This window comes from Sylvia atricapilla, chromosome 9 (assembly GCF_009819655.1).
Source record: "Sylvia atricapilla isolate bSylAtr1 chromosome 9, bSylAtr1.pri, whole genome shotgun sequence".
In the NCBI taxonomy this organism is placed as follows: Eukaryota; Metazoa; Chordata; class Aves; order Passeriformes; family Sylviidae; genus Sylvia; species Sylvia atricapilla.
This window is the reverse complement of record NC_089148.1, coordinates 16,085,549-16,314,694: the sequence shown is the minus strand read 5'-3', so window position 1 is coordinate 16,314,694 and position 229,146 is coordinate 16,085,549. Positions and strand designations below refer to the sequence as shown.

Below are 229,146 nucleotides of genomic sequence, written 5' to 3'. Positions count from 1 at the left end.
CGCTGCCCCCGAGCCGCTCTCCCCGTTCCCGTTCCCGGCACAGCAGCCCTGGAGCGTTCCCGCGCTTCCGGCGCCTCGGCCGGGCCGCGCAGAGCCGCCCGCTCCCGCTGCTGCCGCCCGCGCGGGCGGAGCTGGCCCCGTCCCTCAGGGCGCCCCGCCAGACACCTGCCCGGCCGCGCCGCGCTCCCGGCCCCGCGCCGCCGCCGCGCTCCGCCGGCAGAGGGAGCTGCAGGGAGCGGGTCCCGCCGCAGCGCGGGGGGGAGGGGAAGGAAGCGGAAGGAGCCGCCGCCGCGCTGAGGGGAGCAGGCGCTGTGCGGAGCCGCCGCCTGGTGCGGGCGGCACGGAGGGAGCGAGCGGCGCGCGGGGGTGCGCGGCCCGGCCGCGCCGAGGAGCGGGAGCCAGGTGAGGGCCCGGCCCGGCCCCGGGGGAAAGGGGCTGGGGGGGGCCCGGGCGGTGCCGAGTTCGGAACCCGCGCGGGGAGGGGGAAGGAGGAGGAGGGAGCGAGCGGGGGAAGCCCCCACGTGACCAGCGCGTGCGGGGAGGAGGCGGCGGCTCGCGCGCCCCGTTCGAATCAGCTGGCCCGCGGTGGCGCCTCCCGCGCGTGCGCGGCGGCCCCGCCTCTCCCTGGCTTTACGTGTGCGCGCGCTCGGCGCGGCGGGTCCGGGGCACGTGCGCGGCGCCGCGGCCGCCATGTTGTGTCTGAGCCGCGCGCGGGCACTGTGCGCGCGCGCGGGCCGGGCCGCGGGAGGCGGGGGCAGGGGGCGGGCGGGGAAGGACGGCGGGAAGTCTCGCGAGGTCGCGCGGCCCCCGCGGGAGAGGGCCGGGTGCGGGATGGCGGCGGCGCTGGGCGCGCTGGGTAATGGTACCGGGCCGGGGGCGGGACCGGGACCCGCCGCCCCTCCCGCCGGGGAACGGGCGCTCGGGAGCGGGCGGGGCGCGCGCCCCGGGGAGCGCCGCTGGCTCCGCGCCGCCGCCTCCCCCCCCCCCAATCCCCCGCCCCGGTCCTGCCCCGCCTCACCTCACATCACCCCGTGCCTCCCCCGCGGCCGCTCCCCCCCTTCCCTCCCCCGCCTCGGGCTCTCCCCGTCCCGCCGCTTCCCCCGCGCCGCTCCGCCCCCGCCCGTGCGCCCGGGGCCCGCCGGGCGCCGATGCCCCGCAGAGCCCCTCAGGTTGTCCCCGCTGTGCCACCCCCGCTCCGGGTGTCCCCGGGTTCCCGGCGCTGCCCCGGCCGTGCGGCGCTCGTGGCTGCCGGCCCGTGTTCACACCCGGAGCTCCCGGGCCCTTCCTCGGCCACCCCGCGGCCCCCGGCGGTGTCCCGCTGGCTCGGCCTGCCCTGCACCCCTGGCCCGGGGCTGCTGCTCTCTGCCGGGTTTGTGCTGTGCTGCCCGAGCGGCGCCTGCCCCGCAGGGACGGCGGCGCTGATGGTTAGGGATGCAGGGGTCCAAAAGAGAGCTGTTTAACATCCCAAGTCTGCTCTCGATGGAGGCTATGAGATATCTTCCCGTCGCATCGCAAACTTGTAACATACAGTTCTGTTTTCTCTTGTATTTAGAAAAATTATTCCAGTCGTATCCAAGTGTCCCAGCTGAGCAATATTCCCTTTGTCTCCTAATCCTGGTCTCTTTTAAGGGAGAGCATATGGTTCTTCTTCCTCATGGTGTTTTGTGTTCTGTCCTTGCTATTATCCAGTAACGTTGGCGGTTTTTGCAGTCTTGGAGTATTTTACTAATGTGGTTCTAGGCTAACACATAACAGAGACTAAATTTTTATAAAGGAGTATGTTCTTGAGGCTTTGACGTTCTAGGTTATATTTTGTAGATATGTTTCCAGTTATTATTTTAAAAACTAATAATTTTTCCATGGTTGAACATATATTTGCATGTTTTCCATTGATATTGTCATTATGCTGTACTAATCACTATGTAGCGATTGTTTACTGAGGTTTTAAAGTGAAGCTCTACGTGTACCCTGTATTTTACATCAAATACTGACTTGTGCAGCCTTTTGAGAGCATGCTTTTCGGGTGTATTTCTAACCTGTGGTTAGATACTAGCTTCCCATCCTAGCTGCTCTAAGGACTGGTCATCTAGTAGGGACTGGTAGGTTTGGGATTAGAAAAATGATTCTTTACGTAAGCAAGTGTAGCTTTCTGGAAAAGAAGTTGACAAGGTACTGTTGTGGTTTGTTCTCAAGCATCTTTTAATCTTACTGTACAGTCTTTTGGATTAATAGTAGTAATAATTGCTTAATCAGAAGTGGAAAAAAGTGTAAGGGAAAAAAACCCACGATGTGTGTTAAACAGCAGGGGAGAAAAATTAATCTCTTTAAAGAGTATGTGGGAAAATGTTTAAAAAAATAACTATCAGGTGAAAATTGTCACTCAACTGAATAAATTTCCCATTACCTTAGAAGGGCTTAGCAGTTGAGTCAGCTTGACATGTGACTTCTAGCAAGTCATTAAGAACTTAACTTTGGTTTCAGGCTTTTTCCAGCACTGTCATGTTTATTCCATAAAAAAAATTCTATGCCTTGAATTTACAGGTTTGAATTCAAAGGCTTTTTGTGAAGGAGTGTTATGCAGTGCAACCGTGTGTGTCAGTAAGGAGCAGCAGTGAATGACCTTACACTGAAATACTGCTGATAATTTATGGTTTTGGTTGTTTAGTCTGTCATAGGTAGTTGTGGCAATTCTCAGTTGTACCATTGTTAACTGAAATGATTTTTCCTTTGCCTTGCATACTCCAAGTGTATAATTACAAAGTGAGAGGCTATTTTAAATAGCTTAGTTATTGAGGTGTTTAGTGATGGAGCTCAATTATATGTCTTGTCTCATAATTTTTAACATTTCTGGAAAAAGAGAAATAGCAAATAAGATTCTTTGGCTTGGTGTTATTATGGAGTTAATGTGCAAAAATAACTAGATCTTTATTTCACAGAATTTGGGAATGTGTCCTAATAAGAGCTTTTGTTCTACAGCTGAACAGCATGTGACTGCTCTGATGTTTATCAGTGTTTCTAACATACTTGTGTAGTGAGATTACACAGTGAGATATGCTGTCCATAGTCTCATACAGAATGGAGGATTTACACTCCCAGTGTTTCCAGGAGACTTGACGTTCTTGTGGGGTTTTGTTGGTTGGCTGGTTGGGGGTTTTTTTGGTCCATTTGTCAGTGTCTGGTTCTTCCAGATCATTTTAGGTACTTAGGTTGACTTCTGGTCAGTAGTAGTTGTGTGGTTGATACAAAGTGCAAAGACTTGTATTCTGCTTTCTTACCATCAGAGAAATAAGAAATGTGTTTCTTAATGTTCCTAAAAGTACTGGGGAAGCTGAAAGTGAAGTCTTTGCAGTCTACCCTGCTTCCAGTTGTGCTTTTTTTCTTGCTTAGTTTTTTATTTTCTTTTTATTCTTCTTTTAAAATACCTTTCACATTTCCAAACTCCTCTTCAAGATCTCTAGGGCTAATCTATTAAAGTTTGCTTTGTTTTGGTTTTCCCAAAGTGTGTGGGAACTGCTGATACAGGTCTCTCTGGTCATAAGGAACCAGATTTGCAAGAGAGAATTTATTCATCAAATATTTGGCACTTGCATCCATATATATAAATTGTACTCACTGTTCTAGAAATACAGTACTGTAGAACCTATTGTTCCCTTTCTCTCAGACTGATTTAAAACTGCTTGGATTATTCCAGACAGATATTCATAGACCTTGTCCTTAAAAACCTTGAGGAAGAAAAATTCTGCCACTTCTGTAGGCGGGAGTGAAGTTGCAGAAATTGAGAAACTTTCTCACTTATGTAGTAAGGTGGGTTTTTTGGGTTTTTTTTAGTTTCCAAATTAAGTGTTCTTCACTGGAAGTCAAGCTGCTGCTGCTAAGAATTTACTCCTGGTAAACTTTAACACTTAAGGGTATATTGTTCCAGTTCTAAGAACACTGTAAATATGGTTTGTAAAAACTGCTGTGGTTGTAGAGGAACCATCATGGTAGGTCCAGTTTTCTGAGAACTTCCTTCTGTTTGAGTAACTCTAAAAGACACTTCAGAAGTAAAGAGCTGAACATGAAATGGTGTGTTCTTATTGGACACTCGTGTTTCAAACAAAAAGACCTTTAAAAAGATTCTCTTTGGAAGTGCAGCTTTGTAATCAAAATACTTGGGGTTTGTAGTGTAGTAGCTTGGTAACTTACATGGTATATGTTGAAAATTTGAGTATTTGTTAACAGTTTGCATTTAATGACTTTTCCTTATACAGGCAATTGGTTGTGTTTTCCTTGCAAAAGCTTAGTAGTTTAACTTACAATAACTGTTCTTTGAAGTTACTTCAGTGTTTTGATGCTTATAATGAATTCAGTTAAACGTAGAAATACATAAAGCTCAGTGAATCCACTCCTGTGCCCTTTGGAAGCACAGTGGGATCATTCCCTCTGATGGCAGAGTTCCTCCTTGTGTTGCTCATTTCAGCAGCTCCATCACCCACGCCATAAAGTCTTACCTGAAACTGAATTTCACTATTTTTGCTTTGCATACAGCTGTCTGCTTTGTCTCTTGTTGCTTCTGAAAGAGTTGATTCTCCTTGTAGGAGAATCAAAACCTTGTTTTAGGTTGCTATTAGCTTCTCTCCAGTTTTTCTGGTCTTCTGAACCTCATCATAGGACATATGAACATGACATAGGAAAATGAATGTTGGCAAGATAGACAGTTTGATTGTCCAAGATTTTAAAGATGTATTTAGTAGTTCAAATTTAAATACAGTATTTAAGCACAAATATTTGTTTTGATTGGGTGTGCACACATGCTGACAAAGTATCAGTAAGAAGTGTAAAAGCTCACCTTCATATCTTAGTAGCAGAGAAGTGGGATTTTAATTATCTCTTGTCATGAGAAGTAGCTGGGTTTTTTTGCCTAAAAAGGATGATTCTAACTTCATTTAAAACATTTCAGTTCAAAAATTTGGAAGTCAGAGAGGAAAGGAGTGTTCCTGAGAGTTCACCTGGTGGTGCATAAATTATAACATCCTGCTTTTTGCTGATGTTTTAGTTTTATTAGCATACGTGTATACATGGGAGCTGAATTTTTCAGAGCTAGTGGTGCAGGGTTTTTTGTGTGAATTGAAGTATCACTACTTTAGGAAGGAAAAACAGGGATATAGCCCGAATTGCAAATTGTAGGAGCTATGCAACTGGGTTACTATGCCACACAGAAATGAATTAAAGAGGGAGGAGAGTGACAGAACCTCTTGTGTATGTTTGTGTTTGAAACATACTCACTCTGTGCAGTAGTGTTGAAGTTAGGAATGTTATCTCCAGCCAAGGAATCTAGAAACACCAAAGATAGATACTGTCAGAGAAGTTTTGCCATGCTGCTTAATTACTTATTTAATAAATGCTTTAAGAGCATTTCAGGTTGAATGCATGGGTGTGTCTTGTGCAGTTGTATTTTCTGAATTTATTCCTCTTTATTTTTTCGTTCTGTGGCCTGGGTGATAGAACAAAGCAGATTTACTAATTGCCTGACAGGACAAATCTGGGAGGGAATACAAGCATCCTTGTGGAATAGTCTTGGGCAAACTGGATGAATGACCTGAACTGTATGGGATGCAATTCAGTAAAGAGAAACACAAAACAGTAGCTTTGACTGGAAAGAATAAATTTGAGAAACACTTGGCTGGGCAACAGTTCTGTAAATAAGAAGCTGTATCACAAAATGAGCACAGTGGAGTGGTGAGAATTCTGTGAAAAACCATGAGTCTCTCTGGCGTTTATGAACAGGATGGTTGGAAGTTGCACTGCAGTGCTCAGTGTAAGGCCAGGATTAATGCAGAGTCTCTGTTCTTGTTACCCTGCTTCAAACAGACTTGCACCAGCTGAGAGTTTTTAGAGGAGAGTTGCAATAATGACCTTTAAGGAAGGACTGAAAGAATTGTTCTTGTTTACTCTTTAGCAGAGATGGGGAGACATAATAATAGGCTTCAAATATGGTAAAGTTTGTAACAGAAAACAGTGTCAGAAACTGTTCTCTCTAGGTGGGATACAAAATAATAGTCCTAAAGAGCACAAAAAGAGATTTTGATGTCTGGAAAAACTTTCCAGCTCCAGGAAAGATTATCTATCCAGGATAGATAATCACAGGGTTGTATATCTGAGGGAAGTAACGGGATATCTATTGCTGAAAGTGTCTAGAAAAGGCTAAATAAGCTCCTTTTAGAGGAGATTGAGGTGTAGTTTTCTGCCCTTGGCATAGCAAGTAAGATGACATTTTAGCATTAGATCTCTCCTAATTTTTTTATTTTTGTAGTATTACTGGTCATGGTTTAAAAGTAAAACAACAAAACAACATGGTGGAGAAAAAAATTAGTGATGTAACAGTTGTAAGATTTAGTAAAAAAAATTCTACCAAATATATTCATTACAGGGTTTTTATAAAGTATTTTTAAAGCCATCTGTAATGTCATATAGACAATAACTTTAATAGAGCCTTCATTGTAGATTTAATATCTTTGACTTCCCTTTAGGTGGTTTTTGTGATCCAAAAGAAAGAAACTGAGCTAGAGTCCAAGTCTTTCAGAAGACTTCATTCAAGAGAAGCAAAGCTCAGAAGATAAATTCTAATGAGCCAGGGAGTGAGGTGCAATGCAGGCTCTAAAACAGAGCACACCATGCAATTTCACCTCTGTAAAGCTGAGGTTACAGTTAATATCTGAGGCATGTATGTTGTGGGTTAGTCACCACTGATAAAGCCATAAGGTTCCTGAAGTGTTTGTTATATAAATATATTGTAATTTAATTAAAATTTAATTACAATTTAACGGTTTGTGTTCCATGTAATAGGAATAGATTTCAGTCTTTCATGCCCATTGCTATGTAATAGCAGTATAAATAAGCTTGAACAGAATTGTATCCTGTCTATTACATAAACCAGTTTTAGACAAAATTTCTCCTTTGGGACTCTTTTGGGGGATTTAAAAATACTTGATTAAACGGGAAGAGCTAACCTTGACATAAATGATTTAAAACTTTTAGAGTTAAAAGTACTGAAAATTTTAATAGAACTTTTTGAACTAAATTTAGTTTAATGCCTTATTCTGCATTTCTTTCTATTCAAAATCAACTGCCTACATGCCATGTGACCTTGTTCAAGCATTTCTGATTTTTGAAATTTGACAAAGCTGCCTCAGGGTTAAGGGCAAGTGAAGGATAGCCTTTGTGTCACAAATGTCTGTGCTCTGGAAAGGGTTAAAGTGAAACAAATGTCACATTCCCAACAATTTAAAAAAAGTGTAGAGGATTAACATAAAATGATGCTTTCAGTCTATTATAGCCTAATGGTAATTAGGCTTTTAGTACATTTTTCCATCTCACCAGTTATGTGGATTAAACTTACTGTGTACTTTGACTGCACAGGCTGTCAGCATTATCTTTGTTATAATTGTTGGGAAATTGTGACTAAACCATTGAGAAACAAAGCTTTGGTAACTAACAGGGCGCTGGGTTTAGATCCTGGTGTTGTGTTTGCTTATATACACCTGGAAGTCAATAAAAGAAGAATGTAAACACTGTTCCCCATATTAGATTGATGTTAGAAAAGGAATTTGTTCCCTTTCTCGAGTATTTTAAGTCTTCCAGGGATTTTCCTTCTATGTATGACTGCAGTACAGAGGCCTTTTTGTAGCCTGTTACAAAGGGATCATGGTATCTCGTGTAGTCAGGGGACAAGGGCTTAAGTGTTAGGCAGAGGCAGATGGACCTGTTCCCTGAGCTCCACCTGAGGACTGGAGCTGAGGTGCCGTTGCCTGGAAGAGGCTGCTTTAACCTGGAGTCTGGAGCAGCACGTCCTGCAGAGTTGACTGGAGTGGTGTAGAGGTGGTGGCTGATTAAAGATTTGGAGTAGAAAGCTGTTGACATTTCAACAGATGCTGTGGTTTGTTTGCCTCAGGTTATTTTCCTATTTCCAAGGTAAAAAAAAATTGGCAACTTCAAAAATTGTACCTTACTAATAATTTTAAAATCAGAACATGTTAGTACGTCTTTTCTACCCATTACCTTCTTTTATTTACTTGTGCTTTCTATGTCCCTGTCTCTAAAAGTCAGAGTGTAACTCGCAGCAAGTTTTACTGGTTAAGGATACATGGTTGCATTGCTTTTGTTGTTAACTAATCTGTCTAATTGCTGCTTGAAAAGATCTGAACAGTATTTCTGTGCCTTGCTATGCTGCCAGCACTGTTCATTGGGGATTTCCTTATAAGCTAGGCTTCAGAAAAGAAAAAGCTAACTAGATGTTCTCAGGTCTTCTCACTAGTCAACGTTTCTGATTTTGTTTGGTTCAGGTCTGTTTATCTATTTAGCCTTGGGAAAATAGGCAAAAGGAGAGGCCGGTATAGCTTATGTTTTGGGGGTTGTTTTTTTTTTGTTTGTCGTTGTGGAGTTTTTTGGGTGTCTGTTTGTTTGTTTTTGGGTTTTTTTGTTTTGTTTTGGTTTGGTTTTTTGTTTTTGTTTTTTTAACTAGTGTTTTATTTTCAGCAGAAGCATGATGTTTATTGCATCAGTTTTCTGGAAATTCTGCCATATTCAGCGCATTCTGAAAAAGGTAGAAAGACTGAAAAAAATCTTTATTCACAGTGTTATTGTAGAGGCTGCTATAGTGCAATTACTTTTCATATGTGCGTGGATAGTTTTAAATCCATCTATAGGGAAGTGGTTTCTGACAGAATGAAGTGGAGTTACATAATTTCTCTTAAGTGAGGTCAGGTGAGAATTTTTCTGGATCATGAGAATTCAGTGATCCTTTGTTAAGAGGATTCCTAAAATACTTCAGATGAAAAAGGTTCTTCACATATCTGTTACCTGACAGCCAGTGCTGAATAGGACAGTGAGAAACGTTCACTCCTTGTATGATGTCCTAGTGCAAATAAAACTTCCTGCACCTCTCCTATCCCAAAGTGAAGTCTGTCTTTTTCAGATTTTTTGACATGTATTTTGGAGGTCTGAACTGTTGAACCAAAGTGAATTTTGCAAATTGTTGAGAATCCTCCATTCTCATAAATGGATTGCCTTTATGGAGTACAATTTGCTGTCAAGACCATTCAGATTATACAAGTACACAGAAACAGATTTGTTGCTGTTAAGATCTTGATAGGCAGTCCTTTGTTGTTGTTCTGACTGCACCTCAAAAAACAAACAAACAAAAGCCTCACCCACACCAACAGTACAGGTAATAGATTTCTTCTTAATACAGATGAATTTCAGTTACATCTCTCATGATCTGAAAATATCTCTGGTTAATTCCAGCCCAGAAGCAGTTTTATTGGAAATTCACTGTTACTACATGGAGGGTTATTTTTTCCTTCGATCAGAATTCTGGATATAGAGAGGATGTTTTGCCTGTCTTTTGGGTTCTGAAGGTAAAGGCAGGCCAGTCACTGTCATTTTATCCCTTGTGACTCATGTCTCATTGATTTTCCACTTGAGAGGCAACTCTGGTGATCAGACCTTTGTGTCCTGCTTTCAGGGTGTATCTCGTAATTGAATTAGTTGCAGTTAGATCAGTTACCCTTTTAAAACACTTCTTAGATTGTTGTATGTCTGTTTTCACTTGGTCAAAGAAATTCCCTCAAAGAAACCATCCCGAAAGGTCAGGAGACTCTCAGTGAGAAATAGGAGAGCTCTGGAGAAGCTTACTGTGTAATATTCTTGGTACCACTTTCAGTTTTGATTCATGTGTCACTGCAGCTTTGTTATATGACTTGGACCAAATAATCATGTGGACGTTTCTTCTCCTGCTGTCTGTTCTGTCAGCAGGCCTGATTTGCAGACGTGGCATGAGCTCCAATTTAAGTTCTGTTTGTTTCTCTTCCTTTAAACGTGCCCTTCTTTTGTGTGGGCTGTAGTGTGGCTTCCCTGGTTGGTTCACTCCTGCAACTGCCCTGAAACAAAAGTTTGCTTTTCTAATACTTAGAATTAGCTTCTGTTGAAGTGTGGACAATTGTTGCTTTTTTGACCTTCACTGACCATATTTCCATGATGTCAAGAAGAGCCCAGGGGTTTGAATCAGTAACAAAAAAGAATACAGAAAGTTTGCAGGGTTTTTTTTTCTCAGATGCCTCTTTTTGTGCGTCAGATTCTGTTAGTGAAGACTTACATCAGCTGGATTTCAGTTAAGTTTTAAATAGAATTTTAACAGATTTATATTAAAGTGAACATTTATCAGCATGAAAATGTAAATATATAAAACATGATGCTCTGACCTTTTCTGTGTGGAAACAGACATGAAGAGTGTTTCCCCAGCATTCACAATTCCAGAATGATACAGGTTATAGCTGGGCAGTACAGATTGATGGAAACAATAACCTGCTGGAATTAGTTCCTGTGCAGAAGTTAGAAAATGTTTTTATCCTCAGCATGGAAGTTTAGAGTTCCAAGATGAGAGGAGTACCTGTGCTACTTAGGCTTACATAGCATAAGGGAGGGCGTGAGAGAAGGGCTTCACATTACAGCAAACCTGATCCAAGGACTGTCTGTCACCAAAATGCAAAGTTGTGGGCCCTGTTTTCCACTGGCTCCTGTGCTCATTTCACCATTACAGTGAGCCTGTCTAGGAAGCTAAACTAGAAGAAAAATGACTCTTTTGTAAGGACTTGTGTTTTCCAAATCAGCTCCCTGTGAGATCGGATTAAATACAAAAGCAAATGCTGGGAAAAATAGGAATGATGTGCCTGAGAGTTACAGGGGAGTGGGGTTGCTCCTTTTTGTAGATTAAATTACTTAACAGTAAATGAAACCTCACCTGGGAAGTCTTGTTGCAGAATTAAAGAGAGAATGATTGAAGGCTCACCAGCAACCTGTGAATCCACCTTGTTGATAAAGGAGTGGGAGTGTAGATGGGTGTGGTTTTGATTGTTGTGATAGGAAGGTGAAGGGAAAGTGGTGTCTCAACACTAAAGAAGGAAATGCTCTTTTGGGAAGTATCTAAATAGTTGTAATCGAGCAGGGGCAGAGAAAGGACCATTGCAGTAGTTTAGATGCAAAATTGTGAGGTCCTTAAGAGAGTTTCCCACTTGGAGTGACAGTGAAAACCTTAGGATATCAGGTCAGATGCTGAAAGAGGGCTCAGTCTCTAAAAAAGCTGTTTGCTGTCTTTGTAATCTTCATTGTCAATGAATGGGTAACCTTTGACATAGCCCCTGGACTCACTAATATATTTTTAATTATGACTGTTACCTCACACATGGATTTACATTTTTATTTCCATAGTGGCTGTTTAAATACACATACATGGCAGAGTTGCTCCTTTCTTATCACTTAGAGCCAATTAAAAAATGTTTTAATGTTTTCCTCAGTTGAGCAAGGATAATCCAAACTGTGTGCATGCAGAACTCAGAAAGAAAGCAGCACCCACTTTAGCTGGTGATTTAAGAGGGGCATTTTAAGCCAAAATAGGCAGATGGTCATTTCAATTTTGATAAATCCTGATAGTGATATTTCAGTAAAATTATTACAGTGATTGCAGGAAAAACACCCTCCTCTAGTCTAGTGATGATACAAATCTGATGACTCTTTATTTCACCACTGCCTTGAGTGAGAAGAATTCACAAAACTGAGCAAATGGGTATAAAAATAGAAACTCATTGTTAGGAATATGAAGTAATGCATAAGAATAAAAGAACTTTATGCAAAAAAGCCCAACCCTGACTTGAAATTAGCTATTAGTGCTCAGGAAAGTCTTCTGATAGACATTTCTGTAAAGCCATCAACTCAGTTTTCACTAGGTGTCAAAAAAAGTAAATAGAGTTGAGTATTAATAGAAAGGGGTCATGGCTTAAAATATTAACTATTCTGCAGTAAAAATCCATGACATACATAGGCCATGCTTCGAATATGATTATCCCACACTGATCTGTCTGCTAGACTTAGTACAGAAAAGGGCAATAAGAATAATCAAAATTTGGGATGGCTTCTTTATGCAGAACAGGAAGGAGATAAACTAGATAAAGTAACCATTAATTCTAGGATCTTATGGCAAAGGTATGTCCTCACAGACTGTGAAACTTAATTTTTAAAGCTAGAAGAGTTTTATGTAGGGTTTTTTTTTTTTACCTACTGTTATCAAGGAAGGAATGTTTAATTGTTTATTGCCCTAGGAGAGATAACATGTCACTGAGTTATGAGGACTTCGTGTGTTCAAGATACAGCAAAGGCTGCCTAGGAGATATATTCTTATTGTATTTATTTTTCTTCTTTTATGGCTACAGCATTGTGCTGTGAGTAATGCAGTTGCTCACAGCTGAATAATTTTGTACTTTTTTACAGAAACTTTAGATGTTCTTCAAGATAACTGGCAATCAGGGTTGGGGTTTTTCTTTTGTAATATTTTTTTTAAAGGTTAAGCAGTTTTATGGATGGTACATAAACTACATTGGTCAAGTTAATCCTTAATATTTCATGTCAGCTCTTCAGAGGTACTAAGTAAGGAATAAGTACAGTACTTGTTTTGCTATAGTGCTTTAAATTCCTTAGAATACTTCATAAAACCTGTGCCTTAGAAAGAGCCAGTAAGGCTTTTTTAGGACATCACTGGCAAACTGTAAGTGATTTATTATTAAAAAGAACCATGTAGAGAGTCTTCTGCTTGATATCTTTATAAATGTAAATGTGCAAAAGTGAACCATTATGATTTCTGACTTTGTAACTGCTTTTATTGCTTATTTTCAAATTCATACTCTAAAGACTCTAAACTGTATCTGTGGCATATTCAGAAAGCTACTGGTCATACTGGTTTTGGTCTTGTAAGACAAACGTTTGGAGTAAATATGTCTCTGTAGCTGAATATTTCAGAGGGATAAAGTAGGAAAGAAGTCAATTTTATATTGTATTTGTGTGAGTCGATGTCTAAGACCATAGTAAATAATGTAACGGTTTAGTCTAAGCTTTATCTAATTTCTCCAAATGAGAAGTTTCTAAACGTGTTGTCATTTGATACAGTATGTGAGCAATCCTGGTGTGCAGCTCAGAGACAAAGCAGGAACTTAACTGCAAGTGCAGGTTTTTTACTGCTGTGAAGGGTTGGCCATTTAGGGAAGTGTCTGAACCCTGGCAATCTGCTTGTGTTTGCTCAGGATAGGTATGGAAACTACATAATTCACACTCTCTGACCCACCTTCTGGCAGCTTCTTTCTTCTTCCTGAATCTGTGGTAAAATGTGCTGAAGGTACATTTTTTTTTTCTCTTTTTCCCCCCCCCCTTTTTTCTTGTGCTTTGAGAAATTCTGTAGTGGCTGAACCTGGAACTTAAAGAGCCTTTTAATGTTTCTTCAGTCCTTTAACCTGATGTTACAGGGTGATTGCAGGGAATGGTAAAATGAGATTCTCTTTTTTATTTATGGAAATAGATACTATTGAGACTTTCAGATACCATAACCAGACATATATATTTTTATATAAAAGGTTAAATGTTCTAATTGCTATTCTACTAAAATGTGGTCAGTTTGCCCTAAAATATTAAATACTCCCATAGTCATGAATCTTACTGTCTTGAAACAAAAGAGGAAAGTCAAATCTGTGAAAAAATGTTTCAGAAAACTAAAATGAGGAAAGGCAGGATGCTGTTTGAGGCCTTGAAGTTTCATGTGTTTTATTAGCGTAGATGCAACTACAAACGTACATCTTTTTTTACTAGAGCTGAGTGTATGTATTTGCAACATCTATGACATTACAGTTGCAAAGGCATGCTTTATGCATGTTGTAGCTTTCTGTCATCAATAATACCATGAGGCTTTTTTTTAAATCATCTCTGAGAAAGTGTATCTTAGGCAAAGCCAGAAAAACTGAAGTAGAAGGGGGAGCTCTGAGTAAAACACAAAAAATTTATTCTGCCAATTAAAAAAGTTAAAGCAATAAAGAAAAAAAGCCAATTGAAGGCAGAATGGAGAAAGAGTTAAAATTAAGTTGTAGTGAGAGTTGCATTGGGTATCTAACCTTGCCTTTTCTTTTTTCCCAGGTCTTTTTACACATTCGTAAAAATGAGAATACAGGATTCTCTTTTTACAAAAACCATCAGTGGGGTAGCTTGAATGCTAAAAATTTATGGGAGCTCAAGGGAAGACAAGGAAAGTTCATGGAAGAAAAATTCACTGAAGTTTAGAAAATAAATAGAAATCACATATGACTTAGGAGGACTCTGAGCTAAAAATATTTGGGAGCTATAATGGTATTATATACAGAGCTCTTGCCTCACCATCTGCTTATCACGGCTGTTGGAGACAGAGCACTGACTGCAGAGACGTGTGGCTTTACTCTGTGTGAGAAAAGAGGCTTGAAGTTAATAATGTTGAGCATAATTGATTTGCATTTAAATTTAATGAGGAAGAAGTTTTGGAAGTGAATAGTCAATTAACATGCAAAGGGAATCAAGTGTCTCTGTGCATAGGTGACAGATCTGCTCATGTGCTTAGGCAGTAATAAGTATGTCCCTTTTGCTCTGTAAATGTAGTGCTGCATCTCTATATCAGGAGAGATCTTTACGAAGTCCTTGATAAAGCATTCAGCCGCTGGGACAGGGTAATAGAATCAGAATAAATTTTTCACTTCATAGGCAGTCTTTCATTTTATACTTGAACAGTGAGCATAGTTTTGAAAGTAAATTTTCTCAGGTACTTGCAAGAAATCATAAACTGAGTGTTGCAAAACAAAACTCCAAAGAACAATAAATTCAAAGCAGAATATCTGGGTATTCCTTATATCACAAAGTTGAATAAAGGAATCTGAAAGAAAAGCATGTGTAGGGTAAACTGTAGTTGTATTTCAGCAGTGTGTTGACAGGTTAATGGTAGGTTTAGAGTAACAGTGTAAAGTCTCAGAAATGCTTTGAAATGCATTTTAGATCTATCAAATATGTATATTTAGCACGTTAATAAGATAGCTGGAGAAGAAACAGCTGATGCGTAGTGGTACTGTATGAAAAGTTGTACTCTCCTGGCTTAGTCTTTCAAGGGAATAAATTTGTGCCTTTGAAAGACCAAGAAAGTGGGAATGAGACTACTTTGAACTTTTACTGTGCAAGGGCTGTAGGAACTAGAAAACCTATGAGTAAGCCTGCATCTAAATGAAAAATGAAAGTGGAGTAAGCCTAAAGGTTCTTTGCCAGTGGTCACAGGAACAGCCAAAACCTGTAGGAAAAGAACGAACAACTCCCTGCATTCTTACAGGGCAGTTACATTGGCAATTAATTAAATTTAATGCCAAAGTCTTCAAATGAAAAAAATATTCATACTGAGAAAATAAGAGTAACTAAAAGGCTGAAATTTTAAATGTAAATGTAGGCTAGACAGAATTTCTTTTGTATTTCCAGTTGGTACTGTAAGCATAGGCCAGACAGAACACAGAAATTGTGGGAAATAAAAAGCAGCATATTGTTTATCAGTGAATGTGCTGGCCTGCAAAGACCTTCTGAGCACAGCAAGAGAGGAAAGCAGAATGGCAATCAAGGAAAACAAAATTACATGTGATGTGGTCATAGTTCTATTTGAATTATATATATTAGACTAGAAAAGTAAATTAGGCTACCAATGTACTATTAAATCAAGGAAATTATGGCCAGTGATCCTATCTGAAAGTAGTTGGATAAGAACAGTAGCAGCTAGAAGAAGATAATGTACTAGTTGAACTGGGAGTAGTCGTACAATAAAGTTGGTGTATTTTTAAAATAAAGGCTTCTATTAGCAGTAGATGTGCTGTGATTAAAAGGAGGGGCTACATGATAGTGTTCTTATTGCAGGTTTTGTTTCCTGTGCCTGAAAGCAGAACAGCAGCAAAACAGAAAGCAGCTGCTCACTGGCCCTTTAGGAACTTTTAAGAACCGTAGTTCTAATACACTTAAAACACCTTCAGTGCTTGCCAGTGGAAACTCCCAAGCCAAGCAGACTGAAATGTGCATAAAGTTGTCTTACTCTGAAAACATAACTACAGCCCGAACATACAGTGAGAACATCAAGCTACAGAGGTGTATTGAAACCTCTCTGCTTAACAAGCTCAGTGTCAATCACAAAGCAGAATTTGGAAAGCATCTAAGAACAAACATTTTCAATTGCTGATATCTGCAATTTTGTCAGGATGCCCAGGCACACTGGGAGAAAATTTGTCTGCCTTCATATACTTCTGGAGAGAAAGGCACATTCTTGGTGTCGATGATGCTGACATCCAGCTCACAGAGCAGGAACTGCTCAGAACTGCTTTGAAAGACTGGGATGGCAAAGCTGTCATGTATGGCTAAATATGGCTGTAGCAGTTGTGCTGTGCATTAGACCAAACTGCAGCATGAGGCAATGAAAATAAACAGCATCATGTATGGAAGGCAGAAGGAGGGATGGGTCTTTTTACTGGTATCACTGTTTTGAGAACTGCCACAATATTGAGGTTCTGGCATAGAGTACAGTACTGAAACATGTCAACAGCTGCAGCACCTCAGACAGTTTCTTTAGAAAATAGATGTTTCTCTGGCTGTTCACCAGAGAAATGACTTCATGTAATACGATTTTATCAATATGTCAAAGTCAGTTGTAATAGAGCCACATGAGCATTTTAAACAGCTGGGGCTCTTAAAAAGTGCCATAAGGCAAGTCATTTACAATTGGACACAATGATCTTAAGGGTATTTTCCAGCCTAAATGATTCTGTGATTCTATGGTAGCAGGCTATTACTGGGTTTAAATTCAAGTCTAAAGCATACTTGGCTTATAAGCTTGTCCATTACTTTGCCAAGCCCCTTGCATGTGAGAACTCGTCTGTGTGTTGGTGCTGAGTGGTGCTATGATTATATACACAGGATCAGCTGGTGTGCCTAGAGGGATGCCTGGAATTCTGGAGTATGAAAATGCACCGGGTGAGAAGACACAGCACGGCCATAGCTGTGACAAACTGCCTTTTTTTTTTTTTTTCCCTGCATGGATTTTGGGGTAGTTCTGCATGCCCTCCCTTCCCCCAGTATATCCAGAATATGTTTTAAGCATTTAGTGTGTGAGTGTGATTGAGATCAACTGTTTAGGTGTCCCTCTGTTTGTTTGCTATTGTCACTAAGTAATATTTGAATCCTTAGGCCAACTTAGCAACCCCCCCTAAATTTAGCTGAGAGTAAACATCTCAGAACTGTAGAGAGCTTGCAGCTTTCACAAAAATTGTAGCCTCCATTCTAAGGGGGATTTGAGCCCAGTAGTTACCTGCTATGGATGGTTTGCAAGCAGTCTAGTCAGTGCATGTATGGGTTGGAATTTACCTCACCATCTTTGAGGTTTGGAGATGGCCAGAGGCAGGAATATGAAATTTTTCAGGAAGTTGAAGGTGTGATGGGATATGCGGCAGGATGGTGCTGCATTTAGGGCTACAAAGCCAGCCCACTGCTGATCTGCTTATAGAATGTATATCCCCTAGATAGGGGGAAAACCTTCCATTGAGGCAAAAGCATTATCAGATGGAAAATAAGCGGTTAAAACAGTTTTCCTGAATGCAGATAGCTGGAAAAACAGCCTTCTCACTTTCTGTTTCTTTGGGGAGTGAGGGCATATTTAAAATTTTGAAGAAAATTTCAGAACAAAAACATTTTAACTCTGAAACAACATTGAAAATGTTTCATAAGAACTGTTGCATGTCTCATATGTCCCATTTCCAAACTGTGGGTTTGTATTTGCCTTAGTATAATGCGGTAGCGCTTCAAAGCACAGCCTACGCAGAGCACCTGGGTGTGTGTGTGTGGTGCTGCTCTGAGTTGTACATCAGCCTTGTGAGGCTTATGGAGCTGATGCTGTGATTTTGCATATAAAAAGCTGTATTAATAGTTGCATTTCAAATGCATGCCCTTGACTGAAAATCATCTGGGATAAAAATATGTTCTGGACAGTATTTCATAGAATGTGCACTTTCACAGTGTGCTTCTTAAGGTAGCTTGTTCGTAGTCACTGCTCCAAAAATAAATCAGACTGAGTAGTAATTTCCAGTGTAGTATTCTACAAAAATGAGCAAACTTTTTTTTCCTGGGGCTTTTAAGAAAAAGTAAAGCATTGATTTTCTCCATCAAGTTCCTTTTCATCTGTAAACTGCTAGTAGGATTATTAAGTACTTGATGAACTCTTAAAATTGCAGCCTACCTATGGGAAAAAGCAATGTCTTTTTATGCCAGATATTTTCTGAATATTGTAATAACTTCTTCAGGGAATAAATAATAGTTTTCCTATTTATATAAAACTGTGTTCTGTGTTTAAAAGATTAAATACGATTTAAGTCTTCTCCTAGAGTAACAGTTTGATAAATGGTTACTGTAATTAAGCTTGTGTAATTAATTTTATAATGAGCTTTTCAAGAACCTGAGTGATTTAATGTATCTCAAAGATGTTAGTCACGTGTTTGGTAATCTTGCACAGGAGATACTCTTTGGATAACAGGACAGCTAATTAGCAAATGAATGGTTTCACAAGAAAAAGGCATATTATAATTTACAGTGGGACTTTCACCTAGGATGATAAAATGGATTGGGTAGGTGTGGTGATAAGGCTATAGAGGGACAGCCAATAAGGGAGGCTAAGCATAATTTTTTAACTGAGATGTGGAAGTTTTTTACATAGTCTGGATTTAATTTTTTTAAAAAGTTAATTGTATCAGACAGTAGCAACTTTGTTGACTAAATATTAGCCAGTTAAGTAGGTTCAGTAAGAGTGTTAACTTAAAGCTACTGTCTTTACTCAGGACAAGTGGAAATTGTAGTAAATTATCGGTTTTGGTTTTTGCATTTTTCATTTAAGGTGAATGAAAATTAAATGCTAAATAAAGATGAACAACCAGGTAATTCATTTAAGTGTAGAATGTTGTTCCAAGGGGCTGTGGTGTATATCACCTTACAAAGTTCACATCTTCACCTTTTGTTGTGGCTGTGTGATCCCATGCTTGTGCTGCAACACACTGTCCTTTAATATGACCCACAGGAAAAATTGATTCATCTGGAGCCATCTGAAAAGAAGAAAAGATGATATTTACAACCCTGACCTATTTGTAGATTTATTTCAGAGTATAGTTCCGCAATAGTTGTGTTGTCAGAGTTGTCCTGGGTATTTGAGACAGATAATTGGGGTGAGTGCTGTGTGATGTGTGTAGGTGAGTTGGGACTAGGTAAAATCACAGATTCTGCCTGTTCCTTCCAGTTACTCCCAAATCCAGTTTTCCTTTTTCGCAGTTGTGATCTGTCTTCTAGCAGTTCTTCAGGATTTCCAGTCTCTTCGTCCAGTCAGCATCCACTCATTTTGCCAATGTAGCTGCTCTCCTTACCTGAGCATTCACATTTAGCATTCCCCTCAGCCTGCCTTCATCACAGCTCCACCAGGATTTTTCCTCTCAGCTTAACACTTCTCTATGCTGAATCCCAATTTCTTACTCCAAAATATGGAAGAAGAAAACCTTCTTGAAGGAACAGTCAGATGTGTCTTAAGCAGCAAGAAGGGTTTAAAATAATTTTCGTATTTGTGCACAGAAATGAGTAATTATTTTGACTGAGAATTCAGGAGAGAGACAGCAGGGTGGGAATATCAGTCTGAGGCAGATGCTTCAATGTATAATTTCAGCACAAACTTTAATTTGGCCAAGATACAAGAAAGTGAAAGCCGTTAAAATGTTTCAGGCTTTAAAGAGAAGAAATTTGATATAGTGGTTGCCTTTCTAGAGTTCTGCTGTAAAGTCACACTTGTATAATTCATATTTAGTTTTATGTGAAGTAATTTTGCAGTCTTACCCTGGGATGTCTGGCTGGAAGAGGAGTGATGCCTGTATCACACCCATCCTCCCAGTAAGTTTCCTCATATAGGTAGCCCAGAGGAGTGAGAAATACCAGTGCTGTCAGCAGTTTTGATAGCACTGCTGAGTGGAAGGGGTACAAAGGAACAGATGTACATTGCTGGTCGTTGTCATACAACTTTGTGGTTTGACCTTTTTTCATGGCTTTAGAGAAAGAGTGAGACAGTACTAGGAGAAGGTTGAGCTTTTTGTTTTCATACATCCTATTATTTAAGTACCAATTCATTTTCCATACCCATTACATTTTTTTTCTTCCAGAAAGAAGTAGGAATAGCTTTCCACAAGAAGATTCTCAAAAGAATTTTTATCCTCTTATGTAAGAATAGGTTTGTCTACCCTAGTGAACTCCTCTCTTTTAAAGAAGAAAAATAGCATATTGAACTATCCATTCTGGTTCTTTGCAATTTTAGTTTTGAGTAAAACATTTTCCTTGCTAGTTTGTTTGCTTTTAAAACCTGTTGACAATTTTTTCATATTATTCTATTTTTTCTTTTACTTTTTTTGTTTAATATTACTAGCCTTTTATATATAAGATTAATATAAGTAGTCTCACTCTGACAGACTATATTTTGACCATATGTAATATAATCTTTCTGTGAAAGAGACAGCTAAAATCTCAGAATAACTCCAGTAACATTTATTAATTTTTATTGCATTTAAGCTTTTGTTATAGCTTTAAGCTGCTTATTGTTCCATATTATTTCAAGTGATATCTTCATAATGTCTTTTGGTGAAGGTTAATTCTGTTATTTGAAAGTGCTGCTTGTTTTGATGTAATGTAGAATCAGAAGAATAAAATGCTGTTTCCAGAAAACTGATTTCTTGCTAATGTAGTTCTGTGAAACTCAGTATGTGTGGGAAGAGATGCTGGCATACTCTAGATGTGATAGACTGCTGAATATAATTTGTTAAATGAAATTCATCCCTAATTTAGTAATACACTTTGTTAGGAAGTGATGAAGTATTTTCTATATGAAGATAATCCAAAATCTTGATAATCTGGTGTCTGTGCAGATTCTCATCTTTTCAGAGGTGCTAATTTTTTTGTCCTGGGGAAATACTTCTGTAAGGGATTATTAGGTTCTGTTTGGATAAATAGCTGCTGCTTTCAATTTTTAAAAATGTACTGTTATAAGTAATATTCCATTGCTCTGCAGAGAATTTAAGAGCTGCTATTTTACACCATAGAGATCCACCAATTTTATTTATTACTTTGGGCAATTATATATGTGTGTCACATTTGCTCTTGTAAATGGTATCTTTGCCAATAGCAGATATTGTCTCTGAAGTAATTTGGGAATTTACTGAAGTATGGTACTAGAGAGTGCTCCTGCTATCAGATCTCTACAAATACCATATCTGAACACTAGGAAAAATTTGAACTTTTATCACTGTAGTATTATCACTGAGCACACTGATTGTTAGGTGAGACTCAGAGGAACAAGAAGAGAACAGAGTATTTCTCTTCAGTATGAAAGTGATTCATTATATTCTAGATCAGATGAACACACTGTTCTGTTTTCTAGGGTTGAATTGTTGTGGAAGACTTTAGATATTGCCCACTTTCATCAAGTAGTGACATCAAACAACTTGGAGGCTTCTCTTTAAAGCCTGTTCTCCTCCACTCCCAGTACACAATTATTTTTTGATTTGTTTAATGTTGTTTGTAATGTTAATTCATGCATCTTAAGTTCCATATGTGTAATTCCACCACAGTTATAGTAGAGCTGTCTGTTGCTTTGCTGGTTTCAGATCTGGTGTACAGGTATTGTCTGCTTATTTTCTGGCTTAGGGCCACATGGAATATACTTGAAGCTGCATCCATGTTTCTGAATTCCTTTAGACATTTGGGCTCATACTTGACTCTCAGATAGACAGTACCAACATAATGCTGAAAAAAAAGGTTATTCTGCCTATTTAGGGTTTTCCTCATTCTGCTGTCTTTAACTGTTGCCTTTAACTCTATGTAAATGTTTCCTTTGTTGCTAGAAGTTTTCAAGCACACAGTTCAGCATTCAGTAACTTTACTAAATAGGCTTATGGTTAAGTTAAATAAAAATTCTAGCATGATGTGAATATGGTGTGTATTGGTAGAGTCTGCCTAAAGCTGAGTAAGTTTAAGGGTTCTTAAATGCAAAAATGCATACCCAGAAATGCATCCTATGTTGTTGTGAAATGCTTCATTGTATGCAAGATGTACAGACAGTTTCTACAAGCCGTTGAACTTCAGTCTCACCCTGAAGATGGTCCATGCTGATTAATGTGTGACCATTTCCTGTATGATTTCAGCAGCAACATTTGCTCACTGGCTTCTTACATAGGTCCTTCCCAAGGAGAGACAGATTCAGAGTCCCTTACTTATTTCAGAGCTCTGTCTGCATTACACTCCATTTAACCTGTAACGTCTTAATTTTTCATGGGCTCTGCAGACCACAGTGTATTGTTTCTTAGCTGATAATCACTCTTCAAACTTTCAGTCTTTGTTGCAGTATTCCAGTTTTCTTCCATAAATGTTGATGTGGTTCCCTGAAGGCTTTTAGACCTAAAAGCTTATTTAGTTCCCTTGCACTCCTTATTCCAACTCATAAATACTTTCTAAAATGAGTGGTGTGCAAAACATTAAATTAGTCTTCCATTGAATTTCTTTGCCACCGAAGATGTGGTTGTTCTAAGTGAAAAATGTCATTGTAATTGGTTATGCAATGTAAAGGAATAATAGTTAATTTTCAAGACAGTTTTCCCAAGGAAATTTCTGGGAAAAAATATAATTGTTTGCTAAGCCCTTGTGAATGTTATTTTCTAGTTTTTATGCATAATTAAGGTGCCCTCATTTCACTGTATCCTGATTAAAATTTCCTGGTTTTTTAACTGTTATTTCCTCCTCCATCCCTGCAAACTGCTTCCAGACAAAAAATTCTGACTAAGTAGAACTTTTTTGCTCACCTTGGTTTCTTCTCTTTGATATTTACACCATCTTTTTGCTTTGTCTAAAATGCTTCAGCTGTCCCCAAAGGCAAATAGATACAGCAGTGGTTGTGTCTTTCCTGCTGTGAGTAAAATAGGGTTGTTTTGGGCAAAAAAACTCAGGAGAGATGAGGTGAAAAATCTGACAAAATACTGACATTACTATTGCAGCCATTTCTGTGACAACTTGGTCATATGTTCTTTACTTAGGATTTGTAAAGTAATTAAAAATTATGAGATTAAGCCACCTTCTGATTGACTTACTGTTGCATTTTGTTTAAATGTTTTGTTTAAATGTTTGTTTAAATATATTTTGCATTTTTACTAAACTTACTGAGCTTGTATTTCTATTGGGTGTGTTGTTCTTTTGCAAAAATTGGTCAAACTATATCATCCTTTTGGTGTCTCCAGATGCATCAGTTAAAGGGATCTTCAGGAAAGGCAACAATATGGATTAAGAGTAACATGTGTTTTCAAGTGGTTGTCTTTGCCTCCTTCTTCTGTATCTTGTTTGTCTTACTATGGTGATAGTTCTGCTGTTTGGTAAATTGAGAAATCCCACTGAATAAATGAAACCGGATTTGATTTAGTTATCTCCATAATAGAATTTATGGTACTTCGTGTAGCATTGTGTAGTAACATCTTCTGTTACTGAATTTCACTGCAATTAGACATAATTAATCTCTTCTCTTATGCAGCTCAGTTTGTATTTTGAATTGGCAACTTAATGGTGAATTAATTTTCTGTTCTTACCAGTATGAAGCCCTAGCTAAGTTGAAAGTAAAGACGATTTTCAGTAATTTAAATATAAAAACTGTGTAGAATGAAGAGTATGGAGGAACCTGTCAGCTCATGTTTTAGATCATGAAGTTTAGATCATTTGTCAAGATAAAAATAAGGACATTTGGATGAAGTGAATAGAATATTAAGAAGGCTTCAATAACCACTATTCTTTAGTGAATTAATGGTGCCTTCCTAGTACTAGATGTTCTTAAATTAAATGTGATTGCTGGTGTGTTTTTTCAAGTAGCAACTTGGTCATTGGCGCAGATGCCCAGTGGGAGACAACTGAAAGCATTGTGTGTCTTCTGGATCTATAGATGTATTTTGTCTTGAGTATCCAAAATATTTCACTTCCACTACAAATGAGGTGCTATGCATTGTTTTCCTTGGATGAAGAATAGGTCTAATGTGAACTCTAGAAAGCATTTTGGTCCTGTTGTATAGATGAAGGTTATTCAGGTATTTGGAGCCAATATGAGTTTAAAGGTCTGCTCAGTTAATTAAAATTAAACAGAGTTTTTCACTGTGTATCTTAATTATAAAATACATTTGACAGTGCATTTCATAATTCATTAGTTGTAGTAATACTTTTCACTTCTTGTTTTCTTGTGTCTCTTCAAATACCTTCTGAAATTTGAACGCTCTAACATGACTCCTTCAGATTCATTTGCTTGCACATTAAGTGTGTGATACAGTGAATCGCTTAGAAACTACCAAGAAAGACAAGTTTTACATTTAAAACCTAAATTAGCATTTCACATACTTAATCACTTAAAAGCATATTGATTTTTCTTTCAATAGGACACTTTTAATAATTTCTTCTTTAAAAAATTGTTACTCTTTATATGTCCTGTTGCATTCTTCTTCATTTTAAGTGTGGTAATTTAAATGTTTTATTGATATCTTTGTCTTTTTCTCAACAGTTTTCAAAATCTGATTAATGTGATGGCGTAAGCTAGTAAAGTATTTGGATTACATGATGGATATCAGCAATGATGATTGATAATTTTTGAGTGGTACTGTAGGAGTCTGCTGTATGAAATGCCAGAAGTTTACATTTCTTCTAGTTTTGCAATGGTAAGTTTTTTTACATTTGTTCTAAGGAAATAATAACTTCTGATCATGTCATGTAAGGTGTATTTCTTTAAAAAGTACCATATCAGCAAATCAGTAAAGATTTCTCTCTTACATACCATTTCTAAAATCTTTTGAGCTCAGCAGTAATTACTAACCAAAGGCAAAGTTTACATTTGAATTTGGTTTAGGTTATTTTATTTTTACTGATCTGAGGTGTCAGTTACTCACCTCTAATGTGTGCTAGCTTTAATTGGAACAACCATGGGGAAATGGAATATGTAAATAAACCCTGTATTTCATGTTTGGGTTCAACCCCAAATGAGATCACTCTCCAGATGGTATTGAGCTTGTGTGTGAAGACTGAGAATATGCAGTCAAGTTAATCCATGTGGAAAATAGATGTAAAAAACATTATAGAAAGCACATTGTGTTTTGCTCTCTTCAGTCACCTGCTGATGTTTGACCATTTGCTGCTTGAGGTATTATTTATATTTTCTCTTAAGGCAGAGTGTGTTGGAGAGCTCACACTTACTTAATTTTATGGGCCCAGAATGAAAGTTAGCGCTGCAGCATCTCTTTAGATGTATTTTCAGGAATAAAAACATTGCACCTTTCCAGGCATTCATCTAAGGCAGCAGGAATACTAACAAGCAGGAGAGTTGTAGCAGCACAAGTAAATCGCAGTTTTGAGAACATTTGAATTTTTCACTTTATATTTATATTTTTCTTCATTGCACAAAATGATGTGCTGTCATACACAGTTGTGTATAGAGCTATACCATATGTACACCAAATTATGTCTTTTCATCTACAGTTTTGTCCAGAACTACACCAGGCAATACTGTTAGGATACATTGTTTTCCTTAAGAAATACTGCTTGCATTGTAAGTTCCTAAACACACAATGCAGTAAATATGGGTAATTGTTTAACAGAATTGTGTTGGATGAGAGTGGACTTGTCTTGTCCCATTCTCTCTTCTGTTGTAGGACCATCTGACCCTTAAATAGTAGATTTGAGAGAATTTATGAATTTATGTTCTTTTTTTTTCCCTTCTTTGCTGAAAATGAAAAACAATGCTTGAAACAATTTTCTTCATTTATTCTTTTCAGCATTTCTAAGTAATCTGTGAAAGGTTTGATTCCGTATTTAAATTTTTTAGTCTTCACATCATATGACAGCTGAACGGGTTTGTATAATCTGGAATTTAGGTAGATGAAAAAGGGCAGTTGTGCCATTATGCACAAATATGAATCTATTCATTAGCAAGGCTGTTATGACAGATTTGTGGTGATACAGAGGTTGACACATTAAACTTTTAATGATTAAATGGATAAAAGGGTAAGAACTGAGTTGTCTTAAAAATTATTTTGAGCTACTGGGCAGGTCAAGTACTCCTGCATTTCACCCTGCAGTGTGAAATAGGGGCACTCTGAAATGGGATGCTTTAAACTTACCTTTGAGTCTGAATTTGCTTAAATCTGATGTGAATGATGATTCATCTCACCAGGTGAGAGGGAAAAAGCCTTCCAGTACCTCAGAGGAGATTCCTGATAGAGCCAGGCTTTTGTTATCATAAGTGATACAGGAGTAGGAGAGGCCCCACCTGGGTATAAGAAAAAATATTTTTTGCTTTAAGGGCTGGAACAGCTTGCCCAGAGAAATTGTCAAATATCTGTACTCAATTTTTCTCAAGACCCATGTAACTAAATTAGTTTTAGACCTAAAGACTCTGCTAAATTAGAATTGCAGTTCTGTTTTGTTATTTGTGAGAGATTTATTTTTCCTTTAAGCAACAACTGAGGGAGCAAATGCAATTTTAATGGTTTACTTCTTAGTCTGTGAAACCATGTAACTGGAAACTGTGGGATATTAAGAATGCAATCTCATACCTTTCACTTGATCGGACAAATTTAAATAATAATACCAGAACATTGTAACATATTTACAATACATAAAAATGGTGTGTTTTAGTAACTAGAGCCTAACTGGGACATTCCAGCCTTACATAAGGCATAAATATGAGCAACACTCACACAAGTACTAATGCCAGAACAACCACAAATACCAAGTCAGCTACTTTGTAGCTGAGATGGAAAAATTTAACGCACTAAAGAAATACCACGGAAAGAAGCAGTATGAATACATTGAATGGGCTTATTCACTTTGACATTGGTACATCTGTGACAATACATTCTTCAGATTTGCTGTGTCTCCAGGTGTTTTTTAATTTATTTTTTTTTTCCTGACTGTTTTGTTTGCATTTTTCCTGAAGGTTTCCCAGTGAGTGGATCATGATGAACATACTATAGGGACTTGCCATAGTATGGCTGCTTCTCGATCTACTCGTGTTACAAGATCTACAGTGGGTTTAAATGGTTTGGATGAAAATTTTTGTGGTAGAACATTAAGGAACCGGAGTATTGCTCATCCGGAGGAAGTCTCATCCCATCCTCAAATCCGATCCAGGTCACCAAAGAAGAGGCCAGAGTCTGTGCAAACTCAGAAGGGCAGCAACGGTGGCAGAGCTACTGATTTGAAACAGCAGAGTGCTCGGGAGTCATGGGTGAGCCCTAGGAAGAGAGGGCTGTCCACTTCAGAGAAGGATAATGGTGATAAGCAAACTGTGGAAAATAGTGAAAAAAAAACAGCAGAACCTGTTTCACCAGTTCTGAAAAGAATTAAACGCTGTCTACGTTCAGAGGCACCCAACAGTTCTGAGGAAGACTTGCCCACCAAGGGAGAGAAGGAGCCATTGGAGCATAAAAGCTTAGTGTCGGACAATGATGCAGCCTCCACGGGGACTAAGCGAGCTTGCCGATGTCTTATATTGGATGATTGTGAGAAAAGGGAAGTTAAAAAGGTGAATGTCTGTGCAGAAGGGTTTAATAATTCTGCAGTAGTTGAAGAGGTTGCAGGTTATCAGACTGTCAATGGAGTTGGTGAAAGAGACTCAAATTCTCCTAACTGTGATGACTGTCAGCTTGATGGGAGCGCTAAGCAAAACAGTGCTGGTTCCCATACACCCAAGGACAAAACAGTAGCAGAAAATGGAAACTCATTAGCCCATTCTTCGTTGTTGCTTAATAGCAGCAAAGAGGACAGTGTTGTAGACCATTATGTGCCTTGCACAAACTCTCAAGAACAGGTAAAGTTAGAGGACCACAAAACAATAAACGACTGCTTGCCTGAGGAGCATGCTAATCAGGCATTTGAGCCAGCTTCAGGGTCCTTTTCTGAAATCCAGTCATCTTTGTTAAGGGATTCGGAGGAGGAGGTGGATGTTGTAGGAGATAGCAGTGCCTCTAAGGAACAGTGTGCTGAAAACACCAATAGCAACCTAAATACTCACCATGACAGTGCATCAATCTCAGGTGACCCTGAACCACATTCTTCAGTGCTGAACTGTGTTTCAGCTCAGATGACAAATATGTTGGAACTTCAAGAACACAGATACACGTTGAGAACTTCACCACGAAGGGCTGCCCCTGCCAGAAGTAGCCCTACCAAAAATAACTCTCCTTGTAGAGAAAATGGACAGGTTGAGGAAAATAATCTTAGTCCTACTGAAAAGAATGTACCTATAGGTATTAATAATATCAATGGATCTCCCAAAAAGTCTGAAGAAAGTAAACAGAATGAAAAAGAGAAAAATAGTAATACAGGGGATCATGGGAATGATGGACTAAGAAAGCCACTTTCTGAGTCTAGGCTTGTTGCTGGATATGTACCACCTGCCAAAGAGAGTGCCAACACCCACACTGCAGAGGAGGATGAGGAAGAGCCTGATGTGTATTACTTTGAATCAGATCATGTGGCATTGAAACACAACAAAGAGTATGTGTAACTATGGTAACCATGAATTCTGCTTTTGTTTCTTACCAAAAATATATTAATATTATTACAAAAATTATTAAGTATTTAACATACTTCCACAAAAAAAATAAGTGCCTTATAATTTTCATACTCTTCAGTCTTCATTTTTCTTGTTTCTACCTCAAACAAAATTAAACTCTATTTAATATGCAGTATGGTACAGCAATGTGGTTTATACATTTCTAGCAATCAGGATTCTTGAGCCAGAATTTGGGTTTTTTGAGTTTCTTCTTCAGATTTCTGTTCCTTTAAAAATGCATCTGTTATTTATTTTCCCTTAAAAACTAGCTGGAAGGAAAATCAAAGGAATTATAACTTTTAATTAGATTTCAGTCATTTGTCAGCATATCCAATGGACACTGCAGATGCAGCTTATACAATTATCATTCTGCTGTACATAAAGTTAGATACTTTTTTCAGAGTGTCATGGCAAAGAACTCAGCATTATTGTGTTCAGGAATATGAATTGATCAAATGCAGCAACTTTCTCCAAAGTTAATTATGTCTACATTGCTATTTATATTAATTAGATGTAAGTATAGGATTTATTATTGTTGTTGTTATTATTTTTACTATGCTCTGATTTGTTTTTATGTTTATCATCTGAATGTCTGTAAGTAGAACTGTGGTAACTATACCTTGTGGGAAATGTGCAAGAGATGTTTAAAGCAAAAGGGCGATCCACTGAATGAAGTTCACATGGAGAAAATTTGTCTTCAAGTAGTTGATCAGGAGAGTTTTTTATTTCACAGTCTTTGTAATGCTGTTTTCACTCCTGTGTTTTGCTGTTTAGTAGGTGTTCTGTATTTTGTTGTGACTTCTGAAAGGCCAAGTGCAGATGATCTTCAGTTTGCTTCATATGAAGGGTTGCAGCACTGGTAGTAGTTCAGTGTAAATGTAGTAAATGTTCACAGCCCAATTACTGTGAATATGGGGCACAAGGCACTTATGATTGTTTGATCCAGTATTGACTGGATTTTTGATATTAGAGTTGCATTGTTTATATAGTGAAATTTTGTTCAGTATTGGACATGAATGAGTAATTTTAATCAGAAAATTTTGAATTCTAGCATGGGTTAGACAAACTGTGATTTCAAAATAATGATCAAATATTTGCAGCTTCAGCCATCAGTCCAAAGTGGACACCTTTCCCAGTAGATAGAAAGAAAATTACAAATGGGGAAAATAGACTGTTGTCATTTGACTTTCTTAGGATGACTTTGGATCTGTATGTAATATGATTTCATCGGATGTTAGTACACAGATTCATCAGTAATGTGGTGTGATGTAGGGGGTTGTATTTATTAGGAAAAAATACTGTAAAAATAACAGTAGTTTTTTCTATTCTTAAACACAGATCTAAATTGTCCATGGAAATTTCAGGTGTGTGCCCTAGTGTTAGCTTTTGAACATACACAGTTCTGAAGAAATGGGTGGCTGTTGTTCAGATTGGCAGCCTGTTTGTGAGACCTTGTTGGGGAGCTTTTGAACTTGCAAGCAGGACTTAGTAGCTTGCTACTAACTTGTTGCCTGAATGCAGAATTCTGAAAGAAGTGGTTATTGGTTTTACTGTGTCTTATATTTCTACTTTCCCACAGGGAAGCATGCTGCTGAGGGGAGAGAGTGTTAGCCATGTCTTATTTTCATTTGAAAAGATCTTGATAGAATTGGAAAATTACAGGCCATCCTTTTTTGTTGCTTAGATTTATAGGAAAAGAGGTCTGGTATACTGATGACTCTGCATGGTAATAGAATCCTTCTAAAGAACTTAAGTCAGTATTTTGACATGTAAGTGCAGTTGTCATTTATCCAGAATTTCATACTTCAAGAGTAAATCAAGTGCAGTGCACTATATCCTCTATCCACTTTTAAAAATAGCATAGTTCATTAGAGGGTACTCTTAATTCATGTGTAATGGTTTTTGAATAGTGTCTTAATTATACCCTTATTTAATCTCATCTGGTACTTACTTTCTAAAGTGTAAAACTGAAAAATCAAACCAAAAAAACCCTGCCAGTTTATCTGAAATGTATTCCCTGATTGATCATATGCAAAGGGTTCCAGGGTTCCCATGCTATTAATGTAGGTTTAGCAGGAGGTAAAGGATATTCTCTTTGCTTGTGGCAGTTCTGGCTAAGCCAAGTGTTCTCCTGTTCTGCATATCACTGCTTCAAATGATACAGTTTTGGTTTTCTGTCCTTCATCAGTTTGGGATGATTATAGGTGATTTTTTTTCTCTGGTTTATGTTTCTGTTCTCTTTTAAAAGCCAGTTCAGTGAGACATTAGCATCTTGGCTAGGCTGAGGAGGCAGATTTCTCCAAGAAGACATTAGTGTAATTCTTTGGATTGTTCCACAGCAGAAAAACAATACATTCCTTTGTGTCATAGAAGCAATTTTGTGTGGCTGTAAACTTACATTATTTCTTGTTACATTACATAGCTTGGTGACATACACATTCATACAGTTTATTTTTACTCTCTAAGAAATTATTGTGACATTGATAAAATACGGATATACCAAAACCTTGAAGAGCTGTTGACAAAACTTGCTATAAGGAAAAGAACTGTAAATGTAAATTGGCATATTTCTGTATGAATTTTATTGCTTTTTGAATCTTAACATGTTTAAACAATATTTATATTACTATGTCTGGGAAAACTGGATGATGCAATAGGAAAAATAACTATCACAGATTAAGGAATAGTATTATTCAGAGAGAAGGCTGAAATTATAGATGTTCTTTATTAAAATAGATCTGTCATGTGAAGACGGAGATGAGATCTCTAAGCAGAAATCTTATCACAATATAACATTTTGGTAGACAATTAAGAGACTGATCTGGGGGTTGTATAGTTGTGAAGTGTTGTTAATGTTTTCTGTTGCTGCACACATAATTGGAATTTTTGTGTATTGTAACTGCTCTTAGTAAAGTATGGTTTGGTGTATATTTGAGAATTTTGCTTCTGTGTTCTAGCTCAGAAATATTTGCATTTTCTCCTGAGATACTTTCATCAAGACTGAACTTCTTGATTTAAAACTTTCTACACTGCTGAATTTTATCTTCTGTGCTTAGTATTTTGCATATGTCTTTCCTCAGGCATTTCTCATAATTTTTTGCTGTATCTTTTTATGCTGTAATTCTATCTCATACTGCAGCAGGTTACTTTGATTTTCTGTCTGGTGCAGCATTTTATTCTCAGTACTTTTTGCTTTTGCCCAGTGCTTCATTTATTGCCCTTTTCTGGTTTTTTTCTTCTCCTTCTTCTTCTTCCTCTCTATTTCCTTTGGAGATGTGCAGTGTTTGGCAGGTATTAGCTTGCAGGAAGGGACAATCCTTGTTTGACTGTTAGTCCTGGCTTCTAGATGAAAATGTGATTGAAGAATTGAGGTTTCACATGCATATAGTGCATTAGAAGGTGCATTTCTAGCACTCTATAAACTGCAGTTGGCTTTACAGGAACCATTTAGACCAGGAGGCAAGATCACTGAAATAGAAATCTTATGCACAAGCAGTTTCCTGCAGGCATTTAATTCTAAGAGTTAGGACCTTGTTCAGTGGATAGGTATCTTCATGTATCTTTATTACTTGATAATACTTAAAATTATAACAGCTGCACTGGCATTTAAAGTGAAGAATGTATCACCAATATAGAAGAATTGATAAAGTATATACAGTTTTAAGTTAATAATTTTAGAAAACCAAGCATAAATGCCATATGTATTAGATTACAGTGTGATTTAATTCATTCTTTGTTTCACAAAATTGGTGTGGCATACAGTGATATTTTTCTTAAATTACCTATTAAGGTAAACATAAAACATAAACAAATCAATGTTTTTATAGAGAGTAGTTTCTGTTGGTCTGTTTTCTAAGTAACCAAAACCAAGATTGGCTTTGAGTAAAATCATGTAGAAGTTGGATGCTGCAGGTAGTTGATCCACAAAATAGAAATACAATGGAAATTAATTAGAAATTGTAACATGACTTTCTGATCAACTTCAGTTTGCTTTTGCAGATAATTGTGTTATTAAAATGCTACAGGCATGCAACCACATTTATTTATGAAATCCTTGCATTTACTACCGCTCAAAATATGAAGCATTTTAAGAATTTTTTACTGCTAGCATTACTGTTTTATCATGTTCTGTAAGATAATTTCTGTCTATAAATACTTGTCAAAGGAAAAGTTACGTGACACAAAATTTTTGCAGGACTAAAGACTAAGGTTTAGTTAAGAATATTGCAATAATGGAATCATATTTTATAATTATGTAAACTATTCAGTAAAGACTAGAGCTCTTACTTTGCAAGAGCTAACGCCTTGGGCATGTGCTGCATCAGCTTTTTGCTCCCTAGGAATGAGCACAGACTGGGAGCCATGAAATGTCAGGTGCATTTATCACATTGGTTTTTCTTCCCTGAGCAGAGGCATCTTGCTGCCAACCACTGCATCATCCTGGTGAACAGCACGAGCAAACTGTGCACTCCTCACTTTTAAATGGTGCATCCTGTGGAAAGTAAAGCTTGAGTTCTTTGGAATTTTTGTCCTTTACCCCTTGAATTCCTTCCTTTTCTTCTTCTGCCTACATCTGTATTCTTACTTCCAAGAGCCGTCTGTTGCAGCAATCCACTCCTGGAAGAGTTTGAACTCTCCAGTGCAGAGATGTTTCCCTGTTGGCTGCCATGATGTGTGGGCTGATGGATTGGTGGAGGAATGTCACAAGTAACAGTTGAACCCTGCTTGCCTGTCTCTTGTAGTGACAGTAGTTATGGTCTCACCTCCTTTCCAAGCTGCCAGTTTTTGGAGAATACGTAAGAATTCACTTTGTCTTTCCAATTTCTTTGGTCAACAGGGACCAGAAATTATGGAGTGGAAAAATACACAAATATATTAAAAAAATAATCCAACCATATAACAAACAACAAGAAACCTGTTGTTGTAATACAAAAAAAGGTAGAAAATTGTTTTTCTGCTTGTTCATTTGGAAGTGCTTACCATTTCTAAGGATGCTTATTAGCAAATTCATCTAAACTGGAAAATTAAGGATCAATAAATACTAAAAATGGTTTTGAGGTGTAGGAAATACCAGTTAAAAAAAAAAACAAAAAACACCATCAAATGCCATAGGAATCATGGTCCTGATTTATAAAAAAAATAGAGCAGGAAAGCTAAGAAAAGATGGGGCGGGAATGTATTGACCCAGCAGAGCTGTGTGGAGAGTAAGACTGGCTGTGGTTTTGGCTGCTGACATAAGGACGCTTAAAAACAGAAACAGTAAATTGTGGTTATACCAGTTATGTCAGTGTAAAGTTGTGTGGTGGAACAAGGAATAAATTAATGTTACCATAATTGCCTACTTGGTAGGGATCACTAAAGTATTAGTAAGCATAATGATGTCACTGAGAAGACAAGAAAAAAGTGGCTGCCATTTGCTTTGATAACGGATATCTTTATTTGTCAGTTTTAACAAACCCAACTTGAAATTGCTTCATTACTAATTTTAAGTTTTTGTTCTGGTCTTTCATGAAGTTTTTACAGCATGAATTCATCTCCAGCATGAACTGCAAAACTGATTAGCAGTATCTTTTAAAAAGAAATTGCACAAGCAGTACATATTGTACAAGCTTCTTTCAGTCAGCAGTGAGTCCCAATCAATACAGTTGTTCCTTTGGTACAATGATATATGCATTTGAGAGTTAGAAAGGTCCCACTTTTTGGTTTCCTTTGTTCTTGGTAAGAACAGCCAGCTGATTTTTCATTTTTCGTTATTGCACATCTTTATTTTGCTTTGGATAGCTCAAAGTAAAGATATTGCTGCTGTTCTGTATAGCAGTCTTTGAAAGTTTTATGCTTCCTAAGCTAAGGACCAGCTGTGTTTGTCCATGGTTTATTATAGTGACCACTAATAAAAGTACATATTTTACTACTTTTTCTTCCTTATTTCTAACTTTTGTTCCACTTCTTTAGCTAAAACCTATTGATGAATAATGCTTTGTATTGCTGCTAGAACATTCAACCACTCATGATTGTAGATCATATTCTTGTCATTTGGTTCTAATATTCAGATATCACCGTAACACATTGAGGGGAATATATTAATTTGTTCCTATAGGAAGAACATACACCTGAAATATTGAGTATGTCTTGCAGAAACTAATTTAGAGTGAGTTGAAGAAGTTCAATAATTGATGTTGTCAGCTTGCTTTGCTTGTTTTATCCGAGGATTTCTGTGCACTTGGGTCAGTTTCAAGGGAACATGGGTGGCTCTTACTTTGTTTCTGGAATAAAACTTCTTCTGAAGGGTTGCTTTCCCCAGCATCTTTCTAGAGAAGAGTATCCAAGTGTGCATGCAGGAGGAACCTCTGATATTTTCCCTCAATACAGGAATTGAGACCATTCTCATTAGAGATGATGAGAGGGACGGAGAAAAAGTTTGGGATATGCTGTCAGTCTGTCTTTCTGTGCTGTTTGTGGAGAAAACCATTTTTGTCATTATCTCATGTCAGTTCAAGCCTGGAAAAAAGAGGAATGACAGGGACCTGTATCTTTTTTCCTACTGAATGTCACTGACCTGCAGGCAAATGGTTTAGAGTGCCACCAATATCAAAAGGCTGTATTAAACTGGGAGAGGACTGGTGGGTGCTCTTTTTGTTGAGAAGACTGAAACAAGTTTCTGTGTTTGTTTATAGGCACAGAGACCTAACTGCTACTAAAAATTCTGAAAAGTTGCTGGAAATGTGGGTATTTGATATGGGTGCTTTTGTACAGCTAATATTAACTCCTGCTGAGTGTGTTGGACAGCTCTTGTCAAGAATGAAGCCTCTAGAAATGTATGAGTGGATGTTCTGTTTCTGGGGAAGTTAAGCATTTAAGAGAGAAGGACATTACAAGTTGATACCCCATAGAACACTATTCAGGTGGTTGAAACATGAAATCTGAAGCTGTGAAAGTTGAAAGAAAGGTAGAATTTGAGTGGAAAATGGTTCTTTTGCATCCAGGTAAATCACTGCAGTAGGATTTTCTTTTTTGCCTTAGGATTTGTTGGGTTTTTAAAAATGTCCTTTAAAAATGTGCTTTTTAGATTAGGTTTGTTTTAAATAGGTGTGAGTCTGACATTCAGAAATAGTGCTTTGTGTTCCCTTTCTGGCACAGTAGACTTGAAGAAGCCATTTAAAGTGTACTTTAGTTGTTTAATGTATAACACAGAGATGCAGTTTAATTATTTACTTACCTTTGAAATACTTTAAGATGTCTGAAGCATGAATATTAAATATGCAGTGAAAGTACAGTAAAGGACTGTGTAAAGAGATTAAGCCAGAATAGAAAGCAGTTTAATAAAGGGTTGCAGAAAAAGCTGTAAATAGATTACCTTGGTCATAGTGTCTAGGCATTAGGTAGGGAAAATCCCACCATATGCTGCTTCCTCCAGGCAAAGATGCTTTTACAAGCCCTGACAAGGGTTGATGTGTGCTGTTATTGATTACACCCTTAAACTCTTTTGTTTCTGAAGGGAGATCAAAGAAGGCCCATTCTGCATCAGTCTCCTGTGCTTTCTCATTGCTGTCCTGTTCTCCACACGTCCAGCACTGAATCCCAGACTCTTCCAGTGTGCAGTTAGAGATTTTTTTAAATCTTAGTTATGCATCAGAATAATTTGCGAGAAACTCTGCAGTGTCAGAATGACTGTATTGTGGCACTGGCAAAGATTTCAGACCAAGCTTAAAAGCTGGGAGCATTTTCTGTTATATCTGAACTTAAACAAACAAAGCCCAAATAAAAAACCACACATTTTTGAAATGACAGGATTGTGTTTGGTCTGATTTACAGGTTTCTCCAGAGAGTGAATCTCTTTAACTACAGCTCCTTGGGTGACTTGGAAATTCCAAGTGCAATTAATGTTTTCCTTTTCCTACATAATTTTTGGTCTAACAAGATGTTTAATATCCAGTATCTTCTCATCTTAGCATACAGTAAGGGAATTTTGTTTTTAATAGCTGTTACTAGACCAAAATCCAGAGTAATGAATGACCTGGATATGGGAGGGACAGCAGGTTGTAATCTGTACTTTGCTGGAGTGCCAGCAGATGGCAATGAAACAAAGATTTGCTCAAATCCTCCCAGTGACTAATAACCAGTTTTGTGTCACAGATCTTGGAAACACAAAATAACAAGGTTTTTTCTATCTGCACTTCAGCCATGTTTTATTATGAGACCTGTATACACCCTCATGTAGAACAGTTCCTACCTGCACAAGAACTAATGAGTATTTCTAAATTATGGTACATATTTTTAGTGTCAGAGCCCCCAGAATTGATGGGACTGTACATTTCAACATACTGTAAACTATATAACTGAAGAAGTGAAGTTAGTTTTGGGAGTGGAAATTGATGCCCACCAGCCACAGAGCATTTTAGAAGTCAAGATGATAAATCACATCTTTTTAATTAGGCATCAAGGTACATATCTCTGCAAGGTACTGAGTGATGTAAGGCAGGTGTAGCTGCCAAAGTAATTTCAAGTGTATTGATTTTAGTTGATTTTTTTTATTGGTGTGAATGTTATCAAAACCCACTTTATTTCCCCAATTAATTTGATTTAGCTACCTAAAAGTTAAAATCTTTGTTTTGTACTATCAGTTGCTCACATCACTCATTCAACTAAGGCTTAGAGTACAGGATGATGTTCTTTTCAAGGGAGAGAAAACCTGCAGAAAACATGGAGGCACTCTGTGCTTGACAGACTCTTACTGTAAAAATGAAATTATTTATTTAAAAATGCTGAAAGATGTGGCCCTTTTTATAGGTCAGTGCCAAGTCAGTATAAAAAACTAGAAACATTAACTTAAGAAAGATGCAGTTATTAAGCCAGATTGATTCCATTTTCATACAGTTTTTTCTAAAGGCTGCTGTTAAGCCTGACACAGAGAAACTGAAATCTGTGATGTGACTCTGAGTACTCTGATTTGGAAATGTAAATGCTATTAGAATGGAAAGAATGGAGAGGAGAAGCATTTTGAAAGTAGATCTCAGCAGAGTGGTTCAGAATGGACATGGGTCTCATTAAGGCAATAGCTATGCTATTCTCAGGTTTTGTCACAGGCAAGAGAGGAGGCTGCTGTGTCCCTAATCACTGTTAGAACAAGATTAATGGAAATTAATTGTGTAAGAACTAATTGCTTATGGCATGACTTCCAGAAATCTGGCTCTGCTCTGTGATAATTACTTCATGGAGCAGTCCAAAAGAGTGAAGTACTTATCACTGCAAAAGAAAAACTGAATCAGCAGGAATTCCTGCTGATCAGTGTCAGTCTGTAAGAAGTAGCTTTCCTTTTTTAAGTATCAGTCCCTCAAACCCTCTGCTAATCAAGGTCTTTCAGCAGAAATTCTGAAGCTGTTTCTGTGCTATGCTGAATGATTCAAGTGTTCGTTGGGAAGATTCCTGGCAATTAGCATGATCTAAGAACTTGCAAGAGTGTTTCAATACTGGGATTGTGGAAACAGAATTACATTCTCTGGAGTGAAAGTTTTTCTGCCAAGAAAACTGCTTTGATTTTTATATGTGCTAACAAGTTAGAAATTTAACACTGAGGAAAGTGTAACCTCAGTCAGTGGAAGGAACCTGTCTGTGTGTTTACTCAAGAGTGTGTTTGGTTTTGGCAAAGGATGTGGGATAATTTTCCTTGGTAATCCCTGACAGATCTTTCAGAGAGGATGATGAGCTGTAGCTGGATGATGTAGAGGTGGTTGCTCTTTAAGTGCCTGGTAGAAGAATTGAGCTGGTTTTACAGTAGATTAATGAGCTACTTTCTCTTTTATTAGACTTTTTCAATTTTGAAGAATTTTAACACAACTGCAGGAGGTAGTTTGGATCTGGAAAGATAGAGAGTAGAATTGTTAGCCACTTTTTTAAATAGTCCTGGAAATTATTCATTCACATGATCTCTTGCATAATGCAGCAGGAGCATTATGGTAGCATTTGAGACTAAGAGGGCAGAATTGACAGAGGCTTCAAGAAGGAGCTCAGTGTGGGTGTGTTACGTAGCTTGCTGCTTTTTCAGAGAAATACTTGGCTTTATTGCAGTCATATAGGGCCAGAGAGCCTGTAAAAACTTGTGGAAATAGTTGTTTGAAACTTAAAAGAACATTTGCAGACATACAGCTCACTAAAAGATCCTGTTGAAGTTGAAAGGGATGTGCAGTGTTTTGGGGAGAATGCAGTTCTGCTGCAAGTACCAGAATATGGAGTATGTAAACTATCTATTTCAGGACTAGTATTTTTAATTTTTTTTTCCCAGGCAATGACTGATCCCAAAATCCCCATTTTTGTGTATTTCAGTACTTTTGATACTCACTTGATAAAACTGGAGTCTTATTCTGGGGCTTCAGAATATATTATTTCATCAGAACTGAATATGGAAGATAAATTTAATGGCTCCAAGTTCATCTGTATCTTAGTAGAGGATTGAAAAAGTGCTGGGAAACCTTTTAGTCTGAACAGTTGGTTCAAAAACCCCTTTTCTCCAATTATAATGCTAATCTGTAGCCACAGATCAGTATCTTGTGGCATGTTTTTTGAATGATCCTGACATTCTTGTAATTGTACTTAATTCCATGAAGACCAGTTCAGTGCAGTCACATGAACGTTTTAATGAGGGAAGTAAGTGAAGTTAAATATTCTTGGGTTTGTGTTATTTTTCCCCAAATGTAAATTCATCTCTTCCATTCAGACTAAATTATTTAAGGCTCCCTCATTAAGATGATTTCTTTCTTCGCTTTACATATGTGAATCATCATTGAATTATTGCTTCATTTTAATCTCCATCATTTGGTTGCTTTTTACTTTTATGTATTTACATGTTTTAAATGAAATTGTTACCTTTTTTTCAATTTCATTTAGAAAATCAATTGCTTAAATACAGTTTGAACAAATGAAGTAAAATGGCTCAAGAAAAAAATTGTTAAATACCTGCCTTTTTCTTAGGCAGGTATTTGTGCCTGCTGCTGAGCCTTTGTTACTGTGGCTCTGTTAACAGAAGTTTGAGCGCCTTCTGATGGAAGCAGGCTTTTTGTTGTCCAGGCTAAATCCTCTCCCCAGGTATCCTTAAGCTCTTCTGTGTTGTTCCAGCTGCATCTCCATGAGGGCGTTGGCATCCTGCCTGTTTGATTTCCCTGGAGCCTGCAGGGCTCAGAGGTGTTGCCAGCCCCTGAGCTCACCTGTGCTGTGTGCAGGGTCTGAGTAGAGATCTTCATCCACAGCCGATGGCTCCTGCGAGCCTGGAACTGCCTGAGCTGTGCTGTTGTCTCAGGCCAGTTCTGATCTGCTGTCACCACTTTTGTAAGCTGTTGCTGGAGTTAGTTTTTCACCTGCTGAAGAGCAGCCACATTAGTTATCTTGCTTTATGCAGAGTTATTTTGATTAGAAGAAATTGGAATACTTTCCCACTAGTGAAAATATTCAGTACTGTTCAATATTAATGGCCTATTAAACAAGCATTTCAGGTCTTGGTTCCATGTAAACCTGTGCAGACAAATGTACAAAGTAATAAATTCATAACAGAATCTTGTCCTATTGTTTTTAAACAAGGTCAATATTTTAGTTTCAAACTTCAGAAAGTCAAGCTATATTTTGTTTGTAAATGTTACATTTGAGTGGTAAGAAAATTGCTTTTTCTCATGGAGAGGCAGAAGTTTAATGTCCAGGAAGAAATTTAACTATTTGAAGGTACAAAGCCTGTATTTTGCCTTGAGACTGTTTACTTCCGTCCCCTTAAAGCCTTACCCAATTATTAGTGCAGTCAATTGAACAACTTGAATTACCTCAGTAACCTCTGGATGTAGTACACATGGCATTCATTGTGCCAGGCTTCTCTTTATTTTAACAATAAGGGAACAGAAAGAAAATTTACTGAAATACTGCAGTAGTGAACAGCTCTTACCTGATTTTAGTATGTGTGTTTTGTGCTGAACTAAATTACAGTTGTTACATTAAATGTCAGAAAACATTGTCCTGAAGAAAGTTAATACATAATAATTTGCAACAACGGGGGCCATGTAGCTACTGGATTTCAGAAACTGAAGTGGGCAACTGTAACTTTAAAGCTAACAAAAGGTAATGAATGTAGTTAACTGTTTTTTAAAGGCTGTGTTAAAATGTCATATGACTTCCTGAGTCTGACTTAGCTTTATGAAGAACAGTTTGGAAATCACACATTACTGGGTATGGGCATGACAGTCCCATCAGTGACGCTCAAGTGTGTCTGTTAAATAGACACTCCAAACTGTGTGTGAATCTGGGGTGGCACATTTGAGGGAATGCTGACATTTTCATTCAGCTTCTTTATTCTTAGGGGAATCTGGTTTGAATTGATTTTGCAAATTACTTCTTCCTGAGTTGTTACATTTCAAAAATGATTCTCATGTTCTGCTCTAAAGTGGGGCTTCTACAAAACGTTGCGTTTCTAAACCATTCCTGTCCAGTGTTTGGATAGTGGAGTGAAATGTTAAAATTCTGTGGTAGCCACTTTTATTGGGGTAGAAGGACGCTGATATTGAAGTGGAAGAGAAATTAGCTCATTTTGTTTGTGGTATTTTTAACTTTGTAAGCAAGGTCTGTTGGTTACAGCTATTGAGAATATGGATTGTCCCTGATACCATATTGTTTCAGCTGCTATAGAATTTATGTTTAAAGGAAACCACTGGAGAGTTAAATACATTTTCCCTTATGGGTTTATATAAATTCATATAGTTTTAAAATAAATTTAATATATTTTCACTGTAAATCAGTAAAAATGTTTATGAAATGGTTGAGATAAGCTTTGAAATCTGGAAGGTTCTGGTAGGTAACCATGGCTAGTGTTTAGGTGGGGGGTGTCACTTTTAAAGGCAAATGCAGTGAGATGTTTTCCTTTGTCTCTGTAGTTATCAGAGACTGTTACAGACGATTGCTGTACTCGAGGCTCAACGTACTCAAGCAGTTCAAGACCTTGAAAGTTTAGGCAGACACCAGAGAGAAGCACTGAAAGATCCTATTGGATTTGTGGAAAGACTCCAGAAGAAGGTATTTCTGTGGACTTTTCCTAAGTCTTACTTGGAATTTTTTTTTTAATAACCAGTAATTCAGCATCTGTAGAAATTGAAGAATAGATATATATACTTGCATAAAAATTACGAGCTTAAAATCTTTTCACTGCTGAGCAAAACTAGCTCTTTGCTTTCTTACTAGATCTGTAAGACATAGGTCTTCAATGATTTTATCAGATGTGCTTCATTTCCTTTTTTTTTTTGGTATGTAGAAATGTAATTGTTAAATTTCTAATTACAGTGTAGGTATTTTATGACAACTTGAAGTCTACAGGTGACTGGAAGTATCAGATCAAAAAATTCTAATCTTTCACATTTGAGAAATGAAATATTGTGCTTTGGGTGAATTTGGTAGGGAAAGTTCAAACAGCAGGAAATGTCTATACTCCAAACCCAAAGTGAACTCTAGAAAACATACCTGAGTTACACATACAGAATAGAATATTGTCTGATAGAGGAGAATCCATTTCTATAAGGAAACATTTTCTTTTCTAGCTTTAAAAAACCCTGTAGTAATGGGAGTACTGAAAAACATGTTTTCAGCTTGAATCCTATATTGCTGCAGCATCTACCACTGGCAAACAGTTACCTTCTAGAGTGATAGTAACATGTATTTCAGTGACAAGTGAAGTTATGGTTCTCTTTTCCTTGGTCTGTAGACATCTGGGTCACATGTAAGCCCCTTGGTTTTAGTAGTTGTCTTTCTTCTAAGTTTCTAGATGAGTTAATAACATCCATGATTTAAAGAGTGTTGCATTTGATAGTCATTTTATGGGGAAATACTAATGAGTTTGAAGCACTCTGGTGTATTTTTGTCCAAAAAGGACCAAAGGAGTGGTAATCTGGCAGTTGACCTTTAAATAAAGAGGTGAGCTTAGCAGCAGTTTTATTCTAGGCAGAAGACAACAAAAATCAGTGCAAAACAGGCATAGATTTCTCTGATGGGAGGAGTTGAGGTATCAGGTGATGAAACTCTGAATCTTTTGAGTTCCTGGGTTAAGAAGGGTGCACACCCTGAGATAATAGTGTGTTTAATAAAGGACAGTCAGAAACATGTTATTGAAGTGTCAAACACCTGATTTCAGCTGTGAAATACACACTTCAAAGTTTTATGCTCAATAAGCCATCATTGACCGTGCCGCTGCATATTTTATATGCACTGTTGTGTATAATTCTTGAAAGATCTCACCTTCTCTTTAAAAATACTGTGCTGCATGGCACTTCAGAAATTCTGGTTTTCCATTCTTCTGTCAAATAAAAAGCAGTGTTGGGTTTTGGAGCATTTCAGTATTTGTAGGTTTTGGCTTGGATTTAAAGGGATTGCATTAAATACTGCTTTTTACTTTTCATTCTTATTTTTTCAGGTTGATATGGGTCTTCCATTTCCTCAGAGAGTTGTTCAGCTCCCTGAGATTGCCTGGGACCAATACACCACTAGCCTTGGAAACTTTGAGAGAGAATTCAAGAACCGAAAACGTAACAGTAGGAGAGTGAAGCTGATTTTTGACAAAGGTAAAAGAAAGTGGGCATATGTTACAAGAAAGAAATGACCAGTGTGGAAGTTGAATAATTACTCCTTTGTGTTGCTTACAGTAGGTATCCCTGCAAGACCAAAAAGTCCTTTGGATCCCAAGAAGGATGGAGAGTCTGTTTCGTACTCTGTCTTGCCTTTAAGTGATGGTCCAGAAGGTTCCACAAACAGTCGTCCACAGGTAATTGTTCAAAAGGAAGGAAAAAAAATTACAAAGTAGTAATTTTGAAATTTCTTTTCCTCTTCTAAGTAAGGAATGTGAATATCTTAACTGCTGTCTCAGATGTTTGTGTTGGTGATGACATGCCATTCCTGTACTCAAATCCCAGAACTAAACTTTGGTTTAGGCAAATTTTGTTTTAAGTCTCATGCTTTGGTTTGGTTTTGGTTTAACTTAAGTAGGATGAGGGTTCAAATCAATTATCCTACATATAGTTTTTCTGAACACATGTTCCCTTTTATGTCCTGTATTTGAGCAGATGATAAGAGGACGACTTTGCGATGAGACCAAACCTGAAACTTTTAACCAGCTGTGGACTGTGGAGGAGCAGGTAACAGGAAACTCTTCAGTTCTGTAGCTGTGGCAACATACATGGGCATAAAAGCAAATTGTGTAATAATGTTTATAGCACTTGGGAGATCAGAGTCACAGATATTTAGATATTTGACAACTCATACCTATACATACTAGGAAAAATGTATTTATTCCTTGTTGCTGTTGATTTAGAAAAAGCTCGAGCAATTGCTTTTGAAGTATCCTCCAGAGGAGGTAGAGTCCCGACGGTGGCAGAAGATAGCAGATGAATTGGGAAATAGAACAGCAAAGCAGGTAACGTGTAAAACATTTTGAAAAGTAATCCCTTATCTTCTCTTCATTTTTTTTTAAAATATCAGTAAAGGAAATTTAGTGTAGTTTCAGTAATCACTTCGTCTTAGGAATGTAACGGCAGGGCCTGCATTTCACCAATAAAAACATGACTTTTACCTGGATCTCAAACACAGAATGTTAAATGTCCCCCAAAGCCCATGGCAAGGTTGCCAAACCAATTTGTTCATTAGATCTTGGCAGCATGAATTTAATTGTATACAGCAAGTGTAGTGACACCAACTGTGCTCAGACTGAGTTATACTGTAGCGCCAAATTTCCTGCACCTCAGTACTGCACAATGGGCAGACATGTAAATATCATAGACTGAGGAAGGACACAGATGAGGAGATACCAAGTACTTCTGCATCTGACCTGTTGGAATTTTTCCCCTAAAATGACAGAATTTCTTCATTTTGACCAGAAATAAAAAACGTTGGAGTCCTGTGTTTACAGTATTTTAATTTCTTTTATTTCATTTGTGTGCTTTCAGATAAAACTATTAAGTGCTTCAGTATACTGGATTACCTCATTTCTGCTCATATCTATATTTCTCCACATCTCAAAAAATAGACATGCTTACCTATTTCATAGATGGAGACCTACTTTCTGTGTGCCAACTATGGATAGCATATCTGGCATTGTTAAGAATGAGTTTAGCTGCAGCAGGAAGCAAACTACTTAAGTTCTTTCTATCACAATTTTTGCAAGATCTTCTGCCTATGTTTAAAGAAGGGTAATTTTTTCTCAGAAAGCTGTCAAAACATCTGGAAATCGTACAAATGCAGCACTGCAAGATAAGTACCAGTTTGAGTAGTCACAAAGTAGAATCCACAGGATTTCTTTTCCTGATATTCTGAACCAGTATAGAAATCTAGCAAAACTTTGGAGTGAAGACCAGTTACATTTCATTTGACATTGATTTGTTGCCTGTTGGTTTTTTTCTAGGTTGCCAGTAGAGTGCAGAAATATTTTATTAAACTGACTAAGGCTGGTATTCCAGTTCCAGGAAGAACACCAAACTTATATTTATATTCCAAAAAGGTGAGACAGTGTTACAGAATCCCTTGTTTCTTTTTGCATTTTTGTGCAATTTGAGTTGGAATCATTACTATTTTTAATACATTAATTAAGTTACTTAATGAAATAATCTTTTTCTTGTGCCAGTAGCACTATGGAGTGAATTGGATGTTAATTTTGGTTTCACCTTGGCAGCTCTTGGGAACATGAAGTGCTCAGATTGCAGGCTGTACTGGCAGGGTAGAGTGATGGTCTTGGGGTACTTCTTCCTCATTTGTAAGTTTACTGTAACTGATCAGGAAGTGATAATGCAAACCCTGTTGGAAGAAGATAAGGAGCCCTATAATTCATGTTGTACAGTAATCTTCTAATTAATAAAACCATAGAAAATTATGTCTACCTGAGCATGCCGATTTAATTCTAGCATAGGCTTAAGAGTGAAATGTCTTAAGCTGAAATGTTAAAATATGGTGCTTTTCGGATCTTGGAATGGATGAGAAAAAAGAATATGGTCCCAATCTTAATTTACAAAAGCAAAGACTAAATTTATGTGCAGATCAGTCACATATTTTGATTTAAATAATCCTTAAGGTGCTCTTGGGTACTAATAAGTCCTGTAGACAGTGAAAGAGGACAGTCTTGTGTTTCATGGGAGTTTTATTTGTTGGGTTTGGGGTTTTTTTTTATTTCCTCAGTATTTACAAAACTTCTTCAAAACCCCTTACAGTGGCATTTTGTGGAGTAACAGTACTGGTTTGCATCCAGGTGTTTTCTGACAAACAATAGAGTAAACATTCCATTGATTCTACAAAAAGGCAGATTTGCAGATTTCTTTGAAAGGTTGGAAACAAAAGTTACTGTCCTTGGGTTGATGCAAAGGTCTACCACAGTTTGTGTGTGATTTTTAAAGTATTACACCCCCTTAGTTGTCTCCTGGTGGTCTCTAAAGTTGCTGCAAACAAAAAGTGCTTGTACTGGAGCCTTTCCAGTTTGCCATCCATCATGGTAATACCTTTTACTTTCACCAGGGTTTTAATCTACTATTGTGCTCTATTGACAGAGGCAAGGAAGGTGCAGACATGACTGTCTGCCACCTTGTCTATTGGAAAAGTGCTTTCTGGCAGAAGAATCAAAAGACCAGCTGTAAGCAGTGATACCTTAAATGCTGTGGAGATTCATCTGTCAGAATTCCAAATGACTTACACAGTTGGGGCTAATTTCTGTAGTATAAAATACTGTGAGGCTGATTTCAAGAGGTGTTGAAAATTATAATTGAGTTCTTTATGTCACTCTACCACTTAAAATTACTTTGATCACGCCTTTTGTTCTTTCCTGTTAATTTTGTTTGGAAAGACCATCATTACAGAGTGTGTGTAATGCTGTCAGCAGATCACTGTATTTGATAAGCACTTGGTCAGTTGATGTGGGACATTTTAACTGTATTTTTCACTAATTTGAACAGTGGTCACACTGTGGACAAACACGGTATAATCAAGAGTGAAACATATTTTCTATAAAATTTGTAACAATCTCATATTGCAAGAATAGTGGTCCCATCATACAGATTTTTCTTAGGCTTCTATCTCGAACAAATCCAATACTTAAATCAATTTTTACAGTGTGATTCGCATCGTTATTGCCAGGTCGTAAGAGTCAGGTCATTCTGTCCTGGTTTGTATTAAGCAACATCCCTGTGTTATATTTGCATCCTGTGTAAGAAATACAGCAGATGAAGAAGTGAAACAAATAGTGTATGTGGAGAAACTGAGCTCTGGGCCTGTTAACAGAGCTGTCTGCTTAGGGCACAGATTGACAGCGCCATACCAGGTCAGTTACTCCCGGGTCTACAGTGAAGATAAAATGTGGCAGAAAGGAAACGCGAGGGCTGTTGGAAGCCTGGGTCATGCCTGTCCTACTTTTGATACTGAGTAACTGTACCTGCAGTGTGTCTGCTTTATTGCCTGTAATAGAATGTGAACACTGGATGCTAACACTTACAGCACATAGCTATGGGAAAATAAGAAACATAGATATAGCTAATGGAAAGATTCGTGTCAAAGGGGATGTTTCACAAGAAAATACTTGCATTTCTCTATGGGGATTGTTCAGGATGCTTTTTTAAAATGGTTACTGGAGAGGTAGAAGCCTGTTCAGTTTTTGAACATCTTGTTGGTTACCTTGTATATCTACTCCTATGACATGTATCTCTTCTAACTAATGGTACAGGAAATTAAGCAGCATGTGTCAGTTTCTTTTCCTGTATAACCATTACCTACTGCTGATGAAAATAAAACTGGATCAGAGATTTAGGACTCTAGTATTCAGTTCTTCAATTATGGCTTATCATTTTCAGTTTAATCCTTATATAATATCATTAGTGTGTCTGCGTTTAAGCTTAATCTAGAGATATATTTCCCACAGGGAAAATGATCTTTAACTGTCTGCTTTTAAGTAGTATTTTAGTTCATTCTTCACCAAAGGAAGAGAATTCAAATGCTCAGTTCAATTTATAGGTCACAGCAGTGCTGCTGTATAAGCATAGGCACAGTTTTCTTTTCCTGACTCCAGATCTAGTATTGAATGCAGATCTGTTTTCTGTTAACAGAAAATGTAAATCAGTATTTCAGCTCAGGCTGAGATACCATCTATACATGGACCTATTTTAGAGAGGTTTGAAATATCGAGGGAAACCATAAAAGCACCAAAACACAGGTAGCTGGTGATTATAAGGCAGAAAGTGGAAAAATTCAACACAATAGGTATAGTACATTAGTCTTTTGCACTGTAGTAGCTCTGCACATCCAGAGGTACCACCTTCCAGTTATTTCTACAAGCGTCATCTCTTCCATTAAGACCAAACAAAGCTAATCTCAATTCCTCCTGGTACTTCTGTCTGCATAGATGCATTCCATCTAAATCATTTGTGTCATCTATGCCTTCCCTTTTTAAACTGTGCACAACTGTAAAATTAGGCTTCATCCCTCTTTAGAGATTGAATCCATCTTTAGAGATAAAGGGTTGTACTATAATATTACAGGTTTGTAACTGATACAGGAACCTTTTGGGATAAAAGCTCTTGCTAGAAAAGGAGAAAGTACTAACTATTGCAAGTATTCCTTTTGCTTTAGCTGTATCAGCAGCTAGATACTGTGTAAAACAATCCTCTCATTTCTGATTGTTAGAGAAAACACTTTTCATGCTTACATTTTTCATTCACACTGTAGGGGTTTTTTAAGTCAAGGAATGTAAGCTTTGACATTAAATATCAAAATGCTGGTCTGGAATGTAGCTAAGTAAGGGGCTGAGTCAGTTTCATCCACCTCAAATTCTTCTTTTTGATATTTAACATTCTCCCACCGGGGAATAAGTGATGGGGGCTGAGTGCCTTTAAGTAACCTCTTTTAAAACATACACCTTCAGACAGCATTAAAGCTGAAACTTTCTAGATGTGCAGTAATGGAGTAATTTATTCCATCTAATGTTTTTTAGATTCCTTTTCCATGCAGTGGCAATGAAAGCTTTTAGAGAGCAGTTCTTTCTAACTCTTAGAATCCTCTTTTTATTGCAGTGAATTGCTTTATCTTTCCTGTACCAGGACAATAGGTCTAGACTAGTTTTTCTCCTAGAGCACAAATATAAGAAGTTGATAAGTGTCAAGTGTGAACCTTTTGGCTCTTAGACCTGTGTGAAATTACTTCCTTGCTTTGTCTCATATACCGCTGGAAGTTTTTTTCTATTTTTGCTCTCTGGTCCTCAGTCTTCAAAACTGTAGCAGCCTTACTTTCTGTTTTACTCCTGCTGTCAGCCTCACTTGATTAGATGGTTGGGGGTTTATGGTAGGGGCTCTTCCTTTTACCAAAGTATTGCACTGTTCATTGGATTCCACCTGTTATGGGGGAGAAGAGCTCCAGCAGTGGGAGGCCATGATACAGAGATATAAATATAAGTATTTGGAATCATCATAGATTAATTAGTGCAAAAGAACAAACTCTAGGCAAGGTTTTATCAATGAGGATTATTTAAATAATAGCCAAGGAATGTTTTTAAAAATATACCATTTTTTCACTGTAGTCATCAAGTAGACGGCAACATCCTTTAAATAAACATCTTTTCAAACCTTCAACTTTCATGACATCTCATGAACCTCCAGTTTATATGGATGAAGATGATGACAGATGCAGTTTTCACAGCCATATGGATACTGCAGCAGAAGAGGAAGTATCGGTATGTCATTTAAATTAGTCAGAGAATGTCTTGCTTGCTGTCACTTTGACTTTGTTTAGTGTTTAGAGGATTAGGCATCTTCACCATTAGATGCCATCAAGTAAGTATTAAACTGTAATAAGATTTATGAGCCTTTTTGAACTATAAATGCAGCATTAATATAACAGCCTCCAATAGCAAAGAATTTAGACCAAATCAGGAAGGAAGTCTGTAAGTCATAAATAGTTTTGTCCTGAAATACCTCGAAGAAGTTTTAGTTGCGTATTTTTACTAACTGATCTGGCATGAGAGAGGTTTGAAAATCATGTAGATGATATAGTTGGGATTCTGGTTAAAGATGTGTTTCTCAAAGGTTATGTAGAGCCCTGGTAAAATTCAAATGCTCTTGGCATCATTAATTTTTTTTATCATCTACTGGCTGAATTAATTAGAATTTTGTAAAATCTGCTTCAAAGTGTGAACTGAGTGAATTGTCAATCAACAAGCATATTTATGTATTCTTAGAGGCAAATTATAGTAGACCTCCTAACCCAGTGAATTGCTACATCATGGAGTGTGCTACTTTCCTATTTTATCATATGCAATAATGCAATAAGAATTTGGACATATGTTGTTCCCATTTCCATACAGAATTGTAGAGGGACTATATCCTCCTGCTTGGGAGCTGGGCAAGTTTCACAGCTGGTGTGAATCACTGTGGTTTAATTTTTATTTTTTTTTTTTGTGAGCCTAGTGACATGTTGTGTGTGAAAACCTTGTTGCATAACATGAGCATGGAGGCCACCCACTCTAAGTCCATTCATTTTCTTTACTGACTTTTTTTACCTGCACTGCATAGTCTTCCTTAATTATTACATGTACTTATCTATTTCCCAGTCATAAACCCCATCTTTACTCATGTTCTGTATTCTTTCTGTGATGGTCTTTCAGCACATTCACAGACATTTCTGATAACTTTTCATATTCCAGTACGAATCTTAAAAGGCCTGAAAAGCAAAATGCATATTAGAAGAGATGCAATGCAGTTGGTTTTGAGTTACCATGCTTTTGTTCTGTATTGTTTTTAAATACATATTTTCTAATTGTTCTGAACAGTTTTTGGAAGCATTTTTGTTTTGCCATGGTGCCCTAACTCATACTTAATGTGGGTACCATAAACCAACTGGGATTTATTTTTATAAAGACAGAAACTGCAGTTCCACATTTTTGCAGTGATAATAGTGGTCATGTGCCACGCACACAGAGACTTTTTTTTTTGATTTGACATAACCTTTTCTTTCTTCACTAAAGTAACATTTCCAGATAGATAGAGTTTCAATAAGGTAGAAAGACACAGGGGAGCTCAGTTATCAAAAAGATCCCCATAATCAGTACAAAATAATAGCAGTTTGGAAGTGAAAAGGGATTGTAAACTACATTCAAGATCAATGTACAGGATTCTGTTCTAGTGTTAAAAGTCAGAGCTCACAGTAACAGTCACTGTCTTGGAGAAAAATACTTTGTGTCATTTAGCAGAAGAAAAGCAGTGCAGCAGGAAAGTCAGGTTTTCTTTGATTTCACAGTGGAATTACCACATGCTTTTCCTGTGTAAATACAAAAAAATTTTGCCTGATTATTGCCGGTTATAACTATTCCTGAAAATTGTATTTTGGTATAAACAAGTTATTTTCAAGTGAAGACCCATGATTCCTAACATAGTTAATTTACTTTTCAGTTACAATTTCTTAATTTTATCAGTAGTCTAATTATTCTAGAACACTGCTATTGACTATTCCAGAATGAATTATCCACCCAGGGAGCTATTAAAGCCTACTTTATTCAGTAGATAGTTATTTTGTGATGGGCAGGTTTTCTCAGAAAAACTTTGGAGATTTGCACAGAAGGTGAATCCCTGTTTCATATTAAAGAGAATATAGCTTATCACTATACAACTGAATTGTGTCATTTAACCATGAATTTTCTGATAGTTTGCAGTCTAGTCCTTTATATAGGTTCATAATTGCAATTAAATTATTGATAAGGTTTTTCAGAATGTAGTAAAACCTCTTTCCCTCACTTGCTTTAATAAACATACTAAATAATACAGAATCTTCAATCTTCACAGATTCATAAAAAGAAATAGAAATTACACATTCAGGCTACATGAGAAGAATTTTAATCACTATCTTGTAGTTTTAGTTGTTTTCTCTACCTGAAGGTTCCTGTCAGTGTAGGATTTGAAAACTGCTCTACATCAGTAAAGACCTGTCATCTTTGAAAACAGGTGACGTCTACCAACTACAGCTTCTACAATAAAATCACCTTGAAATGAGCATCTGAACTAGAATTAGAGCTTCTGTCCTTTCATAACAAAGCCTCAGCCTTTGTTGAAGGAAACTGTGTGAGAAAAAACCAGAACTCTCAGGTCTTTGAAAAAGAGAACCTGTATTTGTAGTACTTCTCTGGCAAAGATGTCTGCACTGGCCTGTAGGGAGACAAACTGCTTCATAATTTATGAAAGAACAGCAGTCTGTTTCTATCAGCTGTTAAGAGACAGTAAAGGGATAAAGGGAATTGGATAACTCTCAAAGTTCTACTCTTTCAGTCATGGCATGCTGCTTCTCAGTGCATTTTATTCTTACCAATAAAGGTGAGAAGTTAATACTGGGTATGGGTGTTAAGGTTTAAAAAAATATTTTTCCAGTATGTTAGAATATATTGCTATCATTTTCTTAAACACTATTAATCATACATAGTGATTATGGAACAAATACATGTCTTACTAGTTATTGTATTCTTACAATAAGAATATTTTTCTGTGGTTTTTTTACCTTGAACAGGATGAAGAAAGTATTCCAGTAACATATCGAGAGTTACCTGAATACAAAGAACTGTTAGAGTTTAAAAAATTGAAGAAACAGAAACTCCAGCAAATGCATGCAGAAAGTGGGTTTGTGCAACATGTGGGATTTAAGGTGAGTGCAAGAGATGTTCTTCTGTTGCTCAGTGGAATGTAGAAGTTTTCTACATTCTAAGAGAATGTGGTTTGAATTTACTGAAGAGATTTTATTTAATACAGCAGGTTTGATTCCTTAGCTTTTGTTCACTGAGTCTGTTTTCTCTCATTTTCTTTAAGAAAAACAGCCCACATAATTCACTCTTTCTGGTAGCTCAGCTTTCACTGAATGCTGATGTTGTATGGACATTAATAAACATTCTGTCTTTTTCTCACCACATTATGAAAACACAGCTTGTATTAAAGCCTTGTTAAATCATGACAGAATTCCATTTGACATTACATTCTGTTTTGACAGTGATTCATTAATGATAATTTTCTGATTATGAAATAATCAGAAGTAATTGGAGTAATTTTTCCTCCACCTGAGGCCAAAGAAGGGACAGAGAATTTGGATAAGAGTAATAGATTAATAATTTTGTTTTGTAGCAGCTTCACAATCTCATCAAGTGATAACTGACAGAAGCTGGAGCAAGGACATAAAACAATGTTTATGTAAAATTAAGAAAATAAACATTAAGTTAAACTGATACGTTATCCATAAAAGAAAGGGTATTCTCGAAATCTCATTTTCTGGTTTGCAAGGGATTTTGTGTCTAACTGGTTGCTGTAACTGTTGGAAAAGGGATTTTTCTTAGTGTTATGGAGATAAATTTATTTTCTAATACCCATTTACATAAAAATGCAAGGATAGTTCAAGGTTTAATTCAAATTGACTGTAAAATTAAGACAGTCTCATCAGCTGATAGTGACAGATTTAAAATATTAGACCACCAAGGCACTTCTTATTTTTGTTGGTTTTAGTTGGCATGGTATGTTTGGTATTTAATTTCTGGGGACTTTTCAAATTAGCATTTTCTTCACCCCACAATTTGAAACTTAAATCAAGCAAACCAGACTTCTAACAAACTGCTTTTTCTGCATTAAACTATTCTGAGAAGTAAATCAACATTACACAGTGTCAAGCATTTGAAGTTTAAAAGTTTCTTTGCATTTGCGTTTGATTGTATTATGCATTATAGTAAGCTGTGAAATCAGGAGATTATGGGCTGTTTTCCCTCAGGAAATTTTGTCTGTGGGCTGGACAGACCTCACCTAATCAGCAGCCATTGAGAACAGCTTTGGTTCTGCACAGCCTTTGGCCTCATTTACTACACATTATTCAACCTGTGCTTTGAATATTGAATTATTGAATCCCTTGTGGGCTTTTTATGGCTTTCACTGCTATAATATCAGAGCAATTTGCAAATACTTCTTTTCTTCATTACAAAATGAAAGGCACAGTAGTATTTCTGTTTCACAGGACAGAGGGGAGCTGGAATACAAAAATTAAGGTCAAGGCTTTCCACTGTCTTGGTTCTCAAATTCAAATGACTGGAGCAAATTTTTCAATTCTAGCATTATTCTGAACTTGGTATTTTCGAAGAACAGCTCTTGATCCCTCCTCATGATCAGCCCTCACACTCAGAAAGCCATCTGTGGACAGAAGGGATGTGGCTGTAGTAGATCTGTGTATGAGGTGTTTGTAACCCTGAGTGCCTTAGTGGTGGCAGGAGTAGCTGCTGTGCCAGTAGGTTTCACAGATGCTGAGACAGAACTTCAGGATCTGATAGATGGAGAGAGGATGAGCTGTGGGAGCATAGGATTGTCTCCCACATTTCATTTTCCTTTTCAGTCCTGTTTCTACAGCACTCTTCATAGCTCAGATTCTTGAAAAGCTCTCCTTGCCTGCAAGTCACATTTTCTTGGTTGTTGGGTTGTTTGTTTGTTTGTTTGTTTGTTTAAATCAATTTTTTTTTCATTTCTGCCCCTCTTCTATGGCACTGTGAATTTTTCATCTAGTCTTTCATGGTTTTATTTTTAGGTTTTTTCTCTTCATGCCACACTCTTGCACTTGGGATTAGTTCTGGTCGTCTTGTTCAGTTTTAGTTCCAGATCTCCATTTTCCTTCTCTGAACATGTTACTCCGCTTCCTTCCCAGCCATTTGGCTTTTAATTCCAGCCCACCCATGATGTGTTACTACATTTCCTGAGTTGGAAAGTGCATCAGTGTGCCCTGTTGTGCCCTGATCCACAGGCCCCCAACAAGCTCTGTTGGGCTGGTCTCACTGCTTCCTTCTGCCATGGCAAGGCTGGCATTCCATGTGTGAAACATCACATCCTTGTGCTGTGTCACAGCAGTTCTTGGAGCCACCTGAGGATACGCAGTGTCTGTGGGCAGGGCTGGGCTGCTTTTCTTCAGCAGGATAGGACCAAGGTGGAGCATTTGGGGAGTGGGAGGCAAAGCTTGATGGATCCTCAGGGCTCTGGAGGCCTCTCCTAGAGAATGAGGACTCCTTTATCCATGAATACATTGTGGTCTGTGGTGAGCAGAATTCAGCTGTGGGGGCTGGCAGTAGCGCAGGGGCACACAGAGATTCCCATGTGGTGAACTGCTGGGCACTGTTAGCAATGGAAGTGCCTCCAGGTGCTGCTTTCTCAGTGCTCTTCCATCTGCTCCACAGTGTGATAACTGCGGGATTGAACCTATCCAGGGTGTTCGGTGGCATTGCCAAGACTGCCCTCAAGAGATGTCCTTGGATTTCTGTGATTCCTGTTCAGACTGGTGAGCAGCCTGTGCTTCTACTTGTGATTTCTCATTAGATTGAATCTCTCTTCTGCATAATTGCTATGTAGGGTGGAAATCTTTGCTCCAGCACAGGACACATATCCTGTGTTGAGTAAAGTGAAAGATAATTTAGCATCTCTTTGTGGGGGATACATTTTGTGAGCAGATTCTGGGTGTATAATTTTACGTTTTTTAATGAAGCGGACAGATAGGTTTGGTACAGTTAAATAGAAGGGGGAATTAGACTTTATGAATGAACTGCTATCCAATTTAGTATGAATCTGTTCATATGATCACTGTTTCTGAAAGTTAAAGAAAAGGAAAATATTTGACTTTTAAACTGTTATCTTTTTTCTTTCCCTTGCAGTCTGCATGAAACAGAGATTCATAAGGAAGATCACCAGTTAGAACCTATTTACAGAGCAGAGACATTTTTAGACAGAGACTACTGCATGTCGCAGGGCACCAGTTACAATTATCTTGACCCAAACTACTTTCCAGCAAATAGATGACATGGGAAGCAGATCTACCATCTTGGGTTTACTATCCTCTTTGAAAAATAACAATGGCACCATTGTTAATTCTGTGCACATTTTGGAAAGACTCTGCTTTCCCTGAAATGTCACTCACAGCATGACAGCTTCCTGGGTGTACTTGTCAAACTACAGCTTTGAGCTGTCATGGTTCTAGATCACTGAACAGCAGCTGAACATTCCTAGTGTGCAGAAGGTTTCACTGGGAGACTTTTCTTTCACCACATTAGTCACTTTTAGGTGGTGAATCTAAACAAAAGAAACACATACAAAAGGGTGAGCCAGAAATGAGAGCACACATTAAAGATAGAGTAAATTCCAAAGGCTTTGAAGAACTTGGTTATAATAAGATCCAGAGGAGATGAAGTATTTATATAAAAACAGTTTAGTAGCTTGCAGTTTTGTTGTGAAATAGTTTTCAGCACAGTAACTGACTTCTTTAGGCAAGGTTTTAACCAATGACAGTGTTTGCTTCTAGGCTGTACTCTAAAAATACTCACTGTCTCGGCGATGGTTGGCTACAGGCCTTTATTAAATCGGAGCTGCTTAATCATGTTGACCTTCAATTTTTTTAATTTTTTTTAAAACCACAACGAACTCTATTTACCAACAGTGAAGCACTACAGGGGGCAACCGTGGCATTGCTTCCTTAACCAGCTCATGGTGTGTGAATGTTATAAAATTGTCACTCAGATATATTTTTTAAATGTAATGTTATATAAGATGATCATGTGATGTGTACAAAATATGGTGAAAAGTGCCAGTGCTAGTAACTGTGTAAAGTCTCTAATACTCAACATTTACTCCTTTAAAATAAAATACACAGCCTTCTGCCTCTGTATTTGGAGTTGTTAGTGCAACTCATCAAAGAAAACTGCCTAATATAAATCATATATATGGTAATAATTTTTCCTCTTTTGTAGTCTGCACAAGATCCATGAAAGATTGTATTTTTATTACTATTTAAACAGTGATTAAATTTAGCCTGAGCAGTGAGCAAGGGTTCACATGCATTCTTTTATACTGCTGGATTTTGTTGTGCATCATTTAAAACATTTTGTATGTTTCTTCTTATCTGTGTATACAGTATGTTCTTAAATAATGTTCAATTGTCAGGAGAACTGTGAGAAATAAACTATGTGGATACAGTCTGTTTATATATAGAATGCTTGCTGTGACTTCCTTTCTGTGTAGTTCTGACTCTTTAATCAAGATGGAAAAGCGTTTCCAGGACGTTTGGATCCTGCCCCGGACGTGCCCAGCGCCGCCTCCGCCACCCCGCGTCCGGGCTGGGCCACTCCGCACGGCCCCGCCCTGCAGGATTAGCATTCCAGTCCTCTCCTTCCTCACTCACAGACTGCTTGGGCACAGCACAGAAAAGCCAGATTTTGGTAGCCTTGGTACAGTGTATAGCATTGTTTGAGAAGCTTTGTAATTATTGTGACATATTTTACTTAATATATTTTTTATTGAAATGTATAGCTTGTGATTCAGAACCACTTGATTATTTTATATCTGTGATAGACTTCCAGTTGCTTTGAAACTAGAATACTCAGAGCAATTAGCTAGAAAACAAACAAATTTGACTTTAAAATATGGCAATAAGAAGGATAATTGGCTGGCTGCACCTAGTAACTTTAATTATAAATTGGTCAGTATTTTTGCAGCAACTTCAGGTGTAGCTATTTTTTGATTCAGAAAAAATTATTTAATCTATATAGAAAGTAATACAATACAGTTACTAAAACACTGAGCAAGTATCATATGTAAACATATCTCACATATCTGATATACTTAGATAAATTTAATAAACCTTAAAAAAAAACACAACACAAAACTCACATGATATATTAGAATTTTAATTGGAAAAGATACTGCTCTGAGAGGCTTTCTAAGACCATAAAAACATGCTTTCCACAACATTCGTGGTCTTTATAGGAAACTAGAGTTGGTGAAGGTGTATCATCAGGAAGAGGATCTGTGGTAACATTCATTTTCTGTTTATAGCCTGAAAAAAAATGATGGGAATAAAATAAGAAAAGTAAATTAGAGAAAACACTCAGTCATCAATTTAGGATAACTTGGAAAGAACAAAAGATCTTGGTATCCTTGGAACAAGGTTGGAAGCCAAAGGATCATTTCAAGTCTGAATCACCGAAGAAAGAAGTGTCTTGGATAAGTCCTATTTTATTGAATATGTATAAATATTAATGTTTCCCTATGCATGCATATAGAGCTATTTCTCCTGCATACATTATGAACGTATGCAAATAGGTGTCTAATGCACATACACCAAATCAAGCATGGGATTTTTTTGGTTTTTTTCCACAGAAAAAGAAGCAGCAGAAAGAAAAATTAATCTGAAAGTGTACGGTAAAATAATTCTTGTAATTCGATTTAAAAATTACAACAGAAGAGCAGCTGATTGTTGCCTTTGTTCCCATCCTGCACAAGTATGAGACTCCACATTTTATAACTTCTACTCTAATTAAATATCATAAAAAAATACTCCAGAAAGCCTACCCAGATGAATTTGCAACTTGATGGTACCTGCAGAGAATTCTACTTTTTAGAAGGAGCGTCTCCAGCAGCAGCAGCTGGTGTGGCCAGAGCTGCCCTCTGGAGCTGGTGTGGTACTGCAGGTGCTGCTGCTGCTGTCACTGGCTGGAGCTGGAGAAGCACCAGAGGTAAAATGTAGGCTGTAGGAGGACCAAGGGAAGAAGGAACATCCAGGATATGAAGGATTTAAGTTCATACATAAAACAGACCCTAAAAAATAATTGAATTAGCATCTACAGGGCAAGTGCTAAGGAAGAAAAGGAAGCAGAAGAATCTGCCCTGATTGAAAAAAGGACATACTCTGTAAGCATGCTGATTTGAGCTATATTTTCAAGTCATGTACTGTGCTTTGAAAAGGATTAAACCCACATATACTGTAACAGAAATCATTACTCCTCATTGTTGTACATGTTTATTTGTATTTTGTCTTCATTACAAGAAAGGTAACTTTAAAAATGCAAATCTGCTGCATAAAGTACACCTTTGACAGTACAAGCAATCATGCAACCCACTTTCACTGTGAATTCATCCAGTAGTTCCAGTAAGAGGATGCAAGTACTTTACAGGAATGTCAAACAAGCTTTTATTTAGCTGTCAGTATTACCAAAGAAACTCCACAATATTTTAGTTAACCTAACAGAAATACGATAGCACTTTTACAGACTTTTGCAGGTTACAGGTAAATGGCTTACTAAAGGTGCAAGCAACGTGAGTCAAATAATCCCTGACATTTTCCTGTTTTTTGGTTTCCCACCCCACCACACCCTCCCAAGGTTTGGCAACGCCAGTACGAGACAACAGATGATGATCTGAACTTTATATTTTAAATACTTTTGAAGTGTAATTTAAAGATGACATGAGATGTTCTGGCTCATAACCAACTTTACATAAGGACTTCAATAGCTATAGCACAACTGCTGTTAATATGGATCATTACTGGATTGCACATGTAACTATACAATACAATCATCATTCTCAGTTATAAAGTCATAACAATTCCCAGCAGAAGACAAGACTGTCTCAAAAATGGTCTGTTCCCCAATAATGGATTGACAGACTTCTACAACATTCAACTGTATCTTCAATGAATTTTTCTCTTTGCAACAGTGTTCTGGGGATGTGTGAAAAGTTTATTTTAACTTGTAGCTTGACTAATTCCAGCTCTCTTAGAGCTGCACGTTTCAGAGAATAGGTTTTAGTCACTAAAGCCCAAGAACAAGCTAAGTGACACCACAATAATTAATACTGCTAATTAAAAGAAAATAATAATCAATGGGAAACTTGTATGCAATAACCTTAATGTCAGTCTGCTGGACAGTGACTGGGGTGGGTGGAGAGCTCTGGCCAGGCATTGTCCCTTTTCCCATGGAATGAGTGTGACCATGAAATACAAATCCAGAGCTGCTGCTCACCTTGCTGCTTTTAACACCCAGGAAAATAAAATGCAGTTCTTAGAGTGAGGTTAGCAAACAGACCTCTTTCTTTTGAGTGTACTGTCGGAACAAAGATTTCATCTAGATTAACACGCCACATGCACACATTCCAGACACCTCTCAAGGAAGCAGCACTGCTTTGACCAGCAAATCATGGCTGTGGGGTGCACGTGGGCAAGGCTGTGTACACACCTTACACTCCATTACTGCATTTCTGGTGAAAAAGAAAATGCTGCCTCTTCCTTTTTCAGAAAAGAGTCAATTGTCTTGCAGATTTCCAGGAAAACATCCTCCTGTGTTCCTTCTGCATCAACCTGTGAAGCAGGAAAAAAACAGTTTTGATTAAGTTACAAAGAATTATCTCAGAATCCAAACACAAACAATGGTCTAATATAAAATGAAAGTTGTTCTGCTTCATGGTAGAAGCATTCTAATGTAGAGGAGCAGCTCCAATAAACCAGATTATTCATTTTGTTTCCACAGATTTCTGTAAGACGGTTCTGCCGGCTTGATTGTCTGTAGCAAAGTGAAGGGAATCAAGCGAGGGAGCTTAAATTCTAATCACTCAAGTTTTAAATTACACCTTTGGTACAGAACAGTTGCCAAGGGCTCTTTGCCCATCACTCCAGCCTGTCCAGGTCCTTCTGAAGGGCTGCACAGCACTCTGGGTTTTGGCCACTCCACAGTAACTTCGCAAATCAATGTGTTCCAGTGCATATGTATTTGGAAACTTGGTGAACTGGTTCTAGTTTTATGCGTCTTTTGCCCCTATCTTTTATAAGGGCACTGCTTTTGTGGTGTAAGAACTCAACTTTCACTGAAGCATTTTTTTTTTCTTGAACACCCCAAAGACTCAGTTTTCTGACCAAGCTATTTTTCATGACTGTATTTCACAAAAACAAGACCAATCTACTTTGCTGTGCTGAAGATAAGAGAGCTGCATTTCAGCAGAGAGGAATGGCACTTGCAGCCAGTAATAGTTGTCTGTGTTCCCTGGAAAACGTGAGGCAGAACTGAGCTGTTCTGAGCAGTGAGTTTCATGTCCATCCCATGCTGTGTCACCTGAGGAAGGAGAGCTGTCTCTTGCACTCAGAGCAGTGACAGAAGCAGCTGTACTGTGTACTCCACGCAGATGCTTCTGCTGATTATTCCTTTCCTCAAAATTCCTGCTGAGAGCTTTGGTCTTTACACAAAGCAAGATTCTACTCTGCTTCTCCATGCTTAGTCTTTCATGCATGCATGACATGAAGTTTGCACAAGATTAAATGGACCCACGACAACTTGTGAAAGGATCTTTTTCTGAACTGCTGCATTTTCATCTCCAAGTTGCTGACTAGAAAGCCAGACAATTGTAGTCGTTGAAGGGGACCCCCCCTGCCTATAATACTTTCTGCCATCTTTGTTCTGCAGGAGAATTACAGGAGTTCCATATTCAAATAAATACATTTTTTAATAGGCCAAGAAATTCTGCTCAGATTTGATGATGTCTTGCAGCCAGCTCCTGCACAGCTGACTAAAGTCCATGTACATCTAGGTCCCGCGGTGCTGAGCCTTGTGTGGGAGTCAGCAGCTGCTCCTTGCAGAGATCCAGCAGGGACTGCAGGCTCTCTCTCTCCAGAGTTTGCTTTTCACTGGTGGTGGCTCCCGCGGATCCTGCGCAGTTTGGTCCCTGTTGCATCCTGTCAGAAGTGCTGGCACATCCCACCAGCCCATCCCGCACCGGAGCTCCAGCACTGCGTACCCAGCCTGGCCAGCCTTCTGTAGAGTTGAGGCAGAGGCAGGCATGTGCTGAGGCCTCAGAAAGCGCAGTTCTCCCACAGAGGTTACACGTCTTTCAGAAGTGTTTAGAAGTGGGGGTACTTACCAGTAGCAAAGAGAAAAGGGGAGTGATGAGCCATTCTGAACCAAATATCTGCCTTCTCCAGTTAAAACAAAACCAGAAACTCCCATCTCAGCTGCTATAAAACACCTTGTTTGGCCGGTCTCAACTGCCAAGACAACTATTTTCATATGGCTATCCCACAAGAAATATACTGCATGTATGGTGAAGGGCTCTCATCTTAATATGTATTTTTATTATCTCTTTATAAATACTTCTACACTGTCCAACTGATCTAATCTTATCAGCACAGCTGATTGCCACTGGCTTTTTGGTGACCTCTTTAGAACTGGGACTGATAATCAGGTCTAGATCTAATGAGTTGTGATGAAGAATTAGTTCTGTAAGCATGGAAACCACTGCCCTTTATGATGGGTTGGAATGCTGACTTCCTAACAGTAGCAATAAAATATGGATGGGCCTGACTAATGACTCCCCCAGTGCTTCCAGTGCTGGTCTCCTAAATAACAAAGGCCCAATTCATAAAACTAACTTAACATCGTGACACAAAACTAACTTAATGTGCCAATAATTCACATCAAGTACTACAGTAATTCAATGACACTCTCAGCAGCTCCAGAGGAAAAAAAGTCTATTTCTCTCCCTCAGATTATAACAAACCTCATAAATTGGCCTGTTTTCAAGGCTATTTAAGGCTAGCTTCTCATAAAACAAGATCCACATCCAGTTTTTCACAGTTTTGAAATGCAGCTATGGCTTTTGGTAATGTCAAATACAGAGAAATTTATTGAGCTCATATGAAAAATTACTGGAGTAACAATCCCTATGGTACAATGTTGCTCCTTTTGTCATTAAAATCAACCAATTAAGTTTTCTGTCAACAAATCTCCCTTCGTTGTAGGTTTTGAAATTTAGAACTTTAAACCTATACTGCCACGGAGAAGAACCTGACTGTAGAGAGGATGGCTGAAGACAGACTCTGGAACCCAGTAGTTAGAATCTTCTTACTGAAGGTCAGGCAAGTTCAGCTGTGTTGTCTCTAACATTTATGTCTCTGTCATTAGAGTGTGTTAGAAACTATCTCTGAGACTGTGCAGCACCTCTCAGCAATGGATCAGGCTGTCTAAATCCACCGAAAACACATTGCCCCGAGACCTATTCATATTAGGCATGCATTTTCTGTTTTATCTGTGATCCTCTGCTAATGTTTCTGATGTATCTTTCTACATCAGTTTCTCATCTAATGGGCCACAAAGCATCAAGGGGGGAATAGAGAATCACTTGTCCTTTTGTTCCCCACATCCTTATCTATCAGGGTTAATGGGTGTCTGAGAACCTTTCAAAAGATGGAAATAAACCACATAACTGCTCTCCTATTACCATTGATTACCCCTTCTGGAAAGGGGGAAGTCTCCCCTCCCCACACACACTTACAATGGGATCAGCAAGGGGAGGCTCACAAGTGAAACACTGGGAGAGGGTGGAAGGTCACATGTTCTTTCATGATGGTTATGGAAAATGTGATTGCAAGTGATTTTGGAAAGAAACAGAACAACACTGACCAAAAAAAAATATAAAAATAAAGGAAATAAGCACAGAAAAACAAACTTCTGTTGGACTCTGTAGTCTATGCTTTCATAGCATATGATCTGAAATAGTCAAAGTTTTTGGACACTCTTCATCCTCTGCCCTGGCCTGCTTGGCTTATTTGTTATACTCACAGCCTTTTCCTCAGACTTGAATAAGAAACTTGTATGTAAGACACCTACCAGGTGTCTTATGTTAGCTAGGTAGGATCAGGGCTGTCTTGCTTGACTACTAAGGCATTGCTCTTCTCTTTTACTTACTACCCTCCTACATACTGTCACTTCAAAAAAGCTTTAAAGAATGAGTCAGATATTAAAAACAATCTTTTCTTTTTTCCTTGCTTTCTTCTCAGTTGAGAGAGGACCATATATTCAAAGGAATTTACATTTAGCCATGTCAAAACACAAGTAGGTGTCTACTAAATTTTCAGATGCATTTTTCTGTCCAGCTGCCTTGGAACTCACTGAGAAATAGATTTTAAACCAACAGTGTCTACCTACTTACTACTACTACAATGCATTTTGTTTCATTTCATTTCATGTCTTTTATCTGAAGCACCTGATTCCCACAGAACCAGGCTGCAGGCAGTGTATTTGAGAGCAGTGCTGTCAGCCCTTGCATTTCCAGGACAAGGTCTTAACTGAAAAGCAGACGCTTACTGTCCTTATCAGCAGGTGGGTGTTCTGTAACTGACTACAAAAGAAATGATGGCGTATTAAACTAAATCCCCAAAACATGATTTAAAACAAAATCAAAAAAATTCTAACTTATTAGTATCAACTACTTTACCTTCCAGAACACAATTTAGAAACCTAATGTCTCAGCAGAAAAGTGAGGACACTGTTGCCTTTGCCATTCAATCTTCATTCAGTCAGTTCGTCTTCCCTTGGAAATATGTACACAGTTCTTCATCTCAGCAGGGTGCTGCAAGGATTGCTGTTGTTTATTCCTGTCAGGTTCACAGGTGCCTCATCTGCACCCACAGCCTTCACCCTCTGTCTGTGCCTCAAGCCTCCACTGCTGAGCAGAAACACAAAGAGGGAATCTTGGCCAAAGGGAAATTTCCAGCACAGTCCTGGTCTTTTGTCAGCTTCACCAGGTCACTGTTCTTGTTCAGAGGTCAGCAGAATGAAAAGTGTTCCAGTTCCACATATCATATTAGTTAGTTAGGAATGCACCTATGCCCAATAACTCCAGGTTGGGGAAAGTCATAACATCCTCAAGGATTAAAGTGGGAATGCTGTTACAATAGTCCATATTACCTTTGTCTCTTTTGTGCAAATAAAGCAAGGAGAGAATTCCCAATGAGTGCAGAGGAAGCCAGGTCAGAGATGAGTTTCTGTGTTTGCCAGGCTCCATCCAACCATGCCTTAATGCCTGTTCCAAGGCACAGAGTAAGAAAGCTCATTTGACACTGTACTCTCACCACACCTTGATGTGGTGTGACAGATCAGTTCCTTCTCTGCTGAGTGCACAGCCAACATCTAATTCCCACACCAGACCTTTTTCTGGCCTTCTGCCCAGGACTGAATTTTACATTTGCATATTTAATCAGCCTGTTTCAGGACTGCAAACCTTTGGAGTGGATAGGACAAGTTAAATATATCCCACTGTTGTCATGTGCTGTTCCCAGTCAGTGGAAAATTTTGTCCAACCCTAAATACACCTAAACTGGAGAAATTTAATTACACCAGTATCCCAACCCCATTTTCGTGTTACACAAGTCTATTTCTGATTTTCTTTTCTGTGGCCAGGTGGAGCTGGGTGCTAAAGTCAAGCGCTTATAAAACATGATCACTTACACAATTAATACTTAGAATTTAGTGGTCCTTAACCACACACTGCAGTAAGCTGGCTAGAAAAGGTTAATGCTGAATCTTCACGGAAGTCAGTGGGATTTAGACTCTGATATTCCTCTAGAATCTCAACACCCACTCCCGCATGCTTAAGAAAGTGCATTGCTGCAATCCCAAGGGACATCCAGCTCACGTGGGCCTTTCACTGAAGAGCTGCTTCTGTTGAAAAACCAAACCTAGGCAGGAATCAAAGATTCTTTGAGATTCCTCTTTCTCTCTTAAACAGCTTCTCTTCAGATGCTTTGGCCATTGCTTATCCTGGGATCACAGACTGATCTGGTTCTCCCAATAGCACCTTCAGGAAGGCATCGCTCCCCTGAAGCTCTTGGATCCCACCAGCTTTCCCTAAGAAAAAGAGCAATGGCCTCTGATCTGTAGTTACATGGAGGTGCATGAGTGATTTAAAATAAATCCCTGAATATAGATGAGAATTTATTTTAAGGGGTCTTCAAATCACCACTGGCAAATTAACTTTGGTGGCTTTGTCTGAAATGGATAGGAAACACACACACAGTGCTTTCAGGAAACAGTTATAGAGGCAGCAGCATCTCCATGAGTGCATTAACATCTTCAACCAGCACTGGTCAGTGCTGGAGAGTGATAAACCCACTTAGGAATGAAAAAATCCCCAATACTGAAAATACGTGATGTTTTAATTAAAATGGGAAAGAAAAATATTAAACATGTTAGTCTGCCTCTAAGTAAAGTCTGTCTTCTGTGTGTGTGCATGATATTACAAATAAAAAAACCCAAAGCCTGCATACACACAAAAAAATTGCAGTCAGAAGTTATATTTGATATATTTGATCAGAAGTTATTATTGTCAGTTTTTCTGCTTTCCACCTGAATTTCTTTTCATCATTCAGAGAACATCCAGTGCCTGTTAATGTCAATGCTTGGCCGTGTGTAAAATCTGTTGCTATAAATAAGAAACTAACCTCATGCCCTGGGAATTGCAAACTTCCTCTTGACTCCCTGCTTTCTTCAACACATGTAGCTTAAACATATTCACCATTAAAATAGTTTTAAAAGACATTTTCCACTATCATGTTTATAAAGCTGATTTTACAGAGCTTTCATACCCAGTGGTTCCACCTGGAAGATGGATATATGGTAAGCACCACATTCACCAGAAGCAAGATCAGACTTAATGTAGACTTAAGAAAAGTCGTGTAGGCACTGCTCAAGCAAAGCACAGGTATTTTCTAACATGCAAACATACATTGTCAGCTTCCCCAAAACCAGTGGTATGAGTACAAATCACATATCCAGCTCTGACCACAGATTTGGCAAGTTCCTTAAGTAGCTAATGAGCTTTCAAGAAAAGGCTGCATATTTTGCCATTACATAGGGGATGGAGCAGGAACTTGCAGCAGAAGCATTAAGGAAGGGCAAGGAAAGTCCGTGTCAAGTGAAATGAGGCAGACCATGACTGCAAAATCTGTCTGAAATTATTAAGTGTAGTTTCACTCTCTTTGGGGCTGTCACTTCCCTCATGCTTCAAAAAGGGAAACACTGTGGTAGGCACAGCTCCCTGGAATAGGATATTGAGACAAGAGAGCTTTGTTTTCCTTGGCATTGTGCTGTGTTGGTGTGTTGTACTGAATTCTTAGGCACATCCTTGCAATTTTGGCAAGATAACTTCGCATAGAAAAAACAAATAAACCACATCATCGTTTGTAAGCCTAAATATGAAAAGTAAACAGGAACTTTTTTCTGCCACACAGACTTTGTTCTTATGTGCACTTATTGTTGGGGTTAGGAAAGGCCACAAATCAGGACTCCTCTTTTGAGTATCATTTTTCCCAGCCTTGTGTCATTTACCCTGTTCCTCAGGTCAAGATATTTGTGCATAAATTAGCTGCACACTTCACTTTTGGGTACTTTGCAAAGGAGAAAAATTTGAGGCAGATGATTTGCATGTTTGCTACAGTCTCTAGAAAAAATAGATCCCATAATATTTCCAGAAACTATTATTGGATTCTTTCTCTTTTAGAACAAGACAGAGCAGTAGGACTAGACATTTCTGTAACTGAGCTAAGGGACAGTTTGCCATGACAGAGCAGAAAAATAAGAAAAAAACCCAAAAATCCTATCTAAATGTGTCTACAGATGTGCCAGCTAAGTGCACTGATGGAATTTTTCTTCAGTAAAGTACTGATTATAGAATAAAAAGAATGCTTTAAATATCATATCCTGAGCAGGTGTAAACAGAGATAATTAACTGAAATTAGTATAACTGTGTTATTTATTCCAGCAAAAAGATCTTGTATGCCGGTCTGTTTTATTTCAGGATATACACTTTCAGTTTTGAAAATTTTACTAAAGGGCTTTGGATTAACATAATCTTTCATCCTAATTCTGAAAGCTCTTATAGAGTAATAAATCCTAATACTTAAAGAAAAGCATTCTAGAATCTATGTTTAGTAAGAGATTCTATACAGATGAGTTACTGATTCAGGATATGTTCTCTGAGGATAAATCTGTGGTTTTATTCTTTCAGACTGTTCTGTGGAACTCAGAAGTTTGCAGAAGTTGCAAACAAACCAGGGAACTGTAAAATGAGAACAACTGGAAAGTGCAGGAACAGTTCATAAATGATGTCATATCAGTATTTTCCAAATTCTGCTCATCTAATTGCAGTAAAAAATAATTTAATTTAAAAGGTCAAGTAATTTACCTTGCATAACTGTGTCTTGCTTTCATAGTATGCAATCAGAGGTTTTGATGCCTGGTAGTAGCTTTCAATTCTTTCCTCAGTGGTTTCAGAGTTCTCAGAGTTCTGAGTGCTCTGATTCCTCATCAGAAGGCGACTGCTCATGGTTTCTGCAGAGCACTCCAGGCAGAGCACGAGCTTTGGCTCCCCAATCTAGAGACAAAAGAAAACAACAGTCAAAGTACTGGCCCAGGAGATGAGATTTTTGTCTGGGTAACACCAAAACAGTCACCAAGGAATTTATTAGCAAATAGTATTTGTCTGTGGAGAAATGATGCGTATTAACAAACACCTCTCACTGTAGCAGCACTAAGGGATGGCAGCATTGAGGAGCAAGGCTGTGCTTGCCTGGGCTCCACACAGAGAGATAAAGAGATATGATGTGACAATTTCTCGCTGCTTGGACTGAAAAGCATCAGTTCATTATTTGCTTGATGCAAACAGTCCAGGACTTATGGGATACTGACTCAGATGTATCTGTAGCCTTTTCTTTGTTCAGTGTGGGAAAAGAGAGTGGTGAGCTATAGCTCAGTATTTCAAGATGCAGTAGCAGGAAATGTCCACATAGAAGTGAACCCACTTGAGATGGAAATGAGTAACAACAGACAGGCTCAGGGACACCATCAAATATTCACAGGAATACATCCTGTGATTACTTTATGTCACACAGAATTTTATGTCCTTGTTTGCAGTGTACCCACATCATTCCTGCCCATGCTGTAAAAGAAGCATGTGACATCAAATTGGCAAGTAATTTCTAATTTCAATGGGAAGCTGGTCCTTTAATAGTGTTTGGATAGTGCCATACTAATAATGAGAGAGAGTCTGTCCTTTTCTTTAATAAAAATAAATACAAGTTTATTTCTTTTTATTCTTAGGCCTGGCAAAGATGGTAAATAATTGTCTCTCTCTAGATTTGATCATCGATATTGCAATACTTTATGGGAAAAAAAGAAATGGCAAGAAAGAGCAAGATGTTCTTTATGGTATTTCAGGAGAGAGCCAAAATTTCTAAACACAAGTCCTCATCATTCTTTCCCTGAAACACAGAAAAATACATGTGTCATTTAGCATAAATCTTGGACAGCACTGTCATGCACCCTGCTTAGGCCCAGTACACAAGATTTTGTATGACCAAAAACTGCTGGGCTGAGCCCAAAGTGATAAATTCCACTGTCTCAAGCAAAATAAAGGTGTTATGGCATCAGCGGGGAAAAAATTTAATTTTTCCATGCAGTTATGTATTTAATCCTTTAAAAGACACAGTCTTTTTCTCATTCCTTCTCTTTCCAGCAGAGATCTGGAAAACCCTTTTTGGGAAAAAGTGAGAAGTCTTGGAAAAAGATTTCTGCTCTTCACACTAATGACATTTACAAAATCATATTTTTACCATGCCTACAGCAAAAAAAGTCTAAATGACCAATATATGGAAATTGTCATTGTTATCTTTGTTGACAGCCCTTAAAGGAAGAAATATTCTAAAGGTAAATATTTCATGTCAGGCCTTCTGCATTTGACTGAGGATGTCTGGATTGTGTTGACCTTTCTACTACCCTTAATGACTTTCTAAGAGGAGCTGAAGCCAAGGGATTATGTCAGACAGTTCAATGACAGGCTTTTATCTACCCATTTTTCCACACAGAAAACATTAATGCTATTAGCTGTAGCAGCACTGGGTTTGGGGAATTAAAAAAGCCAGCAAGGAAGTTTTAATAGTACAAGAGACATAGAGAATTAAAAAAAAGATGTGGGCTTAATCAATGATTTAAACAAATGCTCCTCTTGTATAATTGGATTAGGATGGTGAGAAGTTATTTCTTCTCAGTTTTACATGAGGAATTCCATGATCTATTCTAAATTATAATAAAATAAATATTAAATAATTCCCCCCATCAGTTATATCATCACCTTACAATAAGGATATAAAGGAGTCTACTGACTGATAGGATGAGATAATAGCATCTTGCTCGATACACTCAGTCTGATTTGCTTTCAAAAACTTTACATGGTTTTATTAAAATTTCAGTATTGCTAGCTGGAATTCAAACCATTACAGAAATATCTTTTTTTCCAAACTAAAATCCACAATGAGTGGAAGTAATGCTCTTATCAGGTATTACAGCAATTTTTGCTACTTTTTTTTTTTTTAATGACTATTTTCCTGACACAATTTAGCTTAAATAATATATAACAAATAAGTCTAACGTTTTGGGTCTTCACTCTGTCTCACTGGGTACTTCCCATCTGGTGCTGTGTAATATGTGTTTTAATAATGTTTTTTTCACCTTGCAGAAAGACTGAGGAGGAAACAGAGTTTTGTGTTTCTCTAGAATTATGGCTGGGTAAAAGTACAATTGTTTCTGTCATAGAAGAGAATTGGGTAAAACTGGCTGGAGAATATTCTGTTTCCACATAGCTCATTCTGTTTATGAGTCAAGATCTGAAATAAAAGCATTCTTGATGTCTTCTAAGTAGAACAGGTCTTTGTTAACAATTATAAAGCTTTTACATATCATGTAGATATGTAACACTATTTTTCTGTACTTTGCTGCCATTAATTAGTAAGACCTGATGTGCACCTCTTTTCATTCAGTTATAATTTAAGAATTTCTCATCACCCTTTGGAAAGAACTAGAAAGCATTTTCTCAAAAATGATTCATTTAAAAAAACTTCACAGTCCTACTGAGCAGCTCACAGCCAGCTTATGAAAAGTGGAAACAAGGCACAACAGGGGTGACTTAGCACGTTCAAAATGGTCACTTGTGGTCCTTGTCTTTTACTCCAGATGCCAAATGCAGTCCAGGACTATGGGATCTTTTGCTGCTTTCAAGGAACTTCAAGGAGCTCTGCTTCAGCACTAGACGCATTAAGACTTACTTGCCTGGCAATACCTCAGTGCAGGACACTCCCATCTCTGAATCCCACTTCATAATATAGATGAGTGCCCACAGGACACAAACATGTATGCCTGCCAGAGAAACTGCTGAAATAGTTCCTCCTTACACACAAAATTAAAGAAAACTCCAGCATCTTTTTAACAGTCTACAGCATTTTATTAAAGGGACTACTAAGTCAGTATTTCTGGAAATGGCTTCTATAGCAAAACCCATTTCTCATTATTTTGTCTGGCTTTTGATGCCTAAATCTTGCTAGGCTTTTATGGTAATCAACTAAATAAAACAACTAAAGGTTCAGTGAGAAAGCAGGGGATTCATTAAAGTTTTATTACCTTATAAACTTTTTTAGGACATTTTTGGAGTGTAATGTGATGCAACATATACTACCTATTATCCCTAATTCACCACTTCTTTTCTCCTAAGCCCTGGCAGATTCATTCATAAGGCTCAGACAGAGCATTTTCTGCAGGCTGAGAAGTGCAGGCTGAGAGTTCTCACTAGGTCTTAGCACATCCTGAGGAAATCGATAACTCCGGGAGCCGCCACGCAGCCACTTGCAGAACGCTCTTTTTATGGCTGTGCCACCTGTTACTCATCACAAAAATTAAATCTGTGTTTGCCTGTTTCGAGTGGCAGCAAGCTTCAGCAGAGCTGGCTTACTGGTAATAAATATTAACTGTGAAGATACATACTACTATGAACCTGCATCAGATAGTGCTTGATCAGATTTTTGTAAGAGGTACAGCACTATCCACTAGAACCAGAAAACTGCTTCTAAAATTATGTTTTTCCCTAAATGTGAATTGTTACTGGTTTACATTATATTTAAGATAAAATCAGCCTTTACTTCTTGTATTCTAGAGGTTGTGTAGGTAAGGGCAACAGCTAGATTTGCAATACTGATGGGGTGCCAAAATTTCAGTGATCAGCAGCACAGCTCTGCTGGATTGGCTTTTTCATGTCCCTTCTGCAATCAGCTGAAGAGAGAGCCCGAGGCAGCACCAGAATTACAGGAGTCGCAACAGCATTACAATTGTACGGTCACCTTGCTCTCAAACTCCTCTGCATCTTTCAGCTCTTGGGGGTATCCATCAATCAGGAATCCTTTTGTGTCCCCTAGCTTGGAAACCATGGCTTCCTTCAGCAGCTCTAGAACAATACCCTGTATGGGAAAGAGAGGGGATTAGTTAGTTAATTAATAACAAAGATTGATACCTCTGTTTGTTGCACTGACTTCAGTACCACGCCCTTGAAAACGGCCCTGTTTGGCGATAAGCAGGTCCTGTGAATGCAGGTGTTTTTCTTGTCCTGCAGGTAGCAGGGGACCTTGCTTTTTATTCTCTCAGGACCAGCTATGCCACAAAAATCTAATGTTGTAATCCATCCAGGATTTCCAAAAGTGCCCTCCAGATAGCTCAAAATATTTCATAGTTTCAAAATGAATGTTAATACCCGTGAAACTCAAGAGTACTGCTGCAGCATTTTCCAGTCTGATTGCATTTTGCTATGTCACAGGTATAATTATATTACATGGAAAGTGATCCCATCTGACCAAACACACTGAAGAGCAAAGCAATCAAAATCAAGCCCGAGCACAGCTTTTAGTTTCCCCTGAGCAGCATTTCCCAGTATCTTTCATTAACAAACACATCCTCTGAGCTAGCTGCAGTTGCTGAAGACCCACCATGAGTTGGGACTGTGGACCTGCCATGTAAAAGTCAGGTCCAGCTGAGAACAACACCCTCTGCCTTCAGAGTCTCCATTAAGCTGCAGTCCAGCTAGTCTGGGATGTCAGCCAGCTCTGCAGGGAACTGCTGCAGGTACTGTAATTTAAAATAGCTGCCAGGAGGACCAGCTCTGAATCTGAAATGTAATGCTATAAAAAGGACATAAAGTTTCTGTTTCCTGTACTTACACTTACATTTTGCAATGCATCTGTCTCACTGTATTTCATGTCTAATTTATTGCCTATGTGAAACATAAAGAAATACTGGCACTGAAAGGGAAACAAGTGCCACGGATTTGGCAACAAGGAAATGTCTCCCTGAGGTTACAGATTAATTTTACTGAAATGGGAATCATCAGATCCAGTATCTATTTCCACTGGTTTAGACAATATACCTACCACTGCCTCTGTTTAACTATTAGAACCCCAAATAAAACCATCACTCACGCCAGGCACAGGTTCACCACATTCCACAATGTCTTTGATAAATTTACTTCTCTCTGATAATGATGATAACTCATTTTGGAGAAGGTCACTAGTGGACAGGTGAGTAAATCCATATTTCTTGGCCAACTGTTTACATTGGCTACCTTTACCAGAGCCGGGTCCACCTATGTGAGGAAAAAAAATAACTAGAATTAGAAAAGAACAAAAATCTTCCAATTCTCCAACTATAGCCACCAAGAAAATGGGAGGAAATTGATGACACTATTTTGCCTTTTTTTTTTTTTTTTTTTTTTGAGAGAGAGACTATCTACAGTAGAACAAGTCATATACTTCCCTTCCGATACAACTACAGTGCTGACTCAAAAATGTGTTGAAGTTGAAGGAGTCACAACAGTGTGAAATCTCTCAGAGGAGAACCTGTTCCTGAAACTATTGGCAGGTTAAGGAAAAAGATGAAACAGCCAGTGGAAAAGGTATTTGACTCAGCACATGTTCAGTTTGACAGCTGCGACAAAGAGCGGCCGAGTGACGCTCACCGCGGCACAGTGAGGGGAATAACAAGGAGCTCCAGCTGTACCGGGCCCGCGCTGCCCTCAGGAGCTGCGGGAGGGAAGGGCACGGGCCCAGGGGGGTGCCGTGGCGTTCTCCTGGCAGGAATGGCACCTCCACCCTCAGGTTTCCTTCCCTTGGCCTGCGAGCGGCCTCCAGCCGAGGGCCCGGGGCTGTGCCTGTGCCGCTCTGCAGCTGCCCCGCTCCTCCATGGAGGCGGCTGCTGTCCCTCCGCTCCCGGGCCCGTGGCTTGGGAAGGCCAAGGCCCCCCTCTCCAGGCTCCAGCGGAGGCCCTGCAGCCACCCCCGGCTGGCTGGGGACAAGGACAGCCCCGGGAAGCTGCTGGAAGCCACGTGCCCCGTGTCCCACGGCGGTGGCCTCAGGGCTGAGGGCGGCGGGAAAGGGAATGGCCGCCGTGCTGTGAGGGTTTTGCCGAGAAAACCCTCACCGCGTGCCGCAGCGATTTCGCCGCCTTTGATGGATCTGTTCAGAAGAGCTACTGCAGCACGAGGTAATTACAGCCTTGGAGGGAGACGATGCTCAAACCCTTTTCAGTAAAGTTTTTTCAGCAGGTGACCAGTGTTATTTATCAACTGCTGGGACCTGCAGGTAGGGCTACGCAGCCTGCTCCGTGCATTTAAGATGCTAGTGTTACAAATTATTATTATAAAGTTGGCTTTTCACAAATATTAGAATATATACTGTATGTATAATTGCACTGTATTGTGTTTTGTTAATAGAGTTTAGAGAGGTGATTAATGTATTTTCTGATTGTAACATAGTGTGAATAGTGGAAAGACTACATTTTTTCTTTGTGACATCTGAGCTGACCAAGCCAAAAATAATGGACGAGGAGTTGTCACCTTATAGCCCTGCATAAAGGCTGCTAAATTTCTGGGTTTTTTATCAAAATAAAACCAGCCAAAACCCATGTTACCAAACAGAGTGGAGACACCCACAAATAGATCTATCAAATAGGATGATTGGAGAAACTTGAAACAAAAAAGAATGTTTTAATATCTATTGAATATATAAAACAAATCCTTAAAACACAGTAACTAAAAAAGAAGAGCGTGCTTTCTGGTGAGGCAGCTAAAATGTTTGCTCTTATGTCTCCTAATTGTCTGGTTTAGTTTTTATTAAACTTATACATTTTTTTAAAAGAGTGAAACTTGTTTTTCACACTAGAAAATATGTGGCTTTCCTGTTTCCTTATCTTTCCATGAACAAATATAGGAATAACGTGTTCACAATAGAGCAAATTTAGCACCGTCTCTACCTCACTTGAACTTTCTTCTAACTTTTGCATTCAATGTAAGAAATAATTGCTCTGAGCATATAATTTTCAGAGAAATTACGGTACTGCAGCTGAGACTTAAAACTGGGTCATAAAGGAGTAGCAGCAAGGGAAGGGGTTTGTCTTCTGTGATTTGCAGCCTTTTGCTTCAGCTTCACAAGGAGAAGGGCCAGCCTGTGCTGTGAGAGTCACACCTGTGCTACAATTTTTCTAGAAGTATCTTTGTTGCAAGCTTCTCTTCCGGCCAGTGTGGGTTGCATGTTGTTTTTCTATTGCTGTAAGATGAAGAACGTTACTGTTTTGTAAAAACACGAGTTGAAAGAAAACAAGGAAAAAATAGGAGAGGCTGTAAAGAAACAGATGTAGCAAAATTACAGGCAAATTACCAGTAATGAATCCCTTAAATATCTGAGTGGCAATTAATTGTATTTCTAGACTGGTTTGGGATTTTTTTAGATCAGTAAGTTTGTTTACACATTCTGTCTCCTGGCCTTGAAAATGCTAACAGTGCAGTAATTTAATCCTATTTATTTGGTGTATATATACAGTTTTAAAAACCCCCAGCTATAAAGATTATTGTATTCCTTTTATTATATAACTGGTTCTCTTCTGAGTGCAGAGCCCAATGAGAAATTTCGTAATTTCTCCTCATATACAAAATAAACCAGATCTCTTTTTAGAAATAATAGTACAAGGACATCTTTGGGGTTTTTAGCAGGTAAATATTCAGAAAATTTGATGTGCTTCTAATACCTTTGTGTGTTAGTATTTTAAAAGAGAACACTCTCAGAATGTCACAATATGCAGGGCATACACCATAATGAGTGTGCCTCCAAAACATTAATTAAAATGACCTTTTTTTTTTTTTTTTAATAGGAAAGTTCAAACAAAGCAGAGATTAACATGCTGAGCTCTTTAAAGAGTCAAAAACATATTTGAGTTTGTTATGTCCTAAAAATGGTACTTTTTATGACCACTGGTACTAATTTAGATTCATCTGATGGGTAGCAAAGCATCCTACTGCTTGACGAATGCATACAACCCACTTTATCAAGTCTTGTACTTTGTTATGCATGAATGAGACCACAGTTCCTGCTTGGCATGATCTGAGAAGAGACTGAATTCCCCAGGAAATTCAGCATTGAGGGCTGAGCACAGCTTGGCCTTTACACCAGTATTAATTTACGTGTCTGAAATTAAAATATTGTCTTGTCTCCCTCTGAAGTTCCTTAATGTGACTGAAATAGAGCTATTCAGGTGGAAAAGGATGTGAAAATGCATTTTTTTACTAATTAGGTATTTCCTTCTTGCTCAGAGTATGTACTTAAAAGACTGCTGCATAAGCAGCTTTAACAGCAAATTAATCCTGCAGCCATGAAGCTCACGATCAATTTGCAGTGTTACAAAAAATGTACCTGTTCTTCTAGTGGATATTTTTCTTAAATCTATTCATTTTTCTAAAGAAAAAAATCACATGAAGAAAGTTTATATGGAGCAACAGCTGCGTATGAAACATGACAAAGGCTGGCAAGATGATTTTTTAGTTAAGAATTCACTGCAAATTATTGCTCTGGGTTTTATATGGAAAATACTCGGGGCATTGAAAAAGGTAATCAAGCTTTCCCAATGGCTCAGTTGTTAGTAGAAAAATATATTCCCACTTTTGTTGTGAAGGCATAAGGTTCTTTGTGAACACTGTCATTTTTCCTGTGTGCTGTCATCTTGTGATCTGCCTACGTATACTTTGAAAAAAAAAAGTGTTGGTTCATGATAACTTGTTATTCAGATTAATCATGTTGTCTTCTGATTTCTATATATGACCTGAAGAGAAAAAACTAAAACCTAGAAAAAAAACCAGCCACAGGAATTAAGAGCGTGATGTGACCTGTAGGACAATATGGAACTACTAGCAGTTCTTCAATGTTAGCATGCTTTTGTACTTTCCTAGTATTGCCCAGTGCATTACACCTTGCTTTAAAGCTCATTTGGTAACTTAATATAAATCCAAAAATTGCAGGTGAAGAAAATAAGAACATGGTATTAATCAGTGAGGTTATTCTTGGAAACAGAACTCTCTGAGTGTCCCTTTGTGCTTTTTGATATGAATAGTAAGCGAGAATGTGGAACCAGAGTACTAACACAGACATTAAATGCAGTTCTCTATTGCTTTTCTGCAGACAAGACCAGATTAAAAGGTCTATGCCATCCCTTAGAGCAGTATTCCCTTTCATTATGTTGATTCATTGGCCTGGGAGAGGGGATATAAGAGGTAAATAACTTTCTGCAGCACTGCTGACTTAGGTGGTTACTTTCCCCCATTTAATTATTGACTGCAGAAATGCTTCACAGAGACTCCTTGAAGGGGAGAAGAGTGTTCTCAGTGAGTGGGGTAATGACCAATTGCCCAAGCAGCACTCCTGGGTGTGCAGCTGCAGCCAGCCCCAGACCATCAAAGGTCTCAGCTCTCCTCCCTCCTGCTCCAATCTCCCCCAGCCTGGGAAGGCCAAAGGGCCTGGGCAGGTGGCTCAAATGGACCACTCTGACCTAGAGCACAGCATCACCAGCAGATGAATTAATGACAGAGGGAGCTGGGACTGCTGCTGCCAGTGAGCAGGGCCAGGAACAAGCAATATGAGCAGTGCATGGACCAGCTTTGCTGTCAGAAACACTGGTAGAGCCAAAGTGTCATGCAGACAGACTGAGGTGCCTCTATTTTAAATCCTACAAGTTTATCACACACCAAAATATCATGAGCATTTGTATAAAATGCCACCAGCAGGATTTACAAGACAGTCCTACCATTTATTTTAAAATGTTTCAATTTCAAGACCTTGTTATCATAATGAGTATCACCCATATACCAGGGAGAAGTGCCTGCAGGGGAAACCTAAGCTGCACAAGGGAGCCTCAGAAGTCTGAACTGAAACCAAAACAATCCAAGTCAGTCTATCCCTAAATTCAAGGAAAACTTTTGGAGGACTTGATCAGTTTGGCAATTTTATCAATGCTGCTTGGATTATATAGACAAGTAAAAATAAGCCTTAACTTCAGAATATGGCATTTGAAGGCTTCTCAATAGCACCTCATCTGTTGTTCACAAATTATTCTAGTCTAAGTGAAATCATACAGAAATTGTACCATTATTTAACAATAACAACAAAGCTCTCAACACTTCCTTTGTATTTCTTTTTTCTGAGAAATTGTTTTCATTAGAAAACAACATGATGGACATGTTGGCAGAGTGATGCAATATCTTTGGACATCACTGAGTTTTAGACCTTCCTGAAGAAAATGTGAAGTAGATTTCATGGGAAGTCAGAAAAATCAGCCTTCCAAAACATCTACAGTTAGCTTGCACTGACTGGGGATTTAATTCTCAGTACTGTTCATTCTCTGCTTCTCTGATTGCAGAAGTAGCTGCAATACAGGTGCTGTAGCATAATTGAGGTTGGAAGGGACCTCATCTGCTTAAACCTTATACTCAAAGCAGGTCTAAATTAGTGATAAATTGTATTAGGTTATGTCATTCAAGGTCTGACATACCTGGGACAAATAAAGAGTTTGAGTTTTGTGATACGTTTGCGTACTGAATTTTGGTGTGTGTGCAAGAAGCTCCTGTCTGCAGCTGCTAATGTCTACTTCTAGGTGTAAACGGTGAGAATATCTTCAGTGTCAGCTAAACAGCTAAACAGGTCTTTCTTACCTTGGGTTTAAACAATTACCAGCTTTAGATTATCACCAAGAATATAACAAAGATTCTATAGAGGAAAGTGGTTACATTAGCTAAGCTTTAAACACCTCATTTACAAGTCAGCAGGGAGCTTGTTTCTGACCCAGAGTGCAGAAAGATTCCCCAAACTTCCTGTGTTACTTTCAGCGTCAGCCGAAGGCAAATGTTTCCTGAAGCTCCTGCAGAGGCCAGGGAGGGGCAATGCTCCCAGGAGCTGTGTTATGTATGACAGTTTTGTGGATGCAGCGTGGAATATTGCAGTAGTTAAGAATTAGAAGCTCGTTCATCATTCATTGTGGTTAAAATTGATGACATAGGGGTTTTGTTCGGTTTGTTTCTCTTTTAATTACTGGTAATAACTACTTAAGTTTTGAATGTTTATTAGAGCATCATCCAATTTTATCTTTGTGCGTCTTTATATTTTTTTTTCTCTTGAATTTTATATTACTGACCAAATTTATCTTTGTTTTGTCTCTTTCATTATCCTGCTGTTAGCTCCTAGATTTTTTTACTTGCTGGTACTCTTTCTCTACTTTACAATATGGATAGAACATGGACATTGTTGCTTAATTAATCCAACTTGACTGTTGTTTCCTACATTAACTCCGATGTAAACTTTTGCTAATTAGATTATTTCTTCTTCTTTCCCTTTTTTGAAAATTTTCAAGGGTAATTAGTGGGGGAAGGAACTGCCTGTTTCTTTTCCCTTGTCCTAAACAGTATCTCTGTTTGTTAAGTACGGCAGATGGTGTATTTATTTTGATTCATTTGTAAACTTCTACATCTTTAAAAATCTAGCTCTAAAACACCTTTATAAGCATCTTCTTATTTCCTCATGAAATAAAATACATCTAAGTAATGAGTTAACCTCCTTAATGACAAAAAACCTCTTACTCTTCTCATAAGATTTTAAAAAACGTTTTCAGGGGTGCAAGGATGGGGGTGGAAATAGGGATATTTTGGGAAAAAAGTAAAAATCATGCTAGATAATTTTTTGAAAATTAACCCATGTTTGGACTTAGTAAAACTTTTCATTATGATCTTTTTAAGAAAATTGAGTTTTGATTAAGGCACAATTTATCTCTGCTCCCAGAAACCATTTATTTGAGAATCTGAGCAGGAATAACTAGGAAAAAGGTGTGATTTCAGTTTTAAGATGCAAGATGGCTACTAGATGTCCTATAAAAATTATAAATGAAAATTTAAAATCACTTGTAAAATAAAAAGATTCCCAGAGGCAAATGAAAAATATGCTTTGCCATGGACAATTTCAGAGGCAAAATTCCTGAGTGTGTTCTCTTTTTATTCTTACAAATCTGCTTGTACAAACCCAAATGTTTTGGGTTTTTTTTTTTTAATAAGATATGCGAAACAGAGAGAATTAAAATTTTTCACTGTAGAGAACAGCAGGAAGGTGTAATTCAGTAAGCACAGATCACAGTTTGTTTACAGACTGAAAATTAGGTCTTATGCACCCTTCCCTTAAGAAAAGCCTCCAGTGAACTCTTCAGTACTTTTTCAAACACATAACAATTGAATTGCAAAAAATTGAGTCAACTTGTATTTGACATAAGAGAGCCTGGGATAAAATTGCAACGTGAGAACACTCTTTTAATAGAATTTTAGGTTGCCAGGAACTTCTTGGAATCATTTAGTCAAACAACTGTGTTAGACTGGGATCAGCTACAGCAGGTTGATCTGAACTCTGTCAGGTTGGGGTTTGAACATCTCCAAGGATGGGGACTCTAGGGTTTCTGGGCAACTTGTTCCAGTGTTGACTACCCTTGTAGTAAAAAACGTTGGGTTTGTGTTCAGGTGGAATTTAATGCATTTTAAGTTGTCCCTTTTTTCTCTTGTCCTGTCACTGGGCATTACTGAGAAGGTTAAGGCTCCCTCATCTTCATTCCCTCCCATCAGGTAATTCTTGATACTTAATGGCAAAATCCTCTGGAGCCTTCTGTTCTCCAGGCTGAATAGTCTGAGTTCTCTCAGCCTCTCCTCAAATGAAAGATGTTCCTGTTCCTCAAACATCTCTGTGGTCCTGCACCACACTCACTCCAGTGAATCATTGTCTTTCTTGCAGTGGGAGCCCAGACTAGACACAGGACTTCAGATGCATCCACAGCAGTGCTGAATAGTGAAGAAGGATCATCTCCCTCAACCTACAGGTATTGGAATGTTTTTTGATGCTTCCTGAATTCTGAATGAAACTTCCATTCAGTTATTATTAATTTTGGAAGTCTTTTTTTTTTTTTCTCTCCCCGAGGAAAAACAACGCACACATTGATTTAGTTTTATGTAAAATTCCCCATATTCTGGTATCTATCCTTAGGTCCTTGGAATGTGAGTTGCTGCTCTGGATTGTAAAGCAGTTCTAAGAACGGCTCAATACAAAAGCAATTATTCTTTCCAAGTAATTAGTACCAAGCTTTAAGACCAATCTTCAGGTTATAATTTGTTTTAAAAGACTGCTCTAAGTTTATGCTAATTACATTACTCACATTCATGTGATAAAGGATGTTAACATGCTGCTTCTACTCTTAGGATTTCCAAAAGCAATATAAAGTAAACCCTCAACCTGCAAAGCTGCAGCGCTGAGGATCATGCCTGGTGAGCAGCTTTTAACACGATGCTGAACACATGCAGAATTGAAACCTGTATTTAAAAGAGGTTGCCTCACAAATAAGGAAGGGAAGAGACCTGATATTTTTCAGCCAAATCTTAAACTTTTGAGTTATAATCCAATTTAGTAAAATTTTAATTAATGCTGGTGAGGTAGATTTGGTGTGGGAAGTCACAAACTCCATTGTAACTGCAAAAGAACTGATGTTTTTCTGAACATGTTCACAATCAAACGAGCTGCCTGCTCTGAGCTTTACACGACTGTTGATAGTATGGTTAGACCCAAGTTAATTACATGTTATTAAATCCTAACTCCTTTTCAAAGGACTAAATCAACATGGTAGAATAAATGTTCTCAGCCAATCTATTTTGCTAAATAAGTAAGTCACATAATCAAAGCTAAATAACATGGGAATATTAAAATGTGGCAGTTAAATTAGGAATCCTACTTACCGACAACAAAAATGATGTTTGATTTCCTTAGATCTTCTGAAAAGCCTAAAATGAAAATAAAAATTCTTTAGTGGCAAGAGCCACTAATTTTAATGTCAGTTACTTACCACACTAAATTGTGTAACTCATGCAAGGGGATCTGATTTTACTAGATTTACTTTCTGCTATAAAAAATATATGTACTTTCTCCATTCCAAAAGGAGCTATTATCCACAAGCCTATCAATATCTCAGTCTCATAGTTGTCATTGCAGATGTGATAAAGACATTTTACCTGAAAATAGACCTTGCAATACACATCAGTTTGTTAAAAAAAGAAAGATGAAAAGAGAAGCAGATTCATCTTAATGTAATACTGTGATGTAATGCATCCTCAGCCACTGAGGTTTCTACTGAGTATATTATTACATTATAATTGCTATAGAATCTTGTCCACCTCCCATTTAAATTTTATACTTCCTGAAATGTAGGTCTAAATTCCTCTGAGCCTCACATTCAGCCAAATAATAACCATCTTAGCTGAATTCCAGGCAACACACTCACCAAAACTAAGATATGTATTACAGCTTTGTCTTTAACTGCAAGTGTATCCTTTGAAAAAGCAATTGCTTCTGGTCTGAGTCCCAGTGATTGCACTGATTATATCAGTACAGAATGTGATCCTGCACCATGTGAGCCAGCTGAAATTTTACTGTGTCTTTGAGTTAATCACTTACAAGACACATATGTGATTGTGTTAATCACATACAAGACACCTCATACAATTTTGGGGTTTATTTTGTGGTGTGTAGATCTCTTATTACAAAAATCATTCGCCACGAAAAGTTTTGCTTTATCCTTTCATTACTCTTAGACTCTTAGCACCTCATACTTTCCAAGGAGACTTTCATAACTGCCAATTTGAGAAAACACCTATGAGATTTGATGCTGATTAACAGTAGTATTTTCTAATAATTTTGGATCTGTTGGCCAAAAGAGTATAGAAACATCTTTAAAAATTTTTAACTTGCATTCAAAGAGAATTCACATGTTAAAAATCCCTTGAGAAAGAAAGTTCATAATATAAATAACTTGAATTCACTTTACTTTCTAAGTAACTATTTAAATAATGGGAAATCAAAGGTTTCAAAACTAAATAGCAATTGACACTGAAAAAGAAACTCACCTCCTGTGCTCCCATAACCAGAAAAACTTGACTGATCCTCCTCCTGTTAATTAAGCAATTGACAAATTGAAATGGATATTCTGCATAGTTTGCATTTCTTCTTATATCTGTGTATCTTAATATATACCTCTCTAAGCTCTCAGTTTTAATCTATGTTGACCTATGATTTACAGTGTCACAGAAATGCTGCTAGTGTTGTTTCAGTTGCTAAACATGAGCACAGAGAACACAAGATATCTTGAGATGATTCACTATCCCATATAATGGCTGGAGTTCCTGAGGGTTGGGAATGGGGACTGGTACTGTTTAATATCTTTGTTGCTGACATGGACAGTGGGGCCAAGTGCACCCTCAGCAGGTTTCTCAGTGACACCAAGCTGTGCTTGAGGGGACGGATGTCATCCAGAGGGACCTGGACATACTTGAGAGGTGAGGCCATGTGATCCTAACAGAGTTCAGGGCTCCTGGGTCTGGGCAATCCCAAGCACAGTTACAGGCTGGGTGGAGAATGGATCCAGTGCAGTCCTGGGGAAAAGGACCAGAGTTGTTGGTGGATGAGAAGCTCAATGTGATCCATCAATGTGCATTTGCAGCCCAGAAAGCCCAACCTTGTCCAGGGCTGCATCGAAGGCAGTGTGGGCAGCAGCTGAGGGAGCAGATCCCACCTCTCTGCCCTCCTGAGACCCCTCTGGAGCCCTGCACCCGGCTCTAGGGCCCCAGCACAAGGACAGGGACCTGCTGGAGTGAGTCCAGAGCAGTCCACAAAGATGCTCAGGGGGCTGGAACACCTCTCCTAGGAAGACTGGGGTTGTTCAGCCTGGAGAGGTCTCTGCAGAGACCTTACAGCTGCCTCCCAGGACCTGAAAGGGGCCTGCAAGAGGGCTGGAGAGGGACTGTTTCCAAGGACATATAGTGACAAGGGGAGATGGCTTTAATCTGAAAGACAGTACATTTAGATTAGATCTTGGGAAGAAATTCTTCACTGTGAGAATAGAGAGGCACTGGAACGTTTCCCAGAGAAGTTATAGATGACCTATCTCTGGAAGTGTTCAAGGCCAAGTTGGATGGGGCTTTGAGCAACTTAGTGGAACATATCCCTGCCTGCTGTGGGTTTGGAGCAAAATGATCTTTAAGGTCTCTTCCAACCCAGCCCATTCTCTGCCATAATACTGGTTTTGTGAGGAACAGCTCTTCACTGTCCAGTTGCAAAATTGCTACATCATATATTAGCAATCAATGTGCATCCTAAATTTCTTCCAAAGTATCTGTAGTATGATCAGCTGCTAATAGTGAGAAAGCAATACTGGAGAAACTTCTAGAAGTGAACTATAACATAAAGATGGTATTAGTCTTCGATCTCAAATAACTTAAATATGTTTACCTTCTGAATGCAACACAAGCTTCAAGTTGTTATAAAGGCTGTTGAACTACATAGAGAGGGACTATACCAGGGAAATTGAGGATGTGGCATGTTTTTTCTCCTGAGATTTAGCCACTTAAAATTATTTTGCCACTTGCTGTATATTACAATCAATGAGAAATTACAAATACTGTCCACCAAGACATGGTCAGAATGGGAATTCTTTATTGTTCTGATAAGTGAGAATTATTTATATGGTGGACACAGTCTAGATTATGAGGTGTCAGTATACTCACACTAACAATGCTTTAGCCTGGTCTGTAAAATACCAATAATAGCATTATAATAAATAATAAACACATCCTCATGTGACAGTGTTGCATCATCAGTGCATAACATCAGCACAAAACATGTTATGTGAGTCATCTCAGTAGCATATGGATATCAAGCCATAGCTTCTGACAGCACAGCTCTCAGAAACAGCCACATTTAAATGTGTAGAGCTGCAGGAATAGATGAAGTGACATGAACTGCAAGGTGACTGGAATGGGTAAAATGCTGCCCACTGTAATTTCCAGGGCTCATGCACTACCCTTGCAGGTTTCTCCTTGTGTTCCCATCTTCACTGAAACTGAAGTACTCTTCATTAGGCTGAAGTACCATTACATTGGTTACACAAATTATTTTCATTTTTTGATTCACAGTAATTCTCAGCCTATTACACTGCAGCAGAAGAACTGCCATTTTAAAAAAGAAAAAGCTGTCATTTTCAAACAAGAGATTAATCTCTTTTCTACATTTCAAGTGACAATATTAACCCTACATCCTTTATTTTTGGATGTAAGAATACAATAAAATAATTGACCCTGCAAAGGATATATTGCATACAAAAGGCTTCACTTTAGATTCTACTTCTTATAATGCCTGTGAAAGTTTATAGATCAAAATCATTTTAGGCATGACATTTAGAGTAAAATTCCTTTAAAAATCAGGATCAAAATTCCAAGCTTTAATCAAATTAAAGGATTGAAAGTGGCATTACTTTTTTCAAGTTTTGTTTTGTTCTCCCCTGATTGCAGACTGAAACTGCCTCCAACCAGTTTTTGTGCTGATCTGGGTGAGGAGCTAGATGTGCTGTTTGGTTTGAGGTCCCTTGCAGAGTGACAGTCTGGCACCCTGTATAATGCCGTCCCCTCATGTTTGCAGTTGACAAAACCCATTTCTGATTGAGTCTTTCTAGAAGGAGGTCGCTAAACTGTGAATGCTTGACCTGCATCAGGCTGAAAACACTGCTCTGCCTCATTACCAGAGTGCTTCGGAAAATAACCATAGGATTTAGCAAGTGAGCACACAAGGCAAAGTCCCTCCAGTTAGATAGAAAATGGTATTTGACACCACATTGCCATCAGCAATACAGTCATTTAGCAGCAGCTGTATTTCAGTATAGCTGTTTCCATGTACTTGAAAGCAAAGTGAGGAAGATTACATTTTACAATGAGCTCCGAAGAAAGATGGGTAGTCTGTAATGCCAAATGCCTTTACAGTCAAGTTATATCTACAGATATTATCTGGAAACATTTCCATTCATGGAGCATAGCTGTCTGTGTAGCTACTTCAACGATATCAACAGTACATTAAAATAATTGCTAAATAGAGAAGTTTGCTACCTGTAAAGAGTTGCTTATTTGACATTTGTCTTTAGAGTTGGAAAATGCAGGCTTTTGACTGTCATTTTACTTGTCACTTATGTTATAATTAGTAAATATCTGACTGGTAGTAGATACTTCATTGGTTAATGAGTTTTCAGTTACTGTCATTGTTAGATTGTGAGTAAGTCCACAGAATCACAGAATGATTTGAGTTGGAAGATCATCAAGTTCCAACTCACCTAATTTCTGTAATAACAAACTATGAGAGTAAGTCTCAGCAAATAATGGAACGATACAGAATTCTTCATAAGTTTCAATTTTGCTGCTAGTGAATCAGTATTCTTAAGGCATATCAATAAAATAGATTTAATCTTTTTATCTAATGAGGGGATATTTTCTTCATTAGGACTTAGTGACAGCTGTTGTGAATGTCAGTTACCTGATGAAATGAGAAAGCTTTCCTGTTATCCATTATTAACCTCTGCTCCAATCCTTGCATGGTTTAGGTTTTTTTGTTTGGGTGGTTGGTTTGGTTTTTTGGTTTTGGGTTGGTTTTTTTTTTTTTCATGGAAAATAAGAGAGTTCTACCTTATCAACTCATTGTTATTTGAATGTTTCTAGGAAATAGTGGTGAAAAGCACCTGATACATTTTATTCAGATTTCTAACACATATAACAGGAGTTTCTCCTCCAGATTTACCAAAGATGATAAATAATCACAGATAAAGGAGAAAAGAGGCAGTTGAATGAGACTGAATTTAAAATAGAGCATGACTGCTGCTTAAAGTTATGCTCAGTTTTCAAGTTTGAATTTGAGAATGTAAATGTTCCAAGAAATGTTTCAAACTCAAATTATTTAAACAAATAAAAACTACATGTTTCTTTGCTGGTTTTATGCAAGGGCAGTCCTCCCTGGAATGGATTTATGAGCCATACTATTAAATTTGATTTATACTTCAAATCAATTTTTAGCCTGAGCTGCTTTCTGCAAGCTGAGTCTTAAAGTATGCCTCTGGAAAGCAGAGGTGGCTGTGCTCTGACCTCCTCTGCTTCAGAACTAATAAATAAGGTAAGACACACTAGGAATACATTCACAATTCAAGGCTCTTTTATTCCACTAAGAGACATATTTTCTTATATACTTTATACTGCTCAGCAGAGTGGAGTTGTGTCAAAAAGGACTAATAGAAATTAAGATGAGGGTATAGTGCTAATGCTTTTCGAGGTGATTTTTGTTTGTTCAGAATGCATACAACTGCAAAAAAATCAGTGCTCAAAAAAGCATCTACAAAATTCTGACAGATGAGATCACTGTGATTCCCATTTAATTCTGGGTTTCTGGCAAAGACAAAACTCTGTGCCATTTCCTCTTGTGAGGACAGGCTGAGGGAGCTCTGAGGGAGCTGGGCATGTTCAGCCTTGAGAAGAGAAGACTGAGAAGGACCTAATCAGTGTCTGTCAGTATCTGAAGGGAGGTGTCAGAGGATGGACCGGGCTCTGCTCAGTGGTGCTGAGCTGTGGTTCAAGAGGCAACAGGCAGAAAATGATGCACAGAAGCTCCACCTAAACAGGAGGAAGAACTTGACTGTGCAGGTGACCAAGCACTGGGAGAGATTGCCCAGTGAGGTTTTGGAATCTCCTTCAGCGGAGATATTCAACAGTCATGGGATGCAATCCTGTGCCATGGGCTGTGGGATGACCCTCCTTGAGCAGGGAGGTTGGACCAGGTGACCCACTGCAGTCCCTCTTTCCACCTTCCCCTTTCTGTGATTCTTCCTTTAAAACAAAAATTATCAGTTCTAAAAAGAATAATTTTAAATAATTATACCTATTAGGTAGAGATTAACCCATTTTTAACACTCACAAGCCAAGATGAAATTATCAAGCTTTTAAATTTGGTTGGGATTTTTTTCAGATTTTTCATTCGTGTTCAAGAACATTAAGAAGAATATCTGTAGGTAGTTTAGAGACAAAAAAGCCACAATTTGTGTGCTATAGTTTGAGGGAGGAAGTGGTTTTTGTTAACTTCTGTACGTATTTATAATGACAAAAATACTAAGCATGAAATTGGAAGCAAAATCTATTTAGTTTTGTATTGATTTCCAGACGTCGGAAAAAATTTCAAAGAAATTACCTCTTAAGGGCAACAAGGTGTGCAACCAGAACACCCCTCCCAGAAGACTAGCAGCAGTTTGCACCAACACAGCACTGTAAAGAGTGTTCTGGTAAACCAAACACCTCATTTGAAATTTTAATATTAATTTGATTTTAAAGGTTGAACTAGAGGGGGTCAGCATTATATGTAACTTGAAGAAGAACTGGAGCTTGATTTTTAAATATATTCAAGTTTTAAAGACAGAGACATTCAATAACTATGTTATTTATGCATATTTTCTATCTATCACTGACTCTAGAATAGTTCTATCACATGTAGTATTCAGTTAGTTTCCAGTTAGGTCTGTATTTATAGAAAGCTCTCAGTGCCTACAAAATTATTTCTGGAAGTTATCACTATTTTTCCTTTAGTATTTTTTTTTTCTGTAAATCACCATCACTCCTTAAATGCTTCTTCTGTATGTGGAGTATTTATGCTGTTTGGTACAAATTCTCTCAGGGCTCTCAGGGACAATTTTATATATTTTTTTATATCAAATCACTGCAGGAGAGAGACCTCCCTGTGTACTTGAACTGCAAACTTGGTGCTGCTCAGCTCCTTTTTAGACAGCTGACAACAATCCTTATGAATGTATCCCTCACATCAGACACCTCAGTACTATATGCAGAACCTCTCTGCCCTGAGAGCTGCCTTCTGAGAGCTGAAATTCAGTGGTTTGAGTTCTTTGTTGCTAATGATTTGGTTTGGGTTCTTTTTTATGTATGTGCATTTTATGATTTTTCGGGGTTTTTTAAACTTTAGATAAGAAAGGCTTTTTTGCAGGCCTGTCTCAACTCAGTTTTCAAAAGGAAAAAATCTTGACATGGAGAAGGACAAGAATAGAGTGTTGCAAAAAAACCCCCAAACCCAGCGTGCAACCTCAGATCCTATGATTTGCTGCAATTCAGATAAAAATTGACAGTTGTACTCAAATTTTGCCTCTCAATGACCCTTTCTGCTTAACATTTGCCAAGCATATTCAAGGTTCACTAAAACATCTATTTATATATTATTAGGTAGTTTTATAACTTTCAACTTCTGCAGTATTTATAAGGGACTTCTGTGCTAAGAAGGAATTGAACTATCTGAAGAAACAGTCCACTGATTTGAGATGCACTGCTGTGAAGGAGTTCTAAAACTAGGCCACTTTTCATTCTTTATGACTGATATTTAAGCCCAAAATGACTAACATTGACTGCACAATCCTGGGATACATAAGGAGTAAAAAAAGCCAAATAGGAAACATATGGCTTTCTGAAAATACATAGGGGATTTTTTCTATTTTCCAGTGTACCCAAAGAAACCACTCTTCTGCTTTGATACAATACAAATGTGTGGTTTTAAGAGCGGTTTTGTATCCCATAGAGTAAAAAAGCATCTTTGCAATCACTGCAGTTTTATATGTGCATGTAAAAATATATAGGATGTACTTCGACAGTGATTAAGAAATATAAATGAAATAAAAAGGCACTTCCTTCTGCAGTGTTTTAAAATATAGGAATTATTACTACGAATATTTTCAGGAAAGGATTTTGGTAGCTGTCTTTAGTGATGATGGGCTACATGATCAGAAACAATCCACAGCCCTGAGTAAGGGCTCTAAATGTAGCAGGCAGAGTGGGTTTAAAATACACCTTTACATTGCTCTATCAGTTTTTGGTGGAATAGGAAAAGTTCTGCTGTGGATCCTATTTGCATTAACTGTGTGGGATACCTAATATTCCCCCAAGAATTATGCAGGTTCTCTGGACTGTAAGGGTAGACCTCATAAATTTAGCTATGAAGTTGTTTTGTTCATGGAGGCATAAGGCCTCAGTTTGCCAGTGGAAGGGCAAGCTGGTGTGAGGAAAGAGGGTACAGTATCCTACTGATACTGTCTACAGAAATGATGGTGAGATACTGTAAACTGCAATGCTTTTACTACAGACACTTCCACAAGCCACAGAGAAGAATTTCATAATTTACTGCAAAATTATTCAGTGAGGCATAAATGCAGCACCTCTTATAATAATGTTGTTACTGCTGTTTAAATCTCCAGTAACTCACTTGGGCTCACCATCATTTTAACTGAATCCTTATGCCCTGTACTGCCCACCAGAGCTACAGGCAGCAACTTTGGGTTCAAAATTAGGAAAGAATTGGAATGCAAATACTTCAACTAACCCTGGCATTTTAGTCTCCCCTGATATATGTATCACCAGAAAGTAAGTTCAAATAACATCTGTGAAAGAAGAAGCAAGCAACTGCTTCTAGCATTTCAAAGAAAAAAGTGTAGGTTGACCCTTGGGTTATTTTTTGCCCATTTTGCCATGGTTTGCATGGGGGGAAATAAAGCAGGAGACCTTCTCATGCATCCCTTTATTACAGTGTACAATGGTGATTTTGAAAGAGAAAAATAAATTCTTTGCGTTTACAAAATTATTTTGAAGCACCAAAATACACATGGTCTGAGCTTATTCAGGAAACATTTTGTAAGGCAAACTGTAGTACTTTGTTTCTAGAACTGTTTTTTTTTTTTTTTTTAAAGCATTTAATAGGATAGTTTCCATGGCAACGTGAACTGAACAGATTGTTCACTGACTTCAGTACATTTCTATTAAACATCTTTCCTCTGTAGTTAGGCCTGCTTTTCCAGGTCTTTCATGTCTTTGGATGCTTATTCATTTTGCCTTTTCGCAGATATCCTTAAACTAGATTGGATTCCACCTTTAACAAAAACAAGTGTTGAGAGAACAGTTTCACAACCTTTCTCTGAATATCCTCTCATTTTCCTTTCTATCCCATATTCCTGTTTTAATTGGTTTCCCTGTAAAACCAGCATCTGTAATTCAAATTGATACTGCTGTCTATCAGCAAAAGAGAAATGGACACTGCAGAAATGTTCAGCATGAAAAGTGGCTTCTGGATGCTTTTGGTCATTTTATTAAGACTTGTAATGTTTAATGCTGCATGTCTGAATAAAATTGCTGTTACACCAGAAGTTCCTTACCTTCTCAAGTAAAAAGAAAGCACATGATTAATATATGACATTATAATTTGACTCCTTGAAGAATTTAATTAATGTTTATCTAATTTTGAAAGGTACCTTTTGAAATCTGAATGAGAATTTCTCCTGTTGATGGAGATGTGCAGTTTGCTCTCTGTAATATTGTAATGCTAACCCGAAAGCACTGTGTCTGAAGGGTTAAATATATTACTTGGACTGAATCTTCAGAGTAGGGAAAACGGGGTCAAAACAAAGTGACAACTGATAGGAAACACAGTAAATGGAGGAAAATGGTCTTTGGTTTAATCCACAGAGCTTTAGTTAAATGAGGCTTTCATTTTGTTCTGGCCCATCAGTTTTATTAATATTTGGGTTCTGCCTCTGCATTGAAAAGACTCTCAGGAACTTTTTGTTATGTCTCTTGAATATTTAAGTTTCAAGCCATGCTAATCAGTCAGGCTGGAAATATTGTTATAGTCTTGGTAGCAATGGAGCCTGGTTTGCATCAGTTCACTAAAAGCTTTCCTGCTGCTCTCCTAAAGCCTGGATTCCTCTGTGCTTTGGACAGGAGACTGCACTGAGCTGTAAAACGAATTTTAACTACACGGCAAAAACTTTTACTCAAGAGTCTGTTTCCTCTTGTTAGAATGAGTAAGTGTCTTTCAGGGCTTTTTTCCTCAACTTGATTTTAGTTTTGCTTGTGAATTTTTCAAGTGAGCTGTCACATTTCTAATTATAAAACATTCTGAACTTGCAGCAAAGATTGGGTTATTCAAATTTTTTTTTAAATTGAGTTGATTGCTTGTCATTGCTGAACAGAAACCCTTTTTTTCTCCTTTTTTTTTTTTTTTTACATCTACCTTTCCTAGGTCTTTGATACATTTGGGGTGGAGGTGGGAAAAAAAAAGAAAGGCAATCTCTTCTTTGCACATAACTAATTGCATCAGTAAATGCAGTATGACACTACAAGGGCATGGAAATCTCTCAGTTATGAACTGGTAACTCCCTCAAAGGCCCAAAAATGTGTTTCCATGTTTTGTAATGGGAGGAGGGTGATGAGGCACTGGAACAGGCTGTCCAGAGAAATTGTGGATGTGTCATCTCTGGAAGCATTCAAGGCCAGGTTGAATCAGTCTCTGAGCAACCTGGTCTAGTGGAAGGTGCTCCTGCTCATGACAGGGAAGTTGGACCTAAATGATCTTTAATGTCCCTTCCAACCCAAACCATTCTATGAAATCTGACCTCCTGTTCCAAATATTAGAAGAGGCTAAATATATTTTTGATGATATATATAGTATAAATTAACACAGTGAGCATTAAAAACCTTTATCACATTTGAGAGTATTCCAGCAGTAAAGAACAATCCTTATTAAATCAGACACTGGTCATGACAGCAAGTTCTGCAAATTGAAAATACTCTTTGTGGCTGTGGCAGTCAAAAATGCCTGGCCCAAAATATATTCTTGAAGTCTTAGTAGAGGTTAAAATATCTGAAAACAAATCATGTTACTTTGCTTTTATGTTATCCAATCAAGTCATGAGCAGTGTAATCATTATTCCGGAAAGGGCTATAGAGATTGCTAAGACATGAAACCTTGGCTGGTTCTTCCACAAGGCATTCTCAATGAGAGGTACTATCTGCTTCATTTATTTGTTTATTTCTATTTTTCTAAGTAATTCTAAAAACTTACATTATTGCTTTTATAATACAGGATCTCACAGATCTGAGACAAACCCCAGAAAAACAGTTATTAATGATTTTGGAGAAAAGACTGTTGGTTTTTTTTAGATTTTTTTAAAGGTATTTCCCTCTTGTCTTTCAGTGCTGTAGGGACTTAGTGAATAGAAGTGTTCTAGTTCTTAAAGTATTCATGCATAGCCAGTAGAAAACAATCAGCTTACTTTTAATTTAGTTATATGAATTTAATTGAACGATCATTTATAAAATGTACAATTCGAAGCTCAAGCTTTCTCTGAATTGTTTTTAATTCAATTTTCCCTGCATACTCTTCCAGAAAAGCCAGATCTTAATTTGCACTAGTATTGCTTTGTACTGTTTCAACAAGAGGTATCAGGTGTTTCTGGAAGCACTTGGCACTCCTCTACATCAGTAGTTGGAACCACACCACTCGATCTGCTTGCTCTGCCTACCAGTAAGAGACATTATTCTGGAAAAAGTAATGTACATCTGAAGAACTCAGATGGTTTTTTGGCTTGGTTTACACTGGACATTTTCCTGGCTTATTCCAAAAATGAGAAATGCAAAAGTATCTGTGTAAGTCCAGCCAGCTGTGGCTTCGTCTTCTGTGTGACCCCCAACTCCTCTTGTTCAGTGACTACCAAGTTGTTCCCCTAAAATCCAGCCATTTTTAGCAGCTCATCTGTGTAAGGTTGCTTGGAAACCAGCCTTCTTATCCCCCACGTTCTCATGACAGATTTCCTATGCAATAACATCACTGCATGACACATTTGTATCCAGACACACATTCTTTTTCCACTTGAGATTCTCTGAGTAAAGGTTGTTGATGCTTCAAACAATTCGTAAACAGCATGTGGTAAATCACTGGAGTATTAAATCACTGCCACAGTCAAAATGAGCTCAAGTTTTGAATGTGAGCAGTTCCTCACTCCTGAATTTAGTTACTGATCTTTCTTTACTGAGAGTAATTTCTCATTTTGTTGTTCAGACCAGGCAGTTAGGTGGTATTAGGACTTAATGGTAATCTCCATTCAGTTTTTTGCTTCTGTATGTAATACGTGCTTCCATAATTTATAATGGGTTGAAATTACTTTCTCCTTTGTATTTTCTTTATACTTATACAAAGCATCTCAGATAAACTGTGTATACATTTATTCATTAGTAATATAAATATTTCTATTTTTAAAAATGTTTCAAAAAGTATCAAGACACCAACTTGCAGCTGAAGTGAGTTGGTGTCAGCCACTTCATATTTGTATAGCTTCATATTTGTCTTTGACTGATGGGGTTTTAGCAGTTTTAGCTTCATTTCTCCTTCCTATTTTAACGGTATTGTACTCTTGCCAGAATGGCAATGTCTTAGTTTAAGCAAAATAGTGAGAAAAGCTAACTGCCACATCTGGCAGCAGGAAAATTTGCCATTGACAAAGACAATAAGGTCCCATCATAGTCTCCTTGTTCAATCTCATGTGGGATTCACATGCATTCAAAACTCCAGTGCTTTTATGGATGGTGTAACGTGTCATCAATGAACTATATAGTTTGCAATTATTATGATATCAGGATAATTTTCAAATTTCTGTTAATTTTATTTTATTTTGTAAATATAAAACTTGTGGTTATTATGTAAACATTATGAACCAAGAGTATAATTTGTTTAGTGTATATACTCTTCCAAAAGAACCTATTTTAAATGGCATTAAAATGCAAAATTTAACATCAAAATAGCCAAACAATATAAATATAGATTCTGCTTTATAGACCTAAACCCCTAAATAATAAAGTACAGTATAGACAAAGATAATGGGAAATTTAGAACTTTCCTGGGCAGAGAATGTTTTAAGAAGGGTTTATGAAAGAATGAGATTTAAAAGGGGATGTGGAGACAGAAACAAGCTGCCTCCTTGAAAAACAGCCAAGCTGAAATAACTGAGCCAAAAAGAACAGTAAAGGGGTCTAAAAATTAAAATGAATGATTGGAGCTAGGACATATAACATGTTGCAGGTGAGGATGAAGTGTTGCATTGAATACTGTGAAAGAAAACCAATGAATGATCCAATCATAATGAAAATTCAGTTTTGTTGGCCCTCATTTTGTCACTAGCTTTAAAATGTCACAAGAAAAGATATCTTTTGCAAGTAATGAGAAAAGAGGTGAGAACATTTGCAACTGCATTTTGTTGAATGACAACAGAAACACAAATTAACATTCTGTGCCAAGCTGCTTACAAATCTAGAGAGATGTTTGTGGTATTCATGAAGAAAATACAAGCAGAGTCATGCAAAAGTGGAAGACAGGAAGCAAAACATAGAAAACCACCACCCTTAAGTATGGTGGTGTGATAGACAGATGGCTTTATTTCATTTTTTTTTTAACATTCTAAGTTATTCTTTTTAAGCTTATCCACAGCACAGTAACAAGCACATAACCCTTACCCTTAGAGCAGCATTCAAGACACAGGAACCTCCCATGTTTCAGTTTGTGCCCACTGTCCAGTCACTGGGCACCAGAAAAATGCCTGGATCCATTTCCTCTGCATTCTCCTTTCCAGATTTCTGTACACTTCGATAAGATGCCCCTGAGCCTTCTCTTTTCCAGACAGAATACTCAGGTCTCTCAGCCTTTTTTTGTAAGAGAGATGGCCCAGTCCCTGAATTACCTTAGTGGTCCTTTGCTGGACTCTTTTAAGTCCAGAGTATCACTATCCCTATGTGATGTATTACTAAATCAACAACTGAACACTGGTCCAGATGTGACCTTACCACTGTTGATATGAAAATTATAGGGGAAAGATATATACAACCTTTTTTTTCCCCCTCTCTCTGGCATTCTTCCTATATACAAGGAAAACTCTTATCAAAACGTAGTTTTTAGATGTGGATTGAACAGAATCAGTGGAAAGGCTGGTTTGAACATATGAAAGGCTTTGTTATTTATTCTTAAAAACAATTTTTCATAGAGAGAATGTCTGATTCAGTTGTAGATATATTTTGCACTTTTTATAACTTCATACTGCTCATTTGAAAAGTTTTACTTCTTAAATATACAGCAGACTTACAGTAGATTTTAGCAATTCTATTAGTCACATTTGCCAACATTTTTAAATTTATGGAGGAAATTCAGCAATGCACAGTAATGGAAGATACAGGCTCTTAATACTACAATAATATTCATTCTTTTTTCCTAACCAAAAAGCAGCATCTGTGTATCATGAATTTACTTATGTTGCACTTAAGAATCCATTTGCCCTACCCTTAAAGTTCCATCACCTTGTTCAGACAAATTTTACGGCACACTATGTCCATAAACTAGAAAACTGTCTAGAGAGAAGCCATATATACAGAAAATTACCTGGTCTTCAAAGTCAAAGTCAGGATAAATAGCATCTCCAGAATCCATAATCAGATTGCAATCAAGTTCATTTTGCCCTAAAATAGGAAAAAAAAAAGAGAATTCAGAAATGGATTGAAAATTTTCACTTTGTGGTGGAACACTATAATATTTCCAACTACCTGTATCTGTGCAAAAACCGTGATCCAAGGAAGCATTCAGGTTTGCTAGAGTGCCTTGGTGAATGGTGTTTCATTAGCAAAACCTTCAAAGCATCCATAAAAGCTACTGCAAATCTTAATAAGGAAGAGCTATGCTAAATGGTGAATTGTTTTAGCTAGATTGCATATTTATTGGGCAGGGTGTTCTGCGTGCCATGACTCACAATTGTAAAATTGCCACACTCAAGGGAAAATACAAACCAGTTTAAGAAAGAGAAAGGAAATACTAATTTCTGATTAACAGATAAGAATCCTTGAGTGGTCTCTATAGGGGACCAAAGCAGCACGCTTCCAGCAGCAATCATCTCCATTTCTATCCTATTCTACCCCTTCCCAAGGAGACTGTGTGGCTCTGCCCTTTCTCTTTGTCATCTTCCTGGGGCAGGACCAGGAAGAATCCCAGTCTCTTGCACCTGGGATGACAAAACTCGATTGTTGAGAGGCCTTGACCTGACTGAGCTTTACAGTTTAGCTTCAGCTGAACTGGTGAAGGTGCAGGACAACAGAAACTGAGCTTGATATTTCGAGAAGCCATTTAGGGGGGGATTCACTGCTGAACCACAATGGGAGGATAAACCAGCAATAATGTTTCTATATAAACATAGGAAGGCTATATATAACATGGCCATCTTATTCTGGCACTGTCACCCCATTCAGATAATCTCAACCCTGGGCCATGGTCTCCTGGGTCCTCCAGATGGTGCAGCCCTAAACCAAATTCTGCACATTTTCTAAACACATTAAAATGTCAATTGGCATGAGACTAGAAGTCATTTTCACAGCCTTAGTAAAAAGAGAATAATAAAAATATTGTAATGATACACAGAAATCTAAAAATTATAGCCAGCTGGCCACACAGATGAGTCCAACCACTCACTTCGTGTGGGGACCAACAGGTAACACCAGGGGAAGTGTAAGCTGTGTTTTGTTTTGTCTCCTCACGTCCTCAGTGAAACAAGATCACTAATGATGAAAATAACCCCCTCCTTCCTGAGTTACAGGTGTCTCAGCCTGGTATGATGTTCCTGCCAGCACTGGCCCTGAGGGTACATAGTTTTAAGCCTATTGCTGACCTGGAGTTGTTTTCTCACCATTAGAGTTGTTTGTATGGGTGGCTTGCTGTAACGAGCACTATCAATAACAGATTTTGCATTTCAATTTGTGCCAGATGCATTTATATATTATCTGGGTTTGTTTGCTTCTGAAGTTTACATAGTAATAATCTGTGTAGGTGGTGAAGTAAATATCCCTGACAGAGAGATTAGAAGAGAGGAGCTGGATGTAATGATTACCAAAATCTGTAACTGCATGGTACAAAGGGTGATACCAGTGTGTCCTAGTTTGCAATCCTTATCACAATTACTGCCAAATTAATCTTCAATTTAACTTTCTGGACTACATAAGACATACCAGGAAAAGACCTGCATCTACCATCTGATGGTGCTTTTGTTTTGGTTCCTCACTCCCCTGCCCCCACCCCCAGTGCTCATGTATAGTTTTTCAGATTGCTATAAAAAAATTACAGAAAGGAATTATATTCCTGGCACTGCAGGGTCACATGTACACACGCAGCATGTTCTCTGGCATGTACACCTTATGGTGTTTTGAAAAAACCTTTCTCTAAAAGATACATGCAAGGAAATAGATTTCTAGCTGCTGAGAGAATCTTAATTTTTTGATTTATCTTACACAGCTGACATCTCACTCTTAACACCGTGTCATTGTTGATAATATAATTTAACTAAGCCTCAGTTGTCACTGGCACTGGCCTACTCTGACACATCAATCACTTCTAAAGGCACTTGTTGGCACTTTATTAAAGGCACTTGATTAACTGTCACTTAACTACCAAGAGCAGTACATATTCTTAGCTAGAAACATTAGTATGAAATATGGTGCTGCTAACTTAAATGTAAAGGTCAGGCTGAAAATGAATACTCATGCATAATGTATCTTAAGTGATAAAAGCCATAATGGTTATACAATTTTAATATGGTCAAGCATCTTAAAGAGTTTTTCTCTTGAACTAGAATACCAGTGTCCTTGGAAAAGCATAGCTTCTTTCCAGGGTATATTCAAGAAAAATTGAAAATCAGTCTTTTCTTTCATGGTTTAATGAAAACTAACAAGCCCCATAACCATCTATCACTGAACAAGGCTCAGACTTCTTTACCCTTCTCAAATTGCCTGAAGACAAACTCATCAGATATTATTTGAAGCAAATGGCTACTCCCAAGACAGGATAAAGTAATTAAGGGACATATCAGAGCACTTGCCATATCCCTGCTGTACATGAGTAGTTTGCTGTGCTCCAGCTCAGTTTGTTGTTGGAGGGAGCGTATTTTGCTAAGATTGGACTAAATCTTCCTAAAACATGTCTTGCAGGGGAGAACAATCATTAACTATCTCTTGTAGGCACGGCAGCAGAGGCACACCAGGGAGCCCCCTGGCAAACTGCTAGCAGTCAGGTCCTGCTGTAGGCACATCTCCAGACAAAGCTAAAGCCAAAAGGAGAGCCTTGGAAAGTGGATAATTCAAAACTCAGCTCAGGTTTTCTAAAAGCAAGTTTAAATCAGCCACATTTTATGTAAAACCTGTGGCAATGTTTATCTATCAAAGGTGAAATCCACAATAGTGTCTTAAGGAAAAGAGGAGGACTGGTTCAAGTGTTCAGAGGCAAACATGCCCTGCTACTTTCAAGGAGACTGAAGGCTGCTTATCTCATGTCTGACAACAAAGAGGTTGATCATAAATAAGTTTTAAATGCCTTTTCTGAGCAAATTGCATTGTTTTTCTTTTGCTTAGTTGGTACCATGAGAACTAGGCTATAAAAACCATTCATGCTTGTCTATTAGGAGGAAAGGTGTACACTCTGGTTTGTCTTAATTCTTTCAAAAGGGTGTCCCATTCCACCAAATAATCTCTTGACTCAAATAAGCTCTTGGTTCACTTGGAGCCTTCCTCTGCTTATATGAACCTTTAGGAAGTGATTTGAGTAACTTTATCAATTGCAAAAGGGGAAATTCAAGTTAAAAATATCATTTAAGAAAGCGCATGAAAGTTCTACTGCCATAGAGAAATAACTCTATGATTTGAAAAGGTACCTGATTTGAAAAGGTACCCTTAGGGCTTAAAATATACTTTCTTGATTGCATGAATAAAGTTAAGGCAATGGAGACCTGGTCACTTTCATATGCCCTGTGTTTTCCTTAGAGAAAAAAAGAGAGGATTTTATTAGGTGCAGTACTACATAATTAAAAGATAAAGCAGTTGAAAGTTTTTATAAATTCCCCGTTAACTGAATAATCAGGTCTCTGGGGAGGAACAGGTTGAAATACAAAGAAGCAGAGAGTTAGATGCATTCCCTTTTATGCCATGTTTTGTATCTTTACACTGAAGGCATCTTTCATAAAAATTTGTCTTGTGAGGAATCCAAGAGGATGCAATGACACAGCACAGAGGGGCGAGGTTAATTAAAGGTGGCTGCAGTTTTACAAGGATGTGCCAACAGGTGTTACCCCTGCCAAGTCTGGCAGTCAGGGACAGTGACACCCTGCACCAGAGGGGTGCACAGCTGTGCTCAGTCATTTCCTTCACCATGAGGCTGTATTTTATTTTTATGCCATATTTTACATAATGTCTGTTGCTCCTAAGTTGAATCGCACAAGTTTGATCACAGAAAGCTGAGAGAGTGTGGCTGTTACAGATAGGTGTGTAATTCCTACCACAGACATGCACCTCAAAGCCCAGGGGATCATGGCTGTAAAGTCTCTGGTCCTATAAAACATTTCAGTGTTTTAAGCCTGGGTTCATGGCACTTTCTCTGAAAATGTGTTCATCCTTAAGTTGTCATGAATGCAAATGTCAAGCATTGCCTTTTCACAGTTCACTAAATTCATTTATACAATGAAAATAAACTGTACTGATCTGTCTAAATTTATCTGCAGTTGACTTCATTTCCCATCACAAGGTAGCTATGACCCATCATGCAAATTAATTAAGTCTGCTTCTTGGACCATTTGTGTTTAGCAAATCAGCTAATGAATTTCCAATCCTTGCTTAAATGCATTACTTATTTTTGAATTCTGCTAGCAATTCTATTCAGTATGGTTCATTGGCTCAAATTTACCCATATTCATATTTCAGCAGTGATAGTATTCACACAGTTCAACACTGACTGTCATAAAAGCAATCTAAGCCTATCCTGTGAAACACACTGCTTCTCTTAATAACATGCTTAAACTCAATAAAATAAAAATGTCTTTTTATGTTATGGAACATGCTCTGAAGCACCTTCTAATAACTCAATTAATACATGTTGCATATAAGCATTTGGGCAAGACAAATGCTTAGAAGATAAACTTCAAGTGGAATATTACAGAAATAATTTGTTGAAGCACTGATGAGCATTAGAATGATTACATTTTAATTTTCCTCTCAGTAAGATGCTTCTAATACAAATTTTACCCTAACCTTACACTGTTGAGTTTCATGACATGTTGTTGCTCTTGGAAACAGTCTTAATATGTTGTAGAAGGCAACAATGACAAAATTGTATTTTCATCTATAAACATTTTGGTTGTTTTCTTTCAGTACATATTATTACAAAGTTGATTACAACTGGATTTTACAGATACAACGTGAATTAGTTTGATGCTGCCACATGAAAATATTAGAAATACTCTCTTTATGTTAGCTATAAGGAACTATAGTATATTGCAATATCACTAATAAGATTAGAAGACAAAAAGTGAGATCAAGACATGCTGGAACTGCAGTCTCTAGAAATTAAACACCAGATCTCATAGAAATCTTACTTCAAATCTCATTATTATCGGTGTTCATAGTATGCACTAATTAGGTGATTGTGGCATGGCATCTGCTCATGGCTATCCAATTATTTTGGTGAGAGATTTATTAAATAGATCAGATTTTCCAGGAACTGACTAGAACTCATCCAGAATCACAACCAATTTGTGCAAATTGTTTAGCTCTCATCAGGCTGTTTGTCAGAGCTTGCACCTTTATGACACTTCTTTTCTCTTCTTCTTGTCCATAATTTAAATCAATTAGGGAATCCAGAGGCAATTATCAACACAACGTTGTACAGTGGGAATGCCATTTTAGGTTTGGGATTGACCTCTTGCCTCTGTGAATAAGGCTAGGCACAAAATAAATGTGTGCCACTTAGTAGAGAAAGAGAATCATCTTTATTCTTGTGTGCATCTTCTCTCATGGCTACCACTAGAATCTTGTGGGCTTTTTTTTAGCTCATGCACTTCTTACAATTCTCAACCTCCTCCCCAACCTCCCTTGCATTCACTGCCCTCCCCCTCCCCACATGGTACTTCATCTTTGTCTCATTTAGAACATTATCAAAAAATTATTTTTGTGTGCTGGTTCAAAAGACATTTGTGATATCATTTAACTATGTAAAGACAGTAGTTGATTTGGAAAACAGCCAGGGATGCCATTGTAAAAGGAAGAAGTTGTGAAGTTACCAAGGAACATTTCTCTGCTGCCCTCAAGCAAAATATTTCTGACAGATGTTGTGGATTTTCAATGCTTTGATTTTTTAGCTTCAATTATTTTACAGTCCTTTGTCTCTCAAAGGCTTTACTTTGAAGATATTCAGGCCTCAGTAAGCATAATGATAAATAGACAAATAAATAAAATCCCCAAACACTTGACTTATATTCACACACCATTTCAGAATTAGTACCAATTATTACAGAGGAAAAGTATGGTCATTGACCTCACAGGACTGATTTTCTGGTGAACACCAAGGTATCATTGGAATTGAAACAGCTGACAACTAGAATTGAAAACTTATATGATTTTTGTATTAATAGTATAGTTTAAGTAGGCTTGTCATAGTATTTTAAGGTTAACTTGTAGATAAACAAGTTGTTGGATAGGCTACATGAAGTTTTTTTGTCCCTGATTGTGCAAATGTTTGAGGTTGGTCAAGCCTCTGCTACAGTACCTACATCCAAACTTGAAGAACATGAAAAAGGCATCCCAATTTCAAAAGCAGTACAATAAATTTCATTCTTTAAATCTTACATTAACTCACCTGCTGCAGTCTCTTTGTTTGCAAATAGTTTATTGTCCACTGCTGAACTTATGTCAGAGAACACTTCTTCTTCATCTCTGTCAGCATCAAACTAAAAAAAAAAAAATGTTGGCAATCAGGCTGCTTACTACTTCGCTGAACATTAACATGTACTGTGACTTCTCACCCCAAGCCTTCCTGATATTCCTATACTCCTTTCTATTTTAATGTGTGCAGTCCATTGCTTTAGGTATGAATCATTTAAATTTTGAGTTTAATTTTGTAAACCATTTAAGCTATTTTTAATAGCCTGTCAGAAAGAGAAACTACAGTAAAATTGAATTATTCTCAGAGAATGGAGTTTCAAAGCAGAAGGTAAAACTAGTAATGCACATTACTTCTTCAGTCATTGGATGGTTGAAAAAAATGTCAGCATAGAGACTAGAAATGGGATTACTTTACTGTCACTTCTTTTTGGTGATCAGCATAATGAACTTTTTAATTTGCAAGTGAAAAACTTTCAGCAACTTCTAAATTGTCTGAAATAAATTTTTGTGACATGTAAAATTTCTTCACATAGTTGAGCAGAACTCTTAGGAAAGAATAAGTAATTTTGAAAATCCCCTTCTTACAGAAAAGGGAGCTTTCCTCTCTCAGTATCAGAAAGTGGTATGATTTAGTGACAAATTAATTAAATCAGGAAAGAAAAGCTGCTTTAAAATTACAAATAATTAATTTCTTGCAATTTTAACCTTCTTTTTCATTTATTCTGTCTTTTGCCTTACTTATTCTGGTACCAGTTCTCCCAAATTTTTTCTAGGCTCTTCCTGACAGGTTTCTTTTTATGCCCAGGTGACTGTGGCAGGGGAGAAGTTCTGCTACAGTGACATGCTTGACAATGGGTTTGTGATTTTCATGTTGTATTTATCAAGCTTTATTTATTTTGGTCATCACATATTCAGATAGATGAGCCTACCATAAATATCAATACATGGAGTTTTCTGACTGGTTCTTGAAATGGAGTTTGAGGGTCTGACTCTGTAGACCACTCAGAAGTTCATCCTGCAGCAGTCACCATCTGACTGGGCAGACACTTATTTAATCTCGAGAAATTCTTCTGCCATTTAGGGTTTGTCATAACTCAAAGCATTTTTTAAAAACTTCTAAAGCAGAAATTGGTTTGTGTGAACCTATTAGAGGGATTACACCTTAACTTGTGTCAAAACCAAGGCTTGTGGAAGAACAGTCTTAAGTAAAGCTGTTCATATAACAACTTCTAATAAAATAAAACTTTTGGGCAATTTATTAACGATACACAAAGAGCAGCTTTGGAATGTCCTTGTTGATAGGAAAAGAGTGCTCCTAATGGATGTTAGAGAAGACATATATAATATTTGGGGGCATGTGTGTGCATAAAACCCAGTAAACTGTAATCAGGTTGTGTCTGATCATTATCGTGTAGGTCACACCACACTCGGAGAGATGACAGATTTGCTTTCTCATTAGTAGCATTCCTCTGAATAATCCAGTTCACCATGAAAAAAACACATGATCAATCTCAAAATGTTCTGAAGGTTTCGAGAATTTGAAACACCAACTTTCCTGTTCAAAGAACACCAGCTGTGCTTCAGCATGCTGAAAAGTCTGGGCTTTGTAATGAAAGCTTATATTGTCACCCAAAGAAAACCAATTATTTGAAGCTTGCACATAGATTCAGTTTTCCCCTCACAAAATGAGAATTGTGATACCCTGAGCCACAGGAAGGCAAGGTAGCTTCCATGGAAAAATCATTTTTGAAAGAAACTATGTAACCTTGTGAGTTCTGTACTTCACTGAAATGCTAAATATTTTAAAATTAAAGCCTTTGATAATTAGTGGAGCCTTGAATAAAAGATAAATGGTACTCAAACAACCCTAATCATACAGAACAAATAGCAGTAAAACTTGTATTTTTAGCAGAACCTGTCTAAATCCATAGGTTGCTTTCCTTACAGAAAACAAATCCCTACCTGCTTCAATACATAGCTCTTTGCAACTAAGTCATCTAGGGATATCTTAATGGATGTCTCAGTTTAATTATAGTCAAGGCTTATGTTTTATAGAAGTGTAATGTTATTAAACATCAGCTCTATTGTCTGCATTGATATACTCTCTACTAGCGATGCAGGAAGAAGCCAAGTGCTTCTTCTCTGTGTGGCCAAAGGGGTTTGAGGTCTAACCTTACTTTATGGCATTTCCCTCCATGAGGCACTAATGGTGTTTTTGTTCTATGCTGTCTTTTTTTGTTGGGGCAGGAAAAGATTAGGGGCAGGACCTAAGTGGACAAGAGCACCACATTTCTTTAAGAAACCAATCTGAATTTCTGAAAGGTTTCACAAACCTTCCTAAAGTACATTTGGGGGTTATGCTGGGTTTTACTTTTTTTTAAAAAAGTAAATAATGACTAGCTTAATGATTAATTTTCTGGAAAGTTTATCTCATTTTCACATGAGCATTGTTGAATTGCAGAATTTGTCACTCTCATGGTGTTATATAAAAATGATGAAAAATGTTTTCTAGATCTTCTGCATTGTAAATAATCACCTTAGGGAATGCAGGTGGTTGTTGCTGCTCACATGGAGAGAATTATTACTGTTTCTAAATAAATACCCAACAAATTCCAGCCAACAGGAGGGGATCCACAGAAAAATTGTCCTGGTTATAGAAAATTGCAGATATCACTGGTCCATGATGATAAATGGAGGTTTGGTAATACCATGTATTGAGTTAAAGAAAAAAGTGCAGAATTTTTTTTCCTCACATCTGTCAGGGGTGAAACATCAAGGAAGCTGCAGTTAACAAGAATTTTGGGTGAGGGTGTCATTCAGCCTGGCACTGCCCCTTATGGACTGTTTCACCTCCAATGAAACTGCTGGTTGTTGCAGGTGGTTTATCTAAAACATTCCCAAATTAGGGAGAGATCACACTAGACTTTCAAACTGGAGTACAGGAAAGCTAGGAAGAAATCTGATTGCAGCAGACTTGCAGGGAATTCTTGTTTGTGCAGCTTGAAATAAGAGTTAGACATGGAGAAAGCATAAAAAAACCCAAGCAAACTTGTAGCTAAATAGCATTTACAACAGTAGATGAAAATGTCCTCTATTTTAGGAAATGATGGATGTCAATGAGAAGAAAATAAGTCATATCCAAATGAAACATAACCTAACATTGTGGTGTTTGGTATTGGGGTGAAACCCACTGGATACTCAATGCAGTGCTGGCATCCACAGCTGACAAACTGGAGAGATTTCCAGACAGGTTATGACAATGATAACTTTTTCCTGTACCTTTCCATGGAAAGAGAAATTTTAGAAGTTATTATATCCAGAAGACAAAATTGTAGGATGCATGGATGAAGAGCATGTGAGACAAATTCAGAATGGAAGCAAACAGCAAAACTTATTTTGACATCACTGTCTTTACTGCTTAATTTATCACAAATTGCAATGAATTCCCCATTATTTGAAAATTTTAGCTTATTCCTAAAAAGAAAAATATTAATAAAATTAAAATAGGATCTAATTCAGGGAAGTCAGAAGTATTGCTCTACATAGCCTGTCACTCTTGGCTTCATAATCCATTAACAAGATCCATAGAAGTGAAACACAATCATTGTTTAGGAAGTAGATAAATTATTCATATATTATCATCTGCAGTGAGGAACAATTTCTTCTTAAATAAAAACAAGGTTATCTGCAGAAAAGAGAACATGGCTTCTTGTACCATAGTTTTCTCACACTTTTAAAAGATACATAGTTTAGAAGCCAGATTACACCACTGCCCCTTACTTGTTGGTATTTTTGGTTGAAAAGCTGACAATCCTAGTAAAATGAAGAGATTCATAAGATTGAGCAAGTTATAATGATTATCAGTGGCAGCAGCTACAAATGCGACAAGAACACACTTATTATTCATACTGATTTAGGCAGGGGTTTGCTCCTGAAGGATTGAAAACAAAAAAGAACTAGTTCTACTTTACCCTTGGTAAATACTAAAAGGTGAAATGAGACACACCATTGAGATATAGGTGCTGCTTTACCATTTTCAAACACCCACACAGAAATCCCTTCCTTGTTGTTGTCCCATCCCTAGTTTGCTTCTCTTAATAATTGCAACTGACTTGTGCAGTTACTTCAAGAGAAAGTGGAAAAATCAAAAGAAAACACCAGCAACACGGGAAAACAGCAAAGAAATAAATAAGGAAAAAATATATAAGGTAGTATAATAACCATTGGGATGGGAGGTGAGAAAAATTAGTTGAAGACTTGTATAGGAAAACCAATAAGCAGAGGCACTGAAATGAAGCTGAAATGTGCAGACTGGGAGTTCAGGGAGCTATTATACTATTATAAACAGTATAAAATAATGCTATTATAAAGTATTTCAGTGATACACTTTAACAAAACCAAGACAACTTTCAAAACACTGCAAATGGCAGGATGAGGACATAGGGGAGAGATATTTCTCTATTCCATTCTCAATTTCTAATATTTTCATTCTTTTCCATCAAATACTCTGAAATCTCAGATTATTTTTTATATATATTTTACCACATACAGAAAAAATTACAACCGAAATTACACTAGAGCTCACCAACGATTCTTAAAATGTTGTGCAATTAGCACATGAACTGGTATCAGACAGAAATTTAGAACACAACTGAACCAGAGATATTAATACTATTATTGCGATCCTAAGGAATAACTCTGCGTTATCTAAAGTAAGCCTCTTAACACCTTACTTTTTTACCACAGGAGTTCCAAAGAAGATTCATATATAATTGCAGAGTCCTCATACATCTATCAGTTTCTCAAGTTCCACTTGTATCTAAGGATCTATTGCTGTGAGTGCTACTTGTAAACAAGCACGGGGGTGAATGTTCTCCAGCCCTGAGTGGAGCTGACAGTTCAGCAGCAGCTGCTGGTAGCTTTTCTGTATCCCAAACTCATTTACTCAAAATAAGTGCAATTCAACACCCATAATTTTGTATTTTTCTATTTTTCTATTCACACACCCCTTTCTATTAACTTGGAAGTACACAAGCAATGAAATTACTACAAAACATATGCTTGGGGAATTTTTTTTGTTCTTAACATGATCTTCTCTTATTTCATGCTAAACCAAACAACTTAGTGCCATAGCACACAAGTGTGGAGATGTTGTGCCAGTTTTCCCTCCCTTCACAGTAAAACTGCTAAGCCGTCTTCCATACTTGAAATATTGAACGGAGCAACAGCAAGGAAATGGTAACTCTCACCTGAAGAAACAACAGTTGGGGGAGTAATAGCCTGTCTTTGTACATTTATGTGGAGTAATAGCTTTTGATAGGTAGACAGAGGGAGAACTTCTGTCTTTATGCTGTGATCATTTGAGCAGCATTGACTAACAGCAGTTTTCAGCTGATAATGAGCGCCTCAGGCAGTGTGGTGGCAAGAGATGATGGGAAAGATACCGTACAATTACAGGCCCTTGTAGAGCAGAAAGCAGACAAACTGAAGGAGAGTTGGGTGTGATTGGGGGTGAGGGAAGAAATCCATAATTTAGTGGCATGGTAACAGAAAATTAATGGACTTGAGAGGATGAAGCAATTGCTTGTTTAATAGGGAAGGTGATGGTGCCATCAGTTTGGAACATATACATTTTTCATAACGGTGAGATGCAAAGCCTTTCTGCCTGTGCACATATTAAAGAGCACTGGTTGATTAATCCTTTTTTTTCCAATAAGGATATTCTTCTGGAAGGCTGGTGACTATTATGTGGAAAGCAAATGTATTGCTCTTTTATTAACACAATAATTTTTGCATCATGTTCTCCATTCCTTAGAGGGACTCTGAGGTTCCAGCAGGCATTATCCTCCACCATATTTGTATCTCTAACTCTGTTAATCTGAAGTCAGTTTAACATAGTCAGTTAATAAACAATTCAAAATGTTTCAGCCATTTCTTTATACTATGATGACCCCTACCTTAAATATTCTATTTATTTTGGAAATCATCATCAGTAATCAGGACCAAATTAGGCAGCATACGCATTATTTCACATAGCACTTAAAAGGACATGATTTGCATGTGTTTGTTCTGGGTTATCTGACTTTTCAGATAAGTTACTTCTAGCAGGAACTTTTCAAGCTATAAATACAGCCAACATCTATGCATATAAACACTCTGCATATTCACTTTGCAAATCATTGAAAACTTGTTCTCTGACATGTATTACATCTGTTCAGCAGCTTCTATAGCAAAGTCAACTATATTAATTATTTTTGAAGATTAATTCAGACGAAAGAAATGCTTTAGTATATGAACATACAGAGATCTTTTCTACCTTGGAAGCACAAACATCTTCCCTTATTTTAAAAAATATACATTCCACTGTTGGAGTAATTTTTACTATGCATTTACTTTTTAAAGGAAATTGCTTTTAAAGAGGCAAATAGTATTACAAAGAAACAGAACAGTGGTGTTGAGCATCCAAACAGATCACTTTTGAAGAGCTTGAATGGAAAACTTAATTATGGTCTGAGTTAGGAGATGCTTCATGAATTAATTTTTACTCTGTTCCTGTAGAACCCAGGAAAACATTCAGCCTGAGGGAGAAATCATCTTACTCTCTACCTCCACTGGGTCTAGAATAAATTGTTTGATTTTTTTCACTTCCCAAAGTAAGGGGAACAACATTACTGATTACAGAGATCAGGTATGACTCAAAGCTGTCCAAATCCTCACACAGCTTTAACAGCTCTCTGTGCCTTATCTTGCCTTTGTCATTTACTAGAGCTCAGTGATGCTGTAACAATGAAGCATTAATGTAAAATTCAGTATTTTGAAATGTAGACAAAGGGCAGAGAGGTACAAACAAGTGGCATGAACCTCAGTCAATAAAAGCTGTAATTGTCACTTTGCTTTATACAGCTCAGGGGCGTTACAGAAAGATCTAGAATTACCCAGCTCTTCCCCAAATGCCTTTGGTTTTCCTTTCCACAATAACAATGCTTGTCTTCCAGTAGTTTTTCTTCCACCTTCACCCATGAAGACTTCTATGAAGCCTGGATGTGCCCTTGTTCTTCAGGTTGAACTCTTTGGGAATAAAGCAGTTAAGGATCAGTTTCTGCAGCACAATTCGTGTATTTCCTGCAGTATCCCATGAGACGAGTACTGGAATATTCATTCCCAGAGCACCCAGTTCAGTAAACAGCTCTGATCACCAATATGTTCAAATAAATGCTTTCCTCAATACCCTGTTTTTTGCTAATATTGACTGCAACAGCGTGTCTCAGGCAGAATGAGCCCTATAACTAAATTACATTAACCAGAATGTTTGTGTGCAGAGAGACTTTTCCTGATTAAAGTTTTTTAAAAATACACATTTCCCCCTGCCTATGGAGCTCCTCTGTCACTCTTCCTTTTGTTTAAAACAAAACTGAATAATTTTCTAGCATCAGCTCCCACAGCATATACAAATCACAGACAGGCACCCTGAATAAATATATACTCAAACTGGTTTCCCCAAAAGGTCCAATGAGCAGCAACTGTAATTCAAATATGAAAGAAAACAAACAAACAAACAAAAAATTAGAAAAACCAGAAATAAAAGACATTTCTTCCTATAAATACTATTTTCTTCTACTGACAGTTTGCAATTTATTTCAAAGAAAAACACTGATGCTGCTGCCAAATATAGCCAAATATTTCCCTTTCAAGATCAATAGCATTTCTCCTGTTGGCTTTTGTGGAAGAGATTTTTAATGCAAAGTACTAAAATATTGTTGTCTGGTCTTTTACTATTAGATGACTTCATAGCAATTATTACCAAAAATATAATTTTTGCCTATGTATCATCACAATTTTCTAAGGAAGAATGCTACCATCTGAAAGCTAACAAAAAAAGTCCTGAGTTAATTTCAGCTGCAAATTTTGCTGGTTATTCAAGCACGAGGACTAATGACTCAGCTGCAAGAACAAATATAGGGTAAACCATAGGCTTAAACTTTGGATTATGTGGGTGTTTCACATGCAAAATCTGCATTTAATTCAAGAAATAAAGTGACATTTTTAGTTATCTAGGACCTTAGCAACAAAAAAAATTTCATCTGCAATAGTTGTAGCTCTTCAAAATGGAATTTCACACTGTAAGGACTGGAACATTTGAAAATTTTTGGCTTTTCTATTTTCCTTGGAAGACAAAAATAAATTTTAATTCCCAGTTACATAGTTCTTGTGTATTTAACTAAATTCTGACTCAGGATAAGCAGCATTTCCTCTGGTGGTCTCTATAGTAATAAACTTCATAAATGGTATTGGAATTCTTGATAATAAGCCATCCGTTGGTCATCTTGAGCTAAAAAGTACTAAATTTTCATAAAATAAATTATTTATCTCTAGAAGTAGGACTTGTATCAAAGAGGATGATATTCAGCAGATGTCAGTCTGAGTTCAGGATGGGCTCATAAAGCCAACTTCCAACTGTGCTGCTGCAGGAAGGATATGAGTTTGCTTCCTGCAGCAAGAAGTGAGCCACTGCTATTTTAATTTCTGTACCAGAAAGTTCTGTTTTGACATCTAAATTATTGGCGCATGCTGTTTCAGAGCAAAAAGGAGACTACTTGATTTATAAATGAAAGCTGGCAAGCTAAGGAGATACTGACAGAAACTATTGCTTTAGTCATCATGTAATATGACATTCTTCCATCTAGCATGTATTTTTTGGAAACAAATGTAGGACAAAATCCCACATGACTATGTAGGCTGAAAGCATTTTTTAAATACCATAAAAAACACGTGGATTAAGTGGAACTGATTGACTTTTTTAAAGCTTACAATATTTCTACCCACAGGCTATTAAATTAAATATAATTTTAGGGAAGTCCTAAATAATATAATTAATTTATTTTAAAAAGCATGATAAATGTCCAAGAAACGTCTGGGCACAGAGAATGGCCAATGTATTGATCAGGAAACTAGAAAATACAAATCAGAAAAATCACTCTCACTATGAAAATTAAAACTGAGAAGAGCTAGGGATGTGGAAAAGAAATGCATGTAATGTGACAATAATGTCTGTTGCAGGAAAAAGATGAAACAAAAAAACCCGAGAAAGATCAAAATGAAGCCTCTGTTAGCTTTCTTTTATTAGAATTTAGTAACTTTCCTTCTGACTGTTTGTTTGAGCTAAGTGCTTTATAGATTGCCTGAAACTCCAACACTTGGGGTCTAATACCATAGTTAGTATTAATACATTGTTAAAGTATAAATAATTTATTGCAAAAGCAAGCTAAGCAACCTATATTGAGTATTCATATAACATTATCTATAAAAAGTGCTATAAATGACTCTTCCTTCAATTTATGCAGAAAATTAGAGCTTTTGATGTTCTAAACCAGAATCCACCACTTTACATCTACTGAACAGTAATTATTTTATAATTGGGGGTTTTCTCTGTATTAAAATAGTTTTGGCTACTGCTCTCCATCACTGCAGCTCCTTCACCATTGTTCTGTTTTTCTGCTGGATGATACACATCGTGGTTCTCCTCACACTGTGGTTGGTTGGTTGTTTTCAATGTCACCTGGTTAAAGAAATATTTATGAAACTTCCACCTTTCCATCTGCTGCCTAGTGTGATATGGGTAGTTCTGACTGTTTCATCCCTTGATTGCTTTGGCAGAATCAGCTCAATCTTGCAGCTGCATAGTGATATTAATTTCTACTGGGATCCCAGCAAAACATGGGCAATGAATTGCAAAATTAAGTGCATTCAAAGTGTTTGTCTTTGTAATATAAACCAGCTAAAAGTACACAGAAGATCTACCTCTCTGTCAACCTTCCCCAGTATTGTAGCAATGACTGGGAATCAAACAGTGACTAGAAACAGTAGCTATTTAGAAAATTTAGCAACCATATGTTGTTTTTAATTTACCTTAAGATAACAAATGTGTGACTTATGTTTGCCTTTATTATTAAAATTTTACTACTGATAAAAATGTTACTAAAACCATTCATGTGATTCAGAGTGAATGGCACAGGCTCTGGACCAGAGCACTTACAGACCTTGGAAAACAGTGACTTAGTGTTAACATATTCAGCAAATGTAAGAAGTTCTAAAAGCAATTTGCAGGGATAGAACAAGCTTATTCTTAAGTCTTTTAATGTTTAGTTTTGATTACTTGGATATCCTTAAGCCTTCATTTATGAAGGCTTAAAAATATCTTCCACTGCACCTTTTTTCTGTTTACAATTCTAATTAAATAGAACACTTTAAAGAAATTGAAGGTTTGTTTACTTTTGCAGTGAAACTACTTAAAGTGGAAAAAAAGACAGTGTGAATACATCCAAATTTTTTTGCATATGAAAGAGATTGGGAGGATTTTATGTACCTACTCTCCCACGTGGTTTAAGCTGTAGTGAGATAGAAAATGAAATATTTTGAATGTTCTTTTCTCTTTCTATAACTTTTTTGTTTTAATTTTGAATAAAATTACCTGAATAATCCAACAGTAAAAATGTGTTTTAACAAAAAAATGTTTAAATGGGGTCCCACCGAAAATCTCCTAATTACTAACCATTAATACAATTCCAATTCTCTCCTTTTGCATATCCTAAATCTTATTAGCTCTCATAACTCTTACAGAGTATTATATCAAAGGTAAATAATTTTTTTCACTCCAAGGGTCACCATCTTCTCCAATAGGCATGATAAATATTAAGCAGGAAATATCAACATTCGTTCTATCTAAGAGTGGACTTGTGATATTTTAGAGAAACAACAACAAGATTTGCAGAGCTTTCAAGACAGTTCAGATACGCTAGTTCTTAAAATTATTTTTCTAAAACTTTAGTTCAAACAATAACTATGTTTCATATAGCTGCTATTGCTACAAAGGGAACAAAATTTCCTTTAGTTTGTACTATAGTGTTCTAGTTCCCAGAAACCTTCAAAAGTCAGTGTCCAAACTTCCAGAGAACTGTAATCTCCTATTTGATTCTATTACTTTTGAGAGTAGTCTCTACTAAAAAAGAAGAAAAATAATTTGGAGGCAGATCCTAATTATTTGTAAAGCTCACTCTCTATTAAAATTATGCCAAGGGAAATGGGCAACTGACTAAATACAAATACTTCATAAAACAAAATACCTTGTAGACCATTCTACACTGAACAAAATAGCCCCCATTTCTTTAAAAGCCCTTCAGTGGATCTTAGGAGGCGGCTGGTCTCCTCCTCCCTCCAGTGTGGGAACCAAGAGTCTGCAGAGAGCCCATTAGCTGCTGGCTCTGCAAGCACTGGCTGTTGCACACCAGCTAATTTAGCTCAACACTCTTCTGCCTTGTGTAATGAGACCCTTGGTACTGCCCTGTATTTCATTTACAGCAGGTTCCCTACATCCCTTTCTCTTGGACCAGTACGACTTCTGTAAACATAGAAACAGTCACTGGAGAAGCGTGAGATGCTCTCTATGAGCTTATTCTCCTCCAGCAAAGAAATTCTCACAAGTTTCTATTCCTGCTTAAGACATTTTTATTTGTCCTTTTTCATCTTCAAGCCAAATCAAAAAGGCTAGATTTAGGCCTTGCTCCATGTGTCAAATATCAGTTATCTTCTAGGAAATCTTTGTCCAAGGCACTTTTAAAAAAAATCAACAAAGGTCATGAACGCCTGTGCAATTCATGAGGAAAAGGGGAATCCTGCAGTTTTGTCTGACTTTTTTCTCAATATAAAAAGAGCAACTTTAACCCTAAAGAACAATTAACATTTGCAAGGTATGTTATCAGATTTGGGTTATAAGAAACTGTTGTGCAGCCTTAACAAGAACTAACATGAGTGGTTGTTAAGCTCAGGGTTTCAGCAGAGGCATCTTTCCAGGAAACACTGACATGGTTTCCGTTGCCAAGTGCTGACCTAACCTATGAGAAAATACCCAAATTTGTTTAATTTATTCTCTATTACACTCACTCTACTAAATTTAGTGATTTTTCTGAGGAGTGGTCTCCTGGCTATAGTTCAAGGATATAATGAGTAGCCCTTAAAACCAAACTCATTTCAGAATTCACATGGCTCCTGACCCTCTTTCTAAAGATCAAGAGATATGAGGGAACATGAAATGCATAAATGATGAAAATCCTCTGTTCACAGTACTGGAACTGAGCTCATTTGTGTCTTGCACCCCATGAAAAGGGTCAGATGATGAAAGCTAAAGTACCCACAAAACCTTTAATGGCCATTACAGCAGACTGAGGCGACATACCGAGCCTGAAAGAGAGCAGAGAGAATGTTCTTGCAAAAGAAACAGAAATCACCTACCTTGGAGTTATGTGAATGTGTATTATGTAGAATCTATATGGTGAATTCTTGCAGTAAGGTGCAGGTACAAAGAGGATTGCTGGATATTTTTTTCCAATGTCTTAGCCACCACTAAACTTAATAAGCAACTTGACTAAGAGCTGTATTGCCCACATTCTAGGTTCCCTTATAATAAGGACCCTGCATTTACAGAGAAGTCTGTTCTTTTCAGCAAAGCAGACCAAAAAAAGCCCAGAAGGCAGGACGTGGCAGGAAACTAGGAAAGTGTATTTTCACATTGCCTAATTGGCATCTTGCAGTGGTAAGAGAGAGAGATGACCTTGGCATTAGAAAAACTACAGTGTTACCAAAATACAGTGGATGGTATAAATATAAGAAAAGACAAGACCTGGCATGCTATACAGAGCAAAGAATTTTGAAGTACTGGTATTGAAAATACGAGTGTGGAGCTTCAGTTTGACATTCTGTTTAAAGACAGGAGGAGAAATTCAGCAGAGTACATAATGAAAAAATGTTAAGATTTGCCTAAAAACAATGTAGTTTTAGCAATTTTATTTTTTACAAAACAGATCAAGCGGTAGCATATGTATGAACAATCCTAGATATAAATAACTGGTCGTAGTAAGTTACAGTGAAAAGATGCCACATTTTGTGCATTAAGTTCTTTATTTCTTTTACCATGACTGGTATGACTGACTGTTGGCACAAAATGAGATGAACAGTCGAGAATGGAGACAACAGTTCCTCCTTCACAGAAAATAACAATAATTTTGACTTCAGTGTTATATTTATGTCTTGTGAGGCTTCTTTTCCTGTTTTGTTATTTAAGTAGATTACTGAATTGCAGAATGTGATATGGTGAGAACTAAGTAAACAGATAGTTGTATTCATTGGCCATTAATGAAACAACTGGCAAGAGGGACAGATACAAATGTTGACCCTGGAAGGAGGAAAGATGATAAGTGAGCCAAAGGATACAGAAGCAGATATAGTTATAGCAAAGATAAACCACATGGGCTTCACGAGAGTCTCTGCCAAGAATTTTAGGTTATGTTTACATGACAAAAGGAGATACTGTGCAAAGATGTTCTTGCTAGCACTAAATGATATAAGAATTATATCATAGTTATAAGAAACACAAAATAGCCATATTAGTGGTTATCTGATGTGTAAGTATCAGTGAATGTAAGGAGCAAGGATATATTACTTCAGTGACACAATACTGGTGTTGTCCTAATGAGGAAGCATTTCATACAGTTCTTCAAAGCACTGCTTGGTAGATATTCTTTAGCAGCATTAGAAGAAATAAAAAGTCCTCCAAACAGCTATCAGAAATGCTCAAAAGGATACTCTGCAATGGGGAAAATGCCCAAGGGGAACGCTGTGTAGTTCTCACTTCAGTGCTGTCTAGTGCAATGTGTACCCTGAGTCACACAATGGATGAGTAACTTTTCAGCTTTCTCAGTTCTCCACTAACACTGTAGCTGCATCTAACCCTGTAAAGCTTAAATAAGACTTCAAAATACCAGAGAAAAATGCCAGAAGCCCATAACGTTAAGAGCATCAGATTTTCTGCTGACAGTTTTGACACTTAAATGGCTTCCATCATTACAATACCTGAGCATTCACAAATCTGAATAAATGTAGCTTTATGACGCATATAAAAAATAAGAAAGTGAAATATTTTATGTCTCCCCTCTCTTTCAGTATCTCTACAGGAAAGAAGGAAGAGGAGCCAATGCTCAAATAATCCCACACTGGTACTAGATTGGATCACTAGAGGCCAGTTCACTCAGCCTCATTTTGCCCTTTGAATCAAAATGGAGAATAGTATAGCAGAAAAAATGTTCAGTTGCCTCTTGCATAAGAAAATAGAAATAGCTAACAAGAGCTAATGATAGCAACTTAGATCCTATAAGCAATGATAGATTCAGAAAATAAGGATGTCAAATACTGGGACTGTAGAGCACAAGCTATCAGATGTAGTAACATTTTAATAGGACTGTGAGTGTGAGAGCTGAAAGACCATCTTGATTCTACTGAAGTCGCAACTTGCACAAGTTAATATGCAAATTTTCTCCACCACGTATGACAGCAAAGTGGTTTTGCCATAAAATCAGCAAGTCACTGCTATGAACTTTTCACTGGTGGGAAGATCCACTGGTGGCAATTAGAGCTGGAAATCACTAATGTGATTCAATAACTTCAGGCATGACATTGGTTTTTTATTGTTTACAGCAATGCAGGGCTGAAATGTAGCTTTGGTTCTTCAGCTGGATGTTCACAAAATCAGCTGTGGTTCAGCATAGGAAAATTTGCTTATGGATGATAAATATTCCTGATTCAATACAAAAGGTCTTCCCAGGGAAGAGATATTTTTCCAATCTAGTTTCTTAATATATCTCATCTAAATAAGCAAACTTAATCTTCTTTAAACATCACTTTAACTACAAGAGCAAAATTAGAAGCTGCTATTCACCCAAAGGACACTGCTTAATTACTTTAAGATGAACTGTTGAAAATAACTTGAACAATATTTAGGACATGTTATTTTAAACATCTCCTACAGTTCATTCCTCTGCATGATAACTTGGCTTAATTACTTATCTCAGTTTTAGTTTCAGATCTGTAAAAAACCGGTCTGTTAATTTTAAACATGTATCAGCTTTCACTGCCAGAAATGGATAAAATCTGGGATAGTATGGCTGTCAAAACCAGCATTCCCTCTCTCTTTCTGGAGTTCCTAAATCAGCTTGGCCCATACACTGATCACTACCTAATTCTGTAGTCAGACTGGTCAAAATTTATTTCTTTTTTTTCAAAGTAATCTGCTTCATTCAAGTCACTGGGTGTAAAACAGGCAGGGCAGCTTTCAAAAAGCTGGTATCTATTTAAATTGTTGTACTTTCAAAGTTAGAAAAGAGCACAGGGTTGCACTGATACTATTCACCTCAGCAAAAAATTCCTACCCTCAAGGTTTCTCTGCATGCTTCTATGTACACAGATGGCAAGTTTCCATCCTTGGTCATTCTCTGGCAGACATTGGTATTTCTGATACACTTGTTGACATAAAGCATAAAATGGGAGGCTGAAAATATTTTGAAGCTTGTAAGTGTTTATGGTGCACATGCTTCTATATATGCACAAATTACTCATCAATCATTCCCATATAAAATTTGCATATATTTACAAACAGTTTGTTTACACTCACTTCTAGATAAAATTCATGTATGGACCTTCTTTGTATGTTCTTCAAAACCTCACAAAACAGAAACACATAAATAGTGTTGAGACATAGTGTAAAACCTAGCAGTGATTAGAACATGCGTAAACTTTCTCTAGTTCAGCAGTTGTAAAGGAAACAGTGACGTGTTCTTCCTCATAGCCCAGTTTTTCTGCAAAAGGGCAATCAAATATAGGAGAGACACAAAAAACCTTAGTTTCCAGTAACAGCTCTCTGTGACTGCAGAGTTCTGGTTACTTGTTTTACTCTTACACTTACCTTTCACTGCTTTGAATCACCAAAAAATGAAAATGTAATAGTCATTATCTCCCATCCCACCTCTAATTTTCCCTCTATAGAAATTTTAAAATTATTATAAAACCACATACATTCATGGAGCCAGACAAAGATTTACCATACAGTAAAACAGAGAAAGACTCCTGAATCTCAAACTTCTGGTCTCAAGGTTCCCACAAACAGCTGCCTATGTTCCTTATTTGATTTTAAAAGGTCCTAAAACATTGAAGGTTTGCTGCAGATGCTCCAGACTATCTGGGTTCCTCTTTGCATGTCCACTTGGTCATGCCCAAGAAGCCAGAAGTACTCTGAAGATCCTATGTAGTAGTCAGATTAAAAACACATTGAAAATGCACCTGAATGACTGTGCTTATGGCTGCTATATTTTTAAAACTACTGTGAGGCATCTGAAAATATTTGGGTGGCATTGGGCCAATTAATAGGAAATCTCAGCTCAGTACCCTCTAGAAAACAAAGCAGCTTCAAATCCTCATCTCTGACCTGTGGGGAGAAAGGCCATGCTCAGACACCAGTGAGGCTACATTTGAGGGAAACCATTCCTGCCAAGTCTGTATCACTTTGCAGCCGAGGATGCAAGATCCAGGCATCAGATGGCACGTAAATGAGATTCTGAGCCTGCAGCAGGGAGGTGAGAGCACGCGGGGGAGGCGGTGGCTAACAGTCCCTATTCCTAGCAGCACTTCAGCGAAGGAGGAGTGGGATTTTTAAATTTTTCTTTTTAACGATTGTTGAACGCAAAAACCGCACAGATACATGCAAATATCAGCACCAGGAAAACAAAGGCATCTGCTTGTTCTGTGTTCTGCCAAACCACATGCATGTTCCTCCACTGAGGAGAAGATTCTCTGAGCTGGGTTCTGGTCTGGGAGACATGCCTGGCAGAGGCTGCATTAGGACCTGGAAAGCAGGGTGAGGGTTACTATGAAACCTTTCATAATAGTTTACTATCAGTGAGATTTGAATAGACCTTGGGAACTGCTTAAAGGATTACAGGAGCCACATTTCTCTAGGGACAGGCTCAAAATTAAAGGAAGAATCAGTAGGTGCAAGTGTTTTGGAATCAGCATTCAGCAGCAAACAAATAAAAAGCCCAAACCAACACTTCAGGTTGGGCAGCTGTATGATAACAGAGAAACTTAGGAAAAAAACTATAACTGATATTTTCAGCAGCATTTTGGTAAGTCACAGCCTTTAGATAAAGTTCATGTCAATGTGCAAGTTCTATAGCAAAACTCCCATTTTAACCAAAACAAGAGAAAAAATTTATGTAACACAGTTCCGTGGGGAATTTTTCTGCGATGGTTGACAGCCATTAGGCGTGTTTGATGCTTATGAGGGCAGACAGCGACTTCCTCACCCGCAACTGCTTAACTTCTAAATTTGTGCTCAAAATCAATTTCCAGCTTCAGCTACTTTTCCTGGGTTCTCTTTACTTCTCTGACTAATCTGAATGTCATTTTAATGTTTTCATAAGCATGGTAAAGTCCCTAAAAGGACAAGTGGAACAATGAGGATATCAGAGAAATCCACATTTCATGGATGCCACAGAATGCTGTCTTGTACTGGCTGTTTAAATAAGGACCAGAGTCTTCTTTTAATGTTTAGTATTTTTGCCTCACTACAGCCAGTCTTTTATTTTTTCCCTTTAAATGCACACAGACGTATTAATGTGACAAGGTTGATACTGCAGCTCTAAGATTATGTAGAATCACTGTCAATAAGGCAGACTGGACCAAATCCTGCCTCCAGTAAGAGAAACTTCTACTGCTACGACGATAAGCTGTGCAAACTTTTTTTCTGTCTAGACCAAGGGATATGTTCCACAAAGAACAGCTAAGCTCTCTGACAGCAGTTTTAATAACTGTTGACCAAAAGATTTCTGTAACCCAGTGATCTCCTCTCAAAGAACTACACCATTATCTATAGTGGATTACAGTCCACATAAACTGGAGATTTGGAAATCTGTGTTCAGAGCTGAATTTCTCTGTTCAACATTAGAGTACCTTAGATTACCTATGTGCTCCCTCTTATAACTTAATCTAACTAATATCTCCCCACCACCACCAGTTAATTTGTGTGCAGTTATTGTCTAGGTAAGCAATATATAATGTTTTAATATTTGTTAAAAGTTCTGAAACAGTAAATGGCAGCATATGCATCTATTTACATACTTCCTGTCCAACATTGTGTTATTATAGTCTTGATACCTTCTGAATTTAAATTTGAGTTAAGTCAGGTTCTGATTTGTTAGACTAGTGACAGATTGCTAAAATGAGTTTTAAACACAGACTGTGTGTTCATGAAAATATCACGTATTTACTTCTGTTAATTATAATGAACTTTACATATCATTATTCCAAAGAAGGAGTTTTCCAGAAAGGACAGAGTTGTATTTCCCTATTTCTTAGAAGTACCATAGCTGGGGGCCTCACTTTTTTCCTTAAAAACAGAAACCAGGATCAGACTGTGAGAGCAGGTACACCATGCATAGACTGAGAACATAAGGCATACAGAGCAACAAACAAGTACAACATGGGTACTGTAGCAAATTATCACAGATCATGAGAAAAAAAAAGATGAAGGGAAAGACTTACACCTAAGGCACCTAACTGATAAGAGATGAAATAAAGAATGTGGCTCTTATTTCTATAAACAAAAGTATGTTAAAAGCAGCATGGAATAACTATCAGAGTATGAAAATTAATCTTCTTTGAGAATTTAGATTTTTATGTCTTGCTCATAAAGTGTCTAACAGTAGATTTTAATTATATATATATAATGTTTCCTCATTAATCATATTTGGTTATATTTCAGTGATTTTTTCTTTCCTCTTTTGGTCTGTATTTATGGAGAACAACATGTTTATTAAGTAGATGTATAAAATACAAGTTGTGATTCTAAAATTATAACACTCCATAAGACAAATCATCCTGCTTCTCCTCCTGAGTAGAATTGTGATGCTGGCTAGAAATGTGTGAGATTTAGAGCTTTGAAGAGCAGTGACAAGGTGCAGGCAGGGATTTAAGAAAAATGTAAATCTTTTATTTCCTTCTAGTCAATGCTGACCTTGTCTGACCTTGCATCAAGGATTCAGTCCTCTAGGAATTAAGATACAGTAATTCTATTTTATCCTGTTCTAGTTCTTACTGCTCTCATCTGCATAGTATTTCAGTGTCTTCCAGGTTCAGCATTATAACCAGCAGGATGAATGCTATTTTCTTTATTTCTTCTCCTTCTCTAGGGAAATAGCCTGAGTAAGTGCAATATTTTCTGTATATGCTGTTTCCTTTGTGCTGCAGTAGAGTAATTTAATGTTCATATGCCATGTTGTCACTTCCATATCCATCATAAACATCTGCTTTCTTCAAAAAGAAAAGAGGATATCTAAGGTGAACATTGCAACTTAAATTATCTTCAGAACTCTCAAGAGATCAAGTTAAAAAGCAGAAGGAACCTTCATAAGAGGAAAATCTTCTCTTGTACAGGTTCCATCACAGAAATGCAATTCTATCCAGATGCCCCACTTGCTTTATGCACAAAGGCACATATTTCCTCAGGAGCTAAATATGCAGTCCATAGGAGCATTTGTAAAGGCTATAGGAGCATCATAAAATACACACTTCCTCAACAATAAAGAGAAATTTGCAAGAATCTTAGTCCTCTCATCCTTAAAAACTGAGTTAATCAAAATCTTAAACCAGAACACATACTCTCTGGAGAAGCTAATGTAGTCATTTCCTAGGATTTTCATCTTGGAAAATTCGGAAAGATGCTGAAGTACGACTAAGGCGACTAATACCAATTGGTAATTTTGCAATTAAGGATGCTTTAACCTGTCATGAGTCTGACCAGAACACAGAATCAGTAACACCTGCTGTGAGGAGCACATACCCATGTGAACTAGTTAGGGTATCAAAAGAAATGAAACAGGCCATCTGTGCTCTCATACCATATGTGGTAGCAAGTTCTGTGTGTTATTACAACCAGACACAGTCTGTAACTTAGAACATGCCAATAATTCAACTGTTGTCAACTGCTCAATGAATTCGTTGTCTTCAATAAACACTTAGGTAGCCATGCTATTAACCTAAAACAGAATTAGACTTGTCTAGCCTGTCTTAAAGCAAAAGGTACAAGGAGCCAACTCCAGCCACAACAATTAAGAACTCAGAAATATACACTGAAGTACTTACTGTGATAATCAGCCCTTTTTCCTGGAAATATTTAACCAGTGGGACCGCATTCTGCTTGAAATTCATTAGTCTTCTTTGGGTGGCTTTCAGGTTATCATCAGGTCTCCCTTGCTGTTCTGCACGCTTCAGTAACCTTTCTTTCAGCTTTTGACTGGAACATGCCAGAAACACCACCAAATCTGGGGTACAGATCTGTGGAAAGAGCAATTCAAGAAGTCTGATTAAGTGGATTATCCAGCACTACAGGAGTCAGCAATCCCATTATTAAGTGAGGCTCAGATATATCACATTTGCGTAAGTTAGAACTTGATGTAGTCACTAATTTTCTGTTGGTTTTTTTATGGGAAGTCTGTAGGCTTAAGGAGTGGCTTGTTGGCCTTATATGGAGGTTAGTCAACTTGTTTCACCTGGTATGTAAGGAAAAAGTTTAATGAACAAATTTTACTTCCCAGCAAAAACGATGTTCATCGTTTGCATTACCAGAAGGCTCCCTACCTATTTTTTTTTTAAAGACCAAAATATAGATGTCTCATACTCTGAAGAGAAATGGCTGCATGGTTTCCATCTGGAAACTCTTTTAAGTAAGGTGGTATTTAAATTCCAGTGGAACCAGGTGAAAACAGACTTGTTCCAAGAGCCACGGCTTCTTATAACACTTTCTCTATTTCTCTAAATCTCTTGAAAGCTTCAGTGCACTTTTTAAGAGGTTGGGTGGGGAAGCTAAAAGAGTTTTAATTTCCCTTATCCTTTTTGGTCTCTGTGGTGAGCACTGGTATGTGTCATACCCATCCCTGCACCGTGGTTCAGGAAATAAAGCCCTATAGCAATGAAATAAAGAAAAAATTTTGAACTTTAGCTCTTTCCCAGTTAAATCTTCTTTATAATATGCTATCAAGCATTTAAAGAAGAGATATCTCTCGTGCTTGATGTGGGGAAAGCAGTGATAGACCCACTTTCTTAGGAATACAGCTAAATGTTCACAGGCAATCTATGGAGGTCACTACTACTTAGTACCTATGGTAAAAAAGCCAGAAGCCATAGCATCTCCACACATCTGTTAGATACTTTCAGGGATGGTGACTCAACCATTTCCCTGTTCCAATGCTTGACAATCCTTTCCATAAAGCAATTTTGCCTAATATTCAATCTAAGTCTCCCCTGGTGCAACCTGAGACTGTTTCCTTTCACCCTAAAGTTACTCAGACACGTAAATTTGCAGGATTTTTAAAATTCAGCTACAAATGTATATTAACTTTATTCATAATATCTGATTTTGTTCTTTCCTCCATCTGGTTGCTGCAAAGAAATTTACCTCTTCTTTAAGTTTTCACTACCTTAGTCTTTTAAATCCTATTAGAATTCCCTGTAAGAAGCATTTAAGATGAAAACAAACAGTTCAAGTTTTTATCTGATACGGATTAGAAAGGATTTATTTATTCTCATATTTGAGCACAAAGTAATTTCTACTGTCTTTACTAACCCGAACAAAAAAGTTCATACTTTAATTTTAACTAATATTAGCAAAAACAGTGGCTTCCTATTCTAGAAATGACATAATCTAGTAACAATGCAAATGATGATGGATGTTCAAGAATGTTAAACAGACATTTTTCTCATGATGTTTTTTATCTAGAGAATAATTTTGTTTTTGTTCAGCTTGATGCAATGTAAATTTGAAAGTCAAATTTCAGCTATACTCCAGTATCACTAAAACATCTACATGTTTTCTAACTACTACGGCATAAATAGTAACTGATTTATATATTTATGTTAATTATACAGTTGTTATGTTCTACTGTTATTGAGGGCCAGAACAAATCAATTAAGCTTCGGAATACTCTCTCTGTCTGGGTCTCTCAACCCAAGGATGTTAAATTGCACAAGAGAACCATATTTCTAGACTGAAGAGTCAAAACTTCCCATGTGGACCATCTGGAAAATTAATAACTAAGTTTAAAAAAAAAAAAATCCCATCTAAGCTGAGTTTCTGCCACTTCAGAGAATACAACATGAAGTAGAGTCTGGCCTTTTTTACAGTCAGTCTGAGTAAAAAAAGGTTCTTAGGAAGTCAAAAGAAACCAATACAACTTCTCCTGCCTGAGGTGGTGGTCATTAGCCTTTACAAATGAGGTCACTGACAGAGTAGTATATGGATATGAGGAAGCAGAAAGTGGTGAAAAAGCAGAGTCATTTTCAAACAATAAAGGACAGTCTGAAAAGCAGCATTAGCAAGAAAGATGGTAGCCTCTTTATCATTACAGAAAATTAAATAGGATTTAAAAGAAAATCAAATTATTTTTTACACACATTGTAGATGATTGGAGACATGAACACACAAACTACAAAGATAATAGTTCTGGTAATTATTTATGGGTATTTATTAGATTTTGGAACAATTAACCTTATAACCTGTTTTTTTTTAAATAACTTCCAGTGGGAGAGAAGCTCTCTCCTACCTCTATCACATGCACCTCAATGTCAACAAAACCAGAATAACTTTCTCTTCCCTTTTCAGACTGTTGTAAACAGAGAGAGTTATTCTGTCTGTTCATGGGATGAATTCATTACAAAAGTTAATTTTACTACCACATAATAGCTTTAAGGCACATAATTATTCACATGAAAGACTATGAAAGTAAGTTTCTGGGTTAGACTTTCATGCAATATGGACATTATTAAAAGTAGCTTGGTTAAATTAAGGTTGTCTCACTGGTAATAGAAGAATAATGAGGAATTTGGGAATTCAAAAAGCAGACAGTACTAAAAAAACCCAAATTATGACATGGATAGATTCTGAAAGAAAATGCAACAGATTTCAAAGCCTGTTAGTCATGGAACACAGTCTGATGAAAGGGAATGGCTGATGTACCTTGCAGCAGACTGAGCACTGAGACATCTCAAGTCCCTGTGTGGATATCCAGCTGATTGAAGTTTCCTAACTTACATTACACAGAGACTCAGAAATTACAACTAGCAATCAAGCATCTAGTAAAGTGGAGGACAAAAGGGGTTTCTTCAAGTGAGTAGTTTTATTTGCTACTTCCATATTTCCTAATTACAGTGGCAGAAAGATGGTAAGAAGTCTTCAGATGTTCCAAGCCATAGCTGGCCTCACATTCAATGCTCAGCACTTTAGGACGGCACCTACTCAGTCTGTAAAGTCAGACCAGACCTGCTCAAGTGCAGGGCTGGAGCTTTTGTGCACCACAAGACTTCACATGGAGCATCAAATCTTACAGAGAGTACCTAGAGTCAACTGACCGCTCACAAAACTATCAGCCCTGAAGGAATAGGGTCTCCTTCTGTCTCACACAAATGTGAGATTGCAGCTTACCACAACCAGTCTCAGTTCTCTAAAGAAGCTGTGGCTGGGTAAGTGCAGCCCCACAGGAAGGGAAGGATCCAAACGCCACCATGGCTCCATCAGGTGTGCAAGTTCTCGTCTGCTTTTAGTTCCCACAAACTGCACTGGCTGCAGAAGTCACTTACTGTTTAAGAAATCAGGAAAATACACCGTGGGCACCCTGGGCTTAATTTCTTTCTTTTATTTTTCTAACTGTAAAATGAGGGTAATAATAAGGTATGAATTGGACAATTCATGAATTAGGTTTACTCATCTCCTTTTGCTTTTGAAAACTGAAAGTTCTCTACAGAATCTGAGTACTGTTGCTCTCAATTTTTTTAAGCAGCTATAATACAAAAGACACTGTCAGAATCACAGGTACTAAGACGACCGTTTCTCTGACACTGTGGGTTTTTAAATCTGAAATATATTTCACTCACAGAAATCAAATGTCAATGAAAATAATGCTTTAAAATTATCAGTTCAAGAAACCTAGTTTCAAGTGAATTATTGTCTGAAAGACAATAGTTTCAAAATAAAAAAGCAAGCAATTCAAGCATATTTTAAGTAGGAATTCAAAACAGAATCTAATTTTGTGATGTCCCTACAAATTCAACTTTTACCTGCAGAATACGCATCTTTATCATCAGAAAGTAGTTGAAAACCATTTAAGAAACACAAGGTGCACAGAAGGGTAACACCTCTCCTGTATGCATAGGCATTCAGACCTAATAGCACTTAATATTATTATTTCTCCTACATGAATTTACAACCTCCAGGATACACCCTTGAAAAGCTATTGATATTTCACTCCTGTTTTCATGAGCCACTTTGCTTCTATTTACCTCAACTGTACCTGCCTGCAAGACATGCTTATAAATACTTTTAGCTGCAATGTAATGGGGTAGTGTGAATATATATACATCTGGGATTACTTCTCTAGAAATATATCTATTCTCCTATGTAAATATAAGCATAAACTGCTTTTTTTTTCTAGTAAAGGAGAAGGGGTTTTATGACTCACTTGAAAAGAAACCCTTTTTTCAAACTCACAACTAAGTGTTGTTGAGTTTTATGGCTAGGGAATAAGCCTTGTTCTGAGACTCAGCTCATAGAAAAGTTGTAAAGAACCAACACAGACAGAAGAGCTGGATTCCTTCTTGCTGATTTCCCCCAGTACACACATCTGTGCTCAAGACAGAGGGTTTTATTCGTGTCCAGCAATGTGTGTGAGGTGGGACTGTGGGGCTCAGGGAAGGGAATTTGACTATTTACTAACTGGAACTCAGCTGAAGGGAGAATCTTTGCCTATGGGAACAGACAGGTTTCTGGTTATTCATTTTAAATGAGATGAAGAGCATATGGCATCAACTCAGAATAAAACTGGTGGGTACATCCTCTCATTTTTTAGAATAATATTTACTAGTAAGTAAATCCTACTCTCTTTGGGTCTGAATCTCCTTCCTAAACTGGAACCAGGAGTAAATTGAGAGTAATTCTATGCAAGTTGATGGTGTTATTGACATTAAGCAGTATAAGTGGAAAGATGCTCTCTTTTCTCTGGGGATATTTTCTGTGTCTTTTGTTAGTGAGAGTAGTGTGCTTGTTTGCTAGAAATTAGATGAGTACACTCTCTCTCATTATTCCTCATTAGGCAAAATATGAAAATGCTCTGTTTCTTAATTCCTGGTATGTTCTACTAGATACTCCTGAGAAAACTGACAGCTCATGAACAATTGCCATTAATTTAACAGTGCATTTTATTCTTGCTGGTAAAGGTCACTAGCAAGCTGGTTAATGTCCTTTGTATGTGTGCTCTCCCTTTGTAATTACTTATTTGCTTTTTATAGTTCCATCTTCACTGGTTATTAGACTGTTTGCATAGTTTTTTTCTTGGTTTAGAAATGCAAAATCATGAATCATGTTGTCAAAGAATGAATACTGCTGATAGAATCTTTTTTCTTGTAGCTTCTTTTGAACCATATTTATACTCTCCAGAAAGTAAGTTTCCAGCAGATTGCCTAGAGTATGTAATTAGGCAGACTGATGTCTTTGGGAACAAGTGATTCAGCTTTTCACCTGTGTCAGGCAGCTAAATAATAAAAGTCCCAATCTGTTAACACTAATGCTAGCAATATGAAGAAAGGACTGAGCAGACCTCGGCTTCAGAACTGCTCAGGAGGCACCTCCATCCTCTCTGAATTCAGAACATCAGCTCCTGTCCTGAGGAGCAGCAATGGATGAGCTCCCCTTTGCCTACTCTGACTAGGAGAGAAGAGCCTTTGCCCAGAAAATCTGGAAACCAGAGGCCTAGGGTTGCTCACCCAGCAGAAAATTGAACCACTGCTTGTCTTTCTGTGGAGAGTGCTCCAGCTTCCAGGGGAAAAGAGGATAATGGAGGCCATCCCACAGGCCTCCCAGTCAGGCCTTGCCTAAAGACAGCAATGTAAAATTCACAGGGAAAAGACAGTGAACAAAAGGAACTACAGCAAAGCAGACTGCTCATGTGGCAGTCCTCCCACTCCTCACACAGATTTCTGGGTACATATTCAGTAGGGGATTGTACCTGGATCAGTGAAGTAGAGATCAGGGAAAAGGGAGATAGAAGTTTAGGGAGAAAGGAAATAAAGAAGATACATTTGCTATGACACAGAAAAAGTATCTTTACCAAAACAAAAACCTATTGCAAAAAACAGGTCCTTTCCCCTTAAGAAGCTTCACAAGTAGATTGCATTCATCTCCCTGTTTGCTCTGGAGGCCACACTCTTGGCTGGGGACAGGTTTTCTGTGAGAAGCTTTTTGCAGAGCTGCAGCTTGGCAGTCAGACCTTCAGGCAGCTGGCCACAAACACCTGTATCAAACCTGGAGGGCACTGCAGGCATCACTTCTGCCTGGAGGTCTAAGTATCAGCCTTGGAGGAACAGCACTGCTGTCCTCAGCCTCTGAAAGTACCCATCCTATATTGTGCCACCTACACAGTTAGTTACACTTTATCACAATTATTCTCATAATAGTTTTCCTAAGGAATATACCTGAAAGTTAAAAATTAGCTCAAATTATAGCCAAGATGAGTAGTTATTCATTGGATGTATACTGCATTTATGAATATCCCTAAGAGCATTTTAAACAAAGAATCAGATAAAATTTATTGCCTCTGTTTATTATTTAAGATTTTACTCAAATATAGTCTTGTCACACATGCCATATAAAAAAAAATGTCTTTTATAATTTCTACAAAAAAGTTTTCCTCTTTTATCAAGCAATTAAATTACATTCATTGATAAACATCCTTTGATTCTAATACCTGTTCTATATTTATTTCACTCTTTTTAAAAATTACAGTTAATATATTTTAAGCAAACAACATCTGTACTTACTCTATTGATACTAACAAAAAAGGAATGTTACACACGAATGGCTGAAAGGGGTGGGAAAAAACCAAACCAAAGCAGTAATTGAGATTGACTGTAAAATACAGTTAATTGTTTCTCTTGGGAAGGATAAAAAACATGTGAGAGATTATACAGAAAGTCAAACTGCAATTTCTTCACAAGCCATTGGAGTTCAATACACCAGTCAGAGGCATTTTATTACAGCATTGCAGGAGGGAAGATATTTACCATGCTTCAGCATGCTGGGACTGCAGGTGACTGGCTAAATTTCAAGATGACAGGTTAATGGTAAATAAACCATTTTCACCTTGGCATTTTCAAATGTGTCCTTGAAACCTAAGCACCTTTCTGCTATTTGCACTCGGCAGAGATCATGGATACCTAAGAAGTTTGTGGTTTGGGATAGCTTTATGCCTAGGCTCAAGCTGACAGTCTAAATACACCAGTATTAAATCTGCACTGCTATGCAGGAGATCAAACTGAGCAAAATATAGAAATTATCATATATTTAAAAGGAACATATAAACTGGAAGTCCTGCTTGATTTTAAGTCATTAAAATTCATGTTTTCATTTTTCCCCTACAACTATGACTGCTTGGAACTTCATAGCTTTACTAAAAATACCCCTATCAAAAGTATTGGCAGTATTGACTCTGCTCTCTGGAAATAAGAAATGAGAGGGTCAGGGCTTGGCAACAATCCCAGACTTCCAGTAAGAGGAATTTACTTATTAAACTCAGTTTTCAAAGAGAAAAATGCAGGACTTATTTCAACTTGGTTAAAAAGTTCAATGAAAAGTGAGATAAACTCCAAGAATACTGCAGTGCTCATGGCTGAGTTCTTCCAGGCTGCAAGGAAGCTGCAATGAGCAGCTGAGCATTAAGGAATGAAGCTGGTGTGAGTGACCAGAATGGCCAGGGTGGTGCTGGCTGGCAAGCACTGCTGAAACTCTGAAAACATCACTGATGCCATCTTAAAAACTTCTTCGCTGCTCAAAAGATATGGATGACAGGAACAGTGTTATTAACAAAACTCAATAGAAAAGAAGGGAAGGAAAGCTTAAATTCAAATATAAATTCAATATAAAATTCCTGTGATGTGTAAAGTGCTTGCTAATGCACTTATTCCAGACTGGCATTATTGCATGGAAGCAGTCTTTGTTACTTCTGGTTTCTAGATCTGAGCAGAAAGAGAAATGCTGTGTGTGCTGCAAATGAAACATTGCTTTATTTTAGGCACTTTAGTCACTGAGATGCAACGTGCTTTAATACAATTCTGCCTAGCAACATGTTGAGAACTTACTGTCCACATGAGAGTCTGGCAACATAATAAGGAAGAAATCATCATCTTTTAGCTATACCTATGTATGGGAATGTTAGCATAAATTGGTTTGCTTTGACTAGTTTACTAAAAATAACATTTTTTTCTTGGAGAAAAGTTCAGCCTCTGGATTAGTCAAAGGGATAAAAATGTGCTGGTAGTACCAAGAGCAATTGCAGGCGAAGTTTAACAAGCCGTGGTTATCATGATGTATTTCCATAGTAGAATGTTATGCAGGACAGGTCCTGTAACTGCAGCTCAGACATACATGGATCCATTTGATTTTTCCACAAAATGAAGAGATTATGAAAGCCCAGTGACAAGTTTTAGTAATAGCTCTGTTACCAAACAGCCATGAGACTGATGGAACTAATTGTTACATTAAAGATGACTGCAAACACAGCAGTTAGATTTTACGTCTGCTTTCAAGAGAAACCAGGCACCTCAGTTTTCCTGTTCCTTTTCCACTACTGCTCACAATTCATTTTTGGTATTACTACCTTGGAGGTCTTTTTTGTGTAAACAATGGTAAAGAATTTATATGTGTCACATAAATTTTTCTGCTGTTTTCAGGTACATGAGCATGCAATGGTCTCAAAGGGACCATCTGGAGGAATAAGTATTTGCTCATGACAAAGCTAGTGATAGCAATAAGAATTAATTCTTATTCACAACTTCTTATCAACAGATCTCAGTGTCCTACAGGGAATGTCTTTGTAAGAATATGGCATGAGTACAATTTGCCTTTAGTGGGATTTCATCATTTTCTTCAAAGGATGCTCGATTGCTTGGTAGATTTAAATTGTCTCACTATTTAATCAAAACTTTCTTTGCTGAAATTTCAACTAATTATTTCTCACTTTGTCACTTTTGGCTAATGAGAACAATTCTGTTCTTCTACACAGTGCTTGAAAGAAAGCTGTAACATTCCTCAGCTGCGGAAAACCCCCTACTATCTCTAATTGCAGACCCAGACAAATTATCATAACAGTTAATTACTGAATTCTCCACTACTCAACTGCACTTCCTATTGATGAATCTCTGAGTGCCTGGAAAATGTCTGCATGCTTAATGTAAATAACCTGACATACCATGGGTGACTGCCAGCCTCATCTTGTGGAGGATGATCAGTACCATGACAGCTGATGGTCCCTTTTCCTCAACACAAAACTCTCCTATCAAGGTGTGCAGCATCTTTAAAATTCTCTCACTAAACTGAGAATTTTTAAGAAACAAGAAGTATATTTTTTTTTCTTTAAAATATAAATCTGAAATAAAAAGCGCTGAATATATCTCACTGGAGATGTTGATATAGGGTTGAACATTGAAATATTTATAGCTTTTGTACATATATTTCCATTCCGTTTCCTATAAAAGGCCTGGGATTCTTTCTTTCCTGTATTTTTTTTTTTAAAGGTAAGATTGAAAGGTGTCCCTATATGAAGTCCTCCTGGACTTTTTTAGAGACTTTGTGATCTATCTTTCAGGCAGAATCAGGCCTTGAGGAGTATGATTTACAAATCCCAATTGACTGAGAAAGAAGGAACTCTGTGTGACTGTAATCAAGTGTTATTTAACTGGTTTTCCTTAGTAGAAAGAGAATCTAAGCCTAGGATAACTTGATTCCTGTCACTTCCTCCAGTTTCATATTCCCCATTCTTTCATGAAAAACAACATCAGCACAAAATTATGCCGCCAAGACATGTGCTTAAGTCACACGATCACACTGGAAAATAAAAATGACACAAGGAAATGAACGTTAAGTCTACATTTCTGCTGTTTGACTTCCAAAATAGTCGATCTTCCCTTCTGTTAATTACAAGGAGATAGAGCTGGCAGTCACTGCTATTTCCTGTAATAACTATTTTGTCTGTTTCTTTTAGCTTCCTCAATTCAGTTTTCTAAATTTTGCCCAGAATAATACCTTATAAAGCACATTAATGAAATGCCTCATTAGCTGCTTTGTTTTGTTACTTCTGCCTTGGAAATGCCACTTAGGATTCGAAGTACAGAAACAGCAGTAGACCAGCAATTGTGAAAGACTTTGAAACATTCTGCATGAAGGCACTCTAAGAATTCAGCTCTGAAACTGCTCTTCTTGTGACCATAACTCTTATGTTAGCAACACTTGATCAGAAAATGACATCAGCTGTTTGTTTTTCCACTGAATTAAAGTATTTTTAGATTAGTTTAAAGTACAGACGAGAAAACAACATGTCAATAGAACTCAGGAATACAGTTTTAGCTGACTAAACCTTAGAGCTATAGTTTAGAATAACCAAAATGACTTTATTTTCTAAAAAAAGCATGCTTTCTGGTTTACAAAGACTTGCAAAACATGGGTAGTTTTAATCTTTTTTAAATTCATCTTTTCAATGCACTGTAATACACTTCATACTAAAAGCACTGTGAAGACATGCACTTCTGTAAGTATGTTTCTCTTAATGGAGATTATGTTGAACAAATAGATATGGAAATATAATATTTTTCTACGTTTTAAATCATTAATATACAGAAAATATTCACTGTCAGATTTCATGTGTTTTTCATCTTCATCTTGAGAGGACTTTCATAATGAAACAAGAGGCTTGGATTCTTGGTTATCACATTGTCTTTTTACAACATAGCCTGTCTTCAGACAACAGGACATAATGTAACATAAATCTTTTGTCAACCTGTAATTACGTACTTGCAAAGATTTAAAGAATGATGCTCCTTCTTGGAATCTGACCTATTATTTCAACAGGCTTAACTGTTGGACAGATGTGTAAGTTATTTTAAGAATAAAAGCAATCTCTTACTTGGTCCTCAAAGGAGATTGCCTGGGCAACATCTCTGGGAAATCCATCAATCACTATCCCCTCTTCATCAGGTATCTGCATTAATCTCTGCTTTATCTCCGTTATGGTTGTTTCCTTTCACAGAGAAAATAAGTTAGTTATTTAATATTGTAAAGGAAGTTTTCTTGATGGTGCACATTACTACAAGATGTATAAACCCTTGAAAGCAAATATGAACATAGGAAACACTGTACCTGAGGGGCCAGTTCTCCAGTAGTAATTATTTTGGCAATTAGGCTCCATTTTCTATTGCTGCTTGTGCTGTGGATTTTCTTCCTTAACAATTCACCAACTGATATGTAATTAAATCCATAACGTTCTGCTATTTTCAAACTCTGTGTTCCTTTACCACTTCCTGGGCCACCTGGTGTGAATCATAAGCAAAACATTAAATTAACCTTTCGTCAGAAGTACCCAATCATAAGTGAAATCTTTGCTATTGGCAGCAATTTTCCAAGCATTATTAGAGTAAATCTCACAGTTGCATGACCTGTTACAAACCATGTGTCTCATCTACTGGATCATACAGATAACAGTTTGTAAAATGAAATTTAAAAAAAGAATACAAATCCACTTGCAAAATAAAAAAGTAAGTACTCTTTGAGGTTGCTCTCATTCTAAAGCCATTCCTGGAATGGAGCTTTTCTTGTTCTACAGTAGAAAAGCAGACAAATGAACTATTCCCTTCTTAAACTTTATGAATCCAGAGATAGAGCCAGATAGTCTGAAGTGTATTCATGTCAGAAAGAATCATACTTGGTTGAATAAGCCAATTAAATCAACAAACTAGTCTTAAAATGGAACTAGTAAAATCTGCTCCAAAATATGTTTGCAAGAGCTTCTGAGATTTCCTGATTTTAAAATTAAAGAAAAAAATAATAAAAAATTAAATAATCATCTGATCTGAGATGTTTCCATAGTGATTTGGTATAAGGACTTTTATTGAACCATGCAATACCAGCTTTTGGTATTGATGCTTGAAGCATCTGACAGAGAAGAAATTAGGTTCAGCTTGCTAGACAACTTGAAGAATAAAGAGACCCTTCAGTAAATACAGCACAGGCTGAATGGGTATCAAAATCACAGAAAACAGCTACATTAAGTAGCAGGGAAAGCTGCAGGGAAGGTGTGCTGGAGAGCAGCAGCACAAATGCATGTAAAACAATCAGACCTTGTCTGAACTAAAAGGACATGTTATGATGTGATGAGCAGACAATCTGAAATCCAGCATGTAAAATCAAGGAATTGTTTTCATAAAAATAAATGTTAATGTATAGGAAAATGTATGGTACTGAGGAGTAGAACAAAGCAAACCTAAACCAAATGTTTGGATAATAATTCCCAGTCCTAAGTAGCTATAGTTTGGAGAATTCTTTGTAAGAACACTGAATTTTATTTCAACAGAAAAAGAATTAAGATTTATTAAAAATGTAAATTTTCTATGTATTTAAAAAATACAGCAATGCAATGAAAGTAAATCTGAACACACTGAGCTTCTTGTTAGTAATCGTGTAACTCTTTTCTTATTATCTGTATTATTCCCATAAATAGCTTTCAAGCATTTTTATAATCAATACAGTTCTGGCTGCAGGATAAGCTTTACGGTATTTGTACACATATGCTTAGGGCACTGTCTGTGTAACCAGGCTCCAACTTGCACCCCAATGTCACTGTCACAGAGCTTCCAGTGTCACCAGCGGTCACTTGGAGCTCTCTGTGCCCCAATGCTGTGATGCTGATGCTGCACCTGCCCTTTGGATCACAGACCAGGAGCCATTTCAAGAGAGTGCTCAGACAAATGTGCCTTTTGTTATCATGTTCCTGTACCCTGCCCACAGTTTAGTCATGCCCTTGGGGGAAAAAAAGAGGTTTTATCATTATCCAGTAAGTTTAAATAATGTTTCTACAAGCATTTATCTGTAACATCCTACTAGAAAACACAGCTACAGATGTTCACAAAACACACTTGAAAAAAATGAAAAAAACAACTGTATCTTATACAGTAAGATCACAACTGAAAAATCTTTTTCTCTCATTCACTTCACTTGATGTTTCTCTCATGAAAAGACACAAGTTTCTCTCTTTCAGCAGACTGCGTTGGGTTCTACAGCTATTCTTCCATTTCAGTAATTCCAGGTGATCTAGATGGGCTTAGTTTTTTCAGTTTGGACTCCTTCTCTCACAGACTGCTTAGCTATCTATCCTCTTTGTTAAAATAAAGAATGTCCCCCTTCTGTAGGTACACAAGCATCTGATACAGTAGGAATCATCTTCTCCACTGAAGTGGCTATAAAGCACATCTGCTCCAGTTCCCCCTGCTCCCTTTCATGCTCAGCTTTCCCCATGATAAATGCATTTCAAGTTTGGACCTTACAAGTTTGAAACAGACTATGCTGCTCCCAGCAACAATAAAAATGCAAAATATAGGTAATATGCAGAAAATTAGAAAAATTGGAAACAAGGAAAATAGTGCTTGTGTTCCAACAGAGATGCAAAAGGTGCCAGAAAACAAGAATTGATACTTGATAAAACATCAGTCTGTAAAAGCATAAAATAGCTAAAAAAAAACCACCCCAGTTTGAAACAAGTAGATAGACCTCACACTCCTGTTAGGGAGAGCTTTTCTTTGCCAGTAAAGAGAAACAAAAAACAAAACAAAAGAAAACCAAAACAAAAAAACAAAACAAACGAAACAAAAAACCCAAAACCCCAAAACCAAACAAACAAAAAACCAAAAAAAAACACAAAAAAAACCCACAAAGAAAAGTGTAGCTCATCACTTCTGTTCTTTCAATCTGAATTGCAACCAGAAATGGCTAATGAAGTATTTGGTTTAATATTCACAAACTTTCCACACATTCTGTTTTTATCAATCCGAAAACATCCCAAACACATAATCCAAATCCAAACACGTAATCTCTAAATGGTATTATTTGCTTACAATCTGAGGGGAAATATTCAGGTAACAAAATTAGGGAAAAGTGACAGAACAAAATTACTTCCCACAGCAGATCATAATTTACTGAACTATGTATCCATTCCTGACTGATAAATCACACTGACCAGTGACTAACTGTTCACAAGATAGGAAAATCACATCACATTTTTTTTTTCTTTTTACTTATTCTGAGATAGATTACTCAAGGAAAGTGTGATTATTTTATATATTTCTAGAGGATGTCTAGACTAGGGAACAATTGTTGCATCTGAAATTATGTTTGCTAACAGGTTTCAAGTAAATATTTATGTCTCCAAAAGGTGTTATTAAACCAGTTGTTTTGATCTAATTTTGTTCATTATTTCAATTTTGCATATATTGTTCTAAATTCAGAATGAATTCATCGAATAATAAAATAGCTGAAAATACTTCTGACTTAAAAGTCTAACTGTGGACTAGGTTTAAAAAACAATAAGCAGCTGCCTGGTGACAGCACTATATTTGATCTAGCCCTTACACTTTGATCTCAAAAGGAAAGTGTATTCTTTAAATATTAAGTAATATATTTAAGAAAGTGCAGCTTAAAAACGTACTCAACTAAGGTGCTAGTGACACCAGATAATTAATATTTTAAAATCTCTGAATTCAAGTTACATTAAGAGTGCAAATTTGTTTCTTAAAAGTATATTAGGAAGCACATTTTTAAACACAATCTCATTTACTAGTGTTATAATGCCTTAGAAACTTAATTTTTCCAGTGATTCACATGTGTGCCCTCCTGGCTGGTTTCACTTGATTTCTCTAAAATCCAGCCATATACTCATTATATAGCTTTATAGCTTTATCTTTCACCAGAGGTTTCTTCTGCAAGCCCAGAAAAAGAACAAAGCCCCCACCTTTATAAGTGAGTTCTCTTTAGCCCTGGAGCTACCTGGTTCATTATAAGGATGATGGATTTCATAAAGCAAAGAAGTTATAAAAACCTTTATGGAAGCATTAAAAGATCTTGGGCTAATGCATTAATAAAGAAAAGTTCACCAAATATGTGAAGCAGAAGACAGGTCTTTAACTTGTTTTCAGTCCCTAACAGTAACTGAGACCAGCACCACTTGAGCAAGGCAGGATGATTAGTTATGTCTAATTAGACAGAAATACATTACTTAACTGATTTTTTTTTTTTTGGCTGGCATTTTATGCAAACTGAAAATATGCAACACATTTTTGTGTGCAACATCTCTTGAAATGAAGAGTATACTTCTATTTTATTTTCTCTTCTATTCAGTTACTCTTTCCATCATCTGCTTTTATGTGCTTTCTCAATAGAAAGTTGATTTCGGGAGAAATTGTCTTGATACTGTACAAAAATGGACAATAGCTGCTAAGCTACATATAGTATTGTGTTTCTATCAGATCCCACTGTAATAGATTCAGAGAAACTCAGTGGGAATATAAACCTGAAATAGCCTTTGTGGAATGTTTACAATGTTCCCTATACAAATGGGAGAAAAGAAAAGCTCAGTAAAATCCATGGTCTGTTCACTGCATGCTGGTGTTCAAGGATTTCACTTCAAATACACCCGCACTCAGTTCCAGAAGTGAAAGCCAATCTCTCTTTATCTCACCTAAATCAAACCTTCATTCATCACTCTACTGCAATTGAGCTACATAGATTTTGCTGCATTAAGAGCCTTCTGTGGTCACTGAAAAGGAGCCAATTGTTCTCCTTTATGAAAAGGAAGGGTAGCTAATTAATTAAGATAAAAGAAAGGTATGTGTTATTTCTCCATCTAATTGCAATCTTCACGTTTCAGCAATACATAGAGAGATTTGCATGTTGAAATGTGCAATCCTGAAACAAAAGATTAAGAAAATTCAAATGCCTTGAGCAATTGCTTCAGCATACCACAGATACTTTAAAAATGCCTGGTCTTCTGTTTTCAATCTATTCCAATATCTTGTTTCTGAGAGCTGCTGGATGCTGAGCCTAGAGGACATGCTGTTCCTAGAGATTCCATGCTGTAGTACAGAGAAGACATTTCTATTCCCTTTTACTATACTACATATATTCTCTGTTATGGAAGCAGTATCTCTCTTCAATGAATAAAGCTTTGTAGACTAAAAATATAATTCTCCATCACCTGGCACCTGTGCTGTAACTCCTTAAGCCATCCAGAGAATCAGATAATTAGGCTTGATGGTAAAATTTCTGATGACAACTATACATATGATAAGGAAACTGATGCAAAGAACTTAAATTCATGAACAGAAAAAATATTAACCTTAACCTGCAGCTATTTTTTAATAACCTATGCTTGTCTGAGGCTGAAAAGTATGAGCTGCTTAGAAAGAACACTTAACAGCTCACAAGAGAGAACTTTGGGAGAGAGCACAATTAACTAATGTGAACTGAGTGCTCACTCTCTGTGAAGTTGGAACAGGATTCATTCACCAAATGGACTTGGGGATTAATTTACCAATACAATGAACCAGTGACCCTGCATTCTCACTCCAACTGGACATACCAAACATTTGACAAGGGTCTAAGTATAGAGGACAACAGTTCCTTATCACCTTTTTGAGCTGGCTTACACAATATTTTTAAAATACTCCTTTTTGTGATCAGCTTTGTGTGTTTTAGTTCAATCCCGAACATGGTTTGGAAGAGCACTTTGATTCACGTGGTGCTGCTGCCTTGAAATGCATGAACCAGGTTTAGATAAGATGAAATCAAACTGGCAGATGTGCTCATAAGCAAATCATGAGCTCTCCAGCTGCTAAGAGGCATCCAGTGTACAGAACACGAGTGCAGGTGCTCGCTGAGACCCCTAAAATCCTTACAGTTGGGATGCCATCCCCAGCACTAACAATTTCACACTATTAATTGGCCTGCACCACTTGCCATGGCAGATGGAAAAATTGTATTTAAATTCATATAAGCATTCAATGTATTTGCAGTACAAATCAAAAGGCAAAGTAGTAGAGAGAAAATCTTGTCAGAATGACTGCCTTCATACCTATGACAAGAATAATTTTTGGCCGAGGTCTTGCAGGGTCAAACACGTCGTACTCCTCAATGAGCTCAGCAGTCTCAGAAAGGTCAGTGTCACTCTCTATGGAGAACTGTTGGATCGGAGGCAGTCGGTCGTAGCGTCGGTATGGGAAGTTAGAGTTATCAGGCATCACTGTAAAACAGTAAGATAAACTGGGAATTGTGGAAATGGAAAACTCAAAATCTGTTCTGTATACAGATTTAAATAAGTATACATAAGGTATAAATACCTCATCATCGTACAGTGTTTGCTGTTGCTATATTAAATATATTTGGCCTCTAATTAATGGATTTATTAAATCACAACAACCCAGAGTCAGTTTCTCTGGTGTTTCTTTACAAGCACATCAGGTTTTCTGTGAACATCTGCCCATAGCACCCGGAGTTCAGCAGAGGCCTTCGCGAAGAAAAGCTTTATATTGTGCAGATAACCTCTACTATTAAGCAGGATTCTTTTAATGCTACATGTTGTACGCAGAGATAGAGACAGTGTTCTTTCTGATTATTTTAATGAAATGTTGGATGGCAAGGAAAAATAACTATGGCAACTGAAAGATGAGCTAATTACTCTTTGTTAACATTACAAATAAAATAATTACAGGTGTTGGCATGACATCTGCTTAGATCTTATGCGATGCATTTTTTCTAAGAGTTTACAATTTAAATTTTATTTAGTAAATTAGCATACAGCTCCGATGTAAACTGGAAAAACTGCATAGTGTAACTGCACTGAAGTTGGTGTGTATGTCATCCATAAGGACCAACTGAAAACACAAGCCAAGTTCACTGTGTCAGATCTGCCCCTATCTTTGCAAATGTTTAGGTAGGATACAAGAAATCTCTCCAGTGATGCGTTAAACATTTACACAGCAAACATCCATCATTTGACTGGAAAGTGATCACAATTTCCTCTCCTGCCTAGCATCCATTATGGCAGGAGAAAAACAAATGCCAAAAAGCAAGGAAATAGAATTCTTGATTCCTTTTTCTACAGATTATTGGAATGAGGCATAATCTGCTATTACCAGTATGTATAAAATAATTCAGTAGTGGATGTAAAACCACACACAGTTGAAGTAATAGGATTATTTTAAAATTTAATACATTACCATTCCTGAAAAAGGACCTCCGGGACTGTCCTCCATTGAGTGGAGGCAGGGTCTTCTTTTCTGGGCTGACAAAGGTGTCCCATTTCACTTTTTCTGGCCCTCCAAGCTCTTTTACTTTCTGCAAACAGCTTTCCAAATATTCAATTGGGTCATCGGGTTTGTAACACATTAATCCATTCAACAGACTCTGAAATGTAAGATCAGAAATACAGAGTATAATGATAGATGCCAGAGAAAAACAGGCAGCTTTACTTTGTTTTTGTCTTTGCACAGAGAAACACCACATTCCTTGATATTCAGACTCTCTATTGCAAGCCAATGCGTAAAAGTGAGGCCTGCAAAAAATCAAATTATTTTGGTTTGCCAATGTCATAAAAATTACTTGGAAAGGAAGCTCATGGCTGTCTTTACAGTTGTCTGTTTGCACTGAAATAAAACCCGAAAATAGCAAAAAAACCCTCTACATTTTTTTAGAAATGTCACTGGCAAGTCTACACAGAGCAATGTGCAAGCTAGAGAGCCCCAAAATCTACATATTCTTTGTAGTTTTCACATCACTAAAATGTATATTTTCCTTAAAGACCACTGCACCCACAAGCATCTCATCCATATTCTTGTCAACACTTACACAATCAATGAAAAGAGGATTTTTAAAAATCACAAGAAACACTCAAATATCATCTTAATCAGCACTGGAGGGAAAAAAAAAAATCACAACCCCAAAATTCATAGGTGCTTCCTGATTTAATTGATCACGGATTCCAAGCCATTAGAAATCCCCTCTCCACAGTATTAATTCTTTACTCATCGTACTCATGAGCATTGTGGGGGATGTGAAAGAAAGACTGCCAGGCCCTCTTCTGACACATTTCCTTGACAAAGTGATACATAAGTCATCATCTCACCTCTCCATGAGACTGCTGCATCCAACAATACATGTCTTTCAGGATGATTTCTGTTCTTTTTGCTTTTCCTAATTTTTGTGTGAATAAACTTGAGGGTCATGGTTGGTATTAAGAGTAAACATAAATAGATCCAATTCAGGATTTGATCAGTTGTTATCTACAGTTTATACAGTAATTGTAAACATTAATTGTAAACAGTAATTTACACACATTTGAGCTTATAAAATAGGATATAATTTCTATGTATCTGTGCCCTTACTATAATACTTAACTGGTCACAGAAACTAAGAGTGTATTTTTGCAGAAGATATGTACCAATTTTTTCAAATCACTTGCTCAAGCTTTGAGCCTCAACACAAACCAGTTTTGTCTGCATCTCTTGTTAAACCATTCACATTCTAACTGTGTATTTAAAGCATTAGCATGCTCCGTGTCCTGCAATTTTCAAATATATAGAAAAACGTCTCGCCTCAGCACAGACAAGGGAAAATGCATATGGGTTCGTGTGCGTGTGTTATATGCAGATGACACGACGTCTGATCCGTGGGTCAAAAAATCCACATTGCACAAAGAAGTAATTATCAGCCATTAGCAGCAGGTAACTTGCAGGAAGCTAAACAAAACCTCACTAAACAGTTGCGGCTTTTTTCTTCCCCCCGACCGATGTAAGATGCCCCTGGCCCGCATTCCTCGGCGCTCCCTCGCCCTGCGGACACCCAAGTTCTCTGCCCGCCGGCGGCGGAGGGGCGCGGCCGCGGGGGCTCCGCAGGTGGGCGGCGGGCAGCGCTGCCCCGGCCCCGCGCCGCCAGCGCCCGCCCGGCCCGGGCTGGAGCCCGCCGCTCCCCGGCGCCGCTCCCCGCGCCAGCTACGCGAGCCGCAGCCTCCGGTGCTCCGTCCTTCCAGCCACCTTCAGCCCTGCCCGCCGCGGGGTCCCAGCGCGGAGCATCCCCCGACGGGGCGGAAAACGCCTCTCTCCCCCCTGCGCCTCGCCTACCTCGAAAAGCTGCGGGATCTCCCTGCGGGCCAGATACTCCTTGGCCTCGCCGGCGCTCATTCCGCCAGCCGGGGCCGGGGACGCCGGCGGGGCGGGTGGGCAGCCCGAGCCCCGCGCTCGGCTCGGCGCGGCGGTGCAATGCGGGAGCCTCGGCGAGGCTCGGCGGGCGGGCGGAGGGAGGCAGGAGGGAGGCAGCCGCCCGCCTCCCCGTGCCCGCCGCACGGAGAGAGCGAGAGAGAGCGCGTTTCCCCCGGCGGGGAGCGAGAGCGTGCGCAGGCTGCCGGGGAAAGTTTCGGGGGGTGCCTGCGGTGAGGCGCCGAGCGGAGGCGGTGAGGGGCTGTGCCTGGCGCCGAGCCGCGGGCAGGCTGCCCCGGCAGAGAGCGGAGCGGCTCCGCGGGGAGCGGCGGCGGGGAGGGCTGGGCGCCGGTGTAGCGCAGAGGTGCTGGAAGCCTCCCGGCGTAACGCGGTCTCTGCCCTTGGCACGGTGTTTGGGCGTTTTGAGGAGCGAGACGTTTCATACACTTTGGGCTGGCAAAAAGCCACGAACTACGATCAGTCATGAGCATCTGCGATCGGCGAGTCACAGGAAGAGATCTGAAATGATCTCTGGTCTAGCCTTCTGCTCAAGGCAAGGGCAGCTCTTGAGGTCAGGCCAGGCTGCCCAGGGCTTAATTCAGTCTCATTTTGCAAAACCTTCCAAAGGTGGCGATTGCAGAGCCGCTCTGGGCAGCCCATGCTTGTCCGGCCTCGACATGAAGAAGGGTTTTCCCCTATTCAGTTATCACTTCTCATGTCTCAATTTGTTCCTTTCCCACCACTGTGAAGACCCTAGCTCCATTTTCATGATGGTCTCCTGTCGAGCCTTGAGAGCTGCTGTTATGTACCTTCTAAACCTGCCACAAGGCTGAACAAGCCCACCTCCCTCTGCTCATCTTCAAGAACAAGTCCTCTCCATCCCTTACTGTGTTTGTGGCTGTCCACTCAACTCAGAATCACAGAATATATTGAGTCCAATTTGTAAGCGAATGGCCTGTTCAGGGATCAAACTCGCTCCAGTTTGTTAACATCTCTTTTACTGCACAGCCTAAACCAGGTGCATTACTCTAGATGTACTCTGAGAAGTGTTGAGTAGAGGGTAGCTTCTGTGATACTCTGTGGCACACTGGAAATCAGGGTAGACTATTTAGGTTGCTGAAGTGTCCTATATCAAGTCTGGTTTTCCAATTAGTTTTTAACTTTATTATCTTTTCTAACAGAATATCCTTGCAGTTGCCCTGAGGGACGCCGTAACACAAATAGGTTACATAACTGCAAGCTTATAAACAACACTGAACAACTGCTTTCTGTATGTACACCCCTATTTTTCAGACATAGATAGGAAAATGGATAGGTCTTAAATGTCTTTTAAGAAGCTTCTCCCTCTTACATATGACTATAATATCAGTTTGACAAAGCTTCTCCCTCTCAGCTGCAGCCATGTTCCTTGTTTTGCTGTTTCTGTAGTTGAACTGCCCTCATTTTCCTCAGCCCAGCCTCCAGCTTTTAATGTAGACACTCCCCTTTCTCCCAGAGAAGCTTCCAGTCCTTGTTTATTCCATGAACTGCTAAATGCTGCCCAGAAGGCAGTCCCATGATCTGACACATGGGACTGGTTGGTTTTCCAAGCAATCCAAATATTCCCAGCAGCTGCCACATAAAGGGCAGCAACCAATGTCCCTTCACAGCAACTGACTGATGGATGGCCCATAGAATCATAGAATGCTCTGGGTTGGAAGGGGCCTTGGAGATCATCTAGTTCTGACCCCCTGCCATGGACAGGGAGGCCACTCAAAAAATCAGGTTGCTCAGGGCCCCATCCAGCCTGGCCTTGGACACTTCCAGGGTTGGGGCACACACAACTCTGGGCAAACCTGTTTCAGTGCAAAGCTACTGGAAAACCACAGCTGAAGTGTTTCTGCAGCTTGGCTTGAGAGCCTTTCCAGCTCTAGTTTCTATGAATCCAGTGGTGTCTGCTTAGAGAAGCTGCAGTCACTGAATTGACACTTCCCATATGTTCAAGGAAGACTTTGGTCTTCAGTGAAGAGCTTCATCAGCATTCTGCAGTTTTTTTCATCCTCCCATAAAATCTGGATGTGGCTTTAACCCTAACTTCTTCTGCTAAAATTTGGAATCCATCCAAATGTAAATTCATTGAAAAGCACAGTGCCTTAATTTTGTTTGAGTAAAATAAGTAGGCTCCAGTGTACTAATAAAAAGATATGAGACATAATCGCTTCTAAAAGACCTTAAATGAAAGTTGACAAAAGGAAGATGGAATTAAATTAAATAGATATTTTCTTAAAATAAGGTCTTTGCTAAGGAGGGCTAATAGAAAATGTCATTCTATTTAGGAACACAGAGCTGTGGTTTTGGTATTTCGTGGGTGTAATTTTTTTATTTGTTTCTTGATACAAAAAAAATTAATCTGTATTAACATAGTGTCTGATAAATTCCATTTATAGGCTTTCAGAATATATATTTTTATATACTCAACATTTAAAGCAGTTGGGTGAATTAGTATCTCATCCAATGTCCTGGTTTGGCAAGAGAAAACATCTCCTTTCACATGATTTCTATGGCATCTTCACCAGGAATGTGAAATACGTTTGTGTAAAGTCTTGTCCTATTGTTTTTTTTTTTTTTTTACTGTAGGCTTCCAGGCATTTTGTTCAGTTAGATAATGCTAACAGAAAATAAAATAACAGGAATGACTATAAAATTATGCATTATTATATTATGCACACCTTCATTATTGTTCAAAATGTTGTTTTCTTGCACAAAATCAAATTCTGTGTTGTGGAAATTACCACCTCAGAACAAATACAGCCATTTAGGAAATCTATCAGACTGAATGTGTGAAATGTGTTTGGAAAGGATATTTTTGGATCTAATAATACAGTACCTCCTTCTAGAAGCAATTTTTTTATGCATTTGCTTTCAGAAGAATCCCCTTATTGAAGCAGGGTCTCAGGTGGAAGCTTCTTAAAGTCTCTGAAGAACATTGGCAGTGAAGGATTAAGCAGAGACGAGCCAAAGGGGCACAAAAAGCTGGGTTATTTGTTGTGCAGGTAATGTGAGGGAGCTGTTCAAAGGTGAGCTCTTTGTTGTGTAAGTGTCTGATCAAGAGTGCAGGTGGGAGTGAAGTGGTCTTACTGCCTTAGAAAATAACACAGGATGTAAAAATGCTCAAAGGAATGGAAATTCATTTGAGATCCAAGGCACTGCCCATTTCTGAAGGTGCAGGCAGCTCTTTAGTGTACTGGGTGAAGCAGAAGGATCACTGGTCATTTCCTACCTTTTCTGGAGGGCAAGAAGGTACAATAGAAATAACAAAATTTTGCTATCGAAATTGTAACATTTCTGAAAATTCATCTGGAAAACTTATGGATTCTATACCATTGGGCAGATTCCATTCTCATTCTTCTTGTTTCCTCCAGGAGCCACATGAAGCTGCATTAAGATGAATCAGTATTTTCAGGGATCAGCTGGGATATGGTGTTCTGAGCCTTCTATTCTTCTTGGTTAAACCAATTACACAACACCAATAGCCTTCAGTCAAACCTTAATTAGGTTCTGTGTTTTCAAAAATCACTTCAGAATACCCCACTATTTTATAAATGTTTATTTTTTTTGTCTAGTGCCTGTTCAAGCACTAGTGGCTGAATTTGTCACACAAGTTGCTGTTCTGCTACACGTCTTTATTAAATCAGAACCAATGTCCTTGGATTGATGTGCTTATACAGGCTGATATGTGGACAGTTGGAATTCGTAGATTCTGTAAGCACACCAGTTATGTGCAACCTTTTTAATAGAATGTGCTGAATTATATGCTTCTGATCCAGAAATTGTATGCATTTTTATGTAAATTTGGAACTTACTTGCAGCCCCATATTTAATTTAGTGTGGTATAAATTAATTCAAGATTGCTGAAATGATCTTTTTACTTTTATGAGAAATCCCTTTCCGAACTCTTTTGCTACAGTGGTAACTGTTTTTTTAAACCCAATGTGTCCCTCGCCCTTCTTTTCCACACTGATAAACCTTTTTTCTTTTCTACTGGTACCTGAACATATTACTTAAGTGAATTAAATCACTAATTGAAAAGTAGTGAAAAATCAACCAAGAAAAATCTGGTTTCTGAATCTAGATTTTGGTTAAGTCCCAGAATTAACATTTTATGTAAATTTTGAGGACATCAAGATGAATAGAACATGGGAGGGAAGAAAGAAAATCGTGCCACTTAAAAGTTTGAGGATGCATATTTCAATCTGCTGAGGAAAAAAATTTAAAGAAGTGCTATGATCAAGTCCCTCTTTGATATGATAAACTAAATAGCTGTAATTTTTATTTTCCAATGACAGTATAATCATTCTTGTGACCCTTCCCCAAGCTCTCCAATTTATCTATATGCATCTTGAGTGGCATGTAGAGGCATCGAACAGAACGCAGTGTTCTGCTCTTCCAGGCTGCCTGTGACACCCCCACTGCCCTTATTCTGTTGTTTTTCCCCTGACAGACTGCATTTGTGCCCTGCTGTGGTGCTGCAACAGGGCTCACCCTGAGCTGGGTGATTCACCTGGCAGAATCCCAGCAGTCTGCTTTCCCTCTCAGGTTCCTCTGCTGGAGCATCAACACCTGCACTTTATTCTTTGATGTATAACTTCCTATATTTGCTTGCATCCAGTTTACCAAGAAATCAGCGTGCTCAGTACTAGTGAGTTGTCCCCTCTGGGAGTTCCCACTGCCTCAACCTATGTTACCTGCCCCCAGTGATTTTCTTTGGTTTTGGTAATCAATGCAAATATTATACAGCACATGGCCAAAACACAGCTCCTGTGGGACCAAACCAGAAACTCAGTATTTCCCATTTACCCTTCAATTTTGAGGCCAGTCAATTTGTCATTAAATATATACACACGTTAATTTTGATTCACTCAGTTTTCTTACAGAAAATATCTTGAAGCAGTATGTAAATTGCATCAGATCAGCAACTTTTTTCTTCATCAGCCAAAAGGAACCTTCTTGAACAAGTATTTGTGTATACATCTGAGATGATCTTTTTTTTTCAGAAACTGGCATTGACAGGCATTAATTAAATTTCATATAAGCCATATTCCAGTGTGTTCTTACCAGTTATGTCTTCTCACTAAGTTCCATGTTAGATGGCCAGGGCTATAATTCCCTATGCCACCACCTTTGGAAAGTACTGGTCTAAGTGTATTCCCAGAATGTAGATATTTCAAAAGTTCTTAGAGTCCCTTTACAGTTTTTCCTTTTCCTGTCCTTTCCATCTGTTTTAAAACTCCAATACAACTATTCAAATATGCAGATTTACTCAGTTATTTTTAGTGACTACTATTTATAAAACTTACTTGACTAAGTTCTATTGGAGAATGTTTCATTATCATGCTATGGTATAATTACATCATCTGATCATTTATATACAGAACAGAAATATTTAGTGAAGTCTTTCAATTGCTTTTGACAAATCTGTGCAAGCATATTGCACAAATGTTGTAAGGCTCACTTTCTTTTTCTCTTTCTTTCTTTCTTTCTTTCTTTCTTTCTTTCTTTCTTTCTTTCTTTCTTTCTTTCTTTCTTTCTTTCTTTCTTTCTTTCTTTCTTTCTTTCTTTCTTCAGAAAAACAGCTCTTTTAAATGCTGTTGCATCTCTCTGACCATTGGGTTTTATGTCATTTTGTTTCCCTTCTCATTTTTTTAAAGTTCTTAAATCTCTCACAAATATTTCTTGCAGCTTCTAGTATTTGCAGTAGATGTTTTTCTTATTCTTATGTATCTTTATTTTCAAGGCAAATTGCTGCTTTTTTCTGTCTTGTTAACATTTCTTAAATAATTCCCAATTATAATGCCTATTTTTGTATTTTAGTTTTTATCCTTGATTTGGCTTATAATAATTAGATAATATGAGGATATTGTACAGCATTATGTAACTTACTAAATTCAAGGTATTACCTCAGAAAGTCCTTAAATCTCTGAGAGATGAAAAGCAGGAGGTCTTGAAGAGGTTTTCCTTGTCCCTAAGACAGTGGTTCACTATTGGGGAGAACACAGATTGAGCACTTACACTTCTGTCTGATCTTTTACAGCTTCTTGACGCTTTTTGCTTTTATTTTATGTCAGTTAAACTGAATCTCCCCCTCTCCCCACAGTGTTAGAGAAATTGCTCTTCAGGAGATCATTTTATATTCCTCAATTACCATTTTCCAGTAACTGATTAATAAATACTCCAAATCAGTGGATTCTGACTTTTCAAAAACATACAAATGCGGTGTGGGTTTTTTTTTTTTTTCCAATAAGGACCTAAGAATCCAACCACATATTTTAAGGTTCTAATCTATGTATTGTCCCCTGTTAATAATTTCTGTTCATCTAGTTTATTCTTTATGAGCTAAGGGAATTTGTGTAACTGCAGGGAAAAACCCACCAAAACAAAACACAAAAAACCACAGCAAAATTCAGTCAATAAAACAGGCTTGAACTGCATAATGACTTGTGGGTGGTGGTGGTGGGAATAGAAAAGAATTCAAGCACAGCTACAGACCTCATCTTGGGAACACTATGGAGCTCTAGGTTGTTAGAAAGTACAGGTTCCTGTTACTTGGCATACATTATTTCTATAACTTGTTATTCAGTCATACAGTGAAAATCTTCCCTACTTGAAAATCATCTCTCACAAAGTGCAGCTCTTCAAAAGATAAGCATCTTGACTATTTTTTTTCCTAACAGAAAGCTAAATGAATTGCAAGTAATACCAACTTCCTGTATGAAGGGCTTAGAAAAATCACATAATGATTTCAGGGATTGCTCACACTGAGAAAATTTCAACATTTTTTTGATGCTTGTATCTTTACAGTGGCTCAAAACACTGTGGTGTCAAGTCAAAGGGGAAAAAGTACCATTTCATTTGGTATAATTTATTCTTACCTCGGGTCAAGAAGGATTCTTGGATGGGCTATTTTCTTGTATGAAAGGAATTTATAAATGCAGATTTTTTTTCACCACTCAAACATAAGGACCATTAATTTTGGTCAGCTACATGGTTGGTGCATGTATGCCAAAAAATAAACCTTAAGAAAAAAAGGTCTTGTTTTATGACATGGCAATTTTTTATAATTAGGATTCACAATGGAATAATGCTGGCATGTTCTGTTTTGAAAAGTGACCATGGTGATAACTGTAGCATTCTGGTTAGAAAGTAGAGTTTCCTATTTTTATATTCAGTGTGTATCCAGTATTCAGCACAGAGCAGTAGCTGTAAAAATGTTGGTCAGCCACTGGTGTTTACTTCTTGTTAGCTTTTTTAGAGCTAAAGCTCTCTTTGTATTTTATATTTCGTAATAAAGTGGGGAATTACTGTCCAAACTCTCTTTTCTAGACCCAGGAAGGTTGTAACTTTGGCAAGTATTGGCTCACAACTCTGAATTCTACTGTAAGGAACACATTTTGGGTGGGGGGGAGGATATTAATTTTGCGTAAGTAATTTTTTAATGCTCTAATATTCTTGAACTCATCCTTTTAACTTCTTGTTCTTGCATTGCAATGAACAGAATGCAGTATCTAGAGATTAATACATGCACATTATGTAATACTTAGTTACAAATCAGAACCTAGAATGTAGGCAAGATGAAGAAATTGCACCTGAAGATACAATGGGATAACTTGAGAGACGTGAGAGAAACTGGCAAATGTTTTAACCATAGAAATGTTTTAATGTTAATTTGAAATTCATCTTGTCTTTCTGCTGATGTATGAGAACATTGCCTGAATTTAGTCACCAACTTCAGTGAATGCCTTCTTGACAGTATAATAAATGAGAATTGGATCAAACACCTGTTTTCCATAGAAGCTGACACCCTGCCAGATGGCTTATTAGCAAAGATAACTGTTGAGGGAGCGATCACATGAGGGTTGAACTCAGGTTCAACATGGCATGGGTTGAAAACTTTTGGCTAAATGGAAGAAAATACTTCAGCTTAGTATTTGATGGAACTTAATACCATGTAGGTTATAACACTGGATATCACTAATAATTTTCAGCATTTGTTGAATCACCAAAACCTTTCTTTTTCTGGTCATTCTGCCCAATAAAATGAAAGAGTTGTTGAACGGCAGGGCTGCACAGGACCCTTGGCTGTGCCTTGCTAATACCTTTGTAAGACAGTAGGCAATTGTGCTCTGGAAAGCACAACTCCACCTTGGCTGGATGTAGAGTCATGACACAAGGCAGGGTTCAGGAAAAGTTAATTAAGGATCGCTGTTTGAAGGAGAACTTATAAAGTTCTGCTCCTATGTGAACTCCTTATTATCAGAGGCAGGTTACTATAAAATGACACTGCTGTACAAGTGAGAAACTCAGTGGCTGTGGTTTTCTAATTTATTAAAAAATGTTCAGGATTTTTTTTTTAAAAAATATTTTAACTCTTGTGTATTTGACAAAGCTAAATTCATTTAGCTTTCTGGAAGAAGATGATAAACACTGCAGCTTACAGCTGAGTTGGTATTACTTAGACAAGACTTGAGTATTCAAAGAACCCTTAAATTACTCCTTTCTTTACAATATACCGCTAAATCACCTCTAAATCAGGTTTGGAAATAGTTTTTTGAATTACCCTGTAGTGTAGCTGACATTTTTCTATATACATTGATTGAAAATTATTGATTACTGGCTTTCTACTGGAACCTTACTCTATTAGCCTCTGGGCTAGGGAAAAAGGAAACATGACCTGCAGAGGTAGAATGTACAGCCTCCCTAGCTAATTTTTATGGAAATATGAGCAATTTCTGGAGAAAAATATGCTAGTTTTACCATTCAATATTGCCAATACACACAGAGACACGCCTCCTTTCCAAAACAAACTTTTGATTTATGAACATATGAGGATTTCCTATGAAAGAGAAAATACATTTTGTGTCTAGAATTCACAGTTAATAAATAGTATCGTGAATGAAGATTAATTTATTTCTCAAAAGGATTTGAAAACAAATATGGAAATTTTAGACCATCATAATGAGACAGAGTATTACTGAAGGAAATGGAAAAGATAGTTAATACTCTTCTGGTTCTTAGATGAGGATATAAAGAAGGCAAAATACGTTCAGTTTCCTATGTCACAAAAATCAATTCGTGGAAATGAATCTGTATAAAAAATGCTTCTTACAACATGGTAATATATAGCAATTAAAAAAACTTTTCCTAATCTTGTCGAAATATGGAGGCAAACAATCAGATGAAAGCAAAAATGAATACAAATTAGCAACACCTCAAATTTTCAAACAGTGTTTGAAGTATCAGAATCAAGATTACATTAATTATAGAATTATTAATTAATAATTTTAAAATATTAATTATCTTTATCTTTAACAATGTCAAATGATTACCGTCTTTATTCTAAAGCTAAATAGCCAGGAATGTTATGTACTCTTGACCTCATATAATAATTTTAATGTCATTATTCTGAAAAGAATAGCCTTCATTTGTTCTGTTTGTGAAATTTAGATCTGGAATCCTGAATTTCTGTACCTGATAAAGAAACGTGTTATTATTTTTGAGATATATATTTAATATGCACATGCAGCTAAAATGCAAGGGGTCTTTTTAGCATTTACATAATATTATAATGAAAGAAATTTTGTTTAAGGAAATCCTTGATAATTAAGAGAGTTCAAGTGCAAGAAGGTGATTTTTGCTGAGATAATACTTGTGCAAATGCATCTATTAAGGCACTGATTAAATGAAACTGATTGACTGACTGGTGTCTTTTCTCCATGTAAAAATCAATCACCTTGAATGAACATGTAAATTCACATGCCCTTAAAATGTAAAAGGTCATTAACTGCAGTAAATGCAGTAGATTACATCTTCATGTAATCTAGATATTTAGCAGCAAAACCAGCTAGTTTAGGTCACAGGACAGATACACAGAAATGACAGGCACATATTCATGTATTAGTAATTCCAATTAATTAATAATCTAGTAAGACCACTAGGTCTTTTTCTTGATGGTCTCTTTCAGTTAGAAAATGTCATCAGGATACACCTCTTAGCACGAAGATAAAAGGTAAAAACTTTTCAAGGGGCTTGAATTTTTTATTCATGAGTTGCAAAACAATATAGATTCCATAGATTTCACAACAATGCATTCTTGTGTGGGCAGTTCTTCTTAGTCTGCACAATATCCTCATTAACTTAGGCCTCATTAACACAATTTGGCTTTTAAGAAATAAAGTATTTGGGGAGTTGACAAATCACCAATTTACTTTCTTGCTGATTATATTGGTTTTTTCCAGACTTTCTGCTTAGCAATAGCTCATTTCATTTTTAAAGTAAAATTCCACCTTGCACTGAGTGCCTGCACTGTCATGGTGAAAAGGCCTTTTACTGATCTGCACAGAAAGAAATTTCAAAACTACTTCATTTTTATAAATCACAGCAAAATCTGGCTGCCAAGCACTATGATTTCAATTTATGAAGTCATTTCTGGCATTTGTGCTTGGGAAGAGTTTCTGGTAAATGAGCTCACAGAAACAGATACTTTTAATTTCCAAGAGCATGGAGTTAAAACTTAGAGTTTGTTGAAGGATATTCCATGCTTAGTTCAGCATGAGCACTTTCCACCTGATCCACAGCGGCTTTTACACAATCCTGCTAAATGAAGCTAAAGAGAGAACAAAATGATCTCTCTGCTTTACACAGTTTGAGTAGACCAGGAAATTATTAAGGTTTGCAGATCGTTGTTGAGCAGCTGCTCTGAAAAGTACAAGTAGGTTTTGTCTAAAAATTTGTTGGGCTGTTTCAATCAACTCTTCCCCAAAACTCCTGGATAAACAATAACAAAAACAACAACAACAACTATATACATATATATATATATATTTACATTTTAAAATATTAAGTTATTCCTTTAATTGAGAATATTTCTTTAAATACCTTAACAGCCTGGTTTTGGATTTGTCTTAAATTTTGCTTCTCAAGTCACCATTCCACTACTCAGGTATATTGACATTTCAGTACCCATCACACACTGATCTGCATAACCTTTCTTGGCAATATATTGGATCCAGTTCTAGTCACTGTACAAATATTTAATGTTAATCAATGCTATTGTACTTGAGTATGAGTAACCTTTTATAAAATTGACTCGGAACTCACTGGAGATCTTATTTCTAATAAGATTTTCATGATATTAACATTTTCCAGGTAAAGCTGATGTGCATTCAGCCCTTTTTTTTCAAATGTTTTGTTTGTTTTCTCATACAGCTGATGAGTAGTCCTCAATGGAATACAAAACCCCTTGCTAGCAAAATGAAGACAATTACTTGAAAGACAAAAGGTTATCTTTAGATTGCAGGCTGAAGAGTAGTTTGAGTACACACAATAGCTTTAAGTATTGGTTTGGGAGCTAAAATGAGTCTATCAGCAACACTGGCCTTTATTTGAGTTAATTTAACCAGCAGAGCTGAGTCCACTTCAGCTCAGTCCCTACAGGGAGGACTTTCCTGAGACACTCAGGTACTCGGTGTGTTCAGGACCCAGGAGAGATCTATCATAGAGATGTCAGAACTGGCAGTGGAATAAAAGTGATGACTTCTTATCGATTCTAAAACACACAATGTTCTATCCACCGCTTGAAGTCAAAGGTAAAACTGGTTCTAAACATAGCTTTATTTAGGGGAATTTAATTAAGATTCTTATCTGGTTCCTAATTAAGAAGCCCATGAATTTTCTATTTGAGAATGAACCCTTTTAAAATGAAAATGTAAAATGGGGAGGGCAAGTTTAAATAATGTTTTTAATCGAACATAGATTGGGGGGTTTACTGCTGTCTTTTTCAGTTTTGCTCTTTTGATAATGCTTTGAGAAAATATTTTCAGCTTTTTCTATTGAGAAAAATACTGATGCACAAAGACTAAATGTGATGCAGCTAATAAACTATCTCAATAAGCTACCACTGCTTTTGCTTGGTTTGTTTTCTCATATTTTACTTTTTTTTACCAACAGAATAAACTGTTGGAATGGTCAGTAACTTCATGTCTTCTGAAGTTGAAATACTGGTTTATTACACAATGCAACAATATGGAAATTCAACACCTGGTAATATTTACATCATTAATGACAGAACAGAACTGATGACAAGGTAGATGATTAATTCATTAAGAACAAATGTCAACTGAATTTCATTGCAGACTTCAAGGTTTTTGCTTGTGTTCTATTCTGACCTTAAAAGGCCTGTAAAATGTTATGTCTATAATCCCACTTTGTAAATAACAATAATAAATACTGTCTGGTTTGATTCCAATGTAGAGTTAAGCCACTTGATGCTATGGATGAACAGAAGTGTACAGTCAGAGCGAGAGGACAAAGAGAATCTATTTACAAACACCCTTGAGTACAACTGTGTCAGCACAGCAAAATTACAAACACGGCTGCTTTCAAATAATTTCCTTTGGAAGTTCTGTATCTATTACTATCACCATATTAATTTTGCCTATTTTTTATCAGTATTAATTTGCTATTGTAAATCTTTTCAAAGTACGAACATTCTGTAGTCAAGCCAGTCTTCCATTAATAGAAGTAGGAAAAAACCCAAATGAGTGAGATCAATCAATAATTTAATTACTGTCGCCATTTTATCAGCTGCGATACCCAACTATAGTAGACTTGTTTTGGCATTTTTTAATTTATTGTATTGACAGTCAAAATGAAGAAAGTGATAGATCTGCATTCCTAAGTGGAATAGTAGAGTCAAGCCATTATTGATGATTCCTTAAGAATCACTCTTGTTGAGTTATGTCAGTGCAAGAGCTTCTTTTAATTTTTCTTTAGGAAGCATAATAAATACAGACAGATAGATTTTTTTTTTCTCTTACACAAGAGACAATTACCAGACAGTACATGCAAGTGTAATACAAACAGGAAAACAGACACAGAACAGTGATCAAGAGAACAGAAGGAAGACATACACTATGATACAAATAGGTAGTACAATCAAGGTTATTAACAAAAAAATTACGAATATTTAATTGGTATTTTTGGTATAGAAAAAAACCCAAGTTTGTGATCAGAAAATGTCAGGCGAACTCTAGTACCATAAATCCCTGTTTTGGGAGCTTATGGTGTTACACTTGGGATTTCTGCTCCTCCTCAGTGGAAGGCAAGGCTTGTTTGCTCCATGCTGGACAGGAGCAAGCTGACAGATGGTTCATAAAGGGCAATTTCTAGAGGGTATAGATTAGAGGATTAGGGCTGAGCAACCTGCTGGAGGAGGAAAGAATCTGGAAGGGCACCAAGATGTGCACCAATGTGAATACCAGCTGCAGCTACAGCAGCTTTTTAAACAGTTGTTTTAATTACAAATCATTTTGGGATACACATTTGGTATCCTTTCTAATTACTCACCATGAAGTACAAGACACATTGTGGCAAAGGTCAAGCTAAAGACACTCAGAGCATGGAAAATACTGTCATTAGCATGGAAACAAAGCAGAATGAAGAAACAGAAGCAGACAGCATAGAGCTCTACTAGACAAAAAAAAAAAAAAATCCTGTACAGGCATGGAAGCATGTAATGAGAGCTGCCTAAGGGAATAAAGATGAAAAAAAATGAGGATGAAGCTGTTGGTACTGTCTTACTGGAGAAAAAGAAGAAGTGATACCACCTCCAGGAATAATGCCTGAAGCACTGGCACACTCATACATGTCTGATGAATACTAAAGCCCAGAAAGATTGAGCCTGTAAAGAAATAAAAACCAGAAGGAGAAGGAGAAATAGATCCACTAGAAAATACACTCAAGCAGGCTAAGGCAATTCAGAAGGCAAACCAGAGACAGACCCAAGAAGGTGATGCACTGTATTACACAGAATATAAATCAGAGGGAATAATGGCCATTCTTTTGGAGTACTGCAAAGAGCTGGTGCAACTGAGTTTGCCTTAACTCAGTGCTGCCTCTGCCCTGGGATGGAAAGGCAGCAATAGGACCTGAACACCTACAATCAAAGAGTACTCCCTGCAGTGTGGCTGTAGCTGATCCAAGCACTGTTCACACACTGCAATTGACACCAGGGGACACAAGAACCAGGAGTTTGCAGCTACACTTCTACATCAGGAGCCAACTGAACCTTCCTAGTAACTGCAAACCCAACTACATGTAACCAGATAAATACAAGTGATCTTTCATCTAAGGAAAATTTCTCATGGTTCTTAACCTGTTTATATCATTCCAATGACATATGAGATTTTTTCCCCCACTTTTTCAATATATTTTCTTAAGTAGGAAATCATACACAATGATCTTTAAAGAATGCTATTAAAACTACAAAGTCTAGCATGCTAGAGAATGAAAAAATTAGTCACCTCTGATATAAATTTCAGGAGGTTCAGGAGTTTGTAAGCAAACAGGATGATTTAAAATTTTATTCATAGAAAAGACATTCATTGGAATGTTTCAGATAATGGAACAGGAATGTTTCTTGATAAGCCAAAAGTCACCTTTTGGCCCTATTTGACATAACTTTTCATGTGGTACAAACAGGACTTATGTCTGGTTCAAAGACTCATCATCAGGATACAGCTGCTGGCATCATTTCTGTGTGAAAAGGTGCATGTTACAAAAGGATGGATATTTGTAATAAATGCAAAGAGCAAGGAAGTTAGCTGGAAGAAGTTCAGTCACAGGCCTTCAGACAAGACCTTCTGTCACGTTTTCTGGCCAACTCCACACAGGAGCAGAAAGGTAATGAGGTGCTACCTGAGCCGAGGCACATGAAATCAACTCATCAGTTCACCAAACTGCATGAATACATGTTTGTATTCATGAGATCCTTTAGTGTTATCCTTGCCCATCCTTTAGAATTACTGACACATCTTGGCCACATCTGAGAATGATCAAGACACCTAAGTGGAAGCATCTGAAGGGGCAAGAAAAAAGCTTCAGCTTGGCCCTAAATTCATTTAGCTTTCTGGAAGAAGATAATCAGTGCAGCTTACAAGCAGGCACCAAGAGACATTGACAACTATAGAACTTCTCAGTAGGTTCTCCATAGGCTCACACAGGAGATGGGTTCAGGCACAACAGGAGCCGGTGGCTATGGTATTCTGAAGGGAGTAAGTACCATCTAATAACAGGTGATTATTTTTCTCAAGGAAACCAGCGATGCTTTAAAACAGCAAACGTGATGCTATTGAAATTCCAGCATCAATACCTGGAAATGTGCTCCTGTCTGAGAAAGTCATTACTGGTGACAAGTACACGGAGCAGGAAATAGCTTCCATGGTTCAGGGCAGATTCTGCATCTCCAGTAATAGAAGGCATCAGGCAATTGAACAAAGCAGTGACAAGGTGAGATAAAAAGATTCATACCAAGTGGTTCAATACATTGAAATAAAAATTTGATGATGTGTAAGCTCTGAGGGATGCATGCACTACAGACAAAGCTATTGTGAGGCTTAATGAAAAAAAAAAAAAAATCTAGCTTTAGATCTCACTCCCTCCCTTGCCAGAGGTGGTCCCTTTCCAGAGCTGTGCCCTGCACTCTCCAAGGCAGCCCTGTGGCCACCAAGACCTGGTGACACCCTGGCCTCACAGCTCACCATGCCCTGCCCTCTTAGTGACCCCAGTGGAGCCCAGGATTTCACAGGATTTTTCGAAGGTGGCTGAGAGACACGGCTGCTGTTACAGCCGCAGGGGCCAACCAAGCCCGAGGCGAGGTGGGCGGTGTTTTCTAGCACCAGCACCTGACGGAGCCACGGTGTGCCTCTGCTCCGCCAGACCGGACCGCGGCGGGCTGTCGGAGCCGGGGAGGCCGGGAGAGCTCCGTGTGTGACCAGGGGCGCTCAGGGCCGGCGGCAGCGGGCAGGGCACGGCCCGGCCGCGGGCCAGCGGCGCTCCCGCCCCGCGGAACTTGCGCACGGGCCGCCGGCCCCTTCCGGCAGCCGCGGCGCCGGGCCCGTGCAGGAGGCGGGCCGAGATGGCGGCTGCCGTGCCCCGCGCCTCCCGGGCCCGCGCCGCCGCGCTGCTGCTGCTGGGCTGCTGCGGGGCAGCGCTGGCCAGCGGCGCCCAGGTACGGGGCTGGGGGAGCCGCGCGGGGCCCGGGAGCGGGCGGGCGGGCGGCGCCTTGGGCTCGGGGCCGCCGGCGTCCCCAGGGCTTCCCCCCGCAGGCGGGGAGCGCGGCCGTGGGCTGCCCGCGGAGCTGTGCGGAGGCGCCGGCGGCACCCAGGAGCGGCCCTGTCCCTACGACGGGCACCGGTACCGAGCGCTGCCTCCCCGGCGGGCGGAGCCGCCGCCGGTCCCGCCCGGCGCTGCCCCGTGGGCGGAACCGCGGGGCTCTGTGTGCCCAGATGCTGGGCGGCTCGGCCGGTGTCTGCCCTTTGTGCCAACTGCAGAAAGTTACAAAGCCCCAGACTCTCCATCCTCTTGCGAGTTTCTGGAATTCAGTTTGGTGTTGGCCACACGCCGTAACTCGCGGCGGCTGGGAGCCGGCCGGGGTCGCGGGGCTCCGGGTGGGGCAGAGGAGCGGCCCGGGCTCCCCGGCCCCGTGCCCAGCCCGCAGGTGCCAGTGGGTTTGTCAGGTGGGAGTAGTTTTATATTTCAGCAATTAGCTTAATGCACTGTGCCCACGCCTCATCTGGAGTGTTGTTTGCTTTTGAATTTTGTGTTATTAACAAGTTGTTAGGCTTGAAATCAATTACAATAGGACCAAACAACCCCCGCACCTCGAACAATAGAAATATTCTTACAGTGTCTGGATGACTAATTAAACTGCAAGTTGTTTGCTGCCTGAAGTACAACACACTTTCTGTTACCGTGTGTCTTGTGTAAGACCACAAGCATCATCCCAGAACTCCTCAGCGTTAAGAGTCTGATTTAAGAGTCAGCACATTTGGATTGTTGCCCTGTGACAGGCTTATTCCATTACCTCTGTGAAGTCTTAGCCCCTTTTTGTGTCCTGATTTATGGTCTCTGTTGAGGAGAAAGGGCCCTCTCATCTGCAAGGGAAAGTGAGAACTATAGAGAACACAGTTTATACAGAAGGTTGCTGTCATAGATCCTGATTTTGGAAGATAAATGTAACCACCTTGGATTTAAAGTGGGTTAAAACTGCAGATTCTCTTACCTGCTTTTTAAAATTGAGTTGAATTGAATCCAAGCCTCTTTTCTCATTAAGGATGAAACCGTAGGTCAATAAACCATATTCTTTTGTTCTTGAAGTGTCCTTTGGGGTAGAGATGTGTGGGCTTTTGGTTTTAACTAAGGTGCAAGTGACTAATAATTCCTCTTTGTTCTGTGGTGAGTTTCAGGGAAAGATTGGGAGCAGGTAATTCATACGAAATGTACAAATATTAAGAAAAATACCTCTCTTTTAGCTTTTCTAAGGTTTATTTAGTATTAATGTGTGGTAAACATATGCACTGAACACTGCTGTGGCGATAACAAAACTATAGTTATTTCTTTCTTATTGCTGAAAAACCTAAAATTTTTTTCATCTTTCAGGATCAAGCAGAGCAGTTTTTTAGAAGTGGACATACAAATAACTGGGCAGTTTTGGTAAGGATGGTCCAGGTTGTTTCCCTCCAATAAAGCTGACAGTTTTTCATCAGGAGCCATAATTGCAACAGTCACTCAAGAGTTGTGCTCATTTGAAAGAAATGGAAAGATAAACATTTGGAAATTAATAAATTTGAAATTGTGCCTGCAAATTTATTACACTATAATTAAATTATCTTTTCAATATGACCAAATTTCAAGCACTCAATGTGTCTAGCTAAATGGCAGGATTCATAAAACAAAAGTTCTGAAAGTATTAAAATAGTTAAATTAGCATACTGCATATTGAAAAAAAAAAGGTGTAATTCTGATACCAGGGAAGTCTGGTCTCTTTGACCAGAAAGGTAGAATTTATATCTCATTTTTGTTCTTATTCATGTTCTTATTCAATCTGTTAGCTTGTGATAACAGGCTGGAAATAAAATCAATTCAGGCAATGCAAAAAAAAAAAAAAAAAAAAAAAAAAAAAAGGGGCGGCAGATCAACTGTTCTTACCCTAATTCTTTTTTTCTTTGCCATGTAACTTTTAATTAGCTTTGAATTGTGTTGCACAGTCGGTTCTTAATCACAATTCAGGTCTTAATGACTAATTTGTTTCAGAACACTATTGTAATTACTCAGTAGCAGCTGTTTGTTTTCCAGATACTAAAACTGAGCAATACAAAAGGAAAGTTAACAGTAACTAATCAGAGGAATAATTTATATATTCTACAATGTACAAACTTGAAACTTTAAAACGTAACATACTACTTTAATATTATTAATAAATAGATGCCGTTATTGGGACTCATAAAACCACACAAAAAAGGTAGAAAATTAGGTCCAAGGGCCTGTACTTTCTCTGCTGAACAGATTTTCTGCTGGTTTTATTTTCTCTCTGGTTAGTGGTTAAGTTTTGTAGCAGTTGCTACTAATTTTTTAAGCAGTAGAGCAGGGAGGGGTTTACTGCTGTCAGGCACTTCAAACCTTGGATCGTACTTCATCCCACTTCATCAAAAGTAATCCCACTTCATCAATAGGTTGAATTAATATGCTGCAGCATGGATCACTATATTTAAAGCTTAGACACTTTTCACTGTGTTGTAAGGGAGGTACTGGAGGCAGGGGGCAGATGATGGTACCTTGAAGTGTCTCAGCTAAATTGGACAGTTTGTTTTCAGAGTTTTAAATCTTGCTGAAAGACAAATGTCCTCGTGGACTGATTGCTGTGGGCTCTTTTGGAATTCCTAATTGATAGGGTGATAGACACACAAAAGGATCCTTTCAGGCTGAAATTTATTATTTCTTAAGCTACAACTCCGTTCTGTTTATGAAAATGAGTAGAGAAAAAGATGCTGTGTAGTGTGACTTAGAGCTCTATGTTTAGAGCTGAAAAATTAAAAAATCTATCTAAATGCTTTTTCCTGCGTCTCTGTTTTTGTGGCTTTAAAGTCACATCTTATAGAAGCTTTTGAAATGTCTGAATCAGAACCTGATTTAGGGAGTGTGTATATAAATGGAATGGCTGAGCCCTGACCCCTTGCCTGTTAGAACTGTAGAAATCGAACTCTGAGAATTTGGATTCAGATTCATTTGTATTTGTATTGGTTAGAGCTCAGTTTGCTCTTACTTTGACTCCATAAATGCAAATGTCCTCAGCGCATTTTCCCCTGTGTGTGGCTTCTGCATGAAGTAATTCACTTGTGCCCTTGTGGAAGAATGATCCCAGAATGGATTTGCTATTGAGATGAGAACCTTCCTTTGATCTCTCTTCCATTTGATTAGGAGAAAGCAAATGAAAAAAATTAGCTTATCCACTTACTGTTGCTGAATTATTCCCTGAAGTGCCACTATGTATATTTAGTAAGGGTTTGTGACAATTTTGTCTTGAGTCAGTGTGGTGGGAACTTTTTTTTAACTTCTATTTTCAGAGTTTTTTGCTTTGGTACAACTAAGATTTACATAACTTATGAGTTTCTTGATGTTACTATATTCTTTCTGAGTTGTTGCTGTTTTTATAATCCTGTAATCGCATTCTTCTGGTGCAATGTGCCAGGCCAGTTTGTATCTTTACACTGTTTAATATGCTTTTTTTTTCTCATTTCAAGGTGTGTACGTCTCGATTCTGGTTTAATTATCGTCATGTGGCAAATACTCTTTCAGTGTACAGAAGTGTCAAGAGACTGGGCATTCCTGATAGGTGAGGGAATCTTGGTGAATCCAGTTTTGCAAATGTGCTACTAAATGAGCAATACAGAAATACATTTTTCTTCCCAGTTTAACTGGATAAAAGTAAAAAGGAAGAACACAAACACATCAGTATGGTGAAAAGTGCAGCAATGTTGTTCCAAAGGAAAAGCAACAAGTTGCATAATAAAATTTCCATTTGAAACAGGCTAATTAGATCTAGCCACTAAAATGTACCACTTAAAAAATTGGTGCAAGTGTGATTTGAAAATTACTAAGTGCACTCAGCAATGACAGTACTACTTGAGATGAGCCTTGCTGTACTTTAATTTCCTTTTAGTGTGGACATGTTGGTAACTCTGACTGTACTAAGATGTAAGACTTCCACATCTGTAACTATACTGAGTCTTTAAAGACTGATCTATAGGAGCAATTCCTATATATTGACAGTAGCCTTGAAAAAACCCATTTTGCATTATTTTTTTTGAGAAACAAGGTTTTTTGTCCATGCAAGTTGTGTTTCTCTATTGATAGCACAAGGGTTAGAACAGTATCTCTTCTTTCACAACAGGAACAGCAAAGTTCTGATGTATCTTTCCTTTGTGTTCCTTCTGGAAGTCCTAGGGGTGTTGGCACAGTTCCATCCAGCTGTTTCAGAATGTAATTTACTTCTGTCAGAACTGTGGAAGTGAATTTAAGGCACCAGCATCCACTGTGTAATAAGCTATATGTATCATATGCTCCTATAGAATTCCTTGTGGTCCTGGTTTTTGATGGTAGTTTAGAGAACTGGTAGTTTCTCTGGCATGTCTACCTGAAGAAGTGTGGCCTGCTTCATCACTGCAAAATGCATGTTCTGATGGATTGAATTGGTATGGCATTTTTTTTTGTCCAAATCCAAAACTGCACAATTGAGTTCCCCAGTTAACTCCCATTCAGCTGTGAATTTAAAAAAAAAAAAAAAAAAAAAAAAAAAAAAAAAAAAAAAAAAAAAAAAAAGGCTTTCTGGTTTTTGAAAGAGTGGATTTTGATACTCAATTTTTAGATGCATTTTGGGGTTATAAATCCAAGGGAATGCACTGTGGAAGTGCTGTGGGCTGAAAGGCACAGAAAGATTCCTTTTGTCCTTGCCCATGTCATTCAGAAGCAGCTGTTCTCTCTCCTGTGCAGCCTTTGAAGCACACGTGCCCTTGGCACTGCCGCAGAAATTCTGTCACTAGTCACTAGTACTGCTCTTACCTTAGAACTTTTATCACCATTAAAGTCAAAATAGGTGTGAGTTTTAGAAACTGCAAGAACTGTGGCATGACTGAGATGTCTGTGTTCTGTAGCAAGATCCATTTCTTATCCATATGCAAAGATCTGGAATTAATGTCAAAAAGCCAGCAATGCTTTAGACTACAGTCAAGAATACTCTCTAAGACACTGGAGAAAAGCTGGAGAGAGAGAGAGCCTTCTTACTTAGCATATACAGCAATTTTTATGTGGATTTGAGCGTGTTTTTTCCTCAGGCAAACTTACCTTATCTGTTTTTCTTTCTTTGCTGCGAGACTTCTTTCAAAATACCAACAAGACAAAAACAAACAAACAAACAAAAACCAAAACAAAAGTTTCCAAAAAGCCTCAAAATCACATCTGAAAAATAAACATCAATCATGATTCTTGGACATGATTGTTTTTAGTGCTCTTTAAAAATCTCTGAGTTTTTTTATTAAGAGCTCTGACCTCCCAGGTCCAGGCAAGCCTGTATACCAAAGCTGCTGATGTCAAATACTCTCATGCTTATCTTTGGCCTGATTAGCCCTGTAGATGAATGACAACCAGCTGCATTTCTGTGTGTGATATTTTTGTGATACTGAGAATGCTCATAACGAAACAGGGTATAACTATGCAAAGTTTACTTGCAATTCCAGGAATCTTTTTAATGATCCTGTCTATTGTTGTAATTGTTGAACAGTGTTCTAATTTCTGTTTGACTGTTATGTGAAAGTAGAATGTCTGAAATGTTTCTTTTCTTATTTTCCACAGTCACATTGTCTTAATGCTGGCAGATGATATGGCATGTAATCCCAGAAATCCCAAACCTGCAACTGTGTTTAGTCATAAAAACATGGAGCTGAATGTCTATGGAGATGATGTAGAAGTGGATTACAGAAGCTATGAGGTGACAGTGCTTTAATTAAAACACTGAGTCTTTATTTTTTAGTGCTAGTTTAAGGATTTATGCAGCATCTCTGAAGTCTGAGGAAGTCTTTCTGTTCATATTGCTGGTTTTGGGCTGGGCTTTTATTATCAGCTGATGAGTCTAAAATACATACCCCTCCTCTCCTTGATATTTGAGTTTGTATTTGAAGTTCATTGTACTAGAAACATGTTTTGTGTATCTATTTTAAATAATGGAATAGAATCATATGACTGAAATCTCTTTGGAAATGACTGTTCAATGTCTCATCTTCCCAACACAAAAATTGTGAAAATTTTGGTGTGCAATTGAACTGTTTATTAGGTAGATGTACTTCAATTCCTAATCTTAAGCATATGCTCCTACAATAAAGCAAAAGCCTTAACTTAATCATTACTGCAAAGCAATTACTGTATAAAAATCTGCATTCTGTCACTTTTCTTTTTATGTAATATTCCTTCATACCAGGCACCATCTCTACAAATTGAGAAAAAATTTCACAGCAGTTTCTTGGTTTAATAGTGGTGTAGAATTACTGGTAAAGGTTTATTGAATTGTATTGAGGTATACAGTAGATGTTTTATTTGTCTGAAGCTTTATACAAAGAAGTGAAGACACAGAACTGGAATAGAGCTACATTCTTTTTATCATGTTTTTTTCCTTGGTATGGATTTGTTGCTGGCGTCTGAGCTGTGCTTGAGTACTTAAAGAGGAAGTGGTGTTTTGTAGAATGTCTTGCAGTCACCACTCAGATAGATCTTACCTGATCACTCAGACTTATGTAATTGAATTGATCTTGTTTTCTCTTTTCTGAGTTGTGGAGGGAATTTAAACTTTTGTTTTTCCATGGTAACACACACTAATGTTGGAGCGTTTTGTGGGCACAGGAGTAGCTTTGGCACAGGGAAGCTCTATGCTGACAGGTTTTTAGATCAATGTTAATATATTTAAAAATTATAATGGTGGTAGATTTATTGGATATAATTAAGCAACAGGCTGATGTTAGAGGAGTAAAGTGGAGGGTGCCACATGATTCTTAACCTGAAGTAAAACCTTACACAGGAAATGTTTATGTAGTTTATATCACACTGTACTATGTCTGGTTAGATACACTGCATATTTTAGTGTTCCATTATTTAATTTCTGTAACCCAGCCTATAGCTGATCAATATTTTTTATCTTTAGAAAATTACCTTATGCTTCTATTCATAGGTTACTGTTGAAAATTTCTTGCGTGTTTTAACGGGAAGAATCCCACCAAGCACACCACGATCTAAACGTCTTCTTTCTGATGACAGAAGCAATATTCTAATATATATGACAGGTAATTGCAGGTTTCTCTGTACAGTTTATTGATACTTGCTCAGTTGGATGGGTTTGTTGAAAGCATCAGTAGTCCAAATGCACAAAAGGATCGACCAAAAGATGTTTTTCTGGTTTCAGCATGTCATTCTAATTAAGGAAAAATGCCTATAAGGCAGTACTAAGCCAGTATAGATTCCATTTGAAATGGTGTATGTGTATTGCTTTTACTGTATCAATAGTTTATTTTGTTGGACTGTTTATGGAGAAACACAGCTGTGTTTACCTTGTTTTAGAAGTACTATCCACTAGGCTGTATATCTTCCTTTAACCTACATCCTTGTCTAACTTCTGACTTTTCTGTTAGGCCATGGTGGAAATGGTTTCCTAAAATTTCAAGATTCTGAAGAAATCACAAATGTGGAACTTGCTGATGCCTTTGAACAAATGTGGCAGAAAAGGAGGTAAGAAATAAGCATTATGTAGACATTAAATATTGAATATTGTGAACATACTCTTAAGTGTGTCTTACAGATAGGCCTTGCTTACCTGCAGCAGTGATACTGTCAGTTGTCCATAAAATTGTGTGACAGTTTGCGTTCAGAAAGCAAAGTTTTCGTTTTTGCTTTCAGCTTCCTGCAGTTAGAGCTGCTCAAATGTATTGCTTTGGACAAACTCGCATCCAAAATCTGATCAGGGTGAGCTCCTGTTCCTTAGGTTCTGAGCAGCTGTCCTGGTAACTAAAAAGCAAACTATGTATATGGTGTCTAAGTAGAAATGGGTAAGGAGGCTGTTTTGTTTCTTTCAGGTACAATGAATTGCTGTTTATTATTGATACTTGTCAAGGAGCATCCATGTATGAACGATTTTATTCACCCAATATAATGGCCTTGGCTAGCAGCCAAGTAGGAGAAGATTCTTTATCAGTAAGTAGATTTATGTGATCCTGAGGACAGTTTTCAGAATGCTTGAGTTAAAAGCACAATTCCTGCTGACTTTTAACTAAAGATTTCCTTTATTCTAATTACTGAATGTATAAGGTATTTTGTGGGGGTTTGACAAAACTTGTAAGTCTACTGTTCCTGCTTGTTTTTGTGTGCTGTCCCAAAGAGCCAGGCTAATGATGGATTTCTTGTGCTTGCTGGCCAGTTTATGCATTGCCTAGGATAGCAAGAAATCTTATGGGAAGGCTGCTGGGAGATGTGTGTGAGGAATATTCAATCTGGGACTTACTATACTCGATATAAAACCAAATGCTGGCTTTCACCTGCTGTGATTATATCCCCCAGCTGAATTACAGGAGAGAGGACAGTTACATAGGAGCGATCCCAGCCAGACCAAAACCAGCTGGTCAGGATTACTTGAACCCACACACTGCTGTAAGATACACTGGCTCTCCCAGCCCTATTTTTTGAAGTCCAGAGGTCTATGCTGGACCATTAAGAAGGAGTTCCCTGCTTTTTGGGAAAGAGAAATTACCAGGATACAGTTTATAGATAAACTGCATTGTTCAGCTTATCAGCAGTAGGTTTTTTCACAGCTAGTAATTTTCTTTACATAATTTGCCTAAGAGCAAAAAAAAATTATGCTTAAGTTTTGCAACATGCTGTTACATTCTGTTCCCTCTCCCGAATGCTGAGTTCTCTCCTGCAAATGCCCAATAATTGCTGTGTGTTGTTTTTAAAGCATCAGCCTGACCTGGGGATTGGCGTTCATCTCATGGACAGATACACGTTCTATGTGTTAGAGTTCCTGGAAGAAATTCATCCAGCCAGTCAGACAAATATGAATGACCTAGTAAGTAGAATACTCAACATTCATTAATATGCTAATGACTTTAATAGTTCTAAAACTAATCTATTTTGTCTGTAGGGTTCTTCAAATGCTTTTTATGCTCCTGCTGTTTCTCTCGGAAGCAGCTTTGGAGGGAGGATTTTTTTGCTATTGTTAAATGTAGTTGTGTAACACTTCAAGGATTGTCCTCATTTGAAAGTGCTTTGCTGGCTCCAGAAAAAAATAACCAAAATGAGCCAGATTTTGTATTTTTTGCTGAAAAAATAATGAAGTATTCATTAAATATTCACATCAATAGAATGAAGCATTTCCATGTGAAATATTTTAGCAGGAAGCTTCTAAAACCAGGATAGCAGACACTTTGCAGATGTGGGAAAGCAGGCATTGATGTTGTTTTGCAAAGGTGATTGAACAGTTAAAAACAGTTAAAATCAGTAAAAACAGTTAAAATTTGTGCACTCACAAATGCCTGCAGAGACTAATTTATCTGTATATCTGCTTAGATTCCAGAGCAAGATACATACAAATCTGTCAATGTTTGCACTTAATCATAGCTGAGACAAACACTATTGTAGGTTTCAGGTACGAAAAAGAAGGAAAAGAAGAAGCCAGCCAGATAATGTATGACAAAATTTATGAAAATGCCTCTCTAGCAGTGAGATGTATACACTTGGGAGATGACATGAAACATATCCATATTTTATTTGCTCTGTTAACCCTTTATACCTGTTCCAATGCTGGTTTATTTGTAGTCATGGGTTATCGTTTGGTACCTTATAGATGTAAATCCTGCTGTGCCACATCAGTAATCTAAGAGCCACCACTTACATTGTCACAGATTCATTTCTGTAAAAGGAGCAGCTGCTCAAAAGTTTTATGCCACCCTCTGTCTACAGAGGATGGTGTTAGCCTGACTGCTACATGTGTGCTAGAATTCTCTCTGAACAACCCACACTTGGCAGATTTCATGTTGATACAGAATTGATTCAGTGGCTAAGACTCAAGGTTCTTTTACTTACTTCTGTGGAAATTAAATTCTGTCCTATAATTTAATACCTTCTAATTATAGGATACAGGTAACTTTAAAATAAATTTTGATAAAGAAAAACATGCAAGTTCTTTGTTGATTAACTATCTTTGTCTAGCCTTTTCATTCAAATGTCACTGTAAACAAGAAAATATTTTCTGTTAATAATAAAAGGTAATAAAAAGGAACAGTGCTTTCTACTGTGTAAGACACACTCTTGGAAAGGGATATAGGAGGTCTGGTCAGCAGGATGTTAATCTGATTATTGTGAAAAGTGTAGAAATTTGTTAGCTGGCCAAGCAGTTTACTTTTTGAGTTCTTTGGAGAAGATACCTAACTGTGTTTTTGCTTATATGCCAAATATTCAGGAAGAGCTGAGGGAAGTTATCCATACTGGTAAATTCCTTCCATAATGTAAGTCATCTTATCATACATTGATTTGCTGATTGATGCTCGGGGAGTGGAAGAGAAGGGACAGAAATATATCTTAATTTGTGATAATTTGTTCATGGCCAAATGGGACTGGGATGGGACTGGATGGGATCTCAAGGCCTGGTCTAGAGGGAGGTGTCCCTGGCTTTGGCAGGAAGGTGGAACTAGATGATCCTTCAGGACTCTTCCAACCCAGACCATTGTATAATCAGGTACTGAGTCATAATCTGCACACATTTCAGCAAGTGTGACCACTTGACTTTGAGTTGGTGCTTTTCAAAGCTTCATCTAAGAGTTCCAAATTGACATATGGTTAGTCCATGGTAAGGATATAAACCTGGGGTTTTTTTGCCAACAGTTGCAGGAGGTATTCTATCCAACTCTGATTTTTTAAATTTAAATTAATGCTTTCCAAGATCAGGGTAACTTATGTTGCTCACTACCTAGCTTTAAAATTAAATGTTATTTAGTTGTTTGATCTTCTGATATGTCAAATGTCTTCTCTTTTTGAGGTACTGTGTATTTGTTGCACTACTTCTATGCCATTACCTCTTTACTTTTCTCTAACCATTCTTGAAACAGCTTCTCTTCACATCCACCTAAGATTTGGATATTGCATTCCTGCAAAGAATGATACATCGTTTTTCATAATCCACTCCACCTACTCCCCACCTGCTCCATCTGTGTTGCTAAGGGATAGTATAAAGCTGTGCAAATGACTTACTTCAGGTTTGATCACAATTCCCTGAAAATAAAAACTACATTGAATTGTCATACATTTTAACTTTAAAAGTAAGATTCAAATAAATTTCTAAATGAGGTGTCATTTGTCATAAAGGAGCTAAATTGTTGTTAGAAAAGTTAACAAAGTTGGAGGAGTTGTTTAGCTCTGTTTGAAAAAAAAGTTTAAAAATTTGGAAAAATTAGTATAGGAAAAAATGTGCTTAACTTAGCCAGTGTTTGTGTTTTCCTTTTTTTGTCAGAAGACCTCAGTTATTAGTGTTAGTCTGTTGTGGTAGAATTGGTTTGCAGTTCATTCTCACAGTGGTAGTGGATGGGTAGGTTTAGTCCATTCTCACAGTGGTCGTGGATGGGTAGGTTTTTAACACTGAAGTCTTCTTCTCACTGCCACTTCATTTCTTTGTTCAAATTTGTATCAATGTGTTGTGGTCGTAAACTGTTGCAGGACAGGTAATAATTAGTTGGGTGCAGTATCAGTTTCCCACTTTCAGTGCTGATGCAGTTTTTTTGGCATTTATACTCTCTAAACATTGGTGAGAGACTTACTTGTATAAATGCAACATAAATTTATGCCTCAGATAGTGGGATTAAAACAAATGCTTACTTTTTATAGTTTAGTTCAGAGACTTGCTTGTTATGTTTGTGTCCTTAATTGGAGCAAAGCTGGGGAAAATTGATAGCATTTTGGTGAAAATGAAAACTTTAGGGAGTTTGTGTGTGCATTAACAAATGGCTTTTGTATGGGAAGCATGATGCTGATGAGTCTAGTCCATTTTCACCACAGGGAAGATAACAGGGGTTTGATTTGCCTCTTCTTTAGCAGCTGTGTGATAGCAGCCAACAAGAGAGATGGGAATTGTTAAAATAAGAGCTGAGTGTGTATGAATGCTTGTATGCTTCAGGTAAAGGTAAAAGTGAGCTGAGGTCTCTCCGGACAAGCAGCCTAATGCCATATGTCACAGGCTTAGGCTAAAAAGAGATAAAAGAGAAACTGGAATAGAGCAGAAGGGTGGAATGGGAAGATAGAATCTGTCCTCTATGAAGAAAAACCAGATAGATTGTTTCCTCTCTGGGAAAGTTTTTGTAATGTAGGGCTCTGTTGTCCAAAAAGAATGAGCCACAAAAGCCTGTGCATTTTGTGTCAGGCTGAGCACAGTATTTCTGCTGGGAAGTATGGCCTGAAACTCTCAGGTTTTTGTCATTCGTGAGCTGGGACAATTCAAGTTGTATTTGCACTGAGCGGATTAGGATCTGTGTTTTTTGTTATTAGGATGCAACCTTGTAAGAACTGAGCCATGATGTAATTTAGGTGTATGAGCTCTAGATCCTGTCTGTTTCATAAATAGGTCCATACCTGTTTATGAAAATCACTTGGAAATTTTAAGGTTAAAGAAGATGAGTGCCCATGTGGAGAGTGACAGTTTTAGTCCTGTATATTGAGTCTCTTGTGTAAAATGTTCTGTGTGGCTGGAATGTGAAGGACTCACATGACCTGCCCTGTTACCAGGTGATCTGTGTTGTGGCAGGTGTGGTACGACTTGTCCAAAATGGCTTTGTGTCCAACATGCATTTGTGTTGCCTTGTGTCTGCTGGGGACATAACACACTTGTTACTTAACAGGCATCCTGCCTTGCCAGGTGTTTAAATGCTGCAACAAATCTGTCACTGTTTCTTCTGATTTTGTAAGTGCTGGTTTTGTCTTTCAGGTGTTGCAGTGTGTGTGGGATATAGGGGATCTGATATGTAGACAAAATACATGGGTAAAGTAAATAATAATAGCTTGTTTGTAGGTGTCACAGGAAGTCTGTGAACTTAATGTAAATAAAGCACTTTTGATATTTGAAGATCTTATGCATTAATTTGTGGGCTATAAACTAGAAACAAGACTGATGGACTTTTTATCTGATCAAAATGTAAATTCTTGCTTCTTTATGAAGCCTTCAACATAGCTGCTTATCAAAGCTAGTTTAATTTTGCATGCCTCCTTTTGGTAAATATGATGAATTTATGCCCACTTGTGACTTCTGGAAGGTTATAGCAGCATTGCTGCATCTATATTCAGCAATATGTTTGTGCATTTATAGTTAGATGAAATTGATCGTTGGCTTTCACAGGAGCATTTTAAACTCCAGTGGCATTATTATCAAGATGTTCATGCATTTGAGTGCATTTTTTTAACCATTCTTTTCAGCTATGGAGCTTGCACTGAAATTAATGCAAGTTACGTGTATCATTTATCTTTCTTTTTAACAGTAGTTTCATTTTGGAAGGTATATGTAGAGACTGCGGAATTAGGGGCAGGATGTGATTGTCCATCTTGCTTTCCAGTTTCAGGTCTGTCCAAAAAGCTTGTGTGTTTCCACCCCTGGGCACCGAACCGACCTGTTCCAGCGAGACCCTCAGAAAGTTCTGATAACAGATTTCTTTGGCAGCGTCAGGAAGGTGGAGATCACCACAGAGGCACTTTCCCTGGACCAGAACGTGGCTGGGTTTGAAAGCAAGTAAGTAGTCCTTATTTAGACCTAATTGGTCTAGCTTTGTGCCACAAAAACACAGTAGTTGTGTTAACTGCCAAGGAAAAAGAACTCTGACTTCCTGTCATTTCTTACAAGGAATCGGGGAGTTAATATAGACCTCCTACTGTGATGAAGTTGTCAGCTGAAAACTTTGTTTAAAAGTGCCCACTCTTTTCCTCACCCTAAATAAATGCTGCTTAAGGCCAAGGTATGAATGTCAACACCAACAGAAGTTGTTTGGAATTTTCTTTCTTCCTTAACGTTTCTACTTTAGTGCTTGAATATTTTGTTACTGCAATTCCTACTTGTGGTAGTTTGCCTCCCCACCCCAGATAAGCTCTGAGTATAAGCCATCAGGTTAGGTGTTCATTACCAGTTAGCTTTTTAATAAATGCTTTGTTTGAGTTCTATGAATTCTCTGGCCTTTGACATTATTTTGTCCTGAGAATTTCTGTTCCTGAGATTCAGTGATTCATTTGATTGAAATTCATTGGTTGAAGTTGTAACAGGGCTTCTTTTACTTTGTGGATGAAGAAAGAAGTTTAAACTTCTTTGTATTTTTGGGATTCTGTTGCCACCTATTGGGAAGATGTAAAGGAAGTTGTGCTAGTTCTGTAGGGTTTATTTAGCATTGTACTTCCATTTCTGTTGCATCTTTTGTGCTTGATGTTACTGCCCTGTAGGAGGGGGAAACAAAGGATTGAAATATTGTCTTATATCAGGGACTAAATACTTTTCCACATATACATTTATGTAAATTCCTGTCTGTCTTGTTGTTTACTGTTGCTCAAGCCAGTGGATAGCAGTTTTATATATTTTTTAAGATAACAGTAACTCTGGTCCTTGTCATTATAAATACCCTACAAGGTTTAGTGTATTTCATATTTTACTTTCATACTGTATGTATATCTGGATCATATGCATTAGTACATACCATATAAATCTGAAGCTAGTTTTGTGATTCCTTAGTATAGAACAGTACTTAGTGACTGTAAATTTGTTTTTTTCACTGAAGAATAAAAAAGCTCTTGGCAAGTAGGAGACATTTTGGTAGTAAAAACCATTATAAAAACTTACCTATGTGGGTTTCTAATTTGTGGACAATTGAAAGGAGAAATAGATTTTGAAGGGCTTTACCATTCTGAAACAGGAAATGACTGGTTAGGATTTTCAGCTTGTGTGTGTGTGTGTGTGTGTGTGTTAGTTTGCTGTCAGTAGTAGAGAGATTCCATGCACACATGGAAGCATGTTGAGAAGTGGGCACTCATGCACAGAGAAGAATATTATCCTTAAGAAATGTTCTGATGTTTAATGAAAGCTGTATTACATTATCATGGTAATTCCACTTAAGTCTGTGAAATTGGAAGGGATGGGGACATGCTGGTTTAATAGTTCTCTTTTAAACAATTTTCTAAAAAAGTACTCAGGTTTTCAGTGTCTTGTTACCATTTATAGACAATATGTTTTTAATGGAGGAGAAAGTATGGAATTTGTTAAAAAAGTACTGAAAAATTGTAGTAAAGCTCTAACAGATAATGATGTGGAGTGTTTAATAAATTCCCTAAGCAGAATTCTGAGGTAAGTACTTCTTGGGATGACAGCTCTGTAAACAGCTACAAAAAATTAGGAATTACAGCTTGAAGCGAATTTATTCAATGAAAATATTAATGCTTTTTAAAAATGCAGATTTGGAGTGTCTGATCTGCAAGAACCTGTTACTGTGATTTTTAATAAGAATGTTACAAACTTTACGTGCACCTATTTCTGAGGGTATTGAGAAGGTGGAACACAAATTACATGACTTTTTAATGGATGTTACCATGGATTGTCCCAAAATAGTGTAAGTGACTCCTGAATAAAGGAATGTGAGTGCTTATTCTTAACCCTCTCAGTGTCAGTTAAACCATTCTGTGCCTTTTGGGAGTGTGATGGCTGTTGACCCTCTCAGGTAAAACAACTGGGAAAGGATGGGGCAATCACAGCCTGGTTTATTCTTTTTTGTTTCACTGGGAGAGAACTAGCTTATTAAAAGTGAAATAATCCTTCAAAAATAGTTATGACTAATCTTGTTCATGCCCTAAAGCATTGTTTTAAAAGCTCTGATGAAGCAGAAGAAAGTGACAGAGAATTGAACTTGGGGCCTTATGAGTTTGTAAGATCTGTTCACCAAGAGGTATCTGATAGATCACAAGTATATACTGCTCGTACATCAAAATTTGTATTACATTGGGTACTGAGTGTGAAGATGTTATTGGTTTAATATGTGATGAAATCTTGAGCCTTCATTCCTTTATGAATCATGTCCTCTGTTTTATTCTTCCCTCAATGTTAGCTTGATACCTTTTTTCTTCTCCTTTTTACATACTGGTGGCAGTAGAATGCTACAGAATGTTTGTGTTACAGAGCATAATCAGTAAATGAAATCCAGGCCTCAACTCTGACACAGTCTTAAGTAGTCTGTGTTAGATCTGATTTGTTTGTTTTGAAGCTGCAGTCACACGTGCTGATAAGGACATTAAAAGCCAAATGAACAAAAGAGGTAAACCACTGATTACACAGATTATGGGTATAGAAGATGCTGCATGAACATGTATCAGGATTGTACTGCTGGCAGACTGTTCAAGTTCTCATCTTGCCCACTGCTGTGACTTTGCCAAATCTTTTCAATAGAAGTTTGTTCTTTTGTTACACAATTGCTTAGCAATTACTTGGTTGTACAGCTCCGCTCCCAAGCCCAGCGTGAGCCATAGCTGTGCAGCCAGATCAGAACTGGCAGCTTCACGTGGAGCTCCTGCCGTGACATTTGATGAGTGAGGCCTTTGAAGTTTCCTCTGGCTTGGGCTTGAGGCTCATACAGAGAACAACTACTAATTAACCAAGAGAAGAGGCATTCTTTCTATCCACGTAGCGGTAAGGTGAATATTTGCGAGTAAAAGCTTTAAAAAATAAAGAGAAGGTTCCTCTGCTATTTCCTTTCTTCATAGCTGTTTCAGTCTAAGCTGTGTTCACTTCAAAGGGCTTGTTCTGCAGCTGCCTCAGTCCTGACAGGGATCTGTAGCTGCCAATTTTTGCAGAAAATCTGACAGTCGAGGGGTTCTGAGGATTCAGATGGTTAAGTTTTGTCTAAATCCCCATGCAAGTGCAAAAAGTCAGCATTAAGGAGTAGAAGAAATCTTGCTTTTTTGGAGGAGGAGCCTTGCAGGTCTTGGAACATCTAGTAAATTAGGAGTGTGTCTTTTTAACTTGGATTGTAACTCCTCAGCCAGTTGGAACACTTTCTCCTTTTCAGTTCTTGTCATGAGAAGAAGACCTGTATCAGCAGAAAGTGTTGGTAGAAACTGGGATGAATATTTCCCTTGAGGGTAGTAAGAAGTGAATTAAAGACAGCATCATATAAAACCATCCTAGTTTCATTGCTTTTGAGAATTAGGCTTTGTATTTAATACTTCTGTTGTGAAGAATTGTGATACTACTGGCAGTGACTGTTTTCCTAAAAATAAATAAATTGGTCACTTGTGTTAGGAGGGATGCTTGTGTAACGGGCTAATTATGAGTAATTGGTTCATTTGCAGAATATTACTAGCTAATAGTCTCTCAATCTAGTGTGTGTGTTTGTGTCTCTTTCCTGTCCTTTCTTCTTTTCTACCAGCTATTTTCAATTTGACGTGCTTAATAATTAAAGCTGCTGTTGTGTGATCCTGAAGCCCTGGGGAATCCACTTTATGAACCAATAGGTAATTTATTGATTTGGCAAGTAGATGCTGCTCAGCTCAGTGGGTTTTCCTTAAAATAAGCGTCTGGGTTTGTTCCGAGATCCCCGTTCAGTCTGTACCGGGTGCCGCAGACCTGCAGTTCTTTCCCGTTTCCTAAGTCACTTTTTGGCCGAGTTCTGCCAGCTCCCGTTCCCGCGCAGGGCCGCGGTTCCCGGCCCGGGCCCGCACCCCGCGGCTGCTCCCGGCCGCGCCGGCAGGTGGCGCCATCGCCCCGGAGCGGCGGCGCGCCGGGCGGGGCTGGGACCGGGACCGGGACCGGGACCGGGACCGGGGCTGGGACTGGGACAGGGACAGGGACCGGGGCTGAGACTGGGACAGTGACCGGGACCGGGGCTGGGATAGGGATAGGGACCGGGGCTGGGACTGGGACAGGGATAGGGACCGGGACAGGGACCGGGGCTGGGACAGGGACCGGGACAGGGACAGGGACCGGGGCTGGGACAGGGACAGGGATAGGGACCGGGACAGGGACCGGGGCTGGGACAGGGACCGGGACAGGGACAGGGACCGGGGCTGGGACCGGGGCTGGGACAGGGATAGGGATAGGGACCGGGGCCGGGACAGGGACCAGGGCCGGGACAGGGACCGGGGCTGGGACAGGGACCGGGGCTGGGACAGGGACAGGGACAGGGACCGGGGCTGGGACAGTGACCGGGACTGGGACTGAGACTTGGACAGTGACCGGGACCGGGGCTGTGACCGGGACCGATGGCTGGGTCCGGGGCTAGGACAGTAACCGGGGCTGGGACCTGGGGGTCCCACCGTGCCCACTTCATGCCCCACTCTGCAAAATCCCTTTGGAATCAGGCAGGCATGGAAACGGGGAGTTCAACTTGGTCTTTGGTGGAAATTAGATGGGATAATGGGAGGTTTTTGTCTTATATTCCACGTCTCCTACTGGGCGACGACCTGGTGGAGATGTAACATGTTTCAGATTTAGAGTAATGTAAAAATAGAAGAAAAGCTCAGAATTTAGCAGGTCTCTACTCATCTGAATTGAATTGCTGGTGGGATTAAGAAGTTGTTACTTCTAGGTCCACAAACAGCTTCAGATGGGATGCCATAATTGTTCCCATGAAGAACATTAACGGGTTACACTCGTACTGTATTTTTGTCTAATGTTTTACAAATGTATTCTGTTTCAGTGATAAGTTTGGATTTTGTAATCCATGTGCTTTCTAATAGCCTACAAGTAATTAAAGGAGATGGGTGAACCAATACTTGCTGTTTAATATTATTGCTGGATTTGCTGAAGTGTTTTGTAAATATATTTGGAGTTTCTTTGCTTGCACAAAGATAGGTCAACATATACATAGACATATATACACACACTCCTGCTAGTGTAAAAGAACTTTTCAAGGTAATAAAACTGAAATTAGTATGAAGGCTATAGAAGGAAAAATTATGTAGCAGGACGCTGTCTCACTACTATAATGTTGGTATAAAATAAATAAGAATGATGAATAACATCTAAAGGAACTGCAGGTGTAAATTGTGCTGGGAAGACTTTAAATACACTAGTGCTATGCTTGGTAATTAGAGTCCCTGTTTAGCAAGGTATTTTAAAAAGTAGCTTCGGACAATTTATTTTTTGTTCCTTTGAAAGCATTTTTGACCATGCTTTTTGTCAGATTTGGGGAGTTTTCTGGTAACAACAACAACAAAAAATTTTCTTTCAAAACTATAGCTCTTGACTCAAATTTTCTTTGGTGATTTTTCCTCCCTCTTCCTCCAAATTTTTGTTTTGTGTAGTATCCTGCATTTTTTCCATGAGAAACCTTCAACTGTTAGTATCAGGTTGTGCTTCTATTGTTTCACGTTTTCAGTACATTGCTTTGTTGAACCCATGTATAGTTAGTGACTTTTATATGTACTTTAATAGGCAAAGAAACCTCTTGGTCTGTGGAGGTACCATAAGCAAATGCATGTCAATGGCAGTATTTTATTGGATTCAGCTTTTGAATCAAGTTCAGTACCTTCACATTCTTCACAAGTGACTTAGATATGCCAGTTGACTTGGGCACGTGTAGTGTTAGGCAGTGGACAGGAAATGTCTAAAATTTTTGCATGGCAAGTTTAGTGGGAGATCTTAAGTATATCTAGAAGATTTTAACATCATCTAGATAGCTTGAAAATATCCAGATATCACAGGATATTTGATATAGGGGATTTATTTTATTTCCCTTTATCCATTCCTTTTTATACCTTTCCTATGTAAAATTCTTATTTTGTTTCATTATTTCTTCTTCATCTCTCCTGCCTGTGTGATCTTTACCTGCTATTATTTTTGCAGTTGAGCAGGCTGCTTTATAATTGCAGTCTCCTGAAGTGCTTGTTATTCTTTCTAGTGCTATTTATATGGAGGTCCTGGCTTGATTTTCTTGCTTTGCTGCCCAGGTGCTAAATAAAAATTAATGTCTGTTCCTAGTGGTATTTCTGTTGCTGTGTGCTCTACGTTGCTGAAGAAGACCATGAAAACAGCTGTAGTATTTGGCATAAGTCTGACCAGGAAATATTTTCATGTAATTTTGGCATGTTTTCAGCACTGTGAGATAACATGGGAATTTCAATAAAACTGTGTTATTATTATTTGCTTCCTGTCAGAAGTACCAGAACTGCTGCTAATGTTTGTTGGAATATCCTTCTTGTGTGTGATTTCTAGCAGAGTGAAAAAAAGCAGGGCTGAAGAGAAGCAGAGAATCTGGAAACAGAGATTGTGGAACTCTTAGGTCTTTGGAATTTAGAGGCCAAGCTCACACTGACCATTCCTTATGCCCTAGAAATTAATCTGGGCACATAACTATTAAATTTCCAAGGTTCAAGCAACATTACTGCTTTTTAAGAATACAGTATTAAGTCATATGCAAATGCTTTTAGTCTTTGCCTGTTTTCATATTGTGAAAAAGCTTACACTTGATTTTTTTGATTGCCTGAGGGATGACCTTCTGGATGGTCAGAAATTTCTGCCTCTGAAAATTTCCGTCTTGCCCAAAGCCGTGGAGGGAAAGGGGCAGTCTGCCTTCACAGTGTATTTTTATAACAATGGTTAAAACACCATAAACTGATCTCGGTCTACATCTTAGAGCCATCACAGTAGGAGGGACCTTTTCCAAGTCAGGCATTTGCTGGGGTCCTCATAGAGCTGTTACATTTGTTACTGAAATGTGAGTCCCTGAGGGCCTGTAGTTGGTTTTGGTGAGCTGCGTGATGGTCTGGAGGAGTGAGATGTGTCTCCAAACTGCTTGTTTCTGAAGGCTCTACCACACTCAGAGAAGTTATGCTGCACAGTGGGCATGCTCAGAGACCTAGTTCTCTAGCAAAGAAGTGAAATGTAAGTTGTGAAAGGAGAGCTGAACTCTGAAAAAAGCATTGCATTATTGCCAGGCATCTCTTTGCTATCCAGCCAGGTCTTAGACCAGTGTGAATTTCTGATGTCTAGGGAGCAAGAAAGTCAGAGTTGTATCTAAGGATGGAAAGAAAACTAGAGGTGATTACAAAAGGCGATTCTGATCACATAAAGCACTGGATTTACAGATGGCTTGCTGAGCATTGTTTAATATTACTTTATAAAATGAAATTGTTTTATGTGTTTGGTCAAGAGTATCAGAAATCTATAGAAACAGATGCTGAATACATCTACTGAAGTGCCCAAGCTTATTTTATAAAATTTGTAGGATGGCAAAGTATTACCTCTGTGGTGAGATTGATCTTTCAGGAAAAGATAGTAATACTGCAGACAGAGAATTTACTGCAAAATGGGATTTATTCAGTATTTTTGCAGGCAGAAGACCACATGAAGGGTTTGTTATTGGTAAATAACAGGAGAAGCAAACAAGAAGTAATGAAGCACAATAAAGTCTTTTGTATCCCCTGAAATGGAAAAAGAAAAAAAAAATGATGAAAGGAGGATAAATGGGCAGCTGGAGGAATACCTGTTCTGGGGTTGGATACACTGTATCTTCTGAATCCTGGTAAATGTAAGTCATTTGGGTCCAGTTTACTTTTTGGAGATTTCCTGGGGTGGCAACCATGGATGTTCAGCTTTTACAGAATGGTGACAGCCCACCTCTGCTCTGCCAGTTAAATTGGCCTCAAGTTTGTATGATAAAAAAGAACTGAAAAGGTTGAAACCCCCTTAGTCATCTAGAGATCAGAGCTAATTTTGAACATAAAGACAGGCAGGATTTTTCTTTCAAAAATGAACTGGAAGTTGCTGCTCTTTGTGGAAGTGTGAAGATCTGTTCATATTCTGTAATATAGCACTGGAATTACTTGCAAACTGAAATTACTATTTTTTTATGTAACCAAAATATATTTATATTTCTTATGGATACAGGAATCGTTCAAATCAGTGGGCTCATGATTGAAACCATGAGACTATTTAGGGAATTCCCCTTTCACTTTGTACATACTACATGAAATTAGAGAGAGCACGGCTTTACTTGAGCAGCATATTAGTGACAGGCCAGAAGGAGAGTTTAGAAGCAAGTTTGGACAGGGAGAACATGTCTTCTTCCCACCCCAGCCAAGTGTTGAGTCAGGAATAGTCCAGTCCAGTAGCTCCCAAGACAAGACCACAATGGAGGCTACAATCTCCTTTCCTGTAGGGAAGGGAAGAATAATTGTTGAACATTGGTATTCACAGTTGCTTTAAGCATAAATTCCTTGAATTATATGGTAGCCATTTTAAATTTCTCTTCCTACTGGTTAAAAAAAGTTGCTGAAGTGTAGCTCATGTACCAGTTTACTCCTCTACTAAGGGAATGGTTTATCGGAAACTGAAACAATTAAAATGTTGTGCCTTCCCCCTGCCTTCTGTTGCTGGTTTTTTAATTTTGAAGTGGTATTTTCTGTGTAATTCTCTGTGTAATTGCTATGTGAAAAACATACAAAAAATTCAGTTCTGGAGGGACCAGATGCAGAGGAAGAGATCGAATAATACTTGTAATGTATTGATATAATTTTAGACACTGATTGAAGGATAAGGAAAAGCTCTGGTAATCTTTCAGATTAATCTTCAACAGATGATAATCTTTAAATTGATGTTATGTTTTCACTCTTTTTATGTTTCATATCTCAGTATTTAAAAAATGTTCATTAGATTGTTGGGTTATCAGCAGTCAGTGATAAATGACAGACGTTTCGATTCCTACTTTGTAGAAGTGGGGTACCTCTTGTACTTACTCTGTAAAGTGTTTGAATTCACATTTAACATCTGTGTACCCTCATCAAGTTAACCATTACTGAAAGAGGGTTTGCTGTCCTGGGACACTGAATGTTCTTTGGCCAAAGCTGGGTGCATTGATGCTGTCCGGGAAAGCCAAACTGGCTGTCAGAGTAGGCCCTGGAATGCATCCCCCACATTCCATGGCCATTCCCGGGCATGGCAGGTCTGCTGCCCTCGCTGGGAGAGGGGTTCACTGCAGGGAGAGGGCAGATGGTCTGTGTGCTCCTCACCGAGGGCCCTGTGGCACCGAGGGGCAGCGGTAATCCGCGGCTGGGCTGTCCTGAGCTTGCCGTGCGCTTTGCTCAGACCCCAGCTGGGCTCTCCGGAGCCTGGGGCTGCTTGGTGCCAAGGTTTTCCCCGTGGCTGCCTTCCTGGAACTGCAGTCCAGGGACACTGTTCTGCTGGCAGAGCCTTTCGAAAACTGGGGCCAAATCTGGCCTGCAGATTATCCATCTGCATTTCCTCCCAAGCAGCACAGCACTCTGAAGGATAGGAATGGTTAGATCTTCTATGCAATGAGAAAGATTACCTGAGTGTAAACTGTGAAAGGACTATGTTTTTCCTCTCATTCCACAATAGTTTTTTAAACTTGGCAAGTGGAGTGTGGTGCGTATAATATTACGGTTGTATTAAATAATTTCAGTGAGATGAAAACCAAAAAGGGTTACTTGTATACCTAGATGATTCCTGATATTGTGTTACCTGCAAGTGAGACATGTTACCATAGACATGCTCTAAAATTTCAGTAGTTTTTTTGTGTTTGAAATAGTAGGACAAAAGTTACACCTCTGAATAGTTAACAATTTATAACTCTTTTCAGTTTGGGAGAATATAGTGAACCCTGTAGTTACTCCTTGGTTTATCTCAATTTAACTGTAACATAATATTTAAGCTTCACAGTTCCCCACTGGCTAGTATTTTTTTTCTCTTTCGGTTACTTAAGAGTCTGAACCATGACTTCCTGCTGGAATAAAATAGGAATGAAGACTTCTTGCTGTAGGTCTAAATTTTAACTGGGGAATTGGAGCAGAACAGCCACTAAGCGAAACTGCTCTAAATCTCAGCCATAGAGGACATAACCTCTGTTTCTTCCTCCACTGTCAAATAGAGTGCCCTAGTTCCTTTTTCCTTTGTGTGTGGTTTCCCTCTGATATAGTTTTTACTAACAGGTACTTTATTACAAAATATTCTGAGCTGACTTCTATCTTATTAGATGCTTAGGAGCTTTTGCAGATATCTCCATAAAAATATATGGCATATCTGTAAAATGGATAAATCTGCACTCTGCTGTTTTAAGACTGGAAACTGTGTGTGCACACAAAAAAAAAGTGGTTAAATAGAAAACTTTTAAATCAGAATATTTCTATGTGGTTTGCAAATCTAATGGCACTACTGAAAAATATTAGGCTGTTTATTAATCTGTGGGTTTATAAAGTAATTTAGAAAGGACAAGAGAAAGTATTAGCTAGCTGTGGCAGGAAGACTTCTCATGCCATAGAGTCAAAGATGGTTTACATCAGTGTCACTCTAAATATTTTATAGTATTAATAGTTGTATTTATGTGATGTGTCTGTTCAGTTGCTAATGAGCAGCTGTGTCATGAAAGCAGCTTCTTCAGTTGTCATTCTTGGAGATGCTTCCAGCAACACTGGAAGCTGTGGAAAGGTCACGGATGAGAACACATTTCCAGTTGGTGGCAGAGTGTGGGAGAAAGCAAATGTAGTTTTTGTATGTAGCTCTACATATTCTGCAAACAGAAGGATTCCATTCTGGTCACAAAATTCTTATTATATTGCACTATTGAGGTTTTGTGCAAACATAATTATTTCTTCAACACTATGGGAGAGTATGCAAGAGCTAGTTGGTAATTCTATGCCATATTATGACTGTTCTTAAATTCAGATAATAGTAAATATAAAACATTTAAAATTACAATGCGGTTCTTAAAACATTATCATTATCACTGCATTGAATTTTGTGTACATTTATGTGAGTTTTATGGATGAAAATAATAGACACAAGAGACATCTTAGAATAATAAGATTAGTAGTTTGATGTGGTATTTATTTATGGTAGTACATCACCCAGGAGGTGCTTAGTTGAGTTTTTAGATAGCCTAGGTAATTGTTTCTAACCGGTTTCTAACTGTTTCTTTCTGCTTTCTCTGGATGTTAAATGAAGTCCTTTAGAAGATACATTGAGACTGGAAAGAAAACATGGGAGGAGGGGAAGCTCATTTTACATCTTGGTAATTATATCATAAAATGCAGCTATGGAAGAGACCTAATTGCTATGTGACTGTTGCCTGTATCTTGCTGTGAGCATAAGGGAAAGCTGTAGAAATTGTGGCTGGTACAGATATCATTGGAAAGGAGATCCCACCTACTGAGGAAATCCAACCATGTTTAATGTGCCAAATGAATATGCAACCTGCACGTGGTAACAAACTGAAGTCTCAATAAAACTAGGGTAATGTGAATTGAAACAAGAATAATTAATGTATTAATGCATTTTATGCCTACTGTGCTCATCTAATAATCAGATTATTTTGTTAAATGTAATTAGAATTGTAAAAAGAATAATTATATAATAAAGCTATTTTCACCAGAAATATGAAAAGAAACAAAATTGTTGAAATGAAGAAAAGCAAATTTAGATTATTTATTTTCACCTGTCCTTGTAAAATAGAAGCATAGTTTTTAGGTATGCTACTTACATACTGAATTGAAAAAAGTTAATAGGAGAGGAGGGAATCAGGAAATCAATATAATCAGAAATAACAGCAATATGCATGTTAGTCATTTACTCAAGTCAAAAAACATCGTGTGCTTCTGATTATAAAACCTGAAATTAAAGCAAATTTCCATAACCATAATAAAAGACAAAAAGATGAATTATTTCTGTCAAGGCAAATGGATATTGGATGCAACCCATCCCCAGGAGAAAGTAATACAAAAATCCTTTTCAGAGTTGTATTCTATGGAACAGTAATTTTCTTAGCTTGTAAAGCCTTTTTCTTTTTGCTCGTGTTTTTGATACTGCTTAAGAAAATCACACCATTAAAGGTAATTAATTTTAGCAAGAGTTATTTCAATAGCCCACTCTGCTGAACTGGATGAAACTGTCTTCAGCATAGCCCTGCCTGTAAACATTACAAAGCCAGGGGCCAGGATTAGGTTATTATCTTGGAGTAAACCTTTAGTCCAGTAATGCTAGTTTTGGACCTCGTTTAGTGAGTGAAGTAGTTAATCTCTTTGTTACCAAAAGTATGATCTGGATTTATTTTTTTTGACTGTTCAGTCCTGCATGTTTATTTAATTTTGTGTTATTTAATCAGCTCAGTCTGATTGAATGGCTGTGTGTATTACTTTCAGTGAGTAAAGTGGTAAGTTCTCCTGAGAGGTTCTTCCTATCTGGAGCAGAGAAAGATAACCTTGTCCTGTAGAAAATATCAAGAGTGCATCTCCTTTGAATTAATACAAGGAAAAGCAAACCTTTAAGACCAAATCTGTGTTGAAAAATTTAGCCCTAAACTTCAATATTCTTGGAGAAATAGATTTAAACTAGAATCTTAGGGAAGAGTGTCTGGAAATGGCTCAGACCTTGCATATATGTCATCTGTTGGCATATGCAGTTTGTTTCCTGTAGGTTATAGATCACCTTGGCAACAGACTGTGTGCTGATCTTAAGAAATACTGGATTAAAGTGACCAGAAGTATTTTTTCTGTGATAGGAAGATTTGGACCAATGTTAATCCATAGTGGAAATGCAGTAAATAACACAGTTCTCATTTAGTTTAGTTGTGTCCTGCTTAGTCTGTGTGAAACAGCAGTGATTACTTTTCTTTCAGAAAGTTTCCACAGAAAGTCTTCTGTTCCCCAAGCATTGCTGTTTTTAAAAATCGGCTTTATCTTTCACCTGCATAATATGCAGATTAAAAGGAAGAAAGAAATGTACTTAGACATTTAAAAACAAGCAAACCAACCCCCTAAAAATTCCCACTTTAATTGCTAGGTTTCAGAATTTAGCAAAACTTACAATTTTTTCATTTGCTGTTGTGAACTACCAGCATTCTCAGCTGGTACAGTATCCAGCACCTTAGTCAAAGAGCTATTGTTATAGAGCAGATAAGATTAAAAAAAAAGTCATTGGGTTTGATGAAAACGTGCATGAACATTGAGGGGAAAAAAGCCAAAGTTACCATAGCAACCACCAGTGCTTTAGAAAATAGCTGAGTAAAAAGAGCAGAAATGTAACAGAAAATATGAGGGCCATTTCATAAAGCATTAAAAATAAAAACGAAATTTAAGGCAAATATGATTACTGTTCAGCTTTTATCTTAAAAATCCCTGATAAGAAGCAGTTTGTCTTTATTTAAAAACAGGACCACTGTTGATAAAGTTTTAGTGTTTAATCCCCATTAGACCCTATTAAGGTGATACTTTTGTGAATTTGGTTAAAAATTCTTGAAAGTTTTATGAGTCGTTGTTTGTTGGGGGGTTTTTCTTACTTTTTTTTTTTTTTCCTCTGCAAATTGTTTTCTGAGCAACTGCAGTCTTAATCTATACAGAAGAATGGGCTCTGAAAATGTCCCTTATGGTATAAACATGACCAAAAGTCCCACTAATAAATGTGGTTCCATAGTGGCACTACTGTGAGTTCTTCATGGGGTCAGCTGATCACGTAGCACTGCCCTTCAGCACAGGAGTGGCAAAAGTGGCTTTAAAATCCATGGACATAAAAATTTCAGGAAACATCTACATTGATAGTTTTGGGGGTGTGAACTGCCCATTAATAGCACCTTTCCTTAAAATAACAGGTACAGTCTGTCACCTGTGCCTTTGTATCTGAACCTATATTCTGATATCAGTGATTAACTTAAAGGCTGAGCTTTCATATTTCTTTTGTCTTTTTTGTCATTTTGAATGCAGTCAGCATTCTGCAGTGCATTGGTATTGGGTAAGAAGTCTGGTGTTTTGCCTATATATTGCTTCATAGTTGTGCAGGATTAGATTTTATGTGGATGAGCATCAAATGTATGTGGGATAAAATGGCAAGTATCTTTTCTTTCCTAATTCCTGTGTAGCTGTTGTCTTAAATTTGATCTCAGTCCTTATAGAGCGAAATGGCCCATGTTGGAACCTGAACCAAATAAGAAAAGTATGAAAAAAAATCACTTTAATATTCTGTCCTGAAAAACAGCTTCATATGAGGATTGAAACAATCCAGAAGCTTGAAAACGAAATGGGAAACAACAAACACTTTGTCCTTTCTTTATAGTATAGTCTGATTCAATTTTTACCTTCTCTTCAAAGGACTGTGTTGTTGTGTGCTTGGCTGCAGCAGTTACTCTCCCCCATTGTTAGAAGATGATTTTGTGTGTAGTAGGAGATGGTACTTAACTGTCCTAGACAGAGCTGTAGCCTGGGGCTTTGCGTGCATGTCAGAGCAGTTGTTCCTGGCATCTGTTTCTCTTGGAAAAAGAGGCGAGTTTCTGAGAAAACAGATTTTGGTTATTTTATAAACCACTGCAAAAGAAAAGTGTTTTCCTCTCCTCTGGTCTCATATGGAAGTTTATAGAAGGGTGAAAACTTGCGTCATTTCTCAAGTCTTCCTGTGCATCCAGATGAAACATTTGTGATGAGTTCTGTATTGTAAGGTGGGTACAGCGTCTTTTCTCCTGTGCTGGTGTTAGAGTAACAAATGCACATCTGCGTGGAAGTGAGAAGTGAAACTGATTAAGTTAAAATCATGAAATAATGAATTTTGTAAGAAGGAAAGAAAGGTGGTGTGAATTTCTGTAAATGCTTAAAGTCCCTTCTCTGCAAAATTCACATGGAAGATCTAAAGGCACTTTGGCACTGATCTCCTGTTTAGTTGCCTCATCTACAAACGTTCTGTAGTGCCTCTACAGCATGACTTCTGCTCCAGATCAAATGTAGCAGTCTTCTTACTCCAGTATGTGAGTTCTTCCCTAGGAATAACTAGGAAAAGGATGGATCCGGGGCAAGATCAGTTTAGAGTTTCAATACAAGCCTTTTGTGGCATATTTAATTAATTCTTGTCTATTATCAGCTTGTGGTTTGACTGATAAACTTTTCTAGTGTGGCTGGACTTCATGTAGTAGTTTTGTACTGGGGTAGTGGATTATAAAGCAGCCAGGGAATGAGCACAGACTGTGGTGGAACAATCTGGAGCCAGGACAGAGGCAGTGGAGGTGCTTGTTCTGCTGCAGCTGGACTGTGTCACAAGTGGTTGCTGCTGCCTGATGAGCCATCGTTCCTGCAGGCAGAACCTTTTGCACTGTGTGCCTGCCTCTGCCAGGGCTTTGATTCAAAAGTCCTGCAGAAATCTTCCAAATCTCAGTGTATGGCCTTGTTGCCACCTAAAAATCTGTTCAGACTCTGGAGTTTATGTATGTTATGCTCTGACAAGGTACTGTTGACATGTACTTTGAATTTGAAACTCATAAATACCACTTTATGAAACAGTTATCTGTGACATCTCAGTGAAGTTCCTGCAGAACATAATACAAGCAAAATAGGTATTGTTGTCTTGCACCTTTTGTGCCATGTTTTTACAGACATGTGGAAACTTAGCAGTGTAGTGCTATTAGTGGGTTGTGGAGGCTTGAAATATTATATTGTGCTAAAGCACTGTCCATCACTAATGTCATGAAGGTAGGACCACAACTGATCTCTGACTATTTTGGTAGATGAAACTAAACCCCACTAGGTGATGCAAGTAAATAAACCACCTTGCAAATTACTTCTCTCCAGACGAATAAACTTGGGGAAAGGGTGTCTTTCACCAAATGAAAATATATTATTTGATTGTTTGTTTCAGTTTTTTTTATTTGTGGTTTTGTACAATAGTTATTAAAATTTAATATTTAATGCTGTCTTAGCCTGGTATTTTCCCCGTAACAGCCTTCCTACGAGCTGACTAAAGCATTTCCAGACTTGGCATCTGCTGCTTGGAGTATTCCCTCTCAGGATCTCTCTTGTTGCAGTTTATTGTATGCAGTTTACCCCATGTTTCACTTTGGGTTTGCTTACCTTTATAACTTTACTGTGTACATAGAGTCAAAACTGTTTGTTCAAAGAAAAGATTTCAAACAGTAAGTTACAGTAAGGTACTATCAATTTAGAATGGAGTGAATAGGGTTCCAGTAGAAAATAATTTTGACATATCACATGTGTGGTTAGTCTGTATGGGTGAATGTGTATGTCAGAGAGATCAATAGTTCTATTATGTTTTATTCAGAAATAAACAAACAGAAAACCAGGAAACAAAACTCCAGACCTTCACTGTACTTTTTCATTGTACTCCTGAGGTGACAATAATATAACCGTACCAGTTTGTGTTGTGCTTGGCTATGCCATTGTCTTAAATGCAGTCTACATATATCCTCTGCTCTTCCCTGAAAACACTTCTTGTGCACTGGTGGTTTTACTGAAGATGCAGTGGCCCATACATGGTCAACATATTTTTATAGCTGTAAGATCAGTAGCGAAAGTGTTTGAATAACAAGAAATTGCACATTCTTGAGGTAAGTGGAAGACCCCAGGAATTTCTACCTGTGGTGAGCCATCAGCACTCTCATTTTCTTGACAGTAATTGTATTTTACCAGGGTTTATGTGGCTTCCCTGTGGACTGCAGGCTGCCAGCTCTTGTGGGAAGGCTGCCCTGGTGCTGAGCAGAGCCGTGCCTGTGCTGAAGGGCAGGTGCTGCAGTGGGTGCTGCTGGCTGCTGAGCAGTCATCCCGACAGAGATGGGCTGTTCCTGCTGCTGCTTCCCCTGGCAGCCGTGTGCCCAGCCTTGCTGCTGCCTGAGCACAGCCCACAGGAAATACTGCACCACCATGCTGCACTCCAGGACCTGGCCGTAAGACAGTAACTGCAGTCACTGAGCAGCTCTGTAGTGAAAGTTCAGTGTATTACTGTGCAGTGTATTTACTGAAATGGAAATTTCTCATTTCAGAGTGACTTAGGTATTCATCAGTTGGGATGAGTGCGTTTGCTGCATTCTTCCGAGTGCTGATAAATGCTGCAGGAGGGAGATTTGGGGTTGGTGTTTTTATTGGCGGGTTTTGTGGGGGTTTTTTTCTGGGTTTCTTTTTCTAGGAAATAAGACATTGAAGTATAAAAAGCTTATGCCCATGAAATCTCAGTTGACCAGCAGCCATAAAGAATATATACCCTAACCACAAACAGTCTGAGTTTTGCAATAAGATTCTGTTGTACTGTATACCTCTACAGAGTACATACAGAACAATTGCAACAGAGGTGTTAGTCTTAAAATGCAGAAAGAAAGTATTTTTTCCTTAGTTTCCTTGAGCAGAGGACCAGCATACTCTGCTGCCATCAAGCACTTTTGGCTATTACTAACTCCAAAGCCAGAGTAGAGCTGTATGTTGATGCTTGTAGAAGGACCTCGTGATATGTCTATTAAAATACTTGGATATTCCTGCTGTACAAAAATCCAGTGCCAGTGGTTTTGGTTACTTATATGGTATGTGAGAGTCCCACTCATGAGCGAGGATCCACTGTACCTGAGCAATGACCATCTACTAGAAACATACTTGTCTTATACCAGGGTGTTCCCATTCAAAGTACTCTAACAGTTTTAGTAACAGGTACATTGAACATTCATGAAAATATGAGAGAAAATGGGTGATTTAAAAAGGAAGTTTATTTTCCATGAAACATGTAAAACATGGAATTAAAAGGTACAAGACAGAAAGTAAACTCTTCACTAGACATCATATATTTGATAGTGTTGCATGTAAAATTCTTTAGAATGAAATCTTTCGGCACTTGCCTGCTTTGTGCTTCTCTTAATTTGGAGGTTTTTTCTTAAGTATATTACTGTGTAATTGGAGTTGTTCCATCATTTCTCTAACTGTTACTTATTCCATCTGAAGGTGTCAGAAGAGAAATCTGGCTTCATAATCTCTTCTAAATCATCTTTAAAGTTCTGCCTTAGTTTCAAAGTTGCCTTTTACGCATTAGTACCTACACACACAGCCACACACACACACACATATATATATATATAAATGTTTGGGATTGTGAAAGACCTTGCAAAAGCACCTGTGAGTTTGTTCTTTTACTTAGGGTGCACTGAGAAACTGAAATTCTAAAAACTGAGTGACAGATTGGCATTGTGATCTTTTCAGCTTTACACAACCTCTTGGTGCTGGTATCTATTGATAATGTACACTTAACATTAAGATTTACTGATGCAATGTTCTGTAGATTCTAAATGTTTGCAGAAAATTACATATAAATAATGGAAGAACCTACCATAAGAATGAGATAAAGACTGAGATTAGGTTAAAAATACTAGGCCTCCAATCTTAGTTGAAGATATAAATCATTTTCGTGTAAACCCTTGCATTTGTTTAAAAAGAAATAACATGGAACAATCCTCTGATGAAAGAGTGAAGTTACTGTTTTTCTTTTTATTTTTGAAAGTAAAGCCAGGTGAATCCATTTGTTGTATGTACTCCACTGTTGTAAGACAGTCTTAGAAAGGCATGGTCAGCTTAAGTTTGGGCATGACTGAATACTGAAGATTTAATTCTAGAAGTTTTAAGTCCCATTTTCAAAAAAAACTATTTAATATTAGTCTTTGTCAGACATTTTTGTTAGTGTAACAATTCTGCTAACATATTTTTACTGTCAGCTAGGTCCAGTCCGTATAGGTGTTGTCGAAAAATGTGCTAATTAATTTTTTAGGAACTTACATTTCATGGAAGTAGCTTTTGCTTTATTGCAGTATAAAGAAGGTCTTTGATGATTGCTTAAACATTGCTTGGCATTCATCATGCTGCAGAATTGATATGTAAATAAAAAACAAACTTTGTCAATAAGCTTTTCCCTATGAAAAGGGTTTTGCCTCTTTACTCTTGCAGTAAGACAAATAAATCTGTAAAGAGAATTTAAGGTAACTGAGAAGAAAGAAAAGGAGGGACGTGCCTGTAGCCCCATAGCTGTTTGTGTTCCTGCTCTAGCCTTGTCCCTGAGAGACTGCAGAGAGAAAGGTGCTGATAGCCTGTGGCACGCTCCGAGCTACTGCACCTGTCCCTTCCCAGCAAGAGGGGCGTGAGGTAATCGGAAATCTGGACTTGGCAGGTGTCTGAGATGCCAGATTTTGTGTCAAGCATTTGGATTAGAAACCACCTGTGAATATTAGAAGTTTGGCTTCTCCAGCCTATTGCTTGGCTTTGCAGCTAGGAATAACTTTAAATCCAGATACATGTCTTGTGTAGGTACAGCTGACAGACACTGGAATTAATACTGAACTGAACACAAGGACATAAAATCCCTCCTTCTGTCCCTCAGACCTCAGACCTAGTGGCTTGCCTGGATAGGCAGGGGGTTTCCCAAGTCTGTGTGTCTGTTGGGAGGCTGGCAAGTGGCATGCCATGTGCTTGACCCAGGATAAGTATGATTTGCTGTTTCTGCTTTTTTTCCTGGGACCACTTAAATTGCATGGGCCTAAAGTCTATAAAGTTTGTAAAGTCACTGAACTTAATATAGAACACTCTGGTTAGTATACAGTAGTCTGTGGTGGATGGGAGAGAAGTCCTTTTTGGTTCTAATACTATGAAATAAGTGAGGACAGAAAGGCAGACCTTGAAATACCAGTAGGATGAAAAATTTTTGGATTATTGCTTTAAGGAATCAAACATTAACAGGTTCTTTGTTCATTATCAGCAGATTCAGTAACCTGCAGTACCTTGGCCTCAGAGAATATAATGCCTAAGTGTTTGTATTTGAGCTGGAGGTTTCATCTACCATTAACAAGAACAAACAACCCAGAATGCAGACAAAAGTAGTGCTCAAGTCATCTACAAATAAAAGAAAACCATGGTCCCAGAGATAAGACTGATAAAAAGCTTAAGAGCTACATGCATTCTATGCAGCTTTCTATGAAGCAAAGCCTTTTTAAAGTGGTTAGCAATGTATTGTTACATAGATACATGCATTGAGAGGAGAATAAAGCATTTACTGCTGGCTGACAGGAATGCTGCTCAATTCTGCCTGCTGTGGCTGCTCTTAGGACCCTTCAAGTTGGCTGCAGAGAAGAACAGCACTGGTGGAAAGGGAGAAAACAGTTGATTAGATTTAGTAGTATAGTGTTCTGCAATTCTTGGTGTATCTTGGTTGTCTGCATTATGGAAATGTGTTACTGATCATGTTGTAGCAAAAAAGATCAAAAGCAACATCTAGTATTCAGGAGAGACATGATTGCACAGTAAACCATTTCTCAAAAGCCCAGAACTGTAATTTTTATGATTAATTTTCTGAGCACCTAGGGTATACCATGTTGCAAGAAAATCTGTGTCTATTACTGGTACCAGTATATGCTTTTTTATACACTTATAGATAAAAGTACAGTTGGTGCCTTCCCTTGTAACATCCTATCCATAGGGGCTGGGATCTGGCAGGTGGATCAGCAGCCCTGCTCTAAAGGACGTGGAGGTGGTGAGTGCCATCACCATCAGTAAGACAAGCTGCCTACTGAGCTACAGGAGGAGGAGTCTGATCAGCAGAATGAGCAATACTGTTATGATTTCTCTTTGACGCTGCTGAAGCCCTACCTGAAACACTGTGTCTGGCCTTTGGCCTTCCCCTTCTATAAGAGCTTTGAGAGCGATTGCCAAGATGGTCAGGGCCAAGGGCACTCGTCCTGTGAGAGAGGTGGTTGACAGATTTGTGCTTGCTTGCCCTTAAAAGGCAGAAAAGTAATACCAGGTGCAGCTGTTTGGAATGTAGTCCCAGAGGTGGTTAAGGTAGACTCTTCTTGTGGTACCAAGAGGCATTGGCTGTAGGTTGGGAGGTTCAGGCTGTGCATGAGGAGAAGCGTGTGCAAAGAAGGGTGAGTTAGCACAGAGAGGTTGTGGAGGTTGTGAAGATTCAGCTGGGCAAAGCTGTGGCTGACCTCACCTTGTGTTGAGAGGCTGAACCGGATGGTCTCTGAAAGTACCTTAAAAACAAGATTTCTGTAGTTCTGTATGGTTACCTCCCTTGATAGACTGGGGTAAAGGGTCAAAAAAGCAAAACAGGAAGCTGAAATGAAGGAGGTAAGGAAAATGTCTGAGAGAACAGGCAGAGAACACTGCTACTTTGACACATTCGTTTACTGAACTAAGCAGTCTCATGAGAAAGTATAGCTGGATAGTACAATATGTAACTCATGAACTGAAAAAATAGAAATATGTACTGTAGGTGTAGAAATATTAGGACTTTAAGTATTTGTATTATGGGGTTTTTAGAAGGTGCTTGTTGAAGTGTAACAATGCAGATATATATTGCTTAGATATATTGTTTAGTTTGAATATGTGCAGGAGGGAACAGTAGTATGAAACATAAAATGTTGCTATAAAGATTAATTGTGGCCACTAATAATGGAACTGCTATCCTGGCACATTCCCAGGTTAATTCTTTGATTTAAAAACATCTTCCTACTGATTTTCCTGACTTGCAGTGCACTGGCAGGTGGTGTTGAATTGGTCTAAAGATCATAAAGATCAGTCACTGTGGATAAACTTTCAGTTGTGAAAAATTAACAAGTGTGCTTTATGCAGCTGAAAGTATAATTCCAACGTGTACTGGTAGCAGTATTTAAACTGCATGTGTGATGTGGTGGCATGGGAGAATTTGGAGTTTCTTCTTTGAGAATCTTGTGAAATTCAGTCATGGATTTCCAGACACAGAGCAATAGTAACCTGTGGGGGTTTTAACCACTCTTGGAAACATTTCCCATGCAATTAGGAGGGAACGGAGTCCAGCAGCAAATATGCAGGCTTGGTTCTTGAGGACAACACATGAGCTATTCAAACTGGATCAAATGTCAATTTGTGGGTAAGCTCTCAGTGAGGTGGGCATTGGGCAGTATTCTCTTTTGTCTGATTTGAAGCATCAGTAGAAGCTCCTCTGATATTGCTGGACTTGTCTTTATAAACATGCCCCAAGTTTGGGAAATTTGTCACTTGTACTCTTTTTTTCTTCCCTCCCCCCCCCAAAAGCTGCCTGTTGTGAGAATGAATTAGCATTAAGCAATGAGCACCTACTTTTAGCTGTGGACTCAAATGGTGATTTTCAGTGATAGAGGAGAGACTTAGTGGGTCTTTTTATCTCTAACTTTTGATTAGCATTTTGTGCTTCAGCAGCATCATCATGTGGAAGTTTTAAATTAATTCAAAAGAGATTTTCTAATTTACCTAAAATGTGGAATAGTTGAGATAACAAAATGAAGCCCTGTAGGTCATGTGGTTTCCAGCAGCAGGAAAGTCAGTTCTGCTTACTTAAGCTAATATTCTTTTTAATTCCTTCCCTGTGTCTTGCCTCAGAATAAAAATAGGAGCAGGCAGAACAGAGAATCCCTTCAGCAACATATTTTGACAAAAGTCATTGGCTAGAAAAGAGGAGAGAGACAATACTGGTCAACCTGTGTTAAAACACACTATAGATTTCTGTTACCTCTTTTTAGGATCTTAGGATGGCTAAGAATATGTGGCTTGACAAAGGTTAATCAGCTGAAAATCTTCACATAAGAAATTGTGTGGATCACAGAAAGACAGAGGAAACATTTGTTTCGGTCAATTTTTATCCAGTTAATGAACTCACTGTGTCTGGCAGACTCTGGGAACACCAGCAGACATTTTTGTGATCAGGTCCAAGAGAAAGTTCTGTGCATTCACAGACTTCAGGTATTTTTTAAACCATAGGAATAAGCCTGTATGACCCCAAAGTTTGACTCAAAATCTCTCACATTTATTTGAAAAGAAATGAGCAGATTACAGAAAGTATTTTGTGTTTCTGAACTGTGAGATGCTGCTTTATTCCACAGGAATATCTCTCTGTAAAGGCCACACTGAAGCAGTTAATTTTTCTTCACAATGCACGTCAGTAGCTTCCTTCTTCAAAAAATTATAAAACTGATTGTGTCTAACACTGATTTAGTTTTTCATCAACACTGATTTAGTTTTTCATCACATCAAAGATATTTTTGCTGTCAATTTATTTTTTCCTTTATCTCCATATTCCATTGTTCATTTTTGTGCAATCTTCCTTTGAAGCTGTCTTTGATAGTCTGCCACCTGCTGCAGTAGGTGCTGCAAGCATTATTGAGTGAAATCACAGCATTTGTGGATGAGAATCTTTGCTGTACCTGTGAAATGCCTGTACATTTCCACCACAGCTCCCCCCTGTTCTCTCTTTGGATGTGCACTGATGGTCTTCCCTTCCAAGGGCGTTCAGACTGCAAAGCAGTGAAGGGCAAAGATGAGTGTAATGTTGTGAGACACTGCAAGGTCCTTCAAGGTCTTGTGAGGTCAGCCACCAGCTGCCCAGCATACCAAAGCCCAAGACTAGGGTAGTGAAGGAAGTTGTTTGCATTTTAGGTCTTCAGAGGGTGACATCCACACTCACCTGAGCAAACGTTGCAGCAACAAAATGTACACTGAGTTTTTACCCTTTAACTAAAGAAACTGTGCCAGGGAGGAGACGTTGTGAGCAAGTTCCCTGGAAGGATGATGCTCTCAAGTATTTACTTCTCTTCTTTGTGACTGTGCATGTGGTAAACATTCATAGTAGACAAATCTGGCATTCTCTTATAAAGATGAGAAAAGCATTGATGAGCACACTTTTGAGAGAAGAGCAGAGTTAAGCATGATCTCACCTTTTCAAGCACTGGTGTTTTCCATGTACCTTAGTGCTTCTGTTGTTTAAACATACCCAATGCTTAAATATGTATGAAGTTAGAATTTAACAGATAGATCAAGTACCTGGCATCAATCCAAGGTCTAATTCTTAATCTTCTGTACTATGGATATGGTAGATAAATTTCTCAATGGCCAATTTTAAAAACTATTCACTCAAACCCGACATAGCCCATTTCAGCCTCTCTTTAATAGGAAAGCTAATAACTTTTTCTGATGTGGTGCATAAAGCTCTGGTATTTTGTTTTCTTTTTATTGCAAGATGCAAGTGTGTTCATGTATTTACAGTCAATAAAGCTATCAGTGCTGTACACAGGTTTAGGTTAATACTTTCAGCCTTTCAGTCTTGGGTATCAGGTTTAGGCACTGCTGCGTTCTTTGCATCCCTTGGGCTTGCGCTGGCTGTCCGAGCAGCTGCAATGTTTCCTCTCAGAGCTACTTTTACTGGGACAGCCCATTCCAGTATTTTCATTCACATTATTCAGAACTCATGTCTCAAACAAGCCAGGCTTCACTTGAGCAGTACAAATTGTTTGTGTCTACAGAAAAGAACGATGGTGATCCCCAACCCCCTTCTTCTCACGCAGTTTTGTCTCTGATAGCCTTTTGTGCCCTGTTCACGCTGACTTCCAGTTTGTGTAGCTACCAAGAGAATTGGTTCCTTATTAGGACTTACCATCAAGGAACAAGGGTTTCAAAAGAGATGCAGTACTACCTGTGCAAGGCTCAGAGGTGTGAAATTCTGTGACCTGTCTGAGCCATCAAGTCTAGAGAACATATAAGAAGAAATACTAGCTGTAGTCTTGCTTCTTGTTCTAATTTGTGAATATTTATATTAACCCAGAGAGCCAGGTTTTATGTTACCTAGACTTTTCTGTCTCCTAAATGTCTTAACAACCATTTCTGCTGTGAGCAAACCAGTTTGTGATCACATGTTGTATATTTTTCCCCCCTGCATTTTTGTAATATTTGCATGAGATAAAATACATCTCTGCCCTAAACCCACTGCAGCTATTCTGTGTAGAAGATCATGGGCTGGGTTAGCACTTGAGAGAGATTGTGCCACCTCCTCATACTCAGAATTTATTTTTCTTTACCACACATTGACTTTCTCTCTTAAGAGTGAGCATGCAAATATAAATAACAAATAAGATATTTCACCAAATATCTTGACACATTTTACTGGTTTTAGATTCCCTTTCCACAGTTTCTGTTTCATGCTCACTTTCCTTCATCTAAGAGCTGTCGCAGTGGCAGTATAAAAATAACTTTTAAATTGAATTTTTCAAGATCCTCCTCTTCTGCTATCTCTTACTGCTTCCCACTTCTCTTCTGATTTTACATTTCTCTCTAGTCTTCTCCCTGAAAATCAAGATCTCCTTATGCTTTGCATTACCAGCTGTCAGGCATGGTGCCGTATATGCTGATATGCCACTGTGTTAGCTTGCTTTGCCACTGTTGGCAGCACTCTGCTGTCATGCTCAATTGAGACAGAAAGGACTGTTTCTTACTGGAAAATTAATTCATGAAAAACTACCTTTGTTTCTGTAATAGAATTGTTTTGAAAGAAATTAAACATACAAAGAAAACTGTATTACAACAAATTGGCCTTTACTTTTATAAAGGTTTAAGTGTCAAATATGAATGAACTAAACACAGTGAGGCCAACTAATTTAGTGAAATTACAGCCTCAAATTACCATATGTGATTTGAGCACAAATTCCATCAGCTGAGATGGTTTTTGTATTTGGATTTTTTCCCTGACATAACTAGTTTTGAGCAAAAGGGAATGCCTCCCCAGGCATCTGGAAATTGTCTCTGGAAGGAGTAACCAATTTGCTTGTGGCCCTCTGTGACAGGGAGAGACAAGGTCAGAAGAATTGTATTGGAGATGATCTTTATCCTGATGTGTTGTCTTCTTCCACCCTACAGAAGAGGAGGAAGTAGAACATCCTCTTGTGTGTTGACCTGTTTCTCCTCCCTAGGCCTTTCTATCTCTTACACTTTTTTAAAGAGGACTGCCGTTTACAGGTCATTCTGCAGGTCTAGGAGTGCTGGTGGGCTGCGATTCCTAGGGCTAAAAGGAAGGAGCAGTTTTGCAGCATTTCTTTTCCTGAGTACAGAGTGCCCTGGTGGGCTTTCTCTGATCCATGGCAAACTGACCACGGTAACCAGGATAACTTCTCAAAGGCAGGATGAGGCTGCGGCTGTGCTTGTGAGTCAGGCTGATGTCCTGTCCTGCAGTGTGCCCCTCCCAGCTGGAGAATGTCTGGGAATGGTTCAAGGCTTAACACCTGCCTGGAGCAGCCAGTTCGGGATGCAGCCCCTGCTTTGGGGGAGAGAATTCAGCCATTTGTGAGCTGTATCATGGGATTTGATCTTTCTGGCCAGGAGCTGTCTCTGTTCTTACATGAATGGATGGTTCAGATACATCTTTTGTGCCCACTTGCAAGGGATTTTAGGTTTATCTGCAGGAGAGAGGAATCAAAACTCTTTTGTAGATTTGACAGTACATCACTAAATACATATACAAAAAGTTCATGCAAATATTTTGAGAAAACAGGTCTGAGCTTCTCTTCCAAAATTCCTGTGTGTGTGTGTGAAAACATTTTATAGTGTGGATGTATAAATGTAGATGTTTATTTAAATATACATTAGAATGTCCACTTACCTAATCTATAATCTTGTTATATATAAAATGTAGTGTCGTTCAAGTGACTTGATTTTTTTTTTCAGAAAGTAAATTAGAAAAAAATAAAAAGTATTTCTTGATGTGGAAAGGCTCCTATCAACGTAGTTTCAGTTTAAATCTAATTAATTTAAAATGCGTGTTTATGCTCCTCTCCCCTTCCCCTTTTTTTAGCTAAGCTTCCTAAGGCTTAAAATTATCTTGGTAATTTTTCTTTATCTCTTTTAATCCTTTGTCATTTGAAGAAAGGTCTTTTTTTCTTGCAGTTGACAAGGAATGTGTTTGACAATGCAAGGGAATGGTGATTCTGTCTAGACAGAAAAATTGCCGAATGTACAAGGTCCTTGACAGAACAGACACACAAGCTCTTTTTTTTTTTTTTTTTTTTTTTTTTTTTTTTTTTTTTTTTTCATTTCTGATAACATTCAGTTTATAGTAATTTTAGCTGTTACTTTCAGCTTTAAGTGTTTAATTTTGGGACTCGAGATACTCTTTTTCTTGTTCCCCTGGATTTGCAGTGTGCCTGTAAAAACTGTAGAGATAAGCATTCAAGATATTGATGAATATTGTGTTGTGTGTATAGTTCTTTCATATCTAGAACCATGGCTAAAAAATGGGTTTGTGTAGCTGGTATCCATAAATCAAATGTTATGTCAGCTAACAGGCTCCCAGCAGAACAGAAGTAATCTCCAGTTCACGCTGACTGTGGTGTGTTTGCCAATCAGGAGCAATGATAGAAAGTAGGGAGGAATTGAGTGGCAAGATTCCTTCTGCGCACTGTGGTGAAGTTGCTGAGCCCCCTCTCAGCTCTAGTGGTTGTGCTGGGCTACAACAGCAGTGTATTTCATGTTAAAAGTATGAATTCATCATTGTCATAGTAATCCAAAACCTCTAAAAACCGTATCAGTAAATGAGCTCTATCTGTAGACCAGCTTCAGTAGTTCAGAGCCTGCTTATTTAATTTTTCTTAAGCACATTAAACGGTTCTAGGCAGGCTGTCACTATGATCTTTGAAATATTGCTGTGTTTCTTTTGTTCTCTGCTTTTAAATTTCTTATACAGTAAGACTGTCATACTTTCATACTCTGTTCATTACAAATTTCTGGATATTCAGACTCTCATAAAGCCTTTCAAACCACAGCAGAAATTTAGTAGTGGAAAAGGGAAGAGATGTGCACTTTGTCCTCTCTTTTTCCACAGCCTGTTGACTCCCAGAGCAGACACTAAGCCTGTAGTTTCTGACTCTTACCTGGCAGCTGGTCTACAGATCAATTAACCCAGCAGGTGTGGATCCTTTCTAACTAGAATAGGTATAAGGTCTGAGCCTGAAAATAACATTTTGGCCACAGTTTTTGTCTGAAAATAATTCTGCATCAGCTTTAGAGAAGGGCCTTGTTTTTGTCAGGATCTTTTTTTCCCCTTCATTTCTTGTCATAGTGCTCAAATTCTTATATTCAGAACTCTTCAGAAAAAAAAAGAGGAATGGCTGATGAAAAACTTGAGTGATACTTTGAAAATGTAGCACATGCTGTGCAGTTCCAGTAGATGAAAGCGGCATGGTTGAAGGGTTTAAAACATGCTTTCATATTAATTTACTATCATTTAAATATTCTTTTAAGAGACTGCTTATGGATTCCGATTTTTCAGCTGCAACCACAGTTTATTCAAAGTTTAAAGGGTTATGATATATATTCTTTGTGAAGTATTCACTCTTCTTTTTCTTTGCTTCTTCACACTAGTTTTTTTGGCTTTTTGGTACCCAGTACACACTGCTGTGCTGGCAAATGCATGAATATTTGTGGTGGTGAGCTTCTACCACATCTAAACACTGCTGTGCACTTGCAGCAAAAATGGGAAATGGTGAATAATCCCTCCTGCCTTTTGAGATGGTCATATTTGAATTATGTTGGCAGGATTGAGTGAGGAAGCTTGTATTGTTAACAGTGCTGAATCTCTCTATAAATGCATAAGACTTTTTTGATATGGGATTTCAATCCAGCTTTCACCAGGCCTTGTTCACCTAAAGTGAAATTTAAAGGTTTTTTAGGTTTCTGCTGCTAAATTTGTGCTTTATGTCAGGGAAAAAATCCACAATGTTATGCAGATTTCTGTTTACTATAAGTTTGTTCTTTCACTCAACTTTATAAGAAATATATTCCATTACTGTCATAAAATACACTTTTTTTTCATCTTAAGCAAAACAATATCCCTGAACACCTAATTTCATTAATTAAATTTGGTAAAAATTGCAGCAACTTTGACAAACATGAACTTATTTTCTTCCCAGGTTTCCAGAGGAGGAGTTGGCAACAGAGCCACTAAAATATGCTGAACAACTTCCTGTAGCTCAGATAATACACCAGGTAAGTCTTTCTGTTTTAAAAACTCCTTTGAAAATAGAGAACATCTGTAATACTTAAACTGCTTTTCTAGGTCACACAGAATTAATGTCCTGATGCTGGAAGTATGTATAAACAAGATACTCTTGTTCGGATGACAACTATTAAATTATAAAAGTTTCATTCTGAACATGGCAATGAAAAGATGCTTGCTGTATGACATGGTTAACACTTCAGAGCTACTTGTTAAAATTGTGTGTCTGCTGATAGAAAAGAAAAAAAATCCATTAATTCCCCAAATTTGCATCTTGACCTAAATCATATTCCCCTTCCTGCAAAAGCAGCCGACGTATGGAGTCATTATTGCGGAATAATTGTCATGATGAGTTGAGCAGGGAAAACAATCTCTCCTCCTGATACAATCCTGAATTAGCACCATTTTTATTTCTAATTATAGCAGCGTCATCATACTTTCTGCTTTGAACAGGGTTTTTGGTTTTTTGTTTGCTTTTTGTTTAGCACAATTAAAAAAAAAAAAGGTTTGTATTTTTCCTAGATTGTGCCTTCTACGTTTGTCTTTTTTTAAGTGCAATACTGTGCTATTTATTTAAGTAAACAAATGAGGGATGATGTGGACATACAAGCTGGTATTGAAGTTTTTATTGTAACTATTGTAATTATTTTATTATTATTGTATTTTTTTGTAATTATTTTATTATATGTCTCCCCCAGTTCATGGCAAGAAGGAGGAAGAAATCTTTTCTGTGCAGAAAATTCTATATTCCCTTCTTGCTCTTTTCTCAGAGTTCAAGGCCTGCTTTTTAATCCATCCTGCTGGTAGATCAGGTACCCAGTCTGCATTCAGGTGTCTCCTCATTCTTTGCTGTCAGCCACAGAGGGCTCTGCCTGTTCTGTGGAAAAGCTTATGGCCAAATAACATAAATAAACCTTGTGTCAAACATGACTGGGGAGACTTAGCATCCCTCTTCCTGGGGATGCCTTAAAGGATGCAGGAGTCCCTATTCTGTTGCAGTCATTTGAAATTTTTTCAAAATAAAATAAATAATTGTTAAACTTTGTAGATGTGAGTCCTGTTTCAGGGACAGTAACTATAGTTTCCTTAAGTCATGATCAAACAGGTCACATTACTGTAATGGTATCTTGGCTGTATGGAGTCTTTCAGGTAATCAAATACGCTCTGAAAAATTGACCTGAAATGTGGGGAGACAGAATGGTGCAAACTATTCAGTGCCTTGAGATAAGGAAAACCTCCAGACTGAAAACTGGGACTTGGTACTGGACAGAGTAGCACTAAGCCAGACATGCAATGTTAGATAAAGCTGTGGTTTCAGGTTCGGCTTGAAGATCAAAAGGAACAAATAGAAGTCCACTAAGTCCCTTAATGGAATTTTGTAAACAACTTGATGTGTATTAATTATTATCGTAGATCTCCCCAAATACCTTTGTCAGTAAGTGTTTTAAAGCATTGAGTCTCATGCTGCAGGCAGTGCTGATTTTACCTTAAAGGAAACGTAAGCTTTATTTTAAAACCATAAAGTGTACAAGCCTTTCCTGCAAGTTGTAAACACAAGGGATTTTAAAACTTTTGGCTGAAATCTGCACCTTCGGGAAGAATTTCTGATGTGTTCAGAACATGGAAGATTGGAAATCAGGACCAGTTTGTATGTCAGGAACTCCCTGGTGTTGTCAGAGCTTCAAATGACCCAACAGCCTGCAAATGTCACATTTAAAATTCTGTCTTCATGCCTGACTCTCTGCATAAATGAATTAAACAGCAGAGCAGGCAGCCAGTCAATATGTTCTTAACAGTGAGAGTGAGCAATGAAACAGTTTGGGGGTTGTTTGGAATCAGTAAATAGAAAGTGCATGGAATGGCTCACCTAGAGGAAAATCTCAAATAGGAAACAGAATTAACCTTTAAAATGGTCGAGCAGACGAAATGTCATAGCAATATTTTTACAGCATTAGGTGGGTAATAACCACAGAGTGTTCATTTGGCTACTGTGCATTACACTGCAATAGGATATTGTGCTGTGGAAAGGCAAAACGCTGGGTTTATGTGCTCTTATCTGTTTGTTAAACTTGCCAGTAGTACAGAGCTGGGGTCTGCACAAGGCAGCAAACAGACCCAACAGAACTGCAAATGTCTTGAGTGCAGAGAAGCCAAGTGAAAGGACCATTATTTAGCTGTGGTGACAGGGAGTTTGGCACCATGCCCTGGCTGTGTGTGAGGCTGATGCCCTGTCTGAGCCCGTAACCAGCGGAGCATCACTGCACCAGCATTGTGCTGAATTAGCTCTGCAGAGAACCTCTTGTACCCTTTCTGAAGGACCTGGCACAACTGGGACAAGCTGTTCAGGGGCCTTGTTTATACGAAAAAGGAGTTTTTTTTCTTTGCTCTAAAAAAAAAGAAGGAAATTATGGGAAACTAAAAGTGACAGGAGTAAAACCACTGAATAGTATTGGTGGTGTTATGATGCTGTATCCAAATGGATGCATACATACTCTGGACATACATAATAGCATCAGTGCTGTGTATTTATAGCATAAATTAAAAATTATTAAAACTTCACGGTGGTGGACAGGTATCCTAAATCAGTATAATGTATAAATTATGTAAAAGTACATTTTAATTATACTTGTTAGCTGACATAGCCACTAGTACTTTCCAACTTTCACTGTAAATTTATTCTCCTGAACACTACTAAAATGCTCCTTGTGCTTTTAACTGAAATAAAAAGCCTCTAGTGCTTGGTAAAGGAATGCATTTATTAATATAAACTTGCAAAAGTTGAACTTTCAGAGTGATGCCCACATGAGACAACCTTTTTAGTGAGATTCTCTCTGTACAGCCATGCATACAATGCTGCTACTTACAGAAGTTTATGCTACTTAGAATAAGGCAAAAAAACTCCAAAAAACAAAAGAAACCCAAACAAAAACTCCAACCAGAAAGAGGAGAAAAAAGAGAGATTGCTTTAATTTTGCAGTTGCTTTTCATCGAAACAGGTCTGGTGGAAGAACAGGACAAACTGCATTTGAGAAGATTGTTTCCATTTATCTATCATCAATGATATTCATTGCTGACCTTGCAGTTCAGCAAGTCATTTTAATAAAAGTACCTAACTTCAGTGCCAGTGCTTGTGCTTGGAATGTCACCGTGTCTTAACATACTTGGCCTAACCAGGATTTAGGATATTGAAGAGACTTAAATTGTTACAGGTGTCTTACTGATGGAAGAATGTTTTATTGATGAAAGGCACATTTCAGCAGATAAACACTAGATCTCCTGATGGTGTTATAATTGAAAACAAAATGAAACAGCAAATTCAGACCACGATCAACTTGCGTACTTATTTTAGTCTATTTCAAACCATTAAGCAGATAAATGAACATGCTGTTAAACCAGGATGGTATTTCAGGAAAGTGACTTGCAGCCTGTAGTGGAAATTGCACAATTTATTTGAAATCTGACATGGTTTACAGTTGCAGATTAACTTAAAAATAAGGAGTTCCTTTAAGTATTTTTCATGGGGGTGATGTTACATGTAATATCCAATTAAATTAGATCGAGTTTCCTTTTGGAGAATTAAGTTTGGTTTGTAGAAGTTGTAACCTATGCTTTTCTGTTGCGTCTCCATGAGAAGCCTCAGTGGAAAATGCCTTCAGTAATTTCAGGAGATGGCTGGGAAGGTGTGGCTGACCCCGTGGGGAAATGTCTCAGTCCAGGGTCGGGTGGAGCAGGTGGGAGCCCCGGGAGCTTGGCTCGGTTCAGCCCCGGGGAGCGTTAGGGAGCTGCTACACCCAGGCTGCTCTGAGGGTGCTGACTGCAGTCACTGCAGGGAAATTAAACTGGACATGGCCCTCCCACCATGCTTCCTGAATTTCCTGAGTTAAAAATGCACAGACTGATGGCCATCAAAGGATACTGCAGGGTTGCAGTTCTGCAGTAAGTCTTGCAGGAAAGCCTTTGTTTCCATCGTTTCTGTGCTTCTGTAATAAGTTTGCAGCCATGACCCACTGCACCCTTCCCCCAAATGAAATCCTTTTGCTTTGAAGATCAATTTTTTGCTCATTCTCAAGGCCTCATTCTCACGTTGTAGAGGGATGTTAGTTTATTGCATTTGTTGATGTTATTCTGGTTTCATGCTGATTTAATTGACGGAGGTTTTCTTTAGAAGCATTTGCCAGAAATTGTTGAAACAGTATTAAGAAAATAGAACACACTATGTTGTATAGATTTTTTTTAAGTATCTTTTTATTATCTGTAACACAACAATTTTAGCTCTCAGACTTAAAATGTTTTCACAAACATTAAATTAAAGTGGTTTTATGTGGCTTACGATCTTTGTGAAACATTCAATATGAAAAGTAACCCATCGCATGCTGATACAGTCTTGAAAATACAACTTTAAAATTCAGGGATCGCACGGGTGATGATCACTTTCCCATTGCCTTGTAGCTGCCCTTTGGCCGTTTATACATTTCAGAAGTTCCCCTCACTGCCAGTCTGCTTCTGTCCTGATGGTGGAGTCTTGGTTCCTATAAATGTTTTATAAAGCCATTAGTGTTCAGGACTTTGGTTAAGTATGCAAGGTGTTTAATAGCACAACACTAACCCAGGTTTTTATGTTTGTTTTTCATGCAGACCGTACGTTTTGCTTATGAATAATGATTTATTTAAAAAATTAAAGTATTTTGATAAGTGATACTTGCATTTTACTGTGTCTTTACAGGCTAAGAGGTTCAAAAGCAACTTGTAATACTTAGATGTCTAAGGCTCGATGTGCAAAGTTTTAGACACAGCTATTTATACATTCTTTGAAAATCCAGTCATGTAGCTGTGTTTGAAAATAACTTTGAAGCATAGCTTGCTTTTTAGAACTCTAGTCATGGTATTCAGCTGGATGATGTCAGAGATGAAATGCAACCTTTCACCAAAAGGTCCAGGTTCTGCTGTACCTGCTAGCACAGACACAGGTCTGCTCAGGCAGGGATGCTTTTCTTTGTTAAAAATGGATTTTGTCGGGATCATTGAAAATTGAATTTTTCATACCAAATATTAAAAAAGTACACTGACTTCAGAGTCCAGTTTTATTTTAACAAAATTCATCACTTGGCTTCGCACCAAAAAGCCTTGTGACATGTCAGCCTGCCCTGGGACGCCTGCCTGGTCAGGCTTTACCACTGCAGTCCTGAGCAAGATGGTGAAAACAGTGTTTTCTCCTTACAATGGCCACTTTTTGTGGCCATTTTGGAGAGTCTGGAGAACAGCAGCCTGTCCTGCCAGTGCTCACATCTGTCTGGTCTAGACTTCAGGTAAGAAAAACTGTTTCTGATGCACGTTATGGAAATATGTTGACATCCTCTTCCTCATCAGCTCGCCTGAAGTGGTTTTGGGGCTCAGGCACTCTGTGCAGATCTAAACCCTTTCTGTTGAACCAGCCTTTCTTCATCTAGGGCACTTGAGATGTATGGAAGTTAGACATTAATGTGTCTACTATGCTTGGGTTTTTCCATTTCTGTTCTGTATTAAACATATGTTTGTGGATTGTTTAACCTATGTTAAGCATATGTTCGTGGATTGTTTAACATTTTATAACTGTAATGGAAGTGGTCTCAAGTAGAATCATGACTGGATGTCATCCAGCATATAAGAACTTGCTTTTTCCCTGAATTATAAACAGTATATATATTTAATTTCTCTTACTGCTGCATAAGTTAGACATTATTTAAATATTTTGAGCTTTCTTTAAATTGAATGCTACCTAGTAGAAAACTCATTACACAAAAGGACCAAAAAAGAAAGAGCCATTACTGCACACTTCTGCTAACCAAACCAAATATGTCATAGAGCTACAGAGGTATTCCTGCCAACACCTTGTGCTACTTGGTTCATATATGTGCTTTGAAATTCACTTCCTAAGATTTCTTTTAATACTAAGTTTGATTTAAAAAGTTGAGTAGCAGAGTCTTGCTGTTTGTATGAGTCTTGTAATATGTTAAGAATGGCACAGTCCCCTGTTTCTCTGACTCACTGCAAGAAATCACCAAACCCAATCTTTGCTATAGATGGTACAGATCTTTTACTGGTAAACCATCCAACCAGAGATTTTTCAGGCTTTTTTTCATCTAGTGAGCTACTGTGGAGTCAGGAATGGTACTCAGGACCTTCCAATGTAATCCGCTAGTCAACACAAACAGGAAGGTTGTCTCCCTTCTTTTCTTCTTCAGAAATTATGTAGCTCACTAGCCACATGAAATGTCATAACATTCCTGAAATACAGCATATCTGGGTGCAGCATAAAGTATTTTTGTAAAATAGAGAAAATGTAGTTTTTAAAATTTGCTGTTGTTTTTCTCGTCAGTTCTTTCCAATCACAGAATACTATGATGTGGAGTTAGCATGAATTACTGATCATTTGTTTTTACTGACAAGACAGAGCTGCTTCTGTTTTGTTATGTTTTTCATCTGATCATGATCTGCCCTCTCAGAAGCAGAGATGCAGTAAAGCAGTCTCTTCTCTTCCATCTTCCTATTAAAGAACTCTTGTGGGTGATCACTCTCTGCCTGTCCAGGACCATCATTTTACTGTTTCTCAACCACAGGGCAAGTTCTGCTGGTTTATCTCTTTGTTTTGAAATATTACATAGAATCTCTTCTTAGTCTTTAAGACAGAATAAAAATAAGTATCTTAGAATTATTATTTTTTCAAATGCTGCCCCCCAAATCTTAAAAATTTAGCATCAATTTTTGGGGAACTTCATTTCTGTAGGGCTGGAGTGCCAAAGTATTAATGCATGGGGAGCACTTCCTTTGTCTGCACACAACACTGCTCAGCACAGCCAGAAAAGAACCATGTGTGCTTTTCGTTGCTGACCAAGTGTTACAGGGGAACTGAATGTAGTATTAGATTTTTCCAATTATAGCTGAATACAATGGATTGAATAACTAAATGCATTGAAGGTATCTTGCAAAAGGAACCTGAACAGTCCGTTGTGTGGTTCTTGTTTTTAACCATTTAATACTAGAAATACCACATTGAACATTTTCTGTAAGCCAGGAAGGGGAAATTTTACCTGTTCCAGCATCCTAGAGATGTTTGAGATGGTGTTTGGTAGCTTCTTCTTGCCAGAACTGTTGCATGCATGCTCTACCTTTTCTTCCCTGTTTATGAATTAGAGCATGCAACTTTACTACCTTGCATTTTTTAAAAATGAAACCAAAGTATTTTTGAAAACCAGTGAAAGAATGACCTATTTCTCCTCCTACACACTATTAAGAACAGTTAATTGAGCAGTTATCAAAATGTTCTGTTTGACATGTGTGTACTTTATGAGCTCTGGGCATCAGTAGAGTCCAGTCTCTGCTGTCACTCTTGGAATGTGACTTTATCCCCTCTTCACAGAAATGGCTCCCAGCAAGGTGACAATAACCCCCAGGCTGTGCTCTCCCTCAAAACCAATCTCCTCTTCTGGGAATTGCAGGAGCAGACATGGATGCAACTGATGCGGTGTTTTCAAAATGACTGGTTTAGGCTGTCCAGCTTCTGCAGTTTGGACAAAGAAGTTTTCGCTCTGATCTGTCAGTTTGCTGAGGTCATGTCTCTTTTCTCTTTCCCAGCCTGTGAAACCCTGACATGTACAGATTGGCATTTTATCTCCATTCTTCTTTGGCACAGGATGGGAGATGAGTTTGACAGACAGCTTGGAGCAATTTAAGGGGCTGCCCCTCAAGTGGCCACACTCCAGTCTCGCCACTCCTGGTAGAGTCCTGTGCTCATTAAGCACAGCAGTGGTGCAAAGTACTGCTTGGAAAAAAAAAAAAAAAAAAGGCATTTTTCATCCTGGCTGGGTATGTGACTATAGAATTTCTAAAGCCAACTAGGATAGGTAGTGTCAGCTAAAACTGATAAGGTGTACTTGTATTCCTGAAACTTTCTGTTTATATTTCTCATGAGCAGACAAGAGTTGAAATAGCTGTTACTGTGGAAAATTAAAATGGAAATAAATTTGAGGATTTTGTGCATATCATGGGAGTGCTCAGTTTGCCCTTGAGAATGCTGCTAATATGAGGCTTTATACATGACTGTAGCCTCATCCATTTTGTGGATTATGAGACATCAGTTTCATACCCACCAGCATATAGAATTGTCAGATGTACTATTAAAAATATATGAAAATATACTCTGGCTCTATAGTAGCTATAATTGTTAGAGGTGCTGCACTGGATTTGCAGCTTCTTTAAGAGGTAATTCCTGTAACAGTTTAATAAGCCCTATTTAAGATGTAAAATGAAGGAAGATGTTCAGGAAATGACTGTAACATGACAGGTTTTATAGAGTGCTGTAGGTCTCTGGGGTTTACTCATCTGAACTTCAAATAACTGCATTTCAAGGGTCGGTAGTAACGGTATGGCCACGGACTCAAAAAATTATTATATTCAAAGGATTGATTTGCTTCTTTCCAGCTGAAGCAGCCATGTGTTTGAAGATCCTGTGCGCACAAACCTTTCAATGTGCACTATTGATGTTTCTGTGTCTTTGTTTTGGCATGGGACCGATTGTGCCATGATCTCCTTTTGTTGTTCTTCATGACCTGCTCACAAATGTGATTTCAAGGCAATGGTTACTGTTTCTATTGTGCTTTATCTGTGCTCAGAGCTTTGCAGAAACAGAAAGGTTAAAAAATGCTTATAGCTTGAAGTAAACTTCACATAGCAGGTTGGCTAAAAGCAAACCAAGGTTAACAGCAAGAGGTTCTGATTTGCAGACTAAGGCTGTAAAGGACCATTATGTTAATCTTTTCTGACTTTCTGCACAGAGCACACAGATACTTTATTTATATTCTCCCTTCTTTGTGGCTGTATTGACATCAAGAAGGATAAGCAGAAAAAGGGTTTGAGCAGAGGCTGGGAAATGTTTATTCAAAACATGGTAATTATGGGGGGAATAAAACCAAGGAGGACAATTAGGGCGTATTAGAATGTATTTGTAATTACAGCAAAGATTCACAGTATTGAAACTGGTACTGAAGAACCAACATGTACAGATCCCATGGGTCTCAGTTACTGACATCATGTGAACTGTTGCACCCTGCTATAGGTAAAATTTATCAGTAGCTCTCTCTCACTTTGTTTTGGGCAGATGATGTTAGAACTGCTGCTGTCACTGCAAATGTAAGGAGGCTATTTTTAAGTGAGTTCTAAGTTCTGTTCTTTGAGACTCTTTGCTCTCCTTTGTGGTCATAATAAGCATGGCTAATGTCAGCTTTTTTCCTAAAATTATCTTTTCAGCCATTTTCACTCTCAACATTTTAGTCCTCTCTTATGCATATAATTCACTTTTTTTGTCATTCCTTCTTCCATGATATTTTTATGTGACATATTGGTCTACATTCATTCACATTTTTTATTTACAAGTCAAAATTCTTAGATATTCGGAGTCTTTTTGGATTTGTCTGCACTGGGTCCCATTTGCTTGTTGTTCCTTCAAATATTGAAAAAGTGAATATTATTTAGGGCAGCGAGGTGACTTGTCTCCAGCGGGGATAGCTGAATAGGTTTTTCAGTACATAATGGTATGCAAATAATATACCTCTGCGTCTCATGGGAATAGACTAAAATCTGCACAAGCTGTCTGTGACCTCAATAGGTTTGTAGGCATCAGAATAGACCCTGTGCTGCTGAAGCAAAGTACGTGATGTACAAATACTTCACGTGTGTTTCAGGGCTAAGCAGTGCTGTGGAGTAACTGAATTTGGGATGGAGTCCACACAGTTCAGTGTGTATGGCACTGCAGCCCAGCAATACAGTACAGCTGATGCACAAGCAGTAGCACGAGCAGTAGGTTTTAATAATTGTCACCAGTAATAAAACAGATGATGGTTAAAACGTGCTTATTCTTTGTGTTGCAAGAGTGTCTTCATGCACAATACAAGGTGAGGCTGCAAAACACAGTAAAATGAGAAGTAAGCTGCTCCATTTGTCTGTTTTTATGTTTATGATGTTTTATATGTAAAAGTACCTTTTAAAAAATTTTCTTCTCTTCAGTTTATTTTTATTTCAGGTTCTAGAGCAATTCAGGAAACAGATGCTGCATTTTAAAAAGCTTTGATTTAGTGAGATTTTCTGTGCAAGAGAATGCATCCTTCCTAAAACTTCATTTTACTTAAATTAACTTGTATTTCCACTGAGGATGGCTTATATTAAGCACAAAGGGAGGCTTAGCAGTTTAGACTTCCATCAAATAAACTGCATAACTAAAAAGAGAAGATGCCAAGCCTCACATACTTGTGCTTGAAAGAATTGTGTTCTCTCTCGTGGGAACTCGAGATTAGAGAAATTATAAAGGCTTTGCATAAAAACAGGGAGTTAGAATTAATTTTTGCTTAAGCGGGGAAGTGTCAAAAGCCTATTATGGTAATTTTTCAATTTTGTCTTAACTGTTCACACATTTTAAAATAGTTGTACAACTGAGTGGAGGCATAATTGATGTGTTGTGGTTTCTTTTTCTTTTCCTTGGGCCATCATAAAACACAGCTTAGGTGCACTTAGGCATGGAAGAAGTAGGTGTGCTAATTAAGTAGATGAAAATTTTCGTATCATAGTGAGAAAATTTACCTAATGGATTGGAATAGTACTCTAAGAATGGTTCCCCTATTCTTAATTACATCCAAGTACCAGATATCAATATTACATGAAGACAATTAAGCCACAAAAACCTTAGTGAGAAACCATAATTCCTAGCAGTAGAATTATGGGGTTGTAGAGATGATCATGTTTATTATTATTATTATTAACAGTAGCATTATAAGTGTGCATTTAAAAGAAATTACTTTATTCATTGTCTTTTAATGTATAGTAAAAGCTGAAGATATGGAATGAAGAGCTACTGCTAAATTTTTTTAATCTTTCTTAAATAAAAAAAAAAATATATAAATCTTGTCTATATCAGAACAACCAATAAACTGCTATGGTGTAGTAATTCAAAATTTATGGTTCACCTAGAATAAATGTTAGGACCTCCCTAGGTAACAGAAGACTGATTAATCAAATCCTTTTAATGGTAAATAAATTGAATCTCTTTTTCTTTTGTTAAATACAGTATTAACAGCAGGAATACTGTTCCAGAGTTACTTTCACTTTGGTGATCAGTTTTGCTGTTGTATAGGAGGGGTCTTTGGTGGACCAGGCTTTGCATTTGGAATGAGATTTACTGGCAAATGTAAAGTAAGCAATGCTCCTTAGTGGTCATTGATTAGTAAGACACTGGTTTTTATAAGCAGAGAAAGGGCACCTTTCCTAGTGTGCAGTTGGTGTTTCTGCATAAGCCTGTTTGAGCTACGAAAATGCTGCCTTTGGCATCCCCAAATTACACCCAACTTGTTGAGATCTTTTCTAGCTTTGTCTGCAGTAGAAACTGGTGAAAGGACAGAGATTTGCTGTATTTCAGGAGTGAGGCACATTCTGCTTCAGCACTTTTGTGGTGCTGCTGAATGGCTTCTGCCAAAACCCGTATCAGTGTCTCTTCTCACAAACCTTAGAGGGGTCTGATTGTTCCTTAGCCCTTCTCTCCCCAGAGCTGTGTTGGGGAATTATCTGACTGAAAGTTCAGTGTTGGTCCTGCAGTTTTGGTGACAGGAGGCCTGGAGAGGAGGGTCAGCAGCCACTGTGGTTGTTAAATGAGATCTCTGCTTTCTGATGGGTTCTGTTTGTGTCCCTGGAATAATAATGGCAGGAATAAGACAGTCAAATGTGAACCTGGATGTGTGTTGGGTAGAGGAAAGAAGAAGATGTTGTAAGATCTTTAGGCAAAGGGAAATGTATTCAGTCTTTATTCTTATTTTATTGTTTAATGTTGCACAATATTGGTGTGTGTATAAGCATGTGTGTAATTTGAGTGTAAGACTAAATTTTTGACCCAGTTTGTGTTACCTGTCACTAAATATATGCAGGATCAGGACCTTCCTGTATAAAGCAGAATACTGAAGTATTTTATAGTACATTGTCCAAGATGCAAGATTTAATTCCATTTCTGGTGCCTGTTCAGTGTTGTGTAACATTTTCATTTCTCACATAACCTGGTACAGTGCTTATTAATCATTACTTTTTTATTGTTTACCAATGAAAGCTTTCCTGATGGACAGTGTTTATTTAAATGCTATTTCAGTGAGTAGTAAAATTAGCAGTAGGAGTTTTGTTAGATTATTTTCTTCTATGCACTGTATTTCTTCTGAGCTTATGCAGCATAAAAGTAGCTATTACCAATAAGCTCACATTGATATGGAAAAAATACAAATGTTATCAATCTTGATGTATTTTGCAGTGCTGTGACAGCAAATACGTTTCTGAACACTTTTCCTGAGGGGAAGGCACTGTTAGCTCCAAAGATATTCACACATTTATCCCACTTAACCATGTAATCCTAGGTGTTATTGGTGATTTTTTTGTGTTAAGTTAATTATGTTTTGTTTACTCTTCAGTAGCATGCTATGAGGAGCACAGAAATGTAACTCAGGAGCTCTTGACAGGACTGATGAATGGCCACAGACAGAGATATTGGCAGGCTGCTCTCTAGTGCTCTGTCTAGAATTGTTTTCCTAAATAATTTAGAGGGTTGAAATTTGATGAAATCATTTCCATTTGAAGAATGAATGGAAGGGGTAAATGAATGAAGACTCTGGTAATGGAGCAGTTGTGTTCATACGGTTGGACAGCCAATACAGCATCCTGCATTGTCTTTCCTGTGCAAATTCTTGGCGTGGGGTTGTGATTCAGCCCTGTGCAAGTGATTCCTTCTGTAATGATGGGCGTCCCTGTGAATTAGCCAGTCATCTCGTTGTTTTCAGGAGTGCTTAACATGAAAGCCCATCTACAAATACATGGCTGACAAATGGGTGATGAGTGGTGCTTAGAGGGGACTGAATGACAGCAGGACAATAGAGCAGTAACCTGTGGTTAGTGTAGATGGAGGCAGGAAAGTGCAACTGGTTTGCCCCTAGATAAAACCGTGTGTGGTTTCATCGTTTTTTAAAGACCCTTTTGGAAGCTGTTGATTCTGTACATGTGACATGTGGTGGTCTGGGAGGGTGTTGGGAGGGTGTGTCCTCAGTTACACTCTTTCATTCTTCCAGGAAGATGCTCTTTGTGAGCCCCACATAGCATTTGACTGATGACCTGTGTCATGCAAATGTCACGTGGGGACAGTGATTATTTATGATACCATAAATCTGCTATTCTTTCTTAATGCCTGCATAAACCTCTCTGCAGGAATGGATCTGCTCTCTGGGACTCCTTTGGCGTGTAACAGAAATGGCTTTTTTGTGTAGGTGTAATTATGTGCAGCCACTAAATAAGTGCCTGTGTGATTGCCGTGTCCGTGTTTTATGATTTGTTTTCTGTAGCAGTCAGGGTACCCAGAAGTATTGGGTTGGTATTTCAGAAGAGGTCTGTCTCCTTTTCCTCTTTTCCTGATGCCATAAGAGAGTACACACAACATAAACTTGGGTAAGAACACTTGTTTGGCTTATGAGTACAAAACTACTGAATACAAAATCACCTTTAAAAGCCGGGTGGTGATGGGGAACACACCAGCCTGTCACCAGCTATTACTCACTGGTTTCTCACTGAAAATGAAAATGTACTGCAGTAAAAGTACAGCCATACTTGATCTTGCTCTTATAAGTGTGAAAGCATCTTTTGCCTCAGCCCTGCTTCTCCCTCCATGCATTTTGTCATGCTGCCTCTTCAGTGTAATGCTGTTTCAAGCTGTGCAAGCTGGAGCTAGAAAATGTGAAGCTTTACTGCACATGCATATAATGCAGCACAGAGCTTAGGGTAACAGAGAACATTTTAAATTATAGCTGTAGAGATTTGAGAAATGGACATTAAAAGCTATGTGTATAAGGAATATTTATTTGGATTTCAAATGCAGCTGTTGAAATATTTAATTAGATTTTGTACTCAGTGTGGCATACTGGATATGAGAACTAATGCAGTCTAACATCTGTTGTTAATACAGCCTGTCACCTGGCAGTAAATGAAAAGATACTTACAGGATGTGTAGGAAAAAAATTGTGATTGGAACCATCACTACTACTTTGAAAGAAACAGCATAATAATTTATTATCATAGTTTCTCCATATAAACAGAAAAAACCTTTGCTTGAATTTGAATGATCAAAATTACACTTCATAATGAAAGTTCTAAGTGTACAGGTAATTTTATAAGATTAGGAATAAAACCTTCCTTAGAAAAATTGATTTAAAAGCATTTGAATGCACTCACCTTGTGATTCAGAGAGATGCTAAGGGAAGTCCAAGTCAGAGTTCCTAGAAGTAGGGATGCTGTGCTCCTCAGAAAGGGTAGGCAGGGTGAGGCTGGTACTTGGAATAGTGATCCCAGATGAAACAGGTGGGAGCCCATGAGTGCCTTGGCTCTGCAGAGCTGAGGGGTTGGCTCTGTCTGATCCCACTGGCAGTGCAGCTTTGCATTGTGTGAACAAGACCTGCACAGTAGAAGACTGAGATAATCTTCTCCCAGGGTAAGGTGAGCAGTGCATGCTCTGAGAATAGCTTGGCCCTATTTACACCACTGTATTTTTGTGAAGACAAAATATTCTTCTCTCTCTAGCAGCCTTCACCTCCTTTGTTCGCTGCTGTCTCGTCTGCTTGACGCAAAATTTCAGTAGCAGCGAGTTGCTTTTATATCTGATGAATTTTAGAGGTTTCTCTCTGCTGAGGTCTGCCTTACCAGTGTGTGTTTTGGCATTTTCTGACTCCCTTCATTGTAAGGACCTCAAGGAGTTTATCTTTCCATTAATGGTGTGACACTGAGCACTGAATTCTTGCCTTTAGTCTTGTTTTTGCTAATAATTCTCCACTTGTTTCAATTAATTAAATATAAACATATTAAAAGGAGCATGCTTCTCTAAGTAGCAATGACTGAGTTTTGAATACCAAGTCTACTTAATTAAGCTGCTCATCTGGTATTTTTGCATGCTTCAGTTGGCATGAACCTTTGTGTTTGCAAATGTAATTCATATATTTGCTGTCGACTTAGGTGTCCTTTTGTGGAAAATCATGATCGTGGCTTCATATACGGGTATGAATTTGATTAAAATATAAAGAACAATTTGCTTAACATACTTTAAACAGAGGCAGTTGCACTTTTTTTTTTTCCTAAATACAAGCTAATCTGACTTCTCTCATCTCCTCTCTAAAGCATTTGTGCATTCCAATAATTAGCTCAGTGTCAGCAGAGCAGGTGAGAGCTGGGCCCTGTGCCAGGTTGTTGAGGACAGGTAGGAATGGTCTCTGTGTGTTCCTTCTGTGGGCAGCAAATCACACACCTGTGTTTGGAGTCCCCCTGTGCAATCCCTGTTGTGTTTGCCAGGTGGGCATCACACACCTGAGCACTGGCTTGTCTGGGAATTCACCTGCCCTGGGTCCCAGGTGCTGGCAAGGCTCCCTTGGATTAGAAGTTGTATATTATGTATTGTATCACAGGTTGGAAGATTAGTGAATAATTGTTAAACCACTAAAAGCACTTTACAGTCCTGTGAAATGCTAAGAGATAACTCTGACAGTAGGCAATAATAAGTAGAAGCTCATTTAAAAAAAACCCCTTATAGATTATGAAAGTGAGAAGGAAATGAAAAAGTAAAGCTATCATGACAGTATTGTTCCTATTACAATGATTATACAAAGTAAATATTAAAATGCAGTTGTTGGTATCGATGTTAATTTAGTTTAGCTGCTGTTTTTTCCCATACCCTTTACGAGTTTTTCTTGTCGATGAACGAACTTTCTTTATTATTTTATTAATATTGGAGATATCAGTAATCATGGCACTGTGCTTAATAAATACAGACCAGGAGATTAGACGAAAGTACTTTAAATTGTTTTGCAGATTAACAGGCACCGTTTATGCTGGAGTTCTCTTATGACTTTAATCTTGCTGTGGGCACAGAAAGGATTAAACTATTACTTGTTGGCTGTTACTTTGATTACTTGATTTCCTCCACCCCCCTGTGAGGACCCCAAAATCCAAACTGTACCAAACAAATTAGAAGTGCAGATTTCCACTGAAAGCTTTGAGGACATAGTTTACATTGTGATTTATTTGTGAATACATATAAGTTCATTCTGAAAATAAACTTTGTTGTGTGCTTCGTTCTAAGAATTGAAAGGATAACCCAGTTTGAAATTCTAAATTCCAAGTAAGCCTTGAGCTGTTGGAGTGCCTCTAGGAGATCAACAGTGTGTGTGCTCTTGGCACAGGGGACTCTGTATGTAGTAGAATTTTGCTTTTCCAAGGAGTTTCCTTCAGTTTGAGATCAGTTTTCTGAGATGGGAAACAGGTGGATTGTTCCAGTTTTGGATTTGAGGTTCACCTTGAATTTCAAGGTTTTGAGACATGGATCAATTTTTCAGATTTCTGTACTGCTCTTTACAACAAAGCCTCACATAAAATTTGGTACCTTGAGAAACTAGAAAGAAAACCTTTGGTATGCAGAGGAAGAAAAAGAAACATTTGTTTAAATGGAAAATGACTACGAAGAGAATTAGGATAATTCACCCCCCAAAATACAAGAAAATCATCCTAGTGAGTGCAAGCCCTGCTCAGACAAGTATTTCACTTCCCTGTGAGTGCTTGCTGGCCCCCAGCACTAGGGGAGGTGGAGAAGCCCACAGAGGATGTGCACAACCTCTCTCCTGGCTGTAGCTGCTGCTGTCTGCCAGGCAGCCCCAGATCCCTCAGATGTTTTATACCACGTGTGCTGCAATAAATAGGCCAAAGCTGGGTCTAGGACACTCAGGACTGAAACTGCAGTGAGAATTAAGCAGGGATTAATTTGAAATCCAATAGCTGCCACTTTAATGGACTTGCTGGCACACAGGGCTTCTGATGTGTTATTTTTGTGCAGTTGCACAGGGATGTTTTGCACTCCTGGTACCAACAGTCACCATCTGCCTCAGGTTGGGGAGAAGATCCCCTGCAACAAAGATATGTGCACATTCATTTCTAAACTTTTGCACCCTTTCTTAAAGCCCTCTTTGGAAAAAGGTACTGGAGGAGATTGAAGAATCTGTGTGTCCCTGTTTCATTTGGGAATTACTTCATTCCTGTCTGTTTGATCACCTTTCTGTGCTGCCACTATTCAGATGTGGATAGTGAGATTATCCCAAAGCTTATTGTACCCATATTTTTGTGCTTATTGAGAACACTAAGGCAGAGTTCTCTTGGAAGACTGTTGGATATTATAATCTGACAGTCTTCCAGTATGGAAAACACTTAAATTTATCCTTGCAGATACGTTTTGGACAGTGTTGTCCACGTGGAATGTTAATCTGTGATGTTTTAGATCTTATTTCTGTTGTGATGTAACATTTTAAAATTAAACCATTCTTCCTCTAATTAGCATTTCAGCTTTTTAAAATTCCTTTTTTCATAAAGCTCATTTTAATTGGAGTAACATGAATTGCATGTTTTATGAAACACCTTCATTGAAAGTCTTGGATACTTTCCATTCAGGTCCCTATAGACCCATCCAGTTTGAAAATACACTGTTTTATCCTCTCCTTAATTACAGTACTTGGAGCAACTCTCGGTTAACTGTTTTTAAGTTCCACAGGATAATGAGTCTACCAGAACTAGAGAGCGTACAGCAAAAAACTGTTTACAGGAGGAAGCTTGCTGTTGCTTAGCTACCTGTCTTTTTAATTTGGAATCTCCAGCAATTCCATAATGACTAGTCCTTAAACTGCTAAATGTATTTGTTAATGACAGATTGTACCATTCTGAACATGCATTTCACCTCTGTGTTATTACTGTTATTGTAGGAACAAAGAGGGTGCTTGTAATGGCATTGTGGTGTAAATCACAATATCTAAATATGTTGGTTGCAGAAGCAGTTCTTAGGTGGATACTAAGGTGAAATTCAGAATAACTTCAGCAAGGAGAGTGTTACCTCAGCTCCACCAGAGCAGTTCCAAATATGAACAAGTTTTGTGTAATTTGTAGGTAGTGCAACCAGTCTGTAGTATGCATTCTCACATCAATTTGGAACATAATAGTGAGAGATAATAAATTGCAGGTCAAAATACTGTGACACTTAACATGGTTTTGGTCCATTTAGCATTTTCTTGCAAGTGAGAAAATGCCTGACATGTAAAAATTGCCTGAATCTCACAAATTTGCTGAAATAAGACTGAGCTAGGCAATAGTCATAGGAGAACTACTGAGTTTTTTCATTTTTGAAGCTCTGAAAAACTTTGCTTATATTAATGCTTTCTGATAAATCCCAAAATTGATATAAAGAGATCTATATCAAGGCTTGTGACCACAGAACTGATATAAGCATAGAAATAAATTCTAGCTTTTCAAAACCTTCTTCCAGTATGTGGATCTAAAAAGGATTTTCATTTACTATTGAAGTGAATTCTTTCTTACTATAATAGTCTTTCCCATTAGGAGAGATCTCTGTGACTCTTCCCCTTTTGCCTACACAAAATAGCCACAGCAGCTTCTGCAGCAGCATGGGTGAGGCACTGGTGTGTTTCTGGGAGGCCATCCCATCCCATCCCATCCCATCCCATCCCATCCCATCCCATCCCATCCCATCCCATCCCATCCCATCCATCCCATCCCATCCATCCCTCCTTGGCTGCTGCCCCCTCTCAGCTCTGCAGGCACCAGCAGCTCTGGGTGCCCCAGCACTGCCAAGGGAAGGAGTTGGTGGCTCTGTGCTGGCAGGGGTACAGCTGGAGGTGCCCTGCCAGGCCGTGTGACAAGCACAGCTTGCTGGCACAGGTCATGGCAGCAGTGGCTCCATGTCCCATGCAGAAGGGACCATGCACAGGTGCCAGAAGCAGCTTTTTGTAAAGGAACTGCAGCATTCTTTGCTGCTGAGCTGACATGCCTGCCTAAGCAGAGTTTTGTTATGGATGCTTTCTGTGTTGTATTTGTTAGGATTCTAGAAAGATGAACTTGTTAGTTTGACAACTAATTATACTTTTAATTTAGTGGTGAACTCTCTCGGGAACCTATGAGCAAGTTAATTTAAACGAAATTAGGTATTTCAGCTCTTGCAGGTGTACTTTGTAGGTTTAAATGTGAATCTCTGTTATCCCATTTTAGATACTCATAAGGTTTTGATGTCCTCATGGAAAATATTGGCCTATTTCAGTATGATTTTGTGCTCAATTAACCATTTAGAGATATTGACTTACAGATATTCAACAGAGTTGCATATTTTCGCCCTTTTATTGTGGTTTAATATTTACATGTAGATTTCAGTTTCTGGGTCTGTAAATCGTTCTTCTTAGGATAATTTATTTTTAAGATTACTGAGTTTGTAGCTGTTGTACAGCCTCATATAATTTTTGTCATGCCTTCATGGTTTTAATCCTTTACTTTTTAACATTGCATCCCATGACTTTAAACTGACTATATATATCTCCTTGATTTCCCAGTGCAGAGCCACTGCTGCACTGGCCTCTCTTCCCTTGCACAATTCCATGGAGACTTCTGTACAAGACATGACAAAATGTAAAACCATACTCATAGATCACCTTATAAATATTTATTCATATAAATTCTTTAAAGAAATTAAATTACGTGTTCTATACAAAATAGGAAAGAGAGGCTTTTAGTGTCACTGGCTGCAAATTGAAGTCATTTGTCTTGAAGGGTCAGGTGCCACTTTGTGGTAAGATACTTGTCTGAGATCCAAGAAGGGAAAGATTGATAGTACAAAGAGATTGATGGAACAGGCACTGCAATATGCATACGAAGTTACGGGTTAATTAGGAAGATTTAAAGAAGAAAGTCCCTTTGTGTGGAGAAGTGTCATGTGCTGTTACTCTCAGAAGCGAGGTGTGCTGGCAGCCTTTTGAACAGGCAGAGTTGATTTTCAGAGATGTTTATGTGGAGATGTGCAGTTGTGAATATCAGGGAGGTGGCAGATCACCAACAGCACACGCTGCAGCTGACGAGTGCTGCTCAGGGAATTCAGTGGTTTGCATACAGAGACACCTGCTTTGCTCACATCTTTGGTTTTGTTGTGGTTGATGTAAATTATAGTGCTGGTTTTGTGATTCTTGTATCAGAGTAAAATCATTAATATTTCAGACTGCCAAGTTCTTTGGGTGTCTCGGGTGATGCAGCTATTTGTTCTACTTTTTAATTGCAGGCACAGTACCACAGAAAAATCCTAAAGCTAAGAATGTGTGATTTATAAAGTGGGAGCTGAGCAATCAAGAAACATTGTTTTTGTGTTGATAAGAAAGCTGTTTTGAAAGAACAGACACTGCAAACTGTTCCTTCTTGTATTAAAGTTCATCATCCTCCCTGGTACATTTAGCAGAGAACAACAAGCTTCTGTGTGTGGATTGATGCTGAAATTAAAACAGCAACATCTTTTGTAACAGTTATTCACTTGGCAGAAAGAGAATTTAAAATTCGACTTAAATGCAACAAAACTAAAATGGTCCGTGCCCCTTGTGTCTCATTCTGCACAAGGACAAAATGGTGCAAATCTTTCAGCAAGGCAGGAATAAAAATCTCAGCAAGTGCTTCAGTATTTATTATCGTAATAGTAAATCATCCCTGTCTGCCTAGAAGATCTGTAAAAAAAACCTGCTGAGGGCAAGAGCAGGCACAGGCCTGAGGGACTGAGTTATACTTCTAAATACTATAATTCTGGTATTTTTGTCATGATAGTCTTAACTAAAATTCAGTATTCATATAGTCATCTTATTTTTAGCCCCAGAGACAGATCTTGGGGTACATGGCAGCTCTTATCTTCTGCAATCCATTTCTCTATTCTCTGACTGTGGAGTATCTGAATTTTTGGTTTAATAAGGGGAGGAAGAAGACAGGCAAGTTTTATCTTGTCTAGCTGCTACGTGTGAGAAGACTTTCAGTTGCAGTGTATGACTTTTTACTGAGGATGAAAAATTTGTTGAAGAGGGACAGAAGTTTGAATTGCAGAATATATTTCTACATTAGGGAAAGGCAGTTAGACTCAATGAGGCCCCTGGGAAATATGATTGACATTGAAAACAATCCTATTTTGTTTTATGATAGTGCTGTAATGATGAGTCTTTTCTTGTTATGTGGTCAGATATCTGTTTATTCACATAATTCTGAGTACAAAAGCAGCTATAGAAAACAGGTAGTGGAGAAAAAACACTCTCTTCTGTCTTTCACATTTTCACTCGTAGGAGCTGTTTTTCATACTTACAGAATTCTTTTCTTGTATTAACATGAGACCAAATACAAGAAAATCTGTTCAAACAAATGAGTTGGAACACGTCCCATGATACCAATACACTCAGGCAAAGTGGTGTCTCAGGCACGGTTCCAGTGGCCTTTTTGTGGTACTTACCCTCCCTGCTTGAGTGGCAACTTGCCTCCCATTAGCCTCCCCATCACATCACAAAGATGCTTCTGCTTCATGAAGAAATACAGCTTACTGGTATTTTGTTCTACTGCAAGGATTATTTTTTTGCACTTGATAAACACAGTGCACTGCTTATTGTGAGAACTAAGTACATTTTTTTTTCTCTTTTTGTTTTTTTTTCCAGAAACCAAAACAAAAGGATTGGCATCCTCCTGGAGGATTTATTTTAGGACTCTGGGCATTGATCATCATGGTTTTTTTCAAAACGTATGGAATCAAGCACATGAAACATGTCTTCTGAACTGGAGCAAACAAGATACTTGCATTGGCTGCTACTTTGGGTTTATGGGTATCACCTGTGTTCTCTGTATGTGGATTATGGTTGTGTCCAAACACTGTGTTCACATCTCACTTCTAAAGATTCTTTTGAATCCATATCTTCAGCTCCTTTTTTCTGTAAAGATTCAAACAAACGGTTTTAATGTTACTGTTATTTCACTTTGTCTTGATTTAAACATATATTAATGCTTTTCTGAGCTTTTTTCTTTGTTTGTTTGTTTCTGTTAAACTTAAAAAAGGGCAGGACCTAAACCCAGTAACAGGATTTCTGTGGTTGCTTCTGGACTGTAAATGGGCAATTTCTTTGCACTGTACTTTGAAGTAAATCTTTGAAGAAGTCATCTGTTACTAAAGAACTGGACATTGTGGAGAACGTCATTTAAGCTGTCATTTTGTCTATAAAAACTTAACCCACTTTGCAGACTTTGGCATGGCATATTGAAAGCTTTCTTCACAAAAATAAAAATACTCTGGAATATATTGATTTCTTTTTTCTTAAGCTTTTTTTCTTCCCTGTTAAATGCAACCCTTAGATCAGTCCTTTCACCTTAGGCAGTTTTGAGTCTAGAATTCTATGAGTTGGTGAAAGTGAAATGAAAATTATGACCTTGCTGAATCTACTTAAAAAGAAAGCCAAAGAATGTGAAAGGACTTCAACGTATCCATTAGAAACCCTTCATAGATGTTGTATTTTCACTGCATACAACATGGACTTGGATGCTTTCAGAATTTTCAGTGCACTGGATTTGCACCAAAGAAAATCGACTCTTGGCATCAGGATGAAAAACATTATAAATTGTACCACTGTATTCTGTACTTTCTGAGCCCTTAGAAAAAGTGCTTTGTTGCCTGTGTTTTGTAAATTCTGGTTTGGCATATTGATTTGTTCTTCCTGGACATCTACTGATGAATGCTAAAAGGGTTTTGTCTGTATAATATAGTGACATTTGTGAAGAGCAAATCCGTGCATTGTAGAAACACATCTGTCAGTGAGGAGAAGCTTTTGCCCTGTGCTTTTGGAACTTGTTCTCTATCTTAATCAAAACAAAGATTACCTGATGCAGCCATGGTGTAAGTATATCAGTAAGTAAGTAATTATATATATATAATAATAAATATCTCTAGATGTTTTTAGGAATTATTTATAATCACACATAATATCAGAGTCAGTGTATTTTTCTGAGAATATGGTTCTGAGAATTTCCTATTGCACAGCACATACAAATCTCACTGTATGAACATTTTTGTCCTTTTTTCCTCTCTTCCAGCCTTATTGTGGCATCCCAGACTCAGGTGAGAGGAGGTGAATTGTCAGAGCCCTGTGCGGGCTGTGGAGAAGCCACTGAGGTTTCCAGAGAGCAGGGAGAACAGCAGTGTGGTGCTCAAGAACTAAAGCCTTGGCTTTTTATCTCCAAAGGTTTTCTGGGCTTGGAGACATTGAAGGTGCAAAATATTCCATTATGGGATGGTGAACATTTGCTTACTCCACCTCTTCATGCACTTCTTGGTGAAGAGCTGGAATTGTTTTCAGTAGCAGTGGCTTAAGGCCCAGGAGAAGGGATTAAAACGAAAGCCTTCCTACAGTCCCTGGAGTTCTGTAAACTGATATTGTGGGGTAGAGAATACTGGGCGTGTCTCCCCATTGCACTGACCAGAAGCTTTTATGTAACTCGTGCACAGATCTTCCCTGCCAACAGCAATGCAGCTTAATGGGAACGAGAAACACTCTGTGGGACGGGTGTGAGTAACATTCCTGGTGCTGGATGGCTGGATCTGTGTTCTCAGTATGTTGGGTCTGGAGGTTGCTTTTTGGATAATGTCCTTCAAAAGGAATGATTTTCGTATCCAAAATCTGATATAATGGTGATATTCATAAAATCAGAAAACCTTTTTTTTTTCCCCCTTGAGCAATTTCTGATAAAACAATCAAATAAAATCTTCTGTGCACAGACCATGTAGAAATGTGTAGACCCTGTACAGAAATGAATCCTACAGAATTCCTTAGAGGATTTGCTTAGCTTTCCTTTCCTAATCCAACTCTTTTTCCATTGTAGTAAATATTTTAATCAAATATTTATTTTATAGGCAATTTTTGCCACACTTTAAAAAGTATATAAAGTGAAGTTGATAAAGCCTTGTGCCTTGCTTCAGTTCCAGTTACACTTATTTGGACTCCTAAGGCCTTATTCAATTTTTCTCTCCCTCTTTCAGCCACCTTTTGCAGGAAGTGATAGAAACATCAACAGAACTCAGCTGAATTTTGCCAGTAGCAGGAGATACCAAAGATTCTGTCTTTTTAGAAGCTTATCTGCTTAGGGAAAAGGAGGCAATTAGGTGGGTTATTAAAATGCAATTTATGAATAGAGGCACTCAGTAAGTATGCATGTGAAGGTGATTAAATTGAAGTGAGAACAACAGTTTGACTGTTGGAATGCAGCAAAATATGCTTCAGGCATTTTTAACATTTTTATATGCACAGAAGTGAAGAGTTGAAATGGATCATTCTGAGACACCACAAAGTTGCCTGTGCTACACCTAAGAGACAGTATTTTCTATGCTGTGATAGCTTTTATTCCTTGAACAGTTACAGTCTGAAAGCAAGTACAGAAATGTCATAGAATTGTCTGTAAATGTGTGTTGTATATTTATTTTTTATTTAAAGTTAGTAATCTTTCCATTTTCCCAGGGAGGCCTTCAAGCTCAGTTTGGAATGTGGGCTCTGGGAGCCATCCATGTCACTCTCAGTCACAAACCATTTGTGTTCTGCAGGCCAAGCGTGCTTTGCACTATAGATGCTTCCTCCAAGGTGCAAAGATGATCTTTTTAATGGAATCCAGAAGACAATCCAGGTGGCAGTTTCTTGATGCTTCTTTGCATGACAACTTTTTGAGCAGAATTGAATTTCAGTGTTTTGTGACTCTGCATGGAAAGGTCTGTGAACCAAACGTGCCCATGCCTGCAAAACTCAGTGTATTCCTGTCTGCACCCCACTGACAGATCCTGCAGTGGGCTTTTAAGATATTGTTTAGAACACTCATGGATGATAAAAATAGTTGTTGGTCATTTCAGTTTTTTTACTCTCTTTCAGGATCACATTTTTATTATTTAACGAAGAAAAAGTAGGTCCCCAGTAAGGTTGTACTCACATCCAGGTGCTCCCCTGGAGTGCCTGTGACCAGGCCCAAAGGCTGACACAGTGTGACTAAGCTGTGCACCTGTTACAGACTGAAAAGTGATGTTCCTACAAAAAATGAGTGGAGAAAGAATCCTGAGCAGGGGATAGACAATCAGTGTTTTTTGGTCTATGCCAGCTGAGTATTTTCATGTTTAATGACTGTTAGAATAAAATGCTGTTCTTCTGGCATAAGCAAATACCAGAGACTGTTCCCTGGTATCTTTACAAACATCATTAGTGATGGCGTGTCTCTTCTAGAGTGGAGGGTTTTTTCCTCCTGAAAGCTGGTATCTGTTATTGATTACAGACAAGCAAATGTAATCTGAGTCTAATTCTCTTGCTGAGTACCTGCACATTGAGCTCATTTCCATCTCTTATTTCAGGAGTCAGGGATTTTTATTCTCAGCTACCATATCCACAGAACATACTGGAAGTAAATGGAACTTGTGGTCCAATCTGCCTTTAGAGGGGCATCACTGCATGCTGGAGCAGGGCTGAGTTGCACTAAATCAGTGATTTGCAAAGGGGCTAAGGCCAGGGTCAGCTGTGAATTTATCCTGGGGGGAGAACATTTGGGCAGTGATAAGGACAGGGATGTATTGTGCTGTACTCCTTGTGAGAGGGACTGGAAGCTGAAGCAGGGCAGAAATCTGCAGCCCTGGCAATCCTGATACTGACAGCATGTCAGTAAGGGTTTTTTGATCAGAGAACTGCTGCCTTCTCTTCTCTGATGGATGCTTAGAAGGAAGGAGTAAAAAGGAAGTTTCTGATCTGAAGGCTTCCCTAATTACTCATTCAGTATAGCTGAGGAAATAAGATGCTGCTAGTTTCTGTTAAGTAGTGAATATTTCATCCAGTACTTTGCATTGTGAAGCCAAAAGCTTTTATGTGGTCAGGATTATTTGGCGTTGATAAAAATAGGTGAAGTGGAAGGCAATCCACAAAGTGAGAATGGTGCATTTCAGAGAGTCTGTGGTATTTGGAGAGAAGACAACCTTTGTATGTGGTACAGGGTGGGACAAGGCTGGAACAAGAAAGCTCAGTGTCCTCCTCATGTACAGATGTCTGTGTTACAGAGTTCTGTGTGACCTAGCAGAATTTTATCATGCTTCCAGACTAATTCACCTTTGAATTGAGACAAACATAAAATATTTCACCCAAGAGACTAATCTATCCATGAAGTTATTAACTGCAGAAAAAAGCAGTGTGTATAATGAAAGTGTCTTCTCAGCCACATGAAGATCAAACTCAAGCTGGAGCTGACAGAGAGGAGAGTTGGGGTTCAGTACCAATAGTTGTCCTGCAGAAGTCTCTTTTCATATTCCACAGATGAATCACACGTGCCACAAAAACTCTTTTAATTATCACTTCAGCACTTCTGTACAATAATGAGCGTAATAGAGTTTTGCATTTCTTAAGTGTTGAAAGGCAAATTTAAAAAATGGAGAAAGTTTCTCATGGAAGATTATATGATGCTAATTTATTTCTGCTTTCTCTCTTTCTGTGAACTTTTAAAAATAAAAAGCTTCCAGGAAATGTACCTTGAAAATGTCTGTTTTGTAATAAAAACTTGCCTAGGCTGCCTAGCATACTCTGAAATCAGGATTTCTTAGAACTACTTTCACTTGCAAGTTCTTTAGGACTGAATTACTTTTTCTCTCCTAATGAGAATTTATGCCTGATTTGGTGATTAAATTGATAATGTTTAAGGTTTCCATTCAAGGATGTACATCTGTTAATGTTTGATTGTGCCATGTCTTCTTCCCCATGCAGATTACAGATTTAACTTTTTCCTTTCTTCCTTTTCAGGTCTCTGTGAGAATAACACTGAAGCCTTGGCCAATACTGAGCCGATTTCACTGCTTTAGCCAACAGGTGTAATAGAGATGCAAATTTTATTGGCCTAAATTATTGTGGTGACATTGTTTACAACAATCCCTTGACCAAAACAAGCCCCACAAGAAGCAAACTGGACAGTGTAACAGCAAAGCTCAGCCTAGGGGGTCCTTGCCATGAAAGTGACATTTTTCACATTGCTGCTGACATGGCTTTAGTGACAGCTCAGCAGAGGCCAGGCCACCAGGCTGTGGTTTATTTGGGAGATTCATGGCATGTCATACTAGTCCCTGTGACAAAACTGACTAATCTGAAATAGCAAATAGATCTCCTTTCTTGGCCTGACTTACTGGAATAATGCTCTGATATTAAATGTTTGAGTAGGCCACTGGCTCTGCATGTAGTGAGTATTTTAAACTTAGCCTCTGTCCTTTATATCCAGCTCCAGTATAATGGTACTGATTTCCTTTGTCAAATGTTTGGATATTTACCAACAAAGAGCCTCACTAAATATTAGATTATGTTTGATTTTCATTAAGTTATTTTTTCTGTACTAGTTTTCCTTCCAGGTTAAGTTTATAGCTGAAAATATTATGGCTCAAATTGTGATGATTTTAGGGTCCCCTTACCTCCCTTGGTCTTTATAATGCATATGGAATGGCAAATAGGATCAGTGGGGTGGGTCATCGGTGTATCATTGCAATGTATGTTTGTATTTTATGAGTTCTTTTACACTCCCTTCTCTGGAGTGGTCCCTGTTTTTTATAATTTTTTACATTTACAGAAGGCTTTCTGCACTTGCTGTTGTTGCTGGTTTCTTTAATCTGCTCCTTCTCTGCAGCATCTTTTGCAGTGGAGGGATGAGGAAGAGCTTTTCAGTGTTTCATGTAATGCATATCTACACAGCCATGGTAAAAAAATAATAATGGTGTCATGGGAATGCTCCAGTTTTCTCTAACACAAATGGGCAGTCCCACTGAATATCAGTTACCACTTTCAGTTTTGGCCTTGTGTGCAGCAAGGATGCAATGGGGAAGCATATCCTCATAGGCTATAAATCTGTTCACTTCTTTTGCCTTTGTGTTAAAACACAAAGACCTAAGGTCTTGCCTTAAATGAAGCCACACCAGATGGTTCCCTTCAGAATTTCCTTTGTCTTGCTATTAACAGACTCTCACCATGCTGTATGTTTGGATCATAATAGGCTCCAACTGACCTGACAGCCAAACTTAAGTCAGCCAAGTCCTAAAACTCTATACCTTGCTAAACATGAATTACTCCATTTATCTTCCCTGTACTTCAGGAAGCAGCTAGTCTCCTAAAAGCTACCCATGTTATCCTAACACCTCTCTGAGTTGTGTAAAGAAACTGGCAGATTCAAATAGCACTGGAGATGTCCTAAAGAAATTTCTGTTCTCAGAAATGAAATTATTGAGATGACTTTCTGGGTCTGCTAAAAAGAGTCCAGGCTTGCTCTCCATTTGTGCTGGATGCTTTGGCATTGCTTTCAGTAAAATGATAATGCAGTACCTGTGTAAGATCTCGTGTGGGCAAGGCTGGAACTGGGCTTTAATGTACAAGGTGATGCTCATTGGATTTTTTTTTTCATTTTTTTTAATCTATCTATTTATTTAAATGCAGTCTAGCTCTTGTGTCCTGCATCTAGGAATCTAGGAATGTCCTATGGTAGATACCAAGGGAATAGCACAGAAAAATAGATGAAAATATATAGTGACATTTTTTCTGTGGAATTCTGCTTGTACCCTTAAGATGACGCTGTATCCTCTTAGCCTTATTTTCCTGTGTTCAGATAGGTTCCATAGGGTGAGGTTCTTTTTTTTTTTTTCTTTCTTATGTTAACTATAACTTCTTTGGAAGTCTTTTGCAAACCTAGTTGTGGAATTCCCAGTGGATCCATGACTTGGACCTCTTTGTCCTCTTGCTTCAGAGAACCTTGAAGAACTCTAAATAGATTTGCAAGACAGGGTTTTGCTTACAAAAGCTGCATTACATCTTAGCCAATCTGTCTTCTTTATGACTCCTCATTTTGTTCTTACAGCTTCCCATCTCTCTGTCTGGGTTGCTGGGGTTGTCTGTAGTTTTCCTGTCTGTTCTCCTGACAACTCCTGGTCAAAGCACTCCACAGCAGACAGGGACACTATGTTGGTCATCTCTGTGCAG

General features: G+C 38.1%; 3 protein-coding genes across 4 annotated transcripts; 2 read left to right on the top strand and 1 right to left on the bottom strand.

Moving 5' to 3' along the window:
- Nucleotides 1-258: 258 nt before the first annotated feature.
- On the top strand, nucleotides 259-56,853 carry ZZZ3 (zinc finger ZZ-type containing 3). 2 transcript variants are annotated; one of them, XM_066325078.1, is made up of 13 exons: nucleotides 259-402; nucleotides 24,488-24,641; nucleotides 26,915-28,476; nucleotides 41,437-41,575; nucleotides 42,963-43,110; nucleotides 43,195-43,310; nucleotides 43,609-43,680; nucleotides 43,857-43,958; nucleotides 44,943-45,038; nucleotides 49,086-49,238; nucleotides 52,058-52,192; nucleotides 54,738-54,838; nucleotides 55,209-56,853. In XM_066325078.1, the coding sequence occupies exons 3-13, from the start codon at nucleotides 26,966-26,968 to the stop codon at nucleotides 55,351-55,353; spliced, it is 2,718 nt and encodes a 905-aa protein (XP_066181175.1). In that variant the 5' UTR covers nucleotides 259-402; nucleotides 24,488-24,641; nucleotides 26,915-26,965; the 3' UTR covers nucleotides 55,354-56,853. The 2 variants fall into 2 exon arrangements, with proteins under 2 accessions (XP_066181175.1, XP_066181174.1); XM_066325077.1 differs by having other exon boundaries at nucleotides 43,192-43,310.
- A 2,510-nt stretch (nucleotides 56,854-59,363) lies between these two features.
- On the bottom strand, nucleotides 59,364-141,902 carry AK5 (adenylate kinase 5). Its single transcript, XM_066325079.1, has 14 exons — nucleotides 141,664-141,902; nucleotides 139,765-139,951; nucleotides 138,621-138,788; nucleotides 132,863-133,032; nucleotides 132,630-132,743; nucleotides 121,774-121,965; nucleotides 101,729-101,819; nucleotides 95,453-95,529; nucleotides 82,252-82,294; nucleotides 81,088-81,132; nucleotides 72,437-72,600; nucleotides 71,309-71,425; nucleotides 67,330-67,518; nucleotides 59,364-59,680 (listed from the first exon to the last, which is right to left on the bottom strand). The coding sequence occupies exons 1-14, from the start codon at nucleotides 141,721-141,723 to the stop codon at nucleotides 59,570-59,572; spliced, it is 1,728 nt and encodes a 575-aa protein (XP_066181176.1). The 5' UTR covers nucleotides 141,724-141,902; the 3' UTR covers nucleotides 59,364-59,569.
- Nucleotides 141,903-157,665: 15,763 nt separating this feature from the next.
- PIGK (phosphatidylinositol glycan anchor biosynthesis class K) lies at nucleotides 157,666-222,434 on the top strand. The gene is made up of 11 exons (XM_066325076.1): nucleotides 157,666-157,780; nucleotides 159,211-159,264; nucleotides 161,352-161,443; nucleotides 163,459-163,594; nucleotides 164,825-164,936; nucleotides 165,282-165,378; nucleotides 165,723-165,840; nucleotides 166,601-166,711; nucleotides 171,237-171,409; nucleotides 200,136-200,211; nucleotides 221,800-222,434. The coding sequence occupies exons 1-11, from the start codon at nucleotides 157,688-157,690 to the stop codon at nucleotides 221,914-221,916; spliced, it is 1,179 nt and encodes a 392-aa protein (XP_066181173.1). The 5' UTR covers nucleotides 157,666-157,687; the 3' UTR covers nucleotides 221,917-222,434.
- Nucleotides 222,435-229,146: the final 6,712 nt, after the last annotated feature.

Excerpts from the sequence above, each read along its gene's own strand:
- ZZZ3 (XM_066325077.1), top strand. The coding sequence starts at position 26,966 with ATGGCTGCTTCTCGATCTACTCGTGTTACAAGATCTACAGTGGGTTTA. Across the intron at positions 49,239-52,057 it reads CAGCAGAAGAGGAAGTATCG|GATGAAGAAAGTATTCCAGT; the intron begins GTATGTCATTTA and ends TACCTTGAACAG. Across the intron at positions 52,193-54,737 it reads TGCAACATGTGGGATTTAAG|TGTGATAACTGCGGGATTGA; the intron begins GTGAGTGCAAGA and ends TCTGCTCCACAG.
- AK5 (XM_066325079.1), bottom strand. The coding sequence starts at position 141,723 with ATGAGCGCCGGCGAGGCCAAGGAGTATCTGGCCCGCAGGGAGATCCCG. Across the intron at positions 139,952-141,663 it reads AGATCCCGCAGCTTTTCGAG|AGTCTGTTGAATGGATTAAT; the intron begins GTAGGCGAGGCG and ends CTTACATTTCAG. Across the intron at positions 133,033-138,620 it reads AAAAATTATTCTTGTCATAG|GTGGCCCAGGAAGTGGTAAA; the intron begins GTATGAAGGCAG and ends GATTCACACCAG.
- PIGK (XM_066325076.1), top strand. The coding sequence starts at position 157,688 with ATGGCGGCTGCCGTGCCCCGCGCCTCCCGGGCCCGCGCCGCCGCGCTG. Across the intron at positions 159,265-161,351 it reads CAAATAACTGGGCAGTTTTG|GTGTGTACGTCTCGATTCTG; the intron begins GTAAGGATGGTC and ends TCTCATTTCAAG. Across the intron at positions 200,212-221,799 it reads TAGCTCAGATAATACACCAG|AAACCAAAACAAAAGGATTG; the intron begins GTAAGTCTTTCT and ends TTTTTTTTCCAG.